At 43.4% G+C, this 236,973-nt stretch overlaps 2 protein-coding genes across 3 annotated transcripts in view; both read right to left on the bottom strand.

The window, feature by feature from the left end:
* Positions 1 to 40,426: 40,426 nt before the first annotated feature.
* On the bottom strand, positions 40,427 to 205,195 carry LOC124614367 (ionotropic receptor 75a-like). Its single transcript, XM_047142941.1, has 10 exons — positions 205,114 to 205,195; positions 188,299 to 188,444; positions 162,002 to 162,286; positions 146,890 to 147,014; positions 141,111 to 141,281; positions 102,589 to 102,800; positions 79,715 to 79,926; positions 66,930 to 67,207; positions 45,684 to 45,878; positions 40,427 to 40,595 (listed from the first exon to the last, which is right to left on the bottom strand). The coding sequence occupies exons 1-10, from the start codon at positions 205,193 to 205,195 to the stop codon at positions 40,427 to 40,429; spliced, it is 1,875 nt and encodes a 624-aa protein (XP_046998897.1).
* A 30,467-nt stretch (positions 205,196 to 235,662) lies between these two features.
* The window catches only part of LOC124615488 (cohesin subunit SA-1), a 149,435-nt gene continuing 148,124 nt past the window's right edge, over positions 235,663 to 236,973 (bottom strand). For both annotated transcript variants that reach the window (XM_047143830.1, XM_047144613.1), the window contains one exon: positions 235,663 to 236,973. This exon is cut by the window's right edge and continues 1,051 nt beyond it. The gene's annotated coding sequence lies outside the window, so the exon portion shown is untranslated.

Raw genomic sequence — 236,973 nt, 5'->3', positions numbered from 1 at the left:
GGACAGGCATCCACTCAAGTATCAGAGGGTATAATACATCAACTGATGACCTTTCCCAGCGAGTGGAATCCTGCCATTGGTAACTACACCAAACTGCAAACATCCCTGACTTACAAACGTGTGTTCTCTTTACTGTCGCCGGCCGGTGTGGCCGTGTGGTTCCAGGCGCTTCAGTCTGGAACTACGCGACCGCTACGGTCGCAGGTTCGAATCCTGCCTCGGGCATGGATGTGCGTGATCTCCTTAGGTTAGTTAGGTTTAAGTAGTTCTAAGTTCTAAGGGACTGTTGACCGCAGATGTTAAGTCCCATAGTGCTCAGAGCCATTTGAACCTTTACTGTCATCGCTGTGTTCACAAGTGAAGTGAAGGAAAGGAAGGGAATATTCTACAGCCATGCCAGGAAGTTGTAAAATCCTAACACATCTCATGTGTTCCATCATCAACAGATATTTACCACAACTGTATTGCTCGTACTGTCTTACTGGGCAGTATCTTCTGCCTGACACACCACTGGAGGAAATTACATTATATTTTTCCGTGGAGCATTACCGGAAATATTGGAGAATTGTCCCGCCAGAAGTCAGTCAACGATTATTCCAGCAAGACGGGGTTTCGGTATGGGTCATTACCGTGACCATCACGTTCTGCCAGTCTCACTCCTATGGATTTCTTTTGGTGTGGGAGATAAAGCGTTTGCGGTACGAGACACCGATAGACACTCCACATGACCTGGTTGCCCGTTTGGCTGAAGCTGCGGTGATCATTCGTGAAACATCTGCGTTTTAGACGATCATTAGCACTTAGATGACTTGGATGCGTTAATTTAAATGGACGAAGATTTACCCAGTATATCTAAAACAATATTCATCATACGGCAGGTTGTGAACACGGTCTCTGCACATAATCAGCATCAAGTCTGCCCCCGGTAGCTGAGTGGTCAGCGCGACAGACTGTTAATCCTAAGGGCCCGGGTTCGATTCCCGGCTGGGTCGGAGATATTCTCCGCTCAGGGACGGGTGGTTGTGTTTTTCTAATCATCATTATTTCATCCCCATCGGCGCGCAAGTCATCGAAGTGGCGTCAAATCGAAAGACTTGCACCAGGCGAGGGGTCTACCCGACGGGAGGCCCTCGTCACACGCCATTATTATCAGCATCAAGGCCTTCATGGACTCCTAACGGGGAAACGTGCATCTGAGACGTTTTTGTCGCACAGAAAAATGTTTCTTTTTATTTCCTGTAAAAACTGTCAAATTTTGAATACATCCTGTATTTCCTCTATAATTTTATTTAACTACATAAAAACTATTAATTTTTAAGATATGACTGAAAAAAACACACGCATATACTTTGACATCAATATTTCTGCCCTTATACTTTAAGGGTATACGGAACGCCCTATGCTTACAATGATAAATTGAGCTAAGAGTTAGGAACATTTTCTCATTTGTTATTTGGACGATACTCTTGATTTTTTCACAGAACGCAGAGATATGTTCTGCTTTTATGCTGAATTATTAATTTTGAAAAAATAATGTATAGTTTTTCAGATATTTTATTTTTTGTAAATGTTAAAAAAGTCATACATTTTAACAAGTATTTTAAAATTTACATCCATTAATACAAAATAATTTCACATATCTTTTAATTCAGATATATTAGAAGGTCTTAAGGAACAACTACAGAAAATTTCATCTTTCTACTATAAATAGGCCCTGAGAAAATGTACCTTATACACAAAAAAACTTAAGTTACGGGAAATCAGCTTCAAAGTTTTTACTTCAGTACAGGCCTGCTCCATAGCTTGTATCATCAGAATCGTCCAACAGCTTCGTCTTGATGGCTCTGCTATGCTGTCTAGCCATCTTTGAATATACTTTTATGGCATTATCTGAAGACCTGAGCCGTTCCTTGTCCAAACAAAGCATAGCTGCGGCAGTTCGTAGTCCCACACAGAGCCCCAACTTCTGCAGAACTTTGTACTTTGTTATATTGCCCTGATTGAATGATGAAACAGCATCATAAACGCCAAAGTGAAGTGTGTTTATACCCACAAACACAGTTTTAGGTAGTCTATTCAATATCACATGGTTCACACACTCATTTGGATTTTGAGTCCGGCCATGAAGACATTTCTTTAGTAGACTAATATCTGCGAGGTCTCGGAATATTGGTTTTATTTCATCCATTATGGCAGGTGGCAGGTGATGAGAGTGATTGTATTGTTTCTTAGTTACCTTGCCTCTGTTGTACTTGCACCAACTATCGTCTCCTTTTGGACATAGCCCATGTTGGGGATTCTCATTGTTTGAAGCTGTATGAAAAAACAGAGCCCAGACTGCTCTTCTCCTTAATTCTGCATCTGCTGTATTCTGTCTTATTGCTAGACCATAGCACTTCTGAATATGATCTATTGTAGCATCTGTCAGTCTATTTTTCCCATCTAAAGTTTTTCCATCGCTCAATTTCTTGCCTTTCATGCTAGCCTTGAGCCGTCGAAGTCTTGATCCCACGCTTTTCTGAACATGGCCAACACACACCAGTTTGGAAATTTTCACATCGTTACCATAGGGTCTCAGTTCCTCAATTTCTTTGAAAGCCTTTCAGACACCATCTCCAAGATAATTTATGTATCTAACGTTGTACCATTTTACTGAGCGTTGATAAATACTTCTTACACCAGCAACTTCCATACCACCACTTGACCCATAGGAATTTGCCATGCACTCCTCTTCATGTTTAGTTTTCATTTTCTCCTTGCATCTGCAATGCTTGGAAAAGTATCGCCACATCAACTACCCTACCAGTGTCCACACTTGTAGCTGTTACTACACCATTCAGAGATGTGTGGCCTCTCTTCTGCCAGCTTCCATCAAAAGCTATGGACAAGTCTCTGCTATTACTATTTTCAAAAACAGCTTCCTCAACAGCATCTTTCATGTTTTCCTATGCCACATCTTCTACAACATAGCCTATTGCAATTATGTGTTTGTTAAATTTTGAGGGTGGAGGAGGGAGGTTCATCACAGCACACAACATGGCACCTGCAGCCCTGCCCTTTCCTATACACCGTAATCCATAAACCAGTCTAATGTTTATATCGTATAGTTTACCTGTATCTGCAGTAACATGTGAGGAATTGAAGAAAGTAACACTGTGTTTGAATTAACTGCACATCAACTCTAACTCACAAGCAAGTCCGACATGTAAATTTGTTTTCAATGAAACACCACATTTTCCACATTGTTTGCAGAACACATTGTTCTCCAAAACGTCTGATAATAAAGAGACGTTAATTACCTCACATTTTGTAGTTCCAGCATTTAGTTTCTTGTATTCTTCTTCAATTCCAGCTAGTTTTCTTCTTGAAGCACTTTCCGGTGTAGTGGCAGCAGCATCACTCAATGTATCACTACCAGTGTTGAGGTTAGTCGCTACTGGGACATCAGATACTGATGAAGATGAATCAGACGAATTTTTAGTACACTTTACTTTCTTGCGCCAATGTACGCGCTTTCTAAATACCTTCAGACTAGGTCTTGGCATGTTGAAGGAAAGAAAACTCAATGACTTCTCCACATACGACTTTCACAACAATGACATGGATGTACTCACAAAGGAAACAATACAAATGGTGCAGAATCTATTGTCAACTGTCTAGCAGTGTAGCCAACAGAAAAGCTAACTCTCTTGTGCTCAATTATATCTCTGGCAAGGCTGTCTATATCAGGTATATTTCGCGTCTCATATACATGGTGCGGAACATCGTGTGTATTCAAAATTATTTAAAAAAATTATTTAAAATAGTTATATTCACGTCATCCAAATATTTTATACATGGTATTAAACGGGATAGTCTAAATTTTTCGAAAATGTATTTACCCAAAAATCGATTTTTTCATCGAAAAACTCATTCCTTATAGCCTTAAAGTTAAAATTACTTTAATTTTTGTACTTGAATAAAAGATACATATAGCTAGAAGTAAAAATATTATGGTAGGAAGTTAAATGCATCTGAAAAATTAAAACAGCATAACAGAGTTCAGATGTTTAGTCACGACTTTTCTGTTTCAGAAACGCATGTCTCACGTAAAGGAACAAACACGTTCCAAGGACAACTATGTTTTGTACAGTAACCCTGTTTTTCTGTCCATTGAACGAGGGCAAATGTCGCAACGACGCCGATATTTTGGATGTATCGCCCCTGATTCTCGTAACTACAGACTGACCTACCGATTTACTCAAATGGTTCAAATGGCTCTGAGCACTATGCGACTTAACTTCTGAGGTCATCAGTCGCCTAGAACTTAGAACTAATTAAACCTAACTAACCTAAGGACATCACATACATCCATGCCCGAGGCAGGATTCGAACCTGCGACCGTAGTGGTCGCTCGGATCCAGACTGTAGCGCCTAGAACCGCAAGGCCACTCCGGCCGACCTACCGATTTACTGCTGACCGAAGTTCTCTGGAATGATTACAGGTCACATCGGAACTTGCTTTCCGATGATGGTTCATCACGTCCGTGGCAAGAGGCCTCAAAAATCTACATCTACATCTATACTCCGCGAGCCACCTTACGGTGTGTGGCGGAGGGTACTTATTGTACCACTATCTGATCCCCCCTTCCCTGTTCCATTCACGAATTGGAGCAGTTCCATACTGGTCTCTTCGTTGCTTGCAAATATTATCTGAGCATTAATTCCAGTAAGGTCTAGAAGACCGTAGAACACATATTTTGAGCTGTTGTGGTTTCTGTTCTTTTGTCCATCAATATGCAGTGAAACGAGCAATGCAACCTTTTTCCTCTCTTTGGAACGAAAGAAACCATTGTCAATATTGTTCTTGTTTTGTATTAGTTGAGGAGTTAAGAGTTTAAGAAGAGCTATTCACTGCTAAACTCTCTGCGTTATGTAAGGCAGTACAGTTATACTAAGCGGGTGTCATCATTTCACAGAGCTTCTCATCAAACACATGCATGTAAAGCCGCCTCTTCTCAATGTACACGTTGTGCTAGGAGAACTTCGAGATGAATTTTGGATTTTTCAAGGATGACATTCTGTTCGGAAGGTTCTTCGCCCTTGTTTTCCCTGCAAAATAATGCACAGTAGTCGATACGAAGAAATGGTCTACAACCACTAGACGACTTCAACTTGGAAGACCGTTTGCAGTGACAGATTGATTTTGATGTGGTATTATGCGTTAAAATGAGATACAAAATCATGAAGTTGTACATGGTCTTACTCACATGTGCCACAGCACGTGCTATTCATATTGAACTTCTCACTGATATGTCCACCAACAGATTTCTTATGGTCATGTAATGCTTTGCAGAACATTGAAGCTTTCGACTCACTGTTTCCGCAGACAATGCTACAACATTCCACGCAGCTATCACAGAATTGTCTGAGATCTTCAGAACTGTCCAACACAGTGACATGCGGTGCTATTGCCCCCACTATGGAATCACATGTAAGTATATAACACCGCAGATGGCTTGCTGGGGAGGCTAGTGGGAACACATGAAGCGCTCCATCAAGCGTTGCTTGAGGAAGGTGCTTGGCCGCTCTCAGGTGGATGAAGACATCCTGAACACCATTTGGACAGGAAGAGAAGCCGCAATAAACTCAAGACCCGTTGCTCGAGAAGAGAGTTATACAGCACTGACACTAGCTCACCTCCTAAATGATGGCAAACTGGTAACTATTCCATGTGGTCCAGAACCAACAACTAGGAAGGATCTTACCAAGAATTTTCGACTAACACAAAAGAGCAATGAGGACAATTGGCATAGGTGGAAAAATAGGACCTCCTACTGCTAAGAAGCTACCACGAGGTGAGGTGATAGCCTTCAAGAAGAAAAACAAGTGTTGAAGAAGTCGTTCTTCTTCAGGAGTATATCAAACCACGATACTTGTGGAAGAAAGCAGTAATGAAAGAGGTGTGGCACGGCAGAGACAACAAAATAAGATGCGTCATTTTACAGCAGTCACACGGGATGGAGATCTGTCGATCAGTCCAGCTGGGCATCCCTCTCGAGATAGAATAAGGCGGTGTCGACGTTGGGGAATAAGAGACTCGTACACCATTTTCTGGTATTGTATTGAAAAGTTTAGACTTTGCTGCACTCTGCAGGAAATGCATATAATTGCAACTGAAAACTGTAGTGGATGCTGTGCATAAATATGTGACCTGAAATTACTATGTTGAATTCTTTTAAGTACTAGTGAGTAACAACACATATACAGCCCTTATCTCTGTAATAAGGCCAAGAAAGATATGTACATGTATGAACGTGCTCATCAAGTCTCAACTTGTTTGCGACCTTGGTGACTAAGTATGCATATCCATCATAGTATTGCCTCCATCCCCTCATCTTTCCATGACACGGATCCAAGCAGGCTCCTTCCCTACTCTCCAGCGCCTTCCTCCCACAGGTAGTGTGGGACCTCATTGAGATAGTCCTAAGAGGGCAATGTACACTTTGTCAGCAAGGTCTCAGACAAGTTGAGACTTGGTATGCTCAAACTTGCACATGTTTTCTTTGTCATATTACAGAGATGTGAGCTTCACAAGTCAATTTAAAAATGGTTCAAATGGCCCTAAACACTATGGGACTTAACATCTGAGGTCATCAGTCCCTTAAACTTAGAACTACTTAAACCTAACTAACCTAAGGACATCACACGCATCCATGCCCGAGGCAGGATTCGAACCTGCGACCGCAGCAGCCGCGTGGTTCCGGACTGAAGCGCCTAGAACCGCTTGGCCATCGCGGCCGGCTCACAAGTCTATTCAAGAAAGCATTTTGCATTATTTTGTGAATATGATACACAATCTCCAAGTGTATCATATTGATTTTTTTTGTCTCTATGCATATTTGAACTCTTTTAAATTCCTCCCTGTGAAATATTCTTCGTGGAGTGTGAGCTTTCCCGTTCCGTTTTATTACGCCATAAAACTGCGACGTTTGTTTTTATCTCAGCGCAGTGGTGAGCTTCTTTTATCAGATGTTCTGCACATTTGAAATGGATACATTCGTTCTTCAATAGTACCATAGTATATAATAAGCATAAATCCGTTTTCCATTTAGCTCAAAAGTATCAAAAACAGCATTATTTTCAACACACGAAAAGTAAGTTATTGATTTAGCAGTGAAAATGGCTGTAACTTCAAGTCTTCTTTCTCAGAAAACGTCAACGTATGAAATAAAACCAACTATAACATTACGCTATCATCTTCTGGCTACGCTCACGAGATCAACACAAATTTGTTTAGCCACTTGCTGCTCGCAATAGCTATGTCGAAAACAGAAAATCTAGCAAAATAAGCCAATAACATCTCTGAAACTGCTCATAGTTTAATTTTTCACATTTTCAGTCTTCCTCTCTGGTTCAAACTGATCCTCTGCGATCCTTTTTTGCATATATGTGACAGTGTAGTAGTACAGAAAATTAATCCGGGTCCATCGACAAACGTTTCCGATTGAGCCCTCGGTGCAGTAATACGTCGCGGAATTTCTCTCGCGCTTCGCACGTTGCCAAGAATCCACGTATTCCGGCCGTGGCCGCGAGCGTCTACACGACACCGTGAAAGATCCGAGATACCGACGAAAGGAAAGTCCCAGAACGTCATTATCAAAATCGAACTACAGAATTTCTGTTTCCAGCTACTGAGTGCCGTCGTCAGTGGATAAATACAATAAATTAGGTAAAACTGTGCAGCTTTTTCGTACGTTCATATTACTGAATTCTAAAATGAACACATCTACGTCAACCTATATAGTCGCTTTATAATATGTGGTGGGAGGTACTTTGCGCTCTGAAACAAATTGAAACCGTGCTTTTCTGACATAAAAAATAAAGGTTATCGTAATAGGAACATAAGCGGTACAGTATTAAACGAAATATGCTGTACATTGAAACAGAGCATGTCATACACAGAACTGTGGGAGAAACCAAATGTAAAATAAGAACGCTGAATGTTAACAGTACTGGGGAGAAATAAATGTCACTAACACTGAGAAGGGAGATGATACTGGCAGTTATGGTGTTTCTGTACAAAAAGTATAGTTTTGACAGAAATGGGTTCACCACTGACTTGGAATAGTAGCCGATAACTTTTGGGAGGAAGTAATTTCTTCTTCCATTACTGTGTCTTGCTTCATTAATTTCAGTTGCACAAGATCCAATAGGAATAATAATTGAAGCATTGAGTGGGAAAGCATGTAAGTAAAAAAAAAAATCGAAAATCAGTTTTTTCACTCATAAGATGGCACGAACCCTTGCCAGTGGCATGATAAAGCCAGTAAGTCGCTAGATGAAACAGTATAGTTTCTGCAGCACTCCAAAGATGACATATGCAGTAAGTGTGAGGACTTTGGCATGCCAGATGTTAAATGAGTGTAATCTTTACTGTCAAGTTCTCAGCAGTCTCAGTTTCTTCGGCTTTTCCAGAGTGATTTAGCGATTAGATTAAGTGGACAGGATGTCACCTAAAGTGATTTCCTTCAAACTGGTAAGTAGGAATTTGTGATTTTCATGAATGGTTACAGATTTGCCTACTATTTTCTCCTCAACTAAGCTTCATTATTTTTGGTTATGTTTTGTCTGGTAACGTGCGACTGTCACTAAAAGTGTCGGGACGTTACACAAGCCGGATAATGTAAACCGTATAATGAGTTTTGGAAACAAACGTAGGGCAATAAAGAGAATTTTATTTCTGGGTTACTACACCTTGCAAAAGTAAAAGGGAGGCGGCCACATAAAGACGATCCCGAATCTCAACCCTCTAGGAGACAATTGTCGGACAACTATACTTTATTTATGATTTCTGGTCACGTTCAGCCATGTGGTCAGTCATTTGGATATGTTTTGGGATTTTTGGCAATCACATTAACATATCATACAGAAAAATAAGACAGGGGATGTCACCTATCAAAACCTCCGGGGAAAGAACCCTCAGTCTCATCGCCGCAGTAACGTGGAGGCTGCACATGTGAATCGATCACAGCCACGAAAGAAATGAAAAAATCTCACGGTCTAGCGCTCAGGCAAACGGATTGCAATTTACTCTCTACCATAGCTCTGAAATCACGGTAGATTTCAGTGTGCCACACACCCGTTTGCTGGTCATAACAAGGACCAATTTGGCTCACTTATACGACAGAGCACACAAGGATACCAAACCTCAAGACTGGTAAATCAAAAACGAATAAGTGTGCCCTCAGTAAACGAGTAGTCTGAGACATTTGAAGTCACGCTGTCAGTACAATAAGATCTTCATCACAGGCTCCCCAGTCTAATCTACTCGCACAGTCTCAGGACAGGTCCTAAGTACCAACCACAGATGCCAGAGCTTCAACCAGAAGTGCTTACCAGACCAGAGTCCCGCACCTGAGTGCTTCGCACCTCTCCCGAAAAAAATTCCGTTTTCCCGCAAAGTGCATGAACTACACTGCCTTCACCCTGTCTTGAGCCAATCACAAAGCTCTAGAGGCGCTAAATCTCCCCTCCCACACGACAGCACAAACTCATGTCGAACCAGGGCAAGAGTTAGGAAACTTGTGTCTCTGAAAAAAAAAGAAACCACCAATTACTAGGTTTCTTAAGTTTTCACAGAGGGGGTGAAGGAGATGATTTTTTTCCAAAGTCCTCCCACAGCAACAAGAGAACAGATACAACCTCAAAGATCTTTATCTAAATCTCTGTGCCTTTGAGCTTGTTAGTCCCAGCTATGAGGTGTAATAAAGATTCTACATTTAAACTCAGATGTTGGAGTTTTCTTATACAACTGAGGTGGCCAAGGGAAGTGGTTCACTGGTCTACTTGTACTATCGGTTAACACAAAAACATGTGAACTTTTATTACACGTGCACACAATGCCCAATATATGGCTCGACTGGGCAGACACGTTCCTTTAGACCGTCACCCCAGCCCAGGCTTCTGCTGGCGCTACGGCAGGTATCACTGCATTGTTCTGCTGGAAGCTGTCTCGATAAGGGGCTGCCCTGTCTGCCCTGTGCGGCTGTGTCCTGTCCGGCAAGATTTACTAAGGGATGGGCTCACCGCCAATTGCTTTCAACTCCCAACATGCCGTTTCTATGAGCTAAGAATCATAAAAATACCTCGTGCTTTTAGCATCCTACCAGGCTCCATCAATGTCTACTCAGGCCATTAACTTTCTAGAGCCTCGCCCAAGGTGCGTCTGGTTGTAATAAAATCTTTAATAATTTTCAGTATGCAGAAACACTATTGGTAGTCCCTCGGTTCATCTGCACGGTCAGTTGCTCAACAGTTGCACTTCTGTTCACCTGTACACATCTCTACAGCCGTCGTTGACTCCAGTCGTCTATGCACTGGTGCACCAAATTTGCGATGGCGCCGGTTTTGGACAGTGCCAATATGCCACGGACGATATACTTTAACCACAGTGGACGCCACCAGTCCACAAACTTAGCCGTTTCGAAAATTCTTGCACCCTTCGCCCGAAAACCAATGATAATGCACTGTTGGACGTACGATAAATCGCTCCGTTTCCGCATTACGACTACGAGTGCACCGTTTACCGCGTCCCCCACCTACTGACGCACGCGCGCACGCATGAACGCACTCTCCGCTGCTCGACTCGCTGCGGCTCACTTCGTTACCGTCGCTCGCTCACGGCAACGCAACTAGCCCAACGCTATGCCAGGACGTAGGAATGGAGGAAGAGGCAAGATTGCTGCTACTGTTGAGCTCCTGCTAAAGGCAGTCCGGAGCAAAGGTTGCGGCAACAAGAAGAAGAAGCGGAAGCCTGTGGCACAATTACAGTGCTACAAGTGACAAAAGTTGGGACACATATCCAGGGAATGCGAAGGCGCGGTTGCGTGTGTTAAGTGCGGGAAACCGCACGAGACATGAAACTGCAACAAACCAAGAGGTACCGCAGCAACGTGCGTAAATTGCGGCGGCTCGCAAGCCGCAAATTCGCGCAGCTGCGACTATCTGAAGACATGGAAGCAGCGGAAAGGGGCCACGACACAGGAAGAGGTGGCCCAACAAGAAGAAAAGGTGGATACCCCGGCCTCCTACTCAAGTAGGGGAAGCGGGCTGCGCCACAATGACGACGAGGACGCGTTTCGCCAAGCACTGCGGGAAGCCAACGAGGACCCCATCACCGCTCTCAAAACCGCCTTGGCGGAGGAGAGGGCGGCCCTGAGGGTAGAACTAGACGAGAGCGTCGGGAGGTGAATTGCGAATACATAGAAAGAAGGATCCTTTATTGTACGATTATATGATAGCGGAACAAACACTGGTAGCAGTTACTTCTGTAAAATATCTGGGAGTATGCGTGCGGAACGATTTGAAGTGGAATGATCATATAAAATTAATTGTTGGTAAGGCGGGTACCAGGTTGAGATTCATTGGGAGAGTGCTTAGAAAATGTAGTCCATCAACAAAGGAGGTGGCTTACAAAACACTCGTTCGACCTATACTTGAGTATTGCTCATCAGTGTGGGATCCGTACCAGATCGGTGTGACGGAGGAGATAACGAAGATCCAAAGAAGAGCGGCGCGTTTCGTCACAGGGTTATTTGGTAACCGTGATAGTGTTACGGAGATGTTTAACAAACTCAAGTGGCAGACTCTGCAAGAGAGGCGCTCTGCATCGCGGTGTAGCTTGCTCACCAGGTTTCGAGAGGGTGCGTTTCTGGATGAGGTATCAAATATATTGCTTCCCCCTACTGATACCTCCCGAGGAGATCACGAATGTAAAATTAGAGAGATTAGAGCGCGCACGGAGGCTTTCAGACAGTCGTTATTCCCGCGAACCATACGCGACTGGAACAGGAAAGGGAGGTAATGACAGTGGCACGTAAAGTGCCCTCCGCCACACATCGTTGGGTGGCTTGCGGAGTATCAATGTAGATGTAGATGTAGATGTAGAACTGAGGGACGGCCTGTACCTCGCGTCTCGCACGACACCGGATGAGGCCCCCGATCCCCACCAGTACGGGGGTAGACGCGGCAACACAAACGACCGCCTCCCTGGCCGACGCGGAAACGCACGTTGCTAGGGAGGTGGTCATGGAGTTGAGGACAACCGCCGACAACAAGGAGACGGCCCCCTCGGAAGCAGCGGTCACTTCTGTCTCTGAAGAAACGCAGACGACAGAGGAGACGCCCATGGAAACCGAGGGAGAGGAAAAAGACGAGCCGTTCGAGTGTCTGCCCCTCCCCAACAAGAACTGTGTGAGGGAGGTACTCAGCAAGATCGCAGATTCCCTGCGCGATGGCAGCTACCCCCATCATGCCAATCCCTATCCTTCCACGGTAACCAATATCCCCCTCCTACCCCAAAAACCGTATCTGTTCCACTGGGGGTGCGAACCCCTAAACCAGAAGATCAACGGGAGGGTACTCGTCCGGCGTGCAGATCTGGAGCTTGTAACACTCCGGTTTATTTTACTGACTTATCCCGCTCGATCGGGATCCGATAGCAGCCCAAATAGATAATAATTAATGTGACCGTGTACCTAATGGGGCTGGCAATCGGATTGGACTGCTACGGAGTTGTTACATTCCATTTTGTCCTTCTCGAATGCTGTAATAATAAAATGTCTAGTGCCAAAAAGAACGACAACACAGCTTCATTAATCAACAACTTATATTCATCACAAAAACACAAAGTAAGGAGACAGCCACTGCCTTCGTCGTACAGAATTAATAACGGCTAATCTCAGCACAGGCCCTTTCGTTATTCATTATCGTCACACGCAATTTCAATCATTGTAATCCAACACTACAATCCAACACTGCAATCCAAATGATGCCGGCGCGGTAGGCGCGTAATTACAATATCGGCACAAAAATGTCACTTAATCACACTAGTAAATATACTTTTTCACTTTCCCGTATATTTCTAACACAAAGGGTTTAAACCACGGCGATGGCCACTCCCTTTGTCGGTACGGTCTTGCATTCCAGCAACAGACCTCCACCCGGCTCGGCCCCCAGTGCGTACCACACTCTACTATCTCAACACTCGCTCTCGCTCTCGCAACCCGACACACACTATCGATTGTCTGTCCTGTCGACCTGTGCTGTCGCAAAACTTATAGTAAGGGCCTACGGAACCCTTACAAGCTGAAAAACGAGCATCCGATCTTCACCGACGAGGACTGGCGGTACTTGACGGACCAAGCCGTCCTTACATCCAGCAACAGACGCCACCAGTGGACATCTCCCGCCTGAAGAAGATCGAGTTCAGGCAGCCCGGAAGTAACGAGAAGAAGAAGAATAAGAAGCCGCCAGAGGCATCTGGCAGATAATTCTTTCTTTTACAGATAACCAGAGGCCAATTCAAAACATGAGGAAAAAATCCCTAACAGCGAGGAATTGAGGAGGAATAGCTTAGCCAAGCTTAAACTCCTACGACTCGGGCCAAGGCAGGCCCGTCATTATAGCCACAGCGACAGCGACTGCGTCCCCCGACGCCCCTCCACTGCTAGTGGTGACACCTGCCGTCTGTGAGCGGTTATTGTACGCTGCCGTCTGACATGGGCGGTGTTCATATTAACGTGAACAGACCGTGCAGTTGCACGGTAGCTAGTGGAGACAGAGGAGCGGTACCTGTATGGCGCCGGAGCCGTAGGTGCTGGCGAGCAGGGTGCCGTCGGCGTTGAAGCGCGCGCAGTAGACGCCACGGTAGGTGTCGGGCATGGGCAGCTCGCGCAGCACGCGGGGCCGGCGGCGCACGGGCTGCGGCTGGATGCCCACGTCGCGCCGGCTGTCGTCCTCGCGCTCGCCCTGGCCGCGCGCGATGCCCAGCCCGGACGACGAGTCCTGGGCGCTGCGGCCGCGCGCCAGGAACACGTCCGTCCGAGGGTAGCCCAGCTGCTGCATCTCCCCTGCAACACGCCTCTCTGCTTTCCAGCAACCACTAAACCCCCTGTTCTGTAAGCCTTTCGAACCCGAACTAATTAATGCTCTGTAGAAATTGGTTTCCTGCTTTTGGAATGGATACTGAGTCAGGTCCCGTTTGTAAATTTAGGTTGTTCAAAAAATGGTTCAAATGGCTCTGAGCACTATGGGACTCAACTGCTGAGGTCATTAGTCCCCTAGAACTTAGAACTAGTTAAACCTAACTAACCTAAGGACATCACACACATCCATGCCCGAGGCAGGATTCGAACCTGCGACCGTAGCGGTCTTGCGGTTCCAGACTGCAGCGCCTTTAACCGCACGGCCACTTCGGCCGGCATTTAGGTTGTTGTTTATACTTATGTTCAAATGTTCAAATGTGTGTGAAATCTTATGGGACTTAAGTGCTAAGGTCATCAGTCCCTAAGCTTACACACTACTTAACCTAAATTATCCTAAAGACGAACACACACACCCATGCCCGAGAGAGGACTCGAACCTCCGTCGGGATCAGCCGCACAGTCCATGGCTGCAGCGCCCCAGACCGCTAGGCTAATCCCGCGCGGCGTTTATACTTATACGAAGTGCGAAATAAACGTTCTATTTAAAATATTTTTGTTAGGAACTAAATGGTTCAAATGGCTCTGAGCACTATGGGACTTAACATCTGAGGCCATCAGGCCCCTAACTTAGAACTACTTAAACCTAACTAACCTAAGGACATCACAAACATCCATGCCCGAGGCAGGATTCGAACCTGCGACCGTCGCGGTCGCGCGGTTCCAGACTGATGCGTATAGAGCCGCTCGGCCACACCGGCTGGCATTAGGAATTAGGATTTGTAAAAGGAAGGTAGTAAGTACCATTATTATGTCAAACAAATCAATTTTTTCACAACTTTATGATTTCATGAAATTTTTCAAAACATGTCTAAACACACCGAGCGAGGTGGCGCAGTGGTTACACACTGGACTCGCATTCGGAAGGACGACGGTTCAATCCCGCGTCCGGCCATCCTGATTTAGGTTTTCCGTGATTTCCCTAAATCACTCCAGGCAAATGCCGGGATGGTTCCTCTGAAAGGGCACGGCCGACTTCCTTCCCCATCCTTCCCTAATCCGATGAGACCGATGACCACGCTGTCTGGTCTCCTTCCCCAAACCACCAACCAACCATGTCTAAACACATAGAACCAGGCCTACTTTGCAGTAGCTACATATCAAATTACCACCTATCTCTTGCTTCCGGGTGCTGCTTTGTATGAATAGCCTACTTGTGTTCCTTGCTGGAAAATATTTTCCAACTGCACATAAGTGCGCATCGTCATCTGTACATAAGCGAATGATCCGCAAAAAATCCGGTCAGTAATTATCTGAAGTTCAAAAAATCGAATTCTCTTTGCCTCTGGATACCGTTATACAACCTGCAACTGGGAGTTGGTGACCGCGCTCCAGGTTAGTCGCTTAGCAAAATAAATGCTCGTACCGAGCGTGCCACGCTGTGGTCGAATCGAACCCTAACTTTATTCCAGGCCATCGGTGACAGCAGGTTCAAATGGTTCAAATGGCTCTGAGCACTATGGGACTTAACATCTGAGGTCATCAATCCCCTAGACTTAGAAATACTTAAACCTAACTAACCTAACGACAGCACACACATCCATGCCCGAGGCAGGATTGGAACATGCGACCGTAGCAGCAACACGGATCCGGACTGAAGCGCCTAAAACCGCTCGGTCACAGTGGCCGGTGGTGATGGCCGGATTGTGTGCATCCTTGTGATCTAGTAGTAGAGAATCGACAATGTTACATGACAATGAAGACGCGTTTACAAGCGCAGTTTAATCTACACTTTTGGACACGACATCCCATGAGTGCGAATACCATCGTTTACACAGATTTGTAACTTCCTTTTAATACGAAAGAGAACATCATTAATGGTTGCAATGTCTGTGTATTTACGGTGTTGTACGTTTTATGCATGCATACCTGAAGAACATTGCAATGTGAAGGTACAGAAATTGTAGGAACACAGACATTGTAACCATCAATGACTTATCCATGCATGTACGGGCTACTCTTTCTGCGGAAATAACAAAAAATGTGAGAAGTTGTGACTCCGTGACACATGGAAGTTTGGGTCGGTCCTGAAGGCGTGCTCGGATTGTCGAATGGATAAGGTAGCCGGTCATGATAAGCGAAAAATCAGGGTTCGAACCCCGACTCAACACAAATGTTCATCTCTAACAAACAACTGAGGTCAGTCCGGGTTCGCATAATGCAAATCAGTCTCGTAACAAAAGGGAACTTCTGTAGCACAATAAACTGCAGCAATAACTAGAATAAGACTCCACATTTATCGTTCTTTATGTTTCTTAAGGACCCTGACAGGTGTGAAACATCACATTACAGGACTCAATAGTCACGATTCCCTTGTAAACCACAGACCTTAGCGATGGTTAACGTTTCTTGTGAGGTGCGCGAAATGGGTAATTAATAGTAGAAGACATGACCTCTTGCAGAAAGACCTACACCTCTAACCATACTCTGCAAAACACAGTGCAGTGCATGGCAGAGGGTACGTGCTTGTTGTTGTTGTTGTGGTCCTCAGTCCTGAGACTGGTTTGATGCAGCTCTCCATGCTACTCTATCCTGTGTAAGCTCCTTCATCTCCCAGTACATACTGCAACCTACATCCTTCTGAATATGCTTAGTATATTCATCTCTTGGTCTCCCTCTACGATTTTTACCCTCCACGCTGCCCTCCAATGCTAAATTTGTGATCCCTTGATGCCTCAGAACATGTCCTACCAACCAACCCCTGCTTCTAGTCAAGTTGTGCCACAAACTTCTCTTCTCCCCAATCCTATTCAATACCTCCTCATTAGTTACGTGATCTACCCACCTAATCTTCAGCACTCTTCTGTAGCACCTCATTTCGAAAGCTTCTATTCTCTTCTTGACCAAACTATTTATCATCCGCGTTTCACTTCCATACAAATACTTTCAGAAACGACTTCCTGACAATTAAATCTATACTCGATGTTAAAAAATTTCTCTTCTTCAGAAACGCTTTCCTTGCCATTGCCAGTCTATATTTTATATATTCTCTACTTCGTCCATCATCAGTTATTTTGCTCCCCAAATAGCAAAACTCCTTTACTACTTTAAGTGTCTCATTTCCTAATCTAATTCCCTCAGCATCACTCGACTTAATTCGACTACATTCCATTATCCTCGTTTTGCTTTTGCTGTTGTTCATCTTATATCCTCCTTTCAAGACCATATCCATTCCGTTCAACTGCTCTTCCAATTCCTTTGCTGTCTCTGATAGAATTACGATGTCATCGGCGAACAGCAAAGTTTTTATTTCTTCTCCCTGGATTTTGATACCTACTCCAAATTTTTCTTTTGTTTCCTTTACTGCTTGCTCAATATACAGATTGAATAACATCGGGGAGAGGCTACAATCCTGTCTCACTCCCTTCCCAACCACTGTTTCCCTTTAATGCCCCGTGCTTACTGCTGCATTAACGTATGGCGCTCGGCAAGAATGACTGTTTAAACACATCGGTGGGCGCTGTAATTGATTTAAACTTGTCTTCGTGAGCCTTACAGAAGCCATAACAAGGGAATTATAATATATTCGTAGATTCATCATTTAAAGCTGGGTGTTGAAACTTCGTAAGTGGCTTTTCGCGGCATGCTTTGTGCCTACCTCAAAGTGTCTGTGAGTTCAGCTTCCTCAACATACCCGTAGCACTCTCCCATAGGTCAAACAAACCTGAGAATATTGGTGCTGTCCTTCTCTGTATACGTTCGATATCGCTTGTTGATCCTATTTGGTACTGGTCGCATACACTTGGATTATATTCGAGGATGGGTAACACGAGTGTTTTGGAAGCAGTCGCCCGTGTAGATTGATGGCATTTCCTAAGTATTCTGCCAATGAACTGAAATCTGCCATCCTCTTTACCAACGACTGAGCCCTGTCATCGTTCCATTTCATATTCCTACGAATGGATACACCCAGGTAATTCTGTGAATTTGATACCGTAGTCATAGCTTACTACTATCTTTTTTAGTTTTGTGCACAATTTTACATTTCTGAACATATAAAGTAAAATTCCAATATTTGCTCCATTTCGAAATCTTATCAAGATCCTACTAAACATCTGTGTAGCTTTTTTCAGACAGTACTTCATGACATGTAACAGCATCATCTGCGAATCACATTTGTTATTCGTAGCTTGCAGAATTTCTCTGTGGATATTTATGTTTTGCAATCAATTCTGCGTTGTTCTCTTTTCATTAACGTTCCTCTTTTTCGGAAATTGCACCAATAACAGCTTACATAAGAAAAACTTTTTCAAGTCTATAATGATCATAAGATGTGTTACCAACTCATGAAGTTTGCTGTATAACCACAGGAGATTCTCCAAGACGGTGAATATCATCCGTTGAATTAGCTTTCAGTTTTCAGTATGCTTAAGACAGAAAAACTAAATTATTTGGGGTTGTTGTTGATTTATGATATTTAGTTTGCAGTTGGCACACCTGAGAGTTGCTACTACCTATGCTGTAGTCCCTACAACTAGTTATAGAACTGGGAATAAATCTCATTGGTATTCCGGTTCTCGATGGCCATACCTTTAGAGACGAAAGCTGTTCTCACTTGTGAGACTGCTCAGTTAACACAGTGGTCGTGGAAATATATTCCTCGTGCTAGTACTAAAACTGAAACTGGAGTACAGTGTAGAAAGTGTTTAGCAACTCTGTGATCGTTGACTTTTTTCCTGAGTGGCAGAGAATTATGCTGCAAAAGTCACGTGACGTTTCCTTATCATTTCTACTGACTAACAGAATAAATCATATTCACAAGATGCAAGAAAGTAAAAGCCCGTACGATATTACCTAAAAAACACTATAACTTCTAATGAAAAATGAAAGTTGTTAAAGACATTCACAGCAACCTAAGACTGATTTGTTATTACACGATGTACATTCGATTTATCGAGGTTATTTCATGTGGAAAACCAATGTAGTTAATACGAGTGGTTTTCACTTAAGGTTCACTGGGTTATCAAAATCATGATACTGGGTCCAGAAACGTTATTCCACACAGAAACAGATACCAATTCCTTCTTTACCTGCATGTGATTTATCTCCCCTTTTGAGAATAAGGGTGAGATGAGCGAAACAACTGTAAGGTAATGGCGTTAAGCCCCTAAGTGAATGCTGTCTAGGCTCTCGCTTCCACCCTCAATGGAAGCCAACTTTTTATGTGTTCTGTAACAGTGCTACATGCAGCAAGATCAAATTCAAGAAATATGTCTGAAGGAAACATCTCCACTGAAGGTCTACTCGCTACTTTCAGTAGTTTATAGTCTAACGGCGAAAAACCTATGATACTGCAAACTTGATAAGACCTTTTTCTGCTTCTCCTGACATAATTTTCCTTTTTGTCAACACACGAATTTATTTATTAAATTGCGGAACTGAATAATTTATCGACTGAATAATTTATTAATTGAATAATTGATTAACTGAATAATTTATTAACGGGTTTCTTTACGTGTGTACCACAACTGGTAAATTTGAATACTGCTTGAATATGAAACGGGACAGCACGTAAACACAGAGAATTTCGAAACCAATAATTTATGTCGGTTCAGTCACGCTCGTGTTACAGATACTTCATGCTTTATTAAAATATAGTTTCTTTGTAAGACTACTGTGGTAATTTGTAATTCATACGTATTAGTATAGTGCATATTTTAATAGCGTTGTTCCTCAAATGTTTGAAGACAGCAAAAACCAGGTTTCCTACAAATTACACAACGTTTCCTTGTCCGAGTTTTCATAGCTGAACGAATTATAGGAAATGGACAAATTGGTTATTAAATTTACCAGTGGCAGGTCTAGAATTGTAAAAAAATATTTACTTGATTTAAGGGTACTTTAAAAACTTAATCATTTGAGGGAATACACACAATGAATTTTTGTTCAAATTTTCATTGCCAAAACAATAATAGGTAACGGACAGATGGGGTATCAAATGGACCAACCTGAGGTCTACTTTAGCACCAAAAAAAAGTTGTTTGGAAGTAACCGGAGTATACAGAAAAACCTAATTAGTGATATGAGGGAAAACTGATATATTTCACGAACATCTGCTGCTAACTATGTAAATGAAAAGTCAAAGAGTTCATCTCTTCGAGGACTAACAATTTTGTGCGCAAAAAGTTATGTTGGTGTGATATTTAACTACCAGGAAGGTTTCCTCCAGAACAGGTACCAAATTTAGGACTTTTCGAGAACAGCAGAGACTAGGAAGACAAATGGAAGCTTATGTTTTCGAAGCCTAGCATTTTTGCTCATAAAATGTTACATGGTGCGATATTCAACTGCCATCGTTCCTTCAAATTAGGTACTAAATGACACTGGACTCGCATTCGGGAGGACGACGGTTCAATTCGCATCCGGCCATCCTGATTTAGGTTTTCTGTGATTTCCCTAAATCGCTCCAGGCAAATGCTGGGATGGTTCCTTTCAAGGGGCACGGCCGACTTCCTCCCCCTTCCTTCTCTAATCCGATGAGACCGATGACCTCGCTGTCTGGTCTCCTTCCCCAAAACAACCCAGCCAGGTACTAAGTTCTGTACAGTTTGAAAGCAGAAGACGCCAGGAGTGCAAATGAATTGTCAATTAGACCATGGTTTTTTAACAAAATTTGAAAATTAAAAGAAATAGAAAAAACGGCCAAATCCTTTGTGAAATGACTTGTCTAAAAGTAAGATATTAAACAGATCAGAGAAACATTTCCTACACCTTTGAATGGCATTCAAAATTATATACAATAAACGAGATGCAGCAAATGTTTCTCTAATCTCTTTTATTTCTTACTTTCGGATAAATCATTTCATAGAAAATTTGACCGATTTCTTTTCTCAAATTCTTTTTATTCAGTTCGTTTGTTGAATACAACAGAAAACATAGAGAAATTAATCATCAACAAAATGTTATCTCACATTATTTAAAACAGTCTGACATATTTTCATGTAGTTTACCGATTCCACCACTGTGAAAACCTACTGCATCTGAGTTAAGAGTGTCATCAAATCATATTTGAATTGCATTCATCCATAGAGAAATTTTCTTGATGGTCGTTCCATAAGAAGTAGGAAAGATAAACATTTGAGGGCAGAACGTGAGACTAGTGAGTTGGTGTGAGGTGACTTCACAATCAGGCTCCTGGGTAGCATTCTTTGTGAAATTAGCAGAGTGCAGGAGGGCGTTATCCTGCAATAGCAACATCTGAAGCAGTTTTATTGGTTGTTTTACATCACGACTGAAAGGTTTCTCAGTTGTTGGCAACAAATGCCAGCTGCAAAGAACACAACATGCAGTGTGAAGCATTATCATAAAAATCGCCAGGCACGACACTTATCAGTGCGATATTCGTGTTTTCACTGCTGTGATACGACGAGCAACAGGGCAATAGGAATCATTTTCCTGCCTCAGTTGCTATTATAAGCCCTCTACTGAGTAGGACGTTCTTCTGACTTATCATTATTTACAACTCAAAAACTGAAAAAGAGCAGGGAGTATTGGGTGCACCGATGTAGAGCTATAAATATTTAATATACTTTGGCTGATTTCTCTCACGAGCTCTCTCGACACGAACACAAATTCCACGAATTCTACAGAATCAGACCAGACAGTTTCCACTTCTTGAAGCAACTAGCATTAGCTACCCTGAAAAATCAGGACACAAATTTTCTACTTGCTACTTCTCCTGCTGAGAACCTAGTCGTTATAATAAGGTAAGCTGCACAATTGTTGAATGACACTAAAACACCCACTATGAAAAGTTTATTTTTCGTATGACCACCTAGTACGGTACTTTATTCAATGTGCTACATATATAGATAATTGTTACAAATTAATAAATCTACTATAGTATTTATATGAGTATCGAATTTCGAAAAGTGGTATATGATTCAACATGAAGAGTATTCAGAAGAACATTGCTGGATTTTAAGTGAGATTGGTCACCGTCATTGGTGCAACAGTGAGTGGTGAACTCTGCATGGCGGTAGACAATGTGTTCGAAGAAATTGAAGAACTCCGCAATAATAAGGAAAGTCTCGCTGTGTCTTTCTCGACTTCATCCAGCTGGTCATTCAGAAGTAACAGAAACTTATCTTTCAGGTCTCTTTTACATTTGTGACCAGTTTTCCTGAAATCAGGAGCACTGACTGTAAAAACATCCAGTGAGCATAATTAGCTGATGAGTATCGGTGTCTTTTCATTAGAGTAAACTTTTTTCGTTTCCAGATTCAGCTAGTACCGACAATCAAGGAAAAGAGAAACATGAAGCAGCTCCCCGCTGTGTATAGCAGACCGTAGTAGATAGTAATAGCCTCTCGAGTGGCGCGTAATTGCTAACCTCGTCATGGACAGCCTCCAATATATCTCAGATGCTTTCTCGAAAATGGAAAGAGACTCCTGCCTCGGGCAGGATGTCCTTAGGTTAGTTAGGTTTAAGTAGTTCTAAGTTACAGGGGACTGATGACCTCAGAAGTTAAGTCCCATAGTGCTCAGAGGTATTTGAACCATTTGGAAAGAGACATCCCCAACTTTGATTTCATACAGACTCACTATATGCAGCGACCGCATATTGTTATAAGCAAGGATAGGAATACAGCAGTCAGTGGCAACCCCAATGGTTCTTTATTATTCTTGCATATCCAGATTTCAGCTACAAATAGCCGTCCTCAGTGCTTTGAATGATTTATAATCCGACAGACTCCCGGAAGTACGAGTCACCAGTGGTGTACAAGCAGAAGGAAATTGAGTTCAGCTTCCTTCAGCCTGGAGACCAAAAACTCTTATGGTGACAACTACTGTCGGAAATTTGTTGGATTATAACTTACTCATTGCCCTGAATCTGGATATCCAAGAATAATAAAAACAAACAGTGGGATTTCGAATGATTGCTGCATTCCTATCCTTACTTATAGGAAAGAGATAAGATTCTCCTTCCACGGTTAAAAATAGTTTGGATATGTTAGTTGTATTTCGGACGCAGCTACAGATGATATAAAATACACTAAACGTAACTGGCCAGCATCTATATATTCACTGCAAACTTTTCAAACAATATCTGGTGATTTACTTATTTGCGAAGCTTCACAATAATTATGGGGAACAGCGAAAAGAAAACTACTTCATTACCAAGCCGTGGTTTGGGTCTACAAAATGTGAAAAAAATCTTTTTTTTTTGCCACTTAATTTTCTTTGAATCGAATGAGAAGAGAAAGTCCACACAGCGGAGAACACATGCGAATTTAAAAACTTGTACTTTAAAATTTTTAACCAAAAGTGATAGCATTACTGAGACACTAAGAAGAGAGAGTGCTGTAGCTTTGCTTCATTTACATAAAACTACTTTTTTCCAGACACATCTGATGTCTCAGAATTTGGCATAGTTGCGTGGAGCAGCCAGAACTATCTGTTTCCGGACGATACGGCACCGATTCGTGTCGGTGACGTATCGCCATCGTCCCAGCAGCTCCAGTGCGGGTTGGTTCTGCATCGTCTCGAATCGCACCGCTATCTCAGTATATACTGTATCGCCTCTGTGAGAACCTTGGCTTACGCACAGATCTCGCTTTACGAATGTACGAACTGAACTAGTTCATAACATATTTTTTAATAACTGAACTTCCGATAATATAACAACACTTAGGATAATTTAGAACAATGTGCAAAACCAAGAAACAAATTCCACCGATGACCCTCTACTGAGTCGACCTGTGTTTTACTAAACGTGTCCTAGGCAGACTAGACTGTTTTACAATCGATATAATCTAATGAGAGAACGCTGCAAAGATAATGTAGCTTCCCATATAGTTGTACGATGACTGTACTTTCAAAGAAGTAGTTTAAACGTATAGTAAAACTAACGTTGCTGGGAAATGAAATGATTAAAAATATTGTAGTACACGATTTCGGGCAGAATTCTTAAATTTAAAGCACTTGAGTAGCGGAGTTTTTCCTCTTTACTTCCGAAAACAATTTATTCAAAAGGAAGATGTATATGACTTGTTAACCGTTAGTTTCAACAGGGTTTGGACGGAACCACCAGTCTTTAATTTCATACTGGTGTGATGTAACATTAAATTACTTCCTCACTGCATGAAATCTTGTACGACTGATATCGAACTTTTTAGCGGTTACTGAACTGTTTTAAACGCACAGCCAACTACGAAACGTTGCAGTCTGTACGGACTGTGAATCAGATACTAGCAGGACCTCTTTGATCATTACTGCTAAAAACATATTATACGGACCTTAAACTGACTGATTTCTCATAACAGAGAAAATATGCTGATTCAGACTTCCTCAGTAGACACCGTCTTTTGTATCCCGTTGACAGATTGAAGACGTAGATTTACAACAGGATATGGTTGCAGTCCATTACTGTCTTGTCAATCATGAAGACTTAACTGCATTACGCTCCAAATAGTTTCGGGGTTCGTCGGTCACAGTATCTTATACTGATCATTACTTTCAGCAAACTCGTTCAAGAATTGTTTTCCGACAAATTTTCTTATTTAAATATTATGAGCTACAACAGGAAAATGTTGCTTACAATGGCCTCAAGCCTGTTCACTGATTATTTACGTTTCATCGCCCAGCTGACGACGAGTTGACTACTTCCATTACAAAGGGAACCTGCCAGCGTTCATTTTAATCAATGTGGAGAAACCTAAATGGGGGTTATCAACGATTTTAGAGCCGATCTTTCCAAATGCGAAACTAAGCTGCTAACGAACATGTAGGCTACTGCTTAAAATAATTCGTACTGTCACTGTTAAATAACCAAGAAAACTGAATATTACGCCCAGAAGATGGATCATTGCCCGATAAGATAAAAAATACACTGCCACTTAACGTAGATACCATGGATAGTAAAACAGTTTTTTTTTACCTTATTTACAGCAGCTTGCGTAAAGATACAATTTCGTGTTAAGTTGGTGCTCTTTGTAACAACAAAAAGCGAATAATTTCGATGTTAAAGACATGAAAGATATAATGAACGGATTCACGCACAGTTTGTTTACTAATAAGAAAGTTACACGATGTCGCCATCAGTAAATACTCTATAGTGGCCAGAAGCTTTTATTTCCTTTACGCTTATAAAAACTTCTTGGTTAAAGAGTTTTTCGTTGCTGTGAACATCACATTTGTGTTGATTCACATCAACTGCCTAGACAACAGAGTGAAATCGCGTGAGAAGTCACTCCTATAAGGAAATGAATTCGCGAAATAAAATATCAGACCAGCGATACTACAACAAACACATAGTAACAAGGTTCCTTGGGCGTAGTCAACATTCTAGTTATTATCTTTGGAGTGAGCATTGTTTTTTCTGCGCATGTTGCCAACATCAAGCTGGAATTGTCACGTGATCTCGGAACGACGGAGTCCGTTCGGGCCAGTTCACATTGGCTGTCACTTAACGTCACGTCATGTTAATTCGCGTCACGTTCTAACATTTCACAGCGCATTTCAAATGGCAGCATTCACATAGTCAGTCAGCGGACCGTCACGACGCGTCATGGCACGGTAAGGTTTCTCAGGAAGGAAGTTTTAATGGTATCGTCGTCTGCTAAGTTAACCCATTTTTGCCATGCTCACTCATGTTATAGTAGTGTGTTCCGTGCTTTTGTTTCTTCTTAATGTTTATTTTATTATTATGCTTTGTTCCATGACGACCTGGATATTTTTTTCCACTCAGTTTTCTTACACAAACGAAAAATTATTTAGGTTTACAATAGCAGAACAGACAAGCAAAATGTATATAAAAATAAGAACTTAAGTTGCCGAAGCTTTCCATTAAATAAGTGTGAAGGTCACTTTTAATGAAGGAGAAAATTACAGCTGTTGACGACGTTATTAGCTATGTAAGGAAAAAAATACAGTGGAGAAGGTAACAGGCTCTATTTATCCCTTTGTAGATATTGTTTGATGTGTTTGTATCTATATATTTTTCCTTGCAAATAAATGTCGGTGTTTTGTAACGTCCCAGTTCTCACCACTTTACCCAACAAAACTGAACAAGAAAGAAAGTAATGAAGTTTTCTTCAGCCATTACTAAACTTTGTCGTCGTTAGTTCCTCAATTCCGATGCTATACACTTTTTGTATTACTGATGGTGACTCATAACATCACTCTCTCCATTCGATACAGTACTAATCGAATTGACGTGACGTGACGTGATGGATAGCGTGAATACACACTGACGTGATGGTACCGTGACGTGATGTTTAGTGTGAACTGACCTCAAACAAACAGCTGTTTTGACTGCATTTTGAATAGATGTTTTAAATCTCTTACTATGTGTGCAAAATGAGGAGAGTTGTTGGGAAAAATTTTTCACCATCTGCTGCAGTCATTTCTTATATTGAATTTAATCTTAATGCTCACACACATGAAAGGCAGTACAGCTCTTGAGTTTGAAAAATGTTCTGTTTAGGATTTAGAGTTTTTTTTCCTCCTGATACAATTCTGATAGTTCATCTCTGCATGATGTATGGCCAATAATTTGTTTCAAACGGAAATATTCATACGGAATCGTATTCTCTAACATGAAGAAATAGTTTTGTGTTTTATGCAAAATCGAAATGTTTCACTCTTGTCTGAAAGAATGTTATGCACGATATAGAAGCAAATGGTATATCATTGTGCGTAATTTCCATACAGTACAGAAAACTGCAAGTAGAGGTTAAATATACGCTAAGTGCTATACGAAATGAGATCTGTAAAGTAAACGAAACATACGAAATATGAACTGTAGTACTGAGTGTAACTTCAGCATCTGCACTACACTGGTACAGATCTTTTCATTTTTTTACTTTTGTTGCAACACTGGGATTAACATATTTAGGTTGAATAGTCTGTTTTGCAGATAAGTCGGTAGGAAATCAAGACATTGAATGTGTTTAATAATATTGGGAAACAGAAAGAAGACAAACTACACAGAAACACACAGTATAAACTTTTAGTGCAGAGTCATTTGGGTTATTCTGCTTATATTGTGCACTTACGACCTGGTGAGTGATAGGTGTCATATACATTTTTGATATTCGTGGTATATTTATCCAGCTGTTTCATTTTCCCACTTCTTACTTATTCTATGAAGTAGTTAGTGAGAGCTTGTACTTGTAATGCTCTAAATACACACGTCAGCGTGTTATCAATAGGTAAAATTATGTGCTAACCTGCAAAAAATCGAGAAAAAGTAATGAAGAATCATGAAGAATCATGAAGTATCATCGTCAAAGTGCGGCAGATTCGGTTTTCATGAAACACTTTCAGAGGTACTAGATTTCTATTAAGTCATTTGACAATACCATCACAGGAAAATATATTGGAACAGACTCAGCAAAACGAGAAAGTGTTGTGTAATAATCAGAATTAGCTGTGACTATCCCAGAAATCAAACATAAGAGACATCTAAACTGTGACACTTCGAAAAAACCGAAATTACCGTTCATATTGCTCTCCAAAACTGAGAGGCCATTTTATTCCATGTATTACACGCAAATTGTTATGGTGTCTTCAAAACGCATTTACCAAATCCACAGCACCTACGAAGGGAATCTGTTTGTACTAGCGATATATACAAGCAAATTTTGTAGGATGCATTACGGACAAATCTAAAACGTCCCGAGATCACGTAACCATGGTGGCTATATCTGTTTGTACTAGCAATATATACAAGCAAATTTTGTAGGATGCATTACGGACAAACCTACAACGTCCCGAGATCACGTGACCATGGCGGCTATGTATTTTGACAAAACAAAATCAATTCTGCCCATCTGAATGCTTATACCAGACAAATCCCGACATTATAATATAAAATAATGCTCTATAGATAAGTAACAAATAGTTTCTATTCGAAAACGATACAGTTTCCCAAATGACCAACCAGTTTCTCGGGTACAGAATGTTATATAGAGTTCCATTCGCGGAATTACACCACATATTTGAACTACTTTTTAAACAAAGTTTCCGCCTAACCTCAAATCTTGCACTGAATTATCCCCTTCCATTGCTTTTTCCACTCACGGCGACCTGCAACCACTTGAAAATTCTTTGTTGTGAATTGTTGATACCTTCATAATCTGCGATATCCGCTTCTTTTAATTTAGTTTTATTGGGATTTGGTTTACGTGCCGCGCACTCAACACCATGTTACATTAGTAGCGCATCTTAAAAGTACAGCAAATGTAAGTTAGTACTTTCAGATTACTTGATAACTGATAACTATTTGTTTTGGTTGAAGGCAGTCTAAAGAAATGATAATTTTTTAACTTAATGCATATCCCCCTCGCTACAGTATTATTTTACAGATTAGTGACGCCTATATTCTCCAGCTGTGAGTAAATGATATCGGTAGCTGCTATATCGATAGTTTATTAAGATACGAAGAGGTGTTGTAATGGGACCTCTACTTTGCTTTTCTTGTCCTGACTGCCACAATTCCTTTTTCATCTACTTCAAATTTGCTGAGCATACACTATGGCATGTCTTACTTATTTATCACACAATTTTTGAGACATTATTCATGACACACAAATTGTGCTGGCAATATGAGTCCCATGGAATAAATGCAAAAATTATACAAAAAATTACAAGAAGTTGCCTTTATTGAATCAAATATTGTTTAGTGTACAGTGTAGAAATCTTCTTGAAGACAGACACCATATTTTGCTGCTTTTTTAGAACCATTGCTTGTCTGGTAGTGCTTTAAAGCTCTTACGCTCTGTTTATTTCGAGTCTTTCCTAGGCGTTACCTCTTTACGAGGTTTTGTGGCTGGTGGACGAAGTTGCCAAAGCTGAATGTAGAATGATGGAATAACTAATTTGGTTCTCTATTTTTCTTGTTCCCCTAAGACCTGCCAATATTAAATCTCACCTGTGGTTCTTCTGCTGTCCCGACCGCGGCCGGCATCAGGCTCCATCACTTTTAGCTGGGTTTCCCCAATTAATCGCTAAAGAAAGAGACATCATGGGGAAACTACAGACCAAGAAAACTGACAGACAAATCTGTTAGCGTGTCTTCTTCGCTAACGTCTTTTCAAATGATATATGCCCTCGCTTTAACTTCATGGTTGTGGTCAGAGGCATTGAAATCGGGAATAAGTGAGTGCCCGTTGTGCGTTGCACCCCCTGCTACAGTGGTTCCTAACCTTTCTGAGACCATTATCCCTGAGTACAATCAGATATTAGCTAATAACTCCTCCCTCTTTCCCCACGATCATCAACATTAGCAGCTAACGAAGCTATAGCATGCAAAAGGATGTTATCTGAGCACATTCATTCTTAAGATAACTGGAGGTAAACGATTTTTGATTTTTGAAGGAGCTTTATTAAAACATCAACTAGTGAATCATTGAGACGACTGGTACTGTTTATTTCTGACCACCTTTTTATAGAATTACGATGCATTTTCCATCTAAAGTAAGAGATACCTTTCCTCAGAAAAGAAATTGATGGAAATATTACGAAACGTACTTCATCTGCACCACTCTTCTCCCTAGAGGCACTTGTTTCTTCCACACCCTGTACCTCCACTTAAAAATCAGCCGTGTGAAAAGTATGATTCCTGGACTGACAGAAATTTGAGAACTTCAGGCTGCCATAGCTTTGTGTCTTACTACTGCCACTAATGAAAACAGTAAAAATAATACAACAATGTTGTAGCCATTATATATTTACATTTCCATGAGATATTTAACCGTATGTGAATGTTGCAGGTGCCTGGTACAAAGTACAAAATATGTGTGTATTGGGTGGGCTGTATGAGGAAGATATTGATCATATATTCGTTTCACAAGCTACAGCCTCCACCACGCTAAAACCAGTATTTAAACAAAAACGTAACTATTGCTAACTTACTAGTATAGTAGTCTTTTCAAACTAATTTAGTTTCGAGACCGAAATACAATCGAACCCTTTTGTTTTTACCACTCAGAAAATTTCATTTTATCCCTCAGGCGATAATTAAGCTCAGGTTGAGAGCCACTTCTCTCCAACAACATCCACATATTGGCTATGTTGGAGTCAGTGCGATGAAACCAGAGAAACTACACTCTACAGCGCCAAATTTTGCAAGGTCTCCTCTGGCAATAAAATTCCCTATATACTTCACAAATTCCATATATACTTAACATCTGAGGTCATCAGAACTGTTCGTGCAGATGGTTGTTGTCTTGCAAACGTCCCCATCTGTTGACTCAGGGATGGAGACGTGGCTGCACGATCCGTTACAGCCATGCGGATAAGATGCCTGTCATCTCGACTGCTAGTGATACGAGGCCGTTGGGATCCAGCACGGCGTTCCGTATTACCCTCCTGAACCCACCGATTCCATATTCTGCTAACAGTCATTGGATCTCGACCAACGCGAGCAGCAATGTCGCGATACGATAAACCGCAATCGCGATAGGCTACAATCCGACCTTTATCAAAGTCGGAAATGTGATGGCACGCATTCTCCTCCTTACACGAGGCATCACAACAATGTTTCACCAGGCAACGGCGGTCAACTGCTGTTTGTGTATGAGAAGCTTTCGTAATAAGTAGTGTACTTTTTTTTTTTTCAAGAGAGAAACAATACTTGGTTCCACGAACATTCTGTAGCTCAGTTAATGTCTGTATAACTTAAGAGAAAAGTAGTTCGGGGGTGCAGTGGCTTGTGGATTAGGAGTCCCTGGTTCCAATCCCGACTGGCTTTGAGTTTTCGTCGTTCGGAGGCTGGATGTTTGTGTTGTCCTAATTATTTCATCTCATCTTCGTCATCAAGACAAGCAAATCACCGAAGAGGTGTCAGAGAGACTTGCATCACGCTACCGAACAATCCCAGACGTGGTCATTTCAGTAGGGAAGGAGAGGTGTTGCAATGAGTGGATTCTATGCAACATACATTTATCCGTCAGGAACTGATGCCGCATATGGAGGAGAATTTTCGCTCCTTCCATAAACAGAAGATTAGTTGATGTCGAAGGCATCACTTCAATACAGATACTAACGCAGTAGTACGTTCTATTGTTTGTCTAATTTGGCGAATGATAACTTGTTGCTCCTATCGAAAGATTGTATTGTAATCTAAATTTTTTATTTTAATTCTCAGGGCATACAAATATAATCATAACTGTTGTAACCTGTTGTGACCGCGACCAGAACGGTCTCGGGGTGGCCAAGAAAGCGCGGCGGGACCAAACGGAGAGCGGCCCGCGAACAAACAAACGAACGGGAAGGACGGACACGAAACAACGACGGACGATGGAGAGAGACGTTACGACGACAACACACAAGAAGCACCGGAGTGACAGAGACAACCACATGAATCCAAGACGTCCACTGTTAATGAAAACAAAGAACGATAAACAGGCTGTCTGTTGTCGAGGCGATGTGTCGAGACTCACGCAAGGATTAGACTCGCTGGCTATGCTGCTTTTTTTTTTTTTTTTTCCTTTATTGAATTTCGATTCCCCCCGAAGGCGGCGGGCTGGCAGCAGCTTAGTACGCTGCTCTGCAGCCTACAGACTTTTTAAAACGTAAGAAGAAGATAAGAAACAATAAAAGCAGGTGATAAAACGGTGACTTAAATTGCAAAACGGCGAAAAATTGTGGAAAGTTAAAACATTAAGCAAAGGGTTGGCAATGCAATTTTTTTTTCTGGCTGAGTGAGAGGCAGGCGCTTAAGTACTCTATCGGGAGCGCCGCTATTGGCCGCTGCAACCACGTGTTCCACTGTGGCGCCAGGAGGCGCGCGCCGCCACAGCTTACGGCGTGATGGTGCAGAGACCTCGAGGGGTCTTCGACGTCCATGACGTCTGGCGGGGATTCAAATTCCGCGGCGAGCGGGACCAGAATAACCAGTTCGACTCTTCAGCAAGCCGTCACCAGGTAATTTGATTACGTTACGTAGTAACTCGTCGAAGTAAAAAATTTGTGTGACCTGTCGCTGCAAAGTGTAATAAAGGAAATCGTTCACGGGTCTGTCACTGCGATCCCCTAAGGCGGTATGTCTAGTATGTGTAAGCACACAAGGAAGGAAGGAAGATCAATGTTTATTGCCCCGTCGACAACGAGACCAGTAGAGACTGAACACAAGCTCAGATTAGTGACAGTCGGGAGGGAAAGCGGCGACGTCGTTTGAAAGGAAAATACGACAAAGCTAAATCTGGTTGGCCGGACGGGGATTTGAATCGTCATCCTCCAGATTGCGAGCCCAGTCTGCTAACGTGTAAGCACAGTAATCAATATGGGGTCGCACTGTAGCGGTATGTGCGTCCCACCAAGCATGGAGCTGGCGCTTGGAGAACGTTTACCGCTGTTCGAACCTTGGAACCAGATGTCTCATGTTGGCACATGACGTCAGATGTGAGTCGTAGACTGGCCTGACGACTAGTGTAGTCGAGTTTACTTATACCATAATGTCCCCTAACTTCATCTGCGGAGCAAGATGCTGCGTACGTTTACTAGTAAACACCATCACCTGCGAATTGTAAGGAGGTATTGCTACCTCATGCGTTACCGGCGTTGCTTCAAGTTACGTCTCATCGAGATCTAGACAGTGGCAGGTAATCTGGAGAGGCATGGCAACTGAGTATAGGCATCTACAAACAGCGTATTGAATAGTTTTAGAAGCGATGATAGTGAAGCTTCAGTATCGTTAGTATATAAAATATGTAAAATAACGCTGAGGATAGCCCCTTGAAGAAGGCCTTAACAAATTGTGCGTTGGCCTAGCATCTATTTGATCGACCGGATGTATGTGCAGCGGGTGGGAAGCAACCCACAGATATCTTTGAGGAGTGTATATGGTATTCCAAGAACATGAAGGTCATATCTTATTAAAGGGACTTGTACTAGGGATAACCACAAAATTTTAAGTATCACCTCGAGAAAATCAAGCTACAATCATGGAACTGTACATATTGAGTTTCAATGCGACACTTTTTTTCCCAGCAACGAATGACTTAAAAAATTGGTTCAAATGGCTCTAAGAACTATGGGACTTAACATCTGACGTCATCAGTCCCCTAGACTTAGAACTGCTTAAACCTAACTAACCTAAGGACGTCACACACATCCATGGCCGAGGCAGGATTCGAACCTGTGAGCGTAGCAGCAGCGCCGTTCCGGACTGAAGCGCCTAGAACCGCTCGGCCACAGCTGCCGGCTGAATGGGTTAGCGGAGGCCTTTAGTTGTAGAAGTTTGCATTTTGATTGTTCAGGGAATGTTCCACCTAATAAATCTCCTAGATACCCTTCTGTTAATGTCTGCCACCCAATGGTTTCTTCATGCAACGAAAGTGGAGGAAGTCACTGGCTACCCTGACAGTGGAAAACGGGGGTGAGGAGGGAGGTACAGTTTGATAGCGTAAAGAGACAGCATGTGTGATTCTCTCCTGTTCCCAATGAGCTAGAGAGCTGCCGCGGAGCAAAAACACCCCATGGACACCTTCCCGCGTAATCCCAGCCCCTACAGCATCTCATAAACATCTCAGGAGATTACGGAGGTTAACTCCTGTGGCGGTTTTCCCTTTATGAGCTTAAGTTGTTAGTACCACTGTATGGCCGTAACCGATGATGGTAGGCTCTTCGCCTTTTTCGGCGTTGATGAATCCACATGTTTCTATTGTTCACCATGTTACTTTGTTTGACTTTATAGTAGTACTCGCTGAAATCATTCCTGGTGATTAGGTGACAAGAGAAGTCGTCTTTGTTGAACTGACACAGCTGCAACATTTCTGATGCTGCGTTGGTTCGGTGTGTTTTTTGGATGGGGGGGGGGGGGGGGGAATAAGGTTAATGTTTAATGTCTCTCGACAGCGAGATCACGATACATGGAGCAGAAGCTCGGGTTGACCAAAACGTGAGGAAGGAAAGGATGGCCTTTTCATAGGAACCATCCCGGCGTTTTCCTTAAGTGCTTGAGGGATATCACAGAAAACCTTAATCTGGATCGCCACATCGTCGTTCTCTGAATGCTAGTCCACTGCGCCACCTCGTTGTTGTTTGAATGGGAGTGAGAAGATGCGCAACTCAGCGGGCCGCGGCCTTTGTGTCATTTTCAAAGTGCCCTGTAAACATGTTTAAATAATATCAAAGAATGATTTTCACTTTTTCCACTATCTCCTAGATTGTGATATGCTGTTATTTGAGCACGGGAGCCTCCACTTCTCTTTCCGTCTTTCACAGAAGGATGGTCCGCATTTCGTTATTCGCCATTCATAATTGCTCACCATAATGGAGACGTTTGTCCCCCTAATCACAATGTCATAGTATGGTGCATTGGTGCATTACACTTAGACCAGCTCAGCATAGACTGTTGCAGCACTGTTACCCTTCAACTGCAGAAAGTGAATTACCGCATGTTACTAGAGATGGGCAAACTCGTTCATCTTTGGGAACTAGTTCACCGATGATCGTTTTATTTTTGGGAACCGTTCATTTTTACTCGTCCACCGTTCATATGTGCATGGTATATGGTTCATATCAAAAATTGAAATTGGGAATCGTTCATTTTTTGAAATAATATAAGGTACGCACGAAAAACCGGCCGCGAGTACAGACTGCTCGCCAGTTATGCACGACTTAATGACCGCTACGAGCAGAATAGATAAACATGTAATAATCAGGCGGTAAAGAAATGAAAAATAAGTTAATACAAGCAACAAAACAGCAGTCTAGTATTCGGGGCCAATTTTTCGAGCGCCACCCTGTATCACTGAAATAATGTTGAAGAAGTTGTCGTATTCTCCTTACAATATGTGACACCAGACACTCGATTATGGAGCGCGGGCTTCATTCGTTTGTTAGCCGGTCTGTCTTCCATAACAATGAACATGCTGTTTTACCTTGGATCAAAAAAAGACGAAAAATCGCCACTCGTGTGTGACGTGCCGACTTCCTTTCCATGTGTAATAGAATACGAAAAGAAACAGAAGTGCAGAGTTCAGAAAGGTTTGAAACAGATCTAGAATGGGGATCCGCAGCGATTGAAACGAACAACAACTGGATACTGAACTAACTAGGAGCAGACGGCAGTGGAACTGCGACGAGTGGCCACGCGAAGAAGGACGAGCCTGGGCGAGCGAGACCGACTCCGAGACAGGCGGGAACGGCACCGAGGCTGGAACAAGGACGGCCGACGTGCCGTTGCGGGAACGAGACCGACCGTTTCCCGTTCCCGGGAACTAGAAGCAGAAAGCCGCGACCGAAGTGAACTATAAACGACCGTTCTGAATTCGTTCCTCGCTCCTTCCGTTCATCTTGGTGAATCGTTCCTTTGGACCCGTTAGTTCGCGAACGACCCATCTCTACATGTTACTCCGCGCTGTAGATAGGATACGCAATTTTGTTTCGGTTCCTCTGTCGTAATGTTACGGTACTGAAACGCTTTTATTTCAATCCGTACCAGGACTACAGACATTTATCTGCCGACAAACAAAACCTCGATTACCTAACTTTATGAGATGGCCAGTCAAATGAAAACGAGACAGATTAAATAAAAAACGGTTGTTGTTGTTGTTGTTGTTGTTGTTGTTGTCTTTCAGTCCTGAGACTGGTTTGATGCAGCTCTCCATGCTACTCTATCCTGTGGAAGCTCTTCATCTCCCAGTACCTACTGCAACCTACATCCTTCTGAATCTGCTTAGTGTATTCATCTCTTGGTCTCCCTCTACGATTTTTACCCTCCACGCTGCCCTCCAATACTAAATTGGTGATCCCTTGATGCCTCAGAACATGTCCTACTAACCGATCCCTTCTTCTAGTCAAGTTGTGACACAAACTCCTCTTCTCCCCAATCCTATTCAATACTTCCTCATTAGTTGTGTGATCTACGCATCTAATCTTCAGCATTCTTCTGTAGCAACGGAGTAAATTAATTATTATATCAAAATTAATTGCCATAAATGTTTGTACGCTTACCCCACTGTGAGACAGCATTGTGAGTGCCTTCATGAAAAATGCTTGCACTTACCTACGGAACCATACTTGAACTCAGGCATCCACCTCTTCGTCCGAAGCAAATCGCCGGCCAGGAAAGTCTTTCTTCGGGGCTCCAAAAATATGGAATAGCATGAGGAGACATCGAGACAGTATGGAGGAAGTGTAAGGCATTCCCAGCGAAACTTCTACAGCGTAGTCGAAACAAGCTTGGCAGAAAGTGGGCACGCATGCCTAAATGTACCGTACGGTCCACGTCGTCCTTTACTTTTCGAATAAGGGCCACGAAGATAAGATAAGAGAAATTAAGGTGAGACATATAGAGTATTCGTTTTTCCCTCGCTTTATTTGCTAGCGGAAGCGGAAAGGAAATGACTTGTAGTGATACTGGTCGTAAGGTGGCTTGCGGAGAAAGTAAGTAGATTAAGTAGATGTAGGTAGATGTGTAGCTGCAGATATAGATATTCTGGGCTAAAGGTCTATGATGCGAACACCCCACGACGCAAATGGTAGTGCTATCAGTTGCCAGAAAAATGTATTCTAGCCAAATCGCTCCTGTTTCCCGTTTGTTACTAGCACTTTACTCTTTTTAATACGCTTTTTACTTATTTCGGTCTGTCCAATAATCCTGTGCAGTACATTGTTTCTTCAACAGTACTTTACAACCACAGTTTTCTTAACTTTGAACATAACAGTTGTTTGTCAGACATGTCAGAAATATTCATGAAGAATAATAATCAGTTAAAATTAATTATTTGTTGAAGGGTAGAAATAACTTTAAAACTTTCCACTGTGGAGATGTTCAACGTTTACATGGCATTCAATAAAAGCCGCCAGTTAACTGAAAGATGAATGATATAATTAGTATTTATATGAAGATAGTAATTCAAATGGTAACAGAGTTTGTTAATTACCTGTGAAGTGGGCTGTTACCCTTATCAGTGACGTAATGCCCTAGTGAAAATTAATGAATATGAAAGTGGCAAGTATGAGAGTTAGTACTAGTCGATTGTTCTAATGGCAAGGATAATGGATTCAAATACATATCGCGTAGGGCCCTCGCGAGCACGCAGAAGTGCCGCAACAAGACGTGGAACGATCTCGATTAATGCCTGAAATAGTGCTGGAGGGAATGACACCATGAATCCTGTCGGCTGTCCATAAAGCCATAAGAGTACGAGAGGGTGGAGACCTCTTCTGAACCGCAAGGGATGCCTCACAGATATGCTAAATAATGTTCGTGTCTGGGGAGTTTAGTGGGCAGCTGAAGTGTTTAAACTCAGAAGAGTGTCCCTGAAGCCGTTCTGCAGCAATTCTGGGTGTGTACGTGTCGCACTGTCCCGCTGCAATTGCCTAAGTCCGTCTGTATGCAAAATGGACATGAACAGATACAGGTGATCAGATAGGAAGCTTACGTACGTGTCACTTGTCGGAATCGTATCTAGACGTATCACGGGTGCCATATCACTCCTACTGAACTCGCCCCACACCATTGCAAAACCTCCACCAGCTTGAACAGTCCCCTGATGATATGCAGGGTCCATGGACTCATGAGGTTGTATCCGTACCCGTACGCGTCCATCTGCTCGATACAATTTGGAACGAGGCTCGTCCGATCAGGCAACGTGTTTCCAGTCATCAACAGTCCAATGTCGGTGTTGATGGGCCCAGGCGAGGCGTAAAGCTTTGTGTCGTGCAGTCGACAAGGGTACACGAATGGGCCTTCAGCTCCCAAGCCGGATATTGATGATGTTCCGTTGAATGGTCGCACGCTGACACTTGTTGATGGCCCAGAATCGAAATCGGCAGCAGTCTGCGAAATGGTTGCATTTCTGTCACGTTGAACGATTCTCTTTAGTCGTCGTTGGTCCCGTTCTTACACAATCTTTCTCCGGCCGCAACGATGTCGGAGGTCTGATGTTTCACCGGATTGCTGATATTCACGGTACACTAGTGAAATGTTCGTACAGAAAAATCCCCACTTCGTTGCTACCTCGGAGATGCTGGGTCCCATCGCTCATGCGCCAACTGTAATACCACGTTAAAACTCACTTAAATCTTGATAACCTGCTATTGTAGCAGCAGTAACCAAATTAACAACTGCGCCAGACAGTTGTTGTGTTACATTTAGACGTTGTCGACCGCTTTGCCGTATTCTGACTGTTTATATATATCTGTATTTGAATAGGCATGCCTGTACAGTTTCTTTAGCTCTTCAGTGTCCTTGGTGAAGGAGTGCGAAGCAATATGCTTGGGCGATGAGATTTTCACATTTGCAGGAGAGCTAAAAAGCTGGGATAGACTAAGAAGAAGAGGACTGCAGTCGATACTTCTAGGATTTCGTATCTCAATCGGTAAAAAGGAAACCATCATATAATCACTCCGTTGTCCATCTCTCTGTCTGTCCGTCTGTTAAGCCCTGTTTTTCTCTGGGAAGGATGCGTGCACCAAGTTGAAATTTATGCCAAATACTATGGTGTACTATGGTGTACCACAGCAAAAAATTTTAGCTTTTAAATGGCTCTGAGCACTATTGGACTTAACATCTGAGGTCATCAGTCCCCTAGAACTTAGAACAACTTAAACCTAACTAACCTAAGGACATCACACACATCCATGCCCGAGGCAGGATTCGAACCTGCGACCGTAGCGGTCGCGCGGTTCCAGACTGTGGCGCCTAGAATCGCTCGGCCACCCCGGCCGGCAGCTTTTAAATGCTTGCAATCAAAATATTCTGATACTTCCAAACTCATTAATCAAAAACTGCAGGTGAATTGACGACATACGTAATTAAGTTGGTGCCGAACCCTCGGAGCGCTACTCCAACTCGCACTTGTTCTTTTTTTAGACTTTTGGGAAATGTGTATAACTGAAGAAAATAGATACATTGCTGCCAATGGACCGGACACCTTGGAGGCGTGTAGTGCGCAGAGGACAATACACTAAACATTTAAATGCAAAACTCTTCTTTAAAGATAGCATAATAAAAAAACAGTTCTGCTTCCATTCCCGTGTTCGTATTAGGTAACTGCAAGTGTTTTGTGTAAGACCTGCCGTAATGGCTGTGTAACGATTGAAAATCCAGATACCACATGAATCAGTATTGAAAAGAAGTAAAAATTACAACTAGACACAGAATCTAACTCTTGAACGCGAGTATTCTAACGCTAATTTCTGCTCATTGCAGTAACTGAGCAGCAGGGTTTCAGCTTCTTGAATGAAGATACCTGCGTTTCTTTGACGTCGATTTTCTACCGAAAATATGCACGGAACGAAATGTTGTTACAGATATTTTTGTACTGTCAGTATCGGGCTGTGGCGTCTGAGTGCACGAATTTTGGTTTCCCCTGTATAACGAATAATTGTTTCAACTTTTATTGCAACTCTTAACTATTCTATGGCTTTTGTACATAACAGTTTTTCGCATAGAGGACGTTCGCATCAAGGGCAAAGACTAGGGGAAGCAAAGCGCATTTGGTTATACGCATATAATTCACTGTATTTGGTTATTAAGTTTTGTCTGACGATGAATATAATGAACGTTTATTCACCACGCAAACACATTTTAATTTTAGTTTACTTAGGAATAGGACTTCCAAAAAGGTTTACTTGGTTTAAGACATGTTAATATAGGGTTTTATCTCTTTTCTTATAGTACTGTCTGTAGATGGAAGATATGGGCCTAAACCAGATATTATTGTCATGAAAAGCAGCTGTGTCAGAAAAAAAGGAACTTCACAAGAGTACAACAGTTAGCGTACATTCAAAAGTGTTTCGAGACATAGCTTATTTTAAGTATTAACAAATCTTTTCTTAAGTGAATATTTACTTTATTTGGTGCCAGTTAGTCGTAAAATCTTAATGGTCGAAATGAAAATTTTATGAGAAAGGTAAACAGTGCAGATGAATGCGTTAACGTCAGAAAGAAGTACTAACATCAGACTTCATCTAAACCTGAGTTAACACATATCATGATTCTCCAGTGAGAATTTCTGTATCTATTGTGAAGCCATCGCACAACTGTCTCATAAATCGGTACTTAAAATGTTGCGGACCAGTTGTCAAACGTACGATACTTTTACCACAACATGTTTCTGGTCTACGTTATCCCATTATCAAGTGCTATAAAACACGGAAACAAACCAATACATCGCAACACTACACGTACTGACAACCATATAAAATATTTATATCGTCCTGCAGTATACCTCAAAGGACTTGACAACGGGATAAGTCAGTCTCGAAACGTGCAGTAAAAATATCACACGTTTGACAAATGGTCCGTAACATTCTCAGTAGCGAGGATTCCTTTAATAAAATCCACCTTTAGTTTAGCTTGCTAATAAAAATTAGGCCACAAAGAACTACTAATTTAAACTGTTCTGTAGAGAGACTCTGATGTGCAATCTAGAGCAGTAATTCCAAAACTTTGAACCCACTTAGCAAGCCTGAAACTAGACTGATGTTCGCTTAAGTTTCTAATCGTAGTAAGCAAAGACGCGAGGCCCCGCCCTAGGGACAGCAGCAGACACCGGGAGAGGCTGCCACTGCGAGGCGGTGACTTCCTGGCTCTGAGGCGTGTTCACGACCAGACCCTCAGTGCGGTGGCCAGAGCGTCCTCTTCGCAGAAATGACTGCTTTCTGTTCCTGTAAAAAAGTAAAAAAATAAAAGGCGCCAATTAGAAAAGAGGGAGCTCCTTGAGAAGAAGTTTATACAAGCAAGGGAGCGGCTAGCGGCTGGTTAACGTTGGTAAAGAAACGTTTTTCAACAAAATATCTCTACTAATTACAACCTAGTCTATTTACAACTCGTACAGAAACCAGATGGCAGTTGTAAGAGTCGAGAGGCATGGAAGGGGAGCAGTGGTTGATAAAAGATTGAGAAAGGGTTGCAACTTATCCCCAGTCTTATTCAAACTTTACGTTGAGAACGCAGTAAAAGAAACCAAAGAAAAATTTGGAACAAGGTTTTAAGTTCCGGGAGAAGAAATAAAATTTTTGAGATTTGCCAATGACATTGTAATTCTATCAGAGACAGAAAAGGAGTTGTAAGAGCAATGGAATGGACAGTGTTTTTACGGATGATATAAGAATAACCTTGTGGTACCATAGATCAATACCACTCCCACCGGCGTCTCACATTTAGCAAAGGAAATGTACGTTTCCTACAGAGGCTGATTAAGCGTTGCGCGGTGGCTCAGCGGATCCAGTAATGCGCGCCTACTGCCCACGACTTCAATGGCTCCAATTGCGAGCGCCCTCTGCCGAAGCGATCGAGGATGGCCAGCAACCGCTACACATCGCAGTCTGCGTTGCAGTCTTCGACAGTCTTCAGTCATAGTCAACCGGCAGTTCGCTTGCGCTTTAGTAGCGGGATCCTCGCACTACATGACACTCTTTACTTTGCTTCTTGTAATACTTGGACTTTACTGTTGCTTGTTCGTTTCTAAAGTTTCTTCGCTACGCTTAGGGCGGTATTACACTGTCAAATTTCTTTGTCAAAGATTTGATCAAAGATGTGATCAAATATTCGTCAAATATATTTGACAAAGATCTTTGACATGGCGCTAAAAAGGGGTATTACAGTGTCGTCATATTTTTCGTCAAAGTTCAAGATGGCTGACAACAACAATTTGTTATTAACCGCAGCAGTTGCATGTACCACAATTGCACTGTGTGCACATGTGGAAGAGAAGCGGGAAAAAAAAAAAAAAAAAAAAAAAAAAAAAGGAAACGTACCTAGGTGAAGCCGTGGGTTTTACGACGACACGATAAATGCATTCAACAAAACTTGTTACGTGAGCCAAGTCGTACATCAATTACTTAAGAATGGATGAGCATACATTTCTATATGTGCTCAGTGAAGAGTTTCCTCATATGACAAAGCACAATACTCACTTAAGAACTGCTATATCTGCAGAAGACAGGCTCACTGTAACACTCCGATTCCTTGCTACAGGAGAGAGATAGGTTACGATAGGCTAGGTGAGGTTGGGTTAGGTCAGGATGAAACGTGCCCTTAGAAAAATTAGTGAATTACTGTGCTGATAAATCCCTTACGTTATTTGATTTTCCTGTGCGGTTAAAGGCGCTGCAGTCTAGAACCGCAAGACCGCTACAGTTGCAGGTTCGAATCCAGCCTCAGGCATGGATGTTTGTGATGTCCTTAGGTTAGTTAGGTTTAACTAGTTCTAAGTTCTAGGGGACTAATGACCTCAGCAGTTGAGTCCCATAGTGCTCAGAGCCATTTGAACCATTTTTATTTGATTTTCAAACAGCTGAGCAGAACTGAAAGTACTCAGGCATTTCGCTCTTTGCTTAATCTGATCAACACTAAACTGACACACAATATTTTTAGCGCAACGCAATCTGACTTTCAAAAATCCCTACAAGAGAATGGCCCTGACTAACATTAACCTATACGTTTCACAAATCACTTACCTCACAAATATCTTCGTTACTCGAACTACTGCAATACAGCGAGCGCCACTACCGCCAGCTAAATAAAAGATTCAAACTACTGAAGGCACTAACTACTGATAGGCATAGTTAGCAAATGAAAGATTTTGATAGAGAACAAACAATGTATTTACCTTAATAGTGTTCAAAAGTGATAATATACGTATATATCAGTCCACGATATTCATTCTTACAAATGTACTGTTTCTGATGGACACACGTCCAGATCATCCGCTCTCAAAAATCCGCCATCTCACTTCCCCATATTCACCACAGCTGGCGGCTCACCTCCAACTGCGCAACACTACGCGCTGTTCACATCCAGCTGCCCAACGCTACAATGGCAGACAACAATGCAAACTAACCACAGACTGCACACAGCACAGCCAGTGATTTTCATACAGAGCTACGTGGCTTTAACAATAAGAAAACTTGAACAGCCTACTTACAAGGTCAACAGGTCCGGTCTCCAATCTTCTTAATCTACACTCCTGGAAATTGAAATAAGAACACCGTGAATTCATTGTCCCAGGAAGGGGAAACTTTATTGACACATTCCTGGGGTCAGATACATCACATGATCACACTGACAGAACCACAGGCACATAGACACAGGCAACAGAGCATGCACAATGTCGGCACTAGTACAGTGTATATCCACCTTTCGCAGCAATGCAGGCTGCTATTCTCCCATGGAGACGATCGTAGAGATGCTGGATGTAGTCCTGTGGAACGGCTTGCCATGCCATTTCCACCTGGCGCCTCAGTTGGACCAGCGTTCGTGCTGGACGTGCAGACCGCGTGAGGCGACGCTTCATCCAGTCCCAAACATGCTCAATGGGGGACAGATCCGGAGATCTTGCTGGCCAGGGTAGTTGACTTACACCTTCTAGAGCACGTTGGGTGGCACGGGATACATGCGGACGTGCATTGTCCTGTTGGAACAGCAAGTTCCCTTGCCGGTCTAGGAATGGTAGAACGATGGGTTCGATGACGGTTTGGATGTACCGTGCACTATTCAGTGTCCCCTCGACGATCACCAGTGGTGTACGGCCAGTGTAGGAGATCGCTCCCCACACCATGATGCCGGGTGTTGGCCCTGTGTGCCTCGGTCGTATGCAGTCCTGATTGTGGCGCTCACCTGCACGGCGCCAAACACGCATACGACCATCATTGGCACCAAGGCAGAAGCGACTCTCATCGCTGAAGACGACACGTCTCCATTCGTCCCTTCATTCACGCCTGTCGCGACACCACTGGAGGCGGGCTGCACGATGTTGGGGCGTGAGCGGAAGACGGCCTAACGGTGTGCGGGAGCGTAGCCCAGCTTCATGGAGACGGTTGCGAATGGTCCTCGCCGATACCCCAGGAGCAACAGTGTCCCTAATTTGCTGGGAAGTGGCGGTGCGGTCCCCTACGGCACTGCGTAGGATGCTACGGTCTTGGCGTGCATCCGTGCGTCGCTGCGGTCCGGTTCCAGGTCGTCGGGCACGTGCACCTTCCGCCGACCACTGGCGACAACATCGATGTACTGTGGAGACCTCACGCCCCACGTGTTGAGCAATTCGGCGGTACGTCCACCCGGCCTCCCGCATGCCCACTATACGCCCTCGCTCAAAGTCCGTCAACTGCACATACGGTTCACGTCCACGCTGTCGCGGCATGCTACCAGTGTTAAAGACTGCGATGGTGCTCCGTATGCCACGGCAAACTGGCTGACACTGACGGCGGCGGTGCACAAATGCTGCGCAGCTAGCGCCATTCGACGGCCAACACCGCGGTTCCTGGTGTGTCCGCTGTGCCGTGCGTGTGATCATTGCTTGTACAGCCCTCTGGCAGTGTCCGGAGCAAGTATGGTGGGTCTGACACACCGGTGTCAATGTGTTCTTTTTTCCATTTCCAGGAGTGTAGATGATGTTTCATTGAATGGTTCGCACACTGACAGTTGTCGATGGCCCAGCGCTGAAATCTGTCACGTTGAACGTCTCTCTTCAGTCGTCGTTGATCGCGTTCTTGCACGATCGTTTTCCGGCCTCAGCGATGTCGTAGATTTGATGTTTCACCAGATTCCTGATATTCACGGTACACTTGTGAAATGCTAGTTAGGGAAAATCCCTACTTCATCGCTATCTCAGAGATGCTGTGTCCCATCTCTCGTGCGCCGACTGTACCATGTTCAAACTCACTTAAACCTTGATAACCTGCTATTGTAGCAGCAGTAACCGATCTAACAACGGAGTCAGACACTTGTCTTATACAGACGTTGCCGACAGCAGCGGCGTATTCTGTCTGTTTGCAAATCTCTTTATTTGACTTCGCATGCCTATACCGTTTTCTTTGGCGGCTTAGTGTACAAGTAGAAAAACCAGCAAGGTTCACTTTCTAAATCCCTGTCTCTCCCGTGTCATTGACTAGTGATGGATTGATACGTCAAAGCAAGTGCTCTTTATACTCTTTACACATTCGTTGCATTGGCTAACTTGGTACAGAAAGAGAGTGATTCCATTTAGCAGCTGAAAAAAAAATCATTCCGTACCAGAGAGAGAGAAGGTCTTTTGGAAGTTGTTGGATGTGAGGTCCGCCATGATGCGGAGAATGGAACTGCTTGCCACACGAAAACGTAAGTAAAAACGAATATAGGAGCGAAAACATCGCGACAAACTAAATTACATTCTAGAATATAGGTTAACTCCCAGCAAAAAACTTTCTCATCAATATCGTTTGGTTGCAGAGGACAAGCAACCTGCAGTAATTAACACACATGTGATCCAGAAAATTCATGCACACCAAATGTAAAGGTATTTACAAAAAGAAACGATCTGTTGTTTGAACTAAAAATGCACATGATTTTATAATCATTTAACAAAAATGTTCACATTGCAGAATTAATAAAAACAAAAACTCACTGATGATGGCACAATGGTGCCGAAACATGTTTGGGTACTGAGAAAAACGGTGTTTTGCATAACTGGCGAACCTCACATCCAACAATTTTAACTGCAAACACGGCCAATACAAGGAGCTGCAAATCAAAATGATGGGTCTTTTGGAAGTGTTGTTCAAGAAAGTCCTCTGAGTCTCCTTTTTACTTTCTTTCATATAACTCCGCCCCATTCCATTTTTAGTCCACCCCAATCCTTCTCCACCCTTCTACTCCCCACATTTCCTTAGTGTGTGACCAAATTTTACCCCCATGGAAACAGGGTAGAGAGCACCTGAGCAACTGGCACACGCTAGTGATGCCACTGACGCCAGCAGAGCTGTGGCTGCAGGTACCTGGCGGCATTGCGCAGTTCCAACACGAGGAGCAGAGTGGCGAGGACTACGGCGGCGGCCAGCAGCATGAAGGCGGGGGCGAGCGTGCCCAGCTCCACCGTGGCGAACTCCGACTCTCGCAGGCAGGCGGGCGGCTGCGCGTGCCACAGGCTGCGCGTGCGGCTGATGTGGCCCCTCTCCAGCAGCTTGCGCAGCCTGCATCACAGACACTCGCTCTTCACCGACGCCTACATTGTGGCTATGCGCTCATGAAATGAACTCTAACCTCGCATAAGAAACTTGGCAAAAAATTAATCACGCCCCAGCGCGTGGGCTTCCGGAGCAATTTGTCCATCAGGGAGCAACGTTCTAATATTGCCATATTTGATACAACTCACTGTGTGAGTTTTGGAATGTTTAGTGACCCAAGCATAAAATTTTATGGGATGTACACAAATCTAGTTGTACACTGACGGAAAAAGAAATCCCAACACCAACTAGGAGTAATGCGAGCCAAACGAAAGTTGGCAGGCGTGTTTCTACACTACTGGCCATTAAAACTGCTACACCAAGAAGAAATGCAGACGATAAACGGGTATTCATTGGACAAATATATTATACTAGAACTGACATGTGATTACATTTTCATGCAATTTGGGTGCATAGATCTGAGAAATCAGTACCCAGAACAATCACCTCTGGCCGTAATAACGGCCTTGATACGCCTGGGCATTGAGTCAAACAGAGCTTCGATGGCGTGTACAGGTACAGTTGCCCATGCAGCTTCAACACGATACCGCAGTTCATCAAGAGTAATGACTGGCGTATTGTGACTAGCCAGTTGCTCGGCCACCATTGACCAGACGTTTTCAGTTGGTGAGAGATCTAGACAGTGTCCTGGCCAGGGCAGCAGTTGAACATTTTCTGTATCCAGAAAGGCCCGTACAGGACGTGCAACGTACGGTCGTGCATTATCCTGCCGAAATGTAGGGTTCCGCAGGGATCGAATGAAGGGTAGAGCCACGGGTCGTAACACATCTGAAACGTAACGTCCACTGTTCAAAGTGTCGGCAATGCGAACAAGAGGTGACCGAGACGTGTTACCAATGGCACCCCATACCATCACGCCGGGTGATACGCCATTATGGCGACGACGAATACACGCTTGCAATTTGCGTTCACCGCGATGTCGCCAAACACGGATGTGACCATCATGATGCTGTAAACAGAACCTGGATTCATCCGAAAAAATGACGTTTTGCCATTCGCGCATCCAGGTTCGTCGTTGAGTAGACCATCGCAGGCGCTCCTGTCTGTGATGCAGCGTCAAGGATAACCGCAGCCATGGTCTCCGAGCTGATAGTCCATGCTGCTGGAAACGTCGTAGAACTGTTCGTGCAGATGGTTGTTATCTTGCAAACGTCCTCATCTGTTGACTCAGGGATCGAGACGTGGCTGCACGATCCGTTACAGCCATGCGGATAAGATCCCTGTCATCTCTACTGCTAGTGATACGAGGCCGTTGGGATCCAGCACGGCGTTCCGTATTACCCTCCTGAACCCACCGATTCCATATTCTGCTAACAGTCATTGGATCTCGACCAACACTAGCAGCAATGTCGCGATACGATAAACCGCAATCGCGATAGGCTACAATCCGACCTTTATCAAAGTCGGAAACGTGATGGTACCATTTCTCCTCCTTACACGAGGCATCACAACAGCGTTTCACCAGGCAACGCCGGTCAACTGCTGTTTGTGTATGAGAAATCGGCTGGAAACTTTCCTCATGTCAGCACGTTGTAGGTGTCGCCACCGGCGCCAACCTTGTGTGAATGCTGTGAAAAGCTAATCATTTGCATATCACAGCATCTTCTTCCTGTCGGTTAAGTTTCGCGTCTGTAGCACGTCATCTTCGTGGTGTAGCAATTTTGATGGCCAGTAGTGTACGTCTGAAAGATGACGTCTGTTCAAATTTCGGGCCAGTCACATCAGTGTGTCGTTAGTAGTGCCGGAATGAGGAGGTAAATTAGGTTGCTTTAAAAACGAGTTCTAATGGTTCTGAGCTTCAGTTACCTTTGAGATTTGGCGAACTGAGTTGATGTTAGTGAAGAATACCTTTAAGGTGACGAAGACGCCATTATCAACGCCTCACTGAGTTTGAACAAGTTCGTGTAACAAGGCTACAAGAAGCTGGATGTTCGTTCCGTGGTATTGTAAAAAGACTTTGTAGGAATACAGCCGCTGTACTGCTGGCGGCGGCCGTCATGGGAAGGTAGTGTCGCAAAGAGACCTGGTTCCAGATGGTACTACCGAGAAGGGAGACCATCGTGTTCGGCGTACGGCTATGCAACAGCGATTCTAGCAGCAGCTGACACCACAGTGACACAACGAACTGTTACAAATCGATTACTTCGAGGACAGGTCCGAGCCAGATGCCATGTAATGTGCATTCCACTAACCTCAAACGACCGGAGAGCAGGGTGGACGTCTGTTATGTTTTCAGATAAAAGCTGGTTCTGCCTCCGAGTCAGCGATGACCCTGTGTTGGTTAGAACGACGCCAGGTGAGCGCCTGCAACAAATCTGTCTGAGTACTAGACACACTGGACCTACACCAAGAGTTATGGTCTGCAGTGCCATTTCGTATGACAGCAGGAGCACTCTCGTGGGTATTCCACGTACCCTGACTGCAAATTTGTTCGTCGGTCAGGAGATTCTACTTGTTTTTCTGCCATTCATGAACAGTATTGGCTCAAATGGTTCAAATGGCTCTGAGCACTATGGGACTCAACTGCTGTGGTCATAAGTCCCCTAGAACTTAGAACTACTTAAACCTAACTAACCTAAGGACATCTGTAACGCCGGAAATGCATATCCTCCTATTTCCATCTATTGTACTATTATTTTTTTCCTTGTTTTGTTACCTCAAGATATGACATTTCTGTCTCTTTATATATTGTAATTGTTTTACTGTTTGTATATATATATATATATATATATATATATATATATATATATATATATATATATATTTATGCACGAGCGCGGGCAGAGAGAGTCTGGCTGGGGTAGCGAGTGGAGCAGGTGTGTTGTGAGAAGCTCCCGCGAGTTGCCGCGCTTTCGGGGTTTGGCGGCATGTAATTGCGCTCGACTTGCGATGATAGTTTCGGACATGGTGTCGCGGACGGGAAGCATTAGCTGGCGCACATCAAGAGCCCGTTTCGTCTGGTGACCGTGTCGAGAAGAAGGCGCGCCAACATCCAGCTTCTGCAACAGCGACTGCCGACAATGAGTGACTGTCGCCACCTCCTCGATCGACGGCTTCAAACCTTCAATCAACCAACAAGGAAGACTAAAAGCACGTAAAGTTTTAGAACTGTATGGCAGACCTCAGCTTTTCAAATTGTTCCATCTGCCTCGCAAAATTACAGCAACTTAGCTTTGCTCATTGTCCCAATTGCATTACCAAGCAGGGTCCCTTCCTTTTCCGAAATGAACCCGAGTGTCGTTGAAATTCAAACGCCAGCATAATTCCATTTCACTGCTTTAATTTCAAAGTTCAGTTTAAGTATTCATAGCTGGCTACAATATTTAGATTACGCAAGCACAAATTAAGAGTGCGAGTTTAGTTACCGTATTTTAGCTTACCTGTGACTGCAGCTCAGCTTGGTACGTACTAAATCTTACTATTGTTAATTGTTCAGAATCATTTAACTCAAGTTCAAAGCTAAATCTCTTATTTCTAAATTGCGTAGATTCAAGTAGCTTTTCAAATGATTGTTGAGGTAGTCCAAGACTAACCGTATTTTACTGAATTTCGATGTGCTTAAGAAAGAAAGCTTCTTATTAATTTCAGTCACTAAATTAACCTACGGTTTTCCGGTTTTATTAATTCTTTTGCTAAATTAAGTCAGAGTGCAGCGAAAGTTATTACTTCTGACAAACTTTCAGTTTTCACACTACACGTGTCAACCTTCAGTTGCCACGCTTCTAGTGCTAATTATACGTGTAATTACCTTTCTTTTTCAGTTACTATAGTAATTGTCCTTAGGACTGGCGACCGTAATTTCCCCCAAATCTCAAATATCTAATTACCGTTAGTTAATTGTTAACGTAACGGCCGCACATTTACTTTCTTCATTAACTTTACCCCTTTTCAAAATTAATTTCCACCAGTTTCATTTGCATTTTTCCTTTCATTTAGATGTAACCCTTTCCTCCCTCTTTACCGACAGATTAACTTCGGTGACGATTGCTTTTTCCCAAATTTCCATTAGGTACACGCGGTTTAATTTTTCACTGTCATTAAGGTCGATAAGTGAGGGGGAGGTTACACGTCACACACATCCATGCCCGAGGCAGGATTCGAACCTGCGACCGTAGCGGTCGTGCGGTTCCAGACTGTAGCGCCTTTAACCAGACTGTAGCGCCTCTAACCGCTCGGCCACTCCGGCCGGCTGAACAGTATTCCAGGGTGTGTTTTCTAACGGGATAACTCTCGCCCACAAACCCCTGTTGTAACAGAACATTCTCTACAGAACGTCGACATGTTGCCTTGACTTGCTCCATCACCCAGTCGAGCACGTATGGGACGTTATCGGATGGCATTTCCAGTGCCGGCCGCTGTGGCCGAGCGGTTCCAGGCGCTTCAGTCCGGCACCGCGCGACTGCTACGGTCGCAGGTTCGAATCCTGCCTCGGGCATGGATGTGTATGATGTCCTTAGGTTCGTTAGGTTTAAGTAGTTCTAAGTTCTAGGGGACTGATGACCTCAGATGTTAAGTCCCATAGTGCTCAGAGTCATTTGAGCATCTGCAGTACCATCCCCAACCAGCATTAACTGCCTCTGTAGTGACCAAGTGCATCCCTCAAATTGGCATCCGGCACCTGCACGAACAACACATGCAGCTTTCCATGCTTGCATCCAATGTTCTGGCGGTTACACCGGTTATTGATGGACTAGCAATTAACTTTTGCAATGGCTTTCGTCGCGCTTATATTAATCTGTGAACCTGCAAAGTTAAAAACTTAAATATGTTACGTAGACAAATGTATTACCGAAATTTTGTTACTCCATTAATTGTTTCTTGGTATTGGGATCTTATTTTCTGTCAATGTATTTCAAAGGATTTATGCAGGGCGTAACCAAATTCCCTTTACAGACTTAGATAACATGTATTGGGTACCAAGACGGTTAAATTTAGTGCAGGAGCTCATGTCCAGAAACATACTGCTTTCCTGCTATAAGAAAAATACTACAACATACTCCTGCTGCTTGTTATCTGCGTCCACTTACCAGCAGTGCTCGATGTGGCGAGCACCAGTGTAAACACAAATACGGTATCTTCGTTTTATATTCCGGTACACATGATCACCAATCTCTGATCCAGCGTCCACCACAGCCACAACCCTGCACCAGTAGGTGTTCCTCGGAATCCACAGAGGTCTCGTAAATAAAGCACTTCATGTGACCCTACAGGTAGCAGCCTAGCGCATTCGAGTCAGGAGTACATACAGGTCAAGCAATCAGGCCACCACTTACTGTCACCAAAATCGTTGATATAGCTGATCCCCGACAGAATGTGAAAAATAAGGTACTGTGTCATCGTACTTACCGACGTGTTGTAAGCCGATGAGTCATTGGGCTCGTCTCTTTTCATCCACGTTTGATAAAATACACTCCTGGAAATTGAAATAAGAACACCGTGAATTCATTGTCCCAGGAAGGGGAAACTTTATTGACACATTCCTGGGGTCAGATACATCACATGATCACACTGACAGAACCACAGGCACATAGACACAGGCAACAGAGCATGCACAATGTCGGCACTAGTACAGTGTATATCCACCTTTCGCAGCAATGCAGGCTGCTATTCTCCCATGGAGACGATCGTAGAGATGCTGGATGTAGTCCTGTGGAACGGCTTGCCATGCCATTTCCACCTGGCGCCTCAGTTGGACCAGCGTTCGTGCTGGACGTGCAGACCGCGTGAGACGACGCTTCATCCAGTCCCAAACATGCTCAATGGGGGACAGTTCCGGAGATCTTGCTGGCCAGGGTAGTTGACTTACACCTTCTAGAGCACGTTGGGTGGCACGGGATACATGCAGACGTGCATTGTCCTGTTGGAACAGCAAGTTCCCTTGCCGGTCTAGGAATGGTAGAACGATGGGTTCGATGACGGTTTGGATGTACCGTGCACTATTCAGTGTCCCCTCGACGATCACCAGTGGTGTACGGCCAGTGTAGGAGATCGCTCCCCACACCATGATGCCGGGTGTTGGCCCTGTGTGCCTCGGTCGTATGCAGTCCTGATTGTGGCGCTCACCTGCACGGCGCCAAACACGCATACGACCATCATTGGCACCAAGGCAGAAGCGACTCTCATCGCTGAAGACGACACGTCTCCATTCGTCCCTCCATTCACGCCTGTCGCGACACCACTGGAGGCGGGCTGCACGATGTTGGGGCGTGAGCGGAAGACGGCCTAACGGTGTGTGGGACCGTAGCCCAGCTTCATGGAGACGGTTGCGAATGGTCCTCGCCGATACCCCAGGAGCAACAGTGTCCCTAATTTGCTGGGAAGTGGCGGTGCGGTCCCCTACGGCACTGCGTAGGATCCTACGGTCTTGGCGTGCATCCGTGCGTCGCTGCGGTCCGGTCCCAGGTCGACGGGCACGTGCACCTTCCGCCGACCACTGGCGACAACATCGATGTACTGTGGAGACCTCACGCCCCACGTGTTGAGCAATTCGGCGGTACGTCCACCCGGCCTCCCGCATGGCCACTATACGCCCTCACTCAAAGTCCGTCAACTGCACATACGGTTCACGTCCACGCTGTCGCGGCATGCTACCAGTGTTAAAGACTGTGATGGAGCTCCGTATGCCACGGCAAACTGGCTGACACTGACGGCGGCGGTGCACAAATGCTGCGCAGCTAGCGCCATTCGACGGCCAACACCGCGGTTCCTGGTGTGTCCGCTGTGCCGTGCGTGTGATCATTGCTTGTACAGCCCTCTCGCCGTGTCCGGAGCAAGTATGGTGGGTCTGACACACCGGTGTCAATGTGTTCTTTTTTCCATTTCCAGGAGTGTAGTTCGAACATAAATGAGCTAGCCGGCCGTTGTGACCGAGCGGTTCTAGGCGTTTCAGTCCGGAACCGCGCTGCTGCTACGGTCGCAGGTTTGAATCCTGCCTCGGGCATGGATGTGTGTGTTGTCCTTAGGTTAGTTAGATTTAAGTAGTTCTAAGTATAGGGGACTGATGACCTCAGATGTTAAGTCCCATAGTGCTTAGAGCCATTTGAACCATTTTTTAAATGAGCTAAGCTACATAGTGTCTCATAATACAAATGGCAGAGGAGATCCCATGACCATTGCGAACCATGTGCTGCGATCCGCGTCCTAGTAGCGCAAGGAATAACACCTCCCGAAATGTTTTCAGGAATCAAAATAATTTGCGGCGAAGGTGTTACGAACGGAACGAATTGTACGTTAAGTAGTCTTTTAACGAGTGCGTTTAAGTGGTGTAGGCATTTTAGTGGAGGCAGAACAAATGTTCATGGCGATCAAAGGAGTAGAAGACCTCCCATTCTGAGTGATGAGTTGGCGCGAAAAATCGACAGAACTGTTCGTGAAGACCGCTGATTGACAGCGGATGAAATATCTGCGATGTTTCGACAACTCTCCAGAACTATCGTATACGAGTCACTCGCAGAAACTCTAAAATACCGGAAACTGTTCGCAAGATGAGTCCCAAAACAGCTGACAGAGCACCAGAGGCAAAATTGGACCAGTGAAGCCCGCGAGTTTCTTGAGCGACTTGAAGTGGAACGTGAGGGTTTTCTAGAGTTCTATTGTGACTGCAGATGTCACATAGGTAGCTCATTACACGCCCGAAAAAAAAAGACAGTCGTCACAGTGGCGTCACACCAACTCTCCATCTGCGAAAGATTCCAGAATCACAATTTCGGGCAAAAAATCCTGGCGTCAGGGTTTTGGGGCCGAAAAGATATTTTGTTCTAATTTCTGCCTTAGGGGTGATTATCAGTGCACAAAGATATTGTGAGTCCCTGAAAAAGCCAAAAATGAGCTTTCAAAAGGAACGGAGTGAATTTCTGACGAAAGGAGTTTTGCACAACATAGCCTCACATAGCCTCAGCCATCAAGGTGCTCGTAGACTTATCTGGATGGAATGTTTTGAACCACCACAGTGTTCCCCTGACTTGGCGCCTTCAGATTATCGTCTTTTCACTTCCCTGAATGCACACATGAGTGGACGTAAATTTTCAAACGACGAGCAGGTGCGGAAAGAGGATCTGAAGTTGGAAAGAAGCTTGTTCCACGGCTCACCACATGCGCTGAGCGGGACGGCGATTACGTGGAAAAGTAGGCAAGTGTACCAACAACATCGTGTAATTTTTTCTCAAATGAACTTTCTCCAAAAGATATACAAAAATCTGGTATATTTATTTTCTGAACATAATTTAACGTGGTGCTGGCTATTTCAATTCCTTTTCTGTGAGAGAGGCGGCCGCTGTGGCCGAGCGGTTCTAGGCCCTTCAGTCCGGAACCGCGCTGCTCCTACGGTTCGAATCCTGCCTCGGGCATGGATGTGTGTGATGTCCTTAGGTTAGTCAGGTTTAAGTAGTTCTACGTCTAGGGGACTGATGACCTCAGATGTTAAGTCCCATAGTGCTTAGAGCCATTTGAACCATTTTTCTGTGTGAGATTTAGAATTGAGAAGCGCTGAGGATACAGGATAGAAGAGCTGCAAGTAGCATACCAACAGAGAACCCTTGTCGGGCGACGATACACGGCCTCTCCTGAACAGCTAGCGGGACACGGACAGATTGACTCTGGCCTCATGTTGCCTTCGGGAAAGTCGCCTCGGCTAACGCCATACTGGCACCCAGCGAATTATACTGAAAGTATTCGTTGCGGATGGCGGATCTCTGTTGGCAAGAAGTAGGTATTCGATCCATGCTAAGAAAAATGCACTTAGCTGACAAACATCTCCTAGCTGTCCAAATAAAAAATGCAGCTAAACAGCTCTGACTTGTGATAGATTTGGAAGAAACTGGAGAGATGGCGGATAGATTCGAGCACTGTGTTTTAGCTTTTCCCGTGGGCTGTGATGCGAAGCTACCTGGTGCTTGAGAGGGCACCGACTGGTAAAATTGATGCGACGTCAAGAGGACATAACATGCAGCACGAAGATTTTTAGTAAAGTGGGACAGAAATTGAGACTAACAGTTCTAAACGTTTTCCCTCTGCTGGAAGAAGATTGTGTTACCAGGAAACAATTTACTGGTCGTGCGATATACAGGGTGTCCCACTCAAACCTCCCTGATTTCAAGGACCCGGGAGAGAAAAACCACAGTAGATACGACAATCAAAAATGCACCACATTTTAGAGCATCTCAAAGACTTTATATTCCCGCGTGAGAAGCGCCAAGTATCGTCGAAAGAGTCGAGCATGGTCGCATGTAGTGTAAATGGCGACTCCACAGCGGCGCGCAAGCATCAGGGTGGTTTGCAAAAATAAAATCGCCGATTACTGTACAAATAAATTATCGTCATGTGCAGGAATGTGATTCACCTGATGTTGAAAACAATTAAGGAATGGTATAGGAAGATTCTGGCAACAAGAAGTGTTCTGAAACATTCTGGCCGTGCACATTACGGGGTTTCAGAAGAGATAGTGGAGGACACCAGACAAAAGTTTCTCAGAAGCCCCGTAAGTCAATTCGTGAAGCATCTAGGCAACTTGATGTACCGCGATCAACATTGCATCGTGTAGTTCACCAGCGTCTTCGTAAGTGTGCTTTCAAAGGGCAAATTCTGCTACATCTCACGCTGAACGACAAACCATGCCTTAACAATTTGTTGCGGGTATGCTGCAGCGTATTGATGAAAAGATGAAGCAACCTTTCATCTATCAGGAAGGGTTCGGATTTGGGGTTCGCAAAATTAGCACATTGTCATTGAACATGTTCGTGATAGCCCTAAACTAAACGTCTAGTGCGGGCTAATGCACGACAGGATTGTTTGACCGTTCTTCTTTGCGGAACAAACAGTGAATGAGTCAGTGTATCTGGCCATGTTGGAGCAGCTTGTGTACCCTCAGATAGAAGACTTTCAACCCTACGTCAGTTTTCAACAAGATGGAGCTCCGCCGCATTGGTCAACGGCTGTTCGCAAGTTCCTGGATAGCAAATTTCCCAATCGTTGGATCGGACGCGCAGGGTCCACTGCCTGGCCACCACGTTCACCGACATTACGCCGCGAAGGACCGCGTGTATGCGACCAAAGTGGACGATATTCCAACATTGCGACAACGTATCACTAATGCGATTGCAACAATAACAGAGGAAATGTCACAAAGAACTTAACAAGTAATTGAATATAGACTCGATATTCTTCGTGCTACAAATGGTTCACAAGTAGAGGTGTATTGATGATAAATAAATAAATTCTTTGAGACGCTCTACAATGTGGTGCATTTTTCATTGTCGTATCTACTGTGGTCTTTTTCCTAGGTCTTTGAAATCAGGGAGGTTCGATTGGGACACACTGTAACTTCAAGAGGATTGGTTGCCGAGATTCTTGGTGGAAATGTGGGTTCAGTAAGTTATTTACTGACTAAAAATTACTAATTTGTCTCTGGACTTGGCGCTAAATGCGTCGGTACTCTGCTAATGGAGTCAACGGTTCCAGTTGAAAGTGAAGCCTGCAGAGTTGGTCCGGTGTTCGAGTCCTCGAAAGAGGGGATCTAGCAACATACTTGATGGCAGCCAGACACGGTGTCACCAATCGGCACATATCGCATCGCTGATAACGGTGAGCATTACTTGCAACTTCGGCTTGTTGGGACAGTTGCAAGCTAGAACTTCAGAGTCGTGTTGATATTCACTTACCCACATTCGTCAGCACATTCTCAGTTGCATAGGCTTCTTCGTTTCTCCAGTCAGGCAATCAATGTAATGGATGTGCAGACAGGTCGAGATAAATTTCACAAATTGAGGTATGCTGTAATAGTACAGACTAGTATACAATCTGATCCCCCCCCCCCCTAACTTTAGTATAGGACCCAATACATAAACCGGAATTACGTAACGTTTTGTATTTACGATAAACTGTAGCCATTCTATAATTTCAATGAATCAGCTATCTTAAATCGTAATTACACATAATAACATACCACTAAACTGCAAATTGTCATTATTCTATGTAAAACTACTTCCCATAACGTATTGTAGTACAGTGAATTTAACTTAAAAATACGTACAAAATTTCTACACAACTTTTGGCTATATAGATTTCTTACTATTGTGTCAAAGAGTCAGGGAGGACGTTATCCAGAAAAATTACTGTGTAGTTAAAATAGAGATTAACTTTTTCTCTATTAACTGCTTACAAAATGTATTTCATTGATTTTCTGTCTAAAAATGTTTTGCTATCAAAATTCTGCTCATATAAAACCTGTCACCACGTTTTGTGATAATGTATCCTGTGTTCAAAGTGTCAAAAATTTATAGCTTTTAGTTATATATTCAATTATGTGATCATTTAAGAATCCAGTAAAATATTCTGACTGTTAGATGTTATTTATACTGCAGTTCTAGGTATAGTTAAGGCAGGTAGTCTGTGTTGGATGTTGCCAGAAATGTGTGTAGCAATGTGTCTGTTTAATTGGTGCGATAAAACAAAAGTAATAATATAAAACGGTGTGCAGATTATGCTTATTGCAATTACTAAACACTCAGGTAGAGTTACATCTCTGCCCCAGACAAGTACTTGTACATTTACCATTCGAGCTTTTATCTCTCGGTAATCGACAGTGGCAGTTGTTCCAATAGAATCACCTGTAATTTTACAAAGATCATTACGTGCAGTCACTACGATGTTTCTAATTTTCACTATTTTCGAATGACAGATGTTTAGGAATATGATTGTGAGCTAATTCCGATCCCCACTAACTAACTTTGCCAACCGATAGTTCAGTTATCTTCTTCCATACTTAATATTGTAACTTATATAATGTCTTTGATTCGAGTGTACTTTGCCTCCCTTGTGACATGCAGTATTTTTCAGTGATTAAAAGGATATTCCCCATCTTATGATTCACTACTAGGACCACGATCTTTCACAGCGTTAATCATTCTTTTGCTTAAATTTATTCTAACATTGGGTCTTTAGGGTGTGCCTGCATCATAGTTAGTTCTGATTCAGTTAACTTCACTCTCACATACATGCGGGGTTTTGCGATGCTTTGACACACATGCATTGGCAAGTCTCCCAAGAACCCATGCTGTACGCCGTCAAGGATTCGCAATTACGTGACACACTTGAGATGTGATGGAGGCAGATATGGCCCCATCACACGTCCTTCCAGAAACCCTGCCCCAATGTTCAGATTGTATGCGAGTCTCCATCAGCCTACACATAGCTGTTGTGAGCATTGAAAGCACCTTCCCTTGTGAACTTGGCTACATTCGTGAAAGGGATCCACCATGGGAATTGGACACGTCCACACAATGGTGCAAAAACCATCACCAGAAGTGGGATCGTGATGTAAAATGCGGTAGCTGCGTTCCCTGTACCCTCTTCGGGTAGTACGGGTGTAGGTTCCTGTCACGCAGAACACACCAAACGGTTTGTTGATCAACATTCAGTCCACATGTAATGTTTTTGGTACTCGTGATGTCCTCTTCTACTGGATGAAGTACAGCTTGCAGTCTGTTCTGTAGAGAATAATTACTGCTGTAGTACAATATGAACAAAGACCACAACATTACAGCAGCTACAAACCTCTCTGGGCAAATCACAAACTCAAGTTAATGGCATGTAAAAAAAACCTGTAATGGCCTGGGACATCAGGTGGTCAGTGAACGACGTACGTAATACAGGTACCTTAGTCAGTAGCGCCGAAAAAAAAAATGGTTCAAATGTCTCTGAGCAGTATGGGACTTAACATCTGAGGTCATCAGTCCCCTAGAACTTAGAACTACTTAAACCTAACTAACCTAAAGACATCACACACATCCATGCCCGAGGCAAGATTCGAACCTGCGGCCGTAGCAGTCGCGCGGTGCCGAACTGAAGCGCCTGGAACCGCTCGGCCACTCCGGGCGGCAGTAGCGCCGAAAATGCGGAAGATCTGAACGTGTGTTGTGGTATTTTTCGTGCAGCGAGAAAACTGTGTGTTTCCGGTCATGAGTTACTATGCTAAACTTAACCGTTTTGGTCCCCACTACTAGCCCTCAACGTCTGTAAAGGGAATTTGGTTTCAATCTACAGTTATCAACTGATTATATTTTTTGGGAAGCATTTAACTTTGATATCTAAAAGCAAGGATATTTCCTTAGCACACGCAAAGAAAATCTTTTTATATTGTTAGTATAAATATAGACGTCACCTTTTTGATTTAATTGTCTGAAAATGCATCAGAATGTGATTAAATCCATCGTAGAAACGAAATGGAAATGAGACTGCAATAAATTCATTAATATATTTTTATTTGTGTATCAAAATTGTTAGTTAGACCCTGAACATTAGAAATCGCAAGACGAAAAAAACATCACACATTTGATAAAATCGTTATTGTCAAACAACAAAAATAACTATAAAATGCCATTGATTAATAAAACTCTGGTTGTAAAAACAGAAATAGATGTGAAAAAACTTATATTCAATTTCGATATCATCTGTAACATTCCTTGCTTACAAAATTCGACATCTGATAATGTTGATGGATTTATTGCATTATTTGCATGTCACCTACTTTTTCACTTTGACTGGCTAAACTGAAATGGAACAATATGTATTTTGAAGGTTACTTTTTTGTGTAGTCTGGGTAAGTGTAACTCACGTCCAGCTTTGGAACCTCCTCAAACAACCCTCAAATCAACCCGTAGAAACGGCTCTTAACAGCCTAGGAGATAGTCCTCGTCTCCCCAGTTTGAAACGGTACCGTGCAGCCATATCAACGGCATTGTAGAATTCGTAATTCTATAAACTGCATCTTCAAATCGTGAAGATCATAGCTATTCGACCTATGAATTCCACGTTTTTCCCTCTCTCCTAAACAAATGCTAAAATACTGCTATGACTAAGTTGTGTAACAGAGCGAGGTAGAAGACGAATTAGGGACGAATTTCTGGCGGCGTACTGCAGCCACGTCTATTTAATGTTGCGAATTGTGGCCTGAATCCCTCCACTACGGCTCTGAAACGCTCCCTTTCTGTAGCTCATTAAACGCTCTGCGAGGCAGCGGTTGAGAAAAGATTGTAGACACTATTTCGGCAACGTTCTGCAAAGGTTGCATCCACCTTGGCGACAGGACAGTACCGAAAGTAAACGGCATAATTTCCGTCAACCGTCAGACAACTAAACAAATCCATTTCATACAGCGGTTGCTAAAGTCACAATATTTCCTTTCGCACAGCACTGCTAAGTCTGCAGTTTAGCAGAATCACAGAACCACAGACAATATTTTCTAGAACTGCACCATATCTCCGTGATGAATAAAAAGCATGTGTTTCACATACGAGGAAGGGCCTAATCCCTTCTCTGTTCTCTGACTCTGGGGAAGGAAACCGGCCGAACCTTTTTGAACCGCAGTCCTCTCGAATGCGGGTCCACTGTGCTAACAACTGCGCCAGCTCGGTCTGTGGAGCTTCTAAGTGGTTGGGATGTTGATTTCTAGTTTTCACCCAAATAGCGCCAGGCATTTTCTGTGGAGCTGAGATCGGATGATTTAGCAGACGATTCGAAATGCGATATACTGCCATAGTGTTCGTCAGTCGAGAATTGTATACGTGTACGCTGCGAATTCCTCTGTTGTCATCGTGAAATACTAGTGCGTCCATAGCATCCTCATCACGAAGATGAAGGACAATGTTCGCTCACCGGTAATATTGAAAGAAACGTCCTGCTTCACATACACTCTAAGTTGAACGAGTGAGGCCAAGTCGGGTACTAATAACATGCGCCAAAACATCAGAGAACCACCTGTGGCCTGAATACCGCAGGCTAAACACACCACTGGGCCGTCGCTGTACTCAACACCATGAGTCATTTGAAAAGAGAGCAAAATGGCGACCCCTGGACCGCATTACACGCTGCCAGTCAGCTAATGCTTAGTTTCTATCTTTGGCCCAATAAAGACGCAGCACCGTATAGTTCTATGTGTCACTGCCTTCTTCGAGGCACCCGACTCCAAATGTCCGTTTCATGCTCTTACCTTCGCAACATTCGCTAGGAAATCCGCAAAGACAAAAGTGTAGATTGTCACACTGGTCTCCAGTCTCTGTCGGGAATACTGTTCTTACGCTATGCTACATGAATGCATGTTGTACACCATTTCTTGTAGACAGTACACGTTCATGCACAAACATATCTGGTAACTTCATTTACGGTGTGGTCATGGCCACGTCCAAACACAATTGCTGCTTTCTGCCATTGTTCACTTCTTCAAGTCGACTCATCGTACTCCGCTGATTCCATACTGCCACATATACACTCCTGGAAATTGAAATAAGAACACCGTGAATTCATTGTCCCAGGAACGGGGAAACTTTATTGACACATTCCTGGGGTCAGATACACCACATGATCACACTGACAGAACCACAGGCACATAGACACAGGCAACAGAGCATGCACAATGTCGGCACTAGTACAGTGTATATCCACCTTTCGCAGCAATGCAGGCTGCTATTCTCCCATGGAGACGATCGTAGAGATGCTGGATGTAGTCCTGTGGAATGGCTTGCCATGCCATTTCCACCTGGCGCCTCAGTTGGACCAGCGTTCGTGCTGGACGTGCAGACCGCGTGAGACGACGCTTCATCCAGTCCCAAACATGCTCAATGGGGGACACTGCGTAGGATCCTACGGTCTTGGCGTGCATCCGTGCGTCGCTGCGGTCCGGTCCCAGGTCGACGGGCACGTGCACCTTCCGCCGACCACTGGCGACAACATCGATGTACTGTGGAGACCTCACGCCCCACGTGTTGAGCAATTCGGCGGTACGTCCACCCGGCCTCCCGCATGCCCACTATACGCCCTCGCTCAAAGTCCGTCAACTGCACATACGGTTCACGTCCACGCTGTCGCGGCATGCTACCAGTGTTAAAGACTGCGATGGAGCTCCGTATGCCACGGCAAACTGGCTGACACTGACGGCGGCGGTGCACAAATGCTGCGCAGCTAGCGCCATTCGACGGCCAACACCGCAGTTCCTGGTGTGTCCGCTGTGCCGTGCGTGTGATCATTGCTTGTACAGCCCTCTCGCAGTGTCCGGAGCAAGTATGGTGGGTCTGACACACCGGTGTCAATGTGTTCTTTTTTCCATTTCCAGGAGTGTGTATCACTTTACAACCACGTCTTACAACAGTAGTGGTGGGTCAGCGACCAACTGTTGTCATTACTCGATGTAGGAATACTTCCATAGTAAAGGCCACGAGGCCATTCAGATTTGGCACAACTCTGAAACATAGAAAGGTCTTGATCACACAATTTTTACTAAGCGTTACGCGTTTCGAAATTTCATCATCATACAAGCTGTGGAGTGAAGCGTACAAGAAATTATTGACAGAAATTACACGTAAGTGTGCATCTGAGTATTCTAATGTACAGAAATTCCAAATAGTATCGTACTTGCATAAAATCAAACTGAATACATTACAAATCTCATCTCATGGAGGCATATTAGACAGTGCCGTCGTCTACTGAATAGCACCAGTCTGGCGATTGAACTATGAAAGATCTAAACGGTGGCCAGTAGGCGGTGCTAGCATTGACCACAGGAAGCAAGTCGAAGAGTAACTTTACAAACTTCTATGCACTGCGGTTAAGTGCACGTCAGCACCTCTTGAACAAATTTGACAAAAACATTTTCGCTACTTTTCCCGAAGAGAAACTCATACTAACAGTACGAAAAACGCTTAGTTAGGCACACCGTAAAAAAAAAAAAGTTACAGAGGTAGTCTTTCGTCAATAATCAAAACAGAAGAAAATTTTAACCAGTAACTGGGTGGTACAACATAAACAGAAAACCCTTATGAGTAGTAAGTAAAACATAAGTCCGAAGGAGTAAGTTCGCAAACATCACAAAATAAATGTACAAAGTATCACAAAATGAAGTCAAATTACAATAGACGAACAACCAGTTTGGTACTGGTTCTATTCGAAAGATGACGACACTGTCAACTATGCCTCCATGAGATGAGATTTGTGTTGTATTTAGTTTATGTGATCACTTTCGTGAGCTCTGTGGTAAAGTTTGATTTTTTGTAAGTACGATACTTTACGGACTTTGTGTGTATTAGAATCCTTAGATGCACACTTATGTATAATTTTTGTCAATAATTTCTTATACACTTCATTCCACAGCTTGTACGATGACGAAATTTTGAAAAGCGTAACGCTTAATAGTGGATTGTGCGACCAAAACCTTTCTGTATTTCAAAATAGTGCCAAATCGCCTGCTCTACTATGGAAGTTTTCCTACAACAAGTAATGACAACAGTTGGTCGTTGGCTCTCCACCGCTGTTGTAACACATGGCAGTAGAGTGGTTTATATGGGGCAGTATGGAATCAGTGCAGGAAGATGAGTCCACGTGAAGAAGTGACGTGTTGACAGAAAGCAGCAATCGTGTTTGGACGTGCCCATGACCGTACCGTAAAAGTACACTACTGACCATTAAAATTGCTACACCAAGAAGAAATGCAGATCATAAACGAGTATTCCATGGAAAAATACGAGGGTTATTCCAAAAGTAAGGTCCGATTGATTGCCAAATTGAAACCACAGTGAACATCAGAAATGTTTTACTTGTAACAATTAGCTACACCTTTCAGCTACTTCTCTACGTAGTCGCCGTTCTGACTTAGACTTTTGTCATAGCGTTGTACCAACTTTTCAATAGCCTCGTCATAGAAGGCAGCCGCCAGTGCTTTCCGCCAATTCTCCACGCTGGCCTACACCTCGTTGTCTGTGTCAAAATGTTGTCTTCAAAGACAGCGGTTCATGTGACCAGAGATGAAACTCAGAGGGAGACAATTGCGGACTGTATTGTGGGTAATCTAACATTTCCATTTGAAAACGATGCAGGAGCATCTTCATTGCCCCTGCAGAATGCGGCTGAGAATTGTCGTGAAGACGAACCAGCACGACAGTTATGTAATGTTGGCTGCATAGCTTCAGGCGACATTTCTCACCAGGCCCTCGTACTTGGCGGCAGACACTATTTTCTAGACATCTTTACGCACTCACTGCGAGCTCAGAAATGAGAAGAGCGACGTGATGCTAACTGGGGTTATACTAGAGACACTACCCAACACATCTGTGCAAAGCTTTATCGGATTTTCATAGTCGTTTCCATTTCGCGACCGATCGGACCTTACTTTTGGAATAACCCTCGTATATTATACTAGAACTGACATGTGATTACATTTTCACGTAATTTGAGTGAATAGATCCTGAGAAATCAGTACTCAGAACAACCACCTCTGGCCGTAATAACGGCCTTGATACGCCTTTGCATTGAGTTAAACAGAGCTTGGATGGCGTGTACAGGTACAGCTGCCCATGCCGCTTTAACACGATACCACATTTCATCAAGAGTAGTGACTGGCGTATTGTGACGAGCCAGTTGCTCGGCCACCATTGACCAGACATTTTCAACTGGTGAGAGGTCTGGAGAATGTGCTGGCCAGAGCAGTCGAACTTTTTCTGTCTCCAGAAAGGCCCGCACAGGACCTGCTATATGCTGTCGTGCATTATCCTGCTGTAATGTAGGGTTTCGCAGGGGTCAAATGAAGGGTAGAGCCACGGGTCGTTACACATCTGCAATGTAACGTCCACTGTTCAAAGTGCCGTCAATGAGAACAAGAGGTGACCGAGACGTGTAACCAATGGCACCCTATACCATCACGCCGGGTGGTACGCCAATATGGCGATGACGAATACACGCTTCCAATGTGCGTGCACCGCGATGTCGCCAAACACGGATGCGACTATCATGATGCTCTAAACAGAACCTGGATTCATTCGTGCACCCAGGTTCGTCGTTGAGTGCACCATCGCAGGCGGTCCTGTCTGTGATGCAGCGTCAAGGGTAACGGCAGCCATGGTCACCGAGCTGATAGTCCATGCTCCTGCAAACGGCGTCGCACTGTTCGTGCAGATGATTCTTGTCTTGCAAAAGTCCCCATCGCCCGCATCTCGTGGTCGTGCGGTAGCGTTCTCGCTTCCCACGCCCGGGTTCCCGGGTTCGATTCCCGGCGGGTTCAGGGATTTTCTCTGCCTCGTGATGGCTGGGTGTTGTGTGATGTCCTTAGGTTAGTTAGGTTTAAGTAGTTCTAAGTTCTAGGGGACTGATGACCATAGATGTTAAGTCCCATAGTGCTCAGAGCCAGCCAAAAGTCCCCATCTGTTGACACAGGGATCGAGACGTGGCTGCACGATCCGTTACAGCCATGCGGATGAGATGCCTGTCATCTCGACTGCTAGTGATACGAGTCCGTTGGGGTCCAGCACGGCGTTCCGTATTACCCTCCTGCACCCACCGATTCCATATTCTGCTAACAGTCATTGGATCTCGACCAACGCGAGCAGCAATGTCGCGATACGATAAACCGCAACCGCGATAGGCTACAATCCGAGCTTTATCAAAGTCGGAAACCTGATGGAACGCATTTCTCCTCCTTACACAATGTATCACAACAACGTTTCACCAGGCAACGCCGGTCAACTACTGTTTGTGTATGAGAAATCGGTTGGAAACTTTCCTCATGTCAGCACTTTGTAGGTGTTGCCACCGGCGCCAACCTTGTGTGAATGCTCTGAAAAGCTAATCATATTCATATCACAGCATCTTCTTCTTGACGGTTAAATTTCGCGTCTGTAACACGTCATCTTCGTGGTGTAGCAATTTTAATGGCCAGTAGTGTAGTTGTCAGATGTGTTGGTGCATCAGCGTGTAGTGCCTACAAGAAACGGTATACAACTCGCATTCATGTACCACAGTAGTCCGGAACAGATACCGGCCGACAGCGACCGGGAGCCAGTGCGAGGATCTGTTCTGCAACGGGAAGAGAATTCACGTTCTTTTTTGCCAGATTCCGAGCAAATATTGTGAAGGTAACAGCATGAAACGGACATTTGGAGTCGAGTACCTCGAAGAAGGCAGTGGCACATAAAACTCTACGTCTTTATTGGGAAAAACAAGATAGAAACTGTGCATTAGTTGCGGCCCATGGGTCACGATTTTGATCTCTTTTCAAGTGACACATGGTATCGATTACAGCGACGGCCCAAGTGCGGAGTTTAAGCTGCAGTATTCAGACCAGAGGTGGCTCTCTGATGTTTTGGAGGTTGTTGTTGTTACCTGACTTGGCCTCACTCGTTCAGCATACAGTATATATATGGACCATGATGTTTATTGCAATATTCTCGGTGACAGAATGTTGTCCTTTATCGTACATCTTCGTGATGAGCATGTTGTGGACACACTTTGCAAGACGACAACAGTAGAGTTCACAGGCTACACGTATACCATTCTCAACTGACGAACACTATCGCAATCTATCGCATTTCGGATCTCCCTCTAAATCATCCGATCTCAGTTCCACAGAAAATGCCTGGCGCTGTTCGAGCGAAACGTAGCAATTAACATCCCAACTATTTAGAAGTTCCACAGAGTGAGGTGGCGCTGTGGGTATCACACTGAAATTTCGTTCGGGACGACGGCTGTTCATATCCCCCCAATGGCATCCAGATTTAAGTTTTCCGTGATGACCTTAAATCGCTTCATGCAAATGCAGGGATTGTTCCTATGAAAAGGGTACAGCCGATTTGCTTCCCCATCCTTTTTTAATCAGAGCTTGTGCTCTGTCTCTAAAGACCGCACTGTCAGCCGGACGTTAAAGTCTAATCATCCTTCTTTTGGAAGCTCCAGGGAATCTGTATAATTTCTGTCATTAATTTCTTGCACACTTCATTCAACAGCTTTCCAAACGCATAACGCTTAATACAGAAGTGCGCGATCAAGATTTTTCTACAATCAAAGTATTGCCAACTGTTATCATTTCTGCACCATCTACAACGCTGCAAAGCGACCAGTCTGTTATTTTAATGGGGTGACTACTTACTAGACGTCTAAGCTTTTATATCTAGCTTAGACGTCTAGTAAGTAGCAAGATCACTAGGGACGTCATGCTGGCCTGTGAGTAATGCTGTGCAGCGTTACCCTATAGTGACGAGCTCCCTGTAAGGGGAGTTCTTGCGCACTGGCATGTAGGTGGAGCGCGACTTCATGAAGTCGAGCGAGACCAGCGAGCACTTGTCGGCCTCGGTGACGTAGCGGTCGAGCAGCGGGTAGAGGCTGACGTCCTCGGCGGTGAAGGCGAACGCCTCGGTGGCCACCTTGCGCACGCCCTCCAGCAAGCTGTGGTAGTTGGGCTCTGGTGCGCCTCGCGGCCACACCTTTTGGGCCATCAGCGCGTGGTCCACGGGATCGCTGCTCCTCTGCACACACGAGCAAGGTGGAGCCTCATGGCCTTTGTCCGATCTGTAATGGAACTCAAACAGCACTGGAGAACGCCGCCATTGACTACGCTCACACATTTTGCGTCTACTACTGCTCCTCATACAGAGTGCACAATTAGGCGCTAAGAAAACCACCACAGCCGTAACCAGAAGGAGTAAATACGTTGTATCAAGCTCATATACTATGTGATCAAGAGTATCAGGACACCTGGCTGAAAATGAGTTACAACTTCGTGGCGCCCTCTATCGTTAATCCTGGAATTCAATATGGTGTTGGCCCTCCCTTAGCCTTGACGACAACTCCCACTCTTGCAGGCAAACGTTCAGTCAGGTGCTGGAAGGTTTCTTGGGGAATGGCAGCCCTTTCTTCACGGAGTGCTGCACTGAGGAGAGGTATCGATGTCGGTCGTTGTGGCCTGGCACGAAGTCGGCGTTCCAAAACATCCCGAAGGTGTTCTGTAGGATTCAGGTCAGGACTCTGTGCAGGCCAGTCTATTACAGGGATGTTATTGTCGTGCAGCAATTCTGCGAAAGGCTGTGCACTATGAATAGGTGCTCGATTGTGTTGAAAGGTGCAGTTGCCATCTCCGAATTGCTCTTCAGCAGTGGGAAGCAAGAAGGTGCTTAAACCACCAATGTAGGCCTATGCTGTGATAGTGCCACGCAAAGCAACAGGGGGTGCAAGGCCAATCCATGAAAAACACGAACACACCATAACACCACCGCCTCCGAATTTTACTGTAGGCTCTACACACGCTGGCGGATGACGTTCACCGGGTATTCGCCATACCCACACCCTGCCATCGGATCACCACATTGTGTACCGATGTTCGTCACTCCGCACAACGTTTTTCCACTGTTCAATCGATCAATGTATACGCTCCTTATACCAAGCAAGGCGTCGTTTGGCGTTTACCGGCGTGATGTGTGGCTTATGAGCAGCTGCTCGACCATGAAATCCCACCTAATTGTCATAGTACCTGCAGTGGATTCTGATTCAATTTAGAATTTCTGCGTAATGGTCCGGATAGATGTCTGCCTATTACACATTACGACCCTCTTCAATTGTCGCCGGTCTCTGTCAGTCAACAGACGAGGTCGGCCTGTACTCTTTTGTGCTGTAAGTGTTCCTTCACGTTTCCACTTCACTATCATGTTGGAAACAGTAGACCTAGGTATGTCTAGAAGTGCGGAGATCTCTCGTACTGACGTATGACACAAGTGACACCTGACCACGTTCGAAGTCCGTGAGTTCCGAGGAGTGCCCCATTCTGCTCTCTCACAATGTCTAATGAGTACTGAGGTCGCTGATATGGCGTACCTGGCAGTAGGTGGCAGCACAATGCACCTAATACGAGGTGCATTCAAGTTCTAAAGCCTCCGATTTTTTTTCTCCGGACTGGAAAGAGATAGAAACATGCGAATTGTTTTAAAATGAGGCCGCGTTCATTGTCAATATGTCCCAGAGATGGCAGCACCGTACGGCAGATTGAATTTTACCGCCAGCGGCGAGAATGAGAACTGTTTTAAATACTTAAAATTGCGACGTTTTCCTTACCTGAACAGAGTGCAATCATTCGTTTTCTGAATTTCCGTGGTGTGAAACCAATTGAAATTCATCGACAGTTGAAGGAGATATGTGGTGATAGAGTTATGGATGTGTCTGGCGACATGATCGAGAAAGTGGAGAGAATTGTTTTGGGGGCTCGCCGAATGACTGTTGAACAGATCGTCTCCAGAGTTGGCATTTCTGTGGGTTCTGTGTACACAATCCTGCATGACGACCTGAAAATGCGAAAAGTGTCATCCAGGTGGGTGCCACGAATGCTGACGGACGACCACATGGCTGCCCGTGTGGCATGTTGCCAAGCAATGTTGACGCGCAACGACAGCGTGAATGGGACTTTCTTTTCGTCGGTTGTGACAATGGATGAGACGTGGATGCTATTTTTCAATCCAGAAACAAAGCGCCAGACAGCTCAATGGAAGCACACAGATTCACCGCCACCAAAAAAATTTCGGGTAACCACCAGCGCTGAAAAAATTATGGTGTCCATGTTCTGGGACAGCGAGGGCGTAATCCTTACCCATTGCGTTTCAAAGGCCACTACGGTAACAGGTGCATCCTACGAAAATGTTTTGAAGCACAAATTCCTTCCTGCACTGTAACAAAAACGTCCGGGAAGGGCTGCGCGTGTGCTGTTTCACCAAGACAACGCACCTGCACATCGAGCTAACGTTACGCAATAGTTTCTTCGTGATGACAACTTTGAAGTGATTCCTCATGCTCCCTACTCACCTGACCTGGCTGCTAGTGACTTTTGGCTTTTTCCAACAAAGAAAGAGACCTAAAGAAGCCTTCGCCGCTGCCATGGAATCATGGCGTCAGCGTTGTGAAAAATGTGTACGTCTGCAGGGCGATTACGTCGAGAAGTAACGCCAGTTTCATCGATTTCGGGTGAGTAGTTAATTAGAAAAAAAAAATCGGAGGCCTTAGAACTTGAATGCACCACGTATGAAAAACGTATGTTTTTGGGGGTGTCCGGGTACTTTTGATCACACAGTGTATGTTCATTGAGTTGTGCAGGACACTGTGGGCAATCTTCAGACATACGATAAAAATTTTGAGGCTATAATTACCAAATTAAGACACTGTATTTGTTTTTTAGTTAAACCACTTTTTGTTGCGTTGGAAAGAGAACTTCAGCGACATAGTATGTGTAGAACTTGGCCAAATACAAGGAGTAATCATAAAGCTTTGATTATCAACTAAAAGGAAAGCTACAGTTGCGATTCTGAAACTTGATAATGATGTAATTTATACTTTCTCATGTTCTTAGGGTGCTGATGATGATGATAATCTGGAGTCTCTGAGTGGAACACCAACGTAACAGTGTACAGGGACAACCCAGAAAATTTGCAGTAGCTGAATACTGTCTGGAATACGAACGCTCGCATGACGAGATAAAAGTCCTGACTCTGACTCCCATATTCTGGGACAGTATCATTACCGAGGAAATTGAAATCAAGCTGGCGGGGAGGGGGTGGGGATAGGAACGCGGCCAACAGGAACGCTGGAACGCTGCCTGCCAACTCAGCATGGCATGGGACCCGTAGTGGAACTGATTAGTGGTCCAGCCATTTAAGTTATGTTTTGTATTTGTAGATACAAACAATCGCAGTACTCCATACTTACAAATACTCGGAGTACTCGATACACTTAGACAACCAGATCAGTCGACACACAGACGTTTCTCCGAAGTCATAAATATATTTTCTCCTTGTATTTGACTAAAGAAATAATGAAGTATTATTTTTTCATATTCTATTAAAAATGCAAAGACGGAAACTATCACAAATTTATAGCAACTACATTTTTCTAAATTTTGGAAAGATATTTAAAACTGTTACGAGTATTATTATCGACGTTATTACCTCAGTAACTTTGTGGAAGACAACATGAGAAATATTTATAACACAAACTATTACTGTTAAAGAAATCTTATCTTTGGAAATATTTATCTATGTAACACTATATACGTATCTTATGTGTTCGTATTGTGTTTGACTTGTCAGTAGTAGTACGTACTTGGTGTGAAGCGACACGTGCTGGTTGACTTTGTTTTATGTATTAGTGCAGTTGTGATTCAAAAATGTTAGACTGAATGAAATTGTAATAAATATGTGTAAAACACCTGCAACTCTTATACTAATATAAATACTTAGCACAAAAATTGAACCTTATACTCTACTGCAAACCATCAGAAATGAGTTAAATTTCTAAGCAACAGAGCTTCCATGATAAAGAAACTACAGTAGATTTTGACAAGAAATTGAGTCAAACTACGTTGAATAATTATTATTCCATTCATATAAATGTTCGCTCCATATAGTTCATAGCTGAAGCACAGTCCCACCTGAATGGAGTCGTTAATAAACAGAACTGAAGATTTTGGGGTCCCGAAAATCCCCATTTCTGTGAAGCGAACCCACTGTATTTTCTCAAAGTTACTGTTTGAGCCGTAGTATGCATCAGAGACATTATTGTCCCTTTTTCAGGAGGGAAACGATCACCAGTGAACGCTAAGTTGTACTTTTTGAACAGTTTGTCGGTACACATCTCGGAAGATCGACGAACGTACGGAATGGTTCATGCAAGATGGGGCCAGACCACATCGCACCAAACAGGTGTTTCGCTTTCTTGATGAATACTTCAGTAATAGAGATGTTACGTTGGATTATTGCAAATTTACTAGCGCGGGGATGGATCGGACTCCACATTCGCCCGATGTCTCTGTCCCCTTGGGACCACTTTTTGTTGGGCACACTGAAAGACACTGTCAACCGTAACCATCGCACCACGTTGGAAGAGCTTGAATCAGTGTACGGCATCTGAATCCATTACCGCTGAGACACTGCAGCATGTATTGACAAATTTCATTGTTAGTTTGCGTCACGGCCGTACTACGAGTGGTGGACATTTGGAAGAGATAGTGATTTGATTGCAAAGACTGCTTGCTGACGAGATCTACATCTACATTGTGGTGTCACCGCCAGACACCACACTTGCTAGGTGGTAGCCTTTAAATCGGCCGCGGTCCGTTAGAATACGTCGGAGCCGCGTGTCGCCACTATCAGTGATTGCAGACCGAGCGCCGCCACACAGCAGGTCTAGAGAGACTTCCTAGCACTCGCCCCAGTTGTACAACCGACTTTGCTAGCGATGGTTCACTGACAAAATACGCTCTCATTTGCCGAGACGATAGTTAGCATAGCCTTCAGCTACGTCATTTGCTACGACCTAGCAAGGCCCCATTACCAGTTACTATTGAGATTATGAATAATGTACCGTCAAGAGCGACGTTCACCATTTATGGATTAAAGTTAAGTACTCCACCAGCTACGTCCGTTTTTCTAAAGTCTAATTTCCTTGTCCTGTTCCAGACCTCACGCCAGCCTGCGTGAGCTAAAACATGTGCCTTTCGGCTTCCTCTAGTACCCGGTGTTGGCTCTCCTGCCAACCCACAACATACATCTACATGGATTCTCTGCAAATCACACTTAAGTCCCCGGCGGAGGGTTCGTCGAACCATCTTCACAATAATTCTCTATTATTCCACTCTCGAAAAGTTTGCGGATAAGATCAACACTCCTTTTCTTGCGAGCTCAGATTTCCCTTATTTTATTATGATGATCGTTTCTCTCTATGTAGATCACTGTCAACCAAATATTTTCGCATTCGGAGGAGAGAGCTGGCGATTGGAATTTTGTGAGAAGATACTGCCGCAACGAAAAACGCCTTTGTTTTAATGACGTCCACCCCAAATCCTGTATTGTTTCAGTGACATTCTGTCCACTATTTCTAGATAATATAAAACGTGCTGTCCTTCTTTGAACTTTCTTCACATACTCCGTTAATCCTATCGGGTAAGGATACCACACCGCGCAACAGTACTCCAAAAGAGGACGTAAAAGCGTAGCGTAGACAGTCTCTTTAATAGATCTGTTGCATCTTCTGAGATCTAACTGTTCTACCAGTAAAATGCAAGCTTCGGTTCACCTTCCCCATAACATTTTCTGTGTGTTCTTTCCAATTTAAGTTGTTCGTAATTGTAATTACTAGGTATTTTGTTGAATTTATGGCCTTTAGATGTGGTTGATATATCGTGTAACAGACATTTAACGATTTCCTCTTAGCACTCATGTGGATAGCCCCACACTTTTCATTATTTAGGGTCAATTCCCAATTTTCGCACCATACAGATATATTTTCTAAGTATTTCTGCAATTTGTTTTGATCTTCTGATGAGTTTACTAGACGATAAACGACAGCGTCATCTGCAAGAAGGCTGTTCACACTGTCTCCTAAATTGTTCATATAGATGAGGAGCAGCACAAGTCTTATAACACTACCTTGGGGAACGCCAGAAATCACTTCTGTTTTACGCGATGACTTTCCGTCACTTCCTACGAACTGTGACTTCTCTGATAGGAAATCACGAATCCAATCACATAATTGAGACGATATCCCATTAGCACGCAGTTTGATTACAAGCCACTTCTGAGGCTCAATGTCAAAAGCCTTCTGGAAATCTAGAAATACGGAATCAATTTGAAATCCCTTTTCAATAGCAATGAACACTTCGTGTGAGCGAGGAGCTAGTTGTGTTTCTCTAAATCCACGTTGACTATTTCTCAATAGACCGTTCCCTTCTCCTGTTGCATATTACTTTAATAATATGAGCCTGTAATTTAGTGGATTTTTCCTATTGCCTTTCTTGAATACTGGTGTGACCTGTGCAGCTTTACAGTCTTTGGAGAGAGTGGTTGTATATGATTGTTAAGTATGGAACTATTGAATCAGCATGCTCTGAAAGAAACCTAATTGGTGTACAGTCTAGACCGGAGGACTTGCTTTTATTAAGTGATTTAAGTTGCTTCATTACTCCAACGATATCTGCTTTTAGGTCACTCGTGTTGGCAGCTGTTCTCGATTCTGGAATATTTACTTTGTCTTCTTTGGTGAAGGAATTTCGGAAGGCTGTGTTTAGTAACTCTGCTTTAGCAACACTATCATTGACAGTATTTCAATTGCTATGAAAGCATTCATTGTGTCTTCCCGCTACCATGCTTTACATCCGAGGGGTGTCCAGAAAGTAAGTTCCGATTGGCCGCGAAATGGAAACGACTATGAAAATCCGATAAAGCTTTGCGCAGATGTGTTGGGCAGTGTCTCTAGTGTTCCTAGATAGTACCACGTCGCTCTTCTCATTTCTGAGCTCACAGTGTCTAGAAAATAGTGTCTCCCGCCAAGTACGAGGGCCTGGTGAAAAATTTCGCCTGAAGCTATGCAGCCAACATTACATAACTGTCGTGCTGCTTCTTCTTCAAGACAATTCTCAGCCACATTCTGCAGGGGCAATGGAGATGCTCCTGCACCGTTTTCAATTGGAAATGTTTGATTACCAAATACAGCCCGTAATTGTCTCCCATGAATTTCATCTGTGCTCACATGAACCGCTGGATATGAAGACAACATTTTGGCACAGACAACAAGCTGTAGGCCAGCGTAGAGAATTGGCGGAAAGCACTGGCGGCTGCCTCCTATAACGCGGCTATTGGAAAGTTGGTACAACGCTACGACAAATGTCTAAGAACGGCGACTATGTAGAGAAGTAGCTGGACGGTGTAGCTAATTATTACAAATAAAAAAATTCTGATTTTCAATGTGGTTTCCATTTCGCGATGAATCGGAACGTACTTACTGGACAGCCCTCGTAAAAGCAGAATCTGTCTGGGTTTTCTGCCAGGTTTCGAGACAAAGTTTCTTTGTGGAAGCTATTAGAAGCATCTCGGATTGAAGTCCGCGCTAAGTTGCGAGCTTCTGTAACAGATAGCCAATCTTGAGTATTTCGCTTTCGTTTAAATTTGGCATGGTTTTTCGTTGTTCCTGCAACAGTGTTCTGACCTGTTTTGCGTACCATGCAGGATCAGCTGCGTCGTTTGTTAATTTGTTATAAATGTCTCAGTTGCTGTCGATACAATATCTTTGAATTCAGGCCACATCAGGTCTACATTTACATTGTTAATTTGGACGAATTTAATTACGCACAATGATACTGTATGAGGTGCACAGCGTACAGTGCCATCTGTTAGCAGCTTTTCGAGCTATTTCGAAACTTCAGCATAAAATTCTTACAGGTTCACAGAAAACGTACCTCTTGTTGTACTATATACTTATATGGATATGGTGTCTGCCCTTTCGGACATGTCCGAAAGAACAGACACCATATCCATAAGAGGTGCACAGCGTACAGTGCCACCTGTTAGCAGCTTTTCGAACTATTTCGAAACTTCAGCATAAAATTCTTACAGGTTCACAGAAAACGTACCTCTTGTTGTACTATGTACTTATATGGATAGGGTGTCTGATCTTTCGGACATGTCCGAAAGAACAGACACCATATCCACATAAGTATATTGTTCTGGCAACACCAGCCACAACCTTCTTCTTCTTCTGTGCGGTAGCACACATATTCTCCGAACTGTTACGGGCTTGGTAAGAATGTCTTCCACGAGTAATGAGTGTGTTGGGGTGGAACACTACGAATGTAGTTTGTGGACATACATGGTGAGATTGTGGGTCTCGAGGGAGGCGTGTGCGAGATAGTCCCTGCAGTCGCGCTATCCTCTGTGCCCTCGGTGGACTGCAACTGCTGTGTTCGGATGCAGGCTGAGTTGGCATCCCTTCGCTCCCAGCTTCAGGCAGTGTTGGCTTCGGTCACACAGCTTGAGGCTGTTGCCAATGGGCATCACTGTGGGGGTCGGGATGGGAGTTTGTCGGGGACTGCCAGCTCGTCCCACGCATCCCCTGATCGGACTACGACTGTGGTTGCCCGGGATACTGCCCGCATTGAGGCTGATCCCTCACCTGTGGTAGAGTGGGAGGTCGTTTCAAGGTGTGGCAGGGGGCGAAAGACATTCCGGAGGGCTGAACGGAAAGCCTCTCCAGTTTGTCTGACGAACCGGTTTCAGGCTCTGTCTCAGGCTGATACTGATCTTCGGCCTGACATGGCTGCTTGTCCTGTTCCAGAGGTTGCCCCTCAGTCTGCAAGATCCGGGCAGTCGCAGAGGGTGGGCTTACTGGTAGTTGGGAGCTCCAACGTCAGGTGCGTAATGGGGCCCCTTAGGGAAATGGCAGCAAGAGAGGGGAAGAAAACCAATGTGCACTCCGTGTGCATACCGGGGGGAGTCATTCCAGATGTGGAAAGGGTCCTTCCGGATGCCATGAAGGGTACAGGGTGCACCCATCTGCAGGTGGTCGCTCATGTCGGCACCAATGATGTGTGTCGCTATGGATCGGAGGAAATCCTCTCTGGCTTCCGGCGGCTATCTGATTTGGTGAAGACTGCCAGTCTCGCTAGCGGGATGAAAGCAGAGCTCACCATCTGCAGCATCGTCGACAGGACTGACTGCGGACCTTTGGTACAGAGCCGAGTGGAGGGTCTGAATCAGAGGCTGAGACGGTTCTGCGACCGTGTGGGCTGCAGATTCCTCGACTTGCGCCATAGGGTGGTGGGGTTTCGGGTTCCGCTGGATAGGTCAGGAGTCCACTACACGCAACAAGCGGCTACACGGGTAGCAGGGGTTGTGTGGCGTGGGCTGGGCGGTTTTTTAGGTTAGATGGCCTTGGGCAAGTACAGAAAGGGCAACAGCCTCAACGGGTGCGGGGCAAAGTCAGGACATGCGGGGACCAAGCAGCAATCGGTATTGTAATTGTAAACTGTCGAAGCTGCGTTGGTAAAGTACCGGAACTTCAAGCGCTGGTAGAAAGCACCGAAGCTGAAATCGTTATAGGTACAGAAAGCTGGCTTAAGCCAGAGATAAATTCTCCCGAAATTTTTACAAAGGTACAGACGGTGTTTAGAAAGGATAGATTGCATGCAACCGGTGGTGGAGTGTTCATCGCTGTTAGTAGTAGTTTATCCTGTAGTGAAGTAGAAGTGGATAGTTCCTGTGAATTATTATGGGTGGAGGTTACACTAAACAACCGAACTAGGTTAATAATTGGCTCCTTTTACCGACCTCCCGACTCAGCAGCATTAGTGGCAGAACAACTGAGAGAAAATTTGGAATACATTTCACATAAATTTTCTCAGCATGTTATAGTCTTAGGTGGAGATTTCAATTTACCAGATATAGACTGGGACACTCAGATGTTTAGGACGGGTGGTAGGGACAGAGCATCGAGTGACATTATACTGAGTGCACTATCCGAAAATTACCTCGAGCAATTAAACAGAGAACCGACTCGTGGAGATAACATATTGGACCTACTGATAACAAACAGACCCGAACTTTTCGAATCTGTATGTACAGAACAGGGAATCAGTGATCATAAGGCCGTTGCAGCATCCCTGAATATGGAAGTTAATAGGAATATAAAAAAAGGGAGGAAGGTTTATCTGTTTAGCAAGAGTAATAGAAGGCAGATTTCAGACTACCTAACAGATCAAAACGAAAATTTCTGTTCCGACACTGACAATGTTGAGTGTTTATGGAAAAAGTTCAAGGCAATCGTAAAATGCGTTTTAGACAGGTACGTGCCGAGTAAAACTGTGAGGGACGGGAAAAACCCACCGTGGTACAACAACAATGTTAGGAAACTACTGCGAAAGCAAAGAGAGCTCCACTCCAAGTTTAAACGCAGCCAAAACCTCTCAGACAAACAGAAGCTAAACGATGTCAAAGTTAGCGTAAGGAGGGCTATGCGTGAAGCGTTCATTGAATTCGAAAGTAAAATTCTATGTACCGACTTGACAGAAAATCCTAGGAAGTTCTGGTCGTACGTTAAATCAGTAAGTGGCTCGAAACAGCATATCCAGACACTACGGGATGATGATGGCATTGAAACAGAGGATGACACGCGTAAAGCTGAAATACTAAACACCTTTTTCCAAAGCTGTTTCACAGAGGAAGACCGCACTGCAGTTGCTTCTCTAAATCCTCGCACAAACGAAAAAATGGCTGACATCGAAATAAGTGTCCAAGGAATAGAAAAGCAACTGGAATCACTCAATAGAGGAAAGTCCACTGGACCTGACGGGATACCAATTCGATTCTACACAGAGTACGCGAAAGAACTTGCCCCCCTTCTAACAGCCGTGTACCGCAAGTCTCTAGAGGAACGGAGGGTTCCAAATGATTGGAAAAGAGCACAGATAGTCCCAGTCTTCAAGAAGGGTCGTCGAGCAGATGCGCAGAACTATAGACCTATATCTCTTACGTCGATCTCTTGTAGAATTTTAGAACATGTTTTTTGCTCGCGTGTCATGTCATTTCTGGAAACCCAGAATCTACTATGTAGGAATCAACATGGATTCCGGAAACAGCGATCGTGTGAGACCCAACTCGCCTTATTTGTTCATGAGACCCAGAAAATATTAGATACAGGCTCCCAGGTAGATGCTATTTTCCTTGACTTCCGGAAGGCGTTCGATACAGTTCCGCACTGTCGCCTGATAAACAAAGTAAGAGCCTACGGAATATCAGACCAGCTGTGTGGCTGGATTGAAGAGTTTTTAGCAAACAGAACACAGCATGTTGTTATCAATGGAGAGACGTCTACAGACGTTAAAGTAACCTCTGGCGTGCCACAGGGGAGTGTTATGGGACCATTGCTTTTCACAATATATATAAATGACTTAGTAGATAGTGTTGGAAGTTCCATGCGGCTTTTCGCGGATGATGCTGTAGTATACAGAGAAGTTGCTGCATTAGAAAATTGTAGCGAAATACAGGAAGATCTGCAGCGGATAGGCACTTGGTGCAGGGAGTGGCAACTGACCCTTAACATAGACAAATGTAATGTATTGCGAATACATAGAAAGAAGGATCCTTTATTGTATGATTATATGATAGCGGAACAAACACTGGTAGCAGTTACTTCTGTAAAATATCTGGGACTATGCGTGCGGAACGATTTGAAGCGGAATGATCATATAAAACTAATTGTTGGTAAGGCGGGTACCAGGTTGAGATTCATTGGGAGAGTGCTTAGAAAATGTAGTCCATCAACAAAGGAGGTGGCTTACAAAACACTCGTTCGACCTATACTTGAGTATTGCTCATCAGTGTGGGATCCGTACCAGGTCGGGTTGACGGAGGAGATAGAGAAGATCCAAAGAAGAGCGGCGCGTTTCGTCACTGGGTTATTTGGTAACCGTGATAGCGTTACGGAGATGTTTAATAAACTCAAGTGGCAGACTCTGCAAGAGAGGCGCTCTGCATCGCGGTGTAGCTTGCTCGCCAGGTTTCGAGAGGGTGCGTTTCTGGATGAGGTATCGAATATATTGCTTCCCCCTACTTATACTTCCCGAGGAGATCACGAATGTAAAATTAGAGAGATTAGAGCGCGCACGGAGGCTTTCAGACAGTCGTTCTTCCCGCGAACCATACGCGACTGGAACAGGAAAGGGAGGTAATGACAGTGGCACGTAAAGTGCCCTCCGCCACACACCGTTGGGTGGCTTGCGGAGTATCAATGTAGATGTAGATGTAGATGGAGCCGGCAGGGTAGCTCAGCGTGTTGGGTCAGAGGGTTAGCTGTCTTCTGTAATAAAAAAAAAAACTGAGTTAATGGATCAACGACGAACTGAAACGGGTGTCTTGCGACGTCCGTCCTGAGCAGATACAACGAACGTAAACGAACAAAATTAGATTAAAAAAAAAGATAGGTAGAGCGTCTGCCATGTAAGCAGGAGATGCCGGGTTCGAGTCCCGGTCGGGGCACACATTTTCACCTGTCCCCGTTGATATATATATCAACGCCCGTTAGCAGCTGAAGGTATTAATATAATTCTAATTTCTTGTTGTACTCGTCCGTCGATTTAGTTTTCAAGATATTTATTTTTAATTTTGTAATCGGGGACTGCTTGGCTGGACATCCTGTGCGTAAATGTGTACAGTGAGACCGGAGGACCGTACCTCGAAGTACTCGTGGGTGTAGCTGATGTTCTCCATGCCGACGGCGAGCTCACTGTGCACCAGATCGGCCTTGCTGTTGATGGTCCTGGGCGGGGGCAGCAGCAGCGAGGTGACGATGGCGGCCGTGTAGTAGGTGTCCAGCAGCAGGGCGCACGCGAAGCTCAGGAACACCAGCATGCGCCAGCTGGGCCGCTCCGTGTCTAGCGTCGTGCCTGAGGGACAGCGAGCCAACAGCGGAGTGTCAGCCGCCAACACAGAAAACCGTGGGGAGCAGCTGTTCCTTACAGCTGGCGGGGCAGAAGTCACGATCAAAAATGTTAAACATAATTGTACCGAATCAAGAGACGACGTGAGACTCAAACAGAAACATGAAGCGACTCTGTAGATCCAGAAGAAACTGCATTTAACAGAAAACGATACATGCAGAATGGGAATAACACAGAAGAGAATGTTCCTGCACACTTCTTACATACAGGACTGGCCTTTAAAATTGCTACACCAAGAAGAAATGCAGATGATAAACGGGTCTACATTGGACAAATATATTATACTAGAACTGACAGGTTCGTCGTTGAGTACACCATCGCAGGCGGTCCTGCCTGTTTCAAGGGTAACCGCAGCCATGGTCTCCGAGCTGATAGCCCATGCTGCTGCAAACGTCGTAGAACTGTTCGTGCAGATGGTTGTGGTCTTGAAAACGTCCCCATCTGTTGACTCAGGGATCGAAACGTGGCTGCACGATCCGTTACAGCCATGCGGATAAGATGCCTGTCATCTCCACTGCTAGTGATACGAGGAAGTTGGGTTCCTTCACGGCGTTCCATATTACCCTCCTGAACCCACCGATTCCATATTCTGCTAACAGCCATTGGATCTCGACCAAAGCGAGCAGCAATGCCGCGATACGATAAACTGCAATCGCCATAGGCTACAATCCGACCTTTATCAAAGTCGGAAAAGTGATGGTACGCATTTCTCCTCCTTACACGAGGCATCACAACAACATTTCACCAGACAACGCTGGTCAACTGCTGTTTGTGTGAATGCTCTGGAAAGCTAATCATTTGTATATCACAGCATCTTCTTCCTGTCGGTTAAATTTCGCGTCTTTAGCACATCATGTTCGTGGTGTAGCAATTTTAATGGCCAGTAGTGTATTTCAAACTCCTTCTGCATGCTGACTATCATTCTCGGCACAGGGTTGGATTCGCTGCGATGTGCGTCTGCTTGCCCAGCGCAGCACTTGGGGAGTGATCATTCTTAGGGTTCTCTGTCGCCGAGAATTAAACGCCTGGAGACCGGGAGCTACGATACACAGCACTTTCATCTATCAACACAACCTCGTGGAGAGTCGGTGATGGCAAAAGCTGCTCGTAACTGGTTGTACGAATCACAGCGCGTATTCATAATACGATCACTTAATTCATGGATGCTACCTGTTCGAAATGAACAGTAACCATCTTTCCTCATCCAACAACACGTGGAGGTTCTGGGGATGTACATTTCCGCCGATCGCTTCCTTTTCGATTTTAATGGTGAACAAATCAATGACACACTTATGTATTCAGTGGCTTCATTATCGTTGTCGTATTTCTTGGGTCTTCCACAGCGTGGTGCAACCGCCACAGGCTCACCTGCAAAGGCCTTTCTTTTCATCTTCCGAAGATTAGCTTCAGTTGGGCTTCTTGCTTGAAGCGGCTAAAAATGTTTCTCCTAATTTCATCATATGTCCAACCTGTTCGTTCTTTTTCATGCACCTGTATGCTAAGAATGAGAACTTCTTCAGTTGTAAATCTGCTTGTATCCGCCATTATAACACAAAGTTTACAACAGTATTACCTCGGTAACAAAACAGAACACGATCACGTGCCGTTTAATCGCCAGAACCACAAGCGAAACAACGCAATCACGTGCTGTATTGTCATGGACTGACGCCTGCATTGTTGTAATTTGAGTGAGTTCTACCAGAAGACAGACGAACTACGGTCAGGGAACACTATTGTCAACCTAGAATACATTTCCAGAACTATGTAACCACGAAAATTAACGCATAGTTGAACACATTCCGATCGTGAGTTCCGGCCACCCCTGTACATTATTCACTACCATCTTCTCATTATGATGTGATGCATTTTCTGTACAAAGGTAGAAATGAAATGTTCCGCGCTTTTGCAGTAGACGTGCCAATTGGGCCCGATCGACAGCTGTGTCATCTTCAGCCAATGACATCATCAGATGCGATATGAAGGAGCATGTGGTCAGCACACTGCTCTCCTGGTCGTTTTCGGGTTTCTTGACCTTGGAACCGCTACTAATCGTTCGAGTGAGTCCTCAGTTGGCTTCACGAGACTGAGCGGACCCTCTACCAGCCCTCTCACCAAGGGAAATTCCTTGGAAGTAGATGGAATCGAACACGGGTCCCCTCCACGGCAGTCACTGCACTGATCTCTCAGCTACCTGAGGCAGACTTCTTCAGTACGGGGTGTATCTTAATTAGTAATGAAACATTATTTGTATAATAATAATATTTCAATAATAATAGTGTAACGTATTAAAATATAAAATATTTTCTTTCATCTCCATACATTTTTAACACAATACACAAAGCCCTAAAAATTTGAGCTTGTGAATTTTTAACAACTACTTGCTGTACCTAGACACGTGCTGCTGTGACTTAATCTAGTTGAATGGAAAACTGCTAATAATTATGGTAAGTAGATGTAAGTCCTACTCTTTTCTCCCCTGTCTGAATCCGACTCCTGCTCCTCGTCTCTTTGTCCACTTCCTCCTCCTTCCCTCTCTCTGTGCAGCACCTTCTCCCTGCTCTCATCTTCTCCTCCCCTCTCTCTCTATCTCCTCCTGCCCCACTTCTTTCCATCGCTCCTCCCCCTTTTCTCTGTCCACCTTCTTCTCCTCCGTTTCGCCATCTCCTCCTGACACTTCTCTCTGTCCATCTCCTCCACTCTTTATGCCAATTTCCTCCCGCCCCTCTATCTCCTCTTCCGCCCTTCCTCTCACATTCATTGTTGTTTATTGTTATTGCCAATTCATATTCTGTAGCAGAAGATTTTTGGTAATAACGTTTCCCCCATTTATTTAAATTCTCCTATTTACTTAAATGATATGTAAACACACATATCAAAAAAAAGTTTTGCATCACCTGGGTTCCGAGAGTTCCGGAACCTGTACATAAAACTGGAATAGAGATCAACATAAACAACATTTCCGCGCTTTTTATTGCTCATGAAAACCACACATTGCTTGTTGTATCATCATTCAGAGGTGGTGGTTCAGATTGCTGTACACACTGGTACCTCTAATACCCAACAACATGTCCTCTTGCATTGATGCATGCCTCTATTCGTCGTGGCATCCTATCCATAAGTTCATCAAGGCACTGTTGGTCCAGATTGTCCCACTCCTCAACGGCGATTCGGCGTAGATCCCTCAGAGTGGTTGGTGGATCACGTCGTCAGTAAACAGCCCTTTTCACTCCACCCCAGGCATGTTCGATAGGGTTCATATCTGAAGAACATGCTGGCCACTCTAGTCGAGCGATGTCGTTATCCTGAAGGAAGTCATTCACAAGCTGTGCACGATGGGGGCGAGAATTGTCGTCAATAAGACGAATGCCTCGCCAATATGCTGCCGATTTGGTTGCACTATCGGTCGGAGGATGGCATTCACGTATCGTACATCCGTTACGGCGCCTTAAATGACCACCAGCGGCGTACGTCACCACCCCAAAACAGCAGGGGACCTCCACCTGGCGGCACTCGCTGGACAGTGTATCTAAGGCGTTAAGCCTGACCGGGTTGGCTCCAAACACGTCTCCGACGATTGTCTGGTTGAAGGCATATGCGACACTCATCAGTGAAGAGAACCTGATGCCAATCCTGAGCGGCCCGTTCGGCATGTTGTTGTGCCCATCTGTACCGCGCTGCATGGTGTCGTGGTTGCAAAGATACACCTCGCCATGGACGTCGAGAGTGAACTTGTTTATCATGCACGCTATTGCGTACAGTTTGAGTCGTAACATTATGTCCTGTGCTGCACGAAAAGCATTATTCAACGTGCTGACGTTGCTGTCTGGGTTCCTCCGAGCCATAATCCGTAGGTAGCGGTCACCCACTGCAGAAGCAGCCCTTGGACGGCCTTAGAGAGGCATGTCATCGACACTCCATGTCTCTCTGTATCTCCTCCACGTCCGAACAACATCGCTTTGGTTCACTCCGAGACGCCTGAATACTTCCCCTGTTGAGAGCCCTTCGTGGCAAAAGGTAGTAATGCGGACGCGATCGAACCGCGGTATTGACCGTCTAGGCATGGTTGAACTACAGACAACGCGAGCCGTGTACCTCCTTCCTCATCGAATGACTGGAGCTGATCGGCTGTCGGGCCCCCTCTGTCTAATAGGCTCCGCTCATGCACGGTTGTTTACATATTTGGGCGTGTTTAGTGACATCTCTGGACAGTCAATGGGACTGTGTCTGTGATACTATGTCCACAGTCAACGTTCTGGGAACCGAGGTGATGCAAAACTTTTTTGACGTGTATATTTCAAAAGAGGTATACAGGATGAAGCGAAATACCCGCACTCGATCGTTGCACCGCGGCTCCTCACATGCCAGCGATAAAAAAATGTCTCTCACAAAATTTCGTCCGGCGAGTACATCCGGCAGAAAAAGGATGTTAGAGTGGCAATCTAACAACACTGCATCCGAATGTATCATAACTACCCCTATTAGCATTTATGTTGTACAGTTGGTGCAGTGGGTAGAGTTTCGGCTTAGCATGCAGGAGGTCGAGGGTTGGGTTCTGGGTTGGGGCGCTTTTTTTTATTTGTTTATTTCATTCTGACATTACATATTGTAATATATATCGTTTCTTATGTCACATGTATCCGAAATTTACAACATTTTGTAACGCTGAACACAACAAATACGTGGTTAGACAAAGAAGAAATAGAGAGTTGAAACAATTAATGGGACCGTGGTGATAACACATACAAATAGTAACCAAGTTTGGACATTATTCGCAAAGCACCTTGCTAGTCCTACTGATAACGTAAGACCCTAACGAAACGTAATAGATCTAAACGAGGCAATAGTTGGTACTAATCTATGTGACCATTAGAGGAGGGTACAAAGAAAACAGGTTTCGCATCTAGTAGATGAAGTGGTGCAAATACATTCGAGCCCACGAGGTGGAAAGGGCTTCTTTCAAAGCTGACCAATCATCCATTTCTACGATTGTAGTATGTAAGTGCAAACGTTTTCCAGAAGAACCGCTGCAATCGCTGTTGACGATTAAAATGCCCGATACCGTACCATCTGGACTACATTTATCAAATAAAAAACATATGCTTGAACCCAGAATCGCACCCGCAACCTCCTGCACGCTAATCCAAAACTCTATACACTTTTTTTTTTTACCAGCCGCACAGTCCATGACTGTAGCGCCCCTTTCTTTTTTTTTTTTCGCGCTCAAGTGCTCTACCAACTTTTCTTTTTTTTTGTATCCAAAGTCAGGCTTACCACCTTTGCTGACATACATTTTGTTGTACTATCGCATAAATAGTGTCTACAAGTCCATATGTTGACAAATAGTGGCTAATTAGAAAATTAAGTAATTAAGGAAATGAATAAAACTGAAATGCATGAAGACATTGCGGATAGTACAAATACAAAAGAAACATGCTCCTGTAGCAATGAAATGAAATTCGTGTCGGGGGCGACACCTGCTCACGACACGACGTTCGATAGAGCAAGAGAGCCGTCTATCGGCTCCAGACGTTGGTGTAAGACTGGGTCGTCTTCTCGAAATTAACTAAGGGTCCGTAAGTGTGATCGATGTCTATCTCGGCTTCTTCGTCTATCTCATCTCTCACCCGTCACACCCCATCTGGCCGGTGGGTCGGTAAATGTAAGTCGCAAGTAATTAGCGAAGTCTTGCCTATATTTCTTATGCTGTTGCAACTTCGTGTGTCCATCCAGGAGAAAATGCCAAAAATCAATTTTGTCCTTTTCCAATTCGTTATACACGTAGCCCACCACCATTCCCCGCACCCATGTCACTGTATTGGTTTTTTGGACCGGGAAATAAGATTCTTGGGGGAAAAAAAGTGTGTCTGATGAAATTGTGTGAGGGGCGGAGCGTAACAGGAACGCCAATATCTGTTGTGCCAAGTGCCACACTGGAGCCGTCCCACTACATGCTAAACGATGTTCATCAGTGTCCACTGTTGCGCAGCCTAAACGTAGTGGAACTTCCTATTTAGCGGCCCGTTTTTGAAACCATATTATTACTTTTACTTTTATTTTTCATTTATATGCCTATGTGTGTAGAAGATTATTACAAGAATGTTTCCCGGTGTGTATTGTTATAACGTTGTCCTTATTCGCCTACGTCAGATGAATGAATTAAGAAAAAAAGAATGAGAAAATTATTTGAAACTGTTTTCCGAAAAAGTGGCCCCTTTATACAGGGTGATCAAAAAGTCAGTATAAATTGAAAAACTGAATAAATCACGGATAATGTAGGTTGGTTGGTTGTTTTTGGGGGAAGAGACCAAACTACGAGGTCATCGGTCTCATCGGATTAGGGAAGGACGGGGAAGGAATTCGGCCGTGCCCTTTCAAAGGAACCATCTCGCCATTTGCCTGGAGCGATTTAGGGAAATCACGGAAAACCTAAATCAGGATGGCCGGACGCGGGATTGAACCGTCGTCCTCCCGAATGCGAGTCCAGTGTGCTAACCACTGCGCCACCTCGCTCGGTACGGAATGATGTAGATAGAGAAGTACAAATTGACACACATGCTTGGAATGACATGGGGTTTTATTAGAACCAGAAAAAAAAACAGAAGTTCAAAAAATGTCCGACAGATGGGGCTTCATCTGATCAGAATAGCAATAATCAGCATAACAAAGTAAGACAAAGCAAAGATGATGTTCCTTACAGGAAATGCTCAATATGTCCACCATCATTCCTCAAGAACACCTGTAGTCGAGGAATAATGTTGTGAACAGCACTGTAAAGCATGTCCGGACTTATGGTGAGGCATTGGCGTCGGATGTTGTCTTTCAGCATCCCTAGAGATGTCGGTCGATCACGATACACTTGCGACTTCAGGTAACCCCAAAGCCAATAATCGCACGGACTGAGGTCAGGGGACCTGGCATGCCAAGCATGACGAAAGTGGCGGCTGAGCACACGATCATCACCAAATGACACGCGCAAGAGATCTTTCTCGCGTCTATCAATATGGGGTGGAGCGCCATCCTGCATAAACATCGTACGTTCCAGCAGGTGTTTATCAGCCAGGCTGGGGATGATGCGATTCTGTAACATATCGGCGTACCTCTCATCCGTCACGGTAGCAGTTTTTCTGTCCAGCGCCATCTGTCGGACATTTTGTGAACTTTGTTTTTTTTTTTTTTTTTTTGTTCTAATAAAACCCCATGTCATTCCAAGCATGTGGTCAATTTTACCTCTCTATCTACATTATTCCGTGGTTTATTAAGTTTTCAAATTTATACTGATTTTTTGATCACCCGGTATATGGTTTGGAGCGAAATTATTGCCAACGCGGCAGATCTTCAGCAGTGTTAACAACATTTTTTTCCTGAGAGAGATTCATAGGAAGAAATGTCACTGTGACAAAACTGCCTTCGAGAGATGCTCGCGGTGTTCAGAACATGTGTTTCGAATGTTTCTACGATTGATATCATCCAGGGGAATGGACCAAATCCTCCTGAAGAATAAACGTATAAGAATTAATATAAGATCTTATATGAGAATGAAATATTAGAATATGGGAATTTAAAAAGATTGTAAACCCTCAACATACCATACACACGTCTAATACATAATAAATGGGTGACACTTATTATAAAACCTAGTTTTAATTTTACAATTAATACAACGCCCTTGCATCCCCTAATTTGATAAGAAACTTTCGTGTGGTGATCTTCTACAGACGTGGATAGATAAATTAAAATGAATAAATAAAAATAATAATCGAGTTTCGAACACAGGGCGCAAAATTAAAAACGCCGCGATGTTAACCTCTGAGTCGGCTTTTCGTCTGAGCACATCTCGCGGTAAAAGGCACATAAACTACCTGGAAAACTTCGACCGTCGTTTTTTCAGAAGTAGTCGAATATCAACGGATAAGCCGAGACACGTGTCTTCCACCGAGAGAAGTTCTTGCAAAATCGTATGATTTCATTTTCCGTGTTCTCCTCGTGAGTGGAAGGTAGTCAGTAGGCAGATGCATGGTACAGGCTGTGTGATAGTGTGTGCTGTATGTTATTTTAGCGCAAATTACTAACAACTGCGTCTCTTGTGGTTTATTATCTCCTTACATAAATAACTTTACTTTTTGTCTTTACTGTTATTGTGTTCTCTGTGCGAGCAAATGGTTCACTTCATGTTCTTTTCTTATTTCATATACTAATCCACAAGTGATGTGGTAAATATGATTTTCTATCATGGTGTAGCACTAACCGATTACCTGTTCGGTTTACTTATCCAGCACACATACTGTAGGTTTTCTAGGGGCCCCTAAAGATAAACAGTGGAAGGCATCACTCACTGCGTACGCCTGAGAGGGAGGAGCATGTGTTTTATTTAGTGGGCAAAAATACTGGAACAGGCGTGCATAGATTAGCAATCAACGGAAAACTGAGTCATCCTTTTCTTAGGAAGGGTCGCACTACATCAACAATTGTTGTACATTAAGGAACGAATGCCAAACGAACTTTACATTAAGTCCTTCATATAAACAAATGTTCAGAGCTCTGGAAGTATTCATTTCTGGACCTAAGTTAACTGGACTTTTTTCTTGTCTTTATGAGTACTACCACCCTTAAATTTGGTCGACACTTCCGGCTTAACACCCTATGTACATATTTCTAGCCACGTGTACTGAGGAGGGTACACATGGGAACGGTGGTGAGAAAGTGCTGCATGTAATAAAAAAGGCCGGAACGCATGGAGGAATTTCAACCAACTTCGTGCATATATATACTCACTATACGAAAAACATTTATTGTTGGGGTAAGACATCCGTTGCACCATAACTATATGAAAAACATTTATTGTTGGGGTAAGGCATCCGTTGCACCATAAGGAGATACCGTCATGATGGGGGTGACATGTAAAAATAACAGAAACGAACTGCATCACTGTCGAATGCATAGTTTTCAGTATTACTGGGCTGATTGGTGACATTTCTGATGATATTTAACCTCTCGGGACGGATGTAATAGCAGAGATGTGTGACACAATTATAGAGCATAAGTCTGTTCCACTGGAACAATTTCATCTAAATTTGTTACAGAAATGACTTACTGCCTGGGAAATTAATACTAAAGGACTAGGTCACCCCCTAGTACTTCTGGTAATTTGGGTGGAGTGTAACTCTGGTACACATGAAAACTTTTCAACCAAACTGAGTAAAATTATCTAGTAAGTGATAAACGTTCCCCAGAGCTTGCTAGCACTTCAATATCACCATTGATTACTGGCACTAGTGTTGACATTCGGTCTGGCGAATATGGCACTTCGAGTAGGCAGTGGAAGCTACATAGAGATATGCAGCGCATAACTGATCGTCATTTTCATTTCCATTCTTATAAAGAAGAGGTTTCCAATCCTCCTGAACCTTCCTGGACGAGAACAGATATCGAGTAATAAATCCAACAAAGCGCAGCACTAACAAAAACAACAACCCTATTTTTAGAGGAACGAAAAATAAAATATTGTTCATTAATATTCGAACAAATAAAACTGGCGTATTTCGCAAATGCTTTATTACATCAAGAAATAATCAGGCAGTGAGACAGTTGGATTTGTTTATTTCTAAAAAATTTGGGTGTATTTGGTTAAATGCCTCATCGAGATTTTTTCGTGTACTGCCGTCTTCACCCACATTCATCCTTGCTGCTTCTGGATTTGATTTACCTATATGCCCATCTTTTCCAAATAACAATTTTCACCTTCAGGGGAGAAATACCATGAAGAGATCTCGCTGCAACGAAGAAAGCCTTTGTTTTAATGACTGCCATCCCAACCTCGCAATCACATCCATACCTTTCTTTAAACTTTTTCTTATGTCGTCCGTCAATCATATCTGGTAAAGATCCCATACAGCACAGTAATACTCCTGCAGACAACGAACAAACGTAATGTAGGCAGTGTCTTTAGTGGACCTGCTACATCTTCTAACACTAAACATTCCGCCACTAAAACGTAGTCTTTTGTTCGTCTTCCCCGCAACATTATCTATGTCATCGTTCCAATTTCAGTTGTTCTAATTGTAATTTCTTGGTATTTAGTCCAATTGATAGCTCTTAAGTTTGTGGGATTTATGGTGTAACCAAAATTTAATCGATTAATAGATGTACTCATGTGGATGACCCCACACTTTCGTTACTGAGATCAATTACAACTTTTTGCACGATACACGTGTCTTGTTTAAGTTATTTTGTAATTGTTTTTGATCTTCTGATGACTTTACTAGACGGTAAATGGCTGCATAATGTGCAATCAATGTAAGAAGGCTGCTCACCTTGCCTCTAAATCATTTGTGTAGATTAGGAACAGCAGAGGGCCTATAGCACTTCATTGGTGAACGCCGGATATCACTTCTACTCGTTGATTTTCCGTCTATTACTACGTACTGTGACCTTTTTGGAAAAAGCCACGAATCCAGTCGCGCTACTGTATCGATTCTCTGTAGGCGCACAATTTGATTAGAAGTCTCTCGTGATAGATACGTATCAAAATCCCTATAGTACTTCCTGGGAGTAGCCTTCACACACTTGAGGGGTGTCGAAGGGGTTGCCTGCCCTTAGGTGGTAGAGCAGCCACGAGGCACCACTCAACTGAGTGGGTGTAGAGTTCTCTGATAGGTACATTTTGTACGTTCTCAACAAAGACGCGTGGGTGGCACCGATGGTGTTGCCGAACCGGTGTTTTATTCATGCGTATGTCAATGTTTCACCCATCCGTGATAACGCCACAGAAGGATAATAAATAGGAGCGCCGAAAAAGCATAAACACCATTTGATGCTTCGGATAACATTTAAATATCATCGAATGGTTTTGAATGGTCCTTAGTTGTTTCACCTTGTACACTAGAACAAAAATTGCCGTTGCACTACATTCCAAAGAGGTTAAATGACATTCAATGCGGTTGCAACTCCACAATGTCTTTGGGGTAAGAGTGAATCGTCCGCGGGGTACCAGCAGTGTCTAATGATGTCAAGAACGTCGTCCTGTTGCTCATCGACTGCGAACTGTCATTTTTGAGATGAGAGGCTTTATTCAACTCTTTCACACCTATCCCCACCCCTTCCGAACATAATTCCAAGAAAGCGAGCTAATATTACAATGTCATTCAGTTCTGAGCTGCGTTTAAAATTTCAGGTCTCTAGCTCTTTAGAAAGTTAGTTTCAAATCAGTTTCAAAAGTTGCACCAAACAGACTCGTAGGCAAGAAAGCGACCTAATAACCTTTACCCAGGGTGTTACATTGGTTTCCTCACACACCTGCGGGTGCGCAGTCTATATAACCTCTTTTTTGGACGTTTCAATGTTCGAAAGACCGCCCATTGTCTTCATGCGGATCCATGTGTGGCGCGGCCAGAAGCCTGGACCGTTCTAATGGGGAATTTAGAATATCAGGCCGTTGATTCTTTACATATTTTATTCCATTTAACGGTGGTTTCCGCTCTTTTAATTGGGGATCTTTGTCCTTTTTACGTACGTCCTCCTCTGCAAGAGGCTTTTTGGCGGGCCTATAATTGAAGAGGATATTCTCTTTCATTTCTTGTACTATTTTGACGTATTTAAACCCGTTTTAAACTTAGTTATGTATACTTTGTGAATTTACATTTCAATGTACGTACAAGATGTTAATTCTAAGAATTTCTGTTGGTTCTGTTTAGCTTTGATTACCTTAACCATGTAGCTAGGTATTATTATTCATTCAAAAACTTTCAAATGATCTGAAAACGGCACATATATCTTCAAACCACGTAGTACTTTCTTTTTTTGAAAGAAATAATTTCTACAACTGTAGCGGATGTTTTCATTGACTATGAATAACAGACGTGGATGCCCCGTGAAGATCTACGGAATAGAATGTGGTAAAATATAGACGATTAAAAAAAACGACTGTATTGTTACGATGCTATTGTCATGTGTTCTATTCTTTAGGTATAAGGTGCTAATAAAGAGTTTTTCATATCCTGAGAGGTGGTAATATGGAGCTAAACTAGCAAAAAATCTACAGTAAACATAAGCTCTAAAATACGTTCCTCTAGAGCAGTGAGCGCTTGTTCATCTCCGCTACTGCGACTCGCATCTCTTCTATTGAATACGTACGTGTTCATAGCTTTTATAACCCATGTTTGCTGCACTTTTTCTCTTGATTTGGAACGTACTAGCATCTCTCAAAACGTGAATACGTTTTCAATAGCCATTGCAAAAAGCACTGACTAACTTTAAGGACAGGATTCTCACACCCAACCAGGAAAAAGCGTCTAGTAAACAATGGCTCTAAAGCATACCTTATGAGATATGCGGGCAATTGTTCATCTTCGATACTATGAAACGCATCTCTTCTACTGCAAGCTCTTTGCTTTTCATATTTTGAGACGGGAGAGTGTGGGCCAAAACAAGAAAAAATGTGTAGTAAATATGGGCTCCTAAACGCATATCTTAAGGACAAAGAGCTTTTTTTCAGATGAAGAGATGTTTTTCATCCTATTGAAAATTAACAAGCGCTCATAGCATTTAGAGTACGCGTTACAGACCCCATCTTTACTTCCTCCTCAAAATATTGATAGCAATGACCTTGCAGTAGAAGAGATGCTAAACGATACACGACACGTAAGTGAATGAATGAGAGAAGTATGCAGTACCCTAGGAATTTAACATTAACAACGAAACGACACGAAACAATAATAATGACATACCTCACGAATATACCATCACATCGTTGCGAAGGATCGTTGATAGCGAATTGTTAAACATAAAACACTGCAGACCTATTTTATATGGTATACTCATCACCGAAACTTAAATCTTCAGATGATTTACTCTAATGCATAATAATCCTTCTCATTGCATTTCTACCGTCAGCAGGAAACCTATAAATTCCCATCCCGTTTCTGGTCTCTGACAGTGCAGCCGAAAGGACAGCACTGTGACGTTATTGCAGTGGAAACTTTTAAAAATACGGAACACGTCCTACGCTACACAAGTAACACGTTAGCCCAATACAAAGGCAGCGTTACGTGACGTGACTATGCCAGTCACGAACTGGAGACAGTTTGAACTGATGAGCCGCTGTACAGAGATTTACTGCACTGTATCCTTGGTCGCCATCTTTTGACAGATTTATGTACGTCTAAGAAATGAGGATTTGTTCGGTATTATAACGAACATAGAGTATTAAATGGGTCGGAATATGACTTGAAGTTTCACGTCTATAGTGATTCTGGAGGTGTTTCAAGTAAGTAAAATTACAACAGTTCGTTATATATTTGTATATATTCTAATATTGTGTGTAGTGGGATCAGAGACGCGTCAGAGATTTAAAACGGCTCAACAGGATTGGTATGAAACGAAAAACTTGTTTAAAGCGATTTACACTACTGGGAATGCTACACCACGAAGATGGCGTGCACAGACGCGAAATTTAACCGACATGAAGAAGATGCTGTTATATGCAAATGATTAGCTTTTCAAAGCATTCACACAAGGTTGGCGCGGGTGCGACACCTACAACGTGCTGACATGAGGAAAGTTTCCAACCGATTTCTCATGCACAAACAGCAGTTGACCGGCGTTGCCTGGTGAAACGTTGTTGAGATGCCTCGTGTAAGGAGGAGAAATGCGTACCATCACTTTTCCGACTTTGATAAAGGTCGGATTGTACCCTATCGCGATTGCGGTTTATCGTATCGCGACATTGCTGCTCGCGTTGGTCGAGATCCAACGACTGTTAGCAGAATATGGAATCGGTGGGTTGAGGTGGGTAATATGGAACGCCGTGCTAGATCCCAACAGCCTCGTATCACTAGCAGTCGAGATGACAGGCATCTTATCCACATGGCTGTAACGGATCGTGCAGCCACGTCTCGATCCCTGAGTCAATAGATGGGGACGTTGCAAGACAGCAACCATCTGCACGAATAATTCGACGACGTTTGCAGCAGCATGGACTATCCTATCGGAGACTATAGCTGCGGTTACCGTTGATGCTGCATCACAGGCAGGAGCGCCTACGATGGTGTACTCAACGACGAACCTGGGTGCGCAAATGGCAAAACGTCGTTTTTTCGGATGAATACAGGTTCTGTTTACAGCATCATGATGGTAACATCCGTGTTTGGCGCCATCGCGATGAACGCACAATGGAAGCATGTATTCGTCATCGCCATACTGGCGTATAACCCGGCATGATGGTATGGGGTGCCATTGGTTACACGTCTCGGTCACCTCTTGTTCGCACTGGCGGCACTTTGAACAGTGGACGTTACATTTCAGATGTGTTACGACCCGTGGCTCTACCCCTCATTCGATCCCAGCGAAACCTTACATTTCAGCAGGATTATGCACAACCACATGTTGCAGGTCCTGTACGGGCCTTTCTGGATACAGAAAATGTTTCACTGCTGCCCTGGCCAACACATTCTCCAGATCTCTAACCTTTTAAAAACGTCTGGTCAATGGTGGCCGAGCAACTGGCTCGTCACAATACACCAGTCACTACTCTTGATGAACTGTGGTATCGTGTTGAAGCTGCGTGGGCAGCTGTACCTGTACACGGCATCCAAGCTCTGTTTCACTCAATTTCCAGGCGTATCAAGGCCGTTTTTATGGCCAGAGGTGGTTGTTCTGGGTACTGATTTCTCAGGATATATGCTCCCAAACTGCGTGAAAATGTAATCACATGTCAGTTCCAGTATAATATATTTGTACAATGAATACCCGTTTATCATCTGCTTCTTCTTGGTGTAGCAATTTTAATGGCCAGTAGTGTAATAACAGGTTTAAGTGGAACAGATGGATGGACTGGGAAGTATAACATCACAAGAATAAAATTCTTTACTTTAAATCAGACACACAGAAAACACCGCAGCAAAACTGAGACCGCACAATAACATTAACACAGAGTTTGTGTGGCATCTCATGGAGCGCAAGAGCCTCAACATTACGATGTTCTTCCTTAGGACTTGTCTGCTCTGCTGTCTGATACTGTGCTCCAGTATGGCTTAACAGTTCACATGTTAGAAAAATCGTTGTTCACCTAAGCGCTGCAATGAGGCAATAACGGGTTGCATCAGATCTACTCCTCAGTGGTTAGCATCTGTAAACCTCCTTCCGCCTCCGGATTGTCCTCCTCAGGGAATATGAAAAATTAATTAAAATTCCACAGGTCACAATCCACTCTGATGTGACTGCTTTAGAAAGAGCCAATTAAAATTAACGCAGTCACCCATCATAATGGCAGACCCTGCGTTTTATACTGTGAAAAAAAATTGGGAACCTTATTTTATGGACACCCCTCGTAAATAGCATATGACGTTCCAGTATGTAAATAAAAACATGCGAGTATACGAATGTAGCGTTGTTTAAAAATTTCAAGTGAGTTGATCGGCTACCGTTCGAATTTTGCGAATACAAACATTCACAGATATAATATATAAGTAATTCTCATAATTATCAATGTGAGTGTATCAACACCAGTTATAACTGGTTCTTAGAAGGTAACTATACTGCTCCGCATTTCTGTTAATAGATATCCTTTTTTTTGGCGTTGTTGCATACAGTCAGTTACTGTGTAATAATTATGTCTATGTAACAGAATTTGTGTGAGATCATAATATCACTGTATGAAAACTGAAAACGCCCATAGTTAATATCTCAGCGAACTAGTAAGGCAGTCGCGTACTTGGAGTGGAATAGAAGCTATTGAGTCGGAATGAAACACGCACCAAATGTCGACTCAGGATATCTCAAATTGCAGAGATGTTGCCTCTAAAAGGAGACAATTGAGGACCTAGCATTCTAAACGTGCTAAACGACCTATTTTATTTCAAAATTGATTTTATTCGCTCTAAATGAGCTCCATCCGCTCGAGTATACGATACTGTAATTCGTTCATCATAAGAATAAACCTGATGTAAGCGAACGATGATTGGTCAAAAGCCGTAGCACACGTACACTGGTGTTATTACACTCTTGGAAGTCGGTACAACTTATGTATTAGATATCTTATTACTAGATGATGATGAGTTCCATACTCCTTTACAGAGCGTAGGGAAGCGACACGGGAGACCCGCGCCGCTTTACTAGGCAAGGTCCTATTGGAGGTGGTTTGCCATTGCCTTCCCCCGACCGTAATGGGGATGAGTGATGATGATGAAGACGACACAACACCCAGTCATCTCGAGGCAGGAAAAAATCCCTGACCCCGCCGGGAATCGAACCCGGGACCCCGTGCTCGGGAAGCGACAACGCTACCGCGAGACCACGACCTGCGGACCTCTTATTACTAGCAAGGGAACCTCCCCATCGCACCCCCCTCAGATTTAGTTATAAATTGATACAGTGGATAGGTCTTGAAAAACTGAACACAGATCAATCGAGAAAACAGGAGGAAGTCGTGTGGAACTATGAAAAAATAAGCAAAATATACAAACTGAGTAGTCCATGCGCAACGTAGGCAACATACGAGCGCCGTGGTCCTGTGGTTAGAGTGAGCAGCTGTGGAACGAGAGGACATTGGTTCGAGTCTTCCCACGAGTGAAAATTTTATTTTCGCAAAGTTGCGATCTGTCCGTTCATTCATTGACGTCTCTCTTCACTGTAATAAGTTTAGTGTCTGTGTTTTGCGACCGCACCGCAAAACCGTGCTATTAGTAGACGAAATGACGTGCATCTCCAATAGGAACCGAAAGCATTTGATCGCAAGGTCATAGGTCAACCGATTCCTCCACAGGAAAACACGTCTGATATATTCTATACGACACTGGTGACGGCATGTGCGTCACATGACAGGAATATGTTGTCGACCCTCCTAACTTGCACACTTGGCGAATGGGTAAAAAGATTCTTCTATCTTGCCCGATTTAGGTTTTCTTGTTGATGTGATAATCACTCCGGAAAAAGTGATGAAAACATAAGAGTTTGTCACATAAACTGCAACAAATGAATGCAACAGTTTCATAGTCGCACAGTTTTCCCTGTGCTCTGTCAAAACATACGTTTTTTACGTTTTCAAATGTTTCCGTGTGTAGACCGTCAAATGCTGCACATGTCCAAGCAAATCTGAACATGCCCTGGAATTTTGGAGAGCGAAGTTGATTATGTGTCAGTGCCTGAACTTTGATAATTGTCTGAAAATAAAAAATTAAACTTTTCACTCGAGAGATGACTTGAACGAAGGACCTTTCGTTCCGCAGCTGCTCACGCTAACCACGGGACCACGGCGCTCGTATACTTATATGTTCCTTGATGTTACGTACCTAGCGAATGAACTACTCAGTTTGTATGTTTTGGTTATTTTTTTCATAGTTCCACACAACTTCTTCCTGTTTTCTCGATTGATCTGTGTACAGTTTTTCAAGGCCTATCCCTGTGCCAACTTATAACTAAATTTGAGGGGGGTGCGATGGGGAGGTTCCCTCGTAAGTAACGTTTCATGAAACTTTAAGATATTCAAATGTATTAACAGCCGTCAACGCTTTTGTTAATGACGCTTTAGCTGTGTAGTTTTTATTTCAAAAATCGTGTACAGCCGCAGCCTCTGCAGCGTTGTGCTCTGATTGTCGTGCTGTTATGCGCAGTATGAAAATGGTTAAGGCTGCTTCCTGTCCCGTAGTGAAACACGCGCCCAGAACACGGTTAAAAAGTGCCGAGAAATAGGCTGTTCTTAATGTTTCCCCTTAAATTTACGGAGATAATCGGCTTCGACGTTTTCCCAGAGTTGTATACAATGCAGTTAAAATCAGAATTACGTTGCTCGTGTAGCGCAGTTGGTTGTGTACATGCCATTATTGGTGCGTTGGTTCACGTCCTCACAGTATCAATTTTTTTCTCGTTCAGTTTGAGATACCTGCATCTCATAATTATAAAACTCATCATTTTTATGAATAATGCACGTCTTCTTGTTTCTAATTATATATTGGACGCGAAATTCCTGTTTCCTTTTCAAATACAAATTCTTAATTATCATTGTTTAATGAAAGACTGTTAATAAAAGTTGCTTAAATTAATTTTTAAGGCGAAAATGAAAAATCAGATCCTATTTATTTGGACTATGTCCATCGTTCTATACCACAGAAGTAAATAAGTATCGTAGAAACATGAAAAACAATCATTTTCACAGCATCGAGCACGTCATACAAATGCTGCATTTTTACATTTGCTACTGATCCACTGCAATTGACGGTTTTCGTATAGTCGTCTAAGGAGCGCATTGTGGTAGATTTGCAGTGCATTATTTCATTCTGCTTAAAAATTAAATGACATTTGAAACTATTGCTCCTCAGCTCATCTCTTTTTAGGAGAGAACTGCAGCTGGTCACGTCACTGCACACTAGCTGTACCAGCTGACCGGCCAGTGCTGTCCAGGCTAAATGCGCCGGTATAGCTGTTTCCTGTGTTATCGATAAGTCGGTGTGCGCGTAACGCACAGCACAAAACATACGCTTATTATTGTACTTGACAACACTCGAGACAGCTTGGCTGCAGTCCCACGTGAAACGGAAATCCAATGAGGTTCCAGCAAACGTGGAAGAATACACAGTGCAATGTTTACATTACGTTTATGATGAACGGATCATAGAAGCGCTTCATCATATGACTAGGGTAAGAAGTTGTAAGGGTGACCAACAGATGGTGTTGGTGTTAGCTCAACGGTCTTTTTCATTCTAAACGTGCTCGACAGTCGGCGGTGAACTGTTGTTATATTGTGGGCATGTTTCTGCTATGGAAAAACAAAAGGATGCTAATAATGTCTCAAAAATTTGCTTATCTGTGAAAGTTCGACGGCATAATGCACGAGTTAAAGGGACGAACACACTACAAGTTCTGCGAAAACATATGTTAAAAAATAGGTAGGTATTTGATTTGCGCATTGTATGTTTCTATCCTTGTCGGAACTAGGTTTGACCTGTTTTTCATTATATTGAAACTAAAGTAAGTAACCTTCCTATTTCAGTTGAGTTGAAAATGTAGCCTATCATCCAAGTCCTTGTCGAATGACTTAAGAACAAATTTATTTCACGACTTCTGTAAGCAAAATGAAACTACGCAAGGCACATTTGTAATGGGTTTAATGGAAATACTACCAGTCTCCAGGCAACGCAGTGATAAATATGTCGAACTGGAGAACCGGCGTCGGCAGTCAAGTGTGCTGTATAGGGTCCATGATGGAAAAGGTGGTCATCCCCGAGTCTGTCGTAAAATATTCATGGGCGTATTTTGTGTGCCGCGCGAGGTAGCCGCGCGCTGTTAGGCGTCTTGTCACGCTCCGGGCGGCTCCCCCCATCGGAGGTTCGAGTCCTCCCTCGGGCATGGGTGTGTGTGTTGTCCATAGCGTAAGTTAGTTTAAGTCAGATTAAGTAGTGCGTAAGCTTAGGGACAGATGACTTCTGCAGTTTGGTCCCATAAGACCTTACCACAAATTTCCATATATAAGTATTTTGTGTTTCAAAGAGGATTGCGAAATTAATCAGTAAACTGAAGATTGCTGAAGTGTCATCCATGTTGACAGAGGTGATGCATACAACAGCAAATATACTGAGGACAACACTCTACCGATAAAGCAACATATACTGACAATTTCGAAAGAGGAGACTCAATATAGTGGAAGGAAATCTTCTAAAGAATACCTCAGCTATGATCTTAATATTAGCTGCTTGTACAAAGCATTTAAATTCAAATGTCCAGAGTTAATGAAATGTAGTATAGAAGGCAGCATCTTAAATTCTTCCAAATCTCTCATTTGTAAGACATGTGGCTCGTTGCACCTTGGGGGGAAAGAACACTCACCAGAGAATAGAAAAGCTCAGAAAGCATTAGCTTTGCGCCGTAAGAAGGCAGAAAGTGCAATGATAAACATGAAGAATGATGCGGCGTCTTCAACTATGCCTAGAAGTAGCACTCGTACATTAGCAACAAATAGTGTTTGTTCCAGCTCTTACACACTCGGATATGTTCTACGTACTCCAGCTTTTGCGTCACAACTTCTATGTTCGTGCTCATGACAACAGTGAAGCAATAATGCGTTTGTGTCACGAGGGTGAAGGACCTGTAGGAGCTAACAACACAGCGCCATGTCTGTTGCACGTCCTGAATTGCACCACAAATACTGCCAATGTGTGACAGAATGAAACTTGTGACTTGGAGTGTCAAAACAAAAACCGTATGTATATGTTGTGGTATAACAGACGACAAGTGATCTGTTGCATGCGCCATCTATCGCCCCTGGCCTAGCACAAATTCTAATTAAACGATAAAATTGAGTTGCGGGTTAGGATTTGTTAGTTATGTGCATAAATATTGCGGAAGTATTTGGTTTTTATATGTGCAGATAATTCAAACACCGAGCCAGCAACCGTCGCGGACTTTCATTGACGCGGCAAGTAGCGGGCCACCATGGAGCAAACACAGTGAGGCTGAAGACGTCGCTCCATGGAGGTCCAGAGTCGCACCGGCGGGATACTCCGAGACGGTTGTTGGACTTCGGAGGGAAAAAAAACGAAGAACGTATAATGAAGAACTTTGTGTACAACAGCGAAAGTAGGAAGAAGCAATTTAACGGCCAGTAACGCAGTAGGCGGTACCTCAACAGTCGACTGTACATAGGTATCAGAAATAAATCGCTGTAACTATTGTAAAAAAGGAGTTCTGAATAAGAGTTATTATGAGAAGCAGTCAGACAGCGCCAGTTACTGGTGAATGATCGCCATAGGCGACATTTTCTTCATCAGTTGCGCCGTCCCCTCTTTCACTCGACGAATTTAGTCAACATTAAGACAGAGCCGAACTACGCAAATAATAAAACTCATCAGGGGGGCGGGGACAAAGCGCAAGAAGGTAGTTACGTGCTATGTACCTCAGGATTTACAAAAAGTAATTATTTCAGCGCGCCCTTCTTTACCATTCAAGACCCTCAAAATGGAAGAAAAAGACATTATTGACTTCCAGACTGCTGCTGATAAAGTCATCGACGCAACAGAGGTACACATTAATTCTGCTGCACAAATTATAATCACCTCACCTGGAATAGCCCACATCAAAAGGATATTCAGTGACACTGAACAGTGGGAAAGTATAAACATCCTAGAGAAAGGCAAAACTGTTGACGGTTTCATTCATACACAACTTTCAGCATTGCCACATTCCACGATTGTTAACAAAAAATAATAATTTGCTTTCTGTGGTACCCTTCATACACATCATCGACAGTTTTCTACTGATTTGTGTAGTACTGCAACTGAAGATGTGAGGTATGGTGTCAAAAAGTCTTCTGGAAATATGAAAATGTAGAATCAGTTTGACACCTGCTGTCGATAGTGCTCAATGCTTCTTAAGAAAAAAGCGCTAGTTGCGTTTAACAAGAACGATATTTTCTGAATTCATGTTGGCTATTTGTCAATAAATCGTTTTTTTTTCAGGTAATTCATAATGTTCGAATCCTACTACAAATCGTTATTGATATGGATCTGCGCTTCAGGGAATTACTCATATTGCCTTTCTTGTGACCTGTGCAAGTTTCCAGTCTTTAGGTACAGATCTTTCGACGAGCGAGCGGTTGTATAATATTGCTAAGTCTGGAACTTTTGTATCAGCATTCTCTGAAAGAAACCTGACTAGTGTACAATCTGGACTGGAGGCCTTGCTTTTATTAAGTGATTTAAGCCGCTTCGCTGCACTCAGGACTCATTTTGACAGTCGTTGTTGACTCGAATTCTGGGATATTTACTTCGTCTTCTTTGGTGAAGGAATTTCGGAAAACAGTGTTTGGTAACTCCGCTTTGGTGGCTCTGCCATCAGTAGCATTACCATTGCTGTCGACCAGTGAAGATATTGATTCCATCTGGCAGTTGGTGTGTTTACCTACAACCTGATTCGCTTTGGGTTTTCTGCCAGATTTCGAGACACCGTTTCGTTTTGTAAGCTATTAAAAGCACTTCGCACGTAAGCTATTAAAAGCACTTCGCACTGAAAAACGCGGTAAACTTCGAGTATCTATAAAACTTAACCAATCTTTGAGATTTTGAGTTCTTTTAAAACTAAGCGCACTTTTTTCGTTGCTTCTGCAGCAATGTTCTGACCTATTTTGTGTACCACAGGGAAGCAGGACCATTGTAACCAGTGGTCTCTTGAGTATCGGCTTCCTGCCCGTGTGTGGCGGCAGGGGACTCCCTGGTAATGGCTAGATAGATCTCGTCCCCCCACGAAGCCCACAAGCCGAGGCATGTACGTTACAGCATATGTCACTGCAGGTCTTACAAGAGCCAGCAGCTGTCTCCGGGGAGAAGCGAGTAACTATTTCAGACGAGTTTAATAATTACTGACTACGCACTTAGATGCACGCAAGATCTCGATAGCACACGACAGCGTTAAGGCCTTTAGGAGGTACCTTTTCAGTTACATATTGATTTCCCGTGGGCCCTGCACGGAACCGAGCGTTTGCGAAGTGTGGCTGGCAAGACTACTAGTGTGACGTCACAAGTTCGTTGCGGGGCCCGTATCTCGTGGGCACCAATAACTCCACAAGCGACGTTAGGGCCGAGACTGGCGGGATCCGCCCGGATCACGCAGCGGCAGCGACTGGCGTACCCTGCTGGCTGATGGCGGAGGAGACGAGCAGGAAGGCGGCGCTCCACGAGTTGTCAGAAGGTAGGTGCGCGGCGGCCCAGCAGCTGAGCCGCGCCGCCACCAGCACCAGCGAGAAGAGCAGCCCGCTGCTCAGCCACAGCGGCGCCGTGAACGGCCGGAAGATGGTGCCGTAGACGGCGCGCGACGGCGGGTGCCGGAACACCATCTTCAGCCTGCGCACGCCACGAACACCACTCAGCGCGAAAGGCACTGGCTTATTCGAGCTCGCTTTCTGTCTCTTTCTGTGGGTCCCACTCCCAATAAAATATCATTCTTGTTGTCCTTAAGAGAATTTAAGTAGCATTATATACGACGTGTGATCAAAACGTAACGGATTTTTTTTTTTCATTTCATGAGCTTTATATAAGGGGCGTTCAAAAAGAAACGAGCCAGAGACATAATTACAGAAACCAGTAGCAGTATCTTAAAAGTATTGACCGTCGCTGTTGAGACACTTGTCCCACTGTGACACAAGGTGGTGAATGGCTGTCTCATAAAATTCCCGGGGCTGCGATGGTAACCAGTTCCGCACGTACAGCTGGACGTCGTCGTCCACACGAGTGCAGGAAAGGTTATGCTGACGTTCTTCTTTGACCAAGATGGCCCTTTCTGATTCACTTCCAGCAGCACAGGACAACAGCGAACGCTCGGCGTTACTCGCAAACCTTGACCACACTTCGCCACGAGATCAAATCATAACGACCAGTCAATCTCATCCGTGGGGTCATTCTGCTCCACGATGATGCAAAGCCTCATACGGCCAACATAGTGGCGGCACTCCTGCAGATATTCAAATGGGAGGTTCTCGGCCATCCTCCACACAGACCGGACCTCTCTCCCTATGATTGCGCCATGTTTGGTCCCCTTAAAAAGGCTCTGTGGGGCAAACGATTCGCCTCGGCCGACGACGTTCAGCTGTACGTGCGGAACTGGTTAACATCGCAGCGCCGGGAATTTTATGAGACAGCCAATCACCACCTTGTGTCACAGTGGGACAAGTGTCTCAACAGCGACGGTCAATAGTTCTAACATACAGGTACTGGTTTCTGTAATTATGCCTCCGGCGAGTTTCTTTTTGAATGCCCCTTATAGATCTGACTTTAAAAATTATTTTATCTTACAAGTACACATGTTCCTGATCTGTGTTTGGATTTTCAGCTGTTTTGAATATTTAGTTTATCGTTGACAGTCGAAAAGGTTATACATCTACATTTACATCTACATCTACATGATTACTCTGCAATTCACATTTAAGTGCTTGGCAGGAGGTTCATCGAACCACAATCATACTATCTCTCTACCATTCCACTTCAGAACATCGCGCGGGAAAAACGAACACCTAAACCTTTCTGTTCGAGCTCTGATTTATTTTATTTTCATAATCATTCCTACCTATGTAGGTTGGACTCAACAAAATATTTTCGCATTCGGAAGAGAAAGTTGCTGACTGAAATTTCGTAAATAGAACTCGCCGCGACGAAAAACGTCTTTGCTTTAATGACTTCCATCTCAACTCGCGTATCATATCTGCCACACTCTCTCCCCTATTACGTGATAATACAAAACGAGCTGCCCTTTTTTGCACCCTTTCAATGACCTCCGTCAATCCCACCTGGTAAGGATCCCACACCGCGCAGTAATATTCTAACAGAGGACGAACGAGAGTAGTGTAAGCTGTCTCTTTAGTAGACTTGTTGCATCTTCTAAGTGTCCTGCCAGTGAAACGCAACCTTTGGCTCGCCTTCCCCACAATGTTATCTATGTGGTCTTTCCAAATGAAGTTGTTCGTAATTTTAACACCCAGGTACTTAATTGAATTGAGAGCCTTGAGAATTGTACTATTTATCGAGTAATCGAATTCCAACGGATTTCTTTTGGAACTCATGTGGATCACCTCACACTTCTCGTTATATAGCGTCAACTGCCACCTGCCACACCATACAGCAATCTTTTCTAAATCGCTTTGCAACTGATACTGGTCTTCGGATGACCTTACTAGACGGTAAATTACAGCATCAACTGCGAACAACCTAAGAGAACTGCTCAGATTGTCACCCAGGTCATTTATGTAGATCAGGAACAGCAGAGGTCCCAGGACACTTCCCTGGGGAACACCTGATATCACTTCAGTTTTACTCGATGATTTGCCGTCTATTACTACGAACTGCGACCTTCCTGACAGGAAATCACGAATCCAGTCGCACAACTGAGACGATACCCCATAGGCCCGCAGCTTGATTAGAAGTCGCTTGTGAGGAACGGTGTCAAAAGCTTTCCGGAAATCTAGAAATACGGAATCAACTTGAGATCCCCTGTCGATGCGAATAAAGAGCTAGCTGCGTTTCACAAGAACGATGTTTTCTGAAACCATGCTGATTACGTATCAATAGATCGTTCCCTTCGAGGTGATTCATAATGTTTGAATACAGTATATGCTCCAAAACCCTACTGCAAACGGACGTCAATGATATAGGTCTGTAGTTCGATGGATTACTCCTACTACCCTTCTTAAACACTGGTGCGACCTGCGCAATTTTCCAATCTGTAGGTACAGATCTATCGGTGAGCGAGCGGTTGTATATGATTGCTAAGTAGGGAGCTATTGTATCAGCGTAATCTGAAAGGATCCTAATCGGTATACAATCTGGACCTGAAGACTTGCCCGTATCAAGCGATTTGAGTTGCTTCGCAACCCCTAAGGTATCTACTTCTAAGAAACTCATGCCAGCAGCTGTTCGTGTTTAAAATTCTGGAATATTCCATTCGTCTTCCCTGGTGAAGGAATTTCGGAAAACTGCGTTCAATAACCCCGCTTTAGCGGCACAGTCGTCGGTAACAGTACCATCGGCACTGCGCAGCGAAGGTATTGACTGCGTCTTGCCGCTTGTGTACTTTATATACGACCAGAATTTCTTCGGATTTTCTACCAAATTTCGAGACAATGCTTCGTTGTGGAACCTATTAAAGGCATCTCGCATTGAAGTCCGTGCCAAATTTCGCGCGTCTGTAAATTTTAGCCAATCTTCGGGATTTCGCGTTCTTCTGAACTTCGCATGCTTTTTCCGTTGCCTCTGCAACAGCGTTCGGACCTGTTTTGTGTACCATTGTGGATCAGTTACATCTCTTACCAATTTATGAGGTATGAATCTCTCAATTGCTGTTGCTACTATATCTTTGAATTTGAGCCACATCTCGTCTACATTTGCATAGTCAGTTCGGAAGGAATGGAGATTATCTCTTAGGAAGGCTTCTAGTGACACTTTATCCGCTTTTTAAATAAAATTATTTTGATAAAACTATTTTGCGTTTGTTCCTGGTGGATTTGGAAGAAACAGTTTGAGCCTAGCTACAACGACCTTGTGATCACTAATCCCTGTATCAGTCATGATGCTCTCTATTAGCTCTGGATTGTTTGTGGCTAAGAGGTCAAGTGTGTTTTCCCAACCATTTACAATTCGCGTGGGTTCGTGGACTAACTGCTCGAAATAATTTTCGGAGAAAGCATTTAGGACAATCTCGGAAGATGTTTTCTGCCTACCACCAGTTTTGAACAAGTATTTTTGCCAACATATCGAGGGAAGGTTGAAGTCCCCACCAACTATAACCGTATGATTGGGATATTTATTTGTTACGAGACTCAAATTTTCTCTGAACTGTTCAGCAACTATATCATCGGAGTCTGGGGGTCGGTAGAAGGAGCCAATTATTAACTTAGTTCGGATGTTAAGTATAGCCTCCGCCCATACCAATTCGCACAGGGTATCTCCTTCGACTTCACTACAGGATAAACCACTACTGACAGACACAACACTCTACCACCAATTCTGCCTAATCTATCTTTCCTGAACACCGTCTGAGACTTCGTGAAAATTTCTGCAGAACTTATTTCAGGCTATAGCCAGCTTTCTGTACCTATAACGATTTCAGCTTCTGTGCGTTCTATTAGCGCTTGAAGCTCAGGGACTTTCCCAGCACAACTACTACAATTTACAACTACACTTCCGACTGTTCCTTGATCCTGTATTTGCCACGCACCCTTTGAGATTGCGGCCCACCCCGTACTTTCCAGAGGCCTTCTAACCTAAAAAACCGCCCAGTCCACGCCACACAGCCTCCGCTACCCGTGTAGCCGCCTCCTGAGTGTTGTGAACTCCTGACCTATTCAGCTGAACCCGAAACTCCACCACCCTATGGTGCAAGTCAAGGAATCTGCAGCTAACACGGTCGCAAAAGCGTCTGAGCCTCTGATTCAGACCCTCCACCCGGCTCTGCGCCAAAGGTCCGCAGTCGGTTCTGTCAACGATGCTGCAGATGGTGAGCTCTGCCTTCATCTCGTAAGCAAGACCGGCAGCCTTCACCAAATCAGATAGCCGCTGGAATCCAGAGAGAATTTCCTCAGATCCAAAGCGACACACGTCATTAGTGCCGACATGTGCCACCACCTGCAGCTGGCTGCACCCTGTGCTCTTCATGGCATCCGGAAGGACCCTTTCCACATCAGGAATGACTCCACCCAGAATGCACACGGAGTGCACACTGGATTTCTTCCCCTCCTTAGTCGCCATATCCCTAAGGGGCCTCATTATGCACCTAACATTGGAGCTCCCAACTACCAATAAGCCCACCCTCTGTGATTGCTCAGACCTTGAAGTCTGAGAATCATCCTCTGAAACAGGGCAGACAGCTGCATCTGGCTCAACCAGAGACAGTACCTGAAACCTGTTTGTCAGACGCACCAGGGAGGCTTACTGATCAGCCTCTGGGGACGTCTTTCGCTGCCTGCCATGCCTTGGAACGACCTTCCAATCAACCACCGGCGAGGGCTCAGCCCCGCTGTGGGCAGTAACCAGGGCAACCACAGCGGCAGACCGATCTGGGGACAGACGGGACGAGGTTGACATCCCCGTGATACCCAAGTCCAGCTCCCCACAGTGGTGCCCATTGGCAACAGCCTCAATCTGCGTGACCGAAGTCAGCGCCGCCTGCAGCTGTGAGCGAAGGGATGCCAACTCAGCCCTCATCCGAACACAGCAATCACACTCCCTGTCCATTGTAATCGATGTTGAACTACAGTTACTGAAACACGAGTCCGTGCCTAGATAACGCAAGGAAAACACTTAAAGAATGTATGAACTAACCTGTACAAATGCCTAACGACTGCGCTACAATCTGCCTCAATTTACGATTACAGTAACTAAATCTCGAAATTACTTCACCTATACGAAACTCACACGCAATTTAAGTAAGAATCTACGAAGTAAACACAGAAAAGAAGCTATATACGTATCTTTCTGCGCTGTCGATGTGCACCAACTGGGAGCTCAGGCCACACTGGTCCCTGAGAGCCTACTAGACAGACAAGAGCCACTGACGAACCAAAACAATGCGTGTTTTAGAGTGCTCGGAAAATATTTATTTTCGAAAAAGTTGTAGCACCACATTTGAAATGTTGACTGTACCTTTTGACGAATCTACTGTGAGCAAAACAATAGTTTACGAATGGTATAAACGTGTCAAAGAGGGTCGAGAAGACGTTGAAGATGACGACCAACCTGTACGCTCAAGCACATCAACCACTGACGACAATGTGAAAGATGTGAAGAAGTGAAGAAAAAGGTTCTGGAAAATCGCCAATCACGTCAGAGAGGTTGCTGATGATGTCAGCATACCCTTTATCCTTATGCCAAGCAGTTTATTGGCATGTTTTGGGCGTGAAACGTGTATCACTAAAGTTAGTTCCGAAATTGTTGAATTTACACCAAAAACGACGCACATAGACATCCCTCTGAAATTGCTGAATGAAGTCGAAATGATCCAGAACTTCTAAAAATGGTTGGTTATAACTAGAGACCGAATTATACGTATTTGCATGTTGCATATTCATTTGCATATTTGGCTCCATTTCACCGGTTATTGCATTTTAACTAAAAACTAGTCTTTATGCATATTTTAGCTCTATGTTGACAATGTTTTAAAATTTTAGACGGACGGTCTCTAGCTCGATCTAGTTTTGATGTCTCAAAGATTGACCCCGACCTAGAACTGCGTGCAATCGCTAACCGAGAGGCCACTGCCTAGCGAAAGCTTTACAGAAGAGGAACAGGAACAGGCAGACAGAGTCAATGTTCCTGCGCCCGTGTCCCCGGTTAATCCCCTTCGGTGTCATACCGCAGCGTCGGCAACAATTAATGTAAACCACAGAAACTTTTAGTCGCACGTCCATTGTTTCACTTTAGCTTTCTATTTACTTGTGCACAGTTGAACGTGTTTACGACGTGTAGTGTGTAACGTTTTGTGCACCGTGCCACCTGAGAAAAGAAACGTCGTTTCGTGGATAGCTGACCATCATGGAACATTTACATATGACGGAATTGTTTTATTTTGTTGAGTTTGCGAGAAAAACATTTGGCGCCAAAACATGTTTCAGATAGACCAACAGGAATGCAGAAGAAAGGACCACGACGACAACTTCTGACAACAGGAAGTTGCATTGCAGGGATTTCTCCAAAGGTAACCAACAAAGTCGGTTTAACATGAAACTATGTGAAGCATTCATTGCAGGCAATATTCCTCTTCACAAACTTACATACCCTAGCCACAAAGGCTTCTTGCGCAAATATTGCCTACATCAAAATATACCAGATGATTCAGCATTGCGTAAAAATTACATACCGACAATTTACGTAAATGTTTTGGAAGAAATACGCAATGAACTCAAGTACAACATTATCTCGATTTCAGTTGACGAAACTACAGATACTTGTGGCCATTACATTCGAAAACTTAATTGTTGGTGTTTTAAAAAAAGAGCCTTCTTCTTCCTATTTAGCGGCCTGCAAAGAAATTGATAAAGGAAATCACTCTACGATCGCCAAATTTGTGAATGAGGGTATCAGAAAAATATTTCCAGAATCTTCTGCAGATGAAAGGGTGTTTGTGTTTACATCAGATGCTGCTCCCTATATGATCAAAGCAGGAAAAGCCTTCCGAGTATTTCATCCCAATTTGATTCATGTGACGTGCTTTGCTCGTAGAGTACATCGCCTTGTTGTAAGAAGTACGTTCCACGTTTGTGAATGTAAATAAACTTATTTCATTCACAAAGAAAGTGTTTCCAAAGGCCCTTGTTCACATAAAGGCCTACAAAGAAACGCTACCAACTGTACCTTCACCTCCCGCACCAGTAGTAACTCATTGCGGTACGTTGGTCGAAGCTGTGTTGTTTTACAACGAACATTTCGAGGCGATTAGAGGGTTAGTAAACTACTTTGATAGTGCAGAGGCTTTGGCAGTTTACCAGTGCAAGAAAGCTTTTAATGATTCCGGTATTAAAAAAGACATTGCTGTGATTAGCACTTATTTTTCCCATATACCTGCAGGTATTAAAAAGCTTGAAACTGAAGATTTGGCGTTGAATGAATCTATTCATTTAATGAATAAAATTATTCTAGTGAACTTCCCATTGCCGGAGGTATTCCCAAGAAAACTTAAAGAAAAGTTTGAAGACATTTTAACAATAAACCTGGCTTTGAACCCATGTGCCAAATTGATAGTTTTATTAATGGGACAGGTGAACTTTTACCAGAAACAATAAGTGTCAACATAGCACCCTAATTCGAATACTGCCCAGTTACATCAGTTGATATACACTCCTGGAAATGGAAAAAAGAACACATTGACACCGGTGTGTCAGACCCACCATACTTGCTCCGGACACTGCGAGAGGGCTGTACAAGCAATGATCACACGCACGGCACAGCGGACACACCAGGAACCGCGGTGTTGGCCGTCGAATGGCGCTAGCTGCGCAGCATTTGTGCACCGCCGCCGTCAGTGTCAGCCAGTTTGCCGTGGCATACGGAGCTCCATCGCAGTCTTTAACACTGGTAGCATGCCGCGACAGCGTGGACGTGAACCATATGTGCAGTTGACGGACTTTGAGCGAGGGCGTATAGTGGGCATGCGGGAGGCCGGGTGGACGTACCGCCGAATTGCTCAACACGTGGGGCGTGATGTCTCCACAGTACATCGATGTTGTCGCCAGTGGTCGGCGGAAGGTGCACGTGCCCGTCGACCTGGGACCGGACCGCAGCGAGGCACGGATGCACGCCAAGACCGTAGGATCCTACGCAGTGCCGTAGGGGACCGCACCGCCACTTCCCAGCAAATTAGGGACACTGTTGCTCCTGGGGTATCGGCGAGGACCATTCGCAACCGTCTCCATGAAGCTGGGCTACGGTCCCGCACACCGTTAGGGCGTCTTCCGCTCACGCCCCAACATCGTGCAGCCCGCCTCCAGTGGTGTCGCGACAGGCGTGATTGGAGGGACGAATGGAGACGTGTCGTCTTCAGCGATGAGAGTCGCTTCTGCCTTGGTGCCAATGATGGTCGTATGCGTGTTTGGCGCCGTGCAGGTGAGCGCCACAATCAGGACTGCATACGATCGAGGCACACAGGGCCAACACCCGGCATCATGGTGTGGGGAGCGATCTCCTACACTGGCCGTACACCACTGGTGATCGTCGAGGGGACACTGAATAGTGCACGGTACATCCAAACCGTCATCGAACCCATCGTTCTACCATTCCTAGACCGGCAAGGGAACTTGCTGTTCCAACAGGACAATGCACGTCCGCATGTATCCCGTGCCACCCAACGTGCTCTAGATGGTGTAAGTCAACTACCCTGGCCAGCAAGATCTCCGGATCTGTCCCCCATTGAGCATGTTTGGGACTGGATGAAGCGTCGTCTCACGCGGTCTGCACGACCAGCACGAACGCTGGTCCAACTGAGGCGCCAGGTGGAAATGGCATGGCAAGCCGTTCCACAGGACTACATCCAGCATCTCTACGATCGTCTTCATGGGAGAATAGCAGCCTGCATTGCTGCGAAAGGTGGATATACACTGTACTAGTGCCGACATTGTGCATGCTCTGTTGCCTGTGTCTATGTGCCTGTGGTTCTGTCAGTGTGATCATGTGATGTATCTGACCCCAGGAATGTGTCAATAAAGTTTCCCCTTCCTGGGACAATGAATTCACGGTGTTCTTATTTCAATTTCCAGGAGTGTAGAACGGTCCCTTTCTGCTTATGAAAATGCTTTGAGTGATTGAAGACACATCTTACTACCGAACATTTGGAATAGTACTTGGGTGTTAATGTTTACTGTGGTGTCACCGCCAGACATCACACCTGCTAGGTGGTAGCCTTTAAATCGGCCGCGGTCCATTAGTATACGTCGGACCCGCGTGTCGCCACTGTCAGTGATTGAAGACCGAGCGCCGCCACACGGCAGGTCTAGAGAGACTTCCTAGCACTCGCCCCAGTTGTACAGCCGACTTTGCTAGCGATGCTACACTGACCAATACGCTCTTATTTGCCGAGACGATAGTTAGCATAGCCTTCAGCTACGTCATTGGCTACGACCTAGCAAGGCGCCATTACCAGTTTATATTGAGATTGTTTTATGTATCATCAAGAGCGATGTACACCAATTATGGATTAAAGTTAAGTATTCCAAGATCTTCGTACTTTATTTGCAATTCTCAAGACATTGTCATGTTCCAGACCTCACGCCAGTCTGCGTGAGCTTAAACGCGTGCCTTTCGGCTACCTCCGAGTGGCTTGGCTGTCATGCCAAGTCACTACATTTACAATAGTAGAAAAATGTAAAATAAATTGTAAATGAGGCTTTGGTCCAGCTGTATTAATTAAAAGTTATTGCTGTTCAAAAAATTCATCATTGTATGTTGTTTTTTAAAGAACATATCACGGGGCTTTTGAGCGTGCCCCTTTGCGTGCGATATATCTCGAAGTTGGTCCTGTTCCCATCGACTGTTCTGCTGCGACTCACTCGTATCGCTTCCGCTTGTTTCCGGCAACAACAGCAAAGAAAGAACAATTCTTGAAACACGGTATGCGTTCCCATTTTGCAAATCCTTAGAAAATAATCACAGAAAGACCCCTTCCTAACCATTAGCAGAAAGTATTCAGAAAATGATATCAGCGTTCTAAATGCAGCGATTTTTAGCGTGACCGGCGCTCTTCCTCGTAACTGATATGCACAGGTTCTACTTTGAGATACAATGCACGCAGTAACTACCATGTTTTTTTATTATCTGATCTTGTATATTTCGACAGTTTCCATGCATTTTTAAGCATTTTTAATGTATATTTTAAGGGTTTTTATGATGCATATAATCAGGTCTGTAGTTATAACAGGTGAACGTTATCGTAACACTGTACTCTTTCCCCAAGTGCGTCTTTTCAGAGCTGGATTCGTCCCTTGCTTCATTTTTATGGATGGCGGTGCACGATCGCATGGAATAGTTCAAGTGGAGGAGCTGCTGGAACTAGAAGAGATTCGGCGAATGGACTAGCCTGCCCGTTCCCCCGATTTAAATCCCATTTCTCCCCATTTAAATCCCATCGAGTACGTGTGGAAGGCGTTGCGGAGACGTATCGCAACTCACAAACGACCACCCAGCATGAAATGAACGCCCTACCACACGGCCCCTTCCGCCGGAGATTCGAGTCCTCCCTCGGGCATGGGTGTGTGTATGTGTTGTCCTTAGCATAAGTTAGTTCAAGTAGTGTGTAAGTCTAGGGACCGATGACTTCAGCAGTTTGGTCCCTTAGGAATTCACACACATTTGAATATTTTTGCCCTACCACAAGAACTCCTCGCCTCTCTTGTGGCCAGTACAGGAGCATATTTTAGAGCATGAATTGCTATCCTTGGTGATCATACCCCCATTAAGACCCATGCCCTGCCTTTTGTAGTATCGTGACGATGACCAACCGCGGTGACTTCACTGTAAATATTGTCCGTGAATAAAAGTGTCATTTCTGTTCGTCTCGTTGCGTATTTTTTTCAGTTAGCTTCTGTACCATACTGTAGCAGTTCTTTCTATGTATAGCCCAAGTTCCATTAAATTCTGTAACATGTGTTTGACTACGAGTCCGTAATAGACAGAACAAAAAACAAGAAGTTGGAATGTGACTCTACAGACTGGAGCACATGCCTTGAGACCAGGTCTTTCTTCGAATTACTATTCTTTTCTTACAGCCGAACTCTCCTTGAACAACTACCTCTGATAAGAGTGTATAGATCCTCGGGAATGGAACAATATCTGACGCGGCATTGCTGTGTAAACGGAGGTTTGTTAACCCTTTAATTATGGCTCCATTTCATCGATCTTGCAATGGATATCCAAACTGAAGTACACGGATAACACAGATTATTAACGGGACAAAGGAATACGTAACCTATTAAGAGGTCCCTTCTAGTGATAAATGCTTACCCACGTGGTCCACTAATAGAAAAGGATTAATCCCTACTAATTTCTCCAGACGTTTACGACTGGGAACAGCATCTTTCGGCGCAAGAAAGGTTGGAGAAGATATGAAACAGTGAGGAAATGGACAAAGGAAAGTCATTCACGCATTAGTCCTTATATATAACAACAGGAAATCAACAGTCTTCGCTAGGATCAGTGACTACTAGACTACTATAAACCAAGTAGAGAAAGCGTATCTTTATTTCATGGGCTGCGTTGAATCACTTTACGTAAACGAAATGAGCTGGACCAGGTACTCACTGCCGAGATAAAAACATGTGAACAGTCTCCACGTAGATTCCAGTCACGGTAACAAAATTCAATGTAGATACATGTGACTTTATTTTGAGCTTCTGGGAGGGGATAGGAACATTGGATAATACAATCTCAGAACAAACGAGAGCCTATAGGACTCGTGGTTGCATGTTTAGCGCTGAAGATGCAAGCAGCTGATATTTACTGGAAAATCAGAAGGTTCAGGTCCCGCCCAACACCGCGTGGGAAGTCAATGAAAGAAGGCCCAAGTCTCCATCATGCAACAACTCGGTTGAAATTATACGGAGGCAAAAAGAAAATCAAACTAGCGACCGATTTAGTTAGGGAAAAGAGAAAAGCACGACCACGCTATACCACCAGTTCACGTGGTGGCAGTTCAGATCAGAACAAAGCGCCGTCATGGGAATTGTAATGCACAAGCAGAAAATTAAAAGAGAAGGAACCGCAATAAAACCGCGCTAATATAAGAAAGCTGAAAGAAAAATCTTAGGCATTATGGAAAATCAGATATGAAACATTCGAATAACTGAAACCAACACCAATGAAGAGTGGTCGTTAGAATAAGTCCGCATAGGTTCACCACTGCTGCCAGAATGGCGTCATCCGCTCGCAGAAGAGCGCTCTGGATTTGAAATGTTAGTGATGCGACACAGAGGAACCTTACGGCCCCTAACCAACACAACGGAAAACAGGTACGCCCTATCGATTTCAATGAACCCTTCTGCTCTGTTCCAACACCACTGCAAGCAGACAGAATTGTCACGCCGTGTTACTTTTTCGAGCTTCTTGTGTAAGTTCTATATTCGACTCAGTCACAATTGAGTCCTTGCCGGCCGAAGTGGCCGTGCGGTTAAAGGCGCTGCAGTCTGGAACCGCAGGACCGCTACGGTCGCAGGTTCGAATCCTGCCTCGGGCATGGATGTTTGTGATGTCCTTAGGTTAGTTAGGTTTAACTAGTTCTAAGTTATAGAGGACTAATGACCTCAGCAGTTGAGTCCCATAGTGCTCAGAGCCATTTGAGCCATTTTTGAATTGAGTCCTTGCAACCACACACAGAAGGGGCTAGTGCAAACGGGGAAAAATAGCATCACCAAAAAAAATTAATGTTGAGTAATGGAAATTCGGAAATACATTACAAAGTGATAGGTTAATTTAAGAGTGAGATAAGCCGTTGCAAATGTGAAATGCTGATACATTCACAAGCAGTGTGACTGCCAGAATGTTGAATGCAAACATAAAAGCGTGCACACATTATGTTGTGCAGGTGCCGGACGTATGTTTGTGGGATGGAGTTCCATGCCTGTTGTAATTGGTCTGTCAATGCAGGGTCGGTTAATGCTGTTTGTGAAAGGCGCTGGAGTTGTCTTCCGATGAAGTCCCATATGTATTCTATTGGAAACAGTTCTCGTGAACCAACAGGCTAAGGCAACATGTCGACACTCTGTAGAGCATGTTGGGCTACAACAGCTGTATGTGGACGAACGTTATCCTGCTGGAAAATGCCGTTTTAAGTGCAGTTTATAGATGGCAGCACAAAAGGTCGAAGCACCAGACTTACGTGCATATTTGCAGTCAGGGTGGTGGAATAACCACGAGAGTGCTCCTGCTGTTGGACTAAATCGCTCCTCAAACCATAACTCCAAGTGTAGCTCTAGTATGTCTAACACGCAGACAGGTTAACTGCAGGCCATCAACTGCCCTCTTTCTAACCAACAAATGGTCATCATTGGCACCGAGCCAGAACCAACTTTCATCAGAAAACACAATAGATCTTCACCCTGTCCTTCAATGAGCTCTTACTTGATACCACCGAAGTCGCAACTGCCGGTGTTTCGGAGTCTGTAGAATGCTTGCTACAAGCGGGTCTGGCACGGAGCTACCCTTGAAATAACCGATTTGTAACAGTTCGTAGGGTCACTGTGGTGCCAGTTGCTACTCACATGGCTGCTGTAAATGCAGTACGATGCGCCAAAGCCAAATACCGAACACGGTGGCCTTCCCTCTCGGTAGTGCCACGTGGTCGTCCAGTCACAAAGGTTAGTAAGGTTAACGGCCATTAGAGCGTGTGTTTAAAGCAAACCTGATTTGCATCCTGTTAATGGCGCTACTAGCTAGCGAAGATGTATGTGTTACTCATTCCTCTTACAAGACCAATAGTGGCTAGAACTCGTAAATCGCTATTTAAAGGGCGAGATTAGTTGCGATTTCCACGTGCAACGACTTTCCTGGGCTGAAAACCGTAAATTTTCAATCTTTTGTTACACCTCAAGCGATAATAGCTCAGATTATTCAATGGAAATGACAGGGAAAATCAAGTGAACTTTGAGGCTTAATTCCGTGCACACCAGGAAGTACGAGGTGTGGCTAGAAAAAAACCGGACTAGTACTGGTGAAACAATAAAACGAATGCAATAAGGCTGAAAGTCGCGTGGCCTGTCACGTGACTCACGCTCCGCCTACTGCTCGAGTTTCATCTGCCTCCTGCACTCAGTCTGCCCGTGGCGTCTGTTTTAAGTAGTTGACGTTTTGTCTGTGCGTCGGAAAATGTTGAGTGTACAGAAAGAACAGCGTGTTAACATCAAATTTTGTTTCAAACTAGGAAAATCTGCAAGTGAAACGTTTGTAATGTTACAACAAGTGTACGGCGATGATTGTTTATCGCGAACACAAGTGTTTGAGTGGTTTAAACGATTTAAAGATGGCCGCGAAGATACCAGTGATGACACTCGCACTGGCAGACCATTGTCAGCAAAAACTGATGCAAACATTGAAAAAATCGGTAAACTTGTTCGACAAGATCGCCGTTTCACAATCAGAGCAGTGTCTGAGTTAACGGGAGTTGACAACGAAAGTGTTAGGCAGATTCTTCATGAAAGTTTCAACATGAACAAAGTGTGTTCAAAAATGGTTCCGAAGTGTCTCACAATTGAACAGAAGGAACGCCGAAGAATGATTTGTTCTGACATCCTGGAAAACATTGAAAGTGATCCCACCTTCTTACAAAATGTTATTACTTGCGATGAATCGTGGCTTTTTACTTACGATCCCGAAACTAAACGCCAATCGATGCATTGGAAAACTCCTGGTTCTCCACGACAAAAAAAAGCACGAATGTCAAATTGAAATTCAAGGCAATGATGATTGTTTTTTTTTGACATCAAAGGGATTGTGCACATTGATTGGGTACCAGAGGGACAAACAGTGAATCAGCATTACTACATAAGCGTCCTGGCTACCATAAGTGAGCGAGTACGGAGAAAACGGAACGATTTGTGGAGAAAAAAGTCATGGATCCTTCACTAAGACAATGCCCCAGCTCACAGTGCGTTGTCAGTGAAGACGTTTCTGGCAAAACACAACATTCCCATCTTAGATCATCCACCCTACTCACCTGATTTGGCCCCCTGTGACTTTTTTCTTTTCCCTAAAGCCAAGTCAGCTTTGAAAGGAACTAGATTTGAGACTGTTGAAGCAGTAAAAGAAAAAGCGACGGAAGTAAGGTATGGACTTACCGAAAATGATCTGCAGCATTGCTATGAACAGTGGAAAATTCGTATGGAGCGGTGTAGAGACCGAGGAGCAGAGTACATTGAAGGAGATAACATCAAATTGTAAATAATTGTAAATAAATGTTTTTTCCAGCATCAGTCCGGCTTTTTCTAGCCGCACCTCGTAAATCGTCAATCACGGAGTTGCCAAACATACGTTGCCTTGTTGCCGAATCTCACTTACAGTACCAGCAGGAAGAAGACGAACCAATGTGATCCTACAGCGGGCTGGGAAGTGACCATAGCTGGCGTCTCAAAGACGTGGCTGCTACGGCCTGGAATACGTAATGCGTCTGATTCGCATTTCTGTAACTAGGTTTAGGGAGTGGAGCGTAGTTACTCGGAACTGACTGCCAACTAAGCATCATAAATCAGTAACTCTCATAGTTGTTTTTATATTTCTTTCGTAACTGTACTCAAACCAAAGAAACTCATTCACAGAGGTATTTGTGCCTCGCCAATAGTCGAAAACTCCAAACAAACAAAAAAAAAGAATGTGTGTGTGTGTGTGTGTGTGTGTGTGTGAGAGAGAGAGAGAGAGAGAGAGAGAGAGAGAGAGAGAGATGAAAATAAAAAGGAATGGGAGAGAGGGTAAAAAATTGTGAAGAAATTGAATACTAATATGTAAAGAAATCTTTCATTAAAATGACACATTCTACATCATTACGGACTGTCGTATTCACGATCTATGGAACAAGTATTAATCTAATCTAATCATGTCATACCATATTGCTGACTAGCCGTGAAGAGTCATGATTTACCGAAATTTTCGTCAATATCAGAAAAAAAACCTAAACTCGAAAATAAAAGACGGCAGTTTTTGTAATAAACCGGGACTCCTATCAAGACCCTTTCATCCCTGTTAACTACCCACGAAAGATATCTGATATACCTCCATTCAGAAGCAACAAAGTGTATATGCATTTAAAGATGAAGCGCACGATGTGAAGTTCTGTGACGGAGATACGAACCAAACACGTAATCGGATTCTTAAGGAAGTAAAATCAAATGTTACGCATCGATTTTTCTTACCAGCTGCTAGGTGTTTGAATCTAAAATATGGATACAAATTTTTGTGCCTGACCGACAATCGAACCACACTCCTATCGTTTTTTTTTTATCGTCCATGAATATAGCCTAAGTATCAATTGCTTACTCACCAACAGTAAGATATGTGCATGTTTGACCAGAAATAATACATGAACAGACATTAAAAATGCACGTTAATTTTCACTAGTAGGCCGGTGTGCACATGATAGTGCTTGAAATGAAATTATGAATATTTTTGTACTGGATCAGGATTAGGACCGACATACATACCTTTGTAGGAGACCTAGAGAAGATTGCAGCCTTGGAAAAAGGAACAAATTGATTGAACTATAATGTTCCGAGAGATTCAGATCCTCTAAAGAGGAGATACGAATTCGAATCACAGTCCAGCACCAAATTTTTCATCGTCTCTAGTTCAATCAAGTACAAATGAAATAAGAGCCCTGTTCCTTTAAATGGCTATCGGTTCATCAAATAAAATAAAATTTTCTAATGTAAGTAAGTTTACTGGCGACAGTATTTCTGTTTACCATGACCTCCACCTATGTCATATCCCAATGTAAACCGGCTCTGCCCAGTTGGGAATGAAGGAACATGATGTTTAATGCGGATTCTGAATTATAACATCTTCCTCTTGAGGTTACCACAGGTAACGTAAATCTGTTTGTGCCTCAGAGTGACACCAATTTAAGTAACCTAATGTAGCGAAGACTGTTTGGCAGTGCTCTTCCTCATCGGAAAATACGCAATTCACTCATTGGGCACCGTAAGTACACTGTAACAGTAATTTCTGTGTGTATGCAATGCATACTGATTGTAGGATTTAGTGGTGCGCTCTCATCCACTTGTGTATACAATATACCTGACCTAAACGGGCGCCGGCCGCGGTGGCCGTGCGGTTCTAGGCGCTCCAGTCCGGAGCCGCTCTGCTGCTACGGTCGCTGGTTCGAATCCTGCCTCGGGCTTGGATGTGTGTGACATCCTTAGGTTAGTTAGGTTTAAGTAGTTCTAAGTTCTAGGGGACTGATGACCACAGCAGTTGAGTGCCATAGTGCTCAGAGCCATTTGAACCATTTGAACCTAAACGGGCGCTTTATCATTACAGTCCCTCGGCGGGCAACATCATACTGACAACAGGAATGTGTTTATACTGACAATCTCACTGTTCGTTTTACCTGATTTTGTAATCATTTGAATAAAACAACATGACCTTCCATTGGGAGACATTTCGTCCCCCTTTTCCTTCTGTGAAATTTTTCAGTAAGCTTTTTGCCTTCCAACCAGCGAAAGGCGGCAGAGTACTGCCGGTAAACGATTCACAAACCACGATTTAGTGCCGTTAAGACAATTTCTTTAAACATTGGCGTATCTGAAGGAATTTACTTTCTTCTTAAATCGTCTTATGCAGCAACGTTCACAGATATCTCAAATAGGAAAAGCTCTTTATCCAGGTACTAAGTTTGTAAAACGAACTTCCCACAGTTTGTGTCAGGTTGATCTTTTCTCTGATGGCACTGCGTAAGTATTTTGTCTAAGAGGTATCACAAGTAGTGTTCCTGTAGCTGTGGGAATAATTGGTTGAAAACGAGTTTAACATCAGTGGGTACATCACTGCTAAATATTCAAATGATTATCGACCTAAGTATGAGTTCATTTAGAGACTGATGTGTATTTATTTATAATATTGAAGCTAGACTGTGTATCCTTGTCTTCCTTGAGTGGGCATTGGAAGGCACATACGTATACACACATATACAATAAAATGAATTCTATGTTCGGCAATATGCTCGTTCTGGCAACATTGTAGACTGCTACACTTCCCGGAAGAACTCTTGACTGCAGTCTGAGTACATGACTCTTGTCTAGAACTATAGTCTTGAGGTAAAACGCAAGACTAGCTAATACGATATCTGTTAACCAAAAGCACACGTTGACAAATTTTTTATCGGCCCTTTCCTCTCGGTGCTGAAGCTATGAGTATAATTCAAGCGAATCTACAATATATTTCACTTTCTGTCACATTTGTAATAACAGTTTGGTTCAACAATATTTTAGCGAGAGATTTCCTAGTCGTCCATCTGCATCTGAACACCGCATGCGTCTGAGTTCTTTGGGACCCGTTTGCTGCCTACGGGCAGGGGCTGAGGCCCTGCACTGCCTCGCCTTCTGCCGACAACATCTACTCCACTCCTCACTCTCGACGGTGTAAAAGCTTTAATGTTGTTGAATGGTGACCCATAAAATCTGTCTACGATTTGTGCTTCACACTCGATAGCAATGGAGGCACAAAACCGTTTTTATTTGATGAGTATTTTATTACAGTAGTATGCAATACATCAATGTGGCACGGAATTAATTTCACTGTTTCTGATCCAGTGTGCTATAATTAAAGTGTCACATCCTGTTCTTTTTCCTTCCACAGGATATTCTTCAAATAATTTATTTTCGTCATGGATTCATACGTGTTAGTCAAGGTACAGAGAGTAAATGCAATGTAATGTGTCTGGCTTCTTTCTTTCATTCCCTATTGTAAATGGATGCGAATCATTGTGTCAATACCTTTCAGAACCTGCTCTATAGTTACTAAGGCAAATTGCTTGTTTTGAGGTCCATACATTTAATAATGGAGAAGTGAACACTGTTCAAAAGTGATATTTAAAATATTCAATTGGATTTAAGGCGACAAAATTGCCCATATTTGAAGCTACCCAAGGAAAAAGTAAGTTGCTATAGCAGCTGCTAGCAAATGTCTGCAGAGAGTTCCTAATTGCTACTGTGGAAATTTAGCATAGAGGCCCTGTAGTAAACAAGAGGTTCCTTTCCTTCATACTTATCACCCTGGCATGTGAGTCTTAAGTGAAGAACAATATTGAATTTCGTATTGTTGATGGTCGATTTGAATTTCTTCAGAGAGGCTCATATTCTGAAGCAGCTTGGCACTCAGAAAGCCGAGATCTATGACCATTAACACAACTTACTGTGTCGAGCTATCAAGAGGATTTGATGTGTAAAAGTTTTCTCCTGATTTCATTACAGAATTTTTTCTGGAAATTCGCAGCCTCATAAAATAAATAAAAAAAAAGCTCGCACACGCCAGCCCCTACCACAGTTAGAACTGACGACTCCTTGAACCGTTGCGACACGAGACACGGGCTGTTCCACGGAGCTACAGACACACTGCTGCCAGCACACCACTCTCATCATGGTGTTGGTCGCTCAGCCTCATAATGCATCGTGAAAGATAATAAAAGTTGTCACTAATGTGAAGAATAGAATTTCTGTAGCCAAAAAATTGAATTTTCTGTTTCAGTGTCTTAGATTACATGAGGATTATAGAGCACAAGTCATTCAAATGGAAAGGGAATACCAAGTAGATTTAGCGAGTCAATTCAGTACGATATGCGGGAGTGATTGCACTGTCACATTGTTGCCAAATTGTTGTGACGATGTTGCAAATTCTCAGCTGTGCTAGGAACAGCTCTGTAGCGTTATGGGAGGAAACTCCCGTGCTCGTGTCACAGGAGGATACGGAGGGGAGGCGCGGGATTTGGTTAATATGTCCCGCGCTCGGGTTCCCGGGTTCGAATCCCGGCGGGGTCAGGGATTTTCTCTGCCTCGTGATGACTGGGTGTTGTGTGCTGTCCTTAGGTTAGTTAGGTTTAAGTAGTTCTAAGTTCTAGGGGACTGATGACCATAGATGTTAAGTCCCATAGTGCTCAGAGCCATTTGAACCATTTTTGGTTAATATGCAGCGTTTTCTCCTATCAGTTGTGTCAAACATTCAGGTGTGTAATCTTCCATCACGATTGCAATTTCTCACAAAATATATACGAATAAAACACTTACCTTGTTACTTTGTGACAAAAAATTATTTCAGTACAATAAAAAGTCTTTGGAAATCAACTTTGCCCACCTGTCACAAAAAGTAAGATAACAAACACTTTGCACCTCGAAATCGATTGCATCTATGTGCAGTCTTCGATCATTCAAGTAGAATTTCATGAATTGCACGAGAATATAGAAAAATGTTGGTGCTAATGGAAGCTGTAAGAAACACTATTAACTAATTATTCTGTACCACGTAATAATCAATTCATTTGAAAATTCAGAAGAGAAGAAACTAAAAATTATGCCCATTAAGACAGAAACTAAAGTGCAGATGCGGGCACTGTGCAGCTCTGCGCTTTTTCATCTTCATATCTATAGAAATAATGTATACTAACCAGCGTATTCATTGTTTTCGCAATGTTTCCCTCTTGTTTAGTCTTCTAGTGATGAATTGGATCCACACCCATGAGTCTGACTGTTTCTTTGTATCCTTCCATCTACTATCTTTGTGTGTTATTGTTCGGTGTTCAAAAAGCAAAATATTATGCCTGCTCCCACGAGGTATTAAAACGAGGTCGCAAGAAGGCTAACGAAATATAATCAAAATCCAGTGAGACGCCAATTTGTCTGTCGTCATGGTGTTAAGTCGACAGAAATAGTTGGGTGTTATTGCCTGCATCACCGGCATCCCGTTGTCGTCTTCACTTACTGAGATTTTCATATTACCCTGAACACAAGACGCCGAGATAAAGGTGTATATTCTCTGTGACGAAACATCCCACATTCCATTCATCCTGATCCATTCGTTACGTGTATCGGCAGCAATGAGTGATAGGAAAGCTGTTGTGAGGTGACGAATAACAATAAAAATGGTAGTAATAACAAATTAGTAATCAAGGATGTTTACTGCATTAGAGACGATTAACAAAATAATCAAGAAAGGCTTTTAATTGGCCCACTGCATAGGTGTTCTTACCACTTTGTTACTGAATTCTGTTCTGGTTGTTTGCAGAGAGAAAAGAAAGAATCTTCTAGCCATACATATCGCTAGTAGAACGAGATATTACCTATCAACTATCCTTGCTTTACATCATGAGACGAACATGGCGTCACCGAGCTGATATTTGAAATATATTTCTGTTTTCTCTCTCTGTCTCTCTCTCTATTTTTCTTTTTCTTTTTTGAGAAAAGCATCGAGAAGCGCGAATAATAAGCAAGTAGGCATATAACCTATTTAAAGTTATTTTCATTGGGATATATAATGCAAAAATACAACTTTTAAGTGTATTGTTGCGTAATTCCAGTTATTGAGAGTCTATTCATGAGCCTGCTCGCATTCAGTCGGGTGAAACCTATCACAGAAGCAAGCAAAACACAAATATTTCTTGCACCATGCGCAGAACACAAACTAATTCTCGCTGCACTGACGTGTTGTCCGTTATATTGCACGGAAAACATATCTGATTCATGTTGCTAAATACAGCTCTATCAGATATCAATTTGGATGCTTACCAAGTGTATAAAAGTATATCTTGAAATACGCAAAAAGTCACATAGAGGTATTCGACTGAAACATAGCCATGACCAAAATTGTAACTAGCGTAGACAGCATCGTCGTCTATCACCTTGACAACTCGAACGGTGACGGTGATGGCCGTTTACTTACGTTTTCTGGTATCAAAGCTACAGCATGAAAGCACAAAAATATTAATATAACCCGAACATCATTAACTTTGGAACCCATAGACAGTAAAGCAGTCATCATTCAGAAGAGTGGTTTGAACACCACAGTGCTTTAATAGGCACGGTCTTGTTGGAGGGGTATGCCACTCCTCTCCTCTGACCTTTGAGTTGACTTAACCAGACAGTTAATAGGGGAACGTACTGTTTAACGTGGCTTTCGGACCACAGCGCAACTCGGCATTTTTTACATCAATACACACTGCCTGAGGGGAAATAAATGTAAAATGGCACATAAAAATGGTGGGCATGACGGGTGATTGAACTTGAGGCCTTCATGTCAGTAGTCTTCCACTTTATCACTTTGCCACCATGCAGCTACTACTGTGATTTATACTTGGCATTAAAATTAAGGATCTCTCGTTTGTACCTGCGTTGGCTCTTGGATGTTTAAAGAAATTGTCTTAACGGCACTAAATCGTGGTTTGTGAATCGTTTACCGGCCGTACTCTGCCGCATTTCGCTGGTTGGAAGGCAAAAAGCTTACTGACAAAGGGGGACGAAATGTCTCCCACTGGAAGGTCATGTTGTTTTATTTAAATAATTACAAAATCAGGTAAAACGAACAGTGAGGTTGTCAGTATAAACACATTACTGTTGTCAGTATAATGTTGCACCGCCCAGAGCCTGTAATGATAAAGCGCCCGTTTAGGTCAGGCATATTGTATACACAAGTGGATGAGAGCGCACTACTAAATCCTACAATCCGTATGCATTGCATACATACAGAAATTACCGTTACAGTGTACTTATGGTGCCCAATGAGTGAATTGCGTATTTTCCGGTGAGAAAAGGCACTGCCAAACAGTCTTCGCTACATTCGGTTGCTTAAACTGGTGTCACCCTGAGCTAGAATTTATGGTCAGCGACTAAGTGTATGGACAATGAGTCGGATGCGGGTTTTGCAACTGCGGAATACTTTGCTACATTATAGAAGCGAATATTAAATTTGAACTAATATTGCGAAAATTTTAACTTAGGCAGCTTAGAATGAAAGTCTTTCTGTTTATTGCAAAGGAAAACAATTGCTTTTCTAAAACATTCTCTGTCACGCAACTTGAAACAGGTCACGTCGACCAAATCATATGGAATAACTGTCAGCGACGTATATCGGAAGGCAGTAAGATCCCTTCGCTTTTGGCTTGGCAGTATTCGACAGCCATTTCTAGGCGCAAGTAAATGAAGAAAGGCAGCGCGTTTTTGTTATCAAGTAACTTCATCAATTACTTTAGTTTCAATGTAATCTACGAGTAATTGCTGATGTTTGATATTAACATGAAAAGAATTCCGTAGACAGGGAAAGAACCTGCTCTTAGGCAACTACTTCTGTAATGACCAAAACGCCTTAAATGATCTTCAAGCACATGTGTTCCAGCAGCGGTATAAAGAAAATGATAGTAATAATGACACTAATAATCGAATTATCTTGTAACTTCACACTTCACAGTGGATTTTCTCGACTAAGAAATTTCGTTAGTTAGAGAAAATTTCAAAATGGCTTCATCGAGGCTATGATGCCTAGAAGAGTCTTTACATAATGCTGACATGAGAATAGCATAATCTCTGCGTCAGAAGCTTGCTTCTACTTAACCATTTAATAGACTTGCATTTTTGTCACCGTGACTAATTTTGTAAGCTAAGCACATCATCCGTTACAGCACACGCCTGGGGGTGGGAAATGTGGCCACAATAGTCTGGTGGAACGAACTATCACAAGTGCAATGCGTGGGTTCAGGTATTTACTTTTAAGAGGCACAAACAGATTTACTTTACCCGTGGTAATATCAAGAGGGAGATGTTATAATTCAGAATCCGCATTAAACATCATGTTCCTTCATTCCCAACTGGGCAGAGCCGGTTTACATTGGGATATGACATAGGTGGAGGTCATGGTAAACAGAAATACTGTCGCCAGTAAACTTACTTACATTAGAAAATTTTATTTTATTTGATGAACCGATAGCCATTTAAAGGAACAGGGCTCTTATTTCATTTGTACTTGATTGAACTAGAGACGATGAAAAATTTGGTGCTGGACTGTGATTCGAATTCGTATCTCCTCTTTAGAGGATCTGAATCTCTCGGAACACTATAGTTCAATCATTTCGTTCCTTTTTCCAAGACTTCAAACTTCTCTAGGTCTCCTCCAAAGGTAAGTATGTGGGTCCGAATCCTCATCCAGTACAAAAATATTCATAATTTCATTTCAAGCCCTATCACGTGCACACCGGCATGGTAGTGAAAACTAACGTGCATTTTTAATGTCTGTTCATGTTGCCAACAATTTCTGGTCAAACATGCACACATCTTACTGTTGGTGAGTAAGCAATTGATACTTAGGCTATATTCGAGGACGATAAAAAAACGATAGGACTGTGGTTCGATTGTCGGTCAGGCACAAAAATTTGTATCCATATTTTAGATTCAAACACCTAGCAGCTGGTAAGAAAAATCGATGCGTAACATTTGATTTTACTTCCTTATCAATCCGATTACGTGTTGGGTTCGTATCTCCGTCACAGAACTTCACATCATGCGCTTCATCTTTAAATGCATACACACTTTGTTGCTTCTGAATGGAGGTATATCAGACATCTTTCGCCCGCATCTCGTGGTCGTGCGGTAGCGTTCTCGCTTCCCACGCCCGGGTTCCCGGGTTCGATTCCCGGCGGGGTCAGGGATTTTCTCTGCCTCGTGATGGGTGGGTGTTGTGTGCTGTCCTTAGGTTAGTTAGGTTTAAGTAGTTCTAAGTTCTAGATGACCATAGATGTTAAGTCCCATAGTGCTCAGAGCCATTTTCAGACATCTTTCGTGGGTAGTTAACAGGGATGAAAGGGTCTTGATAGGAGTCCCGGTTTATTACAAAAACTGTCGTATTTTATTTTCGAGTTTAGGTTTTTTTACTGATATTGACGAAAATTTCGGTAATTCATGACTCTTCACGGCTAGTCAGCAATATGGTATGATATGATTAGATTAGATTAATACTTGTTCCATAGATCGTGAATACGACAGTCCGTAATGATGTAGAATGTGTCATTTTAATGAAAGATTTCTTTAAATATTAGTATTCAATTTCTTCACAATTTTTTACCCTCTCTCCCATTCCTTTTTATTTTCATCTCTCTCTCTCTCTCTCTCTCTCTCTCTCTCTCTCTCTCTCTCTCTCTCTCACACACACACACACACACACACACACACACACACACACACACATTCTTTTTTTTTATTTGTTTGGTGTTTTCGACTATTGGCGAGGCACAAATACCTCCGTGTATGAGTTTCTTAGGTTTGAGTACAGTTACGAAAGAAATATAAAAACAACTATGAGAGTTACTGATTTATGATGCTTAGTTGGCAGTCAGTTCTGAGTAACTACGCTCCACGCCCTAAACCTAGTTACAGAAATGCGAATCAGACGCATTACGTATTCCAGGCCGTAGCAGCCACGTCTTTGAGACGCCAGCTATGGTCACTTCCCAGCCCGCTGTAGGATCACATCGGTTCGTCTTCTTCCTGCTGGTACTGTAAGTGAGATTCGGCAACAAGGCAACGTATGTTTGACAAATCCGTGATCGACGATTTACTTCCTGGTGTGCACGGAATTAAGCCTCAAAGTTCACTTGATTTTCCCTGTCATTTCCATTGAATAATCCGAGTTATTATCGCTTGAGGTGTAATAAAAGATTGAAAATTTACGGTTTTCAGCCCAGGAAAGTCGTTGCACGTGGATATCGCAACTAATCTCGTCCTTTAAACAGCGATTTACGAGTTCTGGCCACTACTGGTCTTGTAAGAGGAATGAGTAACACCTACATCTTCGCTAGCTGTGTGTGGACGTGCTGACCTCTCAAAAAGCGTCTGTTATGGTTCGCGGTACCAGTCTCGCTGACTGTAACGTTTTAATCCCTTCTGTGAAAGAGCTACAAGCAGTCAGATCAAACATCGAGAAGGAAATCGCAAGATAATACATAACTTTAGTTATGGAATGCCACATTTACATACCTGTTGAGTGTGACACAGATACCAATTAAACACAAACCCAATAGAAATGTAAGTGAGTAGTATTTTACTAATTCGTGCCGATAGAGGCACGCTTGTGTACAGATACTCAGTTTTATTAAAACAGACCTTCGTCGTAAGATTATCGTGGGTAGTTTTATTTCATTTCTTATAATACAGTGCACAATTTTCGTAAGGTTTCTTTTAGTATTGTTAAAACGATGCTAAACCTGAGAGAGAAATTAATCATCAACAATGTATGCAAATTCTCTGATGTTATCTATAACAGTCTGACAAAGCACATGCAGTTTGTTACATGCATGTAGAAAACTTGTTCTGACAATGACTTGTTCTGACAATGCACATGCAGTTTGTTACATGCATGTAGAAAACTTGTTCTGAGTTAAAGCTGTCAAACAATGTTTGAAGAAGAATAAAATGCCACTACCAGACGACTGCTAATGTAGTAAATACTTTTCTGACTATTTTGGCATGATGCGCTCTCTCCATACATAATACAAAAGCTTCGCGATGCATCTGCTGCCTGGCCGTCTATTAAACCTGAAAAGAACAAAATGTCGCAGAAGTTAGCTGTTTTTCCATATGCGGCTATTTTGGGTTGAGAAGTGAAGGGAATTATGTTCAACGTTCCATTAAATTGATAACTTCAGCAGACCGCAGAATTGCGTTTTAAAAAATGTAGCAGCGAATGTAATAGAACTCGTGACGTCTTATCTACGGTGCACGATGTTTACCAACACGCTGCTAACTGTCATGTAGGTACAGCTGCTCCAGTAGTGAACAACAGTTTCTCCAGAACTTCGGCATTCCACAGTGCTGTGAGATAATACATATGGCCGGATCTAGACTTCTGTGAGACAGACAGTTACAGCTTTTCTTTTGCACTGCACTACGTTTCAACAAACAGATAGCGCAATAGAGTAGCTAAAATGGAAAGGAACACTTCCTATTTAAATTTCTGCATCCTACACTGTTGGCAGTTCTGTGTAGGTGGCAGTTACGTGATTTTATTTCGATGATTACAAAATAGAGTCGTATGTATGCACTGGGTAGCCGAGGCAGCTAGTTCATGGCGGTTCGGTCAACCAAGTAAATGAGTGTACTGAACATGCTGCAAACCACTACAGGGAGCCTGTGTGTCAGAATTCTCATCGAGTGTGTCGCAATGGTGTTAAGGTAGAAAAATGAGCCTGAGGCAAATGTATTTGGTGGTCTGTTGGATTGATGATAGCTTCCAATGATGGTGCTCTGGGTTCGATTCCAACATCTGCCGATGATTTTTAATAGAAAGAGACAGTTCTATTCTCATCTGGCTACGCCAAGTGAAGAAGGTATAATGGCATTGTGGTCTGAAATTCACATTAAACATGATATTCCTTCTCTACCAAGTAGACGTTAGGTTGAACCACAATAGTCAGGAGTGGCGAAATGTGGGAACTCTATCACCAGTAACCTTTCTTATACTAGTTATTTATTTCTAGTGACGAAACAAAGTCTATGTAAGGTCACAGAACACTTATTCCATGTTTTATTTGAGCTTCTGTATGACGATAAAATTGGTTCTGAACTTGTAATGCAACTCAGACCGCCCTTAACGCGGAATTTGATCCCTTCATGACAATAAAGCGCGACTACTATTTGTTGTTTGTTCAAAACTGCAGATTCCTCAACATCTCCACATATTGCGCGTGAATGGGTTCGAATCCTGGCCCAGCACTAAAGTTTTCGTTGTGTATTTTCAAGCTCTAGCATGAGAACACCTATCTGCTGGTGGATAATAATTTTGATTTTTAACGCATTTTCATTCGTTGTCAGCACTAACGATATCTGACGTTTTTTACTCCCAGTGAGACACAGAACTATTTGAGAGATCACTGTAAGTTCAAGGACGTTATTCCGAGCTGCTGGCGGAGAAAAATTCGGTAGCTGACATCTCTTTGTGTGTAGTCTACAACGATATGTGTGGGGTTCGATTCCCTGTAAGCACTGAACTCTTCGTCATATTACTTCTAGTTCATGCTCACATGTCGCTGCTGGTGTAACAAACTCATACTTAACGTTCGTTTTCTCTAGAATATAACAGCGTTAGGTGCCGGGTTGGAGTCCTGGGAAGGAAAAAATTAATGTTTCGTCTCGTCATTTCAGTTGAAACATCTAGCTACTGCCGAGAAAATCCGATATGTCACAGTTGATTGTGCTTCGATAACAATCCGATTACGTTCTGGGTTCTAATCCGTGTGCAACACAAAGCTTTACCTCACGGCACTTCAAGTAAGTTACTTGTGAAGAAGCAATATTTAACATCTCTCGTAGTTCGTTAACAGGGACAATAGATGCTGGGTAGGAATTCGTGTCCGTTAAAAATGTTTACGTTATGTAATTTAAAGTTGGTGTTTGCTAACTGATACTATCTAAAATCGAGGTATATCACTCTCTGTATGCCTAGTCAGGAATGACTGTTAGTTTCCCTCAGTCACGAAATCTTAGTCTGGATGACCTGGGTTTGAATCCATATGCTGAACGAGGCGGTTCGTCGTATCATTTGAAGTTCATACATATTCTCAACTAGCTGCTAGTGAATAACGTAAATTTTTAATGTCATTTTGTGTTAAATAACAAGTACAGTATGTTACTTTGAAGAGGAAATCATGAATACGACGAACTTATAACGTGCATTACCTATCTGACGTAATAATGAGCGTGGTAACATTTCAGGTATGTCATTTATTGCAATAAATGTGAGCTTACAAGCCTTAAGGACAGTCTTATCTGTGATAAGGTGTTCGCTAATATTTGTAGAATCGTGGTATTACTTTACATCTTGAGTTATTGTGATACAGAGCAGTGTTTTCTAGTGGTGACTTGTTGGAATCATTTTCAGTAGTCAAACGACTGTACCAAGGAGCGATTAGAGGACCTCCTAGACAGCTGCGTTATGTGGGTTGCATGCTAGTCAGGCGAAATGCAATTCAGGTCGTTCGGATACTTTTGAACATGACTGTACATATTGTAAATGACCCGTCTCTCCCTATAGCTTATCCCTACATTTTCAGAGTTTCGAACATCTTGCACCATTTTAAACTGTCGAACGCTTATTCCAGCTCGACAAATCCTATGAATGTGTCTTGATTTTTCTTTAGTCTTACTTCCATTATTGACCGCAACCTCAGAATTGCCTCTCTCGTGCCTTTACCTTTCCTAAAGTCAAACTGATCGTCATCTAGCGCATTCTCAATTTTCTTTGCCACCGTTCTCTATATTTTTCATGTAAGCAGCTTTGACGCATGAGCTGATAAGCTGATTGGGCGATAATTATCGCACTTGTCAGCTCTTGCTGTCTCCGGCATTGTGTGGATGATGCTTTTCCGAAAGTCAGATGGTGCGTCGCCAGACTCATACATTCTACACACCAATGCGAATAGTCGCTTTGTTGTTATTTCCCCCCAAAGATTTCAGAAATTCTGATGGAATGTTATCTATACCTTCTGCCTTATTTGATCTTAAATCTTCTGCCTTATTTGATCTGAAGTCCTCGAAAACTCTTTTAAATTCTGATTCTAGTACTGGATCCCCTATCTCTTCTAAATCGACTCCTGTTTCTTCCTCTGTCACATCACACGAATCTTCCCCCTCATCCAGGCTTTCAATGTATTCTTTCCATCTATCCTCTCTCCTCTGCATTTAAGAGTGGAATTAGCGTTGCACTCTTAATGTTATCACACTTACTTTTAATGTCACCGAAGGTTGTTTTGACTTTCCTGTATGCTAAGTCTGTCCTTCCGACAATCATTTATTTTTCGATGTCTTCACATTTTTCCTGCAGCCCTTTCGTCTTAGCTTCCCTGCACTTCCTATTTATTTCATTCCTCAGCGACTTGTACTTCTGTATTCCTGAGTTTCCCGTAACATTTTTGTGCTTCCTCCTTTCATCGATCGCTTGAAGTACTTCTTCTGTTACCCATGGTTTCTTCACAGTTACCCTGTTTGTACCTATGTTTTCTTTCCCAACTTCTGTGATGGCCCTTTTTAAAGATGTCCATTCCTCTTCAACTGTACTGCCTACTGAGCTATTCCTTGTTCCCGTATCTATAGCCTTAGAGAACTTCAACCGAATCTTGTCATTCCTTAGTACTTCCGTATCCCACTTCTTTGCATATTGATTCTTCGTGATTAATGTATTAAACTTCAGCCCACTCTTCATCACTACTATATTGTATCTGAGTCTATATCTGCTCCTGAGTACGTCTTACAATCCAGTATCTGATTTCGGAATCTCTGTCTGACCCTGATGTAATCTAACCGTATCACCCTGCCTTTTCCAAGTATGCCTCCTCCTCTTGTGATTTTTGAACAGAATATTCACTATTACTAGTTGAAACTTGTTACAGAACCCAATTAGTCTTTCTCTCTCTCCTTCCTTGTCCTAAGTCCATATTCTCCTGTAACCTGTTCTTCTACTCCTTCCCCTTCAACTGCATTCCAGTTCCCCATGGCTATTAGATTCACATCCCTCTTTTTGTACTGTATTAACCTTTCAATATCCTCATACACTTTCTCTATCTCTTCATCTTAAGCTTGGGTCGTCGGCATGTATACCTGAACTATCGTTGTCGGTGTTGGTTTGCTGTCTATTCTGATGAGAACAATCCTGTCACTAAACTGTTCATAGTAACATACTCTCTGTCCCACCTTCCTATTCATAACCAATCCTACTCCCGTTATACCATTTTCTGCTGCTGTTGATATTACCCGATACTCATCTGACCAGAAATCCTTGTCTTCTTACCACTTCACTTCACTGACCCCTACCACATCTAGATTGAGCCTTTGTGTTTCCCTTTTCAGATTTTATAGTTTCCCCACCACGTTCAAGCTTCTGACATTCTATGCCCTGTCTAGTAGAACGTTATCCTTTCGTTGATTATTCAATCTTTTTCTCATGGTAACCTCCTCCTTGGCAGTCCCCTCCCGGAGATCCGAATGGGGGACTATTCCGGAATCTTTTGCCAATGGAGAGATCATCATGATACTTTTTCACTTACAGGTCACATGTCCTGTGGATACACGTTACGTGTCTGTAATGCAGGGGGCTCCATTGCCTTCTGCATTCTCAAGCCGTTGATCATTGCTGATTCTTCCGCCTTTAGGGGCAGTTTCCCACCCTAGAACAAGAGAGTGCCCTGAACCTCTGTTCCCTCCTCCTCCCTCTTTGATGAGGCCGTTGGCTGAATGAGGGTGACTTCTTATGCCGGAAGTCTTCAACCACCAATGCAGAAGATATAACGTCTTTATTTCTCGGCAGATACAATCACCTCATCGTGGAAGGAGATTTCAGCTGCGTTCTACTGTACATAACCTCATGTCTACATACCCACATTGCACCACGTGTCCCGAAGTTCAGTTTCTTGTCCACCGCCTTCATCACGTCAACACTTGGAGAGTGGTACACGACGATCACCCGGGGCATATACACATCACGATCCACTCTGCCAGCCAGCTAGATAGAGTGTTTATCGCCGACGCTCTAACGCCAAATCTTCTTCACACGGAACGTTGGTTATCTACCTGTTCAGATCATGACATCTACGTCTGTACCATCAACTCACGTAGACAATCTATGAGGCGCAACCTGGGACCCTGGGATCTCAATGCTGCGCTGTGACGAGACAGCAAATGTCGACAACAGGTCACGGATACATAGAACGCTTGTATTAAATGCACCATGCGATACAGGACCAAAGTGCAGTGGTGGGTGCTATGCACCAAACTGGCCATCCGCCGCACCTTGGCACAACATGGTAAAGCCAAAGCCAGGTGGACACAATTAATTTTTACTATTGTGCTGTATGTGATTTCATGGATCATCCCCTATCCACAGACAATCTAAAAGACGTTCAACACATCAAAGTAAAACTGTTAACCGTGACCAGGTGCCATTTGGAGGCAGTCGTTATACGAGGAAGCAGTCAAGACAGGTTTAAAGGTGAAGAACCTTCTATGCATCACATCGTTCAAAATTTTCGACGACGTTGACAGGCCTTAATGTCAACTTTAGACCTACTTGCCGAAGTCGCACTCTCCCATCGCTGTCGCCTTCGCTACGCACTACAGACATCTCATTCAGCAGCGTGGAGGCTATTGCCAAGGTTCCTCAGAAGATCCACTGAATGCTAGACGCCGCAGCAGCTGCTCTCCTCGCCACAGAAGTAACCGCCGACGATTTCCTTGCAGCTGCGGCTAAGGGATCACTGATTTGGTCTCTTGGCCCAGAGGACTTACTGCTTGAGTTTTACAGAACCTTCCAAATACTGACGTTATTGCATGGAGAGATATGCTTTATGAACTTTCATCTGGTGCGATGCTTCCGCCACCAACGTTCATGGCAGGCTTACTGGGGAGGAACACGGCTTGATAGTTATTGAGCGATCACGTTATTAAATTCTGATTTTAAGATTTTCACGTGCCCTCTAGCTATGTGATTCAAACATGTGTTACGGCAAGTTGTGACCTATGAAAAAACCTCCTTTGGCGGCGATAATGATATCCAGACTGCCCTCGGTGAATATCGAGACGTGATCGCCAAGGCAACACACTCTCGATTGCCAGGTGTTTTAATCTTAATCTACTTCAACCAAGCATTCAACCGTCTCAGTCATACATTCCTCATTGAAGTAATGGACGGCTGGCGATTCTTCAGACGTTCATGCAGGCGATCAAGCACCTACTTTGAGAGGTGATGTCCAGACCTCTCTTCAGCAGAAGACTAACAGAAGCTATACGGATCGAACTCTCAGTAAGGCAGGATTGCCAAATGTTGGCTGTGCTCTACGCCAACGCGATGGAACCACTCATATGCGGATTAAGGTGAGGCTTGACGGGTTTTCTACACCGGGAGCACGTTTTCCGCTGTCGCGCGGATGCGTACGACTTGGCCCTCGCCGTACATTCAGCAGTAGAAATACAAGCCACGATGCAATAGATTACCCATTACAGAAGGGAGGCAGGAAGTGCTAAGAACGTCGCAGAATGATGGACCATGAATATCAGTTGGGCCTTTCCACATATAGCATAGCTCCTTTCAACTAGGGGACACTCTCCGCCATCTCGGGGTGGTATACATGTGCGCCATTCACCGTATCTCGGCAATCACTTTTCGGTTGCTACTGCAACGCATCTGGACGAACATAAAGAGTCACCTACAACGACCGCTGAAGAGGGTCACTTTTTCCAATACATATCTGGCAGTCCAGACATCTCACATAGCGCAGATTCTGCGTGTCACTACGCCAATGGCGGCCTCCGCGTATTTTATATGATCTGAACACACCTTCAAAGTCCAGCATGATGCGCTCATCTTACCGAAGAGAGACGATGGTCTCGTTCTCGTTAGCGTTAGAGCAAGGACTTCGGCACTATACAGCAATACTATGCTCTGGTTGTGAAAAACCAGGATGTTAGTTTCACTGGAATGTTGACCGCATAGTTCGCAGCTATTTCGAGACTCCCGCTGACATCACTGGCATATATCCCACCTCCAATCGCACACATCTGTCGAGTCTTTATGGAATACAGCTACATGCACGCCGAGCTCCCCAAGACCAGAAAGACGACCAACCGCAAAACCTACCGTCTTCTTTTATCGTCCTCATCTCGAAACCCCGTCGAAGCACATCACACCCATGTTTCGCGACCTGTAGTTTGGAAAATGGTCCATCAACCGTACCACACCACTGAAACAACAGCGACGTGATACCTTCTCGTCAACGGCAAGTATATTGCAATACAGAAACTGTACCGTAACTCGATGGTGGTGCTGCCCCTGTGCCTGAAGTGCAATGTCAGATTTACGCCGTTTCGAGTTTGGGACAACAGTGGTCGTCTAGATCCTTGTCCAGAATATCGTGGCTTTCTGTCGCCGAGTGCCATCACATCACATCTCTCCTACCACGCCGAGATATCCTGACGCGACCTATTTTCCATCACCTAATTGACATGCCATCTCATGGATTAGAGCAGGGCTTAACAACTGGCCGGTTTTGAGCACGAGTACTCGCGTCTGCTCAGGCACGTGCTCGCGAGCAGGTGCAAGGTCGCGCAGTAGGGAGGGAGGGGAGGGAGGGGAAATGCGCGCGCACGTTTGAATGTGGTCTCCCGTTCTTAGCAGCTTTAACTAGCCATCTGAATGCTTTGAACATTTTACTACAAGGTAAAGATCTGATAATTACTCATTTCATTGATCGAATACGAGCTTTTAAAATGAAATTGACACTTTGAGTGAGCCAGCTGGAAACAGCAAACCTAGCTCATTTTCCTAAATTATCATCCATGCAAGATGTTCACAAAGACTGTGAACGTCATTCACATAGTTTAGTTGATCAGCGCTTTCAAGATCTGACAGCACTAGACAGTGATTTTGATCTGTTCTCTCCATATTCAGCGAATATTTACGAGATTCGTCCTGAGCTGCAGCAAGAAATTATTGACCTGCAGTGTGACAGAGAATACAGAGACAAATTTCAGAACAAGAAAAACATTTTGAAATTCTACAGACACTTCCCTCAGGATAGATTTCCTCGTTTGCACAAACTGGCGGCTACAATAATATCAATGTTCGGTTCCACGTATGTTTGTGAACAACTGTTTTCTGCAATGAAATGTAACAAGACGCGCCTGAGAAACGCATTGTCTGATCGAAATTTAAACTTCACGCTGCGCCTAAAATGCACAAGAACAATCACTCCGAACATAGACGCAATTTTAAAGGGCAAAAAGTACAAGATAACCGAGAATCCCACACTTCAGTGACACCTTTTATTGTGTAACAGTTCACAAATTAATGCGAATGTAGAGGCATACACTAAGCTAATAAAATTATGTGGCATGTGTACATTCTCCTTTATTTGTTTCATTTGTCGCAGTAATAATTCGTGAGTGATATCCCTGCAGGTGGCCGCGGATTTACATTGACTGGCGGCAGCTTTTGTGTGCCCCACGTGACTCTCCTGACTCTCCCCACTCTCCGCTCTGTCTGGTAGTGGGGGTAGCGTGCTCGCGCTGCTCCGTGCTCGCGCCTTGCTGCTCACAGCTTGCTCCGTGAGCACGTATGTTGTGAAGCCCTGGATTAAAGGCATGGTTATCAACTATATCTTCAGGGGCGACAGTGTCGAAGCAGCAGCTTCAGGACACATGTTCATATACAACACCACACTCTGCGCTGACATTAACACTATCAGGTCACTTTCGCAACCTATTTACAGGATATTTTTCCCAACTCGTCCAGGAGCTGGAATCTTGACGAAACGCGCAGACCAAGGCAGGACGATCCATCCCTCAAACGACAGAACAGGCACACCGCTCTGACGGCGAGACACCACGGAGCATGGCGTCGCAAGTCTTCCTAGTTTCCTTAATTTTCCTCTTCCTTTTTTCTCTTTATCTTTTAAGTATTTTCACTCACACATCTTTATTCACGGATGGCTTTGCATCTGCAGCCTTTTTTGATTATCAGTACAGCACTCGTGGCTGCCGCATCGCCGTCGCGAAGTGGGGCTGAGGCAGTTTCAGGTAAGTTTTTACAGTCTGACGATAATTTATGGATTTGTAGTTTTAGCTTGACGATGTACACTATTGACAAATGGTAGTTACTTTTATTGTGAAGAAGGTCGCGTTATCCCGACCGAAACCTAGATAAATCAAGGTAAACTTTGCGACTGAGGCTGTTGGTTTTTAAAATTAGTATTAATATTTATACAGTTGCTGACAGGGCCGCGAAATGTTGAAAATATTTATTTGATTTTCTTTTTCGTGTGTAGTGATATTATAGCCATTTGCTGAGCACGTACCAAAAAGGTAGGTTCTCCCTTCGCACATACCCCAAAGTCATACGATACAGTGGGGGGATGTTAATTATGCAATCAGTGCTCCATATTAAAAAGAGGAAATAAAGTAGACAGTTAAGGGCAAAAAAAAAAAAAAAGGTCGGTAGAGCGCTTGCCCGTGAATGGCAAAGGCCGCGAGTTCGAGACTCGGTCGGCACACAGTTTTAATCTGCCAGGAAGTTTCATATCAGTGCACATCCACTGTAGAACGAAAATGTAATTCTGAACCACACAATCAGTTTAATATCTGATAGGCCTAGAAATTATTTGAATAAAAATTATTATTTAAATAATTATTACTTATTATTAAATTATTATTAAAATGACAATTTTTAATATACTCCGTCCGAACAGGCCTCAGAAGGCTCAGAGGTTCCGCAGAGTCATCAGGCGATATGCGTCACCGGACGAAAATATGGAGGGTCTTGTGGTCAGAACATCGCTCTCCCTGCTGTTGTCAGTTTTCGTGACCTGAGCCGCTACTTCTCAGTCAAGTACCTCTTCAGCAGGCCTCAGAAGAGCTGAGTGCACGCTCCTTGCCAACAGCGCTCAACAGACCCGGACTGTCAGCCATTCTCGTGCTAGCGAAGCCCGACGGCACTTAACTTCGGTGAACTGACGGGAATCGGTATTACCATTGCGGCAAGGTCGTTGGCAATTTTTAATATGCCAGGATTTTAAATCCGACTAAAAAGTATAAAACAATTTCTCCTAGGCTCGTACAGATTCCTAATCCCATTCAGATAGTCCTGAAAAGTTGTGTTTGTGAATTTTTAATAGTTATGAAAATAATTGGAAGATTTACAAGAAAAAACATGGTACACATGCAATAGACAATAGTAAAGAGATAAATCTTTCATGTATCAATTGTGTATTACATGCGATACATGGCAATCACAAATCTTCAGGAGAATCTGTGCGGGTTAGGAATTAGTAAGAGGCTATGGAAAATTAATTTACACTTTCCGGTCCGATTTAAAAGACGTGATATATTAAGAAACGATTTCTATTCAAATAATTATTTTCTTCTTTTAGGCTTGTATGTGTGAACTTTTGCAATGGCTTTCAAATAATTTTATGAGATTACAACAGAGAGCTGTGGCAAATTTTAGGTTTGTATCAGTTTCTCTTTACCCGAGTCAAACATTATATTTCTTCCTTCTGCGTATACGTCGCGAAAAACCCGTGAAGGTAAAAATTAGAGAGATTCGAGCTCATACGGATATTTATCAGCAATCTATTCTACTGCGAACCATTCTCGTCTGAAACAGGAAATGGCAGGGGTACACAAAATACACTCCGACACACGGTAGACAAGAAAGCAAGTTAATATTGCATTATCATCCAGCTCTGAGCTATGTTGGAAGTTTCAAGTCTCTAGCTCATGGAGAAGAATAGCGAATAGACAGACAGGCAGACAAGAAAGCGACTATTAACATGTTAAAATCCAGAAGAATGGATTAGCAGCTACTTAAACAGTGGCTGAAACGTAGCTGTCAGCTCTGTGGGATCCAGTCATTAATATTGAGTTATTTTCTGTTCAAATGTCTTTACTTGTTACGATATACTTACACTATGTGATCAAAAGTATCTGGCCACCCCCAGAAACATATGTTTTTCATGTTAGGTTCATTGTGCTGCCACCTGCTGCCAGGTACTCCATATCAGCAACCTCAGTACTCATTAGACATCGTGAGAGAACAGAATGGTTTGCTCTGCAGAACACACGGACCTTGAACGTGGTCAGGTGACTGGGTGCCACTTGCGTCATACGTCTGTACACGAGATTTCCACAATCCTAAACATCCCAAGGTCCACAGTTTCCGATGCGTACAGCCTACCTCGTCTGTTGATTGACAGAGATCACCGACACTTGAAGAGGGTCGTTATGTGTAATAGGCAGACATCTATACAGCCCATCACAAAGGAATTCCAAACTGCATCAGGATCCACTGTAAGTACTATGACAGTTAGGTGAGAGGTGAGAAAACTTCGAGTCCATGGCCGAGTGGCTGCTCATAAGCCACACGCCGGTAAATGCCAAACGACGCCTCGCTTGGTGAAAGGAGCGTAAACATTGGACGATTGAAGAATGGAAAAACGTTGTGTGGAGTGACGAATCACGGTACACAATGTGGCGATCCGATGGCAGGGTGTGGGTATGGCAAATGCCCGGTGAACGTCATCTGCCAGCGTGTGTAGTGCCAATAGTAAAAATCGGAGGTGATGGTACTATGGTGTGGTCGTGTTTTTCCTGGAGGGAGCTTGCACCCCTTGTTCTTTTGCGTGGCACTATCACAGCACATACCTACATTGATGTTTTAAGCACATTCTTGCTTCCCACTGTTGAAGAGCAATTCGTAGTTGGCGATTGCATCTTTCAACGCGATCGAGCACCTGTTCACAGTGCACGGCCTGTGGCGGATTGGTTACACCACAATAACACCCCTGTATTGGACTGGCCTGCACAGAGTCCTGACCTGAATCCTATGGAACACCTTTGGGATGTTTTGCAACGCCGACTTCGTGCCAGGCCTCACGGACTGACATCGATACCTCTCCTCAGTGCAGCACTCCGTGAAGAATGGGCTGTCATTCCCCAAGAAACCTTCCAGCCCCTGATTGAACGTATGCCTGCGAGAGTGGAAGCTGTCATCAAGGCTAAAGGTGGGCCAACACCATACTGAATTCCAGCATTACCGATGGAGGACGCCACGAATTTGTAACTCATTTCCAGCCAGGTGTCCGGATACTTTTGATCACATGGTGTATATGAGGAGCCTATAAGTAAGTGTACGTACGTCCACATGCGCGAGGGTGCACTGAAGTCGATAAAGTCGAGTCTGTGGTGTGACAGCATCAGCGACGACAGCGCCAGGTCAATGGTGCCATCGTACAGCATGCCCGCTTGCCCGTCGATCGAGCCATTCGGCGTGAGATAGCCGTACGACTCCGTCTTGTACAGAACGACCCTAAACATACACAGCACAAGGAGCAGTCACGTTGTAGTGAAGCGCGGCAAGTTATTGCTCGTATTTTTTTTTTTTCATTTTACGGCTATCGCTCAGCTGCTGGCTATAGTGCGGACGCTTAACGTGGCAGTCAGTCGGCAGTATAAACAAATGAGAAATTAGACTGTGCTCGGAGGGCAGCCTCATCTCCCCCTCTCAGGGCTGGCAGCCCACGTCCGTGTTCTGTGCTTCTGCGAAAACAAACCTGACACATTGTCATGGGTATCGCCGATCCTTTCTGCCGTGAGGGTCGTCATCCATCCACGTGATGGAACAGGATTAGACTCTCCGCTAGTTTCCAAATAACAGGAAAATAACCAGCAACGCAGAACACTTTCCACATCATTACTGAGTGTCGTATTCATGATCTACAAAATGAGTATCAATCTAAGCGAATCTAACCTAATCAAAGCAAAATAGAGTACACAAAACATTCGGTAACGGCTACTTCGTATTTGCTTTCCGATACTGGACGGAGGGGGAATGCCATACTAAACCATGGTTCAAGACATCCCCTCTCCCTCTCCCGTCTCCCTCCCACCTAAAATTGTCACGTTAAAGTGTCCGCGCTATACCTCACAGGGGAATTGTGAGATCCAAACCTGCCATAATATTTTTGGCACTGCTATAAACGCCACTTGAATTACACAAGTCAAATTTCAGCTACTTCTACACACTGGATATTATTTTAAACAGCCGGCAGACCGAAATTTCCCGACATGGTGAATGCAGCTAACTAATGGACAGGTCCTGCATTTCGCTAGCAGTTGTTGCGGCACACGTAGTAAGCAGTTTTCTTGTTACCGGCGCTGCTCTTATTGAACAGCAATATCGCTTCAAGGCTTCTTTAAACGTGGAAGTAAATGGTCGTCTTCTTACAGTACTTTCTTTTAACTTCTGGTAGAAATTTTGAGACATACCGTTGTAATCATATTCTGAAGTCCAGCAAATCTGAGCAATGTCGTCGCGCAGGCGATGGCGTCTCTGTGAATGTTTTCCTGCGTGCTGTTGAGATATACAGCAGACACCAACTAAAGCCATAAATAGAAAATGTGTGACGATTATGTAACGTGCAAAATGTTCGATGAACTTTTAGGCGAAAATTTAAGTAGTGCAGAAATATGGTTAGAAACGGCAGAAGTTTTGTGTGTTACAGACTGCAAAACCGTCGGTGGCGAAGAAACTACGCGTAGTAATACTAGTGAAAAAATCTGTGAATGATAGTGTAACATTTTATTAACAATTATATCCGAAAGAAAATTAAAAAACTGAAATTGCCTCGTTAGACAAAGATTAAGCGGTGGTGAACTGGACGAACTACGGTGCTTATTACAGATGCAAAGAATAAGATCACTGGTATTAGTGAATCTGGCGTCTAACTGTAAATCAGTCTAATTTTGGAAATAAAATGCAGGGTAAAATAACTATTTCATTTGAATGCGACAGTCGTACAGAGGCAACTGCGGCGTCAGTTTTTGCGTCTTCCATTCAGTCACAATAACGCCCATGGTAGGAACGGATGGTTAATTGTTACCAGTCTTATTTGTTTGTCTCCAAGAAACGTGTGGAAAATTGGCATCATGTGTGAAAAGGTTACTGTTCGGCACGGAAATTCTTCTGCTAGATACGTTAAAGTCTGGAAGAATGGTAAATAAAAACTGTTACATTTATCATTAGTCACGCTCAAGTTTAACCATTTTACGGTATTAAACTGTTAGCGTCCCAGTGAGACGTTACGTCGAAATCACGTTGTGACTCGGCAGTTGTGAAAGCTGCAGCCTACTCCGTTTAGGACTTCAACATCAAAAAGCAAGACAAGCAAGTGCAACGCTGGTTATACGTTAATTTAAACAAATTAATCAAAATGTCCGAAGCGTGGGTAACAGTATTGCAACGGAAGTACTGTCACAGTGAGACAACAAATTAAATATGCGAGTAACTAACTATATTCCGAGCGGGAAGGAGCGCCGGTCTCCGGCACGAATCCGCCCGGAGGATTTGTGTCGAGGTCCGGTGAGCTGGCGAGTCTATGGATGGTTTTTAGGCGGTTTTCCATCTGCCTCGGCAAATGCGGGCTGGTTCCCCTTATTCCGCCTCAGCTACACTATGTCGGCGATTGCTGAGCAAACAAGTTCTCCACGTAAGCGTACACCACCATTACTCACCACGCAAACATAGGGGTTACACTCGTCTGGTGTGAGACGTTGCCTGGGGGGTCCAACGGGGGCCGAACCGCACAATAACCCTGAGTTCGGTGTGGGGCGGCGGAGGGGTGAAGTGGACTGCGGTATTCCTCGTGGGGTTGCGGACCACTGCGGCTGCGGCGGGGACGGAGCGTCTCCGTCGTTTCTAGGTCCCCGGTTAACATAACATAATAACGCAACATAACTAACTATATTTATTATCTACGGGTCGTCTATTTGGGACAATCGGGTTTACAACTGCAAGGCAAGAATTCATTGAGCAATATCAGTTTATTGTGAACAAAGTTCTACATGGACCAAAGAAAACGATTACTAAGCTTTTGCTATAATGAGAATAATCTGTTCTCCGAAAGCTGGCACCAATCTGTGGCTCACTAGAAATTTATTTGTATTTTAATGTACCCTTAACACATTGTAGGATACGTCAAATCTAACTTGAAGTCAGTTTTGGAAGTACAGCAAACTTTCGTAATATGAACAGCTCGCAAATGCAAAGTAATCGAGTGCAAGACTCGCGGAATAAGACAAGTAATCAAGCATCCTAAGTTGCGCTGCAGATCCTGCAAATTTTTAGCTGCTCAGATAACAGAGAACGCTATCTGCGAAGTGAGAAACTTACAACTCAGCGAACATGCACCTCAAAGCCCGAGTCAGTGCCGGATGCAGATTGGTTGAGATGGCAGCCGACAATAGTTGCCACAGCTCCATACACCCCCTCCACAACACGTCCCGAAACGGAATCCTCGTCTCCTCGTTAACTCTCGAAACTCCTAAGAAATTCAGCCTGGAGGGGACGATCTCCAGGCATTGTTACAGAGAACAGGCAGAATCCCGCTTTCTTCTCCAGAATTCAGGGGAAGCCTACGTAAGTTTCCTACTCTTAGCTCACGGATGAAATTTTAGTATGCAGAAGGTGGGTATTGACTCCTAATCATGTTCCGCTCATTTATCGAGTCCTTCTCACCAAAGCACGGTGATGGACAAGGTTCACTTGACTAGATAACCAGATTCTGAAGAGAAGGCAACGAGTTTTCCCACAATAGGCTAGCAGCGCCGTATCATTCTCCTCTGTGCCCTGTGTATCGGAAGGTGAATTCGTTACACATGGCAGTTCTCTGGGATCTCATCGGCAATTCCTTTCAAAGGAGAAAACCCCATTCGTAGCCGAAATGGACGACCAGGGCTTACTAGAGGTGCTTCTGCGAAAAGCAGTATCTATGAGTCTGGCCTCTTCCACCACAGCCTTCGTGACAGACCTCTTGCGGTCACGCTACACGGCCGCTCAGCCCGCTCGCTTTTCACCAAAGTAAACTGAAACTACCTCCATACCTACCCAGCCTGTGCTTTCCTGAAACATAATAAAAATTGAGTAAATAAAAAGAAAAACATCGCATAGCGACATGTGACTGAAATGTCACAACGCATTTCTTCCGTTTAGTGAAAAGAAATATCGTCTCCTTTTAGATTCTTGTCAAGTCATAAAAATTCTGAGTATCAGTAGCATTTCGAACATACACTGACAAAGCTTTTTAACCGAACGGTCTAAGCCGCTGCAGTCATTGACTGTGCGGCTGGTCCCGGCGGAGGCTCGAGTCCTCCCTCGGGCATGGGTGTGTGTGTTTGTCCTTAGGATAATTTAGGTTAAGTAGTGTGTAAGCTTAGGGACTGATGACCTTGGCAGTTAAGTCCCACAAGAGTTCACACACATTTGAACATTTTTTGACAAAGCTTTATAGATAATTTAGCGTCAAACTGCTGTGGCGAATTAACTTCAACCATCAGGCTGAGAATTTATCCGTCGGTGGAATGTATTTTACAGAGTATTAACACACAAAATCATTGTATGCAGACCATGACATTTTTCAGTGCACCACCGTGGCAATATTCTTAACTTACAGTTCGTGGGACGATCTGATTTTCTCTCTTCGGTTTGAGAATCTGATTAAACATGCAGACTACACTAAACTTCGCCCGAATAGGACATGAAGGCCCATCTGTAAAGACCGGACGCCGTACCATCCTAAGCCCAAATGGGCCACTGGATGCGGACACGGAGGGGCATGTGGTCAGCACACCGCTCTCCCGGTGGTATGTTAGTTAACGAGACCGGAGCCGCTACTTCACAATCAAGTAGCTCCTCAGTTTGCCTCACAAGGGCTGAGTACACCACTCTTGCCAACAGTGCTCGGCAGACCGGGTGGTGACCCATCCAGCCCGACAGCGTTTAACTTCGGTGATCTGATGAGAACCGGTGTTACCACTGCGGCAAGACCGTCGGCAAAAACACTCCTCAAAATATAGCTGCTGCAGCAGAACTGTTCGCTTGCTTTATGGAGCCAATCGACGCAAATGGTACGCAACTGTCTCTATACGATCATCTCTTACAGACAACCAGGTCGACTAAATCAAGGAACATTTACAATAAACCGGCCTGGACTATTCTTCGGCCAATGCTCAGAAATCTGTGGAGCAAACCACAAATTTATACCAATTGTAATTGAAAGAACTTCAGTAAATTTATTTATCAAGTGATTATCTAAGATAATCTAATGGTTCCCTCAGTACCCTGATGTGTGAAGATGTGGGTCAAGGGATCGTCTGGAATGGAACCTGGATCATAGCCTCGGATTCTGTTCACGCACGAGTGTACGATTTGACTGTCGCCGAATGATGGTTACAGAAGAATGTGCAGGCAACCAGGTGCCGACGCATGTCCCATGCATTATACCATCGCGTTCTTCAGGGAGCTGCGTCAGTCACGTTTTGGGCCGCTACCATGTGTGAACGTCCGTCTCTTCGCATCGCTATCAAGGGTAATATGAGGGTTGTGCCGTTGCTGAACAGGGTCCTCCAAGATATTATCTTCTTACTGCCAGCTTTTCTCCCTATGGATTGGTTTAGCAATAGCACACCATTCCCATCTCCCCCCCACTTTGTACTCTTTCTAAGCACTTTATGTCGGATACTGAAACTCCATTGAGAACCTGTACCTCATGTACAATAAAGATAATACTTTTGGCTATGAGCGTCAGTCCGAACCCAGCGTATGTACCATCTGTGTCATGAAAGAAGTGCGCTCAACATCCGTTGTCCGCAGCTCGTGGTCTTGCGGTCGCGTTCTCGCTTCCCGAGCACGGGGTCCTGGGTTTGATTCCCGGCGGGGTCAGGGATTTTCATTTGCCTCGAGATGACTGGGTGTTTGTGTTGTCCTCATCATTTCATCATCATTCATGAAAGGGGCAGGATTGGACTGAGCAAAGGTTGGGAATTTGTACGGGCGCTGATAACCGCGCAGTTGAGCGCCCCACACACCAAACATCATCATCATCAACATCCGTTGCTAGCTCCGCAGCGCGCCTACTTACGAGAAGTTGAACATGAAGCTGAGCTTCTGGCACAGGTCCCAGCCGAAGCGGATGTTGGTGTCCAGGTGGCGGTCCTGCACCACGAGCAGGCGCTCCCCCAGCCTGTCCGGGGGCGTATCCACCACCTGCCGAGCCAGAGAGACGCTCCCTCAGCACTTACTCACCCACACGTTTAAATGCGGATGCACACAGCGAACGAAAAAGCGTAGTAGAGCAAGTTTGTAACCAACAATGGAAATCAACCAAAAGAATGTTCAATGAACACAACAGCAAAAAAACTGTAAAAAGGTCGTCAAGTGTTATGTGAAGTTATTTATCTAAAAGCAAGAAAGAAAACAGATTATAGAAACATTTCATCCTCCTTTGAACAATGCTTCAAATGATGTACAGCAAATGAGATGGGACGGTCTACATAATCCAGCAGGCAAATATCCGCTAGCACTCTTTAAAATTCTGCGGTTCTAAGAGAAATATTGGACCTTAAATTCTTATTTGGTTTCCCATATGGTGTACTCGTATATCATTTCGAGAATCATACAGACGTGTGTAAATGTTTCCCTAATCTGTTTTATTTCTCACAGCTACACAAAAATTTGGCCTTTTTTCACCTTTTCTGTACTTCATTTTTTTATTGGCAGTTAAATATCACTCCAGCGCAAATTTTTATTCGAAAAATAACTAGAACTTGAAGAGATGAACATTTCGACACTTCGTTTACACACTTTTTTTTTTTTTTTTTTTTTTTTTTTTTTTTTTTTTTTTTTTTTTTTTTTTTTTTTTTTTTTTTGCTAAACTATACCTCAAACTGGTCGATTTGATATCCCATTTGTCCATTTCCAATTCTTTGTTTGGCTATCAAAATTCGGACAAGATTCCATTACATAATTTCTAAGTCACTTTGTTTTTTCTTTGTTCGAACATTTAACCGAAAAGATAGTTATATATGGTAACAATGAAGCCATAAAGCCAGATGAGGACGTTTCTTATGTGGAACAGACAGCTTGCTCTATTCATTCACGACAACTTGCAAACAACAGGTGCAGGTGAAGTGGTAGATTCCTACTTCTTAGACTTCAGAATTGCGTCGGGTACTAACTACGGTATGACTAGACTGAGTGTCTACGCAGGCAGAGGACTGGCTCGATGAATATTTGATTATATGATAAGTAGACTCCAGAAGAGTCGTACTGGACGATGAATGTTCTTCAAAAACGAAAGGAACAGCAGGAGTGGTCCAAGGAAGCGTAATAGGACTCTGATACTCTCCACAAGCAGAAATGGTTATTACATACGGTCAGCAGCGTTATAAGACTGTTCGCTTATCATCGTTGGACGATCGTAAGGAAATACAAAGAAGACTTGAACTAAATTTTTACTTAGAGTAACGAACAGCAGTTCTCTTTAAATGTCATAATTGCAATATAATGTCTACAACGAAGAAAAAGAATCCTATAGTATTCTATTATAAAAATAACAGTGATCACCTCGAGAATGTCACATTGAATGGTTATTTAGGAGTTATACTAAGCAGTGACATCAAAAGAGACCATAAGGTAAAATCATTGTTAGGGAAGGTGAATGGAAGATTTGTTGGCCGGGCTCTGTAAATGTGCAGCGAATCTATGGGAAATTGCGCACAAGACAGTGGTGCGACTAATTCCGTTGTTCCAATGTTTGGAATCCTTATTAAGGAGTCATGGACAGACGCCGAACGTGTTTCAGAGGCGCACTGCTACGATTGTAACAGGTCGATATCTCTCATAAAAAGTACAAAAAAAAAACGTGTACGAAGAACTTAATGGTAATGTTCGGAAGAAAAACGGAATAGTTCCCAGGAAACCCTCTTGGATAAAGATAGTGAAACGGCATGAGAGGAAGATTGTGGAGTCATTTTCCTGCCACCAACGTATATCTCGCGTAGGGATTACGAGAATAACAGAAGAGAAATTAGGGCATGAACACAGTCATACTATGTAAAGAGGCACTTTCCATTCAATCAATACGCGATCTGCATAAGAAAGAAAATCTATAACTACACTGAAGAGCCAAAGAAACTGATAAATCCGCCTAATAACGTGTAGGGTCCCCGCGAGCACGAGGAAGTGCCACAACACGACGTGACATGGATTCGACGAATGTCTGAAGTAGTGCTGAAGGGAATTGACACCGTAAATCCGTAAGAGTACGAGTGGGCGGAGATCTCTTCCGAACAGCACGTTGCAAGGCATCCCAGAAAGCCAAAACAATTTTTCTTGTCTGGGGAGTTTGGTGCCAGCGGAAGTGTTTATACTCAGAAGAGTGTTTCTCGAGCCACTCTGTAGCAATTCTGGACGCGTGGGGTGTCCCATTGTCCTGATGGAATTGTCAAGGCCCGTCGGAATGCACAATGGACATGAATGGATGCAGGTGATTAGACAGGATGCTTACGTACGTGTCACCTGTCGTATTTAGTCGTATCAAGGGTCCCATATCACTCCATCTGCACACGCCTCACACCATTACAGAGCCTCCTTTAGCTTGAACAGCCGATGCTGACGTGTAGACTCCATGGATTCATGAGGTTGTCTCCATACCTGTACACGTCCAATCTGAAACGAGACTCTTCCGACCAGGCAACATGTTTCCAGTCATCAACAGCACAATGTCGTATTGACGGGCCCAGGCGAGGCGTAAAGCTTTGTGTCGTGCAGTTCAAAATGGTTCAAATGGCTCTGAGCACTATGGGACTCAACTGCTGACGTCATTAGTCCCCTAGAACTTAGAACTACTTAAACCTAACTAACCTAAGGACATCACACACATACATGCCCGAGGCAGGATTCGAACTTGCGACCGTACCGGTCTTGCGGTTCCAGACTGCAGCGCCTTTAAGCGCACGGCCACTTCGGCTGTCGTGCAGTCATCAAGGGTACACGAGTGGGCCTTCGGCTCCAAAAGCCCATATCGATGAGTTTTGTTGAATGGTTCGCACGCTGACACTTGCTGATTGTCCAGCATTGAAAACTACAGCAATTTGCGGAACAGTTTCACTTCTGTCACGATGAACGATTCTCTTCAGTCGTCGTTGGTCCCGTTCTTGCAGGATCTTTTTCCAGCTGCTTCGATGTCGGAGATTTGATGCTTTAACGGATTCCTAAAATTCACGGTACACTCGTGAAAGGTCGCGCGGGAAAATCCCTACTTTATCGCTGCCTCGGACATATTGTGTCCCATCGCTCGTGCGGCGAGTATAACACCACGTTCAAACTCACTTAAATCTTGGTAACCTGCCATTGTAGCAGCAGTAACCGATCTAACAACTGCGCCAGACACTTGTTATATTATATAGGCGTTGCCGACCGCAGCGCTGTATTCTGCCTGTTCACATATATCTTTATTTCAATACACATGCCTATACCACTTTCTTAAGCCCTTCAGTGTATTTATGTAGGTATTTAGGGGCAATGATACAACCAAACGGACTAGATAAAGAAGCAAACACAAACAGAGTCCGGAAAATAGAATTGGCGTGACAATTTACAAAAGACATTGACAATTAATAACCACTCTCAAAATTCGTCTAGGACAGATAATGGTACAATACTCACCAATGAGTTCAACATTGCCGAGAGATGGAAATAGTACTTTAGGGAGCTCCACAACTGTGATGCATCTAAAGATCTGTTCGAATTTCTGCCTCCTCACACTGTAGATTTAGATTACCCACCATACACACACAGGAGGAAATAAAGTTTGAGGTAATGAAGCTGAGGACGAACAAATGTCTAGGAGCAGAAGGAATCCAGGCAGAAGTGATTGAAGGGAGGAGATCCCAGAAAATTGGAATACAGCTATCTGCTTTATACCCATCATCTATGTGCTGCGACGGCTCACCGGAAAGATATGAGAAAACGGCGAAAAGCTGCATGTGCTCTTCATAGATTTTAAGAATGCGTATACGGCATCCACTGGGAGAGCCTTATAAATTGCCTAACCGAGTTTGTAATACCAAGAAATTTGTCAGCCTTGTTCGAGCTTGCTTCACTGATTCCAAAAGAAAAGTGAAGCTTGGGAACCAGGTCATGAAGAGCTTTTACGTAAATACAGAGCTGAAACAAGGAGATGGTGTGGCACCGGTGTTGTTTAGCCAGGCGCTCGAAAAGATGGTCAGGGAAGTTTTCCATAAGAATCGAAGTAGAGTGTGAGAATATCACGTACCTCTCATTTGTCGACGATGTGGCCCTGTTGGCAAGATCTAAGGAAGAACTGACGCGGATGAGCGACAGCGTAGAGGCGGCAGCGAGCAGAATCGGTTTCCTTACGAATAAATCTAAGATCGAGTATCTCGTGATGAGAAGAGCTCATGCCTATTCAAATGACCCACTGCACCCTCTAGTAGTCGGAACCCTATCACCCACAGGGGTATAATTTTAAATGCCTGGGGGTAATCAAAGCGAGGATCCAAGCCGCAAACAGATCGTACTTCAGGCTGGGCCAGCTTTTCAAATCAAGCAGTCTCTCAAGGAATGTCAACCTCAAGCTGTACAAGACACTGATCTAGTCTGTAGGGCTGTATGGTGGCGAAACCTGGAGCGACCGGAGGAAAACTAAAATAATCTTATTGTTTTCTAGCATAAAAAGTCTTAGAAAATATCCATGGTCCAATACAAGATGCGATCACTGGAGAATGGAGGATCTGCCATAATTGTGAGTTGGGTGAAATCTACACTATGACCACAAACACTGTAAGCCTGATGAGAAGCAATCGGCTATTTTGGGCAGGACTTGTCGCTCGGATGGATAAGCACCGATGGCCTTTGAAATCCATGATTTTACTCCTTGCGCAAGAGCACCACTAGAAAGACCAAAGAAAAGGTTGAGAGATGGAATCAATGAAGACTTACTGCAGATCGGCGTAGAGGGTCATTGGCGACAGAAGGCACCAAACAAAATCCAGTGGAAGAAGAGTCTTGAAGCTGCGCGCGGTCCTGGGCTGATCGCGTAAAGTAAAGTAAGTAAGTAAGTAATCACTCTCACTTGACACAAGAATTCTACTCTATGACACTGTCAATAAACCGGAGAGCCTTTATGCAGTGGAATGTACAGGATGAGTCAAAAGTCTGGATGCATCCCTATAAAATTCGAACGGTGTGAGGAATCATTATGGCGTCTGGTGTGGGGTGTCTGTAGGTGGAGCTATGGTGACAGCTGCGGCCATCTTGAAATCCGTTATCTTCGATTTGGGTTACGTGTTTCAAAAGGGGAGGGGGGGTCATATGGCACATCTTTCTCAGGAATATACATGTGAAATCTGCTTTAAGATACTTTATTTTTGTAGGAGTTAACAGTTGTTAAAGTTTAGGATACTTGTCAACATGTCAGAGTCGGCAATACACCATATGTTCTGTATGACCTCCATTGCACTGGATATACAATCGGAGCCTTTTTTGCCAGTCCTCTGCACACGTCACAGGATCTGTGGCTCAACAGAGTCACACGTCTCCCAAATACGCCGACGAAGATTGGCTATATTATTGATTTTTACCTCACACACAGTTGATTTCAAATATCCTCACAGGCAAAAGTCAAAAGGTGTAAGAACAGGGAACCGTGGTGGGAATTCGATAAAACCCCTGTTACCCATCCAGTGACCTCCAAACTGTCCATTTAGAAACTGTCTGACTTCAGTAGCATAGTGGGGAGGTGCGCCGTCTTTTTGGAAGAACATTGGAAAATCACCCTGCGGCTTCAACAGCGTTGGAAGCACATAATCACGGACCATGTTAAGATACTTCTCCACATTCAGGTTTATATCATTGGACCCATGATTCTTGTGTCCCAAATTCCACACCAAACTATTACTCTTTCGCCACCAGCACCTTTACATGGATACAGCCACGAGGGGCTTGCATATGACCAGCAACTCTGATTCTGTTTGTTTACTTCTCCTTGCACATAAAAATTAGCTTCGTCACTGAAGGAAACCAGTCGTATGAAGTTTGGATTTCTGTTACACTGGTCCAGAGCCCATTCTGAAAGCTACACCCGCCAGTCAAGATCATCCTCTGAGAGATGATGTTGCATCTGTAACTTGTGCGGGCGCCATTGGTGTGCCAGCAACACAGGTAGAATTGAACGCTGAATGACACCAGATATTGCTGATAACTGGTGCTTACTGCAATTTGGACTTTTCACAGTTGCTGCTGAACTTGGATACTGTCAAAAGAGAAATATTATTTCTCTCAGGATGCTGGCCATTGAAGTCAGCAGCAGTCGCTCTGGTACTTCGTCCACGACTCATTAGCACAGTTCAACGCCTTCAATAAACATAATTAATCACGTCCTCGCAATTTCAGACTTTAACAGGTCATTATTCCTTCACAATGAAAAGTACCTTAAAACAGATTTCGCATGTATACTACTAAGAAAGAGGCAACTCAAAATGATGTGTCAAATGACCCCCTTCCCATGTGAAACATGTAACCCAACTCCAACATGGCGAATTTCAAGATGCTCGCCGCTGTCGCCATAGCTCCTACGAGTTGTACCCCCTCCTACAGATACCCCGTACCAGACGCAGTTACGATTCCTCACACCGTTCGTATTTTATAAGGATGCATCCAGACCTTTACCTCGCCCCGTAGAGCTCTCAACGAAAGAGACAAATTGAAAAGATGGATAAAAAGGAAAGGAAGGTATTACGGAAAAGAAAGGTTGGACATACATGGATGAGAAGAAGTAATGAAGGAATCTACACCCAGACTCAAAAACTATCTGATGCTCTCAGGAAAACGAGAATTTCGGTTTATGGTCACTTGATTCGAACGAACCCGGTAAGATTGACTCAAAATACATCTGACCATTTCGACAAAAATCCCAAAACGCATATCGGTTAGTTCAGAGAAGTGAAAAACGACCTAACAGAAATCAACATCACAAAAGCAGATATAATGGGTAAGCCAACTTTACGAAACAAATTAGGATGTTTGGTGATTTTCAGGAAAAGGTCAGAAAGAGCATCGCAGTACGCAAAGGTGACAGACGAAAAGAACATAGTGAAACAATGCAGAAATACCGGAACGACCGAAAATCAGGAAAAAATACAAAATCATGACGAAATTGCTTCACATGATCCATAAATGCAGAAATCGAAGAATGAAAGTGCGAAGTACCTTCCGCCATGCTGTGCACAGTGGTTTTCAAGCTGGTATTTAGAAGTATTTACTGCAATTGATTACTTGCGATGTGTTGAAAAGAAACGTTTGCCACAAGTATGTATCACTAGCTTGGACTCTTGCCTCTGAGACACAGAGTTCCAGAGATACAAACAGTCAAAAACTGAGGGTGGTTGAGCGAGCAGTGGTGTGATGCGTGTTGGTAATTACTGATTGAAACAGTATGAGGAATTGCAATTATAGAAAACTTAAACTGGAACTATCAGATACAAAACTATTACATAAAAAACTAAGAAGTGCGTTTTATTGATAGAAAGAAGGAGTGACATACCTACTGCAGAGACTGCCTACACGACGCTTGTCCGTATTCTTTGACAATAATGCTGCACCGTATCGGATGCTTACCAGATAGAATTGACGGATGACATCGAAAAACTGCAAAGAAGATCAGCTCATTTTGGATTATCGCGAAATAGGGGAGAGAGTGCCACATATATGATACTAGGGCTTGGGTTGCAATCATTAAAACAAAAGCGTTGTTCGTTGCGGCGACATCTTTTCACGAAAAATTTCATTCTCAGATTTCCTTGTCCGACTGCCAAACTATTTTGTTGACTTCCACCTAAACAGCGAGAAGTGATCATAGTAGTACAATAAGAGAAATCATAGCTCGCACGGAAAGATTTAGAAGTCCATTTTTCCTACGTGCTATTCGAGAGGGGAGCGGTCCACAAACAGCATGAAAGTTGTCCTATGAGATCTATGTCAAATGCTTAAGTGTGAATTGCAAAGGAGTCATGTAGCTGTAGATGCTGATTACGGAGAGAGAAGAATACCTGTGACGACGACTTGGTAAATGAAATGTTCATATGGATTTGTTGTCCGGAAGTATTCTTTTGCGGAGTTCGGCCGCCTGGTACAAGTCTTTTTTCTTTTTTGACGACATTTTGGAGACCTGCACGACGATGTTGATGAAATGATGATTACAACACACATCGGAAGTTCACTGAGGCTTTGTGCGGATGATGCTGTGGTATATCGAGATTTTGTAACAATGGAAAATTGTACTGAAATGCAGGAGGATCTGCAACGAATTGACGCATGGTGCAGGGAATGGCAATTGAATCTCAATGTAGACAAGTGTAATGTGCTGCGAATACATAGAAAGAAAGATCCCTTATCATTTAGCTACAATATAGCAGGTCAGCAACTGAAAGTAGTTAATTCCATAAATTATCTGGGAGTACGCATTAGGAGTGATTTAAAATGGAATGATCATATAAAGTTGATCGTCGGTAAAGCAGATGCCAGACTGAGATTCATTGGAAGAATCCTAAGGAAATGCAATCCGAAAACGAAGGAAGTAGGTTACAGTACGCTTGTTCGCCCACTGCTTGACTACCGCTCAGCAGAGTGGGATCCGTACCAGATAGGGTTGATAGAAGAGATAGAGAGGATCCAACGGAGAGCAGCGCGCTTCGTTACAGGATCATTTAGTAATCGCGAAAGCGTTACGGAGATGGTAGATAAACTCCAGTGGAAGACTCTGCAGGAGAGACGCTCAGTAGCTCGGTACGGGCTTTTGGTGAAGTTTCGAGAACATACCTTCACCGGAGAGTCAAGCAGTATATTGCTCCCTCCTACGTATATCTCGCGAAGAGACCATGAGGATAAAATCAGAGAGATTAGAGCCCACACAGAGGCATACCGACAATCCTTCTTTCCACGAACAATACGAGACTGGAATAGAAGGGAGAACCGATAGAGGTACTCAAGGTACCCTCCCCCACACACCGTCAGGTGGCTTGCGGAGTATGGATGTAGATGTAGATGTAGACATAGCGCCAAACGGTGAAAATCCCCGACCTGTCAGGGAATCGAACCCAACACTCTTTGACTGAGAGTCAGCAAAGCCAAGCACAAGACTAGGATTTGCTGGCTATGACTTGATATATAACATTAACAAATATGAAGACACATAATGGATGCATAACAGATGATGCCAGTAATGCATTAAAAGGCTACAGGAGGCTTTTATCGAGCAGTGGATGTCAAATGGTTGATTATGAGATTTCTCGAACAGTAATCTAATACTAAAAACTCCGTTATTGCAATGTGCTGCAACGAAATCAAGTTCTCATAATGGTGGAACGAGTCAGAAAATCTAAGAGTACGAAAATATTTTACGCAATCACCCTTTCTTCTTAGCTGCTACACCAAACACAACAGCAAATGCCTCTCAGAGTTTCTGGAGACTCCGCATTCGAGATTTTCGTGATCATGTTTCAGAAAGACGAAATTTAATATTGATATGAAATTAAAATCAGTATCATACTTCTCCAAGAAAATTTGGAAATCCTCACATAAAGAAGAAAGCAAAGTCTTGTTCTTTCATAACTTGCTTGGTGCAGAGATGTGACAGGAAAACATACATAGTGTGATTGTATGTCTGTTTGCTAATTCTTCATGTTGACATTATAATCTTCATTACGTCGAGACAGAAACAGTTTAGACAGGTTTTTAAATAGTCCCAATTCATAAGAAGATGAGAAAGACTGAAAAAGCCAAGTAGAAAGAGAAATGACCAAAATTGCAATAAGTAAATGTTCCTTTGACAGCTCTGCTAAGCCACTTGAGCGATACGGGAACATATGTGAAACTGAAGGCGATGTTTGGTCGTAGGTCCGTTCTATGCAGAGGTGAGCAGGTGTTTTTCAGAGGAGTGAGTTCACAAATCCAGAACTATCGAGACGTATCTGCCAGGTCGGGAAGTTTATGAGATTCATATAAGAGTAGGCTATACACTTATCGACTGAGCTCTCTACGATGCCCGAGACTTCCTGAGTACTCGATACATTGTCTCTCTACGAGAACGTGCTGAAAAATAATCCCTCACAGTGTGACAACTCTTAAAGATATTTAAAGAAAACAAACTTTATTGATATTCTACAGCTTTATTCTTCGTATCTACGTATTTGCAGCCCTCTGCCGTAAGAGGGCTCCGAATTGCAGCTTGTAACATGGCGGCGTGCAACATAACTGTGTCGGTGCCTGAGAAACAGTGTGCTGTAAGTGAGTTTCGCATTCGAACAGTTCGTCCACGCATGGTGCACCGTCTTCTTCAGCCAATGCCAGACTACACACGAGTGCTGGGTCATTTGCAAACATCCAATGACGTGGGTTCTCTGTCATCGACTAACCTCTATACAGCCCCTACTTGGCCCCAACCGTTTTTCATCTGTTTCGAAAGCTTAATGAACACCATTGAGGACTTCACTTTGATAGTGATGAAGCGGTGCAAGCAGAGGGGAGATTGTGGCTTGGAAGAATCTTCCTCAAAATATCAGAGAAATTAAAATCCCTTCAAACTTCAAAGGACAACTTTCTATCAGAAAAGCTGTCCCTTCTACAGCTCACGCTCGCCAACCCTCTCCACCCAGCACACGAGTGCTGCGTCATTTGCAAACATCCAATGACGTGGGTTCTCTGTCATCGATTAACCTCTATACAGCCCCTACTTGGCCCCAACCGTTTTTCATCTGTTTCGAAAGCTTAATGAACACCATTGAGGACTTCACTTTGATAGTGATGAAGCGGTGCAAGCAGAGGGAAGATTGTGGCTTGGAAGAATCTTCCTCAGAATATCAGAGAAATTAAAATCCCTTCAAACTTCAAAGGACAACTTTCTATCAGAAAAGCTGTCCCTTCTACAGCTCACGCTCGCCAACCCTCTCCACCCCATCACTTTTCCTTCCCCTTCTCTACAGATTTCTCTACTGAGATTCTCTTCTTTCCTAGCAGCCATTGTCACTTTTATTTCAATCTTCTCCTCTTTCACTATCCCATCCGCTTCTTCTAATACCAAAGTAGGCATCGAAATTGCTAAACTAATGAATATTGTGCTTCTTGCCTCGATTAATTTGTTATTATTATTATTAGTGTTACTGTTATTATTATTATTATCATTATTATTATTGTCAATTATTACTCTAAGTTATAATATAAATTATTATTGTTGTGTTTGTCATGTAACAGCTAATAAATATCATTCTGAATTTCTCCATTACTTTAGCATCATTATTAGTTTTACTATTATTATTGTCATCATCATCATTATAACAATTAATTATTAATAGTGCAAATTATTATTATTGTTATTGTTATGTAATATTTTATGTATGTGTTGTTCCTGGTCAGATGTAAGAGATGGCCTTAAGGCCCTAATCTGGTCAGGCTGATTGCGACTAAACAACAAATAAATAAAATAAAAGGAAGAAGGAAGTGTAGTATTATGGCTTATCAGTATTAGCGGAGCCGGCGCCTCAATGAAGACACCTGCGAGCAGCGCTTTGTACATCACCACAAATAGGATGACCTCACAAATGCTGACCAACGAAGGCTACCAGATGGGTACATAAGTGGCGGGCCCTGGGCACCAGTCTTCGAGGTTACTTCTGTGTTGCTAGTTGGTGCAGAACGTTACATCAAGCTGTTGATAGCTAGCTCTGCCGGCAAACAGTGTCTATAGATGCATGTCCATGTCGAGCTTCTGCTTGTAGCCAACCACGGCTGCCACAAGTTGCCAACAATGTAGCAGTTCTTCAGCAACGAGCTGAGTAAATGATATTTATTTAAAGTGCACTTGTGTCAACTAATCCTCTACCTGCCGACCCATATTCCTGCGGGGAGAGTTACCTTTGGCCACCTTCCACCCATTTATCATTAGCAACGAGGTCGTAACATTTGGCTCCTCGGAACGTAAAGGCTGCCAGCTCGCATCATAACAGGAAGATTGTGGTTTAACGGCAAACGAAATCAGCCGCGTTCTTTTCAAAGGAAGCATCCTGGCAATTGTCTTAAGGAATTTAGGGAAACGATAGAAAATGTAATTGTGAAAGGGGGAAGGCCAATGTGCATTTGAACTACAGTCCTCCCGAATGCGAGTCCAGAGAGAGAAGGGTAAGAAGAGAGGAGGAGGTAAAATGAGAGAGGCAGATATTGGATATGAACATTTAACCTCTCTATATGTTATTCAACAACTCTGGGCAGTGCACCATCGAGAGAGCTGCGATCATACTTACTTTATCAAGTAGAAAGAGTCACTGCTGAAATACGGAAGCACGTTAACCTAAGGAAAGCCGCGCGGGGTAGCCGTGCGGTCTAGGGCACCTTCCCACGGTTCGCGTCGCTCCCACAGTAGGAGGTTCCAGTGCTCAGCAGTTTGGTCCCGTAGAACTTACCACAAATTTCCAAATTTAAGCTAAGGAAAGGTAACTGTAGGGTTTTGACGACGCATCAGTTGCGATGTAATTGCAGCAGTTCCTCGTTTTTTCGAAACTTCTTGTATTTTCAAAAAGCATTCTCTAGGAAATTCGAAGAGCAGTTTTTGATTACCCTGAGGTACAATGTCCTAAACTCACAGTACAAAATATTAGTCACCCCCTTCATAAAAAGCATACAGGTCTCTTTGGAGCGTTGCGTAGATAGAGTAGAACAGGTACCAGAGTTGCGTGAGACGCTCCACCGTTGATGCCAGCCATGGCAGCGTATGGTGTGGACGTTGCGGTCGGCTGTAGGGAGTCAATGCAGTAAGATGGGTTGATGCGGAGACGTGACACAATGGCAGAAAGGAACTGTCGTGTTTGGACATGCCCGTGAGCACACAGTGAATGAAGCTGCCAGTAAGAACAGTGGTCGCACAAAAATCCTAAACGACAGGGACGTGACACGGGTGTTGCGGCTTGTCAATGATAGTCGGTTTCACACTCAAAGGGAATTTCTGCTGTCAGTCAACGTAGGCCCAAATCAACCAGTTTCAAAGCGAAGTTTGCGTACGGAGCAGCATAAAAAGGGTATTTGGAGATGGGCACCTCGCAAAAGGCCATTGCTCAAAACGGCATGTAAACATGCACGTCTTCACTAGGCCACAAAACACATTAATACGAGGCCGGCCGGAGTGGCCGCGCGGTTAAAGGCGCTACAGTCTGGAACCGCACGACCGCTACGGTCGCAGGTTCGAATCCTGCCTCGGGCATGGATGTGTGTGATGTCCTTAGGTTAGTTAGGTTTAAGTAGTTCTAAGTCATGGCACCACAGCAGTTGAGTCCCATAGTTCTCAGAGCCATTTGAACCATTTGAACATTAATACGACAGTAGCGCGTGGTGTGACCTGACAAGTAACGATTTTGCCTCTCTTCAAATGAGGCAAGAAGTCCAGTGAGGTGTTTAACCCATAGTATGTGGAGGGCCTACTTTACACTGTATAGTCTGTCTGTAAACTCAAGAGCGACCAGCGGTTTTGGTGGGGGAAGTGGCCTTTCCCGGAAAAATCCTGCCACTGGCCTACAGGGCAGCCCAAAATCAGTTGCCGGTTAGCTGTCTAGCGGTGTACTTCGGCGTGCAGTGATATACGTCTATTCTGTTCGTGGGATCTTAGTTGCCAATCTCATTCAGCTGACTTTGTGTACTCACAGATCAGTATCCGGAAGTGATGGATAATCGCCCTGCATTGCAAGCAAATGTGCAGAATACGAAGGAGATATTTGCGCAGAACGAGCGTTCGATCGTCTCTAACGTTATTACAGCTTGTGTTAAGGAGGCTACACAAAAAGAACTGTTGGCTAGTATTACCAGTCCCAATCAAAGGGCTGCAGTTTATGCAAACGTCAGCCTCGCCACAATAGGACTGCATAAGGAAGGAACGCGAAAACAAGGCACATGGTTTACTGGAATCGCCGCGAAGGAAAACTAATAATTTAGGGAGGAAACCCATCGTCATAGACAGTTTCACAAAATCGGTCATTCGACAAACGATGGAGGACTTTTACATAAACCAAAAAATAATGCCCACATAACGGAAATTACTCAATGGCGTGAAACAAAAAATTACATTTTCGTTGCAGAAGTTTCACACAAGACACTGTGTGAAATGGCATTTACCTGGAAATGTTTTTCAGACATGTTTACGAAGACAATGACAAAGAAAGCAGTGCGAATCGAACTAATACAACACGCGTAATTATAAATTTCTGGTTACTTTTTAAACACTCTTCGTGTTGCAAGAATTGTTAAGTTTTAATGCAGCCCTTCAAAGAAAACTTCTACCTTTTAGTAGAAACACAAAGTAAGAACAAGCCTTAAAGTCTACAGACTGATTGCACTATATCTGGTTCGTCTTACGAATAGAATTCATACGAATAGGCATTCGGCTCTATGTTAGTAGTAGAATCCTCACTTCCGTTCTATGTTAATATTATTTACTCTAGAATGTTTTGTTTCGAAGAAGCTATTGTCTTTCGTTTTCCTTATAATCTTAACGCATTTGTCTAAAAATAAACGCAGACGGGACTTATCTGTACACGGCGTCGTCACAGATTCAAAGCGCACGCCGCGGCAGGGCCTGTACTACGTTGTGGAACAGCCTGTAGAAGCGCCCTGTGACGTAGCAGAGTAGGCTCGCTCTTCAGTTTACCGACAGACTGTAGGTGTTTGTATAGTGTCTTGAGAACTTTTCATACCATGAGTTGCCCCCTGTCTTTCAACTTACTGTGAGCATGTACAATGATGTTTATTTCAGTATTCTTCTATGTCTTTACGACGAGTACGCTGGTGGGTACTCCTATCTTCCAAGATAACAGCTATGCTCATAGGGCTGCACGTAAACGTCCCTGCTTTGACGAACGCTCGCATCCTTACTGCCCCGCTAAAGCATCCGATCTTAATGCGATAGAAAATGTCCGGAACTATTCGCATTAGCGGGCGAGATGCTGCTGTCAATTTCCGCACAATTTGGCAGCGCTGGTGGATGTAACTGATAACGGGTTGCTTCAAGTGGATACGACATACCTGAAGAACCTTCGGGACTACCTTCCTCATCTATTTGAGGACGTTATCAAGGCTAGAGCCCCCATTACCTGGAGCTAGCGTAACGTGCTCTGCCGGGAGCCTAGGGTGCTCACCACTCCAGCCGCCCCCAGTACGAGGCCGTCGAGAAGTCTCCAGCCGTTGTCCAGCGCGCTGCGGTGTAGTACGATCCCAGTATCAGGCGACCAGTGGCCGGCTGGCCGGATGGAAAGCGGCCGCGCCGGGTGCACGCGGTAGAGGGCGTCCAACAGCATAGCGCCGCCCTGCCGCCGCGCCCAGATGACGTCACTGTCCAGCCGCAGCGGCAGCGCCGCCTCAGGCGGGCCGGAACTCCACACCAGCCAGTGGGACGAGGTGTTTACTAGCTCCATCTGGCCGCTCTGCAACAGCGCCGTCCCTGTCTAAACAGCTCAAAAAGGTTCTGCACCACCTGCAAACCTGCAAATCTGTGTAAGCTTTATACTCTGGCGCGGCAAGTGAAAGCTGCTTGTACAATACCGATATACCGGGTGATCAAAAAGTCAGTATAAATTTGAATAATAAACCACGGAATAATGTAGATAGAGAGGTAAAAATTGACACACATGCTTGGAATGACATGGGGTTTTATTAGAACAAAAAAAAAAAAAAAGTTCACAAAATGTCCGACAGATGGCGCTGGACAGCAAAAAGTCAGTGACTGCGAATGACAATCGTGTATGAAAGGAGCTGTAATGAGAGAGAGAATCAGATGCGCTAGCAGTCGCAGCATGTTGACGTTACCTGAAAAGGCGCTTTTAGTGAAGCTGTATTATCAGAATGGGGAATGTGCTAGTTCAGCGTTACGATCATATCGCCACAGGAAGGGGATTCGAACGGGTAAAGGTCCGTTGACAAATGCAGCTGTGGCGAGAATGATTTCGGAATTCGAAGCCGCCGGTTGTTGAGACGATAGACCCCGTAGTGGCCGACCGAGCACAAGGCGTAAAGCTGCTCAGACAGTTCAGGAAGAAATGGAGACTGTAGCGGGTTCGTCTATGCACGGGGAAGTCAGCGCTCGTGCAGTCGCACGTCGCACCTGCATTCCATACACTACTGTTTGGTTTGCACTTAGGCCTACCCTCCAATGCTATCCGCACAAAATCCATCGGCATCATGAACTGTTACCTGGCGATTTAGTGAAGCGGACGGCATTTGCGGTGTGGGCGTTTCAAAAGATGGCGGAAGATGACGATTGGTTGAGTAACGTGTTGTGGACCGACGAAGCTCATTTCACGCTCCGAGAGTCTGTCAACGCCCACAACTGCAGAATTTGGGCTACCGAAAATTCTAGAACTGTCGTGGAAACTTCATTGCACGACGAGAAAGTCACGGTATGGGTTGTATTTACCACATCTACCGTTATCGGGCCTTTTTCTTCGAGGAAATGCGTAATTCTGGTTTTGTAACTGCTACCGTGACGGGTGAGAGGTACGCCGATATGTTACAGAATCGCATCATCCCCAGCCTGGCTGATAAACACCATCTGGAACGTACGATGTTTATGCAGGATGGCTCTCCACCCCATATTGCTAGATGCGTGAAAGATCTCTTGCCCGCGTCGTTTGGTGATGATCGTGTGCTCAGCCGGCACTTTCGTCATGCTTGGTGAAGTGTCGGCAGAAGTGCCAACACCGTGTTGTTTGAGGAAGCCGAAATGCACGCTATAAGCTCACGCAGGATGGCGTGAGGTCTGAAACAGGATACGTAATGAATGCTATAAAGAAAAGTACGTAGCTGCTGGAATACTTAACTTTAATCCACAATTGGTGAACATTGGTCTTGTTACTGTACATGCTTCATTAGATACATAGCAAAGGATAAATGGCGCCTTGCTAGGTCGTAGCAATTGACTTAGCTGAAGGCTATGCTATCTATATTCTCGGCAAATGAGAGAGTCTCCGTCCGTGTAGTCGCTAGCAAAGTCGTCCGTACAACTGGGGCGAGTGCTAGGAAGTCTCTCTAGACCTGCCGTGTGGTGGCGCTCGGTCTGCAATTACTGACAGTGGCGACACGCGGGTCCGGCGTATACTAATGGACCGCGGCCGATTTAAAGGGCTACCACCTAGCAAGTGTGGTGTCTGGCGGTGACACCACACTTGGCCTCCCAGGTCCCCAGACCTCAGTTCGTGCGATTATTGGCTTTGGGGTTACCTGAAGTAGCAAGTGTATCGTGATCGACCGACAACTCTAGGGATGCTGAAAGACAACATCCGACGCCAATGCCTCACCATAACTCCGGACATGCTTTACAGTGCTGTTCACAACATTATTCCTCGACTACAGCTATTGTTGAGGAATGATGGTGGACATATTGAGCATTTCCTGTAATGAACATCATCTTTGCTTTGTCTTACTTTGTTATGCTAATTATTGCTATTCTGATCAGAGGAAGCACCATCTGTGGGGCATTTTTGGACATTTGTATTTATTTGGTTCTAATAAAACCACATGTCATTCCAAGCATGTGTGTCAATTTGTACCTCTCTATCTACATTATTCCGTGATTTATTCAGTTTTAAAATGTATATTGACTTTTTGATCACCCGGTACATTGAAGTGCCAAGATTGATTCCGTATTCAAATACAGAGATATGTAAACAGACAGAATACGGTGCTGCGGTCGGCAACGCCTATATAAGAGAAAACGTGTCTGGCCTCGTTGTTATATCGGTTACTGCTGCTGCAATGGCAGGTTATCAAGATTTAGGTGAGTATGAACGTGTTGTTGTAGTCGGCGCACGACCGATAGAACATAGCATCTCCTAGGTAGCGATGAAGTGGGGATTTTCTCGCACGACAATTTCACGACTGTACCGTGAATTTGGAATCTACATCTACACATCTACATCTATACTCCGCGAGCCACCTTACGGTGTGTGGCGGAGGGTACTTATTGTACCACTATCTGATCCCCCCTTCCCTGTTCCATTCACGAATTGTGCGTGGGAAGAACGACTGCTTGTAAGTCTCCGTATTTGCTCTAATTTCTCGGATCTTTTCGTTGTGATCATTACGCGAGATATATGTGGGCGGTAGTAATATGTTGCCCATCTCTTCCCGGAATGTGCTCTCTCGTAATTTCGATAATAAACCTCTCCGTATTGCGTAACGCCTTTCTTGAAGTGTCCGCCACTGGAGCTTGTTCAGCATCTCCGTAACGCTCTCGCGCTGACTAAATGTCCCCATGACGAATCGCGCTGCTTTTCGCTGGATCATGTCTATCTCTTCTATTAATCCAACCTGGTAAGGGTCCCATACTGATGAGCAATACTCAAGAATCGGACGAACAAGCGTTTTGTAAGCTACTTCTTTCGTCGATGAGTCACATTTTCTTAGAATTCTTCCTATGAATCTCAACCTGGCGCCTGCTTTTCCCACTATTTGTTTTATGTGATCATTCCACTTCAGATCGCTCCGGATAGTAACTCCTAAGTATTTTACGGTCGTTACCGCTTCCAATGATTTACCACCTATGGCATAATCGTACTGGAATGGATTTCTGCCCCTATGTATGCGCATTATATTACATTTATCTACGTTTAGGGAAAGCTGCCAGCTGTCGCACAATGCATTAATCCTCTGCAGGTCCTCCTGGAGTACGTACGAGTCTTCTGATGTTGCTACTTTCTTGTAGACAACCGTGTCATCTGCAAATAGCCTCACGGAGCTACCGATGTTGTCAACTAAGTCATTTATGTATATTGTAAACAATAAAGGTCCTATCACGCTTCCTTGCGGTACTCCCGAAATTACCTCTACATCTGCAGATTTTGAACCGTTAAGAATGACATGTTGTGTTCTTTCTTCTAGGAAATCCTGAATCCAATCACAAACCTGGTCCGATATTCCGTAAGCTCGTATTTTTTTCATTAAACGTAAGTGCGGAACCGTATCAAATGCCTTCCTGAAGTCCAGGAATACGGCATCAATCTGCTCGCCAGTGTCTACGGCACTGTGAATTTCTTGGGCAAATAGGGCGAGCTGAGTTTCACATGATCTCTGTTTGTGGAATCCATGTTGGTTATGATGAAGGAGATTTTTATTATCTAAGAACGTCATAATACGAGAACACAAAACATGTTCCATTATTCTACAACAGATTGACGTAAGCGAAATAGGCCTATAATTATTCGCATCTGATTTATGACCCTTCTTGAAAATGGGAACGACCTGCGCTTTCTTCCAGTCGCTAGGTACTTTACGTTCTTCCAGCGATCTACGATAAATTGCTGATAGAAAGGGGGCAAGTTCTTTAGCATAATCACTGTAGAATCTTAAGGGTATCTCGTCTGGTCCGGTGAAACATCAAATTTTTGACACCACTGCGGCCAGAAAAAGATACTGCAAGAACGGGACCAACGACGACTGAAGAGAATCGTTCAGAAGTGCGACCCTTCCACGAATTGTTGCATATTTCAATGCTGGGCCATCAACAAGTGTCAGCGTGCGAACCGTCCAACGAAACATCATCGATATGGGCTTTCGGAGCCGAAGGTCCACTCGTGTACCACTGATGACTGCACGACACAAAGTTTTACGCCTCACCTGGGCCTGTCAACACCGACTTTGCGCTGTTGATGACTGGAAACATGTTGCCTGGTCGGACGAGTCTTGTTTCAAATTGTATCGTGCTGATGAACGTGTACGAGTGTGCAGACAACCTCATGAATCCAAGGACCGTGCATATCAGCGGGGACTGTTCAAGCTGGTGTGGTCATGTCCATGTGGAGTTATATGGGACCCCTGATACGTCTAGATACGACTCTGACGTAAGCATCCTATCTGACCACCTGCATCCATTCATGTCCATTGTGCATTCCGATGATCTTGGGAAGTTCCAGCAGGACGATGCGACACCCCGCACGTCCAGAATTGATATAGAGTGGCTCCAGGAATACTCTTCTGGCTTTAAAAACTTCCGCTGGCCACCAAACTCCTCAGACATGAACATTATTGAGCATATCTCGGATGCCCTGCAACGTGCTGTTGAGAAGAAATCTCCATCCCATCGCACTCCTACTGATTTATGGACAGCCCTGCAGGATTCGTGGTGTCAGTTCCCTCCAGCGTATATTTAAGTCCATGCCACGTCGTTTTGCGGCACTTCTGCATGCTCGTGGGGGTCTACACGATGTTAGGCAGGTGAACTAGTTTCTTTGGATCTTCAGTGTATATTGCCAAGTGGGAATGTTCTATTTGTACTAGTGTTTTACCCCTACACTCGAGAGAGCCATGACCGTAGTCAGTCGGCAACAGCCTTGAGGAGGATGTCCTCTAGCTGTCCCGTCAACGGAGGAACATTACGGGAAAAATTTGTGTAGTCGCAAATATTTGTACAGTGATAGAAGTACTCACTTAATAAACTGAAAATAACTCCACTATATTAACACGAGCTCAGTGAAGTCATTTCTGCACATGCTTCGCAAACGAAGTATGGTGCGTGGCGAGAGGGAAACGACTGCCTAAAGGCCTCTGTACGATTCCTAACTTCTCGCTTCTCATCCTCGTAGTCCTTACGCGAAATGTACGTTGGTAGCAGAATCGTTCCTCAGTCGGTCACAAAACCTGGTTCTCTCAGTTTCCGTAATATGCCTTGCGAAAAGAGTGTTCTCTTCCATACAGGGATTCCAACTTCACTGCACAAAGCATTTCCGTAATACTTGCTTCCTGATCGAACCTACCGGTAACAAATCTAGCAGTACACCTCTGTATTACCTCGATTTCTTCCTTTAATCCGTAGTGCAGATCCCAAGCAATGGAAGAATACATACTCATGAAAGGATCGCACGAACAATCAATATTCCGTCTCCTTTATGATGAGGAACACTTCCCCAAAATTCTCCCAACGAACCGAAGTTGAGCATCCGCCTTCCCTATTACCAACCTGACGTACTCGTTACATTTCTTATCGTTTTGCAATATTACGCTTAGACATTTAATCGAAGTGACTGAGTCATCCGCATTAACTTACATTTTTATGCATTTAGAGCAATCTTTCATTCATCACACCAACTAGAAATTTTGTCTAAGTCAGCTGGTATATTCCTACAGTCGCTGAACGTTGACATCCTACACAGCGTCATCACCTCTGCCCCTCATGTCACTTATAACACTTCCCTGGGACATTACTGACGAAAGTCTCGTTCCTGGTGAACACTCGCCGTAGATGAGAACGTGCTGGGGTGTATTGCTTAAAAAGTCTTCGAGCCACTTACATCTCTGGGAATCTAAACCGTATGCTCGGACCTTCGTCAGCAATCTGCAGTGGGACACCGTGCCAAATCCTTTCCGAAAATATGGAATCTGCCTGTTCACCCCATCCATGATTTGTTGGATATCATGTGAGAAAACGACAAGTTCAATTTCGCACGACCGATACTTTCTAAATCCGTCGTGGTTTGTAGGAGGAAACTTTTCCGTCTCAAAGAAATTTATTTATTTGTTCTAGAATCCTGTAGTAAACCGATCTTAAGAATATTGGTCTGTAATTTTAACCTTCTTATATATAAGAGTCAGATGCGCCTTTTCCCAGTCGCTTGGGACTTTCCGCTTGGCGAGCTATTCGCGATAAATGTAAGGTAAGCAGAGGCCAATTCCGTACAGTACTCCCTGTAAAATGGAATTGGAATTCCATCTGGACCTGGCGACCTTAGATGTTTTCCACTTTTTCCGCTGTTTCCGGATTCGTCTACTTACATAAGAGAACTGGACAAGAAATGCTGAGAAGATATAGTGTATCTGTAAGCTGAAAAGCGAGCAGCCGTACGGGATGACTAACAAACGATTTTCACTATAGCAGTATAGAACAGTACGCAGATATTTACGTAGAATACGACCACGTACTTTTCTGATGTGTGTATTGTTAGCAACTCATTTCTGTGTACAGTGTAGTGTTAGCACACTTTGTGGAAAATATACGTGCACTTCCAGGAGTGTCTTTACACTACGTTGCCAGAGACATATAGTCGTTTTTGTGATGCAGTGTTGTAGAAGTAACGGGGTATTGCCCTCTCGCTCATTTGTTTGCAGACCTATGAAGAATGGAACTGCGTGACCACAATATGGCAACCTACGCTCCCTCACTCTTCTAGCAAGGGAAACTCCCCATCACACTCCCCCCCCCCCCCCCCCCCTCCCCTCAGATTTAGTGGTAAGTTTTCCCACTGAACAGACCAGCGAAAAGTTAACATAGATCAAGCATTAAAAGAGGAAGAAGGTGTACTGACACGTGAAAAAAAAAGAGAAACAGAAACAACGAACGGTCCAAGGACAGGAAGTCCAATATAGAGGGTCCTGAGCGGGAGAGCCATCTCCAAAAATCCATCGTGCCATTTTTTTTCCCCCGCTGTTCGCTTTATTCAAATTTGAGTCTTTGTCGTGGTGTAACGTCCGTTTGCAAGAGCGAGGTCCAAGGTAGGGACCAATAATGAAAGTTGATTCTGCACAACTACTCTATTAGCAGCTGAAAGGAAATGGGTTTCCAATGGGAACCGCAAACGTTTAATGATCAGGCGACAAGTCAATCGAATTCTTCACCATAAAACTGGTCTGGTGTGTCACACACGGCGTTAGTGACACTACGTGTATCATGTGATAGGAATCTCTTACCGACGCACCTAATTTGTAGGCCTGGTAAGCGATTGAGATATACCCCCTTGCCCGATTTAGGTGTTCCTATGAATGTGAATGTGATCACTCCCAAGGAAATGATGAAAACATAAGCAGCAATAAATGAAGGCAACCGTTTCACAATCACACAGTTTCTCTGTGCTCTGCCAAAACGTATGTTTTTAACGGTTTTGAAGCTGAGTTCCGTTTTGGAAGTTTTGACTCTTGAACTTGTTTTTTGTAACATAGCTCACACCCATTTATTTGTTGTCATTTCTGTGAGACGTCTATGTGGTATCTCGCCCGCTCTAATCATTGTGTTTACTTGCGACGGTAACGTATTCTTATCATATGACTCGTATTCTGTAACGAATGTATACTACAATTGCCGCCCTGCCCTGCCGCCGTTGGATAAGCAGCTGCAGCAGCAAGTCATATACCCCTAGCTAACTTATTTGTTACATAGTTTAATTCTTAATTTCTTTGTGTGTTTTTGGGTACTTCCATTGTTTAATTCATAAATTTCGGGCGTATTTGAGAGTTGTAGCGTCGCGCTTTATTGTTTACTTCGTAGATTCTTACTTAAATTGCGTGTGAGTTTCGTATAGGTGAAGTAATTTCGAGATTTAGTTACTGTAATCGTAAATTGAGGCAGATTGTAGCGCAGTCGTTAGGCATTTATACAGGTTAGTTAATACATTCTTTGCGTGTTTCCCTTGCGTTATCTAGGCACGGACTCGTGTTTCAGTAACTGTTGTTCAACATCGATTAGAATGGACAGGGACTGTGATTGCTGTGTTCGGATGAGGGCTGAGTTGGCATCCCTTCGCTCACAGCTGCAAGTGGCGCTGACTCCGGTCGCGCAGCTTGAGGCTGTTGCCAATGGGCACCACTGTGGGGAGCCGGACTTGGGTATCACGGGGATGTCAACCTCGTCCCGTCTGTCCCCAGATCGGTCTGCCGCAGTGGTTGCCCCGGTTGCTGCCCGCAGTGGGGCTGAGCCCTCGCCTGTGGTTGATTGGGAGGTCGTTCCAAGGCGTGGCAGGCAGCGAAAGACGTCCCCGGAGGCTGATCAGAAAGCCTCCCCGGTGCGTCTGACAAGTAGATTTCAGGTACTGTCTCTGGCTGAGCCAGATGCAGCAGCCTGCCCTGTTTCAGAGGATGATTCTCAGCCTTCAAGGTCCGGGCAATCGCAGAGGGTGGGCGTATTTGTAGTTGGGAGCTCCAATGTTAGGCGCGTAATGGGGCCCCTTAGGGATATGGCGGCTAAGGAGGGGAAGAAATCCAGTGTGCACCCCGTGTGCATTCCGGGTGGATTCATTCCTGATGTGGAAAGGGTCCTTCCGGATGCATGAAGAGTACAGGGTGCAGCCAGCTGCAGATGGTGGCACATGTCGGCACTAATGACGTGTGTCGCTTTGGATCTGAGGAAATTCTCTCTGGATTCCAGCGGCTATCTGATTTGGTGAAGGCTGCCGGTCTTGCTTACGAGATGAACTCACCATCTGCAGCATCGTTGACAGAACCGACTGCGGACCTTTGGTGCAGAGCCGGGTGGAGGGTCTGAATCAGAGGCTCAGACGGTTTTGCGACCGTGTTGGCTGCAGATTCCTTGACTTGCGCTATAGGGTTGTGGGGTTTCGGATTCCGCTGAATAGGTCAGGAGTTCACTACAGAAGGTCTCGGGAAAGTACGGGGTGGGCTGCAATCTCAAAGGGTGCATTGCAAATACAGGACGTGCTTGGATCAAGGAACAGTCGGAATTGTAGTTGTAAATTGTTGTAGTTGAGCTGGGAAAGTCCCTGAGCTTCAAGCGCTAATAGAAAGCACAGAAGCTGAAATCGTTATAGGTACAGAAAGCTGGCTAAAGCCTGAAATAAGTTCTGCAGAAATTTTTACGAAGTCTCAGACGGTGTTCAGGAAAGATAGATTAGGCAGAATTGGTGGTGGAGTGTTTGTGTCTGTCAGTAGTGGTTTATCTTGTAGTGAAGTCGAAGGAGATACTCCGTGCGAATTGGTATGGGTGGAGGTTATACTTAACAGCCGAACTAAGTTAATAATTGGCTCCTTCTACCGACCCCCAGACTCCGATGATATAGTTGCTGAACAGTTCAGAGAAAATTTGAGTCTCGTAACAAATAAATACCCCACTCATACGGTTATAGTTGGTGTGGACTTCAACCTTCCCTCGATATGTTGGCAAAAATACTTGTTCAAAACCGGTGGTAGGCAGAAAACATCTTCCGAGATTGTCCTAAATGCTTTCTCCGCAAATTATTTCGAGCAGATAGTCCACGAACCCACGCGAATTGTAAATGGTTGCGAAAACACACTTGACCTCTTAGCCACAAACAGTCCAGAGCTAATAGAGAGCATCATGACTGATACAGGGATTAGTGATCACAAGGTCGTTGTAGCTAGGCTCAATACCGTTTCTTCCAAATCCACCAGAAACAAACGCAAAATAATTTAATTTAAAAAAAGCGGATAAAGTGTCACTAGAAGCCTTCCTGAGAGACAATCTCCATTCCTTCTGAACTGACAATGCAAATGTAGACGAGATGTGGCTCAAATTCAAAGATATAGTAGCAACAGCAATTGAGAGATTCACACCTCATAAATTGGTAAGAGATGGAACTGATCCCCCGTGGTACACAAAACAGGTCCGAACGCTACTGCAGAGGCAACGGAAAAAGCATGCAAAGTTCAGAAGAACGCGAAATCCCGAAGATTGGCTAAAATTCACAGACGCGCGAAATATGGCACGGACTTCAATGCGAGATGCCTTTAATAGGTTCCACAACGAAGCATTGTCTCGAAATTTGGTAGAAAATCCGAAGAAATTCTGGTCGTATGTAAAGTACACAAGCGTCAAGACGCAGTCAATACCTTCGGTGCGCAGTGCCGATGGTACTGTTACCGACGACTGTGCCGCTAAAGCGGAGTTATTGAACGCAGTTTTCCGAAATTCCTTCACCAGGGAAGACGAGTGGAATATTCCAGAATTTGATACACGAACTGCTGCTAGCATGAGTTTCTTAGAAGTAGATACCTTAGGGGTTGCGAAGCAACTCAAATCGCTTGATACGGGCAAGTCTTCTGGTCCAGATTGTATACCGATTAGGTTCCTTTCAGATTACGCTGATACAATAGCTCCCTACTTAGCAATCATATACAACCGCTCGCTCACCGATAGATCTGTACCTACAGATTGGAAAATTCCGCAGGTTGCACCAGTGTTTAAGAAGGGTAGTAGGAGTAATCCATCGAACTACAGACCTATATCATTGACGTCGGTTTGCAGTAGAGTTTTGGAGCACATACTGTATTCAAACATTATGAATCACCTCGAAGGGAACGATCTATTGATACGTAATCAGCACGGTTTCAGAAAACATCGTTCTTGTGCAACGCAGCTAGCTCTTTATTCGCACGAAGTAATGGCCGCTATCGATAGGGGATCTAAAGTTGATTCCGTATTTCTAGATTTCCGGAAAGCTTTTGACACCGTTCCTCACAAGCGACTTCTAATCAAGCTGCGGGCCTATGGGGTATCGTCTCAGTTGTGCGACTGGATTCGTGATTTCCTGTCAGGAAGGTCGCAGTTCGTAGTAATAGACGGCAAATCATCGAGTAAAACTGAAGTGATATCAGGTGTTCCTCAGGGAAGCGTCCTGGGACCTCTGCTGTTCCTGATCTATATAAATGACCTGGGTGACAATCTGAGCAGTTCTCTTAGGTTGTTCGCAGTTGATGCTGTAATTTACCGTCTAGTAACGTCATCCGAAGACCAGTATCTGTTGCAAAGCGATTTAGAAAAGATTGCTGTATGGTGTGGCAGGTGGCAGTTGACGCTAAATAATGAAAAGTGTGAATTCACATGAGTTCCAAAAGAAATCCGTTGGAATTCGATTACTCAATAAATAGTACAATTCTCAAGGCTGTCAATTCAACTAAGTACCTGGGTGTTAAAATTACGAACAACTTCACTTGGAAAGACCACATAGATAATATTGTGGGGAAGGCGAGCCAAAGGTTGCGTTTCATTGGCAGGACACTTAGAAGATGCAACAAGTCCACTAAAGAGACAGCTTACACTACACTCGTTCGACCTCTGTTAGAATATTGCTGCGCGGTGTGGGATCCTTACCAGGTGGGATTGACGGAGGACATCGAAAGGGTGCAAAAAAGGGCAGCTCGTTTTGTATTATCACGTAATAGGGGAGAGAGTGTGGCAGATATGATACGCGAATTGAGATGGAAGTCATTAAAGCAAAGACGTTTTTCGTCGCGGCGAGATCTATTTACGAAATTTGTCACCAACTTTCTCTTCCGAATGCGAAAATATTTTGTTGAGCCCAACCTACATAGGTAGGAATGATTATGAAAATAAAATAAGAGAAATCAGAGCTCAAACAGAAAGGTTTAGGTGTTCGTTTTTCCCGCGCGCTGTTCGGGAGTGGAATGGTAGAGAGATAGTATGATTGTGGTTCGATGAACCCTCTGCCAAGCACTTAAATGTGAATTGCAGAGTAGTCACGTAGATGTAGATGTAGATGCCAAGACTGCAGAAAGAGAACAAACATTTCAATGATCGAACGGACAGTTCATAATGTTGTGAACAAACTGAAAATTAGTATAAATGGCACGAAGGAGTTTCGAACTTGACTCCCCTGCTAAACAGTTTAATTCCGGGGCCACTTAACCATGACACCGTGGCTGCTCATATGTATTCAATACTACAATTGTTAAGCTTGAAGCGTTCACTGTTTTTATTTTGCTTTTTTTTACACTTCAGTACACCTTCTTCCCGTTTCATGCTTGATCTGGACCATCTTACTACTTGTCGTACACCCGACCTTTGTATCTGCACAGCGAGTGTACTAATGTGTGCAAATGGACAAAATATCTGAACTGTCTTCTCGAGCCCAGAGTGTCAAACAGACATTCTAAATAAATATGACCCTGTCTCTGTAAGTCAGCTAATATCAGGTGCGAATCCTAACAAAAATCATTAGAAGTGGTGCTGTCACGTACCTAGAATGCATTAATTAATAAAAGTGAAATTTTGGGGTCTATTCAAGAAAGACAAAACAGCTATTCCCTTTTTTATTCTACATATAATTTATCAACTGTGCTTTCAGGGGTCAAGTGATAAACAACAATCATGTTCAATTATTTTCCTTGGACATATTGAAATGACGCTTATTGAAGTCGTTAGCTCCACACATGAAAATTTGTTTTCACAGGAAAGAATGATTATTAAAAATCCTCATCTGCTCATTTAAATCTACATTGTCGTAGCTGGTCAATGCACTGTGTTGGTGGAGAATAAATTTACTTTTTGAACGAATGAAAAAACCCTCACGTACTCAATGTGAGGGTAGGTTAGTATCCTAGCTTTTGATATTCAATGGTCAAAGCGTACACAAGTTGGAGTGAGCAAAATCTAGACTCAGCCTTTACTGTGGCCTAATGCACGATGGTACTTTACCAAGCAGCATGTGCAACAGCATTGTCTCTGTGCTGGATCTGAAACGCTGATTCTACGCTCTGGCCTTGACTGAATCACTTAGTCGCAACTTTCCTGCAGTCCATAGAACATTAATCTTTCCCTAGTCGAAATAATGGTTATTGCACACTCGCTATTGGTTGGAGCGACATGCACAATTTCTTTGCACGCAAAAATTCCCACAGGAGTAATGAACTACCGCTCTGCTATCTGTCGCCACGATACGTGAAGCGTATCATCCTCATTCTGCAGAAAGCAAAGCTCTCAACGCCCTCGCTTATTTCCACACACTTGTGCGGTCCGCCGCAAGACGAGAGAGAGAGATAGAGCTTTAAGGTCTCAAAATGCTTTTATATAATGGGGATCTGCCCACCGTGTCGCGTCTGCATCGCCAAATATGGCAACCAATTACCGTCTCGCTCTAGGTGAATAAAAATTTTGATTTTTCTTGCTGGGTCGCAGCCTAGTCTAGTTAATAACGTGCAGCTACTTACTCTCGGTCCTGGCCGTACTTACGTTAAAAGGAATAATGTATTGTTCTGGCCCTATCCCTTTCTGCACTGAAGCTCGCCCTCGCCGTTCTCTTGCTAAATGGGAGTTTTACGATGTCACTAACCACCTGCTCGGTTCGTCTCCAAAATGCGTTTCGCTTTAACTTGTTTGTTCCATGCCATTGTCCATATTGGTAGAGATCGTTTTGTTAGTTTTTGGTACATGAGATTAACTGCAATTGCCTTTTGTTGATATAATGTAATTATTATTTTCTGAGGATCTCCTGCTGTATCATACTGTCGTTAGGGATCAAGCTCATGTAAGGTCCGTAATATTCGGACGCCTTACACACTAAACGCGATGAGGAGTTTCTCTTGTAAGCTGCACCCAGTTTATCTATAACGTGATTCAACTGCACTTAGATATGGCCTACACATTCTTCATTTAACAGTACTTCATTTAACAATAAACAGTCATTTAATATTATTAAAACTCTGTTTTTAATAAATGGCGATTTTTCCATCCCATGAAACACGGAAACTAGTAGTCCTAGACAAAAAGTGAATAGGACCTATTCTGCACGAAATTTAATGTTGTTTAATTTTTTACTTGCACTTTTCACTTTTTTTCAATTGCTACTTATTTTTACCGACCCAACACGTGGTTGCTTACAGTGGGTCACTTATTGCCTCTTGGCTGCTGTGATCGGTATATGGGGCCTGAGTTCCATGCAGTGCCACATCCCATCATACCGTTGCCTGTGTCCTGCCACATGGAGGTGAGCGTTTTGTTCATTTCCATCTTTTTTTTTTTGTTTGTTTAGCAGTTTTGTACTTTATCAAAATATAATACATGAATTAGAAATGGCAATATAAAAATGTAGTTGAATCTAAGAAGAAACAAAAAGAAAAATAGGAAAGAGTTAGAGACGTTAGCTCTGCCACCTAGTTGTCGGAGAGTAAATACCTCAGTATGTGCTTCGAGCCATTGTATCCCAGACATCTTGCATGTTAGTAAGTAGGGTAGTCTTTATACTATATTCCTTTGTTCCTTTATCAGAACTGTTATGTCTATGTACATACTGACAGATTTACAGTGCCCGATGCCATAAGCAATTTGCGACAATGCGCTGGCACTCTAATATATAACTTCATGTAATGCCATTGAAATCTTGTCTGTTAGTGTATTTAATCATATCAATTCTTTTTCGTTTCGTAATGCATCGTCTAGTTGGTGCTTCTTGTACACATCGTTGCTTGTACTGTGTCCCTTAAGTGTCTGTAATGTTCGCAGAATAGGACTGTAGGTTCGGGAGACCCCATCTCCCTGCATACACAAATAGCTGCCTGAATCAGACTCACGCGATTCAGGTGAGTGGGAATTTAATTTTGAACTGGGAAATATTTTGATTAGATGGAGCAGTTTTCGAGATGTTCAAGAAAGACCCAAAAAATGACCTTTACTCGCTGTCCTCCTCTCCCCACTCCTACAGTCACACCTCACAGCTCAGGAACAAGTTGTTCACGACGCTCCCCGCTACCATGGCACAAAAACTTGCAACTATACGATTTTTCCCCAGTTGACACTTTTGGTCTTCATTGACTGTGCTATGGTAGTGATGACTGAGCACGCCGCCATTGTTGACAGCGTTAATGCCCTCTTGTGCGTATCGTGTGTGCAACTAAACCAATTGTACAGGCAGAACTTTCTCAGTTGGCCTGGCGTGTTCTTTGTGTGCTTTTAATCATCAAAACTTACACTGTAAAAGATCTTTTCTCTCAACCTTAAAGATGATGTAAATCCCTTGTAACGCATTTGCAGACATATTTCTGTCTGAGCTTTTCAGTTCCTTATCTTCTCAGAAATCGTTTCCTGCAATTCGTCCCCTTTGACCAAAATCACCCTGTACATGCAGGGTGTCGCTCCTAATAATTATCAGGCACATTTTCTCTTGTGTCTCTGTAGATATTTCCAATTCCTTCTTTGCAATATATAGATGGAGTCAGCTCAAACAAATACTGTTCATTACAAGTTTCTTGCGAGGCCCAGTGTCAACGGAATTCGGTTTGTCTCCAGTTATAAACAAAATTACTTTTAAAGCGGTATTTTACGTTCTCGTGTTCGATAGAGCAGTGCCAAATTAGTCTAGTGTGATATTTTTAGTGATCTATAGTAACAGGGACAGTAAAACACGGAGAATGACCAGTACTCCAGCAGAGATTGACAGCTCCGTTACATCGTGGTAGCCGACAGCGTAGGCTAGGGTGGCACAGGAGACATTGTAAGTTGGGCAACAAAGTAGTGGCTAACAAATGTTTTATTGCGTTTTATTGATGCTGTTAATACACATCCCTAAATAGAAAATTGCATTACACTTGTAAGGTGGCATGGTCTCCAGACCTTCATCTCTTACATACTGTATTTGTCCTCACAATCGTATTCTGCACATCAAGATGCTTCATTCGAACCCAAACTCGATAAAGTAGAGTCAATTTTGTATCAATTCATGTAAGCGATATGCAAATCTAATAAGTAAATTGCAAGTGCGCACCGAGGTTGAAAAAGTCGAGGCTGGCGTACATAACATGACGGCCACAGAAACTTTCGTTCTAAAGAGGAAACCAGCCTGCTGCGAAGACTGTCCCTTCAGATGGCTAGGTCAACAACATACCTACATAAGCCAAAGCGATCGCCCAGAGAGAACAAAGACAGCTTTTGCCAGAGCGAAGGATATCAACCCCCATGTTCGACTTAAAAGCAAATTCCGCTACATTGTGTGGGAGCCCCCAGAAGACGCATTTTTTGACGGACTGACTGCGTAGTTACAGAGTTCTCACAGGAGGAGAGTATATGCCTAACGGAGATGTTACAGATTTCCGCATTGGTCGACTCAAACGAAACGTCGTTCTCCTGTTCAAAGAAGCAACGCTGATTAGTAGAATATTTCTGATACAAACAGCCAGAGGAGTGAGGAAGACGGCAACTTTTCCAGAAAAAGGGGCTGTTCCATTGTCACTGTTGGAGTGGGAACACGTAACGAGAGCGAGTGCGCTCGTATGTGTACGTAAAGAGCGAGGAACAAAGTCTCTCCTCAGTACTTCACTGGGAGAGCACCTCTGTCATTAGCGAATCACAGTGACACTCTATATTGAGTCGCTCGCAATTAAGTGTTGTTCACTCTGTTGGCCGCCAGACTTATTGTGCGGTGTGAACACGGACAGAGTACTAGTTAAATGCCTGCTAGTGAGTATTGAGTGGCATCACAGTGGACTGGTTATCTGACCAGTGTACCATGCCAATAGTTAGACTAGGGGTGGATAGGAGTCCTTAACTTCATCAAGGCATAGGGAGAGTTTGATTGGCCAAGGTCAATCCAGATAGAAAGAGAGCTGTGTCGTTTGTCAGCAACGAGCGACACAGGCAGCAGTCGTCGCAGCTCACGGTATTGTGCACTACAGCGTATGCGAGCCCCATCTGTCCTCCCTAACAGCACACTCCACTACATTTCTCACGCGACCGCCTTGACTGTATCTAGAAAAGTTATTCAAGTTGTGTAGGCGCGGCTCTCACCCATTCTGCCTAGTAAATAACATTCTTAAAGAAAAGTGAGAAAAGAACCTTTCCATACTTTGTAAAACTTCCTATCCATAAGAGGCAATTTACTGTTCCGAAAAGAACCCAGAAATTTATTATTATTTTATAAGAAAAAGTTTCACTTGATTTCTCAGAATTTTTTTGTAATAATGTTTTTCGTTCGTTTGATGTTTTTTTTTACACTAACTAGCAATACTCCCATACCCAAGCATTCCACTAGTTATGTAAGAATATACCGAATATCTTTGTGTCTTTTCCTTACAGTGGACGACTCCAGATGATATTTGTTGCTGAATGTTTTTCAGTCAGTTCTTGTTGGTACATTAGGAGCGTCTGTCTGACTTCTGTAGTAGTGTGAGGTGGAAATTGTTTCTTGCAGGGGCCAAAGGGTACTTGTTGGATCACTCCATTACGCAACTTGACAAAATAAAACCCACACACTTATCTGGGACTGCTCTATCGACTGGGCACGTAAAATTCTGCTTTAAAAACCATTTTGTTTGTAACGGGGAATAAACGGATACTTTCCGTTAACTGGGTGTTGGCATGAAAGACATGTTGAGCAATAATTGTTTGGGCTGAATACAGGTGCACATTGCAATAAGTCTACAAATATCTGCAGAAAATACAGAGAAAATGCCCCTGACGACTTTCAGGAGAGACACCCAGTAAATACAGGTTCGTTCAGTTGCCCCTACCGATTCGTTTTGTGCAGCCTGCAGTACATCTGTATCAGGAACGGTATCTAGACAGGCGACAGCCACGTAATCGACCTAATTCCACTCTCAGAGTTTTGGGAGACTGATGGTAAACGGAATCATACTGTAAAAAATACAAGTGAGGTCTGGCCATGAGTTACAAGGTATGTTTTAACCAAGATACACCTTACTTCTACCATACTTATCCAAGTGTCTCCAATATTTCTTTGTGTAATCAGCGGTGTAGTCATACAGATTTTTCATGTCTCTGTTACTTTATTCCATTTATAGTACTTTATCTTTCGTTAATGGTTCAGAGGTTATACATCCGGAAGTTGTTTCTTCCATGCTTCCCATTTTGATATCTCCAGTTAATTTCGTTGTTTCCAGTGGTGAAAAACACTTTATAAGACATTGTTTCTGAATCATTTACTGAAATACCATGTAACGCATGGCCAATCCTCACCTGTATTTTTTACACTGTGATTCCGTTTGCTAACAGTGGCCCAGATCTCTGAGAGGGAGCTTACACTGAGGCGACGAAAGTCGTGGTATACCTCCTAATATTATGTCGGACCTCCTTTTGTCCAGCGTAGTGGCATGGTGTCGACAAGTCGATGGAAGTCCACTGCGGAGATATTGAGGCATGCTGCCTCTGTAGCTGCCCACAACTGCGAAAGAAAGTATTGCCGGTGTAGGATTTTATGCACGAACTTACCTATCGATTATGTCCCATAAATGTCCGATGGGGTTCACGTCGTGCGATTTGGGTGGCCAAATTATTCGCTCGAATTGTCCAGAAGGTTCTTCAAATCAATTGCAAACAGTTGTGGCCTGGTTTCGTGGCGCATTGTCAAAATGCCTCTCAGCACTATGGGACTTAACATCTGAGGTCATCAGTGCCCTGGAACATAGAACTACTTAAAAACTATGCTAAGGACATCACACACATCCATGACCGAGGCAGGATTCGAACCTGCAATCGTAGCGGTCGCGAGGTTCCAGACTGAAGCGCCTAGAACCGTTCGCCCCCAGCGGCCGGGTCGCATTATCGTCCATAAACTTCTATCGTTGTTTGGGAATGTGACATCCGTGAATGGCTCAAAAGGTCTCCATCTAGAGGACCCAGTCCATTCCATGTAAACACAGCCCACACCAGTATTGAGTCACCACCAGCTTGCATAATCCCTTGTCGACTACTTGGGTCCATGGCTTAGTGGGGCCCGTGCTACACTAAAAAGCTACCATCGGCCCGTACCAATTGAAATTGGAACTCATCTGTTCAGGGCACGGGTTCCCAGTCGCCTATGGTCCGACTTATAAGGTCATGAATACAGGAGAGGCACTACAGGCGATGGCGTGGTGTTCGCAAAGGCACTCGCGTCGGTCTTCTGCTGCCGTAGCACATGAACGCCAAATTTTGCCGCATTGTCCTAACGGATACTTTCATCGTACGTTCCACATTGACTTCTGCGGTTATTTCTCAGGGTGTTGCTTTACTTTTAGCACTGACAACTTTATGCAAACGCCGCTGCTCTCGGTCGTCACGCGAAGGCCATTTGCCACTGTTGTCCGTGGTGAGAGATAATCTCTGAAATGTAACAATCTCTGCACACTATTGATACTGTGTATCTCAGAACACTGAATTCCCTAACGATTTCCGAAATGGAACGTCCCAAGCGTTGCGTGTTTAAAGCGTGTTAATTCTCGTCGTGCATGTATAACCATCTTAGGAAACCTTTTCACATCAATCACCTCAGTACAAATGACAGCTCTGCCAACGCACTGCCCTTCTATTCCTTGTGCCACCGATACTACCGGCATCTCTCTATGTGCATATTGTCACGTAGAAGAAGGTGTAAGTAGATGAATGACGAACACTAATTTCAGTTAATGAAGGTTTATTCAGCACTTGCAACAGTTTAGTATCATAACCACTACACCACGGTGTTACTCAGATTCTTCTGCGACAATATCACTAATTCCATATCCACTGTATAACAATTACATGGCTGTCGCCCGTCTGGATACCGTTCCTGATAAAGACAAAGTGCGGTTGCATAAAACGAATCGACAGGGGCAGCTGAATCACAGTGTACACTGAGTCCAAAGCCTTATGACAGCAACCCACCGCGAGACAATAGCGTACGGCGACGTTGCGACCACATGACACAGTAATGGAGGTGTATAGCGGAGTGGGTACGGCTCAAACAGAAAAATCCACAGACTTTGACGATGTTATTGTCCGCCGACTGGGAACGAGAATCTCAGAAACGGAGAAATATTGTCGGCTGTTTGCTTACTACAGTCGTGAGGATCCACGGAAAGTGGCTGAAGGGCTGTGAAACCACCAGGGTAGGCGAAAAACTCTTGTCCATCCGTGGATCATTACAAAACGTATATGGCGGACACCTACCCTCCCTATAAAGCAGAATAGATTCTATGGTAGATCTGGCGACGTAATGCAATGCAGATGCCGACTCAAATGTTTCGGAGCGCAGCGTTCAGTGCACACTGTTGAATCACCCTACGTTCAGTTGAGATGTTCCTTTCAAATATTTCCGAAATCATTTAAAATATCGTAATTCCGTTTCCAAGCAGATGAATTGTAAGTTTTCACTAAACGATATATGGTTTATTTTAATTGATATAATAATTACAAACATATGGCTAACAACTTCGACTTTTCCAATGTAACTATAATAATTTCTATTGCTAGAATCGCAATTCTAAAAGAGATTAATTTCTACGGTGTTTCACATTTAAAAATCCGATTACTACATGGGGCGATCAAAAATTTTCTATTTGACGTTGTTGCTACAGCATATATACGACGTAGCGCGACTCTGACGCGTGTTCATAAACACTGACGTGTAGGCAATGGATTAGTGTGGTATTCGCGTCTTTCCGCCGTGCGAGTGATAAAAGTGGAGACGTGAACTAATGCGACGTTATTACCAAATGCGTCCAAAGAGGACCAATGTGCGTCATTCATTTCATGGCTGCTGAAGGACAAACGTTGGTGTTTTTTTTTCTTTTTTTCTTTATTGATTTTCAACTCCCCCCGAAGGGGGCAGGCTGGCAGCAGCTTACTACGCTGCTCTACAGCCTACAGACTTTTTTTTTAAAAAAAAGGAAGAAGAAAGAAACAAGAAAAAACAGGCGATAAAATGGTGATTTAAAGTGGAAAATGGCGTAAAAATGCAGAAAGTTAGAACAGAAAGCAAAAGATAAAATACACAGGAATCAGACAAGTAACATATTAGACACACAATTAAAAAAACATGGCGACTGTCTGGTGTCTGTTCGCAAGTGATAAAAAGCACACCCAGCGACAGTATGATGGCTGGTCGCTACACTTCCCAAAAGACACAACACGGAGCACGCACTGGAAAAACACACTGTAAAACACTGCACGAAAAAGGCGGCACAAATATGGCACTCCCGATCCAAGGCAGATGGGGGGGAACCTGGAGTAGGGGGAAAAACAAGGAGGGTGGAGAGGAAAAAACGAAAAGGGGGGGGAAACCAAGGAGGGAGAGGACTAATAAAGGGGGAGAAGGGCAGATGCAAGATGGAATGAGAAGAGGCAAAGGAGGGGAATGTAAAAGGACTTGGGGGAGAGAAGGGGGCAAAGAGAGGGGAGGTGTGGAAGAAAGAGGATGGAAGGGGGGGAGAGGGAGCCCGGGAAAAGGACAGAGGAAAGGAGTGGGAGTGAGGATCAGAGTTGATATGAGGGATAAATGTAGGGAGAGAGGGCATCATCCGGGAGGGGGAGTTGATGGAAGCCACCTTGAGAAAGGAGATGTAGGGTGTAGAGATGGAGGGTAGGGGGGACACAACGGTGAAGATGTGGCAGGGGGCAGGGATCAGAGAGGAGAGGAGCAACCAGGGGGTGAGGGGGTTAAAGATGGCGCGAGGTGTAGAGGATGCGGATATGTTCCAGGAATAGGAGCAGGTGGGGGAAAGGAATGAGATCATAGAGGATCCGCATGGGGGACGGGAGGTGAATACGGAAGGCGAGGCGGAGTGCATGACGCTCAAGGATCTGGAGGGACTTATAGAATTTGGGGGGGGGCAGATATCCAGGCAGGACTGGCATAACATAGGATGGGACGGATTAAGGATTTGTAGGTGTGGAGGATGGTAGAGGGGTGTAACCCCCATGTCCGGCCAGAGAGGAGTTTGAGGAGTCGGAGGCGGTTGTGGGCTTTGGATTGGATGGAGCGGAGATGAGGGATCCAGGTGAGGTGACGGTCAATGGTGAGGCCAAGGTAGGTGAGGGTGGGGGTAAGGCGAACAGGACGGGCGCAGACAGTAAGGGAGAAATCCAGGAACCGGAAGGAGCGAGTGGTACGACCTACGATGACGGCCTGGGTCTTGGAAGGGTTGAGTTTCAGGAGCCACTGGTTACACCATGCAGCAAAAAGGTCAAGGTGATTCTGGAGAAGGCATTGGGACCGGTGGAGGGTAGGAGCGGGGGCGAGGAATGCGGTGTCATCAGCATATTGCAATGGAGGAGGGGGTTAACGTTGGTGGACATTGGATAAAATCTTATCGATTTTCAAACCACGACAATTCCAAGAAAATTCTTGAGCTGTCGATGGCTAGCTCCACCATCGTCGTCAGGAGTGAAACTACTGACTGTCGGACCTGTCTGGCGCTATTTCCCGCTTATACAGGGTGGTCCATTGATAGTGAGTGGGCCAAATATCTCACGAAATAAGCATCAAACGAAAAAAACTACGAAGAACGAAACTCGTCTAGTTTTTAAGGGGGAAACCAGATGGCGCTATGGTTGGCCCACTAGATGGCGCTACCATAGGTCAAACGGATATCAACTGCGTTTTTTTAAAATAGGAACCCCCATTTTTATTACATATTCGTGTAGTACGTAAAGAAATATGAATGTTTTAGTTGGACCACTTCTTTCGCTTTGTGATAAATGGCGCTGTAATAGTCACAAACGCATAAGTACGTGGTATCACGTAACATTCCGCCAGTGCGGACGGTATTTGCTTCGTGATGCGTTACCCGTCTTAAAATGGACCATTTACAAACTGCGTAAAAGGTCTATATCGTGTTGATGTATCGCTATTGTGATCAAAATGCCCAACGGGCGTGTGCTATGTATGCTGCTCGGTATCCTGGACGACACCATCCAAGTGTGCGGACCGTTCGCCGGATAGTTACGTTATTTAAGGAAACAGGAAGTGTTTAGCCACATGTGAAACGTCAACCAGGGCCTGCAACAAATGATGATGCCCAAGTACGTGTTTTAGCTGCTGTCGCGGCTAATCCGCACATCAGTAGCAGACAAATATCGCGAGAATTGGGAATCTCAAAAACGTCGGTGTTGAGAATGCTACATCAACATCGATTGCGCCCGTACCATATTTCTATGCACCAGGAATTGCATGGCAACGACTTTGAACGTCGTGTACAGTTCTGCCACTGGGTACAAGAGAAATTACGGGACGATGACAGATTTTTTGCACGCGTTCTATTTAGCGACGAAGTGCCGTTCACCAACAGCGGTAACGTAAACCGGTATAATATGCACTATTGGGCAACGGAAAATCCACGATGGCTGCGACAAGTGGAACATCAGCGACCTTGGTGGGTTAATGTATGGAACGGCATTATGGGAGGAAGGATAGTTGGCCCCCATTTTATCGATGGCAATGTAAATGGTGCAATGTATGCTGATTTCCTACGTTATGTTCTACAGATGTTACTACAAGATGTTTCACTGCATGAAAGAATGGCGATGTATTTCCAGCATGATGGCTGTTCGGCACATAGCTCGCGTGCGGCTGAAGCGGTATTGAATAGCATATTTCATGACAGGTGGATTGGTCATTGAAGCACCATACCATGACCCGCACGTTCACCGTATCTGACGTCCCCGGATTTCTTTCTGTGGGTAAATTTGAAGGTTATTGCTATCGTGATCCACCGACAACGCCTGACAACATGCGTCAGGGCATTGTCAATGCATGTGCGAACATTACGGAAGGCGAACTACTCGCTGTTGAGAAGAATGTCGTTGCGTGTACTGCCAAATGCATTGAGGTTGACGGACACCATTTTGAGCATTTATTGCGTTAATGTGGTATTTACAGGTAATCACGCTGTAACAGCATGCGTTCTCAGAAATGATAAGTTCACAAAGGTACATGTAGCACATTGGAACAACGGAAACAAAATGTTCAAACGTACCTACGTTCTGTATTTTAATTTTAAAACCTACCTGTCACCAACTGTTCGTCTAAATTGTGAGCCTTATGTTTGTACTTCACGTATATGTAATAAGAAATGGGGGTTCCTATTTTTAAAAAAGCCACTTGATATCCGTTTGACCTATGGCAGCGCCATCTAGCGGGCCAACCATAGCGCCATCTGGTTTCCTCCTTCAAGCTAGACAAGTTTCATTCTTTGTAGTTTTTTTCGTTTGACGCTTATTTCGTGAGATTTTTGGCCTGGTCACTATCAATGGACCAACCTTTATACCTACGATTACGTGAAAGCTCGAGAATTTTGTTGGAATTGACGCGGCTTGGAAGCCAAGAAGATTTTATCCAGTGATGTCACCCTGAAAGACTCCGAAGACACATATCGGTGGATATCCATCACAGAATGAAGAATCTGTATGTGGCAACACGTCTCTTGAAAACCATCATTGTGGAATGGTGCGCTAAGTTCCTTGCTGTCGATTCGACACGAGACGCTTGTCGATGTGGTAGGCCAGCCTCATCCATTAGAGACAACAAGTGGGACACACTCGAGCCCCCGCCCTATAGTACTCAGCTCTCCACATGTATCATGCTTAGGTCCTTTAAAACTGCCTTCAAGCATCGAAGATTCCTGTCAGACGAGGATGTGGAGCAGGCCGTCAAGGACTTCTTCACACAGCAGGGAACGGTGTTTTACCTAACAGGTACCTTCAACCTAGAGCGTCGGTTGGATAGTTGCCTCAATGGACACAACTATTTTGCCTGACTGGCATACTGATTCTGGAAGGTACGGCCATCAAGAGGAAACTTTTTGACTGCCCGTTATAGTTTCCGCGTAATTACATATTTATAACTCGAAGATTACTGTGTTATGCAGAGGTTCGTGTTTCATACCCGAATAAGGAAAGACGTCAAGCCAGTTTGAGTCCTCCCTCGGGCATGAGTGTGTGTGTTGTCCTTAACGTAAGGTAGTTTAAGTTGGATTAAGTAGTGCGTAAGATCTTACCACCACCACGCCAGTTAAGGAGGTAAAAGAGTGTTCCACCGCCGCTATACTGCTATAATAGTGGCACTCACTACTATAATATGACTGAGCGCGGCGAAAACTAGTTATAATTACCCATTTCAGCAGGTGACACCACTGTCTCCTACTTCTGCGACATACTCAGGATTATAAAACTCTACATTCAATCAACTGATCACTGATGTGGCTGGTTGCTGATTTACGCGAAATATCTTGATGCGTGGGCAACATGAGTAGCCGATACTTACCAGGAGGTCGATGGTGTGAATCAGGCCTTACGGCAAAAAGGATAGTAAAGTCTGGCCCGCCGCGCGGTCTACGGCGCCTTTTCACTGTTCAAATGGCTCTGAGCATTATTCGACTTAACTTCTGAGGTCATCAGTCCCCTCGAACTTAGAACTACTTAAACGTAACTAACCTAAGGACATCACACACATCCATGCCCGAGGCAGGATTCGAACCTGCGACCATAGCGATCGAGGTGTTCCAGACCGTAGCGCCTAGAACCGCTCGGCCTGCGTCTTTTCAAGGTCCGCGCAGTTCCCCCCGTCGGAGGTTCCTCCCTCGGGCATTAGTGTATGTGTGTGTGTGTTGTCCCTGTTAGATTAAGTAGTACGTAAGCTTAGGGACCGATGACCTCAGCAGTTTGACCCCATAAGACCTTACCACAAATTTCTAATCTCCAAAAAGTCTGGCCCTCCCGGCTGCTTCCCGAGCGGGAAGGCGTGCCGGTCCCCGACACCAATCCTCCCGGCGGATTAGTGCCGAATTCCGGTGTGTCGGCCAGACTGTGGATGGTTTTTAGGCGGTTTTCCATCAGCCTCGGCGAATGCGAACTGGGTCCCCTTATTCCGCCTCAGTTCACTATGTCGGCGATTGCTTCACAAACACTGTATCCACGTACGCGTACACCAGAATTACTCTACCACGCAAACATTTGGGGTCACACTCGTCTGGTGTGTGAGACGTTCCTAGAGCGAAAGGGGGGGGGGGGAGGGGTGAGGGGGGGGGGGGGGAGGAAGGGGGGGGGGGGTCCACTGGTGGCCGAACCACACAATAACCCTGGGTTCGGTGTGGGGCGGCGGTGGGGTGGATGGACTGCTGTTGCGGGGTTGTGAACAACCGAGGGCTACGGCGGGACGATGGCTCTCCGTCATTTCTAGGTACACGGTTTAATACACAATAGTAAACTGTGGGGGCAACTCACCGCTTGCAGCACTCGCCGGTTGTGAGGACAATCGTAGTGCAGGAAGGTGAAGACGCTGCCGCCCAAGGGAATCCTGCCCACGGCGGGAGACAGCACCAGCCACGTGCTGCGCTCCGCCAGCAGCAGGCGGGCCAGCCGCACGCTGTCTGAAAGCGAACAGCCGCGACGTCAGCGTTCTACACGGGACACTGCGTACAATAAAATAGGGAAAAGTTATTAGGACTACGAAGGCGTCGGATGTATCACTTTTATGGATTTGTTACTGCATATTGCTGTTGCTGTTGTTGTTGTTGTTGTTATAGTCTTCAACCAGAACACTGGTTTGATGTTTCTCTCCTCGCTAGTCTGTCCCGTCCAAGCCTCTTCATCTCTGCGTATCTACTGCAACCTGCACCGATTGGAACCCACTTGCAGTATTCAAGCCTTGGTCTACCTCTACAGCTCTTACCTTCCACACTTCCCTCCTTTGCAAAATTGACTGTTCATTGTTTCTGGATGCACACAATCAAATCTATTCCTTCTTTAAGTCCAGCTGTGCAATAAATTTCTTTTCCCACGGAGTGGATCCAGTACCTCATCATTACTTACTCGATCGACCAAGCTAATCTTTTCTGTTTTCCTTTAGCACCACATTTCCGCACTGTTTATAACATATGTTCCATTTCCACATTTCACAAAAGTCTTCCTACTACATAAATTTTGTATTCAGTGTTAACATATTTCTCTTTTTCAGAAATGCTTTACTTCCAGTTGACAGTCTGCATTTTCTATCCTCGTTAGTTTTTCCTTTCGAAATAGCAAATTTGTTCTATGATATTTAGTGTCCCTCATGCTATTACCCACTGCTGAACTCGCATATCACTTATAGTGAGTGATGGTGAGTAAGTAACTTATTGTACATGCAATAACGTCAGCTCCCTCCCGCGTCAGCTTGTCATCCACAGTTGCCCTTTCGTGTCATAATCAAATGCAGCTTCACTAAAAGCCTCCCACGTCCGACATGTAAAAGAATGACGTCTCCCTGCTTTTCGTACAAAGTTTAAATGACGCCATCGTTGAGATTCTTCATCTATCTCAGAAAATATAAGAGATGCGTGTCACTCAGTGGCTAAAATGCAATGAGATTGTGACTGTTAGCAGTATGGAAGTACGGATAAGACACGTTGATGATGGTATAAACATTATATTCATTACATTGAGTCGTGTCATGTAGAAAATATCAACAATAACAGCATTTTCACAAATATGATAAAATTCAGAACTCTAATACTTAACAGCGTTTTCAAAGAGTAATTGTTGTTCCACATTTTGCGTTATATTCTTCAAATCAATAAATGTCTTGCACCGCTCACTTTCTAAAGTAGCGTGTGTTCTTCCCCAGGGTTTAAGCTATCTCCACACCACATTTCATGATATCACTTCAGCAGCTTAGTCCTGAAAGTGTAACAGAGCTACTTCGTCCTTCGTAATATTTGTGTGGACTTCCTCACACAACTCCCTCGGAATCTCTTGATATCACCTGACTATGTATTAAAAAAATATTGATTTGAACTGGAAGAAATGTGAACTATTCAACACTGAAGGAGGTATAGTGCTAACGAAACACGCTAGCATTGTTTAAAAACAATTACGTAGCTCTCCGTATATTTACAGTTCGTCTGATATGGCGTTATTTTTATTTTCTTCATTAACTTTTTATCAGGCCTTAACCCACTTATCGAAATACGGCACTTCTACTATACTCTGTCCGACGTTATCGCCGAGACCATCGCAGGTCCTGTGGTTGTACGATATGGCATGCTTCCAGTAAGATAGTGTAGTTGACTGAACAGGCATCGGATTACGATCGAGAAATTCTGTTATTTCCACTCACTTCCAACCTTCTATCCACGTGCAGCAGGACAACATAAAGCGTGGTCTGTCGAAGCTACTGTTCACCAAATCTGAACTTGCACTGCATTCATTGACCTGGCTTACTGGTGTCAAGTACCGATACTTTAAAATGGAAGTATATACTGATGATGCCCACATATTTTTTATTGAGCCAAACAGTGGCTCTCTACGTAATCGCGTGTGAAACTGTTACTTAAGATTCAAAGCACACAGTGTCAGCCGGCCGGTGTGGCCGTGCGGTTAAAGGCGCTTCAGTCTGGAACCGCGTGACCGCTACGGTCGCAGGTTCGAATCCTACCTCGGGCATGGATGTGTGTGATGTCCTTAGGTTAGTTAGGTTTAATTAGTTCCAAGTTCTAGGCGACTGATGACCTCAGAAGTTACGTCGCATAGTGCTCAGAGCCATTTGAACCATTCGAACACAGTGTCACACTGTAGCAACAAGAATCCTTGAAATCGTTTATAATTAACTTACGGAAAGACCATAACTGATTCTCAAGAGGGTCGGCTACACGATATGGATAACTGGGCTCATGCTGCCAAGTTCTTTATAAATTTGGCTCAATTTTGTAATCACTGGAAAACCTTCACATACCTTTTCCACCCATAAAGTTTCATTCCGTTAGTTCTTTGTCAGGCAGTGTAGGTTTGAACTATTTTCCTGCATGACAGAAGGTAGGCGTAACATTTCTGCCTTATTCTGCCGCAAACATTACTTAAATTACGCACCCAGCATTATCGTTTATTCTTTAATGACAGAGGCTTTACTGAGACACTGCAGTCAGGCAAGCTGCACTGATGCATGACTGCTTCAGTGTGAGCAGGCTGCTGAAGACGTAGGACAACAGATGGTCACGTAAAGCGACAGGGTGTGGCACAACGTGTCTCCCTCGAGTTCAAAGGTGCACCGCGCAATGCATGCTAAAATGCAATGTCTGTTAAAAAGCCATGGCATGTACACGCCAAGGCCAGGGTGGTGCTGAGGAAATAATGCAATCACGACTGTGTAAATGTTTGAATTTGTGCGTTATTGCACATAATCTCGGGGTCTTCACGAAAAAATAATACACTGCTAGCATTCTACAGATATTTTATCTACTAGTGTGATAATCCGATAATAACATCATTTATTTTTTTAATTCAGAGCAAAATTGCCTGAGAAAGGGGGGGGGGGGCGGCGGGACCCTCGATAAACATTTTTCAGACTACACTGTGACGACATTATTCAATATTATCAAAGTATCTTAACTTTGCTTCTCACACAGCGCCAGATCGCCTCACTACTGAGCACAGACCTCGAATGTAGCGTAACAGAAATGACTGACGAATAATACAGGTACTTTTGAGCACAAAATTATGGGTCGCAGCAGCACATGATGACACTGACGTAACACGACATCGGTGTGATGCTGGCATAAGGTTGGTGCTACTCCGGCATGACGCTGCATACGTCGCATATAGGCCAGTGCGACGCCGTCTGATCATTTGGATACTTTTGGGCACAGGTCCTCTCACTGGATTTGGTGCCGCTCGACTAATATTTGTGTCGTTATTTCATACTGAGTGCTTCTCACTGCCGAGTGGGATTAGCCGAGCGGTCTTAGGCGCTGCAGTCATGGACTATGCGGCTGGTCCCGGCGGAGGTTCGAGTCCTCCCTTGGGTATGGGTGTGTGTGTTTGTCCTTAGGATAATTTAGGTTAAGTAGTGTGTAAGCTTAGGGACTGATGACCTTCGCAGTTAAGTCCCATAAGATTTCACACACATTTGAACATTTTTTTTGCTTCTCACTACACTGCCATGCAACTGAAGTGATAATAATAAAAAATTAATTTGTTATAAGAAACATCCACACCCTAATGCACTCACCACAAAGCACTGTAAGGAGAGCATTTTGCCAAAGCTGTGGGATCCCTTCATCATCTGAACAACATGAAGTGCAGACACGAAATGATGGCGCTTATGAAATCAAATCACAAAAATTTAAAAAAAAATGATCAAAGGGTGGGAGGCTGATCTCACTGCGGAGTACAGACCTCAAATGATACCTACTGGACGAGAGTAAAACATGGGGCAGGGTGGAGTTTAATTTCCATCGACTGACCTCCTCCACCTTCACTCCGCTCTCTTCCTGTCCCCCCCCCCCCCCCCCCCCCCACCATAGGACGACCATGATATGTGTCATCTGTGATATTAATACATACAATTGCATCAGCCGTAATATGATGCCAGAAAACAAGTGCTGACATCAGCGAGTTGGTCCAGAACATACACTAACCCTGTGCTCTTGTATTTTGATTATGATGAGATGATAGGTTTGACCTGTAATGCAAGGCAAAGGCAAGGTGGAAAAAAGGAGCTTTACACGTTAATTTGCTATGAAGTAGACATAGGAAGTTGTAATTTCTTCTATGGCCACAAACATCGTAATTGAATGTATAAAGCACTGACATGGTCAAACAGATGGACATTGCAGCTGTAACATACTCTAGCACTCATAGTTCTTTTAACAATTTTTTTTATAATGCGGGGCAACAGTCGTAATATATTTCTTTAAAGTCAGTACCGCCATTAGACTGTTGTTTACATACAGTGGTACATTTACACTTACACAATCATAATTTCGGCTTCAAAGTGCCATTATCAAGTGTTTTAAGTGTTATAAATTGCCTAAGATGGAACACTATCGTATTAAAATACACTATTAAACACATTGTCTTAGAGTCGATATTTCTGGCAGAGCCTACTGCTTTGTTTCATCACTGAGTACACCATCTCATGGTGTACTCAGTAATGAAACAAAACAGTAGGCTCTGCCCTCTGTATAGAGCGTCCCAAGCAATTCCGTTCCAAATCTGGTGAGCAAACTGGCTATTCTAATGGAGTGACGTCCTCAGGGTAAACTGTTACTCTCCACTAGGCTGTTGTTGTGGTCTTCAGTCCAGAGACTGGTTTGATGCAGCTCTCCATGCTACTCTATCCTGTGCAAGCTTCTTCATCTTCCAGTACCTACTGCAACTTACATCCTTCTGAATCTGTTTAGTGTATTCCTCTCTTGGTCTCCCTCTACGATTTTTACCCTCCACGCTGCCCTCCAGTACTAAATTGGTGACCCCTTGATGCCTCAGAATATGCCCTACCAACCGATCCCTTCTTCTAGTCAAGTTGTGCCACAAACTCCTCTTCTGCCCAATTGTATTCAGTACCTCCTCATTAGTTATGTGATCTACCCATCTAATCTTCAGCATTCTTCTGTAGCACCACATATCGAAAGCTTCCATTCTCCTCTTGTCTAAACTATTTATCATCCACCTTACACTTCCATACAAGGCTACATTCCATACAAATACTTTCAGAAAAAACTTCCTGACACTTAAAATATATACTCGATGTTAACAAACTTCTCTTCTTCAGAAACGCTTTCCTTGCCATTGCCAGTCTACATTTTATATCCTCTCTGCTTCGATCATCATCAGTTATTTTGCTCCCTAAATAGAAAAACTCATTTACTACTTTAAGCGTATCATTTCCTAATCTAATTCCCTCAGCATCACCAGATTTAATTCGACTACATTCCATTATTCTAGTTTTGCTTTTGTTGATGTTCATCTTATATCCTCCTTTCAAGACACGGTCCATTCCGTTCAGCTGCTATTCCAGGTCCTTTGCTGTCTCTGACAGAATTACAATGTCATCCGCGAACCTCAAAGTTTTTATTTCTTCTCCATGGCTTGCAATTCCAACTCCGAATTTTTCTTTTGTTTCCTTTACTGCTTGCTCAATATACAGATTGAATAGCATTGGGGATAGGCTACAACCCTGTCTCACTCCCTTCCCAACCACTGCTTCCCTTTCGTGCCCCTCGACTCTTATATATGCCATCTGGTTTCTGTACAAATTGTAAATAGCCTTTCGCTCCCTCTATTTTACCCGTGCCACTTTCAGAATTTGAAAGAGAGTATTCCAGCCAACATTGTCAAAAGCTTTCTCTAAGTCTACAAATGCTAGAAACGTAGGTTTGTCTTTCCTTAATCTATTTTCTAAGATAAGTCGTAGGGTCAGTATTGCCTTACATGTTACTACATTTCTACGGAATCCAAACTGATCTTCCCCGAGGTCGGCTTCTACCAGTTTTTCCATTCGTCTATCTTTTCGAAAAGGGAGAATGTCAGAAGGTGGAAGAGATACTGGGCACAAGAGCCATTTCAAATAAGAAACTAAAGGAACGTATCAATAGAGAGTAATCAGAAGTCTGGGACAATACAGAAACAGGGAGGACAACTTCCCAGTTCCTCCATCATACAAAAAAGATCAAAAATTAAGATTTTTTCTCCAACCAAAGGAGCAATACACTGTCTGAGGGGACACGTGCCCTTATTACTAAAACCATGCCGACACATCGCAGACACCTATCATCATCATCATCATCATCATCATCATCATCATCTTGAATAGTAGCAGTCCCAGGGTAGGACTGTTTGAAACATAAACCTCGCTGTCTAGTCCTGTTTCCTCGCCATCTTCCGGTGTTCACTCTGGACCAGTCCTCACTTCTTCTGTAGTAACTTCTGTATATCACTTCTCTGCTTCTTCGTGGGACGTCTCTGTCCGAAACTAGGCTCCTAGTATTTTGCACGAATGCTTCTGCTGTTTGCTACGTTCACTGATTTCTTTCTCATTCCTTCCATTTTCCTCTGTCACGCTTCCCAAGTACTGGAGATTCTCCACCTTCCTCAACACTTCGCCTCCAATCCTCATTCTGATAGTTGGTCAATCTTTCTTTCTAGCTGTAACCAGGATCTCTCACTTGTTAAGATTAAAATTCTTTCCATACTGTTTCACAGTTTCTGTCCAGCTGTTCCTGAATCCTCCCTGTCCCCCCAGATCATTAAGTCATCCACTAAAATCATTTCTTTCATCTTGTCTTCTCTAGTTTCCTCCTACCACCTTAGTCATTATCTCATCCAAGACCACAAAGAAGAGAAGAGGTGACATGCACTGCCCTGTTTCACATCTCTTGTTTGTTGGAACCAATCCAACCTCTCATTGCCCACTTTCACGCGACTCAGACATCTACAGCACGTCTCCTGCACCCTGCTTATTGTTTCTTTATCCACTCCCTTCTTTTCTAGTGCTTCTCATACCTTTCTTCCATCCAGACGCTATCAAATGCCTTTTCTGTTGCGGGAAAGACCATCACAAGGTCTTCCCCAGATTCATAGTGGTGGTGCTGGAGTTGCCTCACTGAAAATGTGAGGTCAACTGTTGACCTCCCAGGTCTGAAGGCATGCTGCTCCTCTTTCAATTTCTTCTCGACCCTATAAGTGTGAATCCCCTACAGTTTTTACAATCCATCCTACTCCTTTTCTTGAATCTTCTTCTCATTCCACATCACCCTCATCACACGATACAGCCACCCTTTCCCAACGTTTGGTAATAAGACAGTCTAGATAATAACAAGGAATTGCGAACTGTAGTAGATGCTGCACATGTTGACAGGTAGAATATCAATACGAAATGTGAACTTATCCGGGCAAGAGACGGAATGGAAGACGCCATACATCATGACAACGAGATGTACAAATACAGAACCACCCGACCACAACTTCCTTCCGGAAGCCGCGAAGAGATAAGCCTTGGGGAGGATACAGAAAGACTGGAAGAAGCCATACATCATGTAAACGAGACGTACAAATACAGAACCACCCAACCACAACTTCCTTCCGGAAGCCGCGAAGAGATGAGCCTTAGGGAGGATATAGGAGGATGTCCCGAAATCCTGGCAGACAAATCCTCCCTTTCGCTACAACCTCGTAAAGGGAAAGAGAGGAACAAAAGCAGCGAGGCAGCACAATCCTCGTGACTCTAGAGTTAGATCTCAGCGCTCCAGAGGCTAAAAAACCATAACAAATGAGAAAACCAAGTTTCGCTTGTAATTCGGAGATAGCCGGCTCGAATTCTAACGACGGAAGAAATTTTCATCATTAGTGGTTGACTGGCAAAGCAAATGGTGGCATTTTAGTACAGTCAATTTACGTAACTCTATGAAATGGTTTCTTGTTTGGTTATGTTCCATGTCTATATGAAGATTCCTATCTTCCGATAACAAGCGAGCATTGTAAATTAGACAATATGATTACTCCAGAATGAGATTTTCACTCTGCAGCGGAGTGTGCGCTGATATGAAACTTCCTGGCAGATTAAAACTGTGTGCCGGACCGAGACTAGAACTCGAGACCTTTGCCCTTCGCGGGCAGATGCTCTACCAACTGAGCTACCCAAGCACGACTCACGCCCCATCTCACAACTTTACTTCTGCCCGAGTCGGGTCGTTTCCCAGTGCTACTTTGCGATCCAGACTGCTTGTTCCTGCCACCACACCTCACTCCATGCTCATGGAGAGCATTGTCCCGCAACGTGTGCTCCGGAATAAAAAGGTTTCAACAAATATATCGCAGAAACTCAGCCCACGGATCGATCCCCACGAACATCCCTTCATAAAATTTGATATTACCTCCTATTTTCTCAAACGTCGATGTTGATGTTTGGTTTGTGGGGTGCTCAATTGCGTGGTCACCAGCGCCCGACGAGGTACTGGCAGAAGTAAAGTTTTGAGGACGGGGCGTGAGTCGTGCTTGGGTAGCTCGGTTGGTAGAGCACTTGCCCACAAAAGGCAAAAGTTCGAGTCTCCGTCAGGCACACAGTTTTAATCTGCCAGGAAGTTTCAATATGATTACTGCCTATCCCTGACAGATTCCGCTCCCACTTTAGCTAAATAGCTCATACCTCCCGTTACTGCGACGACATGTCACTCCAAACGCCAATTAAATAGGGAACAGCTAACAATACAGGGTTATTACAAATGATTGAAGCGATTTCACAGCTCTACAATAACTTTATTATTTGAGATATTTTCACAATGCTTTGCACACACATACAAAAACTCAAAAAGTTTTTTTAGGCATTCACAAACGTTCGATATGTGCCCCTTTAGTGATTCGGCAGACATCAAGTCGATAATCAAGTTCCTCCCGCACTCGGCGCAGCATGAGTTCGAAAGCATCGTTGATCCGAGCTCGCAGTTCTGGCACGTTTCTTGGTAGAGGAGGTTTAAACACTGAATCTTTCACATAACCCCACAGAAAGAAATCGCATGGGGTTAAGTTGGGAGAGCGTGGAGGCCATGACATGAATCGCTGATCATGATCTCCACCACGACCGATCCATCGGTTTTCCAATCTCCTGTTTAAGAAATGCCGAACATCATGATGGAAGTGCGGTGGAACACCATCCTGTTGAAAGATGAAGTCGGCGCTGTCGGTCTCCAGTTGTGGCATGAGCCAATTTTCCGCGGGCTACGCGTGAAACTTGCCCGCACGTGTTCAACCGTTTCTTCGCTCACTGCAGGCCGACACGTTGATTTCCCCTTACAGAGGCATCCAGAAGCTTTAAACTGCGCATACCATCGCCGAATGGAGTTAGCAGTTGGTGGATCTTCGTTGAACTTCGTCCTGAAGTGTCGTTGCACTGTTATGACTGACTGATTTGAGTGCGTTTCAAGCACGATATACGCTTTCTCGGCTCCTGTCGCCATTTTGTCACACTGCGCTCTCGAGCGCTCTGGCGGCAGAAACCTGAAGTGCGGCTTCAGCCGAACAAAACTTTATGAGTTTTTCTACGTATCTGTAGTGTGTCGTGACCATATGTCAATGAATGGAGCTACAGTGAATTTATGAAATCGCTTCAATCATTTGTAATAGCCCTGTACATATTCATCATTACTTAGCGGTAATAAATTATACACACAAACATTCTTCATGATTAAATCTATCTATTTGTGAAAACCGCATCAAATCATTACACTAGTGCCTGAGGTTAACCCAAACATATGCATAGAAACCACAGCTGGGGACTTTAATTTGTACATGTAGAGAGAATGGATATACAGATTGATAACAAAAAGATAGAAGAAGATAGATAGTAGATAGATGGATTTATGGAAGATTCTTCTTAGTTACAGCCTATTACCTGGATAGCTGAAGTTACTTACAATTTACCTATTTGTGTACAATAAAAGCACTCATAATAACTATCACTGCGGACTACACACTAATACTATCAAAGAAAACTAAATTACGAAAAAATTAACAAAAAAGAAAGCAGAAAACGAAAAGTTACGTTCTACTATCACAAAACCACTACTGTCTCCGTGATTAATTATTCTACTATTCAACTACTAATACTACTGTCTGCAGTAGTACCTCTACGACTATTAGCGCTACGCATCTCTCATTTGTCCGTTCCTTGAGGCCACCGTTTCCTCGTGGAACAAATACGTCTACATTACTGAATCCGTCTTGAAACTACTCCAGTCAGCAGCCACTATCTGCTGGATATCTTGGAGAAAGGATGTCATGTCAGCGGCATTTCCGCTATGGCAATCGATTCTACGATTTACTGTGTCGTCTCACAACACAGAAGGACAGTCAAAGTTTTTTCTTCAGTAGTCGCTGACCTCTGTTGCCCTCTACGTATGCTGACTGGTAGGGTGGCCAGCATGCTGTCATGTTATTTAATGTCTCTAACTAGCCTTCGTCCGCAGCTCGTGGTTTTGCGGTAACGTTCTCGCTTTCCGCGCACGGAGTCCCGGGTTCGATTCCCGGGGGTCAGGGATTTTTACTGCCTCGAGATCACTGGGTGTTGTTGTGCTGTCTTCATCATCATCATTTATCCCCATTACGGTCGGAGGAAGGCAAAGGCAAACCACCTCCTCTAGGACGTTGCCTAGACGGCGGTGCGGGTCTCCCGCATCGTTCCTTACGCTCCTCGGAGTATGGGACATCATCATCTCAACTAGCCTTCCTGGATGTTGCGGCTACAGTACTGTCCAAAATGTGGCGAATCGGGTAGTTCTCCAGTGTTGCTTTGCTATCCAGACTACTTGTTCCTGCCACCATGACTCACTCCACGCTCATGGAGAGCTTTGTCTCGCAACGTGTGCTCCGGAATAAAAAGGTTTCAACAAATACAGGGTTATTACAAATGATTGAAGCGATTTCACAGCTCTACAATAACTTTATTATTTGAGATATTTTCACAATGCTTTGCGCACACATACAAAAACTCAAAAAGTTTTTTTTGGGTTTCACAAATGTTCGATATGTGCCCCTTTAGTGATTCGGCAGACATCAAGCCGATAATCAAGTTCCTCCCACACTCGGCGCAGCATGAGTTCGAAAGCATCGTTGATGCTAGCTCGCAGTTCTGGCACGTTTCTTGGTAGAGGAGGTTTAAACACTGAATCTTTCACATAACCCCACAGAAAGAAATCGCATGGGGTTAAGTTGGGAGAGCGTGGAGGCCATGACATGAATCGCTGATCATGATCTCCACCACGACCGATCCATCGGTTTTCCAATCTCCTGTTTAAGAAACGCCGAACATCATGACGGAAGTGCGGTGGAACACCATCCTGTTGAAAGATGAAGTCGGCGCTGTCGGTCTCCAGTTGTGGCATGAGCCAGTTTTCCGCGGGCTACGCGTGAAACTTGCCCGCACGCGTTCAACCGTTTCTTCGCTCACTGCAGGCCGACACGTTGATTTCCCCTTACAGAGGCATCCAGAAGCTTTCAACTGCGCATACCATCGCCGAATGGAGTTAGCAGTTGGTGGATCATTGTTGAACTTCGTCCTGAAGTGTCGTTGCACTGTTATGACTGACTGATTTGAGTGCGTTTCAAGCACGATATACGCTTTCTCGGCTCCTGTCGCCATTTTGTCTCACTGCGCTCTCGAGTGCTCTGACGGCAGAAACCTGAAGTGCGGCTTCAGCCGAACAAAACTTTGAGTTTTTCTACGTATCTGTAGTGTGTCGTGACCATATATCAATGAATGGAGCTACAGCGAATTTATGAAATCGCTTCAATCATTTGTAATAGCCCTATATATCGCAGAAAATCAGACCATGGATCGATCCCCACGATCACCCCTTCATAAACTTTGCTATTACCTTCTATTTCCTCAAACATCACTGTTCTATGCGACATCTACAGTAGTCGCAGTGGCTGCACTAGAGGTTGGGAGACAATAACATCCACCTAAATATGCATACAAGAAGAATAGAATAGCTTGTTACAGTGTTGTGTGGCGAACAGTGAGACAACAGACTGACCATAATGCGTGCAGGTATAAGCGACCACGGTTCGGGCGCTTCTGAACCGCAAGAAGTCTACAGCCAGGGCCAGCACGTCGCTTTCCAGGGGAACTGGGGAAGCCCAACAGCTCGCCCCGAGCAGTAGCAGTGCAACAACCAGCGGAACCACCGCCATCTCAGACGACTGTCGGTGAGTGCCAAGCACTTCCACTGCTGTTGCGCCGGCTCCATGCGACAACAGTGAATCGTGAATTAGTCTCTTTGTAACACTAAGTCGTTCGACGCCTGAAATGTGCAGCTGTTCGTGTTTGGCACGCAGCAGATATGGAGCCACTCCACGCGTTATTTGGAGGCAGCGCAACAGAAAACTCTGACTGTGTTCCAGAAATCTCTTTCGACGGTGACCCGGCCGCTCTGTATCGATGCCACTGCGAATAAATATCTAAGGTACCTTTCACTTCCGCACGTAATGAATATTGCAAGCTGAACGTTCTCGTAACAGCTACTACTGTCAAATGGAATTAATTTGTGCTCACGCGCTGTTACTTCGATAATTATTAGGCAGGAGCACCACAAAGCCTTGATTCGTAATGCTCTATAGTTTAGCGGCCAACCCAAGACGTAGAGGTAATTGATAATCGTTGCTTCTGTTTCAAATACGTGCTGTAACTGAGAAGGGAATCGATGTGAGTTTCGTTATTCAATAATGTCCTCAGTCATCTAGACACCAAGCAAGATTTTAACCCTTTCGTGGATGATGGGATACATATGCCCGATTAAAACAATACAGAATTTTGAGCGCAGGGACGTCTGTATCTCATATCTTTCTAGTATTAGCATGTAGCGAGATGCTTTCGGAAGTTGGAGAAAAATAATAGGGATGGATAAATCGAAGGAGGTGAGCGATCAAATGGGACGGCGTGCGTTTATAGGTAGCGTAGAGCGTCTGTTTCACGAAAATCAACATCTTAAGGTACTATCTGTATTTTCTTCTACATCACAGACATTGTTTTGAAACATTACTATACACCTCAGTAATTCTGTTGCTTTGTACATGATTTGTATATAGTGGGACGTATTTGCCCCAGAAAACTTCGAAGAATATAGAAAAATTTAGTGTGTGGTATGTCAAAGTCATGTTCGAACGTTATGATGAAAACTTGTGTGCGCTATTTCATGTTTTTCATTGTCAGGAGAATAAATGTGTTTTGGTACTGATTTGTTATACTTTTTTCCATATTTTCCATCTTGATAAGATCATACTAAAATTAAAATTTTAACTCTAAATACTCTAGGTTCACACAAAAACATGTCTCTAATTATGTTCGTAGGACACGTGTCTCACTTTACCTGTTTTCAAAACTGGTCACCTTAAAACTTTTTTGTAGTGGAAGTCAAAAGTCTATTATTTATCACAAAGGAAGTCAATTTTTGACCTTTTATTTTTCAGATATATATTAAATGAATTTTAACCGTAAAGGGGTTAATCATTAATCTAATGTAACTAGTCTAACCCCGTAACAAAGTCATTGACAAGTCAATAAACTTATCATAGTTTGTATTTCATCTGCATAGTTCGTCAGAAAGACTGCAAAACAAACTGCAGCGCAGTAAGCTTGCAACTCAGATGTGTTTGCGACTCCACAGAGACTATGGATAGGATCTAATTAGTTCCTCAAGCACTGAAATAGTTTCGAGCTATTTCTCTCATGTATAACTTCAACAATTTCTCCGATATTGATTTTGGGAAATTCACAGTGTTCTTTAAGAAACAAATGGTTTTGCCTATCGTTCAATTTTCCTGATATACCGGTACACACTTCAGAAAAGTTCTGGTGGTCATAATAGAGCCAGTGGGAGAAAATTTGACACTTCTTCGATTACGCTAATCCAAGACTGAAGTTTCTTTTTTGGCGTCGACCTGCTCGGTTGACGCCGTATCCAGGTTCACTTGTCTGCTGTAGTTGTTGGATACCGAACATTCAAAAGGGGGGACACAGCCGTGTCACTCTCAGTCGCTCATGTTTCCTCACTCTGAGTAGTGTGTAGATCCTCCTATCCGCTCATTCGCAGAATCTGTTGCAGTACGCTCTACCTGTTTTTATAATGAAATAAAATGGCTCAATACTAATGGCTACGTTCTCATGGACCATTAAGTAATGGAGTAGACTCGCGAATCGAGGCGGTAAAGATGCTGCTGTTAAAATAAATACTGCTATCAATGGTTTCCAGTGGCTTGTGCCACGCTCTTCCATCACGTGTAACGAAAAGAGGATCCCAACAACAGGCCAGATGTATACCTGATCACTCGGTCTCGCACCCACCGATTCTCGTTCATTTTCTCCCTAGTGCCAACGACATTCCTCATTTGATTTCAGTCATTTCGAAGTCAACTTCCTAACGACCACACGGCTGAGTTTACTCCTTAAGGCTTTGAATGTGTGTTACCTTGTGTAAATTCTACATCTACATATTTATTCTGCAAATCGTTGTAAAACGTGTTACAGAAGATACCTTTTATTGTACATACGTTACATTAGCAGATGGAGCGTCTCCAGTATTTTCCTTCCGAATCTCTACTGAATACGGCAGCAGAATGATTTTGGATATTTGTGGTAAGTGCCAATGGGTCCAAACTGCTGAGGTCATGCGCTAAGGACAACACACACACCCATGCGCGAGGGAGGATTCAAACCTCCGACGGGGGAGGGGTGGGGGGTGGGGGAGGAGCCGCGCGAACCGTGGCAAGGCCCCATTTACCGCGCGCCAGCAGAACTGTATTGTGGAAGAAGTACTGTCCACCTTTGTGTACGAAATTTCTCCTATTTATTTCCAGTTCCTGGAACGGAAAAACTTTTGGAAAAAGCAAAGGAATTTTCGACCAAATGGCAGTTTTCCAACTCTGACGGTGCTGGAACAAAGTGCCCTTGTACTTATGAAGCTTTAAATACTGATGCTGATAGACTAACTCACAGAGTATTTCTTTCTGTGAGAGTCTTATTGTAGTTTTCATTGCTTAGACATCATGCGACAACAGTAGGTAGAACACTTCAGGTCGGCCGGTGTGACCGAGCGGTTCGAGACGCTTCAGTCTGTAACCGTGCGACCGCTACGGTCGCAGGTTCGAATCCTGCCTCGGGCATGGATGTATGTGATGTGCTTAGGTTAGTTAGCTTTAAGTAGTTCTAAGTTCTAGAGGATTGATGGCCTCAGATGTTACGTCCCATAGTGCTCAGAGTCATTTGAACCATTTTTAGAACACTTCAGTCACATGGCTTCCGTCGAAGCACTGGTCACTGGTGCAATGCTGCGACGGCGTCCGCGCTAGCCGCGCATCGTAGCCCAAACTCAAAATGCGCAGCCCCTTTCATCCCCGAGGTTCCTGTCGCTACCACAAACCGCTGTCGCACTTTGGACAACGCACATTAAGTCATGGAATAAACCACTGCAACCTCATTTATCAAATAATCGTCATCGAAAGTGAGTTTCAGTACTGTCTTCAAATAATTAGTGCCTCAGTCAATGATAGATAAAACCTAATAAAACTGCCGGGAATTTAATTCTCACAAATTCAATAATATTTTCTTAACGTAGTTCTTAATAAATCATCGAGATTTTTTTTTCTTCTCAGAAAAGAGGGTTATCACGAGTATCATATTTATCAATGCCTAATCTTGTTAGAAAGTGGGCAGTAACATATATTAAAACATTTTACAATGTGTATCGGTCCAAATATCCGCTGTACATTCATATGCATTCAAGTCTATGCCCTGGATAATGTATGGCATCTTACTCGCCCATTTTTTTTAACCGACTTGTCCTTTCAGTGATTCGTGATATTGCCGTAGGATGAGGCAAAATATTGGAGACGTCTACATGTCCCAATTCTGAGCCAACGTTTACAAGCTTCTGACGTAAATAGTGAAAGCCTTCAACAAATATTAATGTAAATGGACGAAGATCTATGGTACTCATTTCTACGCACTTTTTTTTTTAATCACCGGAGCTTTCAATGAAACTGCGAATGCCTTAGAATTTATACTTCGCCGTGTACTGCAGATATGTGCCTTCAGATGTGTGGTGACTGGTCTTTAAGACAGGAGACCAGAGCACTTGCCGCAGTTTATATTCCCGACTTTCTTATCAGTCACTAATGAAAATCTCTCCCAAACATTGCTAAGACCATTGTCTTTCGCACTCAGGATAAATGCTTTCCAATCAAGTTTCGCATTCGTACTTTCCTTTATCTCAAGTTCGTATGCCGTAATGCAATAGCGGGCGAGCGAAGGGCGCTTGGATAACTAGAGTAGGCGGTCAGGCAATTCGGGCGTTAAATGCTTGAACAAGCGACAAGAAGTCGAGTGCAGTTGCTCCCTCTGTCCAAAGCGGATGCATCGACATCTACCGGGTTTTCAGGGAACAACATGCTAGAGCAGTTAAAGCGAGCAGCCGGCCGTACTTGCCGAGCGGTTCTAGGCGCTACAGTCTGGAACAACGAGACCGCTACGCTCGCAGGTTCGAATCCTGCCTCGGGCATGGATGTGTGTGATGTCCTTGGGTTAGTTAGGGTTAAGTAGTTCTAAGTTCTAGGGGACTGATGACCTCAGAAGTTAAGTCCCATAGTGCTCAGAGTCATTTGAATTTAAAGCGAGCGTAAACGTCAAGTATAGACCTCTACTTCTCGTAGCCAATCCTTCTGTCGTAAACAGCCCTGTCTCAGCCAGCTCTTCTGTACTTGCCAGCCTGCCGATGCCAATATCTGCTCACTCACTGGTCCTATCATGGCCAGCCCTCGTGATACAGTTCCCATCAGTCGCCACCACTGCACCCACATCCGTCTCCTCCATGGACATCCCTGCATTGAGCTAGACATCCACACATGCTCCAAGATCCCATTGTACATTATTCTGGGCCTTGGTCGCATCTCTATGGACTCTTCTCTGCCAGTCCAGCATCCACCCAAGAACTCCCTATCGCTGTTCCCCCATGTGTACACGGCTTGCTTCTTTCATCGGCATCATTTTTTGTGTTCTTTTACTTATTGTCCTATTGCCTTGTTCCAGTCTACTCTGGTGGCTGCTCGGCATCTTTTCCCCTGGATGCTGTGCCTCTCTCCATCCATCTCATTCTGCGCCACTTTCTTCCTATCTATTCTCTCCAACGCCTTCTCTCTGTCGATCCCCTTCTCTATATATCTCAACCTTCCTCTATCTGTGCCCATCATCACATGTGACCCATGCAAAACAATAAAGGAGGCTGATACTACTCCAACATGCCTATCACTGGAGAAGCTTACAGGTCGCAGGCTGGAAATATGTTTCATGATCCTGACAAGTAGGCTGCCCAGCAAAGCAGGCGAATACTACTTTCACACAACTTGCCTCTCATGCAGAGCTGCCTATATGCCATGGACTGAGGCACACGATTTTGACCTTATCTCTGCTCCTTTTGGAGCTGCCATAGACTGAAACACAAGTATCTGACCTTATCTCCGTTCCAAATGCGCTAAAAGGATATAAACACCACAGTTTTGACACTCACGAGGTTTGCTTTTTGTGAGTCAAATTTGATTAAAATCGATGCAGGGATTCAGCAAGAGATCCCGGACATACACACAGCCTACCTTGTATGTGTACTAGCCTTCTCTCTATTGTTTTGTTCACATATGTGTTTGGCACATATACTACACACGTCCTCTTCACCCCTCATAGCATCCACCCATTCTGCACTCCATCTCTCTCCACCTCACCTGCACACCTCCATCTCTCTCCTCCCCACTCTCTCTCTGTCACTTTATCACCTCCTCTGACCTGTCTCTCTGACCATATTTTATACCCTCATCCCTGTGTCCATCTCCTCTTCCTCTGTCCATCTCCTCTTTCTCCGTGTCTTTGCACATCTCCTTCTTCCCCTCTCACTTTCTGTGCCCTCCTCACCCTTCTCTCTGTCTAACTCCTCCAGTCCCAACTTCATGTCCATGTCCTCCTCCTCCTTCTCCTGCTCCTCAACCTCCTCCTCTACCTGCTCCTCCACACTCTCTTTATCCATCTCCTCCCCCTCTCCCTATCTACCTCCTCTCCCCCTCCATCTGTTCCTCCCCTCCTTTGCCCCTCTGTGTCCATCCCCTCCTCTGCCCTCTCTCTATCCATCTCCTCCTTCCCCCTCTCTCTGTTCGTCCCCACCTCTGTTCGTCCCCACCTCTGTTCATCTCAACCTGCCTCCAGTCATGCACATCCACATATACAGCTCCTACAACACAGATCCATAAGGCAGGCCAATAATATTTCCAGTCATCACACCCATTGTGCCAGGCATGCTGCATAGCAGGGGCTGAAAAATATGTTTTTGACCGTATCTCCATTCTTATTGCCGATAAAAGGTTATAAAACCAACAGTACTGATACTAGTGACGTTTGTTTTCTGGTTGAAATTTGGTTGAAATCTAACGAGGGGTTTGAGAAGAGATTCCAGTTATACATACTTTATATGCAGTGTGCTTATAATTAAAGTTCCAGTTTCAAAACGCTGTAAAAAACGAACCACTACTCAGAATGACGTCAAATTTGAATTGAATATTATCGAAGAACTAAAAAAATTCAACAAAAATGTTCACACTAATGGTGCTGTTGCGGCAGAATATGAAAAATAAAAGATGTGGGGTAAACGATTGTCCCTTGGTTTGTGTCTGAGATGCTCACCGTGACTGTCTCAATGCAGGATCGCGTTTTGTTGGTAAAACTCCTTTGTAAGAATGGTGACTGTATGCCAGTAGCACAAGTTACGTACGCTCAAGAGTATGAAAAAAGGCGTTGTTCCGATGTCTGCCAACAATCTGCAGAGAATGAGTACGAAAGTCCAAAACACAGGTTCTTTTGAAATGCGATGTGGCAGAAAAAGAAAAACAATTGATCCAACATCTGTTGAAGACGTGGCCACAGCACTGTAGGAGGGCTCAAGCAGTGGTTTGTGAACATGCAGTGCATGGGGATTTGCCCAAACTTTTGACATACCTGTGAGCACAGTGCATACAATTCTACTAATCATCCTGCACTATTATCCATACAAAGTTATCCAGGTTCAGGAGTTGTTTCATGCTGGCCTTCCAGTTAGATAAACATTTTCTAGAGAATTTCTTGCTCGCATAAAAGTGGACAATGAATGGCCAGGGAACATTCTGTGGACAGATGAAGCCCATTTCCATCTGCAGTTACATGTGAATACACAGAATTGCAGAATATGGGCAACAGATAACCCGCTCGCACTTCAACTGTACGACTTCATTCTGTAAAGGCAAATGAGTTACGAGGGCTGATAGGACAGTATTTTGATGGGGCATCTTTTTTCAAGGAGGCGGGTTCTGGGTTTCCTGCCATAACTGACAAATGTTATGAGAGTCTTTATTACCAAGGGCGCCGACTTTCCAAAATTTCTGTGGTTGCATATCAATGGTGGAATGTGGTATATGTTTTCTGAGAAGTCTCGATATTTATTTAAATGATTACCTTTCATTCATAATCATTTATGAACACTGCCTGTGTCATAAAGATATTTGCTGTGATAAAATAAGATATACTGATACTACATGTTGTGGGTTGGCAGGAGTGCCAACACCGGGTGACTAGAGGAAGCCGAAAGGCACGCGATTTAGCTCACGCAGGCTGGTGTGAGGTCTGGAACAGGACAAGGAATTTAGACTTTAGAAAAACGGACGTAGCTGGTGAAATACTTAACTTTAATCCATTAATGATGAGCGTCGCTCTTGACGGTACATGATTACAGTATCAATAGTAACTGGTACTGGCGCCTTGCTAGATCGTAGCAAATGACGTAGCTGAAGGCTATGCTAACTATCGTCTCGGCAAATGAGAGAGTATTTTGTCAGTGAACCATCGCTAGCAAAGTCGGTTGTACAACTGGGGCGAGTGCTAGGAAGTCTCTCTAGACCTGCCGTGTGGCGGCGCTCGGTCTGCAATCACTGATAATGGCGACACGCGGGTCCGACGTATACTAACGGACCGCGGCCGATTTAAAGGCTACCACCTAGCAAGTGTGGTGTCTGGCGGTGACACCACACTATAAGCATACACTGAGACAGCCCTAGCTGAGTCGGTGACACAGCTGACTTAAAAGCAGCGGAAATAAGATCAAACTCGGGTTCAAATGCACTTGGACGAACCCACAGAGCCAGGGACATAACGTACGCGATACGGGCCCGCCTACTAAAATAAAATGCCTGACCCGCCGACCTAAAGTGTACAGCCTATCGTTAATTAAAGCAACTTTCATTACAGCAGGTAGAAACAGAGATTTAATGGAGTATATTGTAAAATCCCGTGTAATATAATCAAGTATATCATTCATTTATTATATTCAAAATATTAAACAGAAATTATTAATACCTATAAATGTTATTGAAAATACACATTTTAGTGATTGGCTGTCTGTTGTCTGATTGATTTGTATTTATGAAACCTCAATGTACTCGTCTTGACCTCTAGTGAAACTGGACCATGCGCCGTACTTTCTTTGATGGAAGGTATTGATTATTTCACTGGCATCAATAGATCACTTTGGACGTTGTGGAGGCTGAGTTCGCAAACTCTGTATTGGGTCATGTAATTCCGAAGATAGTTCTTTATAAGTATGAGTTTCAAAAATAAGTGTTCAGCCGAAGAAAGAGCTACAGGAGTAGTTAAAAGCAGGTAAAAAATTGTGCATTAATCTGCAACGCTCAGCTATGATTGAAATCTCTGTTACTAATAGTTTTGTTAATCAGCTACAAAGGTTAACGAGGCTATTTCTTCTTTAAGAGGACTTTTGGTCTGTGAGTTTACTGGATAAATCCTCCTCATATTCATTTTGGAGAACTGCTGCTGCATTGTGAATGTCTTCATGGGGAACATAATTTATAAATTTTGGGGAAATAATTTTTAAAATATGGTTAACATTACGCACGCCCTCAAATATGCTCTTCTTCTTTGTTGCAATGGTGCCCAAATAGCCATTAAAATGTCCCATTTCTTTGCCAAAGATGAAGCTGACAACATTGCTTCTTCAGCCGGCCGCTGTGGCTCTCCGGTTCTAGGTGCTTCAGTCCGGAACTGCGCTGCTGCTACGGTCGCAGGTTCGAATCGTGCCTCGGGCATGGATGTGTGTGATGTCCTTAGGTTAGTTAGGTTTAAGTAGTTCTAAGATCTAGGGGACTGATGACCTCAGATGTTAAGTCCCATAGTGCTTAGAGCCATTCGAACCATTTTGCTTCTTAAAAATTGTGTCGATAGCAAGATAAATTATCAGCTGTTTCTGAACAAAAGAACACACTTTATCAAGCTCTACATTTTTCGATTGCATAATTTGAGATGTTGAATTGCAAAGTTTTGATTGTAGCGCTGTATGAAAACTTAATTCAGATTTGTCTAATTAGTTTTTCAAAACAACAGCTTGTTCTCTTTCTTCTCTTTACTTAGATGTCAATGTTACTTTTTACAGATCATTAATCAGCCTAATAGACATGAGCATAACGAAAGACTTTTACAGACTGGTATCTCGAAGACGAACGTGTTAGGCCAAGCTTTTTGAAGGTACAAGCAGATACTAAAAGCTCCCATCTTTTAATTCTATGAATAACGAAAAGATGCATTTCTACTGCGTCGTAAAAGGACCTGACTTCTTGAATTCCACATGTAGCATTGTTAAGTGATAGAGTCAAGGCGTGCACTGCACGATGCTCATATTTAGCAGTCTTTTGTCTTTGTTGAATTATTGTGCACTGCACAATGCTCATACTTTGCAGTCTTTTGTCTTAGTTGAATTCTCGTTGTGATAGCTTTGTGAATGCCTGACATATTGGCACAACCGTCATAACCCTTACCACAGAATTTAGTTGAAACGTCTCTTTTCATCTATTGCACTTAGTATTTCCTTTTCTGTCCCTAATGCACCTTGATCTTTTATTTCACGAAAACTTAAAAATCTTTCATTTAACTTCATGTCACAAGTCTTTGCACTGTAACATATATAAATATCTCAGTTTACCGATATCTTTTTGAGATGTTCTATGTTGCATGTATAATAACAGAAAGTAACGATGCAGCGTTAATGTCATTAATAATTTCTTTTTCAGCTGCACGGGAATGGACATTTTTAAACGAAGGGCTAAGGTATTTTTGCGTCTAGGCCTGGTTTGGTTTATTTATTAGATCGCATAATACTGGATTGTACTTTGCAAGAAGTTTGATGATTGGTAAAACATTTCCACTGTTTGGTTTTCCTATTTTATCCCTATATCCCTGAAAAGCGCTATTACTGGATTTCAGTGTAATCATCATAGTCATAATAAGCTGAAGCACTTACTTTCACACGTTCTCAATTGTCCTTAGTTATAAACACATACCGACGTCAGCTGTGTTTTTCTTACACCACGAACTGAAAACAACGCATGCGTTGAGACGTGCATATTGTTTCGTATCACACCACGCTTTTGGTTAGCCGCCTCCAATCTCAAACCACTTCCCTCCGGCTAAAGGATTTTGTCAGAAAAACCACTTTTTAGTTTCATCATTTACATCCAACTGATAATCTACGCGATCATTTGAATAGCCTGCGATATGAAGAGATCTAATTACATTTGTGGCGATTTTGCTACCATCTTCTTTTTCGTCTTGATAATTGCTGTTATATCTTTTCATTTCAGAATATCACTCACTTGTGACACCACAAACTTCTCTTGTGCTAAGCTGCAGCCTCGGATCTACGATATTTCCGAACCGGGGCAAAAACTTTATAGTGGCGCCCCCTCCCCCTCCCCCCCCCCCCCCCCCCGCCCCTCGAAGCGCTTGATATAGGACGTCAAAAATGTAAGGGAAAAAATGTCGATTTTCCTAGAATATGGTCGCTTTGTAGCGCACATTTATTGGAAAAGTTTCATATACAGGATGATTATAATAAAAGTTAAACTTTCAAACCGCTGTAGAAATAACACCACTGATCAGAAAGATGTCAAATTGCAACGGAATATTAACGGAGAAGGGGAACAACGTATGGCAGAAGAAAAATAAATAGTTACAAAATGTAGCAATAGATGGCGCTGTAAACATCATAATTTAATAGTGGTCGACTACAAATGACAAATGAATCATACAACAACGCCTAAGGTGTACTACACAGTGTGCATAGGTGTACAGGTGTGATACTGTGCCGGCCGCGGTGGTCTCGCGGTTCTAGGCGCGCAGTCCGGTACCGCGCGACTGCTACGGTCGCAGGTTCTAATCCTGCCTCGGGCATGGATGTGTGTGATGTCCTTAGGTTAGTTAGGTTTAAGTAGTTCTAAGTTCTAGGGGACTGATGACCACAGCTGTTAAGTCCCATAGTGCTCAGAGCCATTTTTTTTTTTTTTTTTTGTGATACTGTTAGTTACGTAAGCCCATCCACCACGGCAAGGTCATATAATATCGGATGGGAAAAATCGGTTTTTAACTGTCCTGAAGCCAAACACAACATAAAAAGCATCAATCAAAATCAAATCGGATTATTAATTTCCGTGTGACTGGCGCAAAACATGTTCAATATGCTGTCCACCGTTTCCTGCAATAATTTGAAATCGAGAAACAGCATGCCCCACAACTGATGAAAGTGTTTCTGGGGTCACGTTCAGATTGTGTTGCGCAGTGCATACCTTCAATGCAGCTAAGTTTGCAATCGCAACACTAAATACAACATCTTTCGACAGCCAGAAGTCACACGGCTTAAGATCAGGTGATCGGGACGGCCAGGCTGTAGGGAAATGGCGGCTGATAATTCCAACATTTCCGAAAAGACGCTTCAGCAGTTGCTTAACTGGGTTTGCAGTGTGCAGAGGTGCGCCATCTTGCATAAAAATGACCCCACCGACACATCCACGCTGTTGGAGAGCTGGAATGACGTAATTGCGCAAAAGACACTCATAGCGCTTGCCAGTGATTTTACAGGTAACATGATCGGAAGCACCTGTCTCTTCGAAAAAATGTGGCCCTATAATAAATGATGCCGTAAACCCGCACCACACAGTGACCTTTTCAGGATGATGTTGTACTGGTTGATTTGCGTGTGGATTTTCCGTAGCCCATATTCGACAATTCTCCGTATTGACATATTCTGTCAGATGGAAGTGGGCTTCGTCTGCCCACAAAATCATCAACTGGGATGCTTTTCAAAATTATATGAATAATCGATAGACCAAGGTGCTCTGGATGCTAAGGCGCTTTGTGAAACAAGGCTTCTTTCTTCATTAATATACACTACGGGCCATTAAAATTGCTACACCACGAAGATGTGCCACAGATGCGAAATTTAACCGACAGGAAGAAGATGCTGTGATGCGCAAATAATTAGCTTTTCAGAGCATTCACACAAGGTTGGCACCGGTGGCGACACCTACAACTTGCTGACTTGAGGAAAGTTTCCAACCGATTTCTCATACACAAACAGCAGTTGACCGGCGTTGCCTGGTGAAACGTTGTTGTGATGCCTCGTGTAAGGAGGATAAATGCGTACCATTACGATTCCGACTTTGATAAAGGTCGGATTGTAACCTATCGCGATTGCGGTGTATCGTATCGCGACATTGCAGTCGAGATGACAGGCATCTTATCCGCATGGCAGTAACGGATCGTGCAGCCACGTCTCGATCTCTGAATCAACAGATGGGGACGTTTGCAAAACAACAACCATCTGCACGAACAGTTCGACAACGTTTGCAGCAGCATGGACTAGCAGCTCGGAGACCATGGCTGCGGTTACCCTTGACGCTGCCTCACAGACAGGAGCACATGCGATGGTGTACTCAACGACGAACCTGGGTGCACGAATGGCAAAACGTCATTTTTTCAGATGAATCCAGGTTCTGTTTACAGCATCATGATGATCGCATCCGTGTTTGCCGACATCGCGGTGAACGCACATTAGAAGCGTGTAGTCGTCATCGCCATACTGGTGTATCACCCGGCGTGATGGTATGGGGTGCCATTTGTTACACGTCTCGGTCACCTCTTGTTCGCATTGACGGCACTTTGAACAGTGGACGTTACATTTCAGGTGTGTTACGACCCGTGGCTCTATCCTTCATTCGATCCCTACGAAACCCTACATTTCAGCAGGATAATGCATGACCGCATGTTGCAGGTCCTTTACGGGCCTTTCTGGATACAGAAAATGTTCGACTGCTGCCCTGGCCAGCGCATTCTCCAGATCTCTCGCCAACTGAAAACGTCTGGTCAATGGTGGCCGAGCAACTGGCTCGTCACAATCGCCAATCACTACTCTTGATGAATTGTGGCATCGTGTTGAAGCTGCATGGGCAGCTGTACCTGTACACGCCATCCAAGCTCTGTTTGACTCAATGCCCAGGCGTATGAAGGCCGTTATTACGGCCAGAGGTGGTTGTTCTGGGTACTGATTTCTCAGGATCAATGCACCCAAATTGCGCGAAAATGTAATCATATATCAATTCTAGTATAATATATTTGTCCAATGAATATCCGTTTATCATCTGCATTTCTTCTTGGTGTAGCAATTTTAATGGCCAGTAGTATAGATTTGGCGCCACCTGAAATTGCCACACGGGGCAGTCATCGCCGTTTGCTCTCCCCTCCCCCCGCCCCCCAATGGATCTGGGCCTGCTAAACTGAGTAGACTACCCGTTATTAAATCATTACTTCTTAGCAGATAATTGACAGTGTTGCCGAATAAAGATATGACGAGAGTTAAATGTTCATAAAAACATGCGTTATACAGACTCGGGTACACTAAACATCAAGAATGGATCATTTTCCACCTAAATGTGACATTTTGGTACTTTTTATTGTTGTCATTATTTTGTAATAACTAATCTGCGCCGCACTTTTGTGATGTCCAAGGAACGTACTGCAATCAGAGTGGTACGAGAGATGGCAAGGAGGAACTTTGTGTACATACTTTGCGCTAAACTGAATTTAGCGTTGACTGATTCTATGAAGCTGTGTTGATCTGACCATTCTATTCGTTTGACTTTACTATTTGCCGTTTACATATAACTGTGTTTACATTTTTATATCTTTCAATTTTTTGATCTACTTTTAACTCATAATAAACTAACAATAATTTTTTACTTTCTCTGCGGGCCACTAAAGTACCAGGTCGTCCCACATTGCAAGCCCTAACGTTACACCACTGCACACCCGCACAGGACATACATTTCTGTTGTCTGCTCACTCGGAAATGAATACGGGGGCAACCCTGTGACCAAAACGACTCACTGGCAAAGGCTGTCACGATAGTGGGTTTGGATTATAATGACAAGTTATTGCAACGAATATTCTAAAAATATGTAATCGTAACATTAATCGATTCTTTCTGTACTAAATTATTTGTCTTCTTTCAGCTTTTAATTCACTAACAAAATGCGAATTACGTCTGTATCAGGTGTAGTATACTTTAAACAACTCACATACACAGTGACTGCAAGAGCAACGATGTTGTTGTTGTTGTGGTCTTCAGTCCAGTGACTGGTTTGATGCAGCTCTCCGTGCTACTCTATCCTGTGCAAGTTTCTTCATCTCCCAGTACCTACTGCAACCTACATCCTTCTGAATCTGTTTAGTGTACTCATCTCTTGGTCTCCCTCTACGATTTTTACCCTCCACGCTGCCCTCCAATACTAATAAATTGGTGATCCCTTGATGCCTCAGAATATGCCCTACCAACCGATCCCTTCTTCTAGTCAAGTTGTGCCACAAATTTCTCTTCTCTCCATTCTATTCAGTACCTCCTCATTAGTTATGTGATCTACCCATCTAATCTTCAGCATTCTTCTGCAGCACCACACTTCGAGAGCTTTTATTCTCTTCTTGTCTAAACTATTTATCAACCACGTTTCACTTCCATACAAGGCTACACTCCATACAAATACTTTCAGAAACGACTTCCTGACACTTAAATCTACACTCGATGTTAACAAATTTCTCTTCTTCAAAAACGCTTTCCTTGCCATTGCCAGTCTACATTTTATATCCTCTCTACTTCGACCATCATCAGTTATTTTACTCCCTAAATAGCAAAACTTGTTTACCACTTTAAGCGTCTCATTGCCTAATCTAATTCCCGCAGCATCACCCGACTTCATTCGAGTACATTCCATTATCCTCGTTTTGCTTTTGTTGATGTTCATCTTATATCCCCTTTCAAGACACTGTCCATTCCGTTCAACTGCTCTTCCAAGTCCTTTGCTGTTTCTGACAGAATTACAATGTCATCGGCGAACCTCAAAGTTTTTATTTCTTCTCCATGGATTTTAATACCTACTCCGAATTTTTCTTTTGTTTCCTTTACTGCTTGCTCAATATACAGATTGAATAACATCGGGGAGAGGCTACAACCCTGTCTCACTCCTTTCCCAACCACTGCTTCCCTTTCATGCCCCTCGACTCTTATAACTGCCATCTGGTTTCTGTACAAATTGTAAATAGCCTTTCGCTCCCTGTATTTTACCCCTGCCACCTTCAGAATTTGAAAGAGAGTATTCCAGTTAACGTTGTCAAAAGCTTTCTCTAAGTCTACAAATGCCAGAAACGAAGGTTTGCCTTTTCTTAATCTTTCTTCTAAGATAAGTCGTAAGGTTAGTATTGCCTCACGTGTTCCAACATTTCTACGGAATCCAAACTGATCTTCCCTGAGGTCCGCTTCTACCAGTTTTTCCATTCGTCTGTAAAGAATTCGCGTTAGTATTTTGCAGCTGTGACTTATTAAACTGATAGTTCGGTAATTTTCACATCTGTCAACACCTGCTTTCTTTGGGATTGGAATTATTATATTCTTCTTGAAGTCTGCGGGTATTTCGCCTGTCTCATACATCTTGCTCACCAGATGGTAGAGTTTTGTCATGACTGGCTCTCCCAAGGCCATCAGTAGTTCTAATGGAATGTTGTCTACTCCCGGGGCCTTGTTTCGACTCAGGTCTTTCAGTGCTCTGTCAAACTCTTCACGCAGTATCTTATCTCCCATTTCATCTTCATCTACATCCTCTTCCATTTCCATAATATTGTCCTCAAGTACATCGCCATTGTATAAACCCTCTCTATACTCCTTCCACCTTTCTGCCTTCCCTTCTTTGCTTAGAACTGGGTTGCCATCTGAGCTCTTGATATTCATACAAGTGGTTCTCTTCTCTCCAAAGGTCTCTTTTATTTTCCTGTAGGCAGTATCTATCTTACCCCTAGTGATTTGCGCCTCTACATCCTTACATTTGTCCTCTAGCTATTCTTGCTTAGCCATTTTGCACTTCCTGTCGATCTCATTTTTGAGACGTTTGTATTCCTTTTTTCCTTCTTCATTTATCGACAAGTTATTAAAAGAAAATAACACATTCATAAAATTAAAATGAAAAAAAAACCTCCATAAATCAGGCAGTTTTAATTTGTTGGAGAAATAACTACGAAAGATTTATTTGTGAACAGAACTACAAAGTAACTCACTTTGCATACCAAATAATAATCATGACATATTAACTTTCGGTATAAAACACTTTACTTCTTACGCCATTTGCACGTATGAATTTGTTTGAAATTTTGGTAGTGGCAGTATTTTTAGTCGTTTCTTTACGAACATGCAAAATTGCCAAATCGTTCAATCTTTTTTGTGTCATTGTTGACCGCAAAAACATTTTCAATCGTCAAAGTGCTGAAGGCGACCGCTCAGAGGTACAAGAAGTAACAGGTCTAGTTAAAACCATCCCAACAAACTTTACAAATTCTGTGAGCATTTCATTCATGGGACTAATGTTTTCTCTGCTTAAAATATTTGTAACGTCTGACAAGTTGGCCACTTCCTCTTTCTTCGTTCAGCGCACATCCAGAAATATGCCCCTATGCAGTGTTAGCTCGTCTTTATGAAAGTTTGTCCCCTAGAATTGCAGGATTCAATCAGCGCCAATTTGACCGACAGCAAAAGCTTCAAGTTGTAAGTTCGAGAACCTCTGAGTCAAATCTACAATTTAGCGAATCCATAGCCGTATCAATTGTTATCAAAAAATATTTGTCTGTACATTTCCTTCAGCGTTTGATACATATGATGATCGCTACCTACATTGTAGTATTGTGGCATCTTCCTATTTCTAGGCAAAGCTGATCCTTCAATGTGAAGTTCCTCCGCTTTCCTGATGGTTTCATTCCACAACTCAAAAAATGTATCCCTTTGTGAAACTCAACTTGCAGACAGAGCTTCCACGAATGTTTTGATTTCACGGTATGACAATGATTTCTTCTGAAACGAGTAATGAAGTTGCTCAATCCAACCGAAAACTGAAATTAACATTTTCAGGCAAATAAGAAATCTGATTTGGCGCAGATCTGAAAAATATCATCCAGTGTTCCCACAGATTACACTTTTTTCTTCTGACAGACCTTCCAATAATTTCAAGAGAACGTTGTAATTACTTTCCGACGATTTTAGTGATTGTATTCTGACACACCACATCGTAGAACAGAATGGTCGCAAAATCAGTCTGTGAAAGTTTTTTACAACACCATTTTCATTTTCTTCTTGTAGCGATTGAAACATCGCTAGCCTCTTACGTTTTATAAATGATATTAACTCACGAAGATTCATCAGAAAGTGTCGCACATGACTAGTACTTTGCATCACAACTTGTGATGCGAAATTCAAATTATGCACCGAACAACGAGCAAATATAGCTCTCGGCTCCAACAGAGTAATCGTACTTTGTAATCCTGTTAAATGTCCAGTGACATTGCTCGGGCCATCATAACATTGACCACGACAGTATCTTACAACATCGTGGATAACTTCAACGTCCTAGAACTTGTTGCGGCTACATCATAGAAGCCCATAAAACTTTTTCAACTTGAAGACATTTATCGACATATCTGAAACATATGGATAGTTATTTCTTAACTGGTATGTCTGAAGTTTCATCTACAATAGGAGAAAAATATAGTGCCTCCTTAATAGATTTCACAATGTTTTGCTGACATCGCTAGGCAACGGCCTTGCCGCAGTGGATACACAGGTTCCCGTGAGATCGTCGAAGCGCTGTTGGGCGTGGCCGGCACTTGGATGGGTGACCATCCAGCCGCCATGCGCTGTTGCCGCTTTTCGGGGTGCACTCAGTCTCGTGATGCCAATTGAGGAGCTACTCGACCAAATAGTAGCGGCTTCGGTCAAGAATACCATCATAACGACTGGGAGAGCGGTGTGCTGACCCCATGCCCCTGCTATCCGCATCCTCCTCTGGGGATGACACGGCCTGTTGAGATACGGAATGACACATTGGTACTTTGTTTCGTAGTTGCCAGAGCAGTCACGAGCGAACAGTGAAGCGTACATTTTTCATGAACTCTGAAACGTTCAATTGTGTGTTGCCACTGGGAAAATCCATTTCAAACAAATACATTACGTGAATCCCTGTGTGTAGAAATAGACGGAAACACAATGCTGAGTTTTTACCAACACTACAGAACACTTTGTCCTATTTTCTGTCGTAATAAATCCAAGGAAATTTGTATTTCCATCCTTCATGGTATGACCTCCTGATGGTTTCTTGACACTTCTTGCTGATGTACCATGGGAGATGGAAAAAGACACATTCTCGGGATCCTTATTTTATGGTTGAACATGATTTTCACTGTTCTCGCTGTTAGTATTATCCATCTGTGATGAAGACGACAAACTTTGATGAATTTATCCATAGGAACTAGGAAACTGTTCGAATTCGAAAGTATGTGTAGCAGCAATACCTACTACTGTGTTTCAGCTTTCCCCACGCGTTCAGTGACCGCGTAGCGTTAGGAAACTGAGATAATTTTTGCCCGGCCAAGAGCTTTTGCTCTACGCACCCCGTCAATAGACCCTCTTCTTTGTACTAGCTATTAATGCGGTAACACCCCTTCAGTCTACAATATAAGCTCCCACGTCATTCAACGCCATTATCTCAACAAACAAATAACGACACAGACTACGTTAAAAAAATTTCACTGAAATCTTAAACCTCGCCGCTGCCATGTCTTCCTTTTTGTTTAAAGGACGTAGCTATTGAGGTAGTTTGTAACAGTCAACTACTTTGTATCTCGTATTATCCTTTATTATTGCTCAATACTGGCAAGCAGATACTTTAAAACAGTTGTTGACGGATTGAGTGGGCGTGTTATAGCATGTCACTTGTAAGTAAACATGAAAGCAAGCCGAAAAGACGGAATTCAAGTCACTGTATACTGCGACTTTTATTCTGGGGAGTGCCTTTGATTTGGCCAGAGAAAGACAAGGAACGTGGGAGCGTGTTGCTCTTTCAAGCTCTTTCTTGACTCTGCCGAGATGACAGTGTTATCGTCAAACCTTCAAATCTTAATTTTTCTCCCAGTATTAAAATTCAAGCAGAAGACATTCACCATATTATTCCATGAATTCGTTTGCTGCTTGTTCTATATAGACACGGAATGACGTGGGTATAATCAATATAAACGTTAGCTGTGAATTCTTTTTTTACTGGGCAAATTAAAGTTACCACATCCGACATTGCACAAATACATATACATATACATATACATTTATACTCCGCAAGCCACCCAACGGTGTGTGGCGGAGGGCACTTTACGTGCCACTGTCATTACCTCCCTTTTCTGTTCCAGTCGCGTATGGTTCGCGGGAAGAACGACTGCCGGAAAGCCTCCGTGCGCGCTCGAATCTCTCTAATTTTACATTCGTGATCTCCTCGGGAGGTACAAGTAGGGGGAAGCAATATATTCGATACCTCATCCAGAAACGCACCCTCTCGAAACCTGGACAGCAAGCTACACCGCGATGCAGAGCGCCTCTCTTGCAGAGTCTGCCACTTGAGTTTGCTAAACATCTCCATAACGCTATCACGCTTACCAAATAACGCTGTGACGAAACGCGCCGCTCTTCTTTGGATCTCCTCCGTCAACTCGATCTGGTACGGATCCCACACTGATGAGCAATACTCAAGTATAGGTCGAACGAGTGTTTTGTAAGCCACCTCCTTTGTTGATGAGCTACATTTTCTAAGGACTCTCCCAATGAATCTCAACCTGGTACCCGCTTTACCAACAATTAATTTTATATGATCATTCCACTTCAAATCGTTCCGCACGCATACTCCCAGATATTTTACAGAAGTAACTGCTACCAGTGTTTGTTCCGCTATCATATAATCATAAAATAAAGGATCCTTCTTTCTATGTATTCGCAATACATTACATTTGTATATGTTAAGGGTCAGTTGCCACTCCCTGCACCAAGTGCCTATCCGGTGCAGATCTTCCCGCATTTCGCTACAATTCTTTAATGCTGCAACTTCTCTGTATACTACAGCATCATCCGCGAAAAGCCGCATGGAACTTCCGACACTATCTACCAGGTCATTTATATATATTGTGAAAAGCAATGGTCCCATAACACTCGCCTGTGGCACGCCAGAGGTTACTTTAACGTCTGTAGACGTCTCTCCATTGAGAATAACATGCTGTGTTCTGTTTGCTAAAAACTCTTCAATCCAGCCACACAGCTGGTCTGATATTCCGTAGGCTCTTACTTTGTTTATCAGGCGACAGTGCGGAACTGTATCGAACGCCTTCCGGAAGTCAAGGAAAATAGCATCTACCTGGGCGCCTGTACCTAATATTTTCTGGGTCTCATGAACAAATAAAGCGAGTTGGGTCTCACACGATCGCTGTTTCCGGAATCCATGTTGATTCCTACAGAGTAGATTCTGGGTTTCCAGAAACGACATGATACGCGAGCAAAAAACATGTTCTAAAATTCTACAACAGATCAACGTCAGAGATTAGGTCTATAGTTTTGCGCATCTGCTCGACGACCCTTCTTGAAGACTGAGACTACCTGTGCTCTTTTCCAATCCTTTGGAACCTTCCGTTCCTCTAGAGACTTGCGGTACACGGCTGTTAGAAGGATGGCAAGTTCTTTCGCGTACTCTGTGTAGAATGGAATTGGTATCCCGTCAGGCCCAGTGGACTTTCCTCTGAAACAAATAGATATGTTTTAGGGGTAAGAAATTTTAACTTCTTTCTCAGTGTTTTCATGGTTCATTACTTCTTGATAAAGGCATGTGAGAAATATTTATTTCACTCTGTTTCGCCAAATTAAAAATGTTGTGGGTGCGGCACACGCACAAGATTGTGTATGTGAGTGCTCGAGCCACGGAGCACCACGTAGTCAGTGTGCGTTATTCTTTTGCGCACCAACATCATTCCAACCTTCCAACGGCATGGATGTGCGGGTAGGAACATTTTTATCCCAGGCGGTCCTCCTCTGCACGTTGGACAGCTGGTGAAGCAGTTGCTGCAAAGCCATTTTGGAAATGCTGCCATTTCTCTGCAGCCTGGCCGTCCACATCACCTGACTTTATTTCATGTGTCTTCTGACTGTAGTGTTATCTTAAAGGTGCTGTGTTTAGTGCTGTGATTACAAGCGTAGGTGAACAAAAGGCATACGTTGCACAACACATTCTAAAGTTGACGCTTGAGACACTCTAATCTGTTGTGGAACATTTTGTTCCTTGATTTCAATTTGTCGCACCGAACGGTATATGTCATACTGAACATGACTTGTGCCAGTCTCCTGACAGTTAAAAACCGATTCAATGGTTGCTTTTCATGCGGTTTTTTTCTTTTTCTTTTGGACAGTTGAAATCCGAAGTCATTGTTGCTTTCTTTTTATGCGGTTTTTGGCCGTCGAACGATGAAAACAATTTTTCCCATTCGATTTCATATGACTGTGCTCGAGCTTATTTAACTAAACGGTGCGACAATTGTTGAATGCCAGACTTGTCTAATCATGCACGTTGCACAGTACGGTTGGTTTAAAGTAGAACTCACACCAGCAGCAGTACACAGATGGGCGTTGCCGTGCAACAACAGAACACATTTTGACAGCAATCCTCGGTGCTTGCTTCGAATTGCAGGCTTTAGACTGGCAGTAAGCATCTCAGTGTAACGTGCACTGTTTATTTTTGTGCCCCTTTCCCTATAATGGTCCAGCACTGGACTTAGTGCGTCCCAAAAAAACCATAAGCATCAGTTTTCCTGTGGACGGTTGGGTCTTCAACTTTTCCTTGCACAGCGAATTTGGATGTTCCTATTCCATACTCCGCCGTTCTCTCCGGCTCATAATGATGGGTCCATGGTTTGTCCCCAGTAATGATCCTCTCAAAGTTGTCCTCTTTGTTAACATAGTGATCCAAATATTTTTTGCAGATGTCCAGCCGACCGAGGTGGCCGAGTGGTTCTAGGCACTTCAGTCTGGAAACACGCGACCGCTACGGTCGCAGGTTCGAATCCTGCCTCGGACATGGATGTGTGTGATGTCCTTAGGTTAGTTAGGTTTAAGTAGTTCTAAGTTCTAGGGGACTGATGACCTCAGATGTTAAGTCCCACAGTGCTCAGAGCCGTTTTTTGCAGATGTCCAAGTGCGTTTGTTTATGCAACTGAGTTGTTTTGGGACCCATCTTGCACAAACTTTATGAAACTCAAGCCTGTTGTGGATGATTTTGTAGGCAGAACCGTGACTAATTTGCAGACAATGTGCCACTTCGTCAGTAGTTAGTTGTCTGTCTAAGAGAATCATTTCACATCAACACTCGGTGGTTTCTTCATTTGTGGCGGTAAACGGTCGTACAGCTCCTTCATTGTGCATGACACTTGTGCGACCATTTCGGAATTTTCGAATCCATTCGTAGACACTCCATTGTGGTAAAAAAATGAGGACTTTGTTGTCTTGGCAGCCAACAAAGGAAATGCAGCAAGCTTCTGAACACTGAAGACTTCCACCTTAATGTGTTTCATTTATTAGAAGCTGAAGTGTACCTTAAGCTTAGTCATAATCCAACATAGGCCATTGTCAGGAAGACAGGGAAGCTAGGAAAATATCCATCGTAGGCTCACTGTTAGAGCAATCAGCTCACCCACCTACAGATTGGCAAAAAATTTGATAAGGTTATTAGCGCCAAAATTGGGACACTGTAAACATCATATTGTAAACTCACAGACTTTTGCTGAAACACTCAAGAAAATGGTCAATCTGGATGTTGTGTCACTTTTTACAAGTATGCCAGTAAAAGACACAGGGTCTTTTGGCCCAACAGTTTCCACCTGCAATCATCAAGTTGCTCCATCGTGTTCCAAGGACAACGTACTTCTTGTATTGTCACAAATATCATGAAATGACTGATGGCACAACAATGGGATCACCACAGTCCTCTGAAGTCGTGAATTTCTTCATGGAGAACTTTCAGGAACTAGCTCTGAACTCTGCCATGTTGTGTCCATCTTGCTTCCTAAGGTATGTTGATGACACCTTTCTGATAATGCCTCGGGGTCAAAATGCTCTGCAGCAATTCATCAGTCACCAATATTAAATTTACCATGGAGATGGAAAAGATGGAAACCTGCCGTCCTTGGACGTTTTAGTTTAGCAAAAGGCAGGGCAGCTTGGTCATTCTGTGTACAGGAAACCTACAGATATTGATTGGTACTTGAATACAGTCAGTTTTCTCCACTTTGCGCACAGGAAAGCAGTCCTGAACACGTTAGTGCACAGAACAAAAGTTATATCTGACGATGAACCACCTACATTCTGAATTGCAGCACTTTAGAAATGTGTTCAGTGAGAATGTCATAGCAGGAAAGATACTGCAAACGTTTTCATGTGCCACCAAAAGATGCCTTGCGAATCGGCAAAAGAGGTCAAGCTGCCTGCTTTTCTGCCATACTGTGGGCAACAGCAGCACGCCAGAACGCCTGCTGGAAAGACAATGGCACGTCCCAGCCCACCCCCCAAGATACGAGACACGCTGCAGCCTGTCAAAGACGACATAACTCTTCATATGCATACCAAGCGAGGTGGCGCAGTGGTTAGCACACTGGACTCGCATTCGGGAGGACGACGGTTCAATCCTGTCTCCAGCCATCCTGATTTAGGTTTTCCATGATTTCCCTAAATCATTTCAGGCAAATGCCTGGATGGTCCCTTTGAAAGGGCACGGCCGAATTCCTTCCCTAACCCGAGCTTGCACTCCGTCTCTAATGACCTCGTTGTTGACGGGACGTTAAACACTAACCTCCTCCTCCTCCTCCATATGCATGGCGTCCATAGTGGTGTGTGTGGTGTTCCTGGTGAATGCGACAGCATCTATGTAGGTTAGATAATTTGCACAGTAGCAGAGAACTGTATCGAGCAAAAAGTAACCTATTAAACAAAGGGAACTTGACAAATCAGCCATAACTAAGCATTGTCTGGAAAACAGACAGAAAATACAGTTTGAAAACATGAAGTCTTGGCTCATGCATCAAAGTACTGGTATTCAGTAATAAAAGGGGCGGCAAAGATTAGAATAAACAGCAACAGTTTTAATAGAGACCAGGAGCACACATTTACCAGGGTGTGGGGGTGAACTCTGGACATTGAATGGAAGCAATGATGGATGCTTGACACTTGTAATGAGGTAGGAGAGGCAGTTTCAAATGTGGTACCAGCCACTCACACCATTTGACATCACATGGTCCCAATGCAGGCCAGAGCTGCTATGAGCTATCCAACTCACCTTCTGTGCACATGTCATTTCAGTCCTCTATGTCTATTGCCATAGGCTGTAATTTTACCAGTATAAGTGGAAAACTGTGCCAGCCCTGGCAGTCAGTGGTTTTTACTCCTGACAATGATGGTGGAGATAGCCGTTGAAAGCTCGTGAATTTGATTGATAGGGATAGAGGAGGGAATGAATGAAGAAGGGGACAGTAGAGGATGGATAGGGAGAGGGGAGACGAGGAAGACTGGCACACAGAGATAGAGGGAGATACTGGTAGACATGGACAGGGAGAGATAGAGAGGAGGGGATATGTTCTGCAGGTAGTATCAGCATGGCTTGCAGGAGCTACACATGTGGATGGGTACACTGAGCAGAGAGGGGAGGGAAGATGATGGACCAAGAGAAATGGGATGGAGGAGATGGAGAGTATGGAGGAGGAAATAGACAGATAAAGATGGAAGGATGTGATGGACAGAGATGGTGGAGGAAGATGTGGACACGGAAACGGTGGAGAGGAAATGTGTGCATTATATGTGTTGAATGCATGCACAAGTGAATCTGTGGAGTAGAGGCTGTTATAACTATATTTTCATGTGCAGATGAGTAGATAGAATATGATAGTAAGTGAGATTGTCATTAGGTGTCTTGTGCTGCTACTTACCTCATCAGCAGCACTTTGTTTCATGATGTGGTAAATGGGGGTATATGACATTCCATTTCTTCACAGCACTTTTTGAGAGAGTTGGCACATTGCTGTGATATCCATGAAATGCCAAAAACAAGTTCTGGAGCCCAAAGGTTTGAATGGTCTGTGTGGAGATGCAGCTGACAGAAGCATGATAGGATGCAAATCACAGCACTCGGTGGCTAGCCAGTCAGGTAGTTATGGAGACAGCAGATTTAGCCGCAGAAATAGCATGTATTACAAAAAATATGTGCACATATATGGGCAGCAATATCTTTTTGAGATGGAATAGACAGATTCAGATACCACATTTACTGTTTTGAAGCTCTGTTAAAGATGATTCTTAGGATATAAATACCCCATCTGCTATTCGTGTATTTTGGACTTTACAGGCAAGCAGTCTGCTACACATTAAGCACCTCTTAACACAATTCACTTAAAGCAAGAACTTGATTAACACAAACTAAATTTCTGTTCTGGCAACACTGTACGTGACCTTGTAGTCCTGAAGTTTTATCATTTATAATGAACTACGGACAATCTTTGCTGCATTGCATCAGATTTTTCCATTTTATCCAATCTTCCAAACTTTGTTTCTCTGCTACAGTTGCATGAGCAAAATTGTTCAACAATCATGATGCAAACAGTGCGCCAAGTAGCTTTTTTGTTTCTTAAAAGTAAGCTGGTACAAGGTATGTTAAGTAACCAGCATTAAGACAGTAGTCATGGCCAAGAGGAAGCAGCCAAGCATAGATCTGTAGTTCAAACTATAAACCCTATAGGAAGTCATCATGTATTGAAGAAAAGGACAACTGCTAAGAAATACAACTTTCCAAATCTACATTATCCACAATACTTATTACAGATTGCATGGCTAAGTAAGAAGATACTGAAACTTTACATCTAGAATGAACAACAAAATGCATATTTCCAATTTACCTTTATGTGAACCTATAATTAAGTCTAAAGCAAACAAGATTTAAAAAGAATTTAGACATTCAAGATTTCAGTTATATTGTCAGTTGGCAGTTCTGGCTCCAAAAGACATTCAGTTTCATTATTAGTTACTTGTGGTGAAGCAAAGTTAATGAAACAGGAGTAAGAAACTGGTTCCATGAATTTGACCAACCGAGAGAAAAGTGTGCCTTGTGAAATGTCTATGATATGGACGAAACTGGATCTTTTTTACAATCTTTTCCCAAATCATATCCTTGAAATAAAAGGTGACAAGTGTCATGGCAGAGCACATAATAAACATTGTTTAACTGTTTTATCAGTATGCCATACAAATGGCAATGATAAACATCATCTGTGGGTAGTTGGTAAATGTGAGAAACCACATTGTATTAAGAAAATAAACATTGATTCTTTACTTTGCACCTACTCCCATCATAAGACAGCTTCGAATGATCACTTATCATTCCGTCTTTATTTTAATAATTGGATGGTGACTCAGAATAGCCTTGTTGTTCTAACAATAGACAAGTGTAAGTCCCACAATATACATGATCTTAACTTGGCCAATCTAAAGGCTTATCACAAGAGGTTCATGAGAGCTGCAATTCACATTGCAGCACTACAGTGCATCTACCTGCCAAGTAGTGTTACCACATTGGACACCTCAGAATGTTTTGCTGGTGACCAAGCTACCAGGCATTGTTAACAATTAACCCATCACAACAGTCATTCCACCAAGCATGTCTCCACTCCTTTTTAAGGAGATAGTTTCTTTGGTAGTCTCAGTAATGTCTTTTTGAGGTTGTTACCAACATTTAGGTATTCTTTTACCCAATGCGTTTTGTAATAATTTTCACTAGGCAACTTCTGTATATCATATTTCTGGGTTGGTATTGATTTTCTTCTAAATATTGGTCTAACCTCGAATTTAATGATTGAGAGGTAGTACTCTGAATGTGAACCGGAACTCTTGGCAATTTTTACCTCCATTCCAGAATATCTACTTATAGCAACATGATTGAGTTGTTTTTCATCATAAATCAGATTTACTGATATGTAAGTAGTTTGTTCTGTACGAAGTTTTTTTTTTTGAAGAATGTAAATTTTAGTATTATGCTATGCTGCTTGCGTATGTTAAAGAGACTTTTTCCGTTTGCATTGGTTCTTTTATGGGCAGGGAATTTTTCTACTATTAATCTGTGCTGAACTTCTTTGCCAATTTCTATATTAATATCTCCAAGTAATAATTTTGTGTTCTTCGATGAAAGTTATCTGGCATGTTTGAAACATTTTGCCAACAATTTCTAGTTTGTTCTATTTGTGTTCTGTTTTTCCTCTTCTGTTGGTGCTGCTGTTGTGGCCTTTAGACCAAAGACTGGTTTGATGCAACTCTCTATGCTACTTTATCCATACAAACCTCCTCATCTCTGAGTAACTACTGCAACGTAATTCCTTCTGAATCTGCTTACTGTATTCATCTCTTGGCCTCCCTCTACAATTTTTACCCCCCATGCTTCTCTCCAGTACTAACTGGTGATCCCTTGGTCTCAGAATATGTACCACCAACCGATCCCTTCTTCTAGTCAGGTTGTGCCACAAATTTCTTTTCTCCCCAATTCTATTCAGAACCTCCCCATTAGTTATGTGATAAACCCATCTAAGCCTCAGCATTCTTCTGCAGCACCACATTTCAAAAGCTTGTATTCTTTTCTTGTCTAAATTGTTTATCATCCACATTTCACCTCTATATACAGCTAAATTTCATACAAACACTTTCAGAAAAGACTTCCTAACACGTAAATCTATACTCGATGTTAACGAATTTCTCTTCTTCAGAAATGCTTTTCTTACTGCTGCCAGTCTACAGTATCTCCTCTCTATTTCAATCATCAGCTATTTTACTGCTCAAATAGCAACACTCGTGTACTACTTTAAATGTCTCATTCCTAATCTAATTCCCTCAGCATCACCTGATTTAATTTGAATATAGTCAATTATCCTCATTTTGCTTTCACTGTGTTCATCTTAAACACTCTTGGCCATTCCATTCAACTGCTCTTCCAAGTCTTTTCTTATCTCTGACAGAATTACCATCACACTGGCAAACCTCTATTTTTATTTCTTCTCCCTGGACTTTATGCTACTTCAAGTTCTCTTTTTGTTTCCTTTACTGCTTGCACAATGTACAGATTGAATAACATTACATATGGGCTACAATGCTGTCTCACTTGCCTTCTTGACCACAGCTTCACATACATGCTCCCGCTCCCCCCCCCCCCCCCTCCCCCCCAACTCCTATAACTGATGTCAGGTTTCGGTACAAGTGGCAAATAGCATTTCGCATCCTGTGTTTTGCCCCTGCCACCTTTATAATTTGAAACTGAGTATTCCAGTCAACACTATCAAAAGCTTTTTTGTAAGTCTACAAATGCTATAAATATAGGTTTGCCTTTCCTTAACCTGTTTTCTATGAGAAGTTGGAGGGTCAGTAATGCCTCATGTTTCCCTACATTTCTCTGGAATCCAAACTGATCTCGCCTGAGGTCTGCTTCTACCAGCTTTTCCATTCTTCTGTAAAGAATTGTGTTAGTATTTTGCAACCGTGACCTATTAAACTGATAGTTCAGTAAGTTTCACACCTGTCACCATCTGCTTTCTTTGGAATTGGAATTATTATATTCTTATTGAACTTCATGTTTTGTCATGGCTGGCACTCCCAAGGCTATCAGTAGTTCTAATGGAATGTCATCTACTCCTGGACCCTTGCTTCGACTTAGGTCTTTCAGTGCTCTGTCAAATTCTTCACGCAGTATCTCCCATCTCATCTTCCTCTATGTCCTCTTCCATTTCTATAATATTGTCCTCAAGTACATCTCCCTTGTACAGATCCTCTATACATTCCTTCCACCTTTCCCTTCTTTGCATACGCTGGTTTTCCATCAAGCTCTTCACATTGATGCAGGTGGTTCTCTTTTCTCCAAAGGTCTCTTTAATTTTACTGTAGGTGGCATGTTTCTTTCCCTAGTTATATTAAGCTTCAAAATCCTTACATTTGTCATCTAACCAATCCTCCTTAGGCTTTTTGCCACTGCCTGTCAGTCTCATTTTTTAGACATTTGTATTCCCTTTCGCCAGCTTCATTAACTGCATTTTTACATTTTCTCCTTTCATCAATGAAATTAAACATCTCGTGTTACCCAAGGATTTCTACTAGCGCCCATTTTCTTACCTACTTGATCCTCTGCCGCCTTTACTATTTCATCTCTCAAAGCTGCGCATTCTTCTTCTACTGTATTCCTTTTTCCTGTTCTTGTCAATCGTTCCCTAATGCTTCCTCTGAAACACTCTACAACCTCTGGTTGTTTCAGTTTATCCATGCCCTATTTCCTTAAATTCCTTCCGTTTTGCAGTTTCAATCTACACTTCATAAATAATACATTGTGGTTCGAATCCACATCTGCCCCTGGAAATGTCACACAGTTTAAAATCTGCTTCCAAAATCTCTTTCTTACCATTATATAGTCAATCTTAAACCTACCTGTGCCTCCAGTCCATGTATGTATCTTCCTTTCATAATTCTTAAACCAAGTGATAGGTATGATTAAATTATGCTCTGTGCAAAATTCTACCAGGCAGCTTCCTCTTTCATTCTTCCCCCCTCCCCTCCTTCGTCCATATTCACCTAATATTTTTCCTCCTCCTCCTTTTCCTACTATCAAATTCCAGCCCCACATTACAATTAAATTTTCATCTCCCTTAACTATATGCATAATTTTTTTATCTCATCATACATTGCTTCAATCTCATCGTCACCTGTGGAACTAGTTTGTGTACCAACTTTTATTACTGCGGTGGATGTGGACTTCGCATATATCTTGCTACAATAATGCATCCACTATACTGTTCATAGCAGCTTACCCGCATTCCTATTTTTTTTTTAATCATTATTGAACCTACTCCTACATTACCCCTAATTGACTATGTTTATAATGCTGTATTCACCTAACCAGAAGTCCTGTACCTCCTGCCACCTGACTTTGCTAACTCCCACTATCTACTGTAACTTCAACCTATCCATTTCCTATCCCACTTGCCCGATTAAGTGATCCGACATTCCACACTCCGATTCGTAGAATGCATTTTGTTTTCTCCTTATAACGACATCCTCCTGAGTAGTTCCTGTTGGGGATCCAGATAGGGAACTACTTTACCCATGACGTTGCCATCATCATATAATGATACAGTAGAGCTGCATGTCCTTGGGGGAAAATTACGCCTTTAGTTTTCACTTGCTTTCAGTCGTTTGCAGTATCAGTACAGCAAGGCCGTTTTGGTTGGTGTTACAAGATCAGACCAGTGAATCATCCAGACTGTTGCCCCTGCAACTACTGAGAAGGCTGCTGCCCTCTTCAGGAACCCATGTTTGTCTGGCCTCTAACAGATACCCCTCCCCCTTGTGGCTGCACATACACTACACCTATATGTATTGCTATGGCACGCAAGCCTCCCCACCAACAGCGAAGTCCATAGTTCATTGGGGGGGGGGGGGGCACTTGTGTATTTAAAATAGTGTAAACTTACTTTGTTGATTTAAATGCCAGTGCGGAAAGTCTTTCATTAACTGATTTGAATTCTACTATTCAAACGTTTTTGTGACAATGAAAGCTGTTCCAAATTAGTGTACGTTTTTCATAACTCTTTGCCCTGGTTTTTCCAATAAATATCCTGAATCGAAAGAATGTTCATCAGTACATCTTGTTTCTTGCCATGCTGTTGTTATTTTTTCCTTTAGAAAGTATATTAAAGTTTTATGTTTTCCTGTTTTTAAGAGTGAATTTACATTAAAAGTGGCTAGGTAATTTCTGTTTCAGTATTTGATTCTGTGTGTTTGTTGTTTAAATTAGGTTTCAGAATTTCACAATGCTCCAACTCATTCTTTGCACGATGTTGTAGTCCCCCCAGAATCTGAAAGCATACTTTTCAATTCCTTCGAAATGGGAGATTGGGTTTTCCCTGGTGTAAAATCCACAACGTGCACCTCCATTGTTGACTGTTTCTTGAGTAAGGGAGGAAAAAGAGTACGGGCTGATAGCTCTGGGGAATATGTTACCAATCGCACCACTCCTGAACAGATGCTGACCAGTTCGCCACTTGTTTCATGTCAGACGCATCACGTATTTTTCCTTGTCTTGCTTCTTCCGCTAGTTTCAAGATCCATCCTTTCCACCTTCACTATGCTGACGAAGTCTTCACCATAACCCTACCATGGAGCCCTCACTTAATTTTAACTGATGATGGAGAACTCTACTGTGAGCTAAGTAAAGTTGACCACTTACCTCAGTGACAGATGTAAATAGTGTGGCCAGCCACTGTGGGGTTACTAGGTGTAAAAGGTGGAATACTTAACTGTTCTTCTGGCAACTTATGGATATGCACATCACACACCCATCAGCTGCTATGGTATAAATTTTGACACAGAAGTAACATGGATTTGTCATTGTGCATTACAGAATCATCTTCAAATGTGGTACAATATTTATAGCAAGGAATGTGAAATTAAATTACGGCTTCTGTAATACAACACAATGAGCAGAGAAAGAATGACATTCAAAACATTTGTGACAGTGTCTTACATTGCATAATGCATTTAAATTTAAGTAAAATTACTGTAATAACCAGTTAATCATCCTCTTACACAGAAAACACAAGAACACTTCATTATTTGAAAAAAATGTCATTATCACCTTGAGCTCACAGTAAAATACTTTATTTAGCTAGTTTCAGTCACATGAAAGTATTCACAGAATCATGTCAGGTGAAATTAAATTCTTATCATCAGGTGATAGAACCATGAATTATACACTGTTATCGTATCATAATATAAATAATGTCATCAACCTATAAAAACTGCTCAGCAGTGTACTCTTTCATGTTACAACTGTTATCAGCATGAATTCTGTTAACAGATTCGTACCACTCAGAAGTGAATGAACAGCTGATCGATGTTTACTTTTTAGCGTTCAACATTGATGAGCTGTTGTTACCTCTGCGTGGTATGAACCTGTTCACAGGGTTAACACCAATTACGGTTTTAACGTGAATGAATACCGTACCCACAAAGAAGTTTTTATAGACTGACAATGTAATTCATATGATAATGCAATGACAGTGTGTAATTCATGCTTCTATCACATGACGATAACCATTTTATAGTTGCCTAACATGATGCAATGAATACTTTGATGAACCTGATGATGGTTAGACAACTGAAACTGGTTGTGTAAATGAAGTATTTTACCAGTAGCTCAAGGCAGGTGTACATTTTCAAATACATAAAAGCTGTGAGATACCACTTCCTGAACAAATGAGTCACTGTTAGGCAATTACAGCGTAACGACTTCGAGGAAGCCGAGAGTGGCAGAAATCTGAAACAGGACAGTCAACACGTAGTGTTCCTTACCATGCCAACTGTATTTGGGAGCCAGCAGACAATTCATTGCACACTTACCATAGCTAGTCTAATGGGGGCTCGTAACATAGTAATTTATGTAGATTACCAATTAATAAGATGAATATATATGCGGCCCAAGGTCCAGTCAATGTTGGCTCTTGAGCAAAAAAGTGACGTCCATTGTTGTAAGCCTTTTTAATCTTCAGAGATAAGTGAATAGTTGATACTATAGTGTTTGTCATTTAACAGTGAGTATCAACAATCACCATTTTTTATGAGAAAGCAGTCTTGAATCAATAAAGTGCAGACTGACCACGTTACTGCAGCTAAAGCTATTTAGGACAAAATAAATTTAATAAATAAAACTTTTGTCGGTTACAGCATATCAGTTGCACCAAAGAATTTAATTTCAGGCATCTTAAATTTTAATACTTCAGATTCAGGGACAAAATACTCTGCTGTATGTGTGTTCTACTACAAGAGAAAGGGTGGTTAAAGGTTTTCGTTGCAGACAACACACTTTCCTGATTCCCAGTATAAGAAAAGTGTGTTGGTGAGGCTCACATATCCCAAAATTTCAAATGACTTACTGTCTCTCATAACCTCACTTTCATTGTTTAGTACTGGCTAGTGTCATGTCGACACTCCATATACTGCATGATGAAACAAATCTATTGTGACAATGACATCAATCAAACTATGTGCCAGTTGTAATGTTAGAAGTCCCCTGCTGCATTTATAATTACAAGACAATATCAACAAACTAATTCATGAAATTGGTACACCGCACTTCCAAATTACTGGTTAAGTAAACAAGAGTATTTTCATCTTTTTTATTAAAATTATATTTACACACAAAAACTGTGTTACAATAATCAGAAAAATTACTAACAAGTGTTCATACATTCATTCATTCATTCATTCTCTCTCTCTCTCTCTCTCTCTGCATATAGGACTATACTACTTCATGAAAAAAATATACATAAAATACCATAGTAGGCCTATCAAGCACGATCTGCAACAAACTCTCAATACTCATAATTACAATACAATCAGTCCTGCTAAAGCACACAATGAAGTAAAATTATGTCATTTTAAGTAACAGTTTTTACTTCCTGTACACGTATGTAAAGCTGTATTGAATAACTGGCACAGAGGAGGGGTGGGGGGACAGTCTGCTCACTAGGGTCTTGTTATTTTTGTACATAAACAGTAAGCACAGACTATGTACTACCCCACCACACTATTATTGCACTTTGCCTCCTGAGGCCATTATCGGAAAAATGTGGTGACAATACTTTAAACAAGTACAGTCGTGACAAACGGAAAAACAATGCAACGTGAATGCTTTCTGGACAGTTGTGCATATAATATGAAGTGGTTCAGCATGTCCTCGTGAAATAATATGATAAAAGATCACAGAAAGTTGACCAGTGCACAATTACTCCCAGGTGCAAAAATATTGTGGTCAACTAACAATCCAATTACAAATATTAAATGAATCTGATACAAATTACTCATCCCATGATTTTCCACACAGTTTCACAAAAAAGAATGAAAATTTCACACTTAAGCTATGTATTCTTATACATAAATTTATAATTATCCTACTGCATGTTACCCATATGATCACTCATTGAGGTGAAGAGAGATTTCCCAGATGAAGTATTTGCATCCATATATGTATGCTAATGTGTTTTCAAAAGATATCATTCAACTAAAAGTTGAGAAAGGTTCTAATTTTGCAAATGATACAACTTTTATATCTACTGGACTAGACAAAGTATTTGAGATATGTTGCATAAGAAAGGATTTTTCTTGCTAACATGATTTTATCACTATTTAGCAATGTTGCTCTCAAGCTTATAAATGGAAAGAGGAAGTCTTGAAGCTGAGTTGTTAAACAAATGTGTTGATGGATTCTTACCTGGGACTCTGCAAATAGGCTTAAGTTTTTATGAGAAGAGGAAGACTGGCTTTGAGTACTGCATGGACAGCAAGACCAGAAGAAATAAACATCAGCTCCTGTGCCTGTGAATGATATACAACATGATAGTTTAGACCACTGGATAGTGTAGGGGCCTAAAGCGAAGAGACAGACTTTGCTCTCAGGGATAGTCAACTGTACAATGTGTAACTGTTCCGTACTTTGTAGCAAAAAGGAATTGTTTCACCACATTTCATGTACGATAATGCAAAATACAACAATTTTTTCAGCCACAGGAGCAACAATGCAGTCCTTTTAATGCAGTCCCCGCACGCCTTCTGTGGGCAATGATTCTTATAGGTAACATACTGTGTTTTGAAACATCACGAGGAAAATTGTCCACATAACCATAGACACCTAATTTAAGTAACTTAACACTTTTTCTTTCCAGTATTTCTGAGGGTGCAAAATAAATGGTTAAAATCATCAGTTAATAAAACAGATATGGAGAGAGGTTGCATAGGAATGGATTTTTCTTGTTAACTCAATTTTAGAAGCAGCTGAAAGAAGAACAGGTTCAGAATCAGCCATTACAAAAGAACTAACGTGTGTAATAAATCATGAAAAGGAACTTGCTAACATGGTCAATGAAGTCTGGAAGAAAGCAACTTATGAAGGACCAAGGAGACAGTTTGAGTAACATACCACAATCACTTGGGCACATTATTGTTGTGGTTTTATTTATTTATTATTTTACACTTCACTACCAATTAGTTTCAGCCAATCACCATCATTAGAGTTGTTAAAATTGAACAAAATGTACTGTTACAATGCATGATTACATGCGAATAAAACATGTACTTTTCTATAGGTACCTGCACGTTGTAAGTAAAGCCTGGGCTGTGAGACCATGACTGGACTATCACCTGAATGCAGGTAGTGTGCAGCCCTTCCATCTGCTGAGTCACTAGGAGTGTGAGGGGTGGTAGGTCCCTTGCCCCCACACAACTTTTATCCCTGGGAAAGATCCCCGATACTCATTCTGATAGTAGACCTGGGGCCACCCTGTAGGGAATCTAATGAGGAAAATTCCCCACCCTTCCCCTTCCTCCAGCCTGGACTCTACTTCTCTACTCGCTAAACTGCCACAGCTACATTTGCAGCTTAGGCATGATACAATTACAAGGCCCTTTGAATTTCAGGGTTTACATTAGGTGGCTTGAAATATTGTAGTTAATATTTCATACTGTATTGTAATAAGTTTTGTTTCATTTCAACAGATCTGACAATGCTAACAGCTGAAACTGTGAGGTGTAAAAAATTAACACAGTTACAATCTACACTGAACACTGCAATCAAAATTTCCAATCCAAACCAATAATACTTCTTAACAACGAAACTCCCATTATATAATGAACAGACTTACTTATAACTTTCATGTAAACAGTGGAACCACACACTTTTGTTGGGGCTGGCAAAAAATGGTCACATATATTTCTCATCAGAATAATACCAAAAAATTTCTGTAAGTCTGGAAATAAAGCTAGGCATGATACACTTAGCATGAACATTATAAACAAAATAAAAAATTCAGTTAACCTCTCTCATTTTCACACAAAATTTCACACAAACATTGTATGTTACACACAAACCGTACATTATAAAGAAATTATCCTGTAGCTTACAAGTTGCTCACCACCAGTGACACAAAAAAATCAAGTTCTTTTTCCTTTCTACAATATGAGGAAATACAAATATTATTTGCCACACGAGAACAGAGGAACTTATTTATGTCGTTTGAATCACTGTCAAATAAAAAGTGTTTACAATTTTTGTACACTAACAAAATCTTGTGCATTAAAATACATACTTCCAGCTAATACTGTTAAATTTTATAATGCGACGTAAAACGTGCAGTTTACAAATTTTCAGTCAAAATTATTCCTCCTAATTTCTTCTTCAAGAAAGAAAAATTTTCAATCTATTTCAAATCAGTTTTTGTTGAAATAGCTGTAGAGTACCGAC

This window comes from Schistocerca americana, chromosome 1 (assembly GCF_021461395.2).
Source record: "Schistocerca americana isolate TAMUIC-IGC-003095 chromosome 1, iqSchAmer2.1, whole genome shotgun sequence".
NCBI lineage: Eukaryota > Metazoa > Arthropoda > Insecta > Orthoptera > Acrididae > Schistocerca > Schistocerca americana.
The sequence above is the reverse complement of the archived record's forward strand: the minus strand, read 5'-3'. Positions and strand labels throughout refer to the sequence as shown.

Coding starts and splice junctions, on each gene's coding strand:
- LOC124614367 (XM_047142941.1), bottom strand. CDS start 205,195: ATGTCCATGGAGGAGACGGATGTGGGTGCAGTGGTGGCGACTGATGGG. Junction 188,445..205,113: donor GGCTGGCCATGATAGGACCA/GTGAGTGAGCAG, acceptor GTTCGCTTTCAG/ACAGCGTGCGGCTGGCCCGC. Junction 162,287..188,298: donor ACCGGCGAGTGCTGCAAGCG/GTGAGTTGCCCC, acceptor GCGCTGTTGCAG/AGCGGCCAGATGGAGCTAGT.